Source organism: Dendrobates tinctorius, unplaced genomic scaffold (genome assembly GCF_039654945.1).
Source record: "Dendrobates tinctorius isolate UK_male_01 unplaced genomic scaffold, ASM3965494v1 ptg000144l, whole genome shotgun sequence".
In the NCBI taxonomy this organism is placed as follows: Eukaryota; Metazoa; Chordata; class Amphibia; order Anura; family Dendrobatidae; genus Dendrobates; species Dendrobates tinctorius.
In genome coordinates, this window is record NW_027361811.1 from 12,203,059 (window position 1) to 12,427,500 (window position 224,442).

The 224,442-nt window shown below is 45.4% G+C and overlaps 1 protein-coding gene across 1 annotated transcript; it reads left to right on the top strand.

Annotated features, from left to right (window-relative positions):
• Nucleotides 1–24,483: 24,483 nt before the first annotated feature.
• On the top strand, nucleotides 24,484–132,838 carry RASEF (RAS and EF-hand domain containing). The gene is made up of 17 exons (XM_073546034.1): nucleotides 24,484–25,029; nucleotides 69,369–69,515; nucleotides 75,729–75,819; nucleotides 87,715–87,810; nucleotides 102,332–102,409; nucleotides 102,710–102,825; nucleotides 102,910–102,978; nucleotides 107,118–107,202; nucleotides 109,722–109,801; nucleotides 117,623–117,857; nucleotides 119,634–119,780; nucleotides 120,030–120,180; nucleotides 121,515–121,596; nucleotides 126,894–127,008; nucleotides 129,653–129,772; nucleotides 131,385–131,461; nucleotides 131,721–132,838. The coding sequence occupies exons 1-17, from the start codon at nucleotides 24,665–24,667 to the stop codon at nucleotides 131,827–131,829; spliced, it is 2,163 nt and encodes a 720-aa protein (XP_073402135.1). The 5' UTR covers nucleotides 24,484–24,664; the 3' UTR covers nucleotides 131,830–132,838.
• The last annotated feature ends 91,604 nt before the right edge of the window (nucleotides 132,839–224,442 follow it).

Consider the following 224,442-nt stretch of genomic DNA (forward strand, 5'->3'; position numbering starts at 1 on the left):
GTCCTGTACTCACAACTGGCTCCACACTGTATATGGGGCAGCTCAGGTACTGTAGTCCTGTACTCACAGTTGGCCCCCCACTGTATATGGGGCAGCTCAGGTACTGTAGTCCTGTACTCACAGCTGCCTCCACACTCTATATGGGGCAGCTCAGGTACCGTAGTCCTGTACTCACAGGTGGCTCCACACTGTATATGGAGCAGCTCAGGTACTGTAGTCCTGTACCCACAGCTGCCTCCACACTGTATATGGGGCAGCTCTGGTACTGTAGTCCTGTACTCACAGCTGGCTCCACACTGTATATGGGGCAGCTCAGGTACTGTAGTCCTCTACTCACAGCTGGCTCCACACTGTGTATGGGGCAGCTCAGGTACTGTAGTCCTCTACTCACAGCTGGCTCCAAACTGTATATGGGGCAGCTCAGGTACTGTAGTCCTGTACTCACAGCTTCCTCCACACTGTATATGGGGCAGCTCAGGTACTGTAGTCCTGTACTCACAGATGGCTCCACACTGTATATGGGGCAGCTCAGGTACTGTAGTCCTCTACTCACAGCTGGCTCCACACTGTATATGGGGCAGCTCAGGTAGTGTAGTCCTGTACTCACAGATGGCTCCACACTGTATATGGGGCAGCTCAGGTAGTGTAGTCCTGTACTCACAGCTGGCTCCACACTGTATATGGGGCAGCTCAGGTACTGTAGTCCTGTACTCACTGCTGGCTCCACACTGTATATGGGGCAGCTCAGGCACTGTAGTCCTGTACTCACAGCTGCCTCCACACTGTATATGGGGCAGCTCAGGCAGTGTAGTCCTGTACTCACTGGTGGCTCCACACTGTATATGTGGCAGCTCAGGTAGTGTAGTCCTGTACTCACAGCTGGCTCCACACTGTATATGGGGCAGCTCAGGTACTGTAGTCCTGTACTCACAGCTGGCTACACACTGTACATGGGGCAGCTCAGGTACTGTAGTCCTGTACTCACAGCTGGCTCCCCATTATATAGGGGGCAGCTCAGGTACTGTAGTCCTGTACTCACAGCTGGCTCCACACTGCATATGGGGCAGCTCAGGTACTGTAGTCCTGTACTCACAGCTGGCCCCCTTCTGTATATGGGGCAGCTGAGGTACTGTAGTCCTGTACTCACAGCTGGCTCCACACTGTATATGGGGCAGCTCAGGTACTGTAGTCCTCTACTCACAGCAGGCTCCACACTGTGTATGGGGCAGCTCAGGTACTGTAGTCCTCTACTCACAGCTGGCTCCAAACTGTATATGGGGCAGCTCAGGTACTGTAGTCCTGTACTCACAGCTTCCTCCACACTGTATATGGGGCAGCTCAGGTAGTGTAGTCCTGTACTCACAGATGGCTCCACACTGTATATGGGGCAGCTCAGGTACTGTAGTCCTCTACTCACAGCTGGCTCCACACTGTATATGGGGCAGCTCAGGTAGTGTAGTCCTGTACTCACAGATGGCTCCACACTGTATATGGGGCAGCTCAGGTAGTGTAGTCCTGTACTCACAGCTTCCTCCACACTGTATATGGGGCAGCTCAGGTAGTGTAGTCCTGTACTCACAGATGGCTCCACACTGTATATGGGGCAGCTCAGGTACTGTAGTCCTCTACTCACAGCTGGCTCCACACTGTATATGGGGCAGCTCAGGTAGTGTAGTCCTGTACTCACAGATGGCTCCACACTGTATATGGGGCAGCTCAGGTACTGTAGTCCTGTACTCACAGCTGGCTCCACACTGTATATGGGGCAGCTCAGGTACTGTAGTCCTGTACTCACTGCTGGCTCCACACTGTATATGGGGCAGCTCAGGCACTGTAGTCCTGTACTCACAGCTGCCTCCACACTGTATATGTGGCAGCTCAGGTAGTGTAGTCCTGTACTCACAGCTGGCTCCACACTGTATATGGGGCAGCTCAGGTACTGTAGTCCTGTACTCACAGCTTCCTCCACACTGTATGGGGCAGCTCAGGTACTGTAGTCCTGTACTCACAGCTGGCTCCACACTGTACATGGGGCAGCTCAGGTACTGTAGTCCTGTACTCACAGCTGGCTCCCCATTATATAGGGGGCAGCTCAGGTACTGTAATCCTGTACTCACAGCTGGCTCCACACTGCATATGGGGCAGCTCAGGTACTGTAGTCCTGTACTCACAGCTGGCCCCCTTCTGTATATGGGGCAGCTGAGGTACTGTAGTCCTGTACTCACAGCTGGCTCCACACTGTATATGGGGCAGCTCAGGTACTGTAGTCCTGTACTCACAGCTGGCTCCACACTGCATATGGGGCAGCTGAGGTACTGTAGTCCTGTACTCACAGCTGGCCCCCCTCTGTATATGGGGCAGCTGAGGTACTGCAGTCCTGTACTCACAGCTGGCTCCACACTGTATATGGGGCAGCTCAGGTACTGTAGTCCTGTACTCACAGCTGGCTCCACACTGCATATGGGGCAGCTGAGGTACTGTAGTCCTGTACTCACAGCTGGCCCCCCTCTGTATATGGGGCAGCTGAGGTACTGCAGTCCTGTACTCACAGCTGGCTCCACACTGTATATGGGGCAGCTCAGGTACTGTAGTCCTGTACTCACAGCTGGCTCCACACTGTATATGGGGCAGCTGAGGTACTGTAGTCCTGTACTCACAGCTGGCTCCACACTGTATATGTGGCAGCTCAGGTAGTGTAGTCCTGTACTCACAGCTGGCTCCACACTGTATATGGGGCAGCTCAGGTACTGTAGTCCTGTACTCACAGCTTCCTCCACACTGTATGGGGCAGCTCAGGTACTGTAGTCCTGTACTCACAGCTGGCTCCACACTGTACATGGGGCAGCTCAGGTACTGTAGTCCTGTACTCACAGCTGGCTCCCCATTATATAGGGGGCAGCTCAGGTACTGTAGTCCTGTACTCACAGCTGGCTCCACACTGCATATGGGGCAGCTCAGGTACTGTAGTCCTGTACTCACAGCTGGCCCCCTTCTGTATATGGGGCAGCTGAGGTACTGTAGTCCTGTACTCACAGCTGGCTCCACACTGTATATGGGGCAGCTCAGGTACTGTAGTCCTGTACTCACAGCTGGCTCCACACTGCATATGGGGCAGCTGAGGTACTGTAGTCCTGTACTCACAGCTGGCCCCCCTCTGTATATGGGGCAGCTGAGGTACTGCAGTCCTGTACTCACAGCTGGCTCCACACTGTATATGGGGCAGCTCAGGTACTGTAGTCCTGTACTCACAGCTGGCTCCACACTGTATATGGGGCAGCTGAGGTACTGTAGTCCTGTACTCACAGCTGGCTCCACACTGTATATGGGGCAGCTCAGGTACTGTAGTCCTGTACCCACAGCTGGCTCCCCACTGTATATGGGGCAGATCATGTACTGTAGTCCTGTACTCACAGCTTCCTCCACACTGTATATGGGGCAGCTCAGGTACTGTAGTCCTGTACTCACAGCTGGCTCCACACTGTATATGGGGCAGCTCAGGTACTGCAGTCCTGTACTCACAGCTGGCTCCACACTGTATATGGGGCAGATCAGGTACTGTAGTCCTGTACTCACAGCTGGCTCCCCATTGTATATGGGGCAGCTCAGGTACTAATAATAATCTAATAATCTTTATTTTTATATAGCGCTAACATATTCCGCAGCGCTTTACAGTTTGCACACATTATCATCACTGTCCCTGATGGGGCTCACAATCTAAGTTTCCTATCAGTATATCTTTAGAATGTGGGAGGAAACCGGAGTACCCGGAGGAAACCCACGCAAACACGGGGAGAACATACAAACTCCTTGCAGATGTTGTCCTTGGTGGGATTCGAACCCAGGACCAAGGCTGCAGCGCTAACCACTGAGCCACCGTGCCGCCCCACGGTACAGGTACTGTAGTCCTGTACTCACAGCTGGCTCCACACTGTATATGGGGCAGCTCAGGTACTGTAGTCCTGTACTCACAGCTGGCTACACACTGTATGGGGAAGCTCAGGTACTGTAGTCCTGTACTCACAGCTGGCTCCCCATTGTATATGGGGCAGCTCAGGTACTGTAGTCCTGTACTCACAGCTTCCTCCACACTGTATGGGGCAGCTCAGGTACTGTAGTCCTGTACTCACAGCTGGCTCCACACTGTACATGGGGAAGCTCAGGTACTGTAGTCCTGTACTCACAGCTGGCTCCCCATTATATAGGGGGCAGCACAGGTAATGTAGTCCTGTACTCACAGCTGGCTCCACACTGCATATGGGGCAGCTCAGGTACTGTAGTCCTGTACTCACAGCTGGCCCCCTTCTGTATATGGGGCAGCTGAGGTACTGTAGTCCTGTACTCACAGCTGGCTCCACACTGTATATGGGGCAGCTCAGGTACTGTAGTCCTGTACTCACAGCTGGCTCCACACTGTATATGGGGCAGCTCAGGTATTGTAGTCCTGTACTCACAGCTGGCTCCCCACTGTTATGGGGCAGATCAGGTACTGTAGTCCTGTACTTCCAGCTGGCTCCACACTGTATATGGGGCAGCTCAGGTACTGTAGTCCTGTACTCACAGCTGGCTCCACACTGTATATGGGGCAGCTCAGGTACTGTAGTCCTGTACTCACAGCTGGCTCCACACTGCATATGGGGCAGCTCAGGTACTGTAGTCCTGTACTCACAGCTGGCCCCCCTCTGTATATGGGGCAGCTGAGGTACTGTAGACCTGTACTCACAGCTGGCTCCACACTGTATATGGGGCAGCTCAGGTACTGTAGTCCTGTACTCACAGCTGGCTCCACACTGTATATGGGGCAGCTCAGGTACTGTAGTCCTGTACTCACAGCTGTCTCACCACTGTATATGGGGCAGATCAGGTACTGTAGTCCTGTACTTACAGCTGGCTCCACACTGTATATGGGGCAGCTCAGGTACTGTAGTCCTGTACTCACAGCTGGCTCCACACTGTATATGGGGCAGCTCAGGTACTGTAGTCCTGTACCCACAGCTGGCTACCCACTGTATATGGGGCAGATCATGTACTGTAGTCCGGTACTCACAGCTTCCTCCACACTGTATATGGGGCAGCTCAGGTACTGTAGTCCTGTACTCACAGCTGGCTCCACACTGTATATGGGGCAGCTCAGGTACTGCAGTCCTGTACTCACAGCTGGCTCCACACTGTATATGGGGCAGATCAGGTACTGTAGTCCTGTACTCACAGCTGGCTCCACACTGTATATGGGGTAGCTCAGGTACTGTAGTCCTGTACCCACAGGTGGCTCCACACTGTATATGGGGCAGCTCAGGCACTGTAGTCCTGTACTCACAGCTGGCTCCACACTGTATATGGGGCAGCTCAGGCACTGTAGTCCTGTACTCACAGCTTCCTCCACACTGTATATGGGGCAGCTCAGGTACTGTAGTCCTGTACTCACAGCTGGCTCCACACTGTATATGGGGCAGCTCAGATAATGTAGTCCTGTACTCACAGGTGGCTCCACTCTGTATATGGGGCAGCTCAGGTACTGTAGTCCTGTACTCACAGCTTCCTCCACACTGTATACGGGGCAGCTCAGGTACTGTAGTCCTGTACTCACAGCTGGCTCCACACTGTATATGGGGCAGCTCATGTACTGTAGTCCTGTACTCACAGCTTCCTCCACACTGTATATGGGGCAGCTCAGGTACTGTAGTCCTGTACTCACAGCTGGCTCCACACTGTATATGGGGGGCTCAGGTAGTGTAGTCCTGTACTCACAGCTGCCTCCACACTGTATATGGGGCAGCTCAGGTACTGTAGTCCTGTACTCACAGCTGGCTCCACACTGTATATGAGGCAGCTCAGGTACTGTACTTCTGTACTCACAGCTGGCTCCACACTGTATATGGGGCAGCTCAGGTACTGGAGTCCTGTACTCACAGCTTCATCCACACTGTATATGGGGCAGCTCAGGTACTGTAGTCCTGTACTCACAGCTGGCTCCACACTGTATATGGGGGAGCTCAGGTAGTGTAGTCCTGTACTCACAGCTGGCTCCACACTGTATATGGGGCAGCTCAGGTACTGTAGTCTTGTACTCACAGCTGGCTCCACACTGTATATGGGGCAGATCAGGTACTGTAGTCCTGTACTCACAGCTGGCTCCACACTGTATATGGGGCAGCTCATGTACTGTAGTCCTGTACTCACAGCTTCCTCCACACTGTATATGGGGCAGCTCAGGTACTGTAGTCCTGTACTCACAGCTGGCTCCACACTGTATATGGGGGGGCTCAGGTAGTGTAGTCCTGTACTCACAGCTGCCTCCACACTGTATATGGGGCAGCTCAGGTACTGTAGTCCTGTACTCACAGCTGGCTCCACACTGTATATGAGGCAGCTCAGGTACTGTACTCCTGTACTCACAGCTGGCTCCACACTGTATATGGGGCAGCTCAGGTACTGTAGTCCTGTACTCAGAGCTTCCTCCACACTGTATATGGGGCAGCTCAGGTACTGTAGTCCTGTACTCACAGCAGGCTCCACACTGTATATGGGGGAGCTCAGGTAGTGTAGTCCTGTACTCACAGCTGGCTCCACACTGTATATGGGGCAGCTCAGGTACTGTAGTCCTGTACTCACAGCTGGCTCCACACTGTATATGGGGCAGATCAGGAACTGTAGTCCTGTACTCACAGCTGGCTCCACACTGTATATGGGGCAGCTCAGGTACTGTAGTCCTGTACTCACAGCTGGCTCCACACTGTATATGGGGCAGATCAGGTACTGTAGTCCTGTACTCACAGCTGGCTCCACACTGTATATGGGGGAGCTCAGGTACTGTAGTTCTGTACTCACAGCTGGCTCCACACTGTATATGGGGAAGCTCAGGTACTGTAGTCCTGTACTCACAGCTTCCATCACACTGTATATGGGGCAGCTCAGGTACTGTAGTCCTGTACTCACAGCTGGCTCCACACTGTATATGGGGCAGCTCAGGTACTGTAGTCCTGTACTCACAGCTGGCTCCACACTGTATATGGGGCAGCTCAGGTACTGTAGTCCTGTACTCACAGCTGGCTCCACACTGTATATGGGGGAGCTCAGGTACTGTAGTCCTGTACTCACAGCTGGCTCCACACTGTATATGGGGCAGCTCAGGTACTGTAGTCCTGTACTCACAGCTTCCTCCACACTGTATATGGGGCAGCTCAGGTACTGTAGTCCTGTACTCACAGCTGGCTCCACACTGTATATGGGGCAGCTCAGGTACTGTAGTCCTGTACTCACAGCTGGCTCCACACTGTATATGGGGCAGCTCAGGTACTGTAGTCCTGTACTCACAGCTGGCTCCACACTGTATATGGGGCAGCTCAGGTACTGCAGTCGTGTACTCACAGCTGGCTCCACACTGTATATGGGGCAGATCAGGTACTGTAGTCCTGTACTCACAGCTGCCTCCACACTGTATATGGGGTAGCTCAGGTACTGTAGTCCTGTACCCACAGGTGGCTCCACACTGTATATGGGGCAGCTCAGGCACTGTAGTCCTGTACTCACAGCTGGCTCCACACTGTATATGGGGCAGCTCAGGCACTGTAGTCCTGTACTCACAGCTGGCTTCACACTGTGTATGGGGCAGCTCAGGTAGTGTAGTCCTGTACTCACAGCTGGCTCCACACTGTATATGGGGCAGCTCAGGAACTGTAGTCCTGTACTCACAGCTGGCTCCACACTGTATATGGGCCAGATCAGGTACTGTAGTCCTGTACTCACAGCTGGCTCCACACTGTATATGGAGCAGCTCAGGTACTGTAGTCCTGTACCCACAGCTGCCTCCACACTGTATATGGGGCAGCTCTGGTACTGTAGTCCTGTACTCACAGCTGGCTCCACACTGTATATGGGGCAGCTCAGGTACTGTAGTCCTGTACTCACAGCTGGCTCCACACTGTAAATGGGGCAGCTCAGGAACTGTAGTCCTCTACTCACAGCTGGCTCCACACTGTGTAAGGGGCAGCTCAGGTACTGTAGTCCTCTACTCACAGCTGGCTCCAAACTGTATATGGGGCAGCTCAGGTACTGTAGTCCTGTACTCACAGCTTCCTCCACACTGTATATGGGGCAGCTCAGGTAGTGTAGTCCTGTACTCACAGATGGCTCCACACTGTATATGGGGCAGCTCAGGTACTGTAGTCCTGTACTCACAGCTGCCTCCACACTGTATATGGGGAAGCTCAGGTAGTGTAGTCCTGTACTCACAGCTGGCTACACACTGTATATGGGGCAGCTCAGGCAGTGTAGTCCTGTACTCACTGCTGGCTCCACACTGTATATGGGGCAGCTCAGGTAGTGTAGTCCTGTACTCACAGCTGGCTCCACACTCTATATGGGGCATCTCAGGTACTGTAGTCCTGTACTCACAGCTGGCTACACACTGTATGGGGCAGCTCAGGTACTGTAGTCCTGTACTCACAGCTGGCTCCCCATTGTATATGGGGCAGCTCAGGTACTGTAGTCCTGTACTCACAGCTGGCTCCACACTGTATATGGGGCAGCTCAGGTACTGTAGTCCTGTACTCACAGCTAGCTACACACTGTATGGGGCAGCTCAGGTACTGCAGTCCTGTACTCACAGCTGGCTCCCCATTGTATATGGGGCAGCTCAGGTACTATAGTCCTGTACTCACAGCTTCCTCCACACTGTATGGGGCAGCTCAGGTACTGTAGTCCTGTACTCACAGCTGGCTCCACACTGTATATGGGGCAGCTCAGGTACTGTAGTCCTGTACTCACAGCTGGCTCCACACTGCATATGGGGCAGCTCAGGTACTGTAGTCCTGTACTCACAGCTGGCCCCCCTCTGTATATGGGGCAGCTGAGGTACTGTAGTCCTGTACTCACAGCTGGCTCCACACTGTATATGGTGCAGCTCAGGTACTGTAGTCCTGTTCTCACAGCTGGCTCCACACTGTATATGGGGCAGCTCAGGTACTGTAGTCCTGTACTCACAGCTGGCTCCCCACTGTTATGGGGCAGATCAGGTACTGTAGTCATGTACTTACAGCTGGCTCCACACTGTATATGGGGCAGCTCAGGTACTGTAGTCCTGTACTCACAGCTGGCTCCACACTGTATATGGGGCAGCTCAGGTACTGTAGTCCTGTACCCACAGCTGGCTCCCCACTGTATATGGGGCAGATCAGTTACTGTAGTCCTGTACTCACAGCTGGCTCCACACTGTATATGGGGCAGCTCAGGTACTGCAGTCCTGTACTCACAGCTGGCTCCACACTGCATATGGGGCAGCTCAGGTACTGTAGTCCTGTACTCACAGCTGGCCCCCCTCTGTATATGGGGCAGCTGAGGTACTGTAGTCCTGTACTCACAGCTGGCTCCACACTGTATATGGGGCAGCTCAGGAACTGTAGTCCTGTACTCACAGCTGGCTCCACACTGCATATGGGGCAGCTCAGGTACTGTAGTCCTGTACTCACAGCTGGCCCCCCTCTGTATATGGGGCAGCTGAGGTACTGTAGTCCTGTACTCACAGCTGGCTCCACACTGTATATGGGGCAGCTCAGGTACTGTAGTCCTGTACTCACAGCTGGCTCCACACTGTATATAGGGCAGCTCAGGTACTGTAGTCCTGTACTCACAGCTGGCTCACCACTGTATATGGGGCAGATCAGGTACTGTAGTCCTGTACTTACAGCTGGCTCCACACTGTATATGGGGCAGCTCAGGTACTGTAGTCCTGTACTCACAGCTGGCTCCACACTGTATATGGGGCAGCTCAGGTACTGTAGTCCTGTACCCACAGCTGGCTCCCCACTGTATATGGGGCAGATCAGGTACTGTAGTCCTGTACTCACAGCTTCCTCCACACTGTATATGGGGCAGCTCAGGTACTGTAGTCCTATACTCACAGCTGGCTCCACACTGTATATGGGGCAGCTCAGGTACTGCAGTCCTGTACTCACAGCTGGCTCCACACTGTATATGGGGCAGATCAGGTACTGTAGTCCTGTACTCACAGCTGGCTCCACACTGTATATGGGGTAGCTCAGGTACTGTAGTCCTGTACCCACAGGTGGCTCCACACTGTATATGGGGCAGCTCAGGCACTGTAGTACTGTACTCACAGCTGGCTCCACACTGTATATGGGGCAGCTCAGGCACTGTAGTCCTGTACTCAGAGCTGGCTCCACACTGTATATGGAGCAGCTCAGGTACTGTAGTCCTGTACTCACAGCTGGCTCCACACTGTATATGGGGCAGCTCAGGTACTGTAGTCCGGTACTCACAGCTGGCTCCACACTGTATATGGGGCAGCTCAGGTACTGTAGTCCTGTACTTACAGCTGGCTCCACACTGTATATGAGGCAGCTCAGGTACTGTAGTCCTGTACTCACAGTTGGCCCCCCACTGTATATGGGGCAGCTCAGGTACTGTAGTCCTGTACTTACAGCTGGCTCCACACTGTATAAGGGGCAGCTCAGGTACTGTAGTCCTGTACTCACAGCTGGCTCCACACTGTATATGGGGCAGCTCAGGTACTGTAGTCCTGTACTCACAGCTGGCTCCACACTGTATATGGGGCAGCTCAGGTACTGTAGTCCTGTAATCACAGCTTCCTCCACACTGTATATGGGGCAGCTCAGTTACTGTAGTCCTGTACTCACAGCTGGCTCCACACTGTATATGGGGCAGCTCAGGTACTGTAGTCCTGTACTCACAGCTTCCTCCACACTATATATGGGGAAGCTCAGGTACTGTAGTCCTGTACTCACAGCTGGCTCCACACTGTATATGGGGGAGCTCAGGTAGTGTAGTCCTGTACTCACAGCTGCCTCCACACTGTATATGGGGCAGCTCAGGTACTGTAGTCCTGTACTCACAGCTGGCTCCACACTGTATATGAGGCAGCTCAGGTAATGTAGTCCTGTACTCACAGCTGGCTCCACACTGTATATGGGGCAGCTCAGGTACTGTAGTCCTGTACTCACAGCTGGCTCCACACTGTATATGGGGCAGCTCAGGTACTGTAGTCCTGTACTCACAGCTGGCTCCACACTGTATATGGGGCAGCTCAGGTACTGTAGTCCTGTACTCACAGTTGGCTCCACACTGTATATGGGGCAGCTCAGGTACTGTAGTCCTGTACTCGCAGGTGGCTCCACACTGTATATGGGGCAGCTCAGGTACTGTAGTCCTGTACTCACAGCTGGCTCCACACTGTATATGGGGCAGCTCAGGTACTGTAGTCCTGTACTCACAGCTGGCTCCACACTGTATATGGGGCAGCTCAGGTACTGTAGTCCTGTACTCACAGCTGGCTCCACACTGTATATGGGGCAGATCAGGTACTGTAGTCCTGTACTCACAGCTGGCTCCACACTGTATATGGGGCAGCTCAGGTACTGTAGTCCTGTACTCACAGCTGGCTCCACATTGTATATGGGGCAGCTCAGGTACTGTAGTCCTGTACTCACAGTTGGCTCCACACTGTATATGGGGCAGCTCAGGTACTGTAGTCCTGTACTCACAGCTTCCTCCACACTGTATATGGGACAGCTCAGGTACTGTAGTCCTGTACTCACAGCTTCCTCCACACTGTATATGGGGCAGCTCAGGTACTGTAGTCCTGTACTCACAGCTTCCTCCACACTGTATATGGGGCAGCTCAGGTACTGTAGTCCTGTACTCACAGTTGGCTCCACACTGTATATGGGGCAGCTCAGGTACTGTAGTCCTGTACTCACAGCTGGCTCCACACTGTATATGGGGCAGCTCAGGTACTGTAGTCCTGTACTCACAGCTTCCTCCACACTGTATATGGGGCAGCTCAGGTACTGTAGTCCTGTACTCACAGCTTCCTCCACACTGTATATGGGGCAGCTCAGGTACTGTAGTCCTGTACTCACAGTTGGCTCCACACTGTATATGGGGCAGCTCAGGTACTGTAGTCCTGTACTCACAGCTGGCTCCACACTGTATATGGGGCAGCTCAGGTACTGTAGGTCTGTACTCACAGCTGGCTCCACACTGTATATGGGGCAGCTCAGGTACTGTAGTCCTGTACTCACAGCTGGCTCCACACTGTATATGGGGCAGCTCAGGTACTGTAGTCCTTTACTCACAGCTGGCTCCACACTGTATATGGGGCAGCTCAGGTACTGTAGTCCTGTACTCACAGTTGGCTCCACACTGTATATGGGGCAGCTCAGGTACTGTAGTCCTGTACTCACAGGTGGCTCCACACTGTATATGGGGCAGCTCAGGTACTGTAGTCCTGTACTCACAGCTGGCTCCACACTGTATATGGGGCAGCTCAGGTACTGTAGTCCTGTACTCACAGCTGGCTCCACACTGTATATGGGGCAGCTCAGGTACTGTAGTCCTGTACTCACAGCTGGCTCCACACTGTATATGGGGCAGATCAGGTACTGTAGTCCTGTACTCACAGCTGGCTCCACACTGTATATGGGGCAGCTCAGGTACTGTAGTCCTGTACTCACAGCTGGCTCCACACTGTATATTGGGCAGCTCAGGTACTGTAGTCCTGTACTCACAGTTGGCTCCACACTGTATATGGGGCAGCTCAGGTACTGTAGTCCTGTACTCACAGCTGGCTCCACACTGTTTATGGGACAGCTCAGGTACTGTAGTCCTGTACTCACAGCTGGCTCCACACTGTATATGGGACAGCTCAGGTACTGTAGTCCTGTACTCACAGCTTCCTCCACACTGTATATGGGGCAGCTCAGGTACTGTAGTCCTGTACTCACAGTTGGCTCCACACTGTATATGGGGCAGCTCAGGTACTGTAGTCCTGTACTCACAGCTGGCTCCACACTGTATATGGGGCAGCTCAGGTACTGTAGTCCTGTACTCACAGCTTCCTCCACACTGTATATGGGGCAGCTCAGGTACTGTAGTCCTGTACTCACAGTTGGCTCCACACTGTATATGGGGCAGCTCAGGTACTGTAGTCCTGTACTCACAGCTGGCTCCACACTGTATATGGGGCAGATCAGGTACTGTAGTCCTGTACTCACAGCTGGCTCCACACTGTATATGGGGCAGCTCAGGTACTGTAGTCCTGTACTCACAGCTGGCTCCACACTGTATATGGGGCAGCTCAGGTACTGTAGTCCTGTACTCACAGCTGGCTCCACACTGTATATGGGGCAGCTCAGGTACTGTAGTCATGTACTCACAGCTGGCTCCACACTGTATATGGGGCAGCTCAGGTACTGTAGTCCTGTACTCACAGTTGGCTCCACACTGTATATGGGGCAGCTCAGGTACTGTAGTCCTGTACTCACAGGTGGCTCCACACTGTATATGGGGCAGCTCAGGTACTGTAGTCCTGTACTCACAGCTGGCTCCACACTGTATATGGGGCAGCTCAGGTACTGTAGTCCTGTACTCACAGCTGGCTCCACACTGTATATGGGGCAGCTCAGGTACTGTAGTCCTGTACTCACAGCTGGCGCCACACTGTATATGGGGCAGATCAGGTACTGTAGTCCTGTACTCACAGCTGGCTCCACACTGTATATGGGGCAGCTCAGGTACTGTAGTCCTGTACTCACAGCTGGCTCCACACTGTATATGGGGCAGCTCAGGTACTGTAGTCCTGTACTCACAGCTGGCTCCACACTGTATATGGGGCAGCTCAGGTACTGTAGTCCTGTACTCACAGTTGGCTCCACACTGTATATGGGGCAGGTCAGGTACTGTAGTCCTGTACTCACAGCTTCCTCCACACTGTATATGGGACAGCTCAGGTACTGTAGTCCTGTACTCACAGCTTCCTCCACACTGTATATGGGGCAGCTCAGGTACTGTAGTCCTGTACTCACAGCTTCCTCCACACTGTATATGGGGCAGCTCAGGTACTGTAGTCCTGTACTCACAGTTGGCTCCACACTGTATATGGGGCAGCTCAGGTACTGTAGTCCTGTACTCACAGCTGGCTCCACACTGTATATGGGGCAGCTCAGGTACTGTAGTCCTGTACTCACAGCTTCCTCCACACTGTATATGGGGCAGCTCAGGTACTGTAGTCCTGTACTCACAGCTTCCTCCACACTGTATATGGGGCAGCTCAGGTACTGTAGTCCTGTACTCACAGTTGGCTCCACACTGTATATGGGGCAGCTCAGGTACTGTAGTCCTGTACTCACAGCTGGCTCCACACTGTATATGGGGCAGCTCAGGTACTGTAGTCCTGTACTCACAGCTGGTTCCACACTGTATATGGGGCAGCTCAGGTACTGTAGTCCTGTACTCACAGCTGGCTCCACACTGTATATGGGGCAGCTCAGGTACTGTAGTCCTGTACTCACAGCTGGCTCCACACTGTATATGGGGCAGCTCAGGTACTGTAGTCCTGTACTCACAGCTGGCTCCACACTGTATATGGGGCAGCTCAGGTACTGTAGTCCTGTACTCACAGGTGGCTCCACACTGTATATGGGGCAGATCAGGTACTGTAGTCCTGTACTCACAGCTGGCTCCACACTGTATATGGGGCAGCTCAGGTACTGTAGTCCTGTACTCACAGCTGGCTCCACACTGTATATGGGGCAGCTCAGGTACTGTAGTCCTGTACTCACAGCTGGCTCCACACTGTATATGGGGCAGCTCAGCTACTGTAGTCCTGTACTCACAGCTGGCTCCACACTGTATATGGGGCAGCTCAGGTACTGTAGTCCTGTACTCACAGCTGGCGCCACACTGTATATGGGGCAGATCAGGTACTGTAGTCCTGTACTCACAGCTGGCTCCACACTGTATATGGGGCAGCTCAGGTACTGTAGTCCTGTACTCACAGCTGGCTCCACACTGTATATGGGGCAGCTCAGGTACTGTAGTCCTGTACTCACAGCTGGCTCCACACTGTATATGGGGCAGCTCAGGTACTGTAGTCCTGTACTCACAGTTGGCTCCACACTGTATATGGGGCAGCTCAGGTACTGTAGTCCTGTACTCACAGCTTCCTCCACACTGTATATGGGACAGCTCAGGTACTGTAGTCCTGTACTCACAGCTTCCTCCACACTGTATATGGGGCAGCTCAGGTACTGTAGTCCTGTACTCACAGCTTCCTCCACACTGTATATGGGGCAGCTCAGGTACTGTAGTCCTGTACTCACAGTTGGCTCCACACTGTATATGGGGCAGCTCAGGTACTGTAGTCCTGTACTCACAGCTGGCTCCACACTGTATATGGGGCAGCTCAGGTACTGTAGTCCTGTACTCACAGCTTCCTCCACACTGTATATGGGGCAGCTCAGGTACTGTAGTCCTGTACTCACAGCTTCCTCCACACTGTATATGGGGCAGCTCAGGTACTGTAGTCCTGTACTCACAGTTGGCTCCACACTGTATATGGGGCAGCTCAGGTACTGTAGTCCTGTACTCACAGCTGGCTCCACACTGTATATGGGGCAGCTCAGGTACTGTAGTCCTGTACTCACAGCTGGCTCCACACTGTATATGGGGCAGCTCAGGTACTGTAGTCCTGTACTCACAGCTGGCTCCACACTGTATATGGGGCAGCTCAGGTACTGTAGTCCTGTACTCACAGCTGGCTCCACACTGTATATGGGGCAGCTCAGGTACTGTAGTCCTGTACTCACAGTTGGCTCCACACTGTATATGGGGCAGCTCAGGTACTGTAGTCCTGTACTCACAGGTGGCTCCACACTGTATATGGGGCAGCTCAGGTACTGTAGTCCTGTACTCACAGCTGGCTCCACACTGTATATGGGGCAGCTCAGGTACTGTAGTCCTGTACTCACAGCTGGCTCCACACTGTATATGGGGCAGCTCAGGTACTGTAGTCCTGTACTCACAGCTGGCTCCACACTGTATATGGGGCAGATCAGGTACTGTAGTCCTGTACTCACAGCTGGCTCCACACTGTATATGGGGCAGCTCAGGTACTGTAGTCCTGTACTCACAGCTGGCTCCACACTGTATATGGGGCAGCTCAGGTACTGTAGTCCTGTAGTCACAGTTGGCTCCACACTGTATATGGGGCAGCTCAGGTACTGTAGTCCTGTACTCACAGCTGGCTCCACACTGTATATGGGACAGCTCAGGTACTGTAGTCCTGTACTCACAGCTGGCTCCACACTGTATATGGGGCAGCACAGGTACTGTAGTCCTGTACTCACAGCTTCCTCCACACTGTATATGGGGCAGCTCAGGTACTGTAGTCCTGTACTCACAGTTGGCTCCACACTGTATATGGGGGAGCTCAGGTACTGTAGTCCTGTACTCACAGCTGGCTCCACACTGTATATGGGGCAGCTCAGGTACTGTAGTACTGTACTCACAGCTTCCTCCACACTGTATATGGGGCAGCTCAGGTACTGTAGTCCTGTACTCACAGCTTCCTCCACACTGTATATGGGGCAGCTCAGGTACTGTAGTCCTGTACTCACAGTTGGCTCCACACTGTATATGGGGCAGCTCAGGTACTGTAGTCCTGTACTCACAGTTGGCTCCACACTGTATATGGGGCAGCTCAGGTACTGTAGTCCTGTACTCACAGCTGGCTCCACACTGTATATGGGACAGCTCAGGTACTGTAGTCCTGTACTCACAGCTGGCTCCACACTGTATATGGGGCAGCTCAGGTACTGTAGTCCTGTACTCACAGCTTCCTCCACACTGTATATGGGGCAGCTCAGGTACTGTAGTCCTGTACTCACAGTTGGCTCCACACTGTATATGGGGCAGCTCAGGTACTGTAGTCCTGTACTCACAGCTGGCTCCACACTGTATATGGGGCAGCTCAGGTACTGTAGTACTGTACTCACAGCTTCCTCCACACTGTATATGGGGCAGCTCAGGTACTGTAGTCCTGTACTCACAGCTTCCTCCACACTGTATATGGGGCAGCTCAGGTACTGTAGTCCTGTACTCACAGTTGGCTCCACACTGTATATGGGGCAGCTCAGGTACTGTAGTCCTGTACTCACAGCTGGCTCCACACTGTATATGGGGCAGATCAGGTACTGTAGTCCTGTACTCACAGCTGGCTCCACACTGTATATGGGGCAGCTCAGGTACTGTAGTCCTGTACTCACAGCTGGCTCCACACTGTATATGGGGCAGCTCAGGTACTGTAGTCCTGTACTCACAGTTGGCTCCACACTGTATATGGGGCAGCTCAGGTACTGTAGTCCTGTACTCACAGCTGGCTCCACACTGTATATGGGGCAGATCAGGTACTGTAGTCCTGTACTCACAGCTGGCTCCACACTGTATATGGGGCAGCTCAGGTACTGTAGTCCTGTACTCACAGCTGGCTCCACACTGTATATGGGACAGCTCAGGTACTGTAGTCCTGTACTCACAGCTGGCTCCACACTGTATATGGGGCAGCTCAGGTACTGTAGTCCTGTACTCACAGCTGGCTCCACACTGTATATGGGGCAGCTCAGGTACTGTAGTCCTGTACTCACAGCTGGCTCCACACTGTATATGGGGCAGCTCAGGTACTGTAGTCCTGTACTCACAGCTGGCTCCACACTGTATATGGGACAGCTCAGGTACTGTAGTCCTGTACTCACAGCTGGCTCCACACTGTATATGGGACAGCTCAGGTACTGTAGTCCTGTACTCACAGCTGGCTCCACACTGTATATGGGGCAGCTCAGGTACTGTAGTCCTGTACTCACAGCTGGCTCCACACTGTATATGGGGCAGCTCAGGTACTGTAGTCCTGTACTCACAGCTGGCTCCACACTGTATATGGGGCAGCTCAGGTACTGTAGTCCTGTACTCACAGCTGGCTCCACACTGTATATGGGGCAGCTCAGGTACTGTAGTCCTGTACTCACAGCTGGCTCCACACTGTATATGGGGCAGCTCAGGTACTGTAGTCCTGTACTCACAGTTGGCTCCACACTGTATATGGGGCAGCTCAGGTACTGTAGTCCTGTACTCACAGGTGGCTCCACACTGTATATGGGGCAGCTCAGGTACTGTAGTCCTGTACTCACAGCTGGCTCCACACTGTATATGGGGCAGCTCAGGTACTGTAGTCCTGTACTCACAGCTGGCTCCACACTGTATATGGGGCAGCTCAGGTACTGTAGTCCTGTACTCACAGCTGGCTCCACACTGTATATGGGGCAGATCAGGTACTGTAGTCCTGTACTCACAGCTGGCTCCACACTGTATATGGGGCAGCTCAGGTACTGTAGTCCTGTACTCACAACTGGCTCCACACTGTATATGGGGCAGCTCAGGTACTGTAGTCCTGTACTCACAGTTGGCTCCACACTGTATATGGGGCAGCTCAGGTACTGTAGTCCTGTACTCACAGCTTCCTCCACACTGTATATGGGACAGCTCAGGTACTGTAGTCCTGTACTCACAGCTTCCTCCACACTGTATATGGGGCAGCTCAGGTACTGTAGTCCTGTACTCACAGCTGGCTCCACACTGTATATGGGGCAGCTCAGGTACTGTAGTCCTGTACTCACAGTTGGCTCCACACTGTATATGGGGCAGCTCAGGTACTGTAGTCCTGTACTCACAGTTGGCTCCACACTGTATATGGGGCAGCTCAGGTACTGTAGTCCTGTACTCACAGCTGGCTCCACACTGTATATGGGGCAGCTCAGGTACTGTAGTCCTGTACTCACAGCTGGCTCCACACTGTATATGGGGCAGATCAGGTACTGTAGTCCTGTACTCACAGCTGGCTCCACACTGTATATGGGGCAGCTCAGGTACTGTAGTCCTGTACTCACAGCTGGCTCCACACTGTATATGGGGCAGCTCAGGTACTGTAGTCCTGTACTCACAGTTGGCTCCACACTGTATATGGGGCAGCTCAGGTACTGTAGTCCTGTACTCACAGCTGGCTCCACACTGTATATGGGACAGCTCAGGTACTGTAGTCCTGTACTCACAGCTGGCTCCACACTGTATATGGGGCAGCTCAGGTACTGTAGTCCTGTACTCACAGCTTCCTCCACACTGTATATGGGGCAGCTCAGGTACTGTAGTCCTGTACTCACAGTTGGCTCCACACTGTATATGGGGCAGCTCAGGTACTGTAGTCCTGTACTCACAGCTGGCTCCACACTGTATATGGGGCAGCTCAGGTACTGTAGTCCTGTACTCACAGCTTCCTCCACACTGTATATGGGGCAGCTCAGGTACTGTAGTCCTGTACTCACAGCTTCCTCCACACTGTATATGGGGCAGCTCAGGTACTGTAGTCCTGTACTCACAGTTGGCTCCACACTGTATATGGGGCAGCTCAGGTACTGTAGTCCTGTACTCACAGCTGGCTCCACACTGTATATGGGGCAGATCAGGTACTGTAGTCCTGTACTCACAGCTGGCTCCACACTGTATATGGGGCAGCTCAGGTACTGTAGTCCTGTACTCACAGCTGGCTCCACACTGTATATGGGACAGCTCAGGTACTGTAGTCCTGTACTCACAGCTGGCTCCACACTGTATATGGGGCAGCTCAGGTACTGTAGTCCTGTACTCACAGCTGGCTCCACACTGTATATGGGGCAGCTCAGGTACTGTAGTCCTGTACTCACAGCTGGCTCCACACTGTATATGGGACAGCTCAGGTACTGTAGTCCTGTACTCACAGCTGGCTCCACACTGTATATGGGACAGCTCAGGTACTGTAGTCCTGTACTCACAGCTGGCTCCACACTGTATATGGGACAGCTCAGGTACTGTAGTCCTGTACTCACAGCTGGCTCCACACTGCATATGGGGCAGCTCAGGTACTGTAGTCCTGTACTCATAGCTGGCTCCACACTGTATATGGGGCAGCTCAGGTACTGTAGTCCTGTACTCACAGCTGGCTCCACACTGTATATGGGGCAGCTCAGGTACTGTAGTCCTGTACTCACAGCTGGCTCCACACTGTATATGGGGCAGCTCAGGTACTGTAGTCCTGTACTCACAGTTGGCTCCACACTGTATATGGGGCAGCTCAGGTACTGTAGTCCTGTACTCACAGGTGGCTCCACACTGTATATGGGGCAGCTCAGGTACTGTAGTCCTGTACTCACAGCTGGCTCCACACTGTATATGGGGCAGCTCAGGTACTGTAGTCCTGTACTCACAGCTGGCTCCACACTGTATATGGGGCAGCTCAGGTACTGTAGTCCTGTACTCACAGCTGGCTCCACACTGTATATGGGGCAGATCAGGTACTGTAGTCCTGTACTCACAGCTGGCTCCACACTGTATATGGGGCAGCTCAGGTACTGTAGTCCTGTACTCACAGCTGGCTCCACACTGTATATGGGGCAGCTCAGGTACTGTAGTCCTGTACTCACAGTTGGCTCCACACTGTATATGGGGCAGCTCAGGTACTGTAGTCCTGTACTCACAGCTTCCTCCACACTGTATATGGGACAGCTCAGGTACTGTAGTCCTGTACTCACAGCTTCCTCCACACTGTATATGGGGCAGCTCAGGTACTGTAGTCCTGTACTCACAGTTGGCTCCACACTGTATATGGGGCAGCTCAGGTACTGTAGTCCTGTACTCACAGTTGGCTCCACACTGTATATGGGGCAGCTCAGGTACTGTAGTCCTGTACTCACAGCTGGCTCCACACTGTATATGGGGCAGCTCAGGTACTGTAGTCCTGTACTCACAGTTGGCTCCACACTGTATATGGGGCAGCTCAGGTACTGTAGTCCTGTACTCACAGATGGCTCCACACTGTATATGGGACAGCTCAGGTACTGTAGTCCTGTACTCACAGCTTCCTCCACAATGTATATGGGGCAGCTCAGGTACTGTAGTCCTGTACTCACAGCTTCCTCCCCACTGTATATGGGACAGCTCAGGTACTGTAGTCCTGTACTCACAGATGGCTCCACACTGTATATGGGGCAGCTCAGGTACTGTAGTCCTGTACTCACAGCTTCCTCCACACTGTATATGGGGCAGCTCAGGTACTGTAGTCCTGTACTCACAGCTTCCTCCACACTGTATATGGGGCAGCTCAGGTACTGTAGTCCTGTACTCACAGCTGGCTCCACACTGTATATGGGGCAGCTCAGGTACTGTAGTCCTGTACTCACAGCTTCCTCCACACTGTATATGGGGGAGCTCAGGTACTGTAGTCCTGTACTCACAGCTGGCTCCACACTGTATATGGGGCAGATCAGGTACTGTAGTCCTGTACTCACAGCTGGCTCCACACTGTATATGGGGCAGCTCAGGTACTGTAGTCCTGTACTCACAGCTGGCTCCACACTGTATATGGGGCAGCTCAGGTACTGCAGTCCTGTACTCACAGCTGGCTCCACACTGTATATGGGGCAGCTCAGGTACTGTAGTCCTGTACTCACAGCTGGCTCCACACTGTATATGGGGCAGCTCAGGCACTGTAGTCCTGTACTCACAGCTTCCTCCACACTGTATATGGGGCAGCTCAGGTACTGTAGTCCTGTACTCACAGCTTCCTCCACACTGTATATGGGGCAGCTCAGGTACTGTAGTCCTGTACTCACAGCTGGCTCCACACTGTATATGGGGCAGCTCAGGTACTGTAGTCCTGTACTCACAGCTTCCTCCACACTGTATATGGGGGAGCTCAGGTACTGTAGTCCTGTACTCACAGCTGGCTCCACACTGTATATGGGGCAGCTCAGGTACTGTAGTCCTGTACTCACAGCTTCCTCCACACTGTATATGGGGGAGCTCAGGTACTGTAGTCCTGTACTCACAGCTGGCTCCACACTGTATATGGGGCAGCTCAGGTACTGTAGTCCTGTACTCACAGCTGGCTCCACACTGTATATGGGGCAGCTCAGGTACTGTAGTCCTGTACTCACAGCTTCCTCCACACTGTATATGGGGGAGCTCAGGTACTGTAGTCCTGTACTCACAGCTGGCTCCACACTGTATATGGGGCAGCTCAGGTACTGTAGTCCTGTACTCACAGCTTCCTCCACACTGTATATGGGGGAGCTCAGGTACTGTAGTCCTGTACTCACAGCTGGCTCCACACTGTATATGGGGCAGCTCAGGTACTGTAGTCCTGTACTCACAGCTGGCTCCACACTGTATATGGGGCAGCTCAGGTACTGTAGTCCTGTACTCACAGCTGGCTCCACACTGTATATGGGGCAGCTCACGTACTGTAGTCCTGTACTCACAGCTGGCTCCACACTGTATATGGGGCAGCTCAGGTACTGTAGTCCTGTACTCACAGCTTCCTCCACACTGTATATGGGGCAGCTCAGGTACTGTAGTCCTGTACTCACAGCTGGCTCCACACTGTATATGGGGCAGCTCAGGTACTGTAGTCCTGTACTCACAGCTTCCTCCACACTGTATATGGGGCAGCTCAGGTACTGTAGTCCTGTACTCACAGCTGGCTCCACACTGTATATGGGGCAGCTCAGGTACTGTAGTCCTGTACTCACAGCTGGCTCCACACTGTATATGGGGCAGCTCAGGTACTGTAGTCCTGTACTCACAGCTGGCTCCACACTGTATATGGGGCAGATCAGGTACTGTAGTCCTGTACTCACAGCTGGCTCCACACTGTATATGGGGCAGCTCAGGTACTGTAGTCCTGTACTCACAGCTGGCTCCACACTGTATATGGGGCAGCTCAGGTACTGTAGTCCTGTACTCACAGCTGGCTCCACACTGTATATGGGGCAGCTCAGGTACTGTAGTCCTGTACTCACAGCTGGCTCCACACTGTATATGGGGCAGCTCAGGTACTGTAGTCCTGTACTCACAGCTTTCCCCACACTGTATATGGGGCAGCTCAGGTACTGTAGTCCTGTACTCACAGCTGGCTCCACACTGTATATGGGGCAGCTCAGGTACTGTAGTCCTGTACTCACAGCTGGCTCCACACTGTATATGGGGCAGCTCAGGTACTGTAGTCCTGTACCCACAGCTGCCTCCACACTGTATATGGGACAGCTCAGGTACTGTAGTCCTGTACTCACAGCTGGCTCCACACTGTATATGGGGCAGCTCAGGTACTGTAGTCCTGTACTCACAGCTTTCCCCACACTGTATATGGGGCAGCTCAGGTACTGTAGTCCTTTACTCACAGCTGGCTCCACACTGTATATGGGGCAGCTCAGGTACTGTAGTCTTGTACTCACAGCTGGCTCCACACTGTATATGGGGCAGCTCAGGTACTGTAGTCCTGTACTCACAGCTGGCTCCACACTGTATATGGAGCAGCTCAGGTACTGTAGTCCTGTACTCACAGCTTTCCCCACACTGTATATGGGGCAGCTCAGGTACTGTAGTCCTGTACTCACAGCTGGCTCCACACTGTATATGGAGCAGCTCAGGTACTGTAGTCCTGTACTCACAGCTTTCCCCACACTGTATATGGGGCAGCTCAGGTACTGTAGTCCTTTACTCACAGCTGGCTCCACACTGTATATGGGGCAGCTCAGGTACTGTAGTCCTGTACTCACAGCTGGCTCCACACTGTATATGGGGCAGCTCAGGTACTGTAGTCCTGTACTCACAGCTTTCCACACACTGTATATGGGGCAGCTCAGGTACTGTAGTCCTGTACTCACAGCTGGCTCCACACTGTATATGGGGCAGCTCAGGTACTGTAGTCCTGTACTCACAGCTGGCTCCACACTGTATATGGGGCAGCTCAGGTACTGTAGTCCTGTACCCACAGCTGCCTCCACACTGTATATGGGACAGCTCAGGTACTGTAGTCCTGTACTCACAGCTGGCTCCACACTGTATATGGGGCAGCTCAGGTACTGTAGTCCTGTACTCACAGCTTTCCCCACACTGTATATGGGGCAGCTCAGGTACTGTAGTCCTTTACTCACAGCTGGCTCCACACTGTATATGGGGCAGCTCAGGTACTGTAGTCTTGTACTCACAGCTGGCTCCACACTGTATATGGGGCAGCTCAGGTACTGTAGTCCTGTACTCACAGCTGGCTCCACACTGTATATGGAGCAGCTCAGGTACTGTAGTCCTGTACTCACAGCTTTCCCCACACTGTATATGGGGCAGCTCAGGTACTGTAGTCCTGTACTCACAGCTGGCTCCACACTGTATATGGAGCAGCTCAGGTACTGTAGTCCTGTACTCACAGCTTTCCCCACACTGTATATGGGGCAGCTCAGGTACTGTAGTCCTTTACTCACAGCTGGCTCCACACTGTATATGGGGCAGCTCAGGTACTGTAGTCCTGTACTCACAGTTGGCTCCACACTGTATATGGGGCAGCTCAGGTACTGTAGTCCTGTACTCACAGCTTTCCACACACTGTATATGGGGCAGCTCAGGTACTGTAGTCCTGTACTCACAGCTTTCCCCACACTGTATATGGGGCAGCCTAGGTTGTCAGGTAGGAGTAGTCAGGTTCTCACAGCAGGTTCGGAACTTCGGAGTAGGCTGCCCTGCCGGCATGAGGGCGGTGTCGCCATGTCTGCAGTCCTGCCCTCCCGTCTTGCCATGCACAGGCTGTGAGCGGAGGACTCTGGAGGGGACACAACCCGGAGCTGTGCGCACCAGACCCAGCAGCAGGTGAGGAGGCGGGCTGCCGGGCTGGCACAGGGAGGGGTGCTAGGTGCAGCGCAGTCACCAGCTGCGGACTAGTTCCCGGTATAGTGAGTGCCAGTCCGCGGCTCCTCATTCTCGGTGCCCTGCACTCTGGATGGAGGAGAAGGAAGACTTGTCCCGGCTCCGCGCCCTCTTCCTCTCCTATGACGCCAAGCGCTCCGGGCGCCTGGGCAGGGAGGACTTCTCGTCCTTGTGCGCAGAGCTCCGGGTCACCACATCCGAGGTGGAGAACATCTTCAGGCGCCTGGACCGGGACAGGGACGGCTCCATAACCTTCGAGGATTTTGTCATGGGTTTCCGGGGGTCTCAGGTGCCAGAGGGGACCCAGGATGTATCCACCTTTGTGCCCCAAAGAAGCCACCGGTTATCTGAAGGGGAAGTCCTGGAAGAAGAGAACTTCAGCCCTGCCTGGAAGGACTTCCAACTCCGGCTGGGGGAAGAGTCCAACTACATCCCCAGGTCAGTGCCAGCTGCCGGGCACCAGGCTTGGTGCAGGGAGAGCTGGGTGACACCGACATGCTGCTCCCTCAGGGGCTGTCACCCAGCTTTCCCAGACTCTTCATAGACACATATTACTGTTGTGTGGGCAGGAGAGTCCTGCCCTTATATAGGGTACTGGTGATTTTCTGCCCTCCTGACCATTATGAGCAGTCCATCTGGAGATTGGGCATAAGTACAATTGTTTGGTGTTCATAGGTGCCATCATGGAATCAGACATGTCTGATCGGCAGTGTTTGACTTTGGATCATTACTTATGACCACATCGTAAGGACCTGTTCACACATGGCAGATTTGTTGCAGACTTGTCCGCTCTGTAGTCTTATAGACAATGACTGGAGCAGTGATACGCATCCTAGACCTCCATTCAGATGGGGCTCTTCTGTTTGGCACCCACTGTCCAGCCTTCTCCGTCTTCTTACCATATGAACCAGTCAGTTGGGTTAGTACCAGTAGTAGCCCTAATTCACCTTGTTAGCCAGTACTCTGCACTTTGGGCAGGTGGGCCTTGTGGTGCTCCAGCTCTCCACCTGCACAATATGCTGCAGGCGTCTAATCCAGAAGGAAAAGTTTCTAAGCTGCAGATCCTGTATGTGGACACACATTGTCCCCACGTCACCGGCTCCAGGGTAGTCGCAGAATGGCTGTGTGCAGGGCGTGCGTAACTGAGCACTGATACTACGCACAAGGATCACAGTAGGAATCTACCTGCTAAAGGAAGGCATTCGCTTCCATTGGGGACAGACATGTAACTTTTTTGTAAATCAGATCATTTGTTTACAACCAGGTGCAAACATTCACAAAGATAAACCCAGCAGACCTACGTACATAGAGAATACAGAGAAAATACCGCCACCCCTTATTATAGACAGCAAAACATGGATATTGTCGAGTATGGCGGAATATACTACAGGGTGGGCCATTTATATGGATACACCTAAATTAAATGGGAATGTTGACAGTTTTCTTGTGTAGGGTGTCTTGCTTTGAAATCTGCTGCAATGACCCGGGTACTGCATTCACCAGACATCAACACAATTTCTATCCGCTCCTCATGTGTTAACCTCTGCGTCATGTCAATTGCCGTAAACAAAGAGAAACTTGTAAATAACTAATGAAAGAATAAAGTTACGTTAAAACCAAGCACACCATTGTTTTTCTTGTGAGATTCTCTATAAGTGTGATGTGTCACGTGACCCTCTTCCCATTGGAAAAAAGATGGATCCAAAATGGCCGACTTCAAAATAGCCGCCATGGTCATCACCATCCATCTTGAAAAGTTTTCCCCCTCCCATATACTAATGTGTCACAAACAGGAAGTTGATATCACCAACCATTCCCATTTTATTCAGGTGTATCCATATAAATGGCCCACCCTGTACAATACCTGGAAATTCAGGCATTATATGGATGAAGGTATTAGGACACCCCTCAGTCACTGGTTTCTCATTTGTTCCCATTGTCAGAGATGTATAAAATGCAGCCCCTCGCCATGTAGTTAGCCTCTACAGACATTTGTGAAAGAATGGCTAGAACTAAAAAGACCACCGATACCAGGGTGGTCCTGTAGGGTGTCACCGTTGTCTAGCAAGTCAGTTCATGAAACATCTTCATTTCTAAATATTCGGACGAATCTCAGATTAATGAATGCCGGGGGAACGTTACGTGCCTGAGCGCCTTGTGCCAGCTGCAATCTTTGGTGGGGGTATGATGCCAAGGGGCTGTTTTACAGGGGTTCAAACAACATCATTGGGACGGACTAACAGGGAGATTGTGAACCAGGCCTTCTAGTCCAACATCGGTGTCTGACCTCACAGATGTTCTTCTGGCTGAAAGGGCAAAGATCCCCACAGACACCCTTCAGAATCTTGTAGAAAGCCTTCCAAGAAGAGCTGAAGCTCATATTTCTGCAAAGAGGCGACTACCTTCATATTAATGCCTATAGATTGCCCTGATTCTGAATCCATGCTGTCTTTCCAGTTCCGTTCCAGGAAATAGTCTAGTTAGTTATTGTTGATGAGACATCTGCCTGCCCACGTCCACTTTAGACTTGTAAGAGTAGGCGGAGGGGTCACTCAGTGAATTGAGTTCTTTCACAACCATATTTTTCAGTGACGATTAACTGCGGCATTATGGGAGCAGGACAACCAAATTAACAGAAGTGCAGGATCTGTCACATGGGTTCAGTCACATGATGGAAACCAGCCGTGCCCAATGCACCCTAATGACTATATATCAGGTTTTCAACACGTTATCCATCATTTTACCAGCCAAAATATCACAGTATTGTCCAGTAATTTTGTGTCAGGGGTGTGACAGATGCTACCGACAGTCGCTCTGCATCTGACTGCAGAAGGTCTCTGTGTTTGGCATTGCAGGCGCCTTAGGTCTAAATGACACATGGACCTGGGTGTTTATAGACTCCCAGTCTGCTTCAGGGAGTCGCCGGTGATATTCACATTTTCAGCTCGGGGAGGGGGCGGGGCGAAACATCTGAGTGGGCCCCTAACCAAGTAACCATGATCACAGCTCTGGTGGCGCCCCCTAATTGTGGGTATGGGTGAACCTCAGTAGGTGACCTCGCTGTTACTGAAAATAAACCTATGTACAAAAGCGAGTACCGATATTACCACTATATGGTGGCAATGTAAGATTACAGTACAGTTACAGATAGTGACTTACAGCTGATGTTCTTTCATATGAAATCGTTCATGTTTGCCGTCTTTTCCATCTGTCCCAGACTGACATGACAACTTCTCCAGCCTGGACTCATCTGCAGAGATTACAGCACAGACACATTTGACTTTTCACATTTCCAGCCCAGTCTCCATCTATTCCCAACCTGCACAAACTCCTCATCCTGCTGATACCCCAATACTGAGCTGCTGCTGCCATATGTGTCCCTATTACTGCACCTGCTGTTTAGTACAATAATGGCTCCTCTTACCGCCCCACATAGTAATAATACCACCACTGTACTCCTTACTTAGTAATAATGACTCCGTTGTGCTCTCTAGATAGTAAAATTGGCCCCTAGTGCCCTCCACATTTTGTCCCTAGAAAGTAATAATAAGTATATGCAACTTTGATGGTCACAATACTCTGAGTCCCTATAACAATAATGCATAAGTGCCCACTTAACAATTAATAATGTCTCTAAAGCTCCACCATGTACAGCTCCACTATACACAGTATGGTGGGCCCACAGCTTCTCTATACACAGTATAATGCCCCCACATCTCCCCTATACACAGTATGATGATCCCACAACTTCCCTATACACCATATGATGTCTACACTGCTCCACTATACACAGTATGATGAGAACACAGCTCCACTCCACAACAGTATGATAGGTTCACAGCTCACTCCTTTATATACAGTATGATGGGCCCACAGCTCCCCTATACACAGTATGATGATCCCACAGCTCCCCTATACATTGTATGATGTCCCCATGCTCCCCTATACAGAGTATAATAGGCCCACAGCTTCCCTATACACAGTATGATGGGCCCACAGCTCCCCTCGACACTGTATGATAATCCCACAGCTCACTTCTACACAATGATTATCCCACAGCTCCCCTATACACCATATGATACTCCCTTATACACAGTATGATGTGCTCATATCTCCCCTATACACTATATGATGTTCCCACTGCTCACCTCTACACAGTATGATGACCCAACAGCTCCCCTATACACCATATGATGACCCCACAGCTCACTTCTACACAGAATGATTATCCCACAGCTCCCCTATACACCATATGATGCTCCCTTGTACACAGTATGATGAGCTCATATCTCCCCTATACACTATATGATACTCCCTTGTACACAGTATGATGAGCTCATATCTCCCCTATACACTATATGATGTTCCCACTGCTCACCTCTACACAGTATGATGACCCAACAACTCCCCTATACACCATATGATGTTCCCCTCCTCCCCTATACAGAGTTTGATGAGGTCAGAGCTCCCCTATACACAGTATAATGCTGACAGAGCTTCACTTTAGAAAGTATAATGCCTGGCAGATCTCCTCTACATACAGTATAATGGGACAACAGCTCCGGTATGCACATTATAATGCCTTCACAGTTCTCCTATCCACAGAATGGTGGGCCCACAGCTCCATTATACACAGTATGATTGGCACACAGCTCCTGAACATACCCAATTCCCCTATACATAGAATGATGTCCCCACTGCTCCCTCAAAGCACAGTATAATAGTTAATAGTGTTGTAATACAGTGCACTGAGAGCCCCTCTGACGGGAGGAAATTAGCTTTACTCCTATCGGCAACCTCGCTCTTCCAGTCATAGGGGCGGCACTAGCACGTTTTCAGTCTCTGTTTTTCTCTTGGAAAAACTCCACTTCTCACGAATCACACATTAACTGTTCCCTTCACCAGATCACACATAACCAGCAACTTTTGTTGTGGCGAAAAGATTTTTTAAGCCGCCACCGCGGCAAGGTAGACTCTTTTGGCTGAGCTCTACTCTACTCTAACCTATTAAACATAAAAGGAACAAATACTGCCTCACCATGACCAGACACCATATTACCACCACATAGTGACCTATAAATACCACATACAAGGAACAAATACCACCACACCATGACCAGACTACAAATTACCACCACATAGTGACTGAATACTACGATACTGATCAGTAATAAAAAAACACAAAGCTAATATCACCATAAGTGCCATTATACACAGGAGATCTCTACTTAGTATGCAGTGTCGGTGATCACTGGTGACATTGTACACAGGACCGCTGTATATAGTATACAGTGTATGGTGTCAGTGTATAGGTAACACACCAGTGACGTCTCTAGGTGAAGTCTTTCATCTTCATCTAGCACATACCGCCATCACTTCATCCAGCCTGGGCTCGTCTCTGCAGGAAATAACACAGTTATCTAGAGCACTGCTTGCAGAACACATTACTTATTTTTTCCTAACTTCTACACTACACCACTTGAAGAAAAAAAGGCGACATAGTGTCACTCTGCACAGTAACAGGACCGCCTCCCTATTTAAAACGGTATCCTCAAAAAATAATATAAATACATCACTGCAGTAATAATATCCCTTAATTAGCCCCTATGGTAATAATATCCCCCATCCTGGCCCCCGTGAGTCTCATTCCTGGCTCCTGCCATTTGTTCTCCCATCCTGACCCCAAATGTTCTCTCATCCTGCCCTCATGAGTATCCATTCTGCCCCATATAATCTCCCCATCCTGCCCCATCTGTCTCCATCGTATCCATCCTGCCCCATGATCCTGCACCATCTGTTTCCATCCTGCCCCATGATCCTGCACCATCTGTCTCCATCCTGCCCCATGATCCTGCCCCATCTGTCTCCATCCTGTCCCATGATCCTGCCTTATCTGTCTCCATCCTGCCCCATGATCCTGCCCCATATGTCTCCATCCTGCCCCATCTGTCTCCATCCTGCCCCATATTCCTGCCCAATCTGTCTGCTTCCTGCACCATGTCTCCAATCCTGCCCCCTGTGTCTCCAATCCTGCCTCCTGTGTCTCCAATCCTTCCCTCTGTGTCTCCAATCCTGCCCCCTGTCTGTGTCTCCAATACTGCCCATTGTGTCTCCAATACTGCCCCCTGTGTCTCCAGTCCTGCCCCCCTGTCTCCAATCCTGCCCCTCGTGTCTCCAATCCTGCCCTCATGTCTCCAATCCTGCCCCAGTGTCTTTCATCCTGCCCCCATGTCTTTCATGCTGCCCCCATGTCTCCAATCCTGCCCCCGTGTCTCCAATCCTGCCCCGTGTGTCTCCAATCCTGCCCCCGTGTGTCCAATCCTGCCCCCTTGTCTCCATTCCTGCCCCCTTGTCTCCATTCCTGCCCCCGTATCTGCAATCCTGCCCCCTGTCTCCATTCTGCCCCAGTGTTTCCATCCTGCCCCCGTGTCTCCAATCATACCCCTTGTCTCCTTTTGTCCCCTGTCTCCATTCTGCCCCGGTGTCTCCATCCTGCCGGCTTGCCGCTTTCAATAAAAATAAAACTTTATCCTTAGCTTGCCGTGCTCCTGCGGTGAGCCATCTTCACTCCAGGCTGAAAGCGTTCACTCACCGGCGAATGACAATGACGTCAGATGCCGGCAACGTGCTCGCTGATGTCAGCTGCCAGCCTCCGATTGGCTGGCGGCTTTAACTATTGCCCGGGCCCGCAAGGGACGCAGGTTTAGTTACTTGATTGGCAGAATCCTGCCGCTGGGGCAGTGGGGCTCGATGGGCAAAAATGTCGGGGCCTGATGTGGGCCCCCTCTGCTGATTGGGCCCCATACGCCAGTCAGGGCAGTAATCCCCAGATGGCAGTCCTGCCTCTCTGAGTCTGCTCAAGATAATTTGCTTCCCCCTTGTTTGTTTCCTTTCTTCTCTTTGGTGTACAGTGGGGACTGACCAGTGCTCATCCCCTTTCCCTATTCAGGGCCTAGCTCTAGGGATATACAGGGCTTAGGTTCCTGCTTGGCGATTGTTGTGGAACCAATTTAGGGACGATAGGGGAGGCTGGGTGCTATTAGATCTGCCTAGGGGGTCTCCACTGCCCCTTTCCCTAGCATGTGGGCTTCCTTACCCCCTTTTCCCCTCGTTTTGCACTTAATCTTCCCGGAGAAGGTCCGTGCTGTCCTTGATTGGGACTGTTCTGAGAACCTGAAGCCTCTACAACGTTTTCTGGGCTTTGCTAATTTTTATCAGAAATTCATCCAGATTGTTCTTTAGTTGTGAAACCCCTTACTGACATGACAAGGATGGGGTCTGAGTTTTCCAAATGGTCGGATGCTGCTCTGCAGGCTTTTTCCTCCCTAAAGAGCTGTTTTACCTTGGCCCCTATACTTAGTCAACCCAATGATTCCCAACCCTTTGTTGTGGAGGTTGATGCGTCAGAGGTAGGGGTTGGAGCTGTGTTGTCTCAGGGTCCATGCCCAGGTAAATGGCGTCCATGCAATTTATTTTCTAAGAAATTGTCTTCTCCTGAGAGAAATTATGATGTGGGCTATAGGGAACTTTAAATTGGCATTTGAAGGATGGCGACATTGGTTGGAGGGGGCTGTCCATCCCATTACTGTTATTACTGACCATAAGAACCTCTCATATCTTCAATTGGCTACATTTCTTAACCCTAGGCAAGCTAGATGGTCCCTGTTTTTTACTAGGTTCAATTTTGTTGTCACTTTCTATCCAAGGGTCAAAAATGTAAAGGCTGATGCTTTGTCCCAGAGCTTCCCTGGTGATGGTGACCATGAGGACCCTGTCCTGATTTTGCAGATCGGGGTAGTCATTTCAGCATTGTGCCCTGAGCTGGAGGGTGAGGTTTTGGAGGCCCAGGGGGACGCCCCGACCTCCTGCCCTTCAGGAAGGTTATTTGTACTATCTAATCTGCGCCGCAAAGTAATTAAGGAACATCACAACTCTGTGCTAGCTGGCTATCTAGGTGGTAAGGCAACTGCGGAACTCATTTTTGGTGGCCAGGGTTACATCTGGATGTGGTTGAACACATATCTGCTTGTAGTATCTGCGCGCGTTCTAAGGTATTGCATACCGGTTCGTCTGGTACTCTTCTTCCACTACCTATTCCTAGCAGGCCATGGACGCACTTGTCCATGGATTTTATTGCTGACCTATTGCTATCTGCAGGCACGACTGTGGTTTTGGTGTTTGCAGATAGGTTCAGTAAAGTGGTTCATTTCGTCACTTACCGGCACTTCAATACTGAGGCTCTTGCTCAGGTGTTTATACTATAAATGAGATTATGAAGCTTCACGTGGTTCCCTCCGATGTGGTGTCAAATCGGGGGACCCAATTTGTTTCCAAGTTCTGGAGGGCGTTATGTTCTCGACTGGGGGTGCAGCTGTGCTTTTCCTCTGAATTCCATCCCCCGGTGAATGGACAGACTGAGCTCGTAAATCACATTTTGGAGACTTACCTCAGGTGTTTTGTCTTCGAGAATCAGGAGGATTGGGCATCCTACTTACTGCTGGCAGAATTTGCTATTAATAATCATCCTCAGTAGTCTGCAGGTAGGTCAACGTTCTTTGGTGCATATGGGTATCATCCACAGTTTGGTAATTTTAATTGGGGAGGGGCTTCGGGAGTTCCTGAGGAGGAATGTTTTTCTTTGTTGCTATCTTTGGTGTGACGGGCGGGTGGGGGGTTCTGAGTAATTTGAAGATCATGGGAGATAGGTACAGATGTATTTCTGACAGAAAACGCTTTCCAGGTCCGGACCTGAATGTGAATGACTGTGTGGTTGTCTGCCAGGAATATCATGTTGAGGGTTCCTTCCAAATTTATTGGCCCCTATAAAATAACCGCCCTCATTAACCCAGCAGTGTTTTGTCTTGAGCTACCCCGGGCCCTTAAGAGCCACAATGTCTTTCACAGGTCTCTACTCAAGAAATGTATGGAACGCCTTGAGTCCTCATCCTACCCCACCCCCAATAATGTAGAGTTTCAGATTTCGAGGATTGTAGATTCTCGCCTCCAACGTTGTTCCCTGCAATACTTGGTGTACTGGAAGGGTTATGGCCCAGAGGAAAGGATGTGGGTTTCAGCATCAGAGGTGAACGCGCCCAGGCTGATTCATTCATTCCACACCTCTTATTCTGAGAAACCTATTCCTGAGTGTTCGGTGGCCACTCGTAGTAGGGGGGGATACTGTCACGGGTATGTCAGATTCTACAGACTGTCGCTCTGCATCTGACTGCAGAAGGTCTCTGTGTTTGGCATTGCAGATCCCTTCTTAATCCTTCTGTCTTTTGGACCCAGGGGCAACCTCCCTCTGACTCTAATTGACACACCTGGACCTGGGTGTTTATAGACTCCTAGGCTGCTTCAGGGAGTTGACAATGATATTCACATTTTCCCTTGTGAAGGCTTGGAGTTATAGCAGTCGGCTTACTTTCTCTCTGGTGCTGAGGACGTTTGCTGTTATCTCTATGAGTCTGCTCAAGATAAGTTGCTTCCCCCTTGTTTGGCTCCCTTCTTCTCTTTAATGTACAGTGGGCACTGACCAGTGCTCATCCACCCTTCCCTACTCAGGGACTAGCTCTAGGGATATACAGGGCTTAGGTTCCTGCTTGGCGATTGGTGTGGGATGAATATAGGGACGGTAAGGGAGGCAGGGTGCTATTAAATCTGCCTAGGGGTCTCCACTCCCCCTTTCCCTAGTGTTTGGGCTTCCTTCCCCTCTTCCCCTCGTGTTGCACTTAGTCTTCCAACACTGTGTAACGTTTTGGCTGAATCTGTGACGGAGCCTCCAACACATCCTTTTTGAACTTGATGTTTGCTATGAATGGATATAATTTGTTCCAAGCCAAAATCTTAAATTTAAATCAGGCCTGGTGAGGCTAGTGTACTTACTTTGTAGAGCCAAATCAGATTACCTGTATAAACCTATTTGAAAGTTTTCCTCTGTGATAATAAAATGAGCATTTTTTGTGTCCAGTCTGGACGATAGATGGAGCAAAATAATGTTCAGTCTAACATCAGGATTAGGCAGCCATTCTGACATGAATTTTACATACATCAGTCTCCCCATGTCTAAGAAATCTATGCTTTTCAACATTGAAATTGTAACACCAAGAAGGAAAAGTCTTGGAATAATGGAAAACAAAAAGACATGTTAAAGATATGCAAATGATGAAAAATGGATACAAAATTTTCAAAACATCTTGATTTGTTCAGTATTGTGTATGAGCGTCACATGCAGAAATACATGCACTTACACAGCTTGGTTTCTACCAATGAGATTGTTAGTGATTGTCTGAGGAATGTTCTGCCAAGCTGAATGCACTTGGACACACAGATCATCAAGATCCTCTGCTGGCAACTCCCTTTGCAATTGTTAACAGATAACGTCCTACAGATGCTCGAGGAGTGACAAGTCTGGAGCTGCTGCAGACCATAGTAGCACGTTTTGGCCTTGCAGGTAACTCACAGTAGAACGAGAAACATGCGGCCTGGCAGTGTGAGCTGTGCTGAGCAACCTCCTAAAAGAGTCTGACATATCTCTACTTTTGAGCATTTTGCTGATGCCTTACTAATGCCGAACCAAAGGACACAGTAGATTCATATGCACATCTGCATTGGAGCTTACAGTTTTAATAATTAAGAAGGTATGCAAGTATTATCTAGGAGGCGTAGAAATCCGATTAGTCAATCCTTTAACAAATCCTGCAACGTGACCAATGATATTAGTTCTTTGGTAATGTGAAAGAGCAAATTTGCATACTTTTTCCCCATAGAGCATTGGTCTGTAATAATCAGGCATTTAATCTTTAATGCTACGTTCCTACAATGAGGTGAATTTTTTTATGCTGTTTATTTTCGAAAAAATGCAAGTAACCTATTTTACTTAACCGGTGCAGAAATGGTGCAGAAAATCTGCATCAAAAACTCGCCAAAAGCGCATTGTGGGAACGCAGACTAAGGAGAACCATTACTTCCCCCACAATAAAAAGAGAAGCTAACAGAAACCTATGTGTATTAGATTGCATGTAGAGGACTGTTGTGGACGGATACCACTTATATTTATGGAAGGATTACACTATATGGCCGGAGTCACACTGGCGTATGGCATCCGATGCGAGAGCATCAAATGCAATATTCTAATGACCCTCGGCTCCTGCTCTGCTGCGATCGGGAGCTGAGTATCATTCGACTGTGCTCCGAGCCTCTCACACCGAGCGGATCGGAGCACAGCTGCAGAGAAAGTAATTTCTCCATCTCCTCCATTGCCGGGGTCAGCGTATATCGCAGAGCACTTGGATGATATCCGAGTGATGTGCGCTGTGTCACTCGCACCCATAGACCAGGGCAGTTTCTATGGAATTTTGCCAACAGGGCGAACATCGAAAAAGCGCCCCCCCCCCGAACATTAAGATGCTGAATACTTTAGATAAACTTAGATAAATGTGTCCTCATGTCACTGTTATTAGCGGCAGCAGGTGTAGGTTGATAGGAGTAATAGTCCCAAAAGTCTCCACTTGCTGTCATTGTTCTCACTTTAATATAATGCTCATCATTCTCCCCTGCTCGCGCCGATCGCCGGCAGAGCAGGGGAGAATGATGAGAGCCGTCTTCAGCACCCGCTGCCGGGGAACAGTGCTTACTGTAGCGCTTCTTCCCCGGCGGCCTCCTGTGTTGTACTGATGTGGCACACAGGCGGCACACGGTTGCCACACGTGTGCCGCAAGTATTACACACTCAGTCACGGATATCTCCGGTACCGGTTTTTCCGGTACCAGAAATATCAGGACGTGTGAGACTGGCCTCACACACAGTGACTCACAGACCCTGCGCTATCAATCTGCAAATTGCAAAGATTGCAGTGTGTGAACAATGTATGTAAGACATCCATCTCTATTCTAGGAAACAATGGTTTTCATTTGGGATAATAACGTATGAGAATAACGAGAGTGGCTCCCGTCCTCACCGAACATCTGTGAGCCGGTAATGGTCCATCATCATCTATAGGAGCCGGCGCAGACTTCTGTGTGCAGCCTCCGACCCTCTCCTGTGCCATTACATCACTCACCCCCCCACCAACCAGGACATGACAAGTGACATCAGCGAAGCCTCCCAAAATCACTGGGGCAGACACTGGGATATTTACATTACTGAGGCAGACACTGGGGTATACACACATATCACTGGGGCAGACACTGGGGTATATACACATCACTGGGGCAGACACTGGGGAATATACACATCACTGGGGCAGACACTGGGGTATATACACATCACTGGGGCAGACACTGGGGTATATACACATCACTGGGGCAGACACTGGTGTATATACAGATCACTGGGGCAGACACTGGGGTATATACACATCACTGGGGCAGACACTGGGGTATATACACATCACTGGGGCAGACACTGGTGTATATACAGATCACTGGGGCAGACACTGGGGTATATACACATCACTGGGGCAGACACCAGGGTATATACACATCACTGGGGCAGACACCGGGGTATATACACATCACTGAGGCAGACATTGGGGTGTTTACATCACTGAGGCAGACACTGGGGTATATACAGATCACTGTGGCAGACAGTGGGGTATATACACATCACTGGGGCAGACACCGTGGTATATACACATCACTGAGGCAGACATTGGGGTATTTACATCACTGAGGCAGACACTGGGGTATATACACATCACTGGGGCAGACACTGGGGTATATACAGATCACTGGGGCAGACACTGGGGTATATACACATCACTGGGGCAGACACTGGGGTATATACACATCACTGGGGCAGACACTGGGGTATATACACATCACTGGGGCAGACACTGTGGTATATACACATCACTGGGGCAGACACTGGGATGTACACACATATCACTGGGGCAGACACTGGGGCAGACACTGGGGTATATACAGATCCCTGGGGCAGACACTGAGGTATGTACACATCACTGGGGCAGACACTGGGGTATATACAGACACCGGGGTATATACACATCACTGGGGCAGACACCGAGGTATATACACATCACTGAGGCAGACATTGGGGTGTTTACATCACTGAGGCAGACACTGGGGTATATACAGATCACTGGGGCAGACAGTGGGGTATATACACATCACTGGGGCAGACACCGTGGTATATACACATCACTGAGGCAGACATTGGGGTATTTACATCACTGAGGCAGACACTGGGGTATATACACATCACTGGGGCAGACACTGGGGTATATACAGATCCCTGGGGCAGACACTGGGGTATGTACACATCACTGGGGCAGACACTGGGGTATATACAGACACTGGGGTATATACAGACACTGGGGTATATACAGACACTGGGGTATATACAGACACTGGGGCAGACACTGGGGTATATACAGACACTGGGGCAGACACTGAGGTATATACAGACACTGGGGCAGACACTGAGGTATATACACATCACTGGGGCAGACACTAGGGTATATACAGACACTGGGGTATATACACATCATTGGGGCCGGGACTGTGCATACAGTAACAGATGCTCCATGTCTGGACTCACCCAGATCCTGATGAGGGGAATATGAAAGGGGAACGCAGAGCAGATTCCATAGACATTACAGGCACAGAGCAGACTCCATAGAGACAACGGGACAGAGCACAAACTCCGCCCACAGAAAAACTTCCTTGCCGGAGTCAGACTTGTGACACAGCAGGGGTTACAGGGAGAGTCGGCACCACGTTATCTGACAGGGGGGTCGCTCTGCCGCCCCCTGTCTTCAGGAAGCACTGCCACCTGAGGCAAAGAGCTCAACTTACTTGGCTCATGATAGGTGCAGCCCTGTAGGCGCCCCCTGGCTTGGGTGGCGCCCTGGGCGATCGCACCCCCGTCCCCCCCTAAAAACGGCCCTGCCATAGACTTATGCGGTCAAGAAAAAACCGGTGATGGGAGCTGCCCCATAGAGGAATACTGGTCAGAGTACTATGTGATGATCTCTTGCATAGCACTCATCCGTATTCATCGCTAGTGTGACATCGGCCTATCTGACATACTGGCGCACCCTTCCATTCACACATGGTCACTTTTCCCCTGATTCTGCAGACATTTTCTGTGTCATGGATTTTATAAGCTGCTATTATGGAAATTGGGAACGTTCTGACATCATTTTCGGTGTAGCAGGGGGATATTCATTGTGAATCTCACAGCATCATATGATGCATATTTGGTGCAAATCTTCCAAATAGATTTCCATGCAAAAGAGAAAAAAGAGTGGCACTCACCAGAATTAAAATTTAACCTTTATTGGTCACCTTTAAGACATCTTCAGCGGGGAGTGGAACAGTGGAGTGTGAGGACGACGGGTGACCCGTAGAAGCGCAATTGCGCGAAACGGCCGTTGTCCTCACACTCCACTGTTCCACTCCCTGCTGAAGATGTTTTAAAGGTGACCAATAATGGCTGAATTTTAGTTCTGGTGAGTGCCACCCCTTTTCTCTTTTGCATGGTCGTTTAGTGCTGTTGTGTTCAGGGTGGGCACCCGAAGATCAGGGCATGTTTTACCTGCAGCATTGGTGGATATTATTAATGCATAGTGTCCCGGGAGGCTTAATGGCCGTGCTCATCACTTTGCACTTTGTTGGACTTTCCAAATGGATTTTTCGCTTGTAAATTCAGAAGCATTTTACCTGTAAAGTTGATGAGTTTCCAAATAACCTCTTCCACATGCCGCTTTTTTGTGAATTTGAGCAGAAATTTGTTTTTGTTGCATTTTTTAAATATTTGTCGCATTTCAATTTCTATCACAGAAACGTACCATTTTGTTGCACATTTTACCCTTTTACCCTTTTATGTCACTGGAGACCCTAAAGTCACAGGTTAAATCACTGGCCTGGTATTGTTTGGCTATGATTCCTAGTGCGTATCCGTAGCAAAAAACACCCAAAAATGCATTGGTACTCGGAAAAATATGTGCGGAACAGCTGCAGATTTCAGGTTATTTATTAATTACACTTTGTTTATGTAGCGCCATCATATTCCTCAGCGTTTTACAGACATTATTTTCACTGTCCCCATTGGGGCTCACAATCTACATACCCTATCAGTATGTCTTTGGTGCTTGGGAGGAAAGTGGAGGAAATCCACACAAACACGGGCAGAACATACAAACTCAGAGTCCTTGTGAAGCACCCCACAGGGCCTTAGGGTACTCGGTACCGGGCCCGTTGACTTCAATGGGGGATGTCACGGTGACAGCGACCCGGTCCGTGGCCCTGGGCGTCCAGTAATTAAATAGAAAAAAGTTGTGTGATGTTTAAGTGTGACGCCACCCGTGGTGTTCAGCAAGGAATGGCCGACGCTGCGGTTTTGGTCCTCTGGGGCTGATGGTGATTCAGCAAAGAATGGTTCAGCTCCCACGGGTAGAGCTGGGGCCCCAGGGCAAAGATATTCGATTAATGGCTCAGATGGCGGTGAACGTTGGGGTGCAGAGAAATAAGGAAAGGACACAGAGAGGTGCAGTTTTCTTTACCTTTTACTTGCAAGTTGTTGCAATCCGGGGTACCACATACAGGTGATGGATTGAGTCCAGCTCGCTTGGAGGCATTCAGGGGATCCACACTGCCAGGTGGGGTTTGGGACCTTCCTTCTGCACTTTGTTTTCAGGTCCCTGCTGTTTGTAACTAATTCCTGTTTCACACTTCCGTTTTTTGACGTCAGTCAAAATCCACCAATTTTAGAAAAAAACGGATCCGACAAAAAAGGGGCGGATCCGTTTCCCCCCCCCCATAGACTTACATTAGTGGCGGATCTTGACTGACGGTCATCCGTCCCACCCGTTTTTTGATGGATCCGCCAAGATTTTAGCGTCTCCTGGGTGGATGAGGTGGACCCTGCAACGTTTTTTTTCCTTGACGGTCCGTCAATTTTAAGTGCGCATGCCCGGAAGCTTTACTCCAGAAAGCATTTTAACCCTGAAATGCCGTTCCGGGAGCAGCGAAAAATCTCTCTCTCTCTCTCTCTCTCCTTCCAGACCACGGTCGCTTTAAATTTTTCATCTTCGGCGGATCTGTCCATATTAGCGTCCGCTGACATCCGTATGTCACAACGGAGGCGATCCGTTAATTTTCGTTTTTAGCAGATGTCAACTGTCTGCCATCAACGGAAGTGTGAAACAAGCCTTAGCTGCGACCCTCTCTTGTGTGATGGTTTCTAACCTGTATGGCTGACAGCGTGAGCCTATATCACGGGTACTGTCCTTTTCACTGTCAGCCCCAGGCTCTTGATCTGCTGCCGTGCCATCAGGTGTTCAATGTCGACCAGGGATTTGCAGTCACCTGTACTTCAGATTCAGCTATCAGGCCGTACAGCTCCTGTCAGCCTAGGACTATGGCGTCCTCTTTCTTTATCAGCGCTTCGCTCTAGGGTCAGCTATATGCAATTTTAGCTTCCCCAGAGCCTCTTGTCTGCTCCTGTCCTTTCCCTCTTCACAGATCAGCTCCCCGTCGCCAACTCAGGCTGCTCTCGTTTCCATGACAGCTCCCCTGTTTTCTCTCACAGCTGACTGCTTGCTGACTCACTAACCCCCTCTGCTGGCCAGAATTTATAAGGAAGCTCCCCTTCTGACCTGCAGCTGGAATTGTCATGTAATCTATGTTACCTGGCATTGGGGCCCCCCTCCTGCCTCCAGGCATGACTTTACCCCTTAGAGGGAGGAAATGTCACTGTGACAACCGGACTCTGGGGTGTCACATTCCCCCCCAGTGAAGTTCAGTACTCCCGGACTGAGGAAACATAACAAGAATTGTTAACAAAAACTATTAAAGAAAATCTACAAAGTCTTAAAAATGTAAAAATTACCAAAACCAGAAAAGAAAAAGAAACAGTAGCACAGTTACTGCAGCGACCAGTCCTTACGCTGCCGTCCAGGAATTGTCTTTGTCCTTGTACCTGGAGTTTGGTTGGTGGGAACCGCCTTAGCCCACTTTGTGTGTCGTCCCTGGGCGTGGCTACAGGGCAATCTGTAGATGGGCCTGGTTTTTCGGCCACGCCGGTGGCTTATTTTCAAGGCCAAGCTGGGGTAACTATTTACAAATAAAGTTCTGACCACACATAGTCCTGTGGCCCAATTGTCCTTCAACTGGTTATTACGAATACTTAAAAAGTTCAAACAGTAAGTCTCTGTAGGCTCTCATGCTTAACGGTTACAACTATACATTCGTATTAATTTATTCACATTATGTATTCTCTATAACGGACAGGGATCTGACCTCTAGTACTACGAGTGGATCTACGCAGTATAGGTATCTCCGATGACCTGACCTGTTCTCTAATGTCTACTGCTGGTGCACTAGTCACTACGCTATACGTGGACTTGTGTAATATTGGTATTCTGGACTGCCTTCTCTTGACTCCTAGACTCACCATGAGATTGACAGATTCGCTGCTAGCAGGGGACAGATTTAGGCATTCCACTGCAGATGTGGCATCTGTTACTGGAGCCATTTCATTAAGAGTCTCTGCTTCATCTGGTGCAGTGGGCTGATGAAAGGTTAGGACTGGCACTACGATAGCCTGATTTACTTGTGTCCACGTCCGAGGAAATTCTCCAAGGATAGTTTGGATCTTTTTTTTCACCTCTACTATAGGCCGTGGAGTGTCTTGTACTTCTATCTTGTCCTTCAACTCATCAGGGCACACCTTTAGATGATCTCTTGAGACTGCTTCTAAGGTTTCTCCTCCATCCTTGCTGATGAGGCATACCTTGGTGTTATTAAAGTTTGAAGGTATAACGGTGTATGGCTCTGCCTCCCACTGGTCATCTAGTTTGTGAACACGTCTCTTTCTTTTGAGTACTTGTTCTCCTGGGTCAAGGGAACTGCAGGGGCGTGTTGATTGTAATTTCTTTCCTGCCACTGTCTTGCCTGGGACAAACTTTTCTCCACACATTCTTGCACTTTGCGGTATTGTTGCTGCCGCTCTATATCCCAGTCTGCATCTGGTTATGTCGTCTTAGGTGTTAAGACTCCCATGTCTAAATCAATGGGTAACTTGCCAGTTCTTGCCCTCATCAGGTAGGCCGGAGTGCAATTGGTGGCGTTTACCGGTATATGATTATATAGATCTACCAGATCTGGCAACTTCTCTGGCCATTGGTTTTGTTCCTCCAGAGGTAAGGTCTTTAATAAGTCAATGATCACCTGGCTCATCTTCTCACACATGCCATTTGTTTGTGGATGGTACGGCGTCGTCCTGATTTTCTTGCAACAGTACATGTTACAGAACTCCTGGAACACTTCTGCCTCAAAGGCTGGACCTTGGTCGGTGAGCACTTGTTCAGGGTATCCGTGCGGTCGACAAAAGTGTTGCTGAAATGCCTTGGCTGCTGTCTTCGCTGTTTGGTCTTTCCTGCGCATGTTGCATGGGCCACATTCTCGGCACCACTTCTCAATGACTCTCCTCATGCCAACCCAGTAAAATCTTTCACGAAATAGGACCTCCAACTTCTTCCACCCGAAGTGTCCTGCTCCATTGTGGTATGCCTCCAAGACCATTGGCGCATCCCGTTTCGGGACTACTACCTGCCAGACCAGTTCGTGTGTGCGCGAGTTAATGTTCCTCTGACACAGTTTACCCTCGTAGATGAACAGCTTGCCTCTCTCCTTCCATAACTGCTGTGCTTCCTGTGGGTCATCTGGACCAGGGTGTGATTCAGCTTGTGCCAGCCACTCCTTTACTAGGCGAACAGCTGGGTCACTATCATGTGCCTCTGCCGACTCATGATGAGGTAATGGGTTCAACGTTACCTCTCGTACAATAAAGCGCTTATTCCTCACCCCTTGGGAGCGCTGGGCTGCAACTGGACGGTGGAAGGCTGGTAACTCGATTTCTTCGAGTTTTTCTGGATCTTCTCCCCCGTCTGGTGAATTGGGCATCCTGGACAGTGCATCCGCATTAGCGTTCTTATGTCCTGCTTGGTACTTGATGGTAAACTCGTAGTTGGACAGCCGGGCCATCTATCGCTGCTCAAGTGCCCCTAGCTTTACCGTTTCAAGGTGGGTTAGCGGATTATTGTCCATGTAGATGGTGAACTTTGCTGAAGCCAAGTAGTGCTTGAAGCGCTCTGTTACTGCCCAGACTATGGCGAGGAACTCCAGTTTAAAGGAACTGTAGTTGGCAGGGTTCCTTTCAGTGGGACGAAGCTTCCTGCTGGCGTAGGCAATCACTCTCTCTCTGCCTTTCTGCACTTGTGACAGTACTGTTTCCAATCCCACGTTGCTGGTGTCAGTGTAAAGTGCAAATGGTTGGTCATAGTCAGGGTAGGCCAGGACCTCATCTCCCGTGAGGGCCAATTTCAACCTGATGAAGGACTCTTCTATCCTTTTGTTCCACTCGAACGGAAGACTCTTGTTCTTGGCTTTCTTGGATTGGCCCACTAGAAGATCTTGCAGGGGTGCAGCTATTTTGGTGAAGTCCTTGATAAATCTTCGGTAATAGCCTACTAACTCAAGAAACTGCCTTACTTCATGAATAGTGCTGAGTCTTTGCCAGTCCCGGATAACGGTGACTTTGTCAGGGTCGGGCGCCACACCTTCCGTGCTCACCATATGGCCTAGGTACTGCACCTTGGGTTTCAAAAGGTGACATTTGGACAGCTTTACTTTCAAGCCAAAGTTGGACAGGTGTTGTGAGTTCATTTTCCCCTCCGTCACTGAGGCCTGGTGAACTCCCTATTCTAGTGAAGGAAGGTAGTGAGCCTGATTATCAGGCACCTGGTACTAATGAAGACGATTGGCTGAGTGGAGTCACTGACTGGATTTAAGGCAACCTACGCCCTTTCTGCCCTGCGGGTGATTTCTCTGTGGACTCTTGGACACCAGTCTGATTCCTGCTCTCCTAAAGCTAAGTTTTCTGTTTTGCCTTTTGCATTTAAAATTTGTTTTTGTTTTTCTTGCTTTTTGGATTCTGCCACTCCCTGCTGGAGTGTGCAGTGTTCCGTTAGCTCTGTCTTCAGAAAGTACCTGAGTGCTGATTTAGTTTTTGAAGCTTAGTTGCTTCAGGGCCATTTTTATATCAGCTTGTTGGCTTTTGTCTCTAATAGGGTTTTGGCAGATTGCAGACAGCAGCCTTCCTATCCGTTCCTATCTAGGTAGTTTTTGGGCCCCGTCTTTGCTCAGTCTGTCTTTCTGTCTGTGTAAGTGTTTTCATCTTGCTTCACCGTCATTATATGTGGGGGGCTGCCTATTGCTTTGGGGTCTGCTCTGGGGCAGTTAGATTTCCCCTTTCCTTCTTTAGGCCTATGTATCTCTCCGGCTGTGATCGAGGGGTCTAGGTCATCGTAGGAACCCCCCACGGCTACTGCTAGTTGTGTTGATAGGTTCAGGGGTCTGCAATCTGATAGTTGCCAACTTCTCTGGTTTTCTGGACTTAGCTAGCATTTCTGTTTTTGCCTCCTACGGTGACTCAATCATAACAGAATCACCCGCCAAACCGCAGATCCTTGGGTACTCAATAGCAGGAAAGAATTGTGTTTAAAAAAAAAAAAAAAAAAAAAAGGTGTATATTCTTTCCTCTATATCTCTGAGGCCGTAGGGGGAATTTTTTTTTTCTCTCAATGGAGATAAAGCAAGTGTCTGATCGTGTGGAGCAGCTCGCTGCTGAAGTGCGAGGAATTTCCGCCTATCTTGCTCGTTCACATGCTGTTGAACCAAAGATCCCCACACCTGATGTATTTTTTGGGGATCGATCTAAATTTTTGAGTTTCAAAAATAATTGTATATTATTTTTGCTTTGAAGCCTAACTCGTCAGGGAGCCCCGCGCAGCAGGTTAAAATTGTCATCTCTTTGCTGCGCGGCGATCCCCAGGATTGGGCGTTTTCTTTGAAACCAGATGACCCTATTCTGACTAATGTGAACGCATTTTTTCAAGCCTTGGGGTTGCTGTACGACGAACCTAATGCTATTGATCAGGCTGAAAAGACCCTGTTAGCATTGAACCTGGGTCGAGAATCTGCAGAGTTGTACTGTCAAAAGTTCCGAAAGTGGGCGGTCCTTACTACCTGGAATGATAGTGCCTTGGCTGCTCTCTTTCGGAAGGGTTTGTCAGAAGCCGTAAAAGATACTATGGTGGGATTTCCTGTTCCCTCTGGTCTGGACGATTCTATGTCTTTAGCCATTCAGGTTGATCGGCGTTTACGTGAACGCAGGATTACACGAGAGGTGTTGCCACCGGTTGAACAGACGTCTGAACCTATGCAATGTGATACAGTTTTGTCTAAGGCGCAACGTCAGGAATTCAGAAGGCGTAATAAGCTGTGTTTTTTCTGTGGAGATGCCTCACATATTATTTCTGTTTGTCCTAAACGTGAGAAACGCTTTGCACACACGTTTTCTGTTGGTGGGGTTCAGCCAAAGTTTCTTTTGGCGATTACTCTGATCTGTTCCCTGTCCACATTTTCCGCCAAGGCTTTTGTGGATTCGGGAGCAGCGCTAAACCTAATGGACTTGGATTTTGCTAAACGTTGTGGATTTCCGTTGACTCCTCTGCAGACGCCTATCCCTTTGAGGGGGATTGATGCTACCCCTCTGGCTAAAAATAAACCTCAGTTTTGGACCCAGTTGGTCATGCGGGTCGCCCCAGACCACCAAGAAAATTTCAGATTTTTGGTTTTGCATGGTCTGCATGATGCCGTTGTTCTGGGGTTTCCCTGGTTGCAGATTCATAATCCAGTTTTGGATTGGAAGTCTGTGTCTGTGGTGAGTTGGGGTTGCCGGTGTACCTTTAGTGAGGCTCCGGTTTTTTCCACCTCTCCTCAGTCGCATGAGGTTCCTGACTATTTGGCGGACTTCTATGATGTATTTAGTGAGAATGAGTCTGCGTCCTTGCCTCCTCATAGGAGTTATGACTGTGCAATTGAACTAAGCCCGGGGTGTAAATTTCCTAAGGGTCGGCTCTTCAATTTATCTGTACCCGAGCACGAGGCTATGCGGTCCTATATTAAGGAGGCGTTGGAGAAGGGTCATATTAGACCATCCTCTTCACCCTTAGGTGCCGGTTTTTTTTTCGTGGCCAAGAAGGATGGTTCTTTAAGGCCTTGCATTGATTATCGTGCCCTCAATAAAATTACTATTAAATATCAGTATCCGTTACCCCTGATTTCGGATCTATTCTCTAGAGTCAGAGGTGCTTGCTGGTTTACCAAGCTTGACCTCAGGGGGGCGTATAATCTTATCCGCATTAAGCAGGGGGATGAATGGAAGACGGCGTTTAATACTCCGGAGGGGCATTTTGAGTACCTGGTGATGCCTTTCGGGCTCACTAATGCCCCTTCTGTCTTCCAGTGCTTCATGAACGATATTTTCCGAGACTTTGTCGATAAATTTTTGATTATCTATCTGGACGATATTTTGATCTTCTCCAAGGATTGGGATGCTCATGTGGAACATATTCGGACTGTGTTCCGGATCTTGAGAGAGAATTCTCTGTATGTCAAAGGATCAAAATGCCTTTTTGGAGTACAGAGGATTTCTTTTTTGGGATTTATTTTGTCTCCGTCAACTATTGAAATGGACCCGTCCAAGGTACAGGCCATTTATGATTGGGTTCAGCCCACTTCTTTGAAGGCCCTCCAGAAGTTTTTGGGTTTTGCTAATTTTTATCGGAAATTTATAGCAAAATTTTCTAGTATTGCCAAACCATTGACTGACCTGACCAGGAAGGGTGCGGATGTGTTGAATTGGTCTCCGGAGGCGGTTGCTTCCTTTCAGGAGCTGAAGCGTAGATTTACCTCCGCCCCGGTTCTGCGGCAACCTGATGTCTCACTCCCGTTTCAGGTAGAGGTGGATGCTTCTGAGATTGGTGCAGGAGCGGTGTTGTCCCAAAAGGATCCGGTAACATCTAAAATGAATCCCTGTGCTTTCTTTTCCCGTAAGTTCTCTTCATCTGAACGTAACTATGATGTGGGGAATCGGGAACTGTTGGCCATGAAATGGGCATTTGAGGAGTGGAGACATTGGTTGGAGGAAGCCAAACATCAAGTTGTGGTCCTTACTGACCACAAAAATTTGATTTACCTAGAGTCGGCTTAAAGCTTGAACCCTAGACAGGCTAGGTGGGCCTTGTTTTTTACACGTTTTGATTTTGTGGTCTCTTTCCTTCCTGGAACTAAGAATGTCAAGGCAGACGCCCTCTCTAGGAGTTTCTTTGCTGATTCTCCTGTGGTGACCAAGCCTGCTACCATCTTAGGCGAAGGGGTAGTTCTTTCTGCCATCTTGCCCGATTTGAGACTTGCTCTGCAAGAGTTCCAGGAGGACAAACCTGAGCGTTGCCCCAGTGGAAAGTTGTATGTTCCTGACCAGTGGAAGAAGAGAGTGATGTCTGAAGTTCATTGCTCTGCATTGGCTGGTCATCCAGGTATTTTTGGTACTAGAGATCTGGTGAGTCGCTCTTTTTGGTGGCCCACCTTGTCTCGTGATGTCAGGAGTTTTGTGCAGTCCTGTGGGACTTGCTCCCGGTCTAAATCTTGTTCTCGCTCTACTGGGTTGTTGATGCCTTTGCCGGTCCCCAGGAGGCCATGGACCCATATTTCAATGGATTTCATCTCTGATATGCCGGTCTCTCAAAGAATGACTGTTATTTGGGTGATTTGTGATAGGTTCTCTAAGATGGTTCATCTTGTACCACTCCCTAAGTTGCCATCTTCCTCTGAGTTGGTGCCCCTGTTTTTGCAACAGGTGGTTCGCTTGCACGGGATTCCTGAGAACATTGTATCTGACAGAGGAGTTCAATTTGTGTCTAAATTTTGGAGGACGTTCTGTTCCAAGTTGGGAATTCAGTTGTCCTTCTCCTCTGCTTTTCACCCTCAGACCAATGGGCAGACAGAGAGAACAAACCAGACCTTGGAGTCGTATTTGAGATGTTTTATTTCCGCTGATCAGTATGATTGGGTTTCATTTTTTCCCTTGGCCGAATTTGCTTTAAATAATAGAGCTAGTTCTGCCACTTTGATGTCACCTTTTTTTTGTAACTTTGGGTTTCATCCTCGATTTTCTTCAGGGCAGGTGGAGCCCTCTGCCTGCCCAGGTGTTGACACTGTGGTGGAGAGAATGCACCAGATCTGGGACCAAGTGGTGGATAAGTTATCTCTCTCCCAGGAAAAGGTCCAGCGGTTTTCCAATCGACATAGGACCATTGGTCCCCAGTTTAAGATTGGTGATATGGTGTGGTTATCATCAAAAAATATTGCTATGAAGGTGGCTTCTCCTAAGTTTAAGCCTAGATTTATTGGACCTTACAAGATTTTGGAGATTATTAATCCGGTCTCTTTTCGTTTGGCTCTTCCTGTCACATTTAAGATCCATAATGTGTTCCATAAGTCCTTGTTGAAGAGGTTTGTTGAGCCAGTTGTGCCTGAGGTGGCACCTCCGGACCCTGTATTGGTTGAAGGTAACTTGGAATATGAGGTAGAGAAAATTCTGGATTCCCGTCTGGCTAGATGGAGACTCCAGTATTTGGTTAAGTGGAAGGGTTATGGTCAGGAGGATAATTCCTGGGTCTCTGCCTCTGATATTCATGCCAAAAAATTGGTGCGTGCCTTTCATCGGGCTTACCCTGATCGCCCTGGTAGCGTTGTTGAGGGTTCGGTGACCCCTCCTCAAGGGGGGGGTACTGTTGTGAGTTCATTTTCCCCTCCGTCACTGAGGCCTGGTGAACTCCCTATTCTAGTGAAGGAAGGTAGTGAGCCTGATTATCAGGCACCTGGTACTAATGAAGACGATTGGCTGAGTGGAGTCACTGACTGGATTTAAGGCAGCCTATGCCCTTTCTGCCCTGCGGGTGATTTCTCTGTGGACTCTTGGACACCAGTCTGATTCCTGCTCTCCTAAAGCTAAGTTTTCTGTTTTGCCTTTTGCATTTAAAATTTGTTTTTGTTTTTCTTGCTTTTTGGATTCTGCCACTCCCTGCTGGAGTGTGCAGTGTTCCGTTAGCTCTGTCTTCAGAAAGTACCTGAGTGCTGATTTAGTTTTTGAAGCTTAGTTGCTTCAGGGCCATTTTTATATCAGCTTGTTGGCTTTTGTCTCTGATAGGGTTTTGGCAGATTGCAGACAGCAGCCTTCCTATCCGTTCCTATCTAGGTAGTTTTTGGGCCCCGTCTTTGCTCAGTCTGTCTTTCTGTCTGTGTAAGTGTTTTCATCTTGCTTCACCGTCATTATATGTGGGGGGCTGCCTATTGCTTTGGGGTCTGCTCTGGGGCAGTTAGATTTCCCCTTTCCTTCTTTAGGCCTATGTATCTCTCCGGCTGTGATCGAGGGGTCTAGGTCATCGTAGGAACCCCCCACGGCTACTGCTAGTTGTGTTGATAGGTTCAGGGGTCTGCAATCTGATAGTTGCCAACTTCTCTGGTTTTCTGGACTTAGCTAGCATTTCTGTTTTTGCCTCCTACGGTGACTCAATCATAACAGACAGGGCTCCGAATACCTCGGCTAGGTGCTTCAAATGGTCTTTGTAGGTTTTGGAGAAGACGATGATGTCATCCAGGTACAGCAGAACGGTTTCAAAGTTTTTATGTCCAAGGCAGCATTCCATTAACCGCTGAAATGTCCCTGGCGCATTGCTGAGCCTGAACGGCATGTAGTTAAAATCGCAGAGGCCCATTGGTGTTGTAAACGCTGTCTTCTCTCTGTATGCCTCTGCCACAGGAACCTGCCAATACCCACTGGCGAGATCTAAGGTAGAGAAATAGTTAGCGGTTCTCAGTGCAGCTAGTGATTCCTCAATTCTAGGTAATGGGTTAGCGTCCTTATGTGCAATGCTGTTAATCCGCCTGTAGTCTACACACATTCTCATACTACCATCTTTCTTTTTAACGAGGACTAATAGAGCTGCCCAGGGGCTACAACTATCTCTGATTACCCCAGCCTCCTTCATCTCCCGTAACATACTCTTGGCACATTGATAGTGTGCTGGGGCTACAGGCCGGTACCTCTCTTTAATGGGTGGATGATCTCCGGTGGGGATATGGTGCTGGACCCCTTTTGCCTGTCCAAAGTCTAGAGGATGTTTGCTGAAGAACCGTTCACATTCTCGAGCCACCTGGTAAGCCCCATGTTTTTGGTGCGAAGAGGTGGAGTCAGTGCTTACGTGTAGCTGCTGACACCAATCCTCCTGCTGCCCTTCAGAGCCATTCTCTTCCACCTTGTCAGACGGAAGCAAGGGTTCTAGTACCTCTGTTGCATTGTTACTGACAGTGAACAGCTTAGCAAGGGTGGCATTCTGGGGTAAATGGACCTCTCCCCACAATTTAAGATGCGTATTGGTACTCTCCCCTTGCGGACATCAACTACCCCTCTGGCTGTCAGGATAGTGGGCCTACTATCAGAGTACATGGGTTCTACTAGGGCTTGCTAATCTTGACCCCTGAGGCCTATTGCTGCCCGACACCAAATTAACATTTCACTTCTGGGAGGTACTGCAATGGGGAAAGGATCACTTACTCTGACACTGCCGACTTCTCCACCAGACAGCTTTACCTGTTGTCTCTGCATCAGGGTTCTGATCTCCTTTTGCAGGACCCGCTGCTGACTGGAGCTGGCGGTCTCGGCTACTTCTTGTAACAAAACAATAATGTCAAATAATGTCAAAACAATAATGTCAAACAGACAGCTTCACCAGCGATCAGCACAGTGACGCCAAGCGCGCGGCGTCGTTGTGTACTTTAATTACCAGCGCGCTGATGCAGGGAGCTGGTAACTAAGGTACACATCGGGTTTCTAAGGGGTGTGCGTCACTTAGAAACCCGATGTGTACATTAGTTCCCAGCTCCCTGTGTCAGCTCGCTGGTAACTAAGGTACACATCGGGTTTCTAGACACAGAGCGCCCCCTTAGGCCTGTTTCACACATCCGTTTGTGTCCATCAGTCAAAATCCGCCGTTTTGCAAAAAAAACGGATCCACCATTTTGCGGATCCGCCAAAATTTTGACGTCCGCCGACACGCCCGAACGGACCATGCAACGTTTTTTCAGGTGGCCGGATCCGCATTCTCTCTCTCTCGCAGCGGTTCCTTTAAAATTCTTCCTTTGATGGATCCGTTAAAATAACGTTCCGGTGCCAAACGTTGTGGTCAGTACAGGAACGGATCCGTTATCCGCCATTTTAGCGGATTTTGACTGACCAAAAAAAATGATGTGTGAAACAGGCCTTAGAAACCCGATGTATACTTTAGTTACCAGCTCCTGCTCGCTGGTCGCTGGTCTCCCGCCTGTCACACGCAGCGATGCGTGCTGACCAGTGGGAGACCAGCGACCCCAAAAATGTCCAGGGCTTTCCATCAACGATCAGCGATACCGGCAGGGGGGCCGGTCGCTGATTGCTGTCACACACAGCGATCTCCCTGGTGAGATCGCTGTTGCGTCACAAAACTAGTGACTCAGCAGCGATCTCGCCAGTGATGTCCGTCTTCCGGCTGACATAGTGGCACCGTCATTACAGGTGGCCGCCTCCCATTAGTTCTTTGTCAGGGAGCTTCTGGTTGGTCAGTGCGTGTGCGCATCAGATGGGATGCGGGGCGTTGTCTATATATGCCTGGCATCTGTGCCGCCGCGCGCGGCTCTCATCGTGGCCAGGAGTATGATGCTCCGATGTTAATTCATAAGCACAAAGCTAAATGGATAAGCCTCCTGATGTACCCTAATACCAGAGTGTTGGGCTAAACGCGTTGAGGCGACACTACCGAGGTGTGACAGAACCCATTATAACGGCTTAGCATTTCTGGCAGACTGTGATTACGGTATATTAGTCCCATTATAAACATAGGTACAGTACGTGCCTATGAGGGGTGGCGTCTAGGGACTGAGTGAATGACCATGAGTTGATTCCTTCAGTGACTGGATGTCATTCTCTTGCCTCATCTAGCCAAAGGAGCTTTTAGCTGTAGTCATTTAATATAGTGACATTGTATCAGGAGGACTAGTTATTCCAATGGGGACAGTGTGCAATAATATAAGCACTTTACTGACAGCCTACTTTTGAATGGGCCATCAGTAATTAGGAATAATGCATCGTTATATCCTCAGGATAAGGGCATAGTGAAATAATTATCAAACACTTCCCTTAAGAAAGGATACCTAGTGATACTCTCCCATATCATCAGAAAATTAGTAAGGTGGAGGATGATTATAGGGAGAGGTTCATATTGGAGGGTGTCCATGAATCTGTTAATATAGTGTCGTATATTTTTATTATCTACATTAGTGTCCTCTGTGATCTCCTTGAATCGGGGTCTGTTGGACAGACTGCACACAAGCACGGTGAATGGTTAAATTAATTATTTCTTCACAATATTATTAAAAGTTAAGTTTTATTATTTTTCCACCACAGTCAGTGATTTTTTTTCCCCTCTCCCTCACTGCCAGTGTCAGAGGCAAGGAAAGCACGCGCCTCCCCCACTGAATAGCGTTTTTGGGACGAGCAGGACAACATTTTTTTTTTATGTATGTGGTGTTTGTGTCAATACTTTATTCAGTTGTGTGTGTGAGAGAGTGCTTGGTGTAAACTTTTTTTTTAAGAGAAAGATAAAAGAAAAAAAGCATCATTCGGAGAGAAAAAAAAGTCAGTGAAAAAAAAAGTGTAATCCAGCGAGCATGAGTGCTGATCAGTGAACTGCGTCACTAATCAATGCTCGGTGGCTGCTGGATGTGTGCAGGTAGGTGGTGCAAAGGGGGTGAAAAAATAGTGAAAAAAAGGGTAAAGGTGGAAAGTTGGATTGAGGTGGATGAAGAGAAATCAGGCAGGAATCAAGGATCAAAAAACTTACAGTTGTTTTCCTTTCTTTTTTCCTTCTCTCTTCCTTTGGCCGCCCAGTACAAATCCTTAGCTACTATGAGGAAGTGCAGGGTGGTCAAGGACAGGTCACAGAGCGGTCACACCGTGTCTATGCCCTGTTATTGATGCGATCAATGTCATTGTCGATCGCACCAATCAGAGCTGGCTGAGATGATACTGGCGTTGACAGGCACCAGTCTAGGATCGATCCTGTTACAGCTCCAATCCTAGGTAGGTCACAGTCAGGACATAGCCAGGTCACAGAACGGTCACAGTGTGTCAGTGCCCTGTGATTGGTGTGATCGATGTAATCGTCAATCGCACCAGTCAGAGCGGGTCCAGGCAGTGCATGGCACTGCAAGGCACCAGTCTGTGATTGGTGCTCTTAGAATATGATGACACCATCTACCCTGAGGTAAGATGTTGTCAGAACTTTAATGCAATCACCACGACTTCAGTGTCACATTAAAAATGACATAATAATCCATCCCGTGTCAATAAGGCCCAGGGCGCATGGACGTATTATTGCTGCAAGTGTCAGACAGGGGTTAGTAATGTTCCCTATTCTAGGCCCGTACCTGTAGAAATGTCCCAATCCTTGGCCCCCTTCCTTTAATAATGTTCTCCATCCTAGGCCCTTCCCTGTAACAATGTTCTCCATTTGAAACATTCCTGTAATAATGTCCTCCATCCTGGGCCTCTTCCTATAATAATATCTCCTATCCTGGCCCATTCCTGTAATAATGTCCTACATCCTGGGCCACTTCATGTAATAATGTCCTCCATCCTGGCCCGATCTTGTAATAATGTCCTCCTGGGTCCCTTTATTAGTGTTCCTCATCCTGGGTCCCCAACGATCTCCTCAAACCATGGGACCTTTCCATTCATAATGTCCTCCAACCTGAGCTCCTTCCTTTAATAATGTCTCCAATTTTGGCCCATTTGTTTAAAAATGTATTTCATCCATGCCCTATTGATAATTAATGTCCTCCATATCGGGCCGCTTCCTATAATAACATCCCCCATCCTGGCAACTTTATTTAATAATGTTCCCCATTCTGGCCCCTTTATTGAATAATGTTCCCCATATTGGTTCTCCTCCAACCCAACTTCTTCATATTCCCATGGCAAGCAGCATCCTTTTCCTTCCTCATAACCATTGCACGGCGATGGGGGGGCACATGGTATGCACCATCCATGAAGGGCACATCAACTTCAGCTACAGGTCTGTGGCTGGCGACAAATCTAACTACTGCGATTCACAGAGCCTGTGGCTTTCTACACCACAATACATTTCTGCTGAGTGTTTATCCGTGACTGACAGCTATCTCTGTATGCACACTTTTACAAAGAAAGCTGTCAGTCACTGATGGGACAACCCACTGGACGTAAAATCCCAGAAGGAGCAGAGATTAAAATTATGAAGCCCAGGTTTTCCTGAATCTTTTCTCAAAAAAGTATATACCAGTCTACTCAGCTTCCTCTGCTTTATAACATGGTGCCTTCTGATTGGACTGCATTTTTAGGACGACAGGTTCCCTTTAACTTGCAAAGCCTGCCACCGGTTCTTCCACTGTTCTTCGGATTACACGGCTGCTGGGATAATGTCCTGAACACATCACGTAACCATTGTTGAGTTCAGTCATTGGCTGCAACCATTAGGTGAGATATTTTTTACGTCATCACTGCAGTCAAACAAAAGACTGGCGGAAGGATCGGAGACATGGTGCATATATTATCTGGAATTAAATGGACTTATTTTGATATATTATGACTATTTCTTGTTTTGGTCACATGTTTTTAATAACTAGTGAGACTCCTTTTAGGGGAGCGCTCAGAAAATCTGCACAAGAATAGACTTTTACTTGAGCACGGATTAGTTTTCAATAGGAATCTGTGAGTAGGATCAGCAATACTAAGCCTTCTATATGGGCATTGTAGGTCATAGAAAGCTGAATAAAATAGTACCGTATGTTGATATCTGTGATCCGATGTCTTATCCCAGAGAAATCCACGTTTTTCTTAATAATGAAAGAGGGTATTACCAGTGTGAGACATGTAGAACAGCAGAGCAGACTGTCAGTTATTACATGTCTCACACTAGAAATGGCCTTTCATTTAAAATTTACTCAGATGCAGATACCCAGGGAGATCTGTGTCTGGCTCATAGATCTTAACAGCTCATTTACGTATAGAGAAAATAGATTTCTGTGGAAAAAGACATTGGATCGCAGATGTCAATATATCATTTTATTCAGCTTCTTATGACCTGCATGCCTGTATAGTGGGCTTAGGAGGGTTGATCCTACTGACAGATGCCCTTTAAAGGGAATCTGTCACCCAATTTTTGAGATATGATGTAAAGATATTCAATTTAGTGTCACATAAGCATTATAGCAGTACTTTTAATACGCTCTGACTTCCCACCTTTGATGCATAAATACCGTTTTTAGCTCTCCTGCGGTGTGTGTAAATCTCTGCAGTCCGGTCCGATGGGCGGGGCTTATTCGTCTCTCCCCTCCCTCCTCGGCTTGCTGTACGTATTGTGATCTGTGAATATCACAGATCCTGTAGAGTTGCCGCACGTGCGCATTGAAATGGCCTCTCGCGCGTGCGCAGTATGCTTTGCCCAACGTGGGAAAAACATAAAATCATTATTGCGCATGCACCGGCATATGCAATTATGTTCTATGGCCCAGAAGTATTGCGATACCTCCAGGCCGTAGAACGTAATGGCGTATGATGGTGCATGCGCAATACTGATTTTATGCTTTGCCCACAGTTAGACAACGCATACAGCGCACGTGCGAGAGGCCATTTCAATGAGCACGCGCAGCTACTCTACGTGAATGAGGGAATAACTAGAAAGAAATGCGTAGAGCAAGACGAGAGGGGAGGAGAAGGAGAATAAGCCCCGCACATCGGACCGGACCTCGGAGATTTACATACACCGCAGGAGAGCTAAAAACAGTATTCATGCATCAAAGGTACTGCTATAATGCTTATGTGACACTAAATTGATTGATATCTTTACATCATATCACAAAAAATGGGTGACAGATTCCCTTTAAGCTATAAAATTCATGGTAACATGTCTAGCATTTTTCATCCAGTTCCCTTAGTTTAAACTAAACAAGATACACACTTATTGTATGAAAACCTGGTGAAAACTTATCAGGGGCATTAAAGGTGATCAGCACTTTGGTCTCTTTTTCCTCAGGTTTTAACTCAGGCAAATATAACTTATCTCTGTCTGATAATATTTTCACTCCCAGCAAGTGCTCTGCTGGCTGACACAACCTTCACTAAATAAGGAAGAAGGAATAACTTGCGCTGCATTGTGTTTAAGAGTAGAAACTAATCTCCGAATTTCAAAGACAAAAACTACCACAAAAGTTGCAAATAAATTAGTACAAATTGGTTAATTGTCGATACACTTCTGGTTCTTTCCATCACTCCTTTACCATGTGCCTGAGCATGGTGAGAATACATATAATGCTATATTTCCCTTTGTTATGGCTGCTTCAAGGAAAATGATCTCTCAAAGGTCTTCACATTCTGCCAACAAAAGCTGTAACTGGACCATTGCAAAGAATATTTACAGTGCAAAAGCTTAGTGGGGCTGGGTTCATACTAGTGTTTTACATTCTGCTTCTCTCTTCCATTTCAACTAGGGTTGAGCAGATCTATGGGAGTTTGAGTTCTGCCAAACTTGAGTCTTCAGTTCGGTTCGGGTACCTGAAGTTGACTCCGGACCTGAACCTCATATAAGTCAATGTGGACCCGAACCATGGTGCTGTAAAATGGAAGTAGTAAGGGCTAGGGGGCTGCAAAAGGAAGCAAAAAATAAATCTTGAACCAGGAGACGGAGCTCCAAGAGGAGGAGTGGAGGAATGCCTTGCGTGTGTATTTTACTGTACCTGTTAATAAATAAATGAAAAAAAACAATGTAGGGTCCTCCCTATTTTTAATAACAAGCAAAGGCAAAGCAGACAGCTGCGGGTTGATATTAACAGGCTGGGAAGGTCCCTTGATATTGGCTCATTCCCAGCATAATAAGACCAGCTCACAGCTGTCTGCTTACCCTTATAAAAATAGGGGGAACTGCATGTCAGTTTTTTTTAATTATTTATTTGTTTTAGGCCTGTTTCAAACGTCCGGAAAAAACGGTACCGGAAATGTCAATGTCCGTGTGTGTAATACTTGCGGCACAAGTGTGGCAACCGTGTGTCGCATCAGTACCACACACAAGGGCGCCAGGGAAACAGCGGTACAGTAAGCTCTGATGAAAGTTATATTCAAGTGATGACAATGACAGCAGGTAGCGGCTAATGGGACTATTACTGCCATCAGCCTACACCTGATGCCGCTAATAACAGTAACAGCAGGAGCGGCTGATGGGAGTATTCCTCCTGTGCTTAAATAAATAAATGAAAAAAAAAAACCCTTCGGCTCCTCTGCGTTAGCAAGGCTGGTTGTTAAGAATAGGATGGTCCCCAAGCTAATTAAGAATTTAAAGAAACGGCGTGGGGTCTGGTAAGGGGCCATGGATATCAACCCCTCAGCCTAAAAGTAGCGGGACGGATACATAGAAAGTGCAGAAAAAGAATATATAGGCCCCAACTCATCAAAGATTTTATGCCAGAAAACTGTTGTAAAACAATTTATACAGTTGCTATTTTTTTTGCAACAGGGAGTTGCACAATGTTTTTGAAACTTTTGTCATTTTCACGCCAATTTGAAGCAATATGGGCAGATTTATGGGGGACCAGGGATGGGGCGACACTACGCCGTCTTATCAAATTCAACAATTCAGCATGAAGTGTTTTTTCACGGATAGTACTCATATCAATAATAGAGAATGGGACACTTCAATGTCCATGATTTGTCGTCGACTGTGCAGCAAAATCGCAGAGACAGGCCTCATATTAGATTATGGTGGAAATTGACAAAGTTTGCACTCGGGTGCTATCCGAGGTCTGTCCATTTCTCATAGATTACTAGATAAGAAAAGGTCAACATTTTTTTTTTGTTGGGGGGGGGTTCTCATCCAAAACACGTACCAAACTCTGATGTAAAAAGAGACACTGAACAAACTCTGATAGACAAATACTAATGTAGCTTAGACTGATTTTTTTGAATATGAAAACACCGACTTCTGAATGAGCCGGTTGGGATGTAAGACTTATATTTACATGAATTTTACCTGGAAAATCTTGATTTTGTAAAGATCCATTAAAGATAGTTGCTTGCCTCCAATTGGTAAAGGAAACATCATTTTAATAAGTTAAATTTTTAGTACCTTTGCCTCTCTCTGAGAAATCCAATGCTTCATAGTCCTCCAATTTACTGAAATGCCAGCAAAGGATGTGTACTCTGTGCCATAACACTCCCAGTCCCATTTGGCCCCCTCTTGTAACTACAGTCTTGAAATAAACTATGTTCACCCTCTTTGAAGTCCTTGGAACTTTTTATAATTAGGTAAATGCGACCTCAGATGAAGAACATCATATGGCAAATAACACTGTTATTAATTGTCTTTAACAAAAATTAGGCTGCAATGCAGAAGCAGTGTATGAAAAATTAACCCCACCTGTACTGATTCCATAGGTATTACAAGGATAGGTAGCGGTAAAGTGCTGCTATTTATATCTCCTCGATTAATTGTTCTTTAGCAAATATGACCACCCTTAAAAAGGAAGAAGTTTTGGCAGTTTGTTGGTTTGGAGCATACAGTCAGGTGTCAACATAATGCCAAGGAGGAAATTCGTCAGCAATGATGTAAAGCTGCATTTACACTGCAACATAATTGTGTATGAGCGTTGATACATCATGCTTGTTTCACTCTTATCTTGCCTTGAAAACAGCCTACCATTCACCTGATCAGGTGAAATGATCATTTGTGCTGTGCAAAAAAAAATCATCGTTTACAACCAATTGCTAAAAGTTTACCGATCAGTGGTCGTTTCGTGCCACTGATCCAGCCATGCAAACGGACCTTAAGAGAAGCCGTTGTTGCTGTCCATCAATCTGGGAAGTGTTATAATGCCTTTTCTAAACAATTTGGAGTCCATCATTCTACAGTGAGAAAGATTATTCATAAGTGAAAAACATTCAAGACAGTAGACAATGTTCCCAATCTTCCCAACAGTGTTATTGACAGTCAACTCGGGAAGATCGGGCAACCAGTGCCACAAGTTAGGTTACCTCTTTAACTTCTGCAATACATCCCATACTACTCTCAGCGTTTGTCTATGGAGATTACATGGTTGTGTGCTTGATCTTATGCTCCTATTTGAAGGAAGTGTAGCTGAGACAGATAAACTCAATAACTTTGAGCAAATTGTTACTCATGGCCCTGGTGCACCAACCACATCAGTAGCCTGAGGCCACCGGACTGGAGCACTATGAACTTCCTCATGTACAGACTGGGGCTGAAATTCACCCCTGGCATTTCAAATCACACAGACCCCAGTTGAGATATATTACTAATATTACCTTGGATGGAGGAAAGGAAGATTTACTACAAGACCAATATTTCTAATGATACCTGTGGCCTGCTGGAGTAAGTGACAGAGTCAGCGAATTAGTGATCCATCACAAGTCTTAACAGCATGAGTGTCTTGAGAACACCGATTCTGTTAGCAACATAGCAGACAAGGCAGCCGATGACCAGACAGGGCCTTCTGGCATTTGCCAGAATTGCCGGATGGCCAGTCCGGCCCTGAACTTCCTCCTACTATAACCGGCACCTGACTATAGGCCACCACAACACCGTACATAGACTGTGCCACAATGTAATGATGTCATGAAGGAATGTCAGGGATCTCACAAGTAGAAAATTTTCTTAACTCTGGTCCTGTGGTCATGGATTACCATCATGTCTGGACCAGAGTCCTACAAGCCATTTTGATAAACTAATCCTTACATAACTGTAGTCAGTTGAGGGGCTTTGTTATGTAACGCTGTGGCCTGTAATATTAGATGGGTATGGTTCCTGTTCACAGGCATCTTCACAGATGATTGCAATAAGCACTTTAGCAGCAGCCCTATAGTTGCAGAGCAATTACCGTAACCTGATAACACACAATCATGTTTAGTACTTGATAATGCAATATGACGTAAGTGCCGTGTGATTTTTGTACAGGAGCCAAAGCACATAATGCTAGAATGGTGACATTGCGGTGAGGGTAAATCGGCAATCCTTACTATTTTATGCATTGTTTTGAGTTCAGTTTTGCACATGAGATTATGATTGCTTATTGATTTTAGTGGTAAAATAAAGACAAAAAGAAAATATGTCCCAGGTTCTTGTATTAAAGTAATGGTTGTCCCTAGTACCTAGTAAAAAATAATAAAATAGTAAAAATTAATATCCCCCCCAAAGGGGAGCACACATAAGAGTAAGGCTGTAATACCAAATGATATGATGCATATGCTGTGAGAGGCAGCAGTCTGCGCATCAGTGCCCCCTTTATTTAATAAGTTATATACTGTATATGGTACAAGATAGAAGACAAATAAACCAGTCATGGACTCATCGTTGGATGGATGTGTTCCCCCCGGCATCGCGACACGTTTCCCCACCAGAAGTGAGTTCATCAGGAGATCTATAGTGTGACACTACAAGCCGTCTCTGATCAGGGAATTCTGCTCCTGTTCTGTCTTTCTGAGCACGCCCACCATTAATGATTCGGCAGAGCGTTGCTGCCGAAATGCCCTGTCCAATCGCAAAAAGCACAGAGCAGCTTCGTACTGTATTGTATGGCTTCCATCAGAGGTATGATGTGATTTGGGAATATATCATGGCGTATACCTCTGACAGAAGACTCCGACATATGCCACTGTATAAGCCTCTATATGGAATATCTAGAATGCTACTACACCTCCATAGAGTAATAAAATAGAAGGTATATAGACATATAGCTCCCCAATGCAAGCTTTTAGGATGCTCAATTACTATATGTGGGGTCCCTAATTGCCCCCATAACTGGTTACAAAGGCTCAGAGGTAATATTGATGCTAACTCCTATAGTTCTATTTTTGGGAGGTGGAAGAATATCATGGGGCTTGTGCTTCCTACCATTAAAGTAGCAATACCTATGATGTAAGCACTAAATAAGCACTCCAACAACTTTTTGAAGTCAGTACCAGACCACTAGCCCATGCAGGCAAAGAGAAACCGCCTTTTTATCGCCATTCAGGTAAGAAAGCATCCAGTCCGGTAAATATCCCTGGATATAAGGCATGTAACGTGGAGTCAGAAGTCCTAATTCCATTCTCTGGCTACAAACGAATGGCAATATAGCCAATGTATGCCCTGTATTTTTCTTACACCAGATATAATTCATATATGTTCACATCATCAATCCCTGCTTTTTCTCTTCATTGTTCTATTTAAAACCATGATATAAACAAGTCCCATGTTCACAAACTAAAAAAGGTTTAAGGGATTGTCTAGCTGAATGAAAATGGTCCCAGATGTGTTTAAAAATGACATTTCTATAACTTAGTAATATAGTTTAAAGGAAAGCCGCCAGTTGATTCATGCCACCCGAGGCACAGGCTCCTATAGTCTAAGCATCCATGCCGGTTGGGTCCTCCCTCTTGGATTAGTCATCTTGTCCCCGGCTGCATTTTTAGCTGAGTATTCCTCTGAAATTTTGCCCATGCACCCACTTGTATGGGTACTCGTGATCCGAATTCCAGAGGCCATTGCAGCATGCTGTGATTTTTTTCCTCATGATGAATCAGCATGAGAACATAATCGCAGATCAGCACTGCACCTTAGTAGGACATTGGGACGAGTGCTGTCTGATATAGCACTGGGCCATGATATACACTAAAGTAAACTTGTCATTTCAGGTAACTGTTCACAATAAGCTGCCATATGTGTACTCATGCTGAATAATACTCTCTCTGGCCATTTGTGTGACTTGTACCCTGCATTTGTTTTGGCAGTGTTCTCCCATTTTAATCTCTGTGTCCAGTTTTCAGTTGTTTCTGAGCTAGTAGGGAGAGATTAGCTGTTATGATGTCTCCAGGCACACAGCGGACTAGGTGAAGCCCCTCCTTGGGCCCTTGTGCAGGGGTGGGCCCTCTACTCCACCTGCTACGCGGCTTGTCTGTGAGTAGTTACTAGCGTTACACCTATACAGTGGCCCAGGGACACGCGAAAATGGCCAATTAGTATTACATGTCCACATTCTAGCTTATAAGATAAATAAGATATAAATGATTTGTTACTCGTGATTAATCTCATGGGTGGGTCACTTTACTGTCTATATAGCATCCTATTTTTGATAAATCGCTTTGTTTTATATCAGCAGTAAAATAATATTATCTTTGTCAGGATACAGCTGTGTCCCCTACATGAGGCACTCTGATTTTTATGGGTTGTTTTTGTTTTTATTGTTATCATCAATAAAGAATTGTTTTTAATTTATGATGGATCTTTTCTTTACTTTGATAGCCAAAGTATGGGTATACTAAACAAATAAAGTTCCGTTTATACTCGTGTATAAGCCGACCCGGGTAAAAGCTGATCCCCCTAATTTTGCCACAAAAAACTGGGAAAACTTATTGACTCGCATATAAGCCTAGGGTGGAAAATGCAGCAGCTACTGGTAAATCTCAATCATAAAAATAGATACCCATAAAAATAAAATTAATTGAGACATCAGTATGTTAAATGTTTTTGAATATCCATATCCATAAAGGTTATTGCCGCATAAAATGCTCCATATATTATGCCCCATAAGATGCTCCATAGATTATTCCCCCATAAGATGCTCCTTAGATTATGCCACCATAACATGCTCCATAGATTATGCCCCCATAAGATGCTCCATAGATTATGACCCCATAAGATGTTCCATAAAATGCTCCATAGATTATGCCCCCATAAGCTGCTGCATAGATTATGCCCCCATATGCTGCCCCATAGAATGGGCTCCATAAGATGCTCCATAGATTATGCTCCATAAGATGCTCCATAGATTATGCCCCCATATGCTACCCCACAGATTATGCCTCCATATGCCGCTGCTGCAAAAAAAAATGACATACTCACCTCGTCGCTGGGGGCCAGGTGCCGGTGTCCTGAGCAGCCGGCTCAGGGCCCCAGCACCTGCAATATTCACCTGTCCCATCGTTGCGCCTGCTCTGTCTTCCAGGTTCTGTCAGTGACATTCAGGCAGCAGAGGGCGCGGCGCACGCTAACTATGTCATCGCGCCCTCTGCTGCCTAAACGTCACTGACAGAGGACGTGGAGGACAGAGCGACGCGCAGCAATGGACCGAGGACAGGTGAATATCGCATATACTTACCCCTTCCTGGCACGGTCTCTGCAGCCCCTGCATCTCTGGCAGCTCTTCCTTCAGTGGTCACGTGGTACTGCTCATTAAAGTCATGAATATGTGCACGTGACCGCTGAAGGAAGGCGTGGGAGAAGCAGTTGGGCTGCAGTGCCAAGGGGGTAAGTATGATCTTTGACACCCCCGCTCCCCCTCCCCCGCTGACCCCCATTGTATAACTCGCGTATAAGCCGAGAGAGGGGGGGGGGGGTGGACTTTCAGCCCAAAAAAATGGGCTGAAAATCTCGGCTTATAGGCGAGTATATATGGGTAGGTAACAATCCAGCCAGTATTATTGCATTTAGTAGGGTGACCATAACCAAGCCATCGGGGGGGGGGGATGAGAGAGGGAGCAGTAAGAGGTGTGGTTGGGCAGGTGGGGGGGTAATAATTGCCCCTCACTGGCCCTCAGTAATAATGATCTTGTTTGAGTGTCTATACAATAATTAGGACCCCTTTGTACAACAGCCTGTAAAACTGCGCAACAAATTTCAGGGAAGTTCTTGTCCTGAGAAAATTTTATTGTATCTTATAGATTTTAATATGCTGAACACGAATATGTGCTCCAAAAGTCTGTATCACGTAATTTTTTTAACCTCTTCATGACCGGAGCTTTTTTCGATTTTTCGTTTTCATTTTTTGCTCCCCTTCTTTCCAGAGCCATATCTTTTTTATTTTTCTGGCAATATGGCCGTGTGAGGGCTTACTTTTTGCAGGATGAGTTGTACTTTTGAACGATGTAAATGATTTTACCATGTCGTGTACTCGAAAACGGGAAAAAAATTCCAAGTGCGGTGAAATTGCAAAAAAAAGTGCAATCCCACACTGGTTGCTTGTTGGCTTTTTTGCTAGGTTCACTGAATGCTAAAACTGACCTGCCATTATGATTCTCCAGGTCATTACGAGTTCATAGAAACCAAACATGTCTAGGTTCTCTTTTATCTAAATGGTGAAAAAAAATTCCAAACTTTGCTTAAAAAAAAAAAAATTGTGCCATTTTCCGGGACCCATAGCCTCCCCATTTTTCGTGATCTCGGGTTGGGTGTGGGCTTATTTTTTGCGTGCCGAGCTGACATTTTTAATGATACCACTTTTGTGCAGATTCGTTCCTTTGATTGCCTGTTATTGCATTTTAATGCAATGTCGCGGTGACCAAAAAAACCTAATTCTGGCCTTTTGATTGTTTTTTATCGCTACGCCGTTTAGTGATCAGTTTAATTCTATTTTTATTGATAGATCGGGCGATTCTGAACGAGGTTTGATTTTTTTTATTGTTTTATTTTGATTTGGGCGAAAGGGGGGTGATTTGAACGTTCATGTTTTTTAAATTTTTTTATTTCTTTAAACACTTTTTTTTTTTACTTTTGGCATGCTTCAATAGCCTCCATAGGAGGCTAGAAGCTGCCATAGCGCGATTGCCTCTGCTACATAGAGGTGATGCTCAGATCACCTCTATGCAGCAGAATTACAGGCTTGCTATGAGCGCCGACCACAGGGTGGCGCTCATAGCAATCTGCCATCAACAACCATAGAGGTCTCGCGGAAACCTCTGGTTGTGATGGCAATGCAGCGATGACCCCCGATCACGTGACGGGGGTCGTCGCTGCGTGTATTTCCGGACTGGCTTCCGGAATTGCATTTAAATGCCCGCTGTCAGAGTTTGACAGCGGCATTTAACTACTTAATAGATGCGGGCGGATCGCGATTCTGCTCGCACCTATTGCGGGCACATGTCAGCTGTTAAAAACAGTCTACATTAGACTGTTAAAATATATACTCAGAGAAACACGGAGTAACTGAATCCACAACGAATTTTAATAAAGTATAACAAATTTTATTATGACAAATGTGTACAATAAATATTCATAGCAAAGTTGCACATGACTAGCTGACACCAAGAATCGGGGATGGGGGAAAACACATGACCCACTGCACCAAATAATTAAACCCTGCTCAATGGAAAGCCCAAATGATGTATGTATAAAGCGCTGCTGTCTATAATCATTACAATAAGATCACAACCATAATAGGTCTAAAAGAGGCAGCAGGCTTAAACGGCTGACACAAAATGAGAAGGGGCAGCGGCAAGCACATCCCATATCCTGCATAATAACGCCATAATGGCAAAATATAAAACAAAGGGAGAGCTTACCGAAGATGCCCAGGTACCCCAGAGTGTGGAGAGATCCCCGACGCGTGTTTCGCGCTACCAAGGAGCGCTTTCTCAAGGAGATGTGTTATAAACAGTCTACAGTACATTATGACGTCCGAGACACTACATACATGTGCATCGATGCAAAAGCAATGGTTCAAAAGTGTTTTGCAGACGACTTTTGTTTATAATCCGTGTCAGATGCTTCTCAAATAAGACTCCAGCAATAGTCAGCCAGCATCGATGTACTCCACTTTCTCTGGTACCTTTTCTCCATCAGCACAATGTCTTGGTGAAATCTTTCACCGTGTTCATCTCTAACGGCAACAAGATTGGCTGGAAAAAGTCCAAGTGAGAATGTAGAAAATGCATTTTTAGTGACATATTGCATTTCATCAAATGATATGCTGTGAGCATGTTGTCCACGAGTTGTTCAAAGTTTGGTGCCCTGCTGTTGCCAAGGAAGTTGAAGGTCACATCTTTAAAGACTCTCCATGACACTTGTTCAGCACCTTGCAAAAGACCATCAAAGCTACTGTCATTCACTATATCACTGATCTGTGGGCCAATAAAAATACCTTCTTTAATCTTTGCATCACTTATTCTTGGAAATTTCTCTTGCAAGCAAGAAAAGGCTTTCGATTCTTTGTTCATTGCTTTGACAAAATTCTTCATAGGCCCAAGTTTAATATGCAAAGGAGGGAGAGTTATCTTTGCTGGATCAACGAGAGGATTATGTTTAACATTCTTCTGTCCAGCAACCAGGTTTTCGCGGAGTAGCCAGTCCTTTCTGAAATAGTGCATTTCTTGTGCACAACTGTCCCACTCACAAATAAAACAACAATACTTGGTATATGCAAGCTGCAGTGCAAGAATAAGTGCAACAATTTTTAGATCACCACATATGTTCCACTTATATTTTCTATAATGTGGGTCTACAGTAGCTCCATATTCTCATATGTTTCTTTAATGTGTATGGCATGTCCAATAGGTATAGAAGGATAGATATTTCCGTTGTGTAGTAAAACAGCCTTCAGACTTAAAACTGACTAGTCAATGAACAGTTACCATTCCTTCGGGTCATGTTTGCATCCAAGAGCACCAAACAATCCCAAGACGTCGTTGCAAAAGATTAAACTGTCGACATGGTTGAAAAATTGATTAAAGTCTTCTTGACGACTGCGAAAAACATAAACTATTGTTCCTGGTAATAAGAGATTCCGTTCTTGTAGCCTTGATCCCAATAGTTCTGCCTGCCTCTTTGACAATTTCAAATCTCTGACCAAGTCACTCATATCAGCTTGACTGAACAGATGTGAATTAGATGTAGAAGGCTCAAAGTCTGGGTCTGCAGCAGTTTCATTTTCCACTGACATTGTTAGTTCATCTTCGTCGTCCTCCATTGTCCATACTTTGGGTGGCTTTGGAACACGAAGACTTTCATCGTGTGGCACTGGTCTTATGGCTGAAGGAAGATTAGGATATTCTATTGATTTCTTGTTGTTTGCTGAATATCCTGTTACATTTGTAAGGCAGAAGTAGCAATCTGTTACATGATCTCTCTTCTCTCTCCATATCATTGGGTCAGCGAACGGCATTGAAGGTCGTGATCCATTCAGCCATGCTCTAACTATGTCAGTATTGTCTTTTGATTCCTCCCCTGCCCAGGAGATGTGGTATACTCCGTACACGGTCAGCCGAATAATTCACTGCGCCTGCGCGGAATTCGCATAATAAGTGCTTGCATATGTGTAGATCAGCAATTTATGTTATTTCAGTGGAAAATTCAGAATATACTGTTTCAGAAAAAGTTCATATACGTGCTTTTAGAATTATAACAGAATATTATCATGTTTCGTATCATTTCTCAAAAACCTTATGGGTCACCCTCCCAGGGCTGTGGGAGTACTCGGTACCGGGCCCGATGAGCTTCAATGGGAGATGTCACGGTAGCTGAGACCCGGCCCTTGGCCCTGGGCGACCATTGTAAAAGGGGAAAGTGTATAAATGATTTGTGACGCCACCTGTGGTGTTCGGCAATGAAGATGTTAAGCCGACGCTGCAGACAGATCCTCTGGGACAGATGGTGTGGTGCAGCAATGATGTTATAGCCCTCCACAGGCAGGGCTGTAGTCCCAGGGCAGAGTAGGTGAAGTGACACTTAGATGGTCTAGTGTCGGGCACAAGGGATGTAGCAGTGCTGGGCAGGTTGACGCAGTAATGAGTGGAGGACACCAGGACATGTAGTTCCAAAGCTTTACTCACAGTCTGTTGCAGGTACAGGTGCCCGCATCCGTGCCGTGTCCTCCGGGTCAGGAGCTCAGCCAACTTCCAGACAAGATGAAGTACTCCTTTCCAACACTCCGCCAACATATGTGCCTTTTCTGAACGTCTCCCTCTTAGCGCCTTTGAGTGAAGTACTCACAGTACTGAGTTACATTGGAGTTCCTCCTGTCAGATGTTCCTAAGAATTCTACTTGTACGGCAGACAGCTGTAGCCTGCTTCGGGGACTCCTTACTACTTAGTCCCGGCTCACTATCATTGCTGTTGTGCCCCCAAGTCTTGTGTGGGAATAAAGTGGTCACTACCTCTATTCCTCCGGTGTCTGCTGCAGGACCATTAGTATCCATACAACCTCGGGGACCGGACCCCGGCCTTGCGCTCAGAACTTGAGAAGGGTTCTCCTCTAACCCTGGTCCTTGTTCTCTTATTCTCCTTACGTTCCGTACTAATCCTTCTTTCTTATGGAGAATCAGGCTTTCTTTCTCTGTCTCTTCCCTGTGCCAGCAGACCCTGGTCACTAAGGTCGGCTGCAGCACTTCCTTCATCCGTCCCTCTCTCAGGGATCTCTCAACTCAACTCCCTGTCACTCTCTGACCTTCTGTCAGACTGACTGACTAAATCCTCACTCTTCCCGCTCTTTAGTGTAAACTAAGCTCCACCCGCCTCCCAGCACGTTTCGTGTTCCAAGCAGGGAGCCACAAAGGGGTGCTATGCTACACTACTTTGTGGTGTGGGGTGCAGGTGTTGGAGTGTGGTCAGGTGTCTCCACCTTACCTAGATGGTGGGGTACCATACCTCGGGAGGAGGTGCAGTACCTCTGTGGCGACTGAACCTTCAGGGGCGCCACACTTACGTGATAGGAAAAATCTGAATTCATTTCTGAAATCAGCATGAAAAAATCTATCAGGAACACTCAAAATTGTCCGAGGGACAAAACCTTCGTAACACAGTGTAATCAATCCCCCAACTTGTAGGCTTGTTTTACACTAGGTTGAATGTGGCAGTAGCCCAGTGACCCGGGCACCAAGCATTTATTAGGATTATACAAATAACTTACTGTATGTAATGATCTCTCCAACTTGGCCTCTCTCCAGCATTATTACGCACGAGACCGGATTTTTTCCTTATATTGAGTGAGAGTGGATATGACTGAAGGGTTTCTTTTACTCTGCAGGAAAGAACAAGCCAATGTACTATACCAGAACATCACCATCGTGGAACCTCTCCTAATCCAACAATACGAACATGTCATCAGAAACTTTGTTCGGGAGATCAGACTTCAAAGCTCAGAAATGGAGAATTTGGCTATTGCTGTTAAAAGGTACTTTTTGCTCCTTCAAACTGTGTTTCAAGTGTGTTTTTCTACCACAATAAATAATTGCTATGAAAGGAAACTGATATTGTGGCTGTCGTGACCTTCATGTATATGAACCATATTGATGGTGAACAGAGTTTTCTTTGCTTTTTAGATCTGTGCAGTAGCAGCTAATGATGTGTTTATACAATGTTTCAATGATTAAATTCAATGTATACATGTACAGTATGTATGCTAATTATGCTGCCCTTACTCCAGTGATGCTTCTCTACCGCTGTTCCCAATCTTTGTTGACAGGTTGCAGCAGTGACGTCACACCTACAGTTCACTTAAGTACGGCAGTCAGTCACCGTGGCATAGTGGTGTGTACCATCTGCATTGGCACAGACGTGGCCTCATAGGACATTGTTCTTTTCACTGTATATTACAATGCTAAAGTATTGCAGCATTGTATTTTTCATAATATCACAGTTTTCTCTGCTCCAGATCTAGTAGTTCTCTGAATGCTGAGCTCTGTATAGTCCCACCCACACCACTGATGGGCAGCGTTCTGTGTATGCTGTGCTTAGGCAGAAAACTGCCAATCAGTGGTGAGGGCTGGATTTTACAGAGCTTATTAATATGGATGAATACATGGCAGTAGATAAACTAGTCCTCTAGTGAAAACTCCTTGCTGATAAAATGGATTTTGTCAAAACTACAGCAAGCAACCAAGTAAAGGGACACGTCACTGGAATCAGGGTCTCCATCTCTGAATGATGCTGCTCTCGGTTTACAGACCAGGAGACAGATTTGCTTTAAGGCAGGTATATTATAATGCTTCAAAAACCAATATGCCTTGTAAGAATAACCTGCTATGCAGATGTTTATGGCCACTATTATTAGGCCCCAGAATGCCATAGGAAAGCATCCATAATCACTTTGCAAGGGGGCCAATGGGCTGCCACAGTGAGCCCCCTTCTGTTAAACAACTTAGATACCACCATAGACCATGACTTTTAAAGTTTTTAATGGGGTTATTCACTAATAGATAATCCCTTAATAGTGTGCCTATTGAGGTGAAGAAAAAATTAAAATCATATTTATCTCTCAGACTATTGCTGCTCCTCCATCCTATTTACCCCCATTTATCTATTCCGAGCAACACCTGCTGCAGTGTTCACATTTCATCCAGGCTGAGACAGGGAGAGATCTATCACTCCAGGGCAGCAGGCGGGGAGAAGTTGTGACTAGCTAATTTTACACTGTTTTTCTCTGAAATTCCTCAGTGTTTCAGAGTTATATATGGCTGAAATCATACATTCAGTGTCTAATACTTGCTGCCCATAGATCGGCAGGCAGTTTATCCAGTAGTGGACAACCCCGTTAAATGATCATTATTGAGTTCTGACCAGTGCCTAATGTCCAAGGCTTTTAGAAATAGCCTGGGCATGTGGACTTTGCAGTCTGTGGACTGCAGCATGTGGACTGTGCAGCCTTAGTGGTATGCAGCCTGTGGACTGTGCAGAATGTGGACTGTGCAGAATGTGGACTGTGCAGCCTGTGGACTGTGCAGCCTGTGTGGTACGCAGCCTGTGGACTGTGCAGCCTGTGTGGTATGCAGCCTGTGTGGTATGCAGCCTGTGTGGTATGCAGCCTGTGTGGCTTGCAGCCTGTGGACTGTGCAGAATGTGGATTCTGCAGCCTGTGGACTGTGCAGCCTGTGGACTGTGCAGCCTGTGAGGTATGCAGCCTGTGGACTGTGCAGCCTGTGGACTGTGCAGCCTGTGTGGTATGCAGCCTGTGGACTCTGCAGCCTGTGGACTGTGCAGCCTGTAGACTGTGCAGCCTGTGTGGTATGCAGCTTGTGGACTGTACATCCTGTGGACTGTGCAGCCTTAGTGGTATGCAGTCTGTGGACTGTGCAGAATGTGAACTGTGCAGCCTCTGTGGTATGCAGCCTGTGGACTATGCAGCCTGTGGACTGCAGCATGTGGACTGTGCAGCCTTAGTGGTATGCAGCCTGTGGACTGTGCAGAATGTAGACTGTGCAGAATGTGGACTGTGCAGCCTGTGTGGTATGCAGCCTGTGGACTGCAGCATGTGTGGTATGCAGCCTATGGACTGTGCAGCATGTGGACTGTGCAGCCTTAGTGGTATGCAGCCTGTGGACTGTGCAGCCTGTGAACTGTGCAGCCTTAGTGGTATGCAGCCTGTGGACTGTGCAGAATGTGAACTGTGCAGCCTGTGTGGTATGCAGCCTATGGACTGTGCAGCCTGTGAGGTATGCAGCCTGTGTAGCCTGTGTGGTATGCAGCCTTAGTGGTATGCAGCCTGTGGACTGTGCAGCTTGTGGACTGTGCATCCTGTGGACTGTGCAGCCTTAGTGGTATGCAGCCTGTGGACTGTGCAGAATGTGAACTGTGCAGCCTGTGTGGTATGCAGCCTGTGGACTATGCAGCCTGTGGACTGCAGCATGTGGACTGTGCAGCCTTAGTGGTATGCAGCCTGTGGACTGTGCAGAATGTAGACTGTGCAGAATGTGGACTATGCAGCCTGTGGTATGCAGCCAGTGGACTGCAGCATGTGTGGTATGCAGCCTGTGGACTGTGCAGCATGTGAACTGTGCAGCCTGTGTGGTATGCAGCCTGTGAGGTATGCAGCCTGTGTAGCCTGTGTGGTATGCAGCCTTAGTGGTATGCAGCCTGTGGACTGTGCAGCCTTTGGACTGTGCAGCCTGTGTGGTATGCAGCCTGTGTAGCCTGTGTGGCATGCAGCCTTAGTGGTATGCAGCCTGTGGACTGTGCAGCCTGTGGACTGTGCAGCATGTGGACTGTGCAGCCTGTGTGGTATGCAGTCTGTGGACTCTGTAGCCTGTGTGGTATGCAGCCTTAGTGGTATGCAGCCTGTGGACTGTGCAGCCTTAGTGGTATGCAGCCTGTGGACTGTGCGCAGAATGTGGACTGTGCAGCCTGTGTGGTATGCAGCCTGTGGACTGTGCAGACTGTGAACTGTGCAGCATGTGTACTGTGCAGCCTGTGTGGTATGCAGCCTCTGTAGTATGCAGCCTGTGGACTGCAGCCTCTGGACTGTGCAGAATGTGGACTGTGCAGCATGAGGACTGTGCAGCATGAGGACTGTGCAGCCTGTGGACTGTGCAGCCTGTGGACTGTGAAGCCTGTGGACTGTGCAGCCTGTGTGGTGTGGAGCCTGTGGACTGTGCAGCCTGTGGACTGTGCAGCCTGTGGACTGTGCAGTCTGTGGTCTGAGCAGCCTGTGGACTGTGCAGTCTGTGGACTGTGCAGCCTGTGTGGTGTGCAGCCTGTGGACTGTGCAGCCTGTGTGGTATGCAGCATGTGGACTGAGCAGCCTGTGGACTGAGCAGCCTGTGTAGTATGCAGCCTGTGGACTGTGCAGCCTGTGGACTGTGCAGCCTGTGGACTGAGCAGCCTGTGGACTGTGCAGCATGTGGACTGTGCAGCCTGTGTGGTGTGCAGCCTGTGGACTGTGCAGTCTGTGGACTGAGCAGCCTGTGGACTGTGCAGCTTGTGAACTGTGCAGCCTTTGTGGTATGCAGCATGTGGACTGTGCAGCCTGTGGACTGTGCAGCCTGTGGACTGTGCAGCCTGTGGACTGTGCAGCCTGTGGACTGTGCAGCCTGTGGACTGAGCAGCATGTGGACTGTGCAGCCTGTGTGGTGTGCAGCCTGTGGACTTTGCAGCCTGTGGACTGTGCAGTCTGTGGACTGAGCAGCCTGTGGACTGTGCAGCATGTGAACTGTGCAGCCTTTGTGGTATGCAGCATGTGGACTGTGCAGCATGTGGACTGTGCAGCCTGTGGACTGTGCAGCCTGTGAACTGTGCAGCATGTGTACTGTGCAGCCTGTGTGGTATGCAGCCTCTGTAGTATGCAGCCTGTGGACTGCAGCCTGTGGACTGTGCAGCCTGAGTGGTATGCAGCCTGTGGACTGTGCAGAATGTGGACTGTGCAGCATGAGGACTGTGCAGCATGAGGACTGTGCAGCCTGTGGACTGTGCAGCCTGTGGACTGTGAAGCCTGTGGACTGTGCAGCCTGTGTGGTGTGCAGCCTGTGGACTGTGCAGCCTGTGGACTGTGCAGCCTGTGGACTGTGCAGTCTGTGGTCTGAGCAGCCTGTGGACTGTGCAGTCTGTGGACTGTGCAGCCTGTGTGGTGTTCAGCCTGTGGACTGTGCAGCCTGTGTGGTATGCAGCATGTGGACTGAGCAGCCTGTGTAGTATGCAGCCTGTGGACTGTGCAGCCTGTGGACTGAGCAGCCTGTGGACTGTGCAGCATGTGGACTGTGCAGCCTGTGTGGTGTGCAGCCTGTGGACTGTGCAGCCTGTGGACTGAGCAGCCTGTGGACTGTGCAGCATGTGAACTGTGCAGCCTTTGTGGTATGCAGCCTGTGGACTGTGAAGCATGTGGACTGTGCAGCCTGTGGACTGTGCAGCCTGTGTGGTATGCAGCCTGTGGACTGAGCAGCCTGTGGACTGTGCAGCCTGTGGACTGTGCAGCCTGTGGACTGTGCAGCATGTGGACTGTGCAGCCTGTGGACTGTGCAGCCTGTGGACTGTGCAGCCTGTGGACTGTGCAGTCTGTGGACTGAGCAGCCTGTGGACTGTGCAGCATGTGAACTGTGCAGCCTTTGTGGTATGCAGCCTGTGGACTGTGCAGCATGTGGACTGTGCAGCCTGTGGACTGTGCAGCCTGTGTGGTATGCAGCCTGTGGACTGAGCAGCCTGTGGACTGAGCAGCCTGTGGACTGAGCAGCCTGAGTGGTATGCAGCCTGTGGACTGAGCAGCCTGTGGACTGTGCAGCCTGTGGACTGTGCAGCCTGTGGACTGAGCAGCCTGTGGACTGTGCAGCATGTGGACTGTGCAGCCTGTGTGGTGTGCAGCCTGTGGACTGTGCAGCCTGTGGACTGTGCTGTCTGTGGACTGAGCAGCCTGTGGACTGTGCTGCATGTGAACTGTGCAGCCTTTGTGGTATGCAGCCAGTGGACTGTGCAGCATGTGGACTGTGCAGCCTGTGGACTGTGCAGCCTGTGTGGTATGCAGCCTGTGGACTGAGCAGCCTGTGGACTGAGCAGCCTGTGTGGTATGCAGCCTGTGGACTGAGCAGCCTGTGGACTGAGCAGCTTGTGGACTGTGAAGCCTGTGGACTGTGCAGCCTGTGTGGTATGCAGCCTGTGGACTGAGCAGCCTGTGGACTGTGCAGCCTGAGTGGTATGCAGCCTGTGGACTGAGCAGCCTGTGGACTGAGCAGCCTGTGGACTGAGCAGCTTGTGGACTGTGAAGCCTGTGGACTGTGCAGCCTGTGTGGTATGCAGCCTGTGGACTGAGCAGCCTGTGGACTGTGCAGCCTGAGTGGTATGCAGCCTGTGGACTGAGCAGCCTGTGGACTGAGCAGCCTGTGGACTGAGCAGCTTGTGGACTGTGAAGCCTGTGGACTGTGCAGCCTGTGGACTGTGCAGTCTGTGGACTGAGCAGCCTGTGGACTGTGCAGCATGTGGACTGTGCAGCCTGTGGACTGTGAAGCCTGTGGACTGAGCAGTCTGTGGACTGTGCAGCCTGTGTGGTATCCAGCCAAAAAAACTGCCAGGCAAATCACGGGGTACTGGAGTAGAGTCCTGCCAAATAAAACATCTAGAAGCCTTATTCACGTAAAAAAAAACCCAACTCACTTAACCACAAAGGCCAACTTAAAAAGGCGCAAATCGTTTGATGAATTTGTTGTGAATCCAAAAGTGACTAATCGAGAGGTGTTCACGCCAAAAAAAAAACTGGTGGAAATGCAGTGATGATTTGGGTCCTGTGTGGAAATGGAGGAGTCATGCACACCACTGAAATGTATGGAAGGTGATAGCATGGAGAGCTACTACTAAAAGGTGCCAACATTATTGTTAGGTAAACCTGTGGACCTGTCTAAAATAAGGGTCCTAGTGCCCAAATGTAAGATGCCCATGGAATAACGTAGGCAGGTCTTTGGATTTACACTAAAGGGCTGGTCGTGTTATGGTCTTTATTTTGATTTCTGTCTCTTTGGTGGCATTTGCCCTCTGTAACCTCACAGTGAGCGCTACAGTATTACATTGAGAAAATAATATCCCGTTACATTGCATAAAAAAGCATTTTGTGCCCTTTTTTCTGTCAATAAATGAAAGTAAGGGAAGAGTTGGACAGTTTTTGTTTGCTGATGGTTTTGATTTTCAATTGTAGAGCCCAGGACAAAGCAGCCATGCAGCTGAGCGAGCTAGAAGAAGAGATGGATCATCGGATACAGGCTGCCGAGAGCAGGATAAAGAAAGAGGTTGGCTGGCCATTTCATACTGTAGATATTCATTGTAAAGTAAGACCCTCGGAGACACATATTTCACTGTAAGGGCAGTCTGGGTATGAAAGAACGCTTATGATTTCTTACCGAACATTGTAAGTGTCTTCAACATGGATAAGACTATTTGTCCTTCAGGGTGATAAGTGGCACAGAAGCATGTAGGTTGATGTGCATCTACATCTCCTCTAGTGGAGGAAGTTACCCCTTGAATTTACCCATATTTCATTGCACCTTAGAATTTTTTTACCTCTGGGCGCTAGTATTTCCTTCTCATTTTGTATACCGCTGTCCACCCCAACCAATACACTGGTTTGAAATTGGGTCTACAACAGCGATCTCCAATTTGGATGTTCCTTGAACCAAGATTGTGTCAGCTTCTTTAAAAGCCAACTAGGTCACTGGGTGTAATGGTCAATGTCCAGTTATCTAGGACATCTTTCCCACACCAGGTGAGTCTCCGATTCTACCCTTGTGGGTTATAATTATAATTATTTTGACAACACTGCTTCATTTTTTAATCTTCAATTGTTTATGTTCACAAATACGGTATAATTCTACTACATTTGTCTTTCTTGGCTTTTAGTCAATTTTTTGGGGGTAATTAAACACTTAAAAGTGTATCTCCATATGCTGTTTCTTTATTTGATGCAGAGATTTTGAAAATCACGATATAACAGCAGCCTAAAGAAGAATGTTTATGAAAATCACAGCCAAAAAATTCAACAAAAGCAGCGTAAAAGCTATACCCTAAAGAATGACATCATGATTTTCCCAGACAATTGTGAATTAATTGATTAAAAATATGGTCAGCTTGCTTTATAATATCACATGCAGAATGCTCTGGCTCATTCCACCAAGGCAATGTCTACATGTGTGAATAAATGGGCTTCCTCTGAGTACCTCAGTTGTTAACGGGGCGTCAATGAGGAGTGAAGAGTACTCTGCACAGTGAAAGACAAGAAGTCTCCAGCGAACACAGGCAGATAGAGCTGCAGCTGTGAACAATTGCTTTATCTCACTCCAGTGCTGGATTCACAGCCACACTGCTCTGTAGTACTGAGTATTATCTTCCATGCCAATGCTGCTTCTATCATGTGCTACAGAAATAGAAGAGAAGGAATCTCTCTCTGTACACAGTTTATCAGAGACATCATAACAGCTAGTCTTCACTCATCAGCTAAGAGAGAACAGAAAATTAAAGACTGAGCCTGTCATGGGAAAACTGGTGAAAAATGCAGGATTCACATCATGTACACACATAGTATAGTTTGTTTTGAAAAATATCTGAAATGGCAGATATTATTTATGGAATTCCTATTTCCTGTGGTTATGGCCACATGGAACTTATTTTACTGCTGAATTTCCATTGGAAAAATTCAGATTAAATTTAGTGGATTTTATTTCCGATATTGTTGCAAAAATGCTGCAGGATTGGACGCCTCTGTCACCCTGTCCGTTGCAAAGGGTGAAATCTATGGTGAAAGGCTGCAGGAGAAATTGACATGTTTTGAAAATCCGCAGCACATGTCAATCTGCAGCTCAACCTCAGGGCAGGCAGTGTAATATACGCTGTGGATTTTCTGCCCAGGAAAATCTCAATGGAAAATCCACTGCGTATTTGCTTTGTGTGCACATAAAAATGAACAATATGTTCCAAATTATTTTTACTTAATAGTCTATATGTCTTTTTTGCCATTTAGCACACATAGGATAGACAGTCATTCCATCTCACCCAGATGGGTAACTGCCGGTGCAGCCAAAGACAACAAGCATACACAAATCTGCCTAGAAGGTAAACATCCCTGAGTGTGGAGTTCCTGCTAGACTGCGTTTGCAGAATTGCGAATTTTGTTACCTCTGTGAACACAAACAATTTACTAGTTGCTATGTGCTGAGGGCAGTGTCTTTGGTACTTTACTACATATGCTCCATTTATTTTTGGCTAAAAACCACAGCAAACAAGAAGGCATCTTGGGACAGAAAGGTGAAGGCATGCGTAAGGTAGAAAACTAGTAGTGATGAGCGAGTATACTCGTTGCTCGGGTTTTCCTGAGCACGCTCCGGTGATCTCTGAGTATTTGGATGTGCTCGGAGAGTTAGTGTTTGTCAACGCAGCTGCATGATTTATGGCTGCTAGACAGCCTGAATACGTGAGGGGATTTCCTAACAAACAGGCATTCCTCACATGTATTCAGGCTGTCTAGCAGTCGCAAATCATGCAGCTGCGTCGACAAACACTAAATCTCAGAGCACGCCAAAATACTCGGGGAAAACCCGAGCAACGAGTATACTCGCTCTTCACTAAAAACTGGACCAAATACAGAACAGCAGGCCATAAAATATGCAGTAACAGTGACGTTCACTTACTCATTGACTCCATATCGATAAAGATGCAGTGCAGGTGAACAAAATCATATTAGAGCATTGATGGGAGAAGGTGCCATATTTCTAGAATCTAGCATTATCTTATGGTTGGAGGGTGGGAAATGGGAACCAACCTCTGGGATTGGCACTGATCGTGTGAAGGAAGGGGCTGATTCAGAGCTGTGGCTCCTTCAATGTTCTTCACTCTACAGTGTAGCCTGTTACCCTTCACTATACAAGAGAACAGCAGCACAGCTTAGATGAAACGTGGTGCACCCTTGGTGTGCCCAACAGTTCAGTGCACCATCCCACATATTTGTTTCTCATCTATCTTTGCCCTCTACTGGCTCCTATAAAGCCAGAGCTGTCAGTCAAGGAAGAGGAGGATGGAGATAGATAAAAACAAGTAGGTGGGAAGGTGCACTGACCTACTCGGTCACCCCTAGGGAACACGGGTTTAAACAGTTCAGTACACATCCGACTGGCTGACTATTACAGTTCCCTGGAGAATAAAGTTCATTTTCTCCCTAAGTCCAGGCACCTGCCAGCACTATAATGCTATTAGCCTGCAGATTAGCCCCATATTAGCATTTTTTCTGGTGACAGGTGCCACATAGCAAATTGTCATGCAATGTTTTTTTTTTACAGAACAAATCCATCATGCTCCATGATGACCCCATGCTTGTCAATCTCTACTGAGATGCCACCAATTGTTGAGTCAGGGCTGGAGAGACTTTTGGAGGAAGTGATCATTTTATTTTGACAGGTTTTTTTCATGGTTTCACCAATCTCCGCTATAGCAACAGAAATGACTCCTCGCTTTCTTTTATTAATATAGGAGACAGATAAAGATAAAGTGAGATGATGTGTGAAAATATATTTTCTAGCTGTCTGGAAAAAGTTGAGAAATCTCAACCTAGCAGACCGACTACAGACTCTCCGATGGTGGCAGCTTCCATGCCGTGTCTGTTGGCAATTTAGGTTCCTAGTTGTGGAAAATCTCTTTGAATCATTATGACGTAGGATGAGGGCCTGAACAGCAGTATCAGAGGGTCGGCTTAGAAAAGGTGGTTTTCCTAGATACATTTCTTAGAGTAAACGAATACACCTATAAGGCAAATTCTGCGCGCCTGCTTAGTCTTTACTTTGTGGGCTGATAGTACGCTGCACATCTGTGTGAGCCTAGGAAACGCCTCTCTTGCACAGAAACACAAGAACTGTTGCTAGACTACATAAGATACAGCCTATGTTGGATTTTCAGGATCACCGTATATACCCTTGAACAGTCCATTTTCTTTGTTCTTACTCGCCACAGGTTTATGTGTTATTCTCAGGGAAGAAGAGGCATAGCTGGAACTACAATGAAAGGTTTCTAGATAGCATTATGTGAATTGAAATATGGTATAATTTTATACTAATTATATATTGCTATATTAGGCTTCTTTTACACTTACCGTGTTTTTGCGGGCCTTTTTTATCTTTCTTTTTTCTATGGTGTGCTGTGTGCCATACGGCCGTGAGCCTGCTCGATCTTTTTCACAGCGTATGGACACGGCCCCCGTCGCTTCCGGTTTTGCGGAACGCCGTTTTTTTTTTCCAATGCTATTTCCATAGTATTAGAAAAATGAAAAATGTCAATCTGCGAGTTTTTTGCGGTTTGTTATTGCGGCAGACCGTAAAAATTGCGGCGATACGGCTTGCAAAAACAGGCCGCAAAAAACCCGGTAAGTGTAAAAGTAGCCTTAGCGGTCTAGAAAATACCATTGATGCATGAATGTGTTTGTACCACCAGTTAAGGGTTTTCTTCAGGGCTGTACAGGTTGTACTGCTATTGAGGCCCAATTCCAAAATAGGGCCCAATCTCCACCTGCTGCTGGTGGTCATCCCGCAGGCAAAAACGTGCTGAAGTGTGTCCTATGTATTCCATGCAGGTAGTCTTCTAATTCTTCTTCTAGTAATTCTTTACATTTGTGTTATTAGCCACATTTAAGGCAAGATATGTCCACCACTGTGTATGGGAAGGCGAATAGTCTTTGCTGAAAAAGAATTATGTTATCCACTGTCGGGCACAGACCAGAGAGGGCCCCAGTTCAAGAATATTATATGGGCTGTAGGGATTCACGCTCTCAGGTAGGCAGTAGGTAGCGTTCATACAGGCACTGAATTCTTGTATCAAAACAATCTGACATTTATTTCCAGTGGTTGCACAGTACCAAAATAAAGCCATAAGTCCCTAGCCTTGGCCAGGCGTTAAATAAACAATACAGACCCAGTTCAGTCCACCAAAACAGCTATCATCCATAGCAACCTGTGATACTTACAGTTTGGTGTGCATGGCCTGTGCAGTCACTTCTCAGAGAGAGATTCCAGATTGTCTCTATGTTCAGCTTCAACACAAATCCAGTCTGGTCAGCTTCCCCAGCTCACTGACTATGGTGAACACCATGTCTGGTTATATGCTGCAGAGCCAGCCAGGTACACTAATCAGAGATTCTAGAGCTAGGATTTAACCCTAGCCAACCTGGCTTTGCTACAGGGTGCTTTATAGTCCAATAGCTAATCATAATGCGCAATTCCACATGCTTTTGAAGGTGAAAGTGAACCCCAGTGTGGCTGCACAGGTTGCACCAATGGTATGTCTGCCCCTGATATTATCATCCAATGTTGCATGATTGGCGGCTGCTAGACAGCCTGAATACCTGTGTGGAATGCCTGTTTGTTAGGGAATCCTCACATGTATTCAGCCTGTCAACAAGTTGCAAATCATGCAGCTGAGACGATGAAAACTAAACCTCTGAGCACGCCAAAATACTCGGAGGTCACCCGAGCATGCTACTCGCCTATCACTCATGAAGATCCCATTCAGTTGCACATTACCTGCATGTGGGACAATGTCGCCTGTGTTTGGGTGAACCTTTCATCCAAGAATAATACTTTTCATGCCAAGACACAGGGGTGAAATTACCATATGAGGAATTTTTTAAAGTCAGTTTTGCATCTGGCTGTGTTACCATTATTTTCAGCAAATTAATCAATGTCTCCTAAATTTTGCATATCTTTACGTACAGTTGTGGCCAAAAGTATTGACACCCCTGCAATTCTGTCAGATAATACTCAGTTTCTTCCTGAAAATGATTGCAAACACAAATTCTTTGTTATTATTATCTTCATTTAATTAGTCTTAAATGAAAAAACACAAAAAGAATTGTCCTAAAGCCAAATTGGATATAATTCCACACCAAACATAAAAAAGAGGGTGGACAAAAGTATTGTCACTGTTCGAAAAATCATGTGATGCTTCTCTAATTTGTGTAATTAACAGCACCTGTAACTTACCTGTGGCACCTAACAGGTGTTGGCAATAACTAAATCACACTTGCAGCCAGTTGACATGGATTAAAGTTGACTCAACCTCTGTCCTGTGTCCTTGTGTGTACCACATTGAGCATGGAGAAAAGAAAGAAAACCAAAAAACTCTGAGGACATGAGAAACCAAATTGTGAGGAAGCATGAGCAATCTCAAGGCTACAAGTCCATCTCCAAAGACCTGAATGTTCCTGTGTCTACCGTGCGCAGTGACATCAAGAAGTTTAAAGCCCATGGCACTGAGGCTAACCTCCCTAGATGTGGACAGAAAAGAAAAATTGACAAGAGATTTCAACGCAAGATTGTGCGGATGTTGGAAAAAGAACCTCGACTAACATCCAAACAAGTTCAAGCTGCCCTGTAGTCCGAGGGTACAACAGTGTCCACCCGTGCTATCCGTCGGCGTCTGAATGAAAAGGGACTGTATGGTAGGAGACCCAGGAAGACCCCACTTCTTACCCCAAGACATAAAAAAGGCAGGCTGGAGTTTGCCAAAACTTACCTGAAAAAGCCTAAAACATTTTGGAAGACTGTTCTCTGGTCAGATGAGACAAAAGTAGAGCTTTTTGGGCAAAGGCATCAACATAGAGTTTACAGGAGAAAAAAAAGGCATTCAAAGAAAAGAACACGGTCCCTACAGTCAAACATGGCGGAGGTTCCCTGACGTTTTGGGGTTGCTTTGCTGCCTCTTGCACTGGACAGCTTGACCGTGTGCATGGCATTATGAAGTCAGAAGACTACCAACAAATTTTGCAGCATAATGTAGGGCCCGTGTGAGAAAGCTGGGTCTCCTTCAGAGGTCATGGGTCTTCCAGCAGGACAATGACCCAAAACACACTTCAAAAAGCACTAGAAAATGGTTTGAGAGAAAGCACTGGAGACTTCTAAGGTGGCCAGCAATGAGTCCAGACCTGAATCCCATAGAACACCTGTGGAGAGACCAAAAAATGGCAGTTTGGAGAAGGCACCCTTCAAATATCAGGGACCTGGAGTAGTTTGCCAAAGAAGAATGGTCTAAAATTCCAGCAGAGCATTGTAAGAAACTCGTTGATGGTTACCGGAAGCGGTTGGTCGCAGTTATTTTCTCTTTTGTGTTTTTTCATTTAAGACAAATTAAATGAAACTAATAATACCAAAGAATTTGTGTTTGCAATCGTTTTCAGGAAGAAACTGAGTATTATCTGTCAGAATTGCAGGGGTGTCAATACTTTTGGCCACAACTGTATAACACAGCAGTTTTTCCACTGTTTAGTCCACCCACTACTGGTGTGAGAACTCCATACTTTGATACATTCCCCTGATAATATTACCATCGCACCATAATTCTAGCTATTCTATCACCAAAATATGTACACAGATCATTGGAATAATATTAGACATATTTACTAGCAATGATGAACCTTGCCAGGCACAGTATAAAATTGTCTACAACATAGGACCTGTCTTTGGCTAGGGTCGCATTCGCCTAGTGGTCTCTGCACAGCACTAATTTGGGTTTCTGTCACAATCCTTGATAAATTGTATTCCAACGGGAACCTCTGATGGAACCATTCTATGGAAGGAAGCCAATGGGGTCACGGTGGGCACAGTTTGGCCTTTGTCCTGGTCATATTCATCTTTTTAAGACATGTACAAACAGGTGGTCTGCCAAGTTAATGGCTCTGTCGAATTTCCCGTTGGAATACAGTTTTTTGGGTATTCAGACAGAATCCGTGACATAGTGCTCACCGGAGAGTATTACTAGTGTGCGCCAAGAGGTGATATGAAATGGGAAACAGTCTACGGTCCGACAAATGTGTCTCAGATTAGTAAGTCTAAATGCGGCACTTTCTTTAAATTTAATGAGCGATGTATGAAATTCTTTGAGGATGTGTGCTATACCGTCCATGTGTACTATGTGGGTGGGTAAACCAGCGTTTTGTCACTGATGGGGTGCTGCGGCTTTTTTGCTGATTTGAGGATAGAACTCCTTAGATGAGGTTTTTTTGTCTCATGAGAAATAACTGTATACCACTTTCTGAGCAAGTGTCCTGATCACACAGAAATAGCAGATGTGCTGGGTGTGTAGATATTTCCATGGCCGGCTATGTTCTCAGGTGAATTGGCTTAGTTACGCATGGCTGCCTTTTACTGACCGTGACGTGTCTGTGTGCAAGCTGATTCTAGATGCACGGAGGTTGGTCACTTCAGGAGGTGTTTCCAGCGCGCAGGATCTTTTGTCTCACAGGCTCCCCTGTATTTTGGCTTTTATTTGTCACTATGGTTATGTAAAATGTTAGAGGCGATCATTTATAGAGTAGAAGTAAATGAGTTCTGTCTATGGAAAGTTCTGATGAAATAACCTGCACCCCTGTTCTCAACCTTTACTCGCCATCCAGTGTAATCAGAATTAGTCATGTCACATTCGTTATACCGTGCCGTGTCCTACATAACGAGTGGGGTGTAAGGAAAAAGTGTGACACTTTGTACTTTCATCTTTAGAATCTCCCTAATGTCCCTTTTTAAACATTAAAGGAAATCTGTAAGCAGGTTTTTGCTATCCCATCTGAGAACAGCACAATGTAGGGGCAGAGATCCTGATTTCAGCAATATAACACATACTGGGATGCTTGCTGCAGTTCTAATAAAATCACTGTTTTATCTGCTGAAGAACTAGCAGGTCTCTGAATGCTGAGCTCTGTATAACCCCGCCCACACCACTGATTGGCAGCTTTTGTGTACACTGTGCATAGGTAGAAAGCTGTCAATCAGTGATTGCAACGCGTTTATACAGAGCTCATGAATATGAAGGACTACACGGCAATGATTTTATTAAAACTACAGCAAGCAGCTCAGTAAGGCTGGTTTCACATTTGCGCTTTTGTGCGCTGCGCATCGTGCGCACCCGTGCGCATGCGCACTGCGCACCTATGTTTAACATGACGTGCGCATGGTCTTGCGCACACTTGCGTTTTCGTGCGCATGCGTTTTTTTGTCTTTTGCGCCAGGCGCGCCAGACGCAACATGTTGGATTTTTTGGTGCGCCCTGTCTCGGCAAAAAAACGCATGCGCACGCTTGCGCACGGAATGCGCAAAAACAACACATTGAAGTCTATGGGAACGCATGCGTGCGCATGGTCTTGCGCACGGTTGCGTTTTTTTGCGCATGCGTTATTGAGTGAAACAAGTCTAGAATGTTCTCTAGACAATGGAAAACATGTCACACCTAAAAACGCATGTGCATAAAAAAACGCAAACGCATGCAAAAACGCATGTAAAACGCAAGCAACGCTGCGTTTTTTTGGCGCATCAGCGTGCGCATGATGTTAAAAAAACGCGCGTTTGTTTTGCGTTTTTCTTTGCATTTTTTATGCGCACGATGCGCTGCGCAAAAAAAGGCTAATGTGAAACTAGCCTAAGTGACATATCACTGGAATTAGTGTCTCCTTCTGTACATTATGGTGATCTCAGATCAGATGGCCATAACCTGGCGACAGATTTTCCAAATAATAGTTTAGGAGAAAAACTACTCTCCCTGATCTCACTAATACTTTACACTTGTCAGCATTCATTGTTTTGTATCTAGTGTAGAAAACTCTGGCTCACATGTTCTGTAGGACATTTTGTGTTAATATATAGCTCCCTTGTGCAGGAGCGTCATTTCTTCACCACAATAGAGAGCGACCTACAAGACTCTTTCACGCTGGAGGACCCCTCCTGACCTGCAATACAGAAATAACCCAGTGATTGGAATGGGCCCTGTGTAATGCTTAGTTTGTCCTGTGGGAGTGCTGCAGGGAAAATAAACAGATTACAACTGATTGCTGGAGGAACACATCTAGGTATTGTGAAGGCACCCTTCCAACAAGTCTATATTGCGCGGACAAATAATTAGCGTCGCACATGGAAACTGCTACTTTTTCTGAGAGCTTTCCAGTATACGGTATGATCTGATGTGTCACAAATGTGTATCAAATTGATAAAGCAAATAGTACAAATATTGTCTGCCTGCCTACATCAGATTTCCTCAGGTCATAAAAATTGCAAAAAAGGGAGAAATTCATGTACATGTTCAGGAACGTGGTGCGTGTCACATTAGTGCTGCCATCTTGTTATTTAAACCCCCCCGTCCTGATACTTTTTACAAATGTTTTCTAACCTCATGCCACGTTTCTTTAAGACAATCGCACATACCGTGTTAGTGCGAGTGTTGCTTCTGTAACGAAACAATATATGTAAAGTATGTTTGTTTTTCTCCAGATTTACATAGAAGTGGCTTCCTTTACATGGCGATTAAAAGCAAAATGGGCCTTTGGCGCCCCCTAGGGGAGAATAATATGTGCAGCACAGGCTGAAGGATTTGTGCAGTAACATTACGTTCGGCTCATCCTATCAGACATAAGGGTTCATACACGTCAGTTTATTTAGGAGTCATATCATGTGGGTTCTGAATCTGGGTGTCAAACATGGAGGGTGCACACTGCCATACCAAATGTGTCTTTATGCAGAGTTTGTATTAAAAAAAGCGCTGCTTGCTGCAGTCAATGCTGTTTCGTTTTTGCAGTGTATCCTGACCCAGAGGCTTTAATCCCTTGAGGGAATATTTCCACCCAGCACTGTGACTTGAACCACTCTGGCTTGCAGAATAATGCACACCTCACTGATGTACTGAAGATCTCACTCTGCCCTGAGCTTCCTTTTTCTCAAGAGGTTCTGCAGCATCCAGACTGTTCAGTGTTGGGAATACGGCTTTCTCTACTATTAAGTCATTCAGCCCATAGCCTTGCGTATTAATATTGTAATAATCATCTAACTTGCAGCATGGGTATCGGATATGTCATGAACGTAGAATGCATACAGAATTAATGTGACGCTTTGGGGTTTATTTTTTTAGATGATTTGCTAAGTATACAAACTCCTGGATCAAGCACTTTCTATTCTTGGATCAGTGGTGTAATGTCATAGGGGTGGGTGCCCTGGGTGTCAGTTTAGAGAAACCCACCCCATGGTTCAAGATGAACCAGAATGGTATGACCACCCTCTAAGGAATCTCCACTGAGCCAGCAGCAAGCGCCGATTCTACTAAAAGTACATGGGAGCCGTGAGTGCCCGCCAAGCACTCTTCAGAATATGGCAACCTTCTTGCATGCAGCTACAGTAGCTATGCAGAACCCCAAGAGCACAACAGTAGAGATAATTTTGCCTAAGTCAGTGTAATCGTTATACTGAGCGCTTTGTCACCTCTGTTGCTGCCTATGCAGAGCACAGAACAGCTTGACTGTTGCACTCTGCATAGGCAGCAACAGAGTTACTGTATGACAACCGCCAATGATTTCTGTGCTATACATATCAATCTATACATGGAGACTGCGGGGCAGGAGGGCTGCAATGATTAGAAATGTGGTTAGGTTGGTGCTGGGCTGGAGGAATAGTAATGTTGAGGAACCTCAGGCCCTTGGGCCATTTACGGCCCTCTATGACCTTTTATCCACCCCACTCCGTGGGCACATTCCCAGGGACCACAATGCTTGGGCCTTCAGCTGTATTTTGCCGGCCACCGGCCCATTAATTTGTTCTTGCTCTGTGACCAAAGCAAGCAGTGTTCACCAGTGCCAGCGTCAGGACGTACTTTGTGGGCGGGGTCAGCTTGCACTTAGTATGGCCCCTGAGGAACACACAAAAGGAATTCAGATGAAAAAGGATCTGTAGCATTAATTATAAAAACGTTAGCAGGGGTTTATGGTTATTATGATGTGTGGGTTCTCTTTTGGGTCCATTCTTAAAGCTGGCACAAAATAGAACCCATAATAATCAATGGGGCCACACTGCTTATGGTTGCATAGCTGATACAAAATAACAGACAAGTGTAATGTACGTCAGTGTGAACTGAGCCTTACTTTAAATACATCAATATTTTGGTAAAAATACAATAAATGTACTTGGGGAAATAAGAAGTTGAACATTGAACTGGTGGCATGGACTCAGGGAGTGCTAATAGTTCACTACTTAGAAGACTCGGAATGCTTGCCCTGTCCTGGGCACTGGCCACCAATGCTGTACCATCAATATATCCCGTCTGCAATGGTTTCTCACTTTTCTCATATGTAATGCAGGAAAACCTTAAGAACAAGAATACATTTCATTTTTTTTTTACTATTCTAGGAGAAGAGGAAGGCAGAAGAAGCCCTCAATGACTTGAAGCGCCAACATGAATCTGAAGTAGCTGAACTCCAGGTCGCAATTAAAAAGCTAAAAAAGGTAACTTCAGCACTGCCAGGAGGGCCGGTGTGGATACAGCTGACATGCAGACTTTTTTCTAGCAAGGTAGAAAGTGAACATAACATTTGTGTAGATGATTAATCTTTTCGTAAAGCAGTTGGCTGCCTGATGTTTGGCTAATGGAATCATTATCTCACCATTATTATTGCCGGTATTTATAGAGCTAACTGCTTTCTACTCATGTTCCCTGGACAAGTAATGCTATTGTTAGCTCCATCATAATTGTAGCATTATACAAAAGGTCATCCATAGGTTGACCTTGATGCCAAGTTTGTCTAGAAGAATGAAAAATCCATTTAAGATATCTTTCGATTGTCAAACTAGTCAGCTCCCATCTTGACTAGGTGGAAAATCCATTTGTGTGAAGAGGGGGCTGGAGATAAGGCCCCAAGTAGACATATACCAAAGAAAGACCAGCTCTTCTGGATCTTATCAAGAACAAATTAAAAGCCAGATAATTGCAGATAGTGGGCATCAGCCATTTTAGATAAGGGTCATCAGCCAGGTAATAACTACGGTTCCCTATACAAACGGCGAGCACAAATTGACAAGCTGATGCTGGTGTAAAGGCTCATTCAAATGTGATTTTTTTCTCGTATGCAAAAAAAACTTGTCAACAATCAATTCGGATCACGACAGCCTCCTGCACTCGTATAAAATCAGGGCATGCACGTACCCCAAAAAGCAAGACGACCCCCAGAAAAAAATCAAATCCAAACGACAGAGGAGAATGGCGACAACATCCATGGTGCAAAAAGAATTCCTTCCATCACCAATACAGGGGAGACGAGCAACGCATGGAACTGAGAAAATAAGGCGTGGAAAAGACCTATGTTTTGAGGTTGAAGCGTTGCTTGTCTCCTCTGTGATGGTGATGGAAGGATACAGGAATGGTTTTGTATCTGTCGTTTGTATGCAGAACAAATGACTGATCTGTCAGTGTTTAGGATCAGATTTTTGGCAGTGTTTGGTCAGTGTGTCCGGTTTTACCATCAGAGCTTCTTCAGGTTTTTTTTAAAAGCAAAACGAAAAAAAAGCTGATGGCGGTTTCTTAAGCTTCTATCAAAGAATGAAAAACTGACAGCACACAGATGGGACACAGATGGCATCCAAGTGACTCTGTCTTTTGGTGCGGACCACTCGGCCTGCAAAAATAAACTGATAGAACTTTTATGTGAAAAACTGGTGTCTCTATAAGCCCTAACATGTAGCAGTAGCTGTTCTGTTATGTATTTCCGGTTAAGGATCACACTCCTTGGCTATCTCCAGGCTTGTTTATTACATGAGACTTGTGATACATTCCTCCATTATAAGATGTCTGCTAACAACAACTAACCAACAAGTTCTTACACTCTATATTACACACATCAAAGTAGTGAGACCCCTAGAGGCCACATCAACATATAACATATTGCTACATCCTTTCTCTTTTAACTGAAAGAACAATAAAATGAATAAACAATGTACACCATGACCAAGTTAGAGCTATAACATAATAAGTCCAGTTAGATATAATCCTTGAGGTGCGCCGGCTTTCTGATAATTCTGCCAGCTCTAGTAACATAAGATGTGTCACTGTCTACATCTACATCTTCTGATTCTGGTAATATGCCTTCTGATATTGTCTGTCTCTGGCCAGAATCCTCACCCTGATGGTCAGCTGTCACTGTTGGTACTTGACTTGTACTTGCTGCCTCGTTGTCTTGGGTGTCAGGATACTGCTCAAAAGGCCATGAAAATGAATTATCTCTTTCTTGTGATTTCCTCAGATATCTCCGATTTCTCCTTTGTCTTCTTCTTTCCTCTGTTAGAATTTCATAGGACCGAGGTCCTAGTTTCTGGACAACTTTTGCCTTCTTGCAGTGTTTGTCAAACGTGCTGCTTGGCTGCAGCCGAATGTTGTCATTTCTCTGGAGCTCAGGCAGATCCTTTGCAGATTTATTGTAATAGAAAGCTTGATTCTTCTGTAATTTAGCTTTGATGTTTCCCAGCAACTTTGGCTTTAACAGATGACTAGCAGTTGGTAAGAGTGTCTTTGTACGCCTACTCATGAGCCTCTGTGCCGGACTGCTGTCTAGGCCTTGAGTGGGTGTGTTTCTATGATCCAGTATAGACAGATATACATCAGTACCCACCTGTTTTGCTTTCTGCATGAGTCTTTTGGCTGTTTTTACTGCTGACTCTGCTTTCCCATTACTCTGAGGATATCTGGGAGAAGACGTCTGGTGTTCAAATTCCCATTTCTTGCTGAAGGTTTTGAACTCTTCCGAAATAAACTGCGCCGCATTGTCCGAGAAAACGACATCTGGAATGCCATACCTGGCAAAATGGGCCTTGAGTTTTTTAATCAGTGTTCCCGCCCTTGTGTCCTGCAACAAATCAACCTCCCAGAAGTTAGAGACATAGTCCACTGTAATCAGGTATTCTTTGTCATTCCATGTGAACAAGTCTGTTCCTATTTTTGACCATGGCCTAGGTGGAATTTCATGTGGTTGCAATGTCTCCTTTGGTTGCTTATCACTGCAGGATGCACATATTTCACATTGTGCTATATAATTTTTAATGTGGTCATTCATACCTGGTCAATAAACAGATTCTCGCGCTCGACGTAGACATCCTTCAATGCCTAAGTGGGAAGAGTGCAGTGTTTTCAGTATGTCTCTTCTGAGAACTTCTGGTATAACCGCCCTGTCTCCTTTAACCCCTTCACGACCAATGACGCCACATAGGCGTCATGAAACCTGGTTCAAATCTGACCAGTGATGCCTATGTGGCATCATGACTTCAAAGCCCCCCTGCGGGTCGGGTGACCGGGGTCACTGAAAGGTCACCCGACCCGCAGATACAGGGGGCTTTGTAATTCACCACAGGGGGCGTGGCTTCGCCCCCACATGGCTACGATCGCTCTGATTGGCTGTTAAAAGTGAAACAGCCAGTCAGAGCGATAGTAATATTTCATCAATGAAAATTGATGAAATATTACAATCCAGCCATGTCCGACGCTGCTGTAGCATCGGACATGGCTGGAGACACCGATTCCACCCCCCCCCACCGGCGATCGCCCCCCCCCGCAACTGAATGACAGCGGCGATCTGCCGCCGCTGTCATCATATGCCCCCCTCCCATTCCCTCTGCTCCCCGCCAGCCTCCGATCCCCCCCTCACCCCCCCGGTACCTCCTGAGTCCCCCCGTCCCTCCCGGTGTCCCTCGGGTCCGGATGATGGGCGCCGCCTTCTTTGAAAATGGCGGGCGCATGCGCAGTGCGCCCGCCCGAATCTGCCGGCTGCAGATTCCATTCTTTCATTTTGATCACTCTCACAGTGATCAAAATGAAAGAAAAAGTAAATAAACCCCCCCGATTATCACCCCCATAGGTAGGCAGAACTAATAAAATAAAGAAAATATTTTTATTTTTATTTTTCCATTAGGGTTAGGGTTAGGGTTGAAAAGAGTGTTAGGGTTAGGGTTGAAAAGAGGGTTAGGGTTAAAAAGAGGGTTAGGGTTAAAAAGAGGGTTAGGGTTAAAAAGAGGGTTAGGGTTAGGGTTGGAAAGAGGGTTAGGGTTGGAAAGAGGGTTAGGGTTGGAAAGAGGGTTAGGGTTGGAAAGAGGGTTAGGCTTGTGGTTAGGGTTATGGTTAGGGTTGGGATTAGGGTTCGGGGTCTGTTGGGGTTAGGGTTATGGTTAGGGTTGGAATTAGGGTTAGGGATGTGTTGGGGTTAGGGCTGTGGTTAGGGGTGTGTTGGGGTTAGGGCTGGAGTTAGAATTGAGGGGTTTCCACTGTTTAGGCACATCAGGGGGTCACCAAACGCGACATGGTGCAACCATTGATTCCAGCCAATTTTGCGTTCAAAAAGTTAAACGGTGCTTCCTCCCTTCCAAGCCCCGACGTGTGCCCAAACAGTGGTTTACCCCAACATATGGGGTATCAGCGTACTCAGGAAAAATTGCACAACAACTTTGGGGGTCTAATTTCTTCTGGTACCCTTGGGAAAATAAAAAATTGGGGGCTAAAAAAATATTTTTGTGGAAAATTTTTTTTTTTTTTAATTTTCACGTCTCTGCGTTATAAACTTCTGTGAAGCACTTGGTGGTCCAAAGTGCTCACCAGGCATCTAGATAAGTTACTTGGGAGGTCTAGTTTCCAAAATGGGGTCACTTGTGGGGGGTTTCTATTGTTTAGGCACATCAGGGGCTCTGCAAACGTAATGACGACCGCAGACCATTCCATCAAAGTCTGCATTTCAAAACGTCACTACTTCCATTCCGAGCCCTTACGTGTGCCCAAACAATAGTTCCCCCCCATATATGGGGCACCAGCGTACTCAGGACAAACTGTACAACAACTTTTGGGGTCCAATTTATCCTGCTACCCTTGTGAAAAAAAAAATTGCTGCCTAAAAATCATTTTTTTTAGGAAAAAAAAATATTTTTTATTTTCACGTCTCTGCGTTATAAACTTCTGTGAAGCACTTGGGGGTTCAAGGTGCTCACCACACATCTAGATAAGTTCCTTAGGGGGTCTAGTTTCCAAAATGGCGTCACTTGTGGGGGGGTTCCACAGTTTAGGTACATCAGGGGTTCTGCAAATGTAACATGATGCCCGCAGACCATTCCATCAAAGTCAGCATTTCAGAATGTCACTACTTCCCTTCCGAGCCCCGACGTGTACCCAAACAGTGGTCATCCCCCACATATGAGGTATCAGCGTACTCAGGATAAACTGGACAACAACTTTTGGGGCCAATTTATCCTGCTACCCCTGTGAAAAAAAAATTGCTGGCTAAAAATCATTTTTTTTTTTTGTGGAAAAAAAAATATTTTTTATTTTCACGGCTCTGCGTTATAAACTTCTGTGAAGCGCTTGGGGGTTCAAGGTGCTCACCACACATCTAGATAAGTTCCTTGGGGGGTCTAGTCTCCAAAATGGGGTCACTTGTGGGGGGGTTCCACAGTTTAGGTACATCAGGGGCTCTGCAAATGTAACATGACACCCGCAGACCATTCCATCAAAGTCAGCATTTCAAAATGTCACTACTTCCCTTCCGAGCCCCGACGTGTGCCCAAACAGTGGTTCCCCCCCACATGTGGGGTACCAGCGTACTCAGGACAAACTGGACAACAAATTTTGGGGTCTAATTTATCCTGGTACCCTTGTGAAAATAAAAAATTGCGCACTAAAAAATAATTTTTTGAGGGAAAAATTTTTTTTTTTATTTTCACGGCTCTGCGTCATAAACTTTTGTGAAGCACTTGAGGGTTCAAGGTGCTCACTACACATCTAGATAAAACAAAAAGCAAAAAACAAATATCCTGAACTAAAAAGTAAAAAATATACTGCAAATAATGCATAAAGGTAGTAATAATAATAAGGGTATTTAGTAAACATAATTTTGATCAAAATAATGCACAAGCCATCCTGCCACGTCACGGCAACCCTTGTGGGACAGTCCCTACTCTAGTATTTAAAACCTTTTCACTTGCCAAGTGACGTGAATGTGAATAAGAATCGAGCGGCTGAACCACTAGTAACAGCTTAGGCCAGACTGGATGGCTTTCCCAGCTCAGACAAGGTCATGGTGTCCGCTAACGATTGGAAGTAATTTGCATTTCAAAAAGTCAAATGGCGCTCCTTCCCTTCTGAGCCCTGCCGTGTGCCCAAACAGTGGTTCCCCCCCACATATGGGGTACCAGCGTACTTAGGACAAACTGGACAACAAGATTTGTGGTCCAATTTCTCCTGTTAGCCTTGTGAAAATTAAAAATAGTGTGCTAAAAATCATTTTTGAGGAAAAAAAATTATTTTTTATTTTCACTGCTCTGTGTTATAAACTTTTGTGAAGCACTTGGGGGTTCAAAGTGCTCCCTACACGTCTAGATAAGTTCCTTAGGGGGTCTAGTTTCCAAAATGGGGTCACTTGTGGGGGAGCTCCAATGTTTAGGTGCACAGGGGCTCTCCAAATGCGACATGGTGTCCGATAACGATTGGAGCTAATTTTCCATTCAAAAAGTCAAATGGTGCTCCTTGCCTTCCGGGCCATGCCGTGCACCCAAACAGTGGTTTATGACCACATATGAGGTATCTGTGCACTCATGAGAAATTGCTCAACAAATTTTAGGATCCATTTTATCCTGTTGCCCATGTGAAAATGAAAAAACTGAGGCTAAAAGAACATTTTTGTGAAAAAAAAGTATTTTTTTTTTTTTACAGATCAATTTGTGAAGTACCTGGGGGTTCAAAGTGATCACTATGCATCTAGATAAGTTCCTTGGGGGGTCTAGTTTCCAAAATGGGGTCACTTGTGGAGGAGCTCCAATGTTTATGCACACAGGGGCTCTCCAAACACGACATGGCAACCGCTAAATATTCTAGCATATTTTCCATTCAAAAAGTCAAATGGCGCTCCTTCCCTTCTGAGCCGTGCCGTGCGCCCAAACAGTGGTTTATGACCACATATGAGGTATCGTTGTACTCAGGAGAAATTGCCCAACAAATTTTAGGATCCATTTTATCCTGTTTCCCATGTGAAAATGAAAAAATTGATGCTAAAAGAAAATTTTTGTTGGAAAAATTAAAATATCCATTTTTTCTTTCCACATTGCTTTAGTTCCTGTGAAACACCTGAAGGATTAATAATCTTCTTGAATGTAGTTTTGAGTATCTTGAGGGGTGCAGTTTTTAGAATGGTGTCACTTTTGGGTATTTTCTGCCATATAGACCCCTCAAAGTGACTTCAAATGTGAGGTGGTCCCTAAAAAAAATGGTTTTGTAAATTTTATTGTAAAAATGAGAAGTCGCTGGTCAACTTTTAACCCTCCAAAATTGTGCTGTTGTAAAGTAGACATATGGGAAATGTTATTTATTAACTATTTTGTGTCACATAACTCTCTGGTTTAACAGAATAAAAATTCAAAATTTGAAAATTGCAAAATTGTCTAAATTTTCACCAAATTTCTGATTTTTTGACAAATAAACGCAAAAATTATCTACCTAAATTTACCACTAACATGAAGCCCAATATGTCACGAAAAAACATTCTCAGAATCGCTAGGATCCGTTGAAGCGTTCCTGAGTTATTACCTCATAAAGGGACACTGGTCAGAATTGCAAAAAATGGCCTGGTCATTAAGGTCAAAATAGGCTTGGTCATGAAGGGGTTAAAGATGATTCCTTGCTGCACTGACAATTCATCTCTTATGTGGAAGAATGGTGAAACTTCCCTTGGAGCACGTTGCTTGTATTTTGGCCAGCCCTGCAAGATGACAGTCTTTAAACTCTGGAGACTTTTATCCTTCTCTGTGAAAGTCTGGATTTGCTTCAACTTTTCTTTTGACACTGCAAGATAGTTACACATATTGATGGTTTCAATGTCTTTCTCTTCATCATTTGTGATAGGAAGGTAAGCTCTGCTTAGCGTATCTGCAATCAGTAAGTCTTTTCCTCGACAGTACCCGATGTCAAAATCATATTTCTGAAGTCGTAACAGCATGCGCTGTAGTCTCTTTGGGGCATTCAGTAGTAATGGTTTCTTTGTAATGCTCTCCAAAGGTTTGTGATCCGACTGTTCTCTTACCCGTCAACCATAGGTGTATTGGTGAAACTTCTCCAACCCAAATACCACAGCCAGTAGTTCCTTCTCAATCTGAGCATATCCCTGCTCTGTTGTTGTAAGGGCTCTGCTTGCAAATGTGAGTGGCTGTTTCTTCTGCATTAATGTAGCTCCAAGGCCTTTTTCTGAAGCATCACATTGTACCACTACTTCTTGATCTGGATCCAAATACTTTAGGGTTGCTGCATCTGCAATAGCTTTCTTTACTGATTGGAAAGCAGTCTCCTGGCTTTCCGTCCATTCCCAGAGCTCATCTTTGTGGGTTAGCTGTCTCAGTGGCTCACACATGTCTGACAGATGACTGCCAAATTTGGAGAGATAATTTACCATGCCCAAAAATCGTTGTACTCCACAAACATCAGTAGGGGTAGGCAAATCTTGTATTGCTCTCACCTTTTCAGGATCCACTTTTACACCGTTTGAACTCAGACGATGTCCAATATAGGCCACTTCTGTCATTTTCAGTTTGAATTTGTCCAGGTTCAGCTTTATGTGTTTTGCTCTGCATCTGTCCAAAAATTGTATCATCTTCTGATCGTGATCCTTGATTGCAGATTCCATATCTTCACCTTCTCCCACTATTAGTATATCATCTGCTATTGTCTTCACTCCAGGAAGTCCTTCCAAAGCCTGCATTAACGTCTGCTGGAACACCTCTGGAGCAGGTTTTAGTCCCATGGGCATTCTCAGCCACTTAAAACATCCAAATGGTGAAGAAAATGTTGTCAATAAACTTGATTCTTCAGCCAGTGCCACATACCAAAATCCATTTTTCACATCACCTACAGAAAATATTTTAGCTTTTGATAGATCTGGTAGAACATCATCTAATGTCGGCATGGGGTAATGATTTCTTTTCAGCGCCTTGTTGAGTGGCTTAGGATCAATGCATATTCTTAACTTGCCAGATGGTTTCTGCACTATGACCAAACTGCTGATCCCATCTGTGCTCTTATGGACTGGTGCTATCATGCCTCTTCTCTGTAAATCTTGCAGTTCTACTTTCAGCGGTTGCATTAAAGCTACAGGCACTCTCCTTGTAGGTCATCTGGTAGGCTGCACGGTGTTGTCAATTTCAAGCCTATATTTACCTTCAAAGCACCCATCACCTTCAAATAAATCAGCATACTTCATTTTTATTTTCTGAATATCCAAGTTGTGCTCTGCATTTAGTTTGGGATTTGGTATATCCTGGGAAACTTCAACAGACATAATATTCTGAGACTGTACTTTTATTAAGTCCATTGCCTGAACAGCTTTTACTCCCAATAATGGTACATGGTTACCACCACGCAACATGGTAAATTCAACTCTATAACTCTTTCTGTTACATGGGTTCCGTATTTTGAGCTTACATGTCCCCATCGGTTTCAGAACACTTTTGTTGTAGATCACCAGTACCTTGTCAGTTGGCTCAATAGAAACCTGTTTGTTCAGCAGAGCAGATGGAATTACATTGCAGCTTGCTCCACAATCCAGCTGAAATCTAATGGGCTTCTCATCCAACAAGAATGTTGCATAAAGCTGCTTGGCATCCTTGCCTACCGACTGCCTGACTACATTGACTTTCTCTGCTGCAGGCTGCAGTTGTAGCCATGTAATGTCCTCTGCACTGTCAGTGTCTCGTGTCACAGTGTGGAGCTGTCTGTACTGTTTGCCTGTTCCTTGCCTGCAGACAGCTGAGAAATGATTCTTCTTGCCACATGACCTGCAGGTTTCACCATATGCTGAACACTTGGTTTTGTCTCTCTCATGTCTTTTCCCACAATTCTTGCAGTGGACAGTGCTTATAGGGGAGCTTGGTCTTGTCTTTCCTTTCATAGATACTGCATGTACCTTATCATTATCACTGGTGCCTGCCATCATCTTCAGGCTGTGTTTTGTCAGTTCAGCAGCCCTGCAGATTTGCATGCATTTCTCTAAAGTCATGTCTTCCTCTCTCAGCAATCTTTCTTTGAGATGACTGTCTCTTATGCCACACACCATTCTGTCTTTGATTAGACTGTCCCTGATCTCTCCAAAACCACAAGTTGTTGCCAGCCTCCTCAGCTCTGTCAGATATCTGTCCACATTTTCACCATCCTCCTGATGTCTTGTGAAAAAGTTATATCTTTCCACTGTCTCATTCTTCTTTGGGTCACAGTGTTTATCAAATGCCTGCACAATATCTGCTAGAAGGAGGTTGTCTGTGTGTGGGAGTAAGGTGCGGGCTAATTCTCTGCCATTTTCCCAAATAAGGTAATAAAACAGCTTCACTTTTCGTTTGTCATCAGGGGGGGCCACTGTGAGATCCACATACAGTGTAAACTCTTCCTTCCAATGTCTCCAAGTCTGGGACAAATTACATGAAGTCACATCCAGTCCCTGAGGGGGCTTCAGACCAGTCTCCATTTTGCAGTAATGTCAGGGAGTCTGTACTTACAAGTGCTGTGATTCTCTGTGATCCTCTGTACAGTCCCAGCCTCACACAAGCTCTAAGGATTTGCAGGTTCTGTGCCCAGCTGCCACCATGTTCTGTTATGTATTTCCAGTCAAGGATCACACTCCTTGGATATCTTCAGGCTTGTTTATTACATGAGACTTGTGATACATTCCTCCATTATAAGATGTCTGCTAACAACAACTAACCAACAAGTTCTTACATTCTATATTACACACATCAAAGTAGTGAGACCCCTAGAGGCCACATCAACATATAACATATTGCTACAGTAGCCATGAGGGCTTTCTGTGAGCAATAGTTCATGAGATCATTGCTATGAGCGGTGACTGAACCAGTGAAGGTGCCGCCCTCGTGACTGAAATCAGAAAGCTGTCATGGGGAATAGGTTAATTTCCTCTCAGCAGGGTGGGTCTACGTGCTGGTGCGGGGCAGCTTCACCATTTCTGCAAGTTAACACCTTTTTTTTTTTTCAGGAGACAGGTTCCCTTTAAAGAAGCACTCCTCCTCCTCCTCCTCCCATCAAAGTTTTTATGCTCCAGTACACTGCAGTCATCATATTATATACAGTTGTGGCCAAAAGTATTGACACCCCTGCAATTCTGTCAGATAATACTCAGTTTCTTCCTAAAAATGATTGAAAACACAAATTCTTTGGTATTATTATCTTCATTTAATTTGTCTTAAATGAAAAAACACAAAAAGAATTGTCCTAAAGTCAAATTGGATATAATTCCACACCAAACATAAAAAGAGGGTGGACAAAAGTATTGGCACTGTTCGAAAAATCATGTGATGCTTCTCTAATTTGTGTAATTAACAGCACCTGTAACTTACCTGTGGCACCTAACAGGTGTTGGCAATAACTAAATCACACTTGCAGCCAGTTGACATGGATTAAAGTTGACTCAACCTCTGTCCTGTGTCCTTGTGTGTACCACATTGAGCATGGAGAAAAGAAAGAAGACCAAAGAACTGTCTGAGGACTTGAGAAACCAAATTGTGAGGAAGCATGAGCAATCTCAAGGCTACAAGTCCATCTCCAAAGACCTCAATGTTCCTGTGTCTACCGTGCGCAGTGTCATCAAGAAGTTTAAAGCCCATGGCACTGTGGCTAACCTCCATAGATGTGGACGGAAAAGAAAAATTGACAAGAGATTTCAACGCAAGATTGTGCGGATGTTGGATAAAGAACCTCGACTAACATCCAAACAAGTTCAAGCTGCCCTGCAGTCCGAGGGTACAACAGTGTCAACCCGTACTATCCGTCAGCGTCTGAATGAAAAGGGACTGTATGGTAGGAGACCCAGGAAGACCCCACTTCTTACCCCGAGACATAAAAAAGCCAGGCTGGAGTTTGCCAAAACTTACCTGAAAAAGCCTGAAACGTTTTGGAAGAATGTTCTCTGGTCAGATGAGACAAAAGTAGAGCTTTTTGGGCAAAGGCATCAACATAGAGTTTACAGGAGAAAAAAAGAGGCATTCAAAGAAAAAACACGGTCCCTACAGTCAAACATGGCGGAGGTTCCCTGATGTTTTGGGGTTGCTTTGCTGCCTCTGGCACTGGTCTGCTTGACCGTGTGCATGGCATTATGAAGTCTGAAGACTACCAACAAATTTTGCAGCATAATGTAGGGCCCAGTGTGAGAAAGCTGGGTCTCCCTCAGAGGTCATGGGTCTTCCAGCAGGACAATGACCCAAAACACACTTCAAAAAGCACTAGAAAATGGTTTGAGAGAAAGCACTGGAGACTTCTAAGGTGGCCAGCAATGAGTCCAGACCTGAATCCCATAGAACACCTGTGGAGAGATCTAAAAATGGCAGTTTGGAGAAGGCACCCTTCAAATATCAGGGACCTGGAGCAGTTTGCCAAAGAAGAATGGTCTAAAATTCCAGCAGAGCATTGTAAGAAACTCATTGATGGTTACTGGAAGCGGTTGGTCGCAGTTATTTTGGCTAAAGGTTGTGCAACTAAGTATTAGGCTGAGGGTGCCAATACTTTTGTCTGGCCCATTTTTGGAGTTTTGTGTGAAATGATCAATGTTTTGCTTTTTGCTTCATTCTCTTTTGTGCTTTTTCATTTAAGACAAATTAAATGAAGATAATAATACCAAAGAATTTGTGTTTGCAATCATTTTCAGGAAGAAACTGAGTATTATCTGACAGAATTGCAGGGGTGTCAATACTTTTGGCCACAACTGTAGCACTGTGTACTTACAATTGCCCGTTTTGCCTTTCTACCCAGCTAATTCTTTTCTTTTCTCTGGGCAGAAACAGGAAGTCTCTTGTCCCTGAATTTATAATTCCCCTCTTCACCTCCTGACCCAGCTCCTCCCTTCTCCTCACTGCTAGGGACTTTTGCAGTGTCTCATGACTCATAGAGGGAAATTTTACCTCCTGTTTCTACATAGAACTTAGAAGGATTCAGCTATTCAGTTTTTAATTTTGTGATGGCATAGACCTAATGGAAAAGAGAAGAATTAGCTGGGTAGAAGCACAAAATGAGCAATTGTGAGTACACAGTGCTACATAATATGATGACTGGAATATATTAAGAGGATAAAAGCTTTGATGGGAGGAAGAGGGCTTCTGTAAGGATTTTTGTGCAAAATGCAGACTCCAGATTGGATTCTAAGGTTTAGTCCTAACACACTGGATATTATTAAGGTGGTGGACTTTTCTTACAGTTGGTAAAATCATTTAACTATATATTCATTCCGATTGCACAGTAAGGAAATCTCAAGTGGATGTCCCCTTGCTTCAGTTATTACACGTAACAATATTACTAACATACCTCTGTTTTGACAAAGAACACATATTGGTTAGGTCACCCCCTATCAAAATTTCTCCAGACTAACTTTTCCAAATTCAGCCAACCTTTCTGGGTACTCCAGCTACTTTTCTGTGCTATCTGGTGTATACTGGAAACAATGTCACTTGTGTTTTGACTAGAGAAAACTATAAATCCAAAAAGTTGATAAAAAAAGAATTCCTTTGAGTCATAGTCAAAAAACATATATAGCCATGTCCTGGGGTCATGAGCAGAGCCTGTGCATTTTGGGTGTGTCAATAATCTTTGATTAAGGATGGACACACCAGAAACATGTAGGCTCTGCTCTTGACCGTGGCACATGCCTATATATGTGTTTAAGATTGACTCAATAAAGAAATGACATTTTTACACCATGAGCTGAAACCTTTTGGAGCCATTTCCACTGCTTCATGGCTTCATAACACCTGACATTTGGATCATTACTCAATAACCTCTGGTAAGCTGTATTCTCCCTCATTTTCTTCTTTATTTATCCAAAAGTTTGTTCATGTTATGTCCATCAAGACCTCTTTAATGCATCCCGTGACCCTAATTTCTTGCCAGCAGCTGTCTGCCGCTGGCTGCTTTATCTTAGCTGGTTAGCCATGGATATCCCTAAAATTTGGTTGACATGAGACAAATTAGCTATGAAATTTTGTCAAAGACTTCTTCTCCAGAGTAAAGTACAATGCATGTGACTGGGGTTTGGCAAAAACCCGTAAGCAAGCTGTAGATAAATCTTACACAGATTTGAGGACATTTTTGAATGTGTGAGCATTTGTGTAAAATGTGTTTGCCGCTTTTTAGTCCAATTGATACTGTACGTAATGTAGATATCCGGTAAATGTTTCATGTGGCAAATGCAATCACCTTTACCTATTGACTGCACTTAATTTTCACTGTTTCCTTCTGTGCCTAACACGTCAAACACTTATTATATAATATTTTATGAGCAGAAAAGAATGATGCTGACAATGAATAACAATTTGCATAAATTAATAGACATATTTTAGATATTTGTTTAATGAAATGAGTAAATGCTTGGAACTATCTGAGAAGTGACTGATTGGGTTGGGCAATAACTCCACTTTTTGTGTTAATGCTTAATCAATTTCAGTTTTGTAATATGTACTGCACTACATTGAAATATATAGGAAAGACTGAAATGGAATCTGTCACCTCTTCACCTCTGTGTAATCTGAGAGCAGCGTGATATAGGGGTAGAGACCCTGATTGCAGCAATGTGTCACTTACTGGGCTACGTAATATCGCTAAGATAAAATCACTTTTTTGTCTTCTGCAGGTCTAGCAGTTCTCTAAGTGTTGAGTTCTGTGTATCCCCGATTGACAGCTTTTTGTGTACACTGTGCATAGGATAAAAGTTGCCAATCAGTGGTATGGGCCGGAGTTACACAAAGCAGGACTACATGACATCTAGTTCTCTAGTGTTAATGACTTGCTGATAAAACACTTATTTTATCAAAACTACAGCAAGCAGCCCAGTAAGTGACAGATCACTGGAACCAGGTTCTCTGTCCCTACATCTTGGCGCTCTCAGATTAAATGGTAAAAAACCTGATGACAGATTCCATTTAATGTAAATCTTGATAATCTAAGGTATTAATTTGTGTCATTGCCTAGCTGGAAGAACAGTCAAAGAACATAAGCTTAAAAGAAGATGTGGCTGCCCTGAAGACACGTCTGCATGAGCTGACCATGGTGAGTTATCACTTTTGGAGAAAACAACAATTGGTGCTAATATCCAGGGCTCAATTATCATTTTAATCAAATTAATCCTTGTGTCGTGGCATCTCATTGTCTTTAGTAGCCAACATGATGACTACTGATAAAATGATGTATCATAGCACTTTTTTAAGATTTATATATGCATATATTTACAAATAAATAAAAAAATAAATATCTGTTTACAAATACATTGTATACATTTTTACAAAATAATGTGTGGTATCTCCAGGTTTCTCATTAAGCTTTAAAAATGTAACTCTCAATTTCCACCAGGAAAATCAAAAACTTAAAAAGGATCTCCTAGAGGCTCAAACCAGCATCTCTTTCCTCCAGAGCGAGCTGGATGCTCTGAAAAGTGATTATGCGGATCAAAGCCTGAGTTCTGAAAGGTATATAGCCAGTGCCACTTCTTGAGAAATGTTTTTAATAATGTTTATAGATGGAATGTAATGCTGATTTATTCTCCCTTTCAGAGATATGGAAATTATCAGGGAATATACAGACGAACGGGAGAATTTGGCACGGCAAATAGAAATACTTCAGTATGTATTTATTGCGCAGGTTTTCCCATACATCTTACAATTCCAGAAAATGTTTATGCACTCAGTCAGATAACGCGGACCTCGTGATCTAAGTAGTAAAGTTGCACTTAGCAAAGAGGGGCGCGCTGGTCTAAACAACAATATTATTACTCCTTAACGGGAATTTGTCATAATGGACATTCCTGTTTATTTTCCAGGCACCATGTTATAGAGTAGAGGGAGCTGAGAAGATTGATGTAGTTTTGTAGCAAAAAAAAACAGTATAATCGGTGTTTTCATCATTTAATCTCTGCTCTTTCTGGGATTTTCAGTCCGGTGGGCGGTCCTATCAGTGACTGACAGCTATGTTTGTATAATAGTGCATAGTGAGGAAGCTGTCAGTCACTAATAGGACCGCCCACCGGACCAAAAGTCACCCACTGATAGGACCACCCACTGGACCAAACAATCAGTCACTGATAGGACCGCCCACTGGACCAAAAGTCCCAGAAATAGAAGAGGATTAAATGAATAAAACACAGATTATACTTTTGTAGGTATGGTGAGGGGAGGTGCTGATCCAACAGGAATGGGGGGTGACCCACTTCTTGCCGCCGACAGACACGAGACTGAGACAGGAGTAATATTCAACAGGTCCGTTTTTATTGGCCGCCTCTCTGACGACCGATGCAATTCTTCACAGGAATTTCACAGTCCTATGGCTCACAGACCCGGCTACCTTCACTTCTTAGTTTCACCGCCGTGGTGTCCTCTGTGGCTCTCCTCACTGTGGCTGCCCTAGGCACATCCACCACAGCGCTTTACCAATCAAAGTACACCGTCCACTTGGTACCCCCAGACCGTCTCCATCTGCGGCTACCGTCCTTTGGGTCACCCCCCGTGACCGTTTCAACCGTCAGTTACTCTCTGAAGGTTTTTACCATCTTTCTCTCTACGGCAGATCCTCCTCTCTAGTGAGCTCCCCTGGCTGACTGGACCTTCCAGAACTTTCCCTCAGCCTTTATACTCCCAGTCCTGGTAGCTCCGCCCACTATCACCTGATAGTTACCTTGACCAATGGCATTTACTTTGACCCATGGCAGTTACACAGTCACTCTCTCTTACACTCCACACTGCCCTCTAATGGTCAAACTACCACATGACACCCCTTTCTCTATATCTCAGCCTACACTGCGCTATCCCTCTGCCTCTCTCCACAGGCAGACCTGTCTGTCAGTCCAACCACCCCACACTTTTCTCACAAAACTCTTTATCAATGTACTCAGCTTTCCCTACTTTATAACATGATGACTGCATTTTCATGGTGGCAGGTTCCCTTTTAAGTTCAGAGGGCCCAGAACATGGGGCTCGCTGTCTGCTGTTCAGTGAGTTGTGGGAGGGAGTAGTATCAGGGTTTGTATTTCTGGAGGGTAGAAAGCAGTAGGATTGTGCTAAGGATCTACAGTGCAAAGCGGATATCCAGACAGATCAGGGCAATTTGATAATTGATCTGTAACAATAAATTGTAAAATTTACTATGCTAAGCATGTTTAGGTATGTTTTTGTAATTAGACACCCTCTTTTGGGTTTAAAGTAAGTAATGCAGCCATAATGGGGAATATAGAGGTCTTAGCTTAATTCATCCTTGGTACTACAGTAGGATGACATATTTAATCCATGCCTAACATGTGACGTACATGCATGTTACATGACGTACGTGAGTGTATGGCCACATTCACACTGTCAGTATTTGGTCAGTATTTTACATCAGTATGTGTAAGCCTAAACCAGGAGTGGGTGTTATGATTCCTGGAGTGGACCCACTGGATCGCGGTGACGACCGATCCCAGGCGAGTTGGCCAGGTGGAACCGACCCCTATACAGGGACCGTCAGGGACAGCCCTAGGAGGGAGGTACACCGCAATAGCTAGTGCTAGAGGGTTGGCTCGAGGACAACGAGAAGAATCAGGGTACTCATCGAGAGCCAGACGGAGCAGAGCAACCACGGAGAGACCCGGAACTCAGAACACGGCAGGGTTCACACAGAGGGTACTGGATCCTAGACGGGGCAAAACATGCCCTGGAGGTGTACAGAGACGAAGCAGAGCACACACTGGTAGCATGCAGGGAAGGAGAAGAGCAGGGTTCGCACTGGAAGCGTACAGGGACAGAGCGGAGCACGCACTGCAAGTGTACAGGGACAGAGCAGAGCACGCACTGCAAGTGTACAGGAACAGAGCAGAGCACGCACTGCAAGTGTACAGGGACAGAGCAGAGCACGCACTGCAAGTGTACAGGAACAGAGCAGAGCACGCACTGGAAGTGTACAGGAACAGAGCAGAGCACGCACTGGAAGTGTACAGGGATGGAGCAGAGCAGGCACTGGAAGCGTACAGGAACGGAGCAGAGCACGCACTGGAAGTGTACAGGGACGGAGCAGAGCACGCACTGGAAGTGTACAGGGACAGAGCACAGCACGCACTGGAAGTGTACAGGATCAGAGCAGAGCACGCACTGGAAGCGTACAGGGACGGAGCAGAGCAGGCACTGGAAGCGTACAGGAACGGAGCAGAGCATGCACTGGAAGTGTACAGGGACGGAGCAGAGCAGGCACTGGAAGTGTACAGGAACAGAGCAGAGCATGCACTGGAAGTGTACAGGGACAGAGCAGAGCACGCACTGGAAGTGTACAGGAACAGAGCAGAGCACGCACTGGAAGCGTACAGGGACGCAGCAGAGCAGGCACTGGAAGTGTACAGAAACAGAGCAGAGCACGCACTGGAAGCATACAGGGACGGAGCAGAGCACGCACTGGAAGTGTACAGGAACAGAGCAGAGCATGCACTGGAAGTGTACAGGGACGCAGCAGAGCAGGCACTGGAAGTGTACAGAAACAGCAGAGCACGCACTGGAAGCGTACAGGGAGGGAGCAGAGCACGCACTGGAAGTGTACAGGAACAGAGCAGAGCACGCACTGGAAGCGTACAGGGACAGAGCAGAGCACGCACTGGAAGTGTACAGGAACAGAGCAGAGCACGCACTGGAAGTGTACAGGAACAGAGCAGAGCACGCACTGGAAGCGTACAGGGATGGAGCAGAGCACGCACTGGAAGTGTACAGGAACGGAGCAGAGCACGCACTGGAAGCATACAGGGACGGAGCAGAGCACGCACTGAAGGTGTACAGGGATGGAGCAGAGCAGGGTATGCACTGGAAGCGTACAGGGACAGAACAGAGCACGCAATGGAAGCGTACAGGGACAGAGCAGAGCACGCACTGGAAGTGTACAGGGGCAGAGCAGAGCACGCACTGGAAGCGTACAGGGACACAGCAGAGCATAAGGACAGTATATCGGTGAAGGTACCGGAGGGGTCTGAACCCAAAGAGGTACGGGGACCTGACGTTCAGTAACCTAAGAGAACCTAGAGGAGGTACTGACAGGCACAACAATAATAATCAGGCGCTTCCTCTAGCAGGAAGCGACCTGATATACCCGGAGGCCGCCGCCCAGCAGGCAGGACAGCACTTCCGGGTCAGTACAACCCGGCATCATAAAGAAGCTGGGAGTGCGCGTGACCACGACCAAAGCGGCCTAGTGCGCATGCATGGGGAGCGGGATCCCCAGCACGGCTGAGGACCCGGAAGAGCAGGCGAGACGTGGCGAGGGACCCGGGATGCAAGGTGAGTATCGCCGGCAGTAGTAAGAGTGGGACAGTAAGCAGAAACGTATAATAGAGACACGTCACCACTTCTGGATTTATCACCCACTCCTGGTTTTGGATTACAGATACTGAGGTAAAATACTGACCAAATACTGAACGTGTGAACGTGGCCTGTGAAGCGTTATACACCAGTACCAATCTCTAACAAAAGCTCTGTGAGCGAGCTAGCTGGGATCCATGATAACTGCATCATTAATACAGTGCCTGCAGAACTCTTTACATTAATACTATACCACTGACAGATCATTCTGTGAGGAGAAAATATACAGTTATCTCTAGACAAAGAGAAAAAGATTACCCGAGCAAGTGACACTGCATTCATAGATGTCATTAAAAGATGGAAATGATATTTAGGAATTAGCTTTGAAGCTACCTAAATGGAGCAGAAAAGATCTTGGGGTATTTCTTTAGTTGATGTTTTCTACCTTCTGATTCCAGAAAAGCTAATAGAAAGCTGCATGACAGTAATGATGGACTGCGGAGTGCGCTGGAGAACAGTCTGATAAAGTACAACAGATCTCTGGTACGTCCATGTTCCTGGCACCGGCTCCTGCTACTCGTGTGGGTAATGATGCGCTTCCCGCTAGGATAACAGCGCTGCCCTGAGAACATGAGCATGGCTTAGGGCAGCCACATCTTTATCAAAGTTTCATCTTTTCTCCTGGTTTCTCTCAGCAGTAAGGAAAATATCATTACATGAAGAACAAGTTTATCTTCAGTCTTAAGTCATTTTATACCGCTGCCGCACAGTTCTGCCCCCAGTCTTTACTTGGAGCCTTGTCGTTTCTATTCCTAATTGGAGTATAGAAAAAACTCGCTAAATAGAGAAAAATTGTTTTAATCTAGCATTCATAGAAGGTGCCAAATGATCAAGCTTTCTGGATACAGGGGAACATAAAAAACTAAAAAAACTTAAAAAAACCCCAATACTATACAGTAGAATGAGAAGATAACCTCCATAACGACATGCGAACACTGGACCCGATTCATTATTGCATGTGCGCCTGTTTTTTTTTAGTTTTTAGTGGGTTTTTTGCCACTTTTTGGTTTACCTTTCCATTTGCACTTTTTTTTTAAATCTTTTTTTTTGTGTTTGTCATTTTTTTTTTTTATGTTCAACATTGTGAGCAAAGTTTAGGGTTTGCAGAAGTTTTTGCCACATTCACCATTTGCGGTTATTCCTAAAAGTCGCTGAATTTTTTTGCAAATGCACCCCTGTCCTTCCCAGCTATTTTATGTATGTTTGTTTTTTGACACATTTTTTAAATTCCATTTTTCGAAACGTTCAACTTTTTGCGTCAAAAAGTCGCTGTGAAGGTTAAAGTGTAACCGGCGTTTTAATTTTTATTTCATAAATCAATACATGACACATGAAAATAAGAAACCTTGTAATAATACAGCTTATTAGTGAAATTTGCTTTTATGTTCACTTAGGCCTGAACTTTCATTTTTTAAATTCTGAATGTACAGGTATAATCTGTATTCAGTGAACACTGGCTTTCCCATTACTGAGATTGGAGGAGACAGTTGGTGCTGATAAGATTCTATGTAGAAGAGAGGTGGTGAAGGGGAGGAGCTAGAGACAGAGATCCTCCTCCTCCAGTCTATATAGAATCTTACAAGCACCAACTGTCACCTCCTGTCTCAGTAACATAACAATCTGTCTACACTGAATACAGATATTACCTGGGAATTGAGAATGAATGATCAGTCCTGGCAGAGAATGAAGCTGATTTCTCTGATAAGTTATGTTACATAGTTGCTTTTTTTCCTGTCTATTATTGATTTCTGAAATATAGATTAAAATGATGATTACTTTTTGAAGCCAAAAATGAAAAACATTGTTTACATTGCGCAAAAGTCATGAACTGTGTGCGCCATTTTAAAGAATTTGGTGCAAAAAAGGAACGGCAACAAATATCTCATGACAAAAAAGAAAAGCCTCAAACGAATCGGGGCTGTAATGTTCACAACACACAAAAATGGCACAAGTTTGTTTTCTTGGTTTATTCTTTTCATCGGTGCACTTGTTTGCTTAAATTGGCCTTTGCAATTGTGTAATATCACTTTAAATTTTAAAGCAAGTTCGAGACTATTGAAATTGCAGCAATTTTAGGCCAAGTAAGGCTAGTTTCACACTAGCGTTTTGGAGCGCAGCGACGGCCTGCGCACTGCCGCCGCTAAGCCCCGCCCCCTGCCACGCCTCCGCTGCATGCGTCCTGCGTCCCCTATCTTTATCACTGGGGGCGCAGGCTGTGCGCAGTATGCGTTTGGCGGCGCATGCGCCTTTTTGACGGTGCGCCGACGCAACCAAACTGCAGCAGGTTGCGTTTGGCGCAGGTCGGCGCACCGTCAAAAAGGCGCATGCGCCGCCAAACGCATACTGCGCACGGCCTGCGCCCCCCAGTGATAAAGATAGGGGACGCAGGACGCATGCAGCTTCATGCGCCGGTAGGCGGAGCTACCGGCGGAGGCGTGGCAGGGGGCGGGGCTTAGCGGCAGCAGTGCTCAGGCCGTCGCTGCGCTCCAAAACGCTAGTGTGAAACTAGCCTAAGGCTGTATTTACTGTATATTGGCCGATCGGGAACAAGCATTCTTGGGCCATTCGTTTCCTGATAGGCAGTGTAAACAGGCTTCAAATCGCCTGACGAACGAGACAAATGAGCTTGTTTATTGGTTGAAATATTTAAAATTGCTTAAAAAATCATTGTCCTCGGCATATAGAACCCTGTGCTGCCGATTATAATGACAGGTTATGTGAGCACAACCAATATTCCTGTGAACATGGGAAGCCTATCTGTCAAAACGGGCTATGAATTGACCACCGATTGGCAAACATGTAGCCATCAGCGACTGGTGAAAACCCCCCTTTTTACAGCAGACAATTTTATCAGCTAATGGCCGAATACAATGAATCATGATCTGGACGCTAGAAAAAGGCGTATTGCGATATGTCCAACCACCCACCAGCTTGACATAACCCAGTTTTCAGCTCATTTTTCATGGCAGACTTGTAAAGCAGATTGTACTTTGTCTATTTAGAGCACAAAAAACACTTCACCAGCAAGTACAATTTCCCGCCACAGTCCCAAGATGAACAGATGTAACTCTCCATATGACCGGTCAGTATCACGTTTAAGGATATCTCTTTTTTTATTGCTATTCTATGGTTGGATCAAGGTTGGTTTTGTGGGTTGATAAACTGGGCCATCGTTACCTATGGAGCTTGCAAGAACGGGACTACAAGGGTTAACCGTAGAATAGAATGGGGTCCATTCTGCTTCAGTGTGAGGTTCAGTAGCCAGGAAACTGGGCACCCCACAATAGAGCACTGTGACGCCCTCTCTGTCTTCTTCTTTACACTGATCTATATTGATGGTATTTTGTGAGTATAAGCATTAAAATGCCATATTGGAATATTATCTATTTATGCTATGGTAATACTGTCTGGAGACTGTATGGCAATTATTTGGCCACTGAAGTAATATAGCTTTACAAGACAGTGTTATAGAGACACTATATGTTAGCATTGTTTGGAAAATGCATGGCGGTATTAGTCTTTATTAATAACTTTATAGATTACTATAATAGATAATTTTCTAGAAATACAAGAAATAGATATAGTGTGCAGGAGACCTTTTTATTTATGGCCATATTTTCTCTAAAGTCAACCCTGATGTATTCACAAAAGGTAATTAAGAAATCTCAATGGAAAATAAGTATTCAACGCGTCACCAATTTTTAAAGTAAATATATTTCTAAAGGTGCTATTAACATGAAATTCTTACCACATGTCTGTAACGACCCATCCAATCCACACAGGCAAAGAAATCAAACCATAGCTGTCCATAAATTAAGTCATGTGAAATAATGAGAAATGACACAGGGAAAAAGTATTGAACACATGAAGAAAGAGAGGTGCAAAAAGCCATGGAAAGTCATGACACTAGCTGAAATCTATCAGTAATTAGAAGAAATTCTGCCACTTAGTGAAAAATAATATCAGCTGGTTTAACCAATGACATATAAAAGGTGTCAATACCAAGGTGCCACACAAGAAAGATCTCATGATGGGTAAAACCAGTGAGCTGTCTCAAGACCTTTGTAACCTTATTGTTGCAAAACATACTGATGGCATTGGTTACAGAAGATTTTCTAAACTGCTGAAGGTTTTCGTGAGCACTCTTGGGGCCATAAACCGAAAGAGGAAAGAACATAATTTCACCATAAACCAGACAAAACCAGATACTCCCTGCTGGATTTTGGACAGGGAAGTGAAAGGAATTATGAGTAGAGTTCTCTAAGAGCTAAGGACCACCTGTGGAGAGCTACAGAAAGACCTGGAATTATTTCAAAGAAAACTATAATGTATGCAACGTCCATGGTCTGTATGCATGCTTACCACGCAAGACTCCATTGCTGAACAAAAAGCATATTCAAGCACATTATGATTATTATTATTATTTATTTATATAGCACCATTGATTCCATGGTGCAGTACATGAGAAGGGGTTACATACAAATTACAGATATCACTTACAGTAAACAAACTAACAAGGACAGACTGATACAGAGGGGCGAGGACCCTGCCCTTTCGGGCTTACATGCCACAGGATGGTGGGGAAGGAGACAGTAGATTGGTGGGTTGCAGTAGTTCCGGTGTTGGTTGAGGTGATATCTCTGGTAGTGGTGAGAGAGAAGGAGGTAGTGAGGTCATTGCAGGCTATAGGCTTTTATGAAGAGATGGGTTTTCATGTTCTGTCTGAAGGATCCAAATGTGGTTGATAGTCGGACTTGTTAGGGCAAAGAATTTCAGAGGACCGGGACAATTCGGGAGAAGTCTTAGAGGCAGTTGGATGAGGAGCGAATAAGTGTGGAGGAGAGAACGAGGTCTTGAGAGGACCGGAGATTACGTGAGGGAAGGTATTGGGCAGCAGAGTTAAGGATGGACTGTAGAGGTGCGAGGGTGTTAGCAGGGAGACCACAGAAAAAGATGTTGCAGTAGTCGAGGCGGGAGATGATGAGGGCATGCACAAGCATTTTAGTAGATTGAGGGTTGAGGAAAGTACGGATTCTGGAAATATTTTTGAGCTGGAGGCGACAGGAGGTAGAAAGAGCTTGGATGTGCGGTTTGAAGGACATTGTAGAGTCAAAGGTTACTCCGAGGCAGCGGACTTCCAGTACTGGGGAAAGTGTGATGTCATTAATTGTTATAGCTAGGTCGGGTAAGGAAGATCTGAGAGATGGAGGAAAGATGATGAGTTAAGATTTGTCCACATTGAGCTTGAGGAAGCGAGAGGAGAAGAAGGAGGATATGGCTGATAGACACTCTGGGATTCTGGACAGCAGAGAGGTGACGTCTGGGCCAGAGAGGTAGATCTGAGTGTCATCAGCATAAAGGTGGTACTGGAATCCGTGGGACTTTATGAGTTGCCCCAGACCAAGTGTATAGATTGAGAAGAGTAGGGGTCCTAAAACAGAGCCTTGGGGGACTCCAACAGAGAGAGGGTGGGATGAGGAGGTGGTGTGGGACTGGGAGACGCTGAATGCGCTGTTGGAAAGGTATGAGGAGATTCAGGATAGGGCGAGGTCTTTGATGCCGAAGGAGGAGAGGATCTGTAGTAGGAGGCAGTGGTCAACTGTGTCGAATGCAGAGGACAGGTCTTGAAGCAGGTGTATAGAGTATGGTCCATTTGATTTGGCTGTAAGTAGGTCGTTAGTAATTTTAGTCAGGGCGGTCTCAGTGGAGTGATGGGGGCGGAAACCAGATTTTAGATTGTCAAAGAGCAAGTTAGATGATAGGTGGGAGGTAAGTTCAGCGTGGACGTGCTGCCCCAGGAGTTTGGAAGCGAATGGGAGCAACGATATTGGACGATAGCTGGACATAGCGGTTGGGTCGATGGTTGGCACATTTACAGTTTGCTCAACAACATTTAGACAAGCCTGTGAAATACTGGTAGAATATAGTCTGGTCAGATGAGACCAAAATTGAATTCTTTGAATGTCATAATGCACACTATGTTTGGAGGCCAAAAGACACTACATATCACAACAAAAATGCCATAACAACAGTGAAGTTTAGAGATGGGAACATAATGATATGGGGGTGTTTTTCAGCATAGGGCACTGACAAATTACATATAAATAAAGGAAGAATGAATGGACAGATGTCCTGAGACATTCTTGATAAAAACCTTCTGCCATCTACCAGGATGATGGACATTTCAGCAAGACAATGATCCCAAACATACAGCCAAGGAAACTGTTAAATGGTTTCAGAGAACGAAAATATACAGTCATATGTAAAAGTTTGGGCACCCCTATTAATGTTAACCTTTTTTCTTTATAACAATTTTGGTTTTTGCAACAGCTATTTCAGTTTCATATATCTAATAACTGATGGACTCAGTTATATTTCTGGATTCAAATGAGGTTTATTGTACTAACAGAAAATGTGCAATCTGCATTTAAACAAGATTTGACCGGTGCAAAAGTATGGGCACCCTTATCATTTTCTTGATTTGAACACTCCTAACTACTTTTTACTGACTTCCTGAAGCACTAAATTGGTTTTGTGACCTCATTGAGCTTTGAACTTCATAGCCAGGTGTATCAAATCATGAGAAAAGGTATTTAAGGTGGCCACTTGCAAGTAGTTCTCCTATTTGATTCTCATATGAAGAGTGGCATCATGGGCTCCTCAAAACAACTCTCAAATGATCTGAAAACAAAGATTATTCAACATAGCTTTTCAGGGGAAGGATACAAAAAGTTGTCTCAGAGATTTAACCTGTCAGTTTCCACTGTGAGGAACATAGTAAGGAAATGGAAGAACACAGGTACAGTTCTTGTTAAGCCCAGAAGTGGCAGGCCAAGAAAAATATCAGAAAGGCAGAGAAGAAGAATGGTGAGAACAGTCAACGACAATCCACAGACCACCTCCAAAGACCTGCAGCATCATCTTGCTGCAGATGGTGTCACTGTGCATCGGTCAACAATACAGCGCACTTTGCACAAGGAGAAGCTGTATGGGAGAGTGATGCGAAAGAAGCCGTTTCTGCAAGCACGCCACAAACAGAGTCGCCTGAGGTATGCAAAAGCACATTTGGACAAGCCAGTTACATTTTGGAAGAAGGTCCTGTGGACTGATGAAACAAAGATTGAGTTGTTTGGTCATACAAAAAGGCGTTATGCATGCGCTGTATTGTTGACCGATGCACAGTGACACCATCTGCAGCAAGATGATGCTGCAGGTCTTTGGAGGTGGTCTGTGGATTGTCCTTGACTGTTCTCACCATTCTTCTTCTCTGCCTTTCTGATATTTTTCTTGGCCTGCCACTTCTGGGCTTAACAAGAACTGTACCTGTGTTCTTCCATTTCCTGTACAATAAACCTCATTTGAATCCAGAAATATAACTGAGTCCATCAGTTATTAGATATATGAAACTGAAATAGCTGTTGCAAAAACCAAAATTGTTATAAAGAAAAAAGGTTAACATTAATAGGGGTGCCCAAACTTTTACATATGACTGTATCTCCTAGAATGGCCCAGCCAATCACCTGACTTGAATCCAATAGATAATTTATGCAAGGAAATAAAGCTCAGAATTCATAGAAGGAGTCCGCAGAATCTTCAGGATTTGAAGAATGATTGTGTAGAAGAATGGGCCAAAATCACATATGAGCAATACATGCAACTAGTACATAAGAGGCGTCTTCAAGCTGTCATCAGCATCAAAAGGCTTTTGCACAAAGTATTAATTATATTCCAGGAAACGTGTGCAATACTTTTTCCTGTGTCATTTCTCATTATTATACTGTGCATAACTTAATTTATGGTTTTATTTTCTTTGTCTGTATGGATTAGATGGGTTGTTATCGACATCTGGTGAGATTTTCATGTCAATAGTGCCTATAGAAATATATTACTTAGAAAATTAGTGACATGTTCAATACTTATTTCACCCGCTGTAAATCTTACCATTATTTACTAAGAACCTATTACCATTCCTGATGAGTTTGTTTTTTATTTTAGTGTTTTGTGTTCTTCAAGAAATAACAATTCTGGAGCATCTGTTCCTAGAACTCCAAATTGTGGTGTTCCCCTGTAATTCTGTCTAGAAATCTACGATTTGGTGGGGGGGGGGGGGCCCTACACAATTTGGCAATGTTGTGTTGGGTGTTGTTCAAGATACAGTCACAGATGAGAAAAGAACTATTTTATTTAGAAGCGAAGATATTCTTACTCGGTTTTGATAAATGCACAAAGAAAACACATCAAACAAACATTTTGCCAGAAGGCTATATCCGCTGTGCTGGACAGTTCAGCACCCAAGAGAACTGTTTCTGCTATTTTCTGTATGGGAAATTACCTGTTGGCGTGCCCGTCTGAACCGGCCACCATTACTTTATTACACCCTGAGAGAAACTGGTTAAATTAAGTGTGTCCAAAGCTCAGGATTACCTGCGGTCTAGCCGGTGAGCAATACTGAGGAGGCTTGTGCTATAAGGCTTCCACACCCCCCCCAATCCTGGTATGCATGGCACCCCATTCCTCATCCTGTATTGCATGGTCCCCTCACCTCCCAATCCTGGTATGCATGGTACCCTCTCATCCCTCTCCTGGTGTGCATGGTACCCCCTCATCCCTATCCTGGTATGTATGGTCCCCTCACCCCCCAATCCAGGTATGCATGGTCCTCTCACCCCCCATGCTGGTATGCATGGTCCCCTCACCCCCCTATCCTGGTATGCATGGTACCCTCACCCACCCCAATGCTGGTATGCATGATCCCCTCACCCCCCTATCCTGGTATGCATGGACCCCTCACCCCCCTTATCCTGGTATGCATGGTCCCCTGACCCCCCTTATCCTGGTATGGATGGTCCCCTCACCCCCCTATCCTGGTATGCATGGCCCCCTCACCCCCTATCCTGGTATGCATGGTCCCCTCACCCCCCTATCCTGGCATGCATGGTCCCCTCACCCCCCTATCCTGATATGCATGGTCCCCTCACCCCCCAATCCTGGTACGCATGGTCCCATCACCCCCCCTATCCTGGTATGCATGGTCCCCTTACCCCCCTTATCCTGGTATGCATGGCCCCCTCACCCCCTATCCTGGTATGCATAGCCCCCTCACCCCCTAGCCTGGTATGCATGGTCCTCTCACCCACCTATCTTGGTATGCATGGTCCCCTCACCCCCCTATCCTGGTATGCATGGTCCCCTCACCCCACAATCCTGGTACGCATGGTCCCCTCACCCCTCGTACCCTGGCATGCATGGTCCCCTCACCCCCCTATCGTGGTATGCATGGTCCCCTCACCCCCCTATCCTGATATGCCTGGTCACCTCACCCCCCAATCCTGATATGCATGGTCCCCTCACCCCCCAATCTTGATTTGCATGGTCCCCTCACCCCCTATCCTGATGTGTATGATCCTCCTCACCCCTATTAAACTGCACACATACAAAAAAAAAAAGAATTTATACTCCCCTTTCTTTCCTGTGCTCCAGCGCTGTCCCGTTCTGCCGGAGGCCGAGGGAGGAGTGTGGGGGAGGATTGTGGCGTCGCAGTACGCGGATGCCCATACCGCGCTGTCCGGCGCCATATTGCTGAAGACACACTGTAAATGTGTCTTCAGTAAAATGGCACCGGATAGCACTATGCGCATGCGCGATTCTGAAGCGCACTCCTAACCTGGTCTCCGACGAGAAGAGAAGCACTGCGGCAACGCTCCTCCCGGTCAGGTAAGTATATAAGTATGGCGCCAGAGATCGCGGTATGCATTCAGTGTCTACCGCGATCTCCGGCACCATACACACTCCCTGTACTGTTGGATGCCTTCTTCTGTCTGGAGCCAGACTGTGCAGGTGTGTCGCGCTTGCCCAGTCTATAAAGGCTTCGAACAAAGTGACGCTTCCAGCGTTATATTATAGATGTTTTGTTTGAAACATACATGGCTGTGTGATTATGGTTGGTGTGGACCCACTACGCAACTAGCCGGGCTTGTCTTGGAGGGGCGTGACTATCTTGTTTTCACTTGAGCCTCGGATGTTCAGGATAGGCTTGGGCATTACAGTAGTCACCAAGGTGCCACTTCAGGTCAGTGTCCAGGCCTGCATCAGCTGTCCATCGGGTCAGAGGCACAAAATACAAAGCACAGAGGGTAAAAATAGAGACGTAATCAAACAGTCTGAGGTTGGGGTGGGCAGCACAGGTTCAAAATACAAAGCTGGGGTCAGGTGCAGAGAGATCAGACTAAACGAATAAATGAGTCAGGTTGGTAACAGGAAAGACAAAACAACATGGCACTTAGACAGGTACCTAGAGACTGACTGCAAACTAGAACTTAAGCTCAGGCAAAGTGTGGAGGGTAGAGCTGCCTAATATACCCATTGTTGGCAGGGGATAGGCCAGGGAAAAAAAACTCTGCAGGATGCAGTGGTTTAAAATTCATTCAGAGTCAGGCTGCGCCTCCCTAAACCTGGGTGGAGATTCTCCTGCAAACAGAGGTTGTATCAGTGCTGAAGGAAGCTCAGTGAGATGACCTGACACTAGGATGAGCAGAGCGTAGCACGCAGTGAGTAGGACAGTGTTGCAAGTCATGCTAGTGACCGGGATGACAGGCTGGAATAATGTAGCCATCTCTGACCCTTGTTGCCTCTGGTTCATTCAGCAGAAATCATATAACAGGTTTCCTTTAATAAAACAGGCATGTCAGTAGTTAAGTACAGGACCTTGGGAAGGGAAGTAGGGGATTATAAGATCACTATCACTACAAAAAGAGCTCCAGTCATGAAAAGAAATGCTATTAATTCAGCATAACATTTTGGATCCATTTAGAAAAAATGGTAGTTTTACTTTGCCTCTATAGTACTTTGAAATATGTAACTAATATGTCACTGACTTCCTAATGTTAACTATTTTGTTGGCAAGGTCTCCTAGATCATCGTACTTAGATGAGGACTACGATACTTTGGCAGTGTGTGATCCCATGCAGAGAATCAACTGTGAGGTTGACAGCCTTCCTGAAAGTTGTATAGACAGTGGACTGTCCACTCTGAGAGACTCCAATGAATACGATTCAGAGGTGGAGTACAGGCCTCATAGAAGCTTTCAGCAGTCAAGATTTACTCATGAAGTTTATGGTGGTGATGCTTCAGATACAGATGTGAGTACTTGCAGCAGAACAGACAATTCTTTAAAAGGAGCCTACTAACATTCTCATATAGAGGACATGCTTAGAGAGTTTTTCCAGTAAGCATTTCCACAGGAGTCATATACAGCTCTGGCAAAAATTTAGATACTACTGCAAAATTTTCAGTTTGTATGATTTTTCTCTTTATAGGTATATTTTTGAATAAAATATAAATTGCTTTTTTACTCTATAAACTACTGACAACATGTCTCCGAATTTCCAAGCACTAAATTTTGTATTTATTTTCAGAAAATGAGAAATGGTCAAAATAACAAAAAAATGCAGTGCTTGCAGACTTCAAATAATTCTAAGAAAACAAGTTCATAATCATTTAGAAACAACAATACTAATGTTTTAACTCAGGAAGAGTTCAGAAATCAATATTTTGTGGAATAACCATGATTTTTAATCACAGCTTTCATGCGTCTTGGCATGCTTTCCACCAGTCTTTCACACTGCTTTTGGGTAACCTAATGCCACTCCTGGTACAAATATTTAAGCAGTTCTTCTTTGTTTGATGGCTTGTGACTATCCATCTTCCTCTTGATTACATTCCAGAGGTTTTCAGTGTTGTCCAGGTCTGGAGATTGGGCTGGCCATGACAGGGATTTGATGTGATGGCCCTTCATCCACACATTGATTGACCTAGCTATGTGGCATGGCACATTGTCCTGCTGGAAAACACAGTCCTCAGAGTTGGGGAACATTGCCTGAGCAAAAGGAATCAACTGATTTTCCAGGATAGCCTTGTATGCGGCTTGATTTATACGTCCTTCGCAAAGATTAACCTGCCCAATTCCAGCCTTGCTGAAACTTTCCCAGATCATCACTGATCCTCCACCAAATTTCACAGTGGGTGCAAGACACTGTGGCTTGTACGCCTCCCCAGGTCTCCGTCTAACTATTAGACGACCAGGTGTTGGGCAAAGCTGAAAATTAGACTCATCAGAGAAGATTACCTTACTCCAGTCCTCTATGGCCCAATCCTTATGGTCTTTGGAAAACTTCAGCCTGGCTCTCCTTTGCTTCTCATTGATGAAAGGCTTTTTTCTGCCTTTACATGACTTAACCCCTGTCTCTAGGAGCACGTAAAATATGTGCTCATCTCTCTGATATACATCTTTTGCGGAAGAAAGTGGTCCTTAGCAACTTGTTTTTCATAAGGACATTTTTTCTGGTCATTGATTCCTTCATTGTCTCCTTTGTGATCACCAGAATGGATCTATTCCACACTATCACCTTCTTTCCCCTAAGGAAGTTTGCATCCTTTTCTATAGCATAGACCTTTTTTTTTCCTCTGCCAAGTTTAAACACTTCACATTTGGTCTGTCTTGGACATGACGGAATCATATTTGTAGAGTAGACATCTCTCTTTTGAGTGTCCCATTACTTGTGAACAGACCTTGTTACATAGAGGTCTGAATGGAATTTGGCCAATTTATGAGTCTCATATGATGCATATCTTGCATCTAGCAATGCCATTAGTTGGGGTTCTTTTTCATCCATACAGCATACAGTACCCTTCTAATTTTATTAGAGTGCTTCTACTTCTTTCTACTTTTCAGCAACTTGACTTTTCACATAAAATACATGCGATGTGGGTAGGAGCTCTGCTGGTATTACTCAATCCTGACTAGTACTCGTCAAATACGTATTGGTTCCTCCCAAAAACTGTTGTAAACGTAACTGTGCTATTTTCAACATGAAACTAATGTAGTACAGTATGTATTCTTTGTTAACGCTCTACAGGTTCCTGAAATTCGCGATGAAGAATCCTATGCTCCTGAATCTGGAGGCTCATTTCTCGATTGGAAACCATCGCGTCCAGTCAGCAGGAGCAGCTCAGGTGCATCATCGAGAAAGTGTATCTCAGCGTTGCCGGCACACATTACAAATGTAGGTTTCTGTGACTGTATTTCGCAGTTCCCATTCAAGTCAGTGTGTTGTCTGTGTAATGTCAAGCCAAGTCATGAGGATCCTAAAAAATGTGAACTCCCATCCCAACTCTATTTACTCAGATTTCCCCAAGTGAAAAAGAATACAGTATATAGTTCCCAGGACTTATTTTAATGTAGAAATAAAACAATAGGCATAAGTGTCTCCTCTATCTTTTTATTGAAAATAAAATGTCCTTTCTCCTTCCAGACAGATACTACTGAAGATAATGTAAGCAAATTTTCGAACACAGAGAAAGCGTACAAAATAGTCCTCGCTGGCGATGCCGCTGTCGGGAAGTCTAGTTTTCTCATGAGACTTTGTAAAAATGAGTTTCGAGGCAACACAAGTGCAACACTAGGTATGTTACTACACCCAGACGAGGTATTGTAACAGTAGCGGAAGTCAGGTAGGTTAGACTGCATTGAGTGCATGAATGTAGTGCAGAGACATAGAAAATGAAGCCCAGGACAACAAGCAAACTTTTCCCACTCTCTCATCATTTCTTAACAGTTTTTCTGTAACTCATTAATACCCTTTAACGAGTCTTGTAATATGACTTAGGATAAAAGCCAAATCTGAATCTCAATTTGCAGACACGACACCTTACCCATTAGACCTTAGTCCAGAGCCTCTCACCTAGCCAGTCAGTTCTCATACTTTGCACTGACGAGGGTCAGTAGCCCGAAACACCGTGTCTGCAAATTGAGATTCTGATTTGGCTTTTATCCTAAGTCATAATGCAAGACTCGTTAAAGGGTTGATTGTGACGTGTAAGATCGCTACTACCAACAGGTGGCGCTATAGAGTTCAAGTCCTCTTTCTCTCTGAAGAGGCAATTTGCATATTATTTTCCCAGAGGAGCACTGCACGGCGAATAAGCCTCCTTACCTTGACAAGCCAGAGCTGGTATGTCACTCTCCACAAGGAGAAATTTTACCCCTTAGACCTCATTACAGATCCTCTCACCTAACCAAGTCAGTTCTCATACTTTGCACTGACGAGGGCCAATAGCTCGAAACACCATGTCTGCATATTGAGATTCTGATTTGGCTTTTATCCTAAGTCATATTACAAGACTCATTAAAGGGTTGATTGTGACTTGTAGGATCGCTGCTACCAACAGGTGGCGCTATAGAGTTCAAATCCTCTTTCTCTCTGAAGAGGCAAGTCAAAGGTAAAATTTATTTTCAGTGAATAAAGATTTTCCCATTACTGAGATAGGAGAAGAGAGTTGGTGCTCATAAAGTTCTATGAAAAACTGTCACTTTAGTTTTATGAGAACTTGCAGCAGAATGTCAGTTTTCTCTAACTACTTTCTACTAGTGATCTGTGAACATGCTCAGATAAGGTGTTATCCAAGATTGCTCGTGTGCTTCAGCGTGCTCTAAAAATATGTTCCCATGGCTGCACGTTTATTGGCTGCAACACACGTGGAGATTGCCTGTTTGTTAGAAAAACCCTGCATGAGTTACAGTTGTCCATCAGCCATGAGACATACAGGCGTGGGGGCTCAAACATATTAATCGAGCACGCTGAAGTCACTCAGAACCAGAGTATGCTCGGATAACACCTTATCTGAGCACGTCTCTTATTTTCATGTGTAATATTGATTCATAAAAATTAAAAGGACACCTTTTTTTCTGTTTTTCAAGAAATAACTTCAATTTTTTTCAATTTCTTTCCTAAAATTAGGCGTTGATTTTCAAATGAAGACCTTGGTGGTGGATGGGGAACCTGCGATACTACAATTGTGGGATACAGCAGGTCAAGAAAGGTGAAGCGTCCAAAGTTTTATGGTTATAGCTCATTAGAATCATAGAATCATAGAATCATAGAATCGTAGAGTTGGAAGGGACCTCCTGGGCCATCTGGTCCAACCCCCTGCTCAAAGCAGGATTCGCTAAATCATCCCAGTCAGATGTCTGTCCAGCCTCTGTTTGAAGACTTCCACTTAAGGAGAACTCACAACTTCTCGTGGCAGCCTGTTCCACTCATTGATCACTCTGTCAAAAAGTTTTTTCTAATATCTAATCTGTGTCTTCTCCCATTCAGTTTCATCCCATTGCTTCTAGTCTTTCCTTGTGCAAATGAGAATAAAGTTGATCCTTCTACAATGTGACAGCCCTTTAGATATTTGTAGACAGCTATTAAGTCTCCTCTCAGTCTTCTCTTTTGCAAACTAAACATTCCCAAATCCTGCAACCTTTCCTCATAAGACAGGGTTTGCAGACCGGTCACCATTCTGGTCGCTCTTTTCTGAACTTGCTCCAGTTTGTTGATGTCTTTTTTAAAATGTGGTGCCCAAAACTGGACACAATATTCCAGATGAGGTCTGACCAAAGAGGAGTAGAGGGAAATAATGACTTCACGTGATCTAGACTGTATGCTTCTGTTAATACATCCTAGAATTGCATTTGCCTTTTTTGCTGCTGCATCACACTGTTGACTCATATTCAGTCTGTGATCTATTAGTATACCCAAGTCTTTTTCGCATGTGCTGTCACTTAGCCCTATTCCTCCCATTCTATATATGCTTTTTTCATTTTTATTGCCCAGATGTAGTACTTTGCATTTCTCCCTGTTAAAAACCATTCTGTTAGTTGCTGCCCACTTCTCCAGTTTATTTAAATCTTTTTGAATCCTCTCTCTCTCTTCTCTAGTATTAGCTATCCCTCCTAGCTTTGTGTCATCAGCAAATTTAATCAGTTTACCCTCAATTCCTTCATCTAAATCGTTGATAAAGATGTTGAACAATACAGGGCCCAGGACAGAGCCCTGTGGTACCCCACTTGAGACATTCTTCCAACTGGATGTGCAGCCATTTACGACCACTCTTTGGGTCCGATCACTAAGCCAGTTATGAATCCACCTAACAGTTGCCTTGTCCATTCCATACTTAGTCATTTTTTCAATAAGGATTGTATGAGAGACTTTGTCAAATGCTTTGCTGAAGTCAAGATATAATATATCTACAGCATTTCCTTGATCCACCCAATCAGTGATACCGTCATAGAAGGAAATTAAGTTAGTCTGACATGACTTATTAGTTACAAACCCATGCTGACTCTGTTTGATCACTTCATTCTTATCCAGGTATTGACATACATGTTGTTTAATAATTTGTTCAAAGATCTTTCCTGGTATAGAAGTCAGACTCACCGGCCTATAGTTGCCTGGGTCCACCTTCTTCCCCTTTTTGAAGATAGGAACAACATTTGCTCTTCTCCAGTCTTCTGGCACTTCTCCTGTTCTCCAAGAATTTTCAAAGATTATGGAGAGGGGTTCAAAAATTTCTTCTGCTATCTCCTTCAGTACTCTGGGGTGTAATTCATCTGGACCTGGAGACTTGAATTCATTTAGGTTAGCTAAGTGTTTCCTCACTATCTTTCTGTTTATAGATATCCTGGATTCTTCTATTCCCTTAATAGGACAGTGAATAACAGTTGGTGTTACATTTCCTTTCTGAGAGAAAACAGATGCAAAATAGGAATTTAAAAGTTCAGCCTTCTCAACATCCTGTCTTACCATTTCATCATTTTCATCCTGTAAAAATCCTATAGCATCTTTGACTTTTCTTTTACTTTTGACATATCCCCAAAATCCTTTATTAATGCTTTTGACATCTCTTGCAAGCCTCAATTCATTTTCAGCTTTAGATAATCTGATTTGTGCCCTGCAGGTTCTGCAGACAGCATTATATTCTTCTTTAGATATGCCTCCCTCTTTCCATTTTATAAGCATTTTTTTCTTCCTTTTTAGCATGTGCTTAAGTTCTGTGTTCACCCATCCTGGTTTCCTTAAATGCTTCCTATTCTTCCCTCTTTTCGGAATTGTTAACAACTGTGCTTTGAGAATTTCATTTTTCAAGATTTCCCATCCTTCCTGGACATTTTTGTCTTTAAGGATATCCAGCCATTGGATCCCTCCAATTATCTTTCTGAATCCCTTAAAATCTGCCTTTCTGAAATCTAACCTTGACGTCTGAGTCTTCACAGGTCTTCCGCCTCTAGTTATCCAAAATTCTAAAATAGCATGGTCGCTGCCTCCTAGGGTCCCAGCCACTTTTACCTCCTCAACCATTTCCTCCCTGTTTATAAGGATTAGATCCAAGGTAGCAGTTCCCTTTGTTTTCTCCCCTACCTTTTGGAAGATAAAGTTGTCAGCAAGAGAGGATAAGAATTTCCTTGACCTGTTAGTTTTGCCTGAGAGAGATTCCCAACAAATGTCTGGATAGTTGAAATCTCCCATGACAACTATGTCATATTTTTTGGAGAACTTGGCCATTTGATGCATAAAGAGTTCATCCATATCTTCAGCTTGCACAGGCGGCCTGTAGTAAATGCCTACAATGGTGTCCTTTCCATTGTTCTGTCCTTGTATTCTTACCCAAACAGTTTCCACAGAACTCCCAGTCTCTGAAGCTTCAATCTCTGTGCAGATATACGCGTTTCTAACATACAATGCAACACCCCCTCCTCGTTTATCAAGTCTGTTTCTTGCAAATAAGTTGTATCCTTCTAGTCTTGTATTCCAATCATGTGTATTGTCCCACCAAGTTTCAGTGATTCCAATGACATCATATTTCTTTTCCTGTGTTAGTAGTTCCAATTCTCCTTGTTTGTTGCCCATGCTTTGTGCATTAGTATAGAAACATTTTAGTTTGTGATTGGTTTCTCTTTCTCCAATATTTTTATTAATTAGATTCTTTCGTCTTTGTTCTTCCTTTCCACTTCTAATAGCAGAGTTCTCAATATATTCATTATATTCATGTCAAAGATCCTGTCCCCAGCGTCCACTTTATTGTTTTGTTGTCATTAATTCATGAATTACCGTATTCTTAGAACTCTAAGACACAGTTTTTCACAAGAATAAATCTTGATAAGAACCGTGGTTCTTACAGTTCGTTTATAGTCCACTCAGACACATGGTTTGCCAGTCGTACATGTGTCCCTCTAGATGGCCAGTAGTGCTAGTGATTAAGCTGTCAGTACCAAGAGAAGAAGCACTGGGTTTCCAGAAAACAGAACTCGTCACAAGTCGGTCCCAGTGATGTCAGCTTTATCTACAACTGCCACTACCTGGAGATCACTGCTGAAGATTAGTATGAACTTTGAAGACTAGGAGAGGTTCTATCGTCATTACTTGGAGGGGTGTTTTGGGATGGCGCATTTTAGAGGAGGGAAGTCCTGCCACAGCTGCTGACGAAGGGACCAGTGACAGTAGAATTAACAGGGGTATGGGAACACATTGATATTGTCACAGCGAGGGTAATGGATGTCAGCTGGAGGAAGAAATGGGTTTACGAGACTAAGATATGTGATCCAAACAAAGCTTTTACTGGAAAACAGTGCATGCAAAAGAGGGGTGCTTCTAATGGGAGATCCAAGAGATACAGTTCCTAGAAAAAGTATTCAAACACTGAACTTTTATATTTTTTGTCATAAATGTATTTATTGGGTGCGAATTTATGTGATATACAAACACTAAGTAGCAAGTATTTGTGAAGTTTCAATGAATTGATACATGGTGTTCTTAATATTTTATAAATATCAATCTGAAAATTGTGACGTGCATTTGTATTCAGCCCCTCTGAGTCAATGCTTTGTAGGACCATCTTTCAATGCAATTACTGCTGTAAGTCTTTTGAGGTATGTCTATGGCAGCTTTGCAGATCTAGATGCTGAAATTTTTACTCCACTAGCTTAGTGAGATTGGATAGAGACATCTGTGAACAGCAATTTACAAGTCTTGTCAGATTCTCAATAGGATTTAGGTCCAGACTATGATTGGGCCACTCACATACATGAAAAAGCTTTGACCTAACCATACATTGTAGATCTGCCAGTATGTTTAGGGTTGTTGTCTTGCTAGAAGATGAACCTATGCCTCAATCTCGTCTTTTGCAGCCTCGAACAGGTTGTCCTCCAGGATTGCCCTAAATTTAACTTGATCTATCTTCCCATCAACTATGACCATCTTCTGTGTCCCTTCTAAAGAAAAGCATCCCCACACCATGTTGCTGCCACCACCATGTGTGACGGTGGGGATTGTGTTTTCAGGGTGATGTGCAGTGTTAGTTTTCCACAACACATAGCCTTTTGCATTTATCCCAAAGAGTTCTATTTTGGTCTCATCTGACCAGAGCACGTTCTTCCACATGCCATCTAGGGGACACAGCTGGCATGTGGAAGAAGGTGCTCTGGTCACATGAAACAAAAGTACAACCTTCAAATTGCCTACAAAGGATTTTCTACAAAGAATTAAAAATTAACATTTTATTTATGGTAAAGTTAGTTTGTCCATTGACTTTTGAGGTCCTAAAATGAGGAGCCTTTGTAGAAAAATTATTGTAATTTCTAAACCTTTCACAGGATATTTTTGTTCTTTCCCTTTAATTAAACCTGAAAATCTACAATTTAATTGCATCTCAGTTGTTTTATTTTAGATAAAAAATATTGACATGCAGAGCCCAAATTTCGACGATTCAGTCCCTGTCCAAACATTTCTGGACCTGTATTTGGAAATCTATCTATCATTTCCTTAATACTTCCAATACTTGTTACTTTATGTTGGTGTATCACATAAATTCCCTATAAAATACATTTATGTTTGTGGGTGTAACGTGAAAAAATGTGGAAAAGTTCACGAGGTATGAATACTTTTTGAAGCATTTTCTGGGAGGGGTACATCATTGGATAGGGCTATGTTCATATGTACAGGAGTGCAGAATGTGTGCTCCAGATCTGGGTGTGTATGTAATGTACTTGCTTCAGAGAAACACTATCTGACTATTAGCTTTTATCTGTCACAAAAACTCACAAAAATGAGTTCTATTGACCCCCTGCAACTCATTACAGAACCAGACAACTTTTAATTAGTAAGAGATATGTTTATTCTATTTTTGGTGTAAGTCAATAGGTGCATATTATAGTAAAGGCAATATTATAGTCCAAAAAATACAGTAATCCTGAGTGATTGAGAGGTTTTATTTTATTACAGAACTTTGGAAAAAATGTAGATTTCCAACTATTAGTATTAACAATAACAAAATCACTAACTTTGTTGTTTCAGGTTTAGGAGCATTGCAAAGTCTTACTTTAGAAGAGCCGATGGAGTTTTGCTTCTCTATGACGTGACTTGTGAGAAGAGCTTCTTGAATGTGAGGGAATGGATAGATATGATTGAGGTAATATCTTAGCGGACAATATATATAGGCATATACACCCTTATGTATAGGTGTATAATTGAACCTCAAATTAAATGTATCCTGTCATCTGATTCTTACTGCATAAACCACACAATTGCAGCCAGGCACAGTAGATATAAAAAGTCTACTTACCCCTGTTAAAATACCAGGTTTTGTCATGTAAAAAAATCATACTAAGAAGAATAATTTCATATGCTTTTCCACCTTTATTGTCAATCATAAACTGTACAATTCAATTGAAAAGATTTCAGTATTTTTCGGTAGAAGTCTATCAGCATGGCACATCTAGAATTGGCAATCTTTGCCCATTCTTCTTTGCAGTAGCACCCCAAATCTGTCAGAATGCATGGTCATCTCCTATGTTCAGCCCTCTTCAAACCAACCCATAAATTTTCAATTGGAGTCACATCTTGACTCTGGCTGGACCGTTCCAAAATGTTGATCTTTTTCTGGCAAAGCCATTCTTTTGTTACTTTGGAGGTATGTTTACTGTCATTGTCATATTGTCATGGTGAAAGGTGAAATTCCTCTTCATCTTCAGCTTTTTAGAAGTGGACTGAAGGTTGTTTGCAAAACGGACTGATATTTGGAACTGTTCCTGATTCCCTCCTCCTCAACTAAAGCCCCAATTCCAGCTACCAAAAAACAGCTTCCACCATGCTTCACTTTGGGTATGGTGTTTTTTTAAAAAAAATAGATGTACATTGTTGGCTTTGCGCCAAACATATCTTTTGGAATTATGGCCAAAAAGTTCAAACTTGGTGTCATCAGCCCATAGCACTTTTTCCCACATGCCTTTGGCAGACTTGTAGATTTTGCCAAAATATAGCTGGACTTAGATTTTTTTTTTGTAACCCTACCCCATAGACATATTGAGAATACGGAGATTGTTGCCATATGCAGTACACCATTCATACTTGCCAAAAATTAATGCAGCTTATTTAATATTGCTGTAGGCCTCTTGGTAACTTCATGAACCAATTTTCTTATTGTCTTTTTATCAATTTTTGAGGTATATACAGGTCTAGGTAATGTCACTCTTGTGCAAATTTAAGCCATTGGTGATGACTGTCTTCACAGTGTTCCATGGTATATTTATTGCCTTGGAAATGTTTTTATATAATTCTCTTGACTGATAACTTTCAACAATGAGATCCTTTTGTTGTGTTGTAAGCTGTTTACGGATGATTGATTTTGCAGTAAAATGCAGCTAAGAAAATGTGAGGAAAATCCTAGAGAACGGCTAAATTTTATAAGGTGTTAATCAGCATCACTGTAAATGATGGCAGCTGTGTACTGACTGCTATTTAACATGAGTTTAAAAGTGATTGGCTATTTCTGAATATAATCATATCCCCAATTATACTAGGGTGTTAACATTCACACTTATGCAATCACATTATTTTAGTTTTGATATTTTTATTTTTCCCCTCAAAATAATTTCCCTTTGTTTCCCAATGGATTTGTACAGATTATTGGTAACTTTAAAGATGAAAAAAATTCTGAAATCATACTTAATGGTATGACATTTTTTACATGATAAAAACCATGCCTGGGTATGTAGAATTTATATGCTCTAGCATTTCAGAGAATGTATACTTTAAAGATCTGGCCAAAGACCATAGCCGGAGATGAGACTAGTCCGGCGCAACCCCCAACGGACTCTGTCAGCACTGCTGCAGGTGATCAACAGGTCTCTTCCTCACATGTACATAGGTAGAAACCTGTCAATCACACATATCAGCCCTGGGAAGATCCCGGATAGGGATAATAATATAACTGGCTGCAATTGTGCAACCGGTCAGCATTAATCAGGTTCCCTTTATATTAAAGGTTGTTCAGACTCAGTAAAAATAGACATTCATTATTCAACTAAATTATGGCATTGACTGTTACACTACAGTAATTCTGAAAAATTGACAAATATGTATTTTATAAAAGTTATCAAAGGCATTTACATTTTTTTGGCAAATTAAGTGAAAAACAGAAAAAGTAATGCACCAAGACTTGCAACATAGGGCCTGAATCATTATTGCATTTGTGCCTTTTTTGTCTAATTTTTGGTGTATTTCAACTGTTTTTCATTTGCACTTTATTGCTTTTTCCAATTGGCACCAGTTTTTTTTTCCATATTTTGCACAACTGCAATCCATTCCCCCAGAGTGGTTTTATGTTCACCTGACATTTTTGCTCAACTTTTGTGACCTTTTATCTGAACATCCAACTTTTTGTGCTAAAAAATGTTCAGAGTTTAGGAATCACGCCTGCTAGTTTGAATAATTTGGTCGTCAACGAATATGAAAACCAAATGACTTAAAAAAAATGCAAATGATGAATAGGGCCCCAAATGTTCAACAGGTTTATTCACGCCACATGTATGAATTTTCTGCTGAAATATTTTGCACGTGTGGTGTTGAAACCTGAAATCTGAGATTTTTTCTCAAATCCTGATTGTGTTACTTTTACCATATCTTTTGGATGTCTGAAAGGATAGTTCCAACCTTATGGTAATGTGCACCTAACCTATTTATGCTGCATGATTGGAGTGTGTGGCGTCAAATGTATTTTTTTTAATTATCACTATTGGTGTTTATATAATTTAAGTTGTCATGTTGCTTTGCAGGATTCAACAAATGACAGTATACCTATCATGATGGTTGGAAATAAAGCTGATCTCCGACAAACACTCTCAGAACAAGGTCATAAATGTGTACCAACCAGTTATGGAGAGAAGCTATCCATGGTAAGTGTCAAAAGCGAAACAAGAAAAAAACTAAGAAAAACTGAAATAAGCAGTTTAAAGCACCACTCCAGTGTTTTTCTTTATTTCAGTGCTGGAGTGGTGCAACAAAATCTAAGTTCCTTGACCCTAGTCTTATACTTACCAGCCACCGTCTTCAGCTTTTCCTGGCGCCGCTCCAGTCTCATTATATTTCTCTGAAAAAGGCTCCATGAGAGTTGTAACAATGGCCTGGAAATTGATTTGTTTCAATCTAGGCAGTGTGTCCATTTCAATATCCCCTAAAACTCCCCTATGGCTTAATCGAAACTTTCCACAGTTATAACTTTGATGGTATTTCTTTTTGGACCTCTTATGGAATCAGATATCTTGGTCAAATATTTCCTAATCAATCTAGATTCACCTCTTTCCAGGGAATGCAGGAGTTACTGTATACCATATAGTGTACCTAGAGAGGCCTGGATGTCTTCCTGGAGCATAACAATAATGTATCTTACAGTTATTAGGTTCTTTAGAAGGACGTAGATCTGGGGATTTATACTGATGGAATATATGCTGAACTGGATGGACAAATGTCTTTTTTCGGCCTTGCTAACTATGTTACTATGTTACCTAAATCCAGGTTTTTCCATCATTTACAACTTCGGCATGTTACCCAGTCAGAATTTGGTTCTTTGGAGATCCAGGTAGAATTGTCATCTCTTGAATTCCTGCTTTGTACATCAGATTTTTCTAAACCCCTCTCCAATATATAGTCTGTTGGCTTGCTCTGGTTATAAAGGCACATCAGAGGTGGCAGGATACCATGCTGAATCTTTGCAATGATGACTGGGAGGATTTTACTGATTTCTTTTTAAATTTAGTGGTCTGGTACCATGATCATGCCGTTTTGCTCCTCTGCTCTTAAGTTCTTGAATACCCATTTTGATTTCCCAAGTGGTTTCCCCACAAAACCTTTTTGCTAGGTGTTGGAGACCTCATTGTTTCAAGCACATAAGAGGATTTTTGTTTCTAGATTTCTACTCTTTTGTGCTCAGGAAATTGTGATTGTGGCTTGGACATAACCTAACACCCCTACCCTGTCCTAGTGGCTTATCTGATTACTGATATGTACCCCACTATGAGATATTTTACATGATTCCTAAGTGACCCCAGCAATTTGACAAAACCTGGGCAGAGTGGATATGCAACAATGCCACGGATTCCCATTAATCTGCTTACGGAAGCCTTGGGCGGCTGGTGAATAGTCTCAAGTTGCCTATTCTATTGTGTTTGTGGGTGGGAGTGTGTGAGAACATACATGTGTGTAATTGTATGAACGGATTATCAGTCATATGGAATAGTTTACATTTTTATTGTATTACAAATACACAAGCTTCATGTATCGTTGTCAATTCTTCTTTTACTGATTTCATATCAGGTCATAATATAGTATACTTGTACTCTTGTGCAACCCCTGCGAAGTTGTTTACTGGGGTACACAGTGGTGTATTATTATTCTTTATATCGCTGTTGTTAAAAACGTTAAAAAAAATTAAAAAAGAAAAAAAGAGATCATAACATTGTAATCTAATTAGGGATTGATGCAGCAATTTTTATTCTATTTCCCGTATAGACGTATGGGGCTTTATTCTGTGAAACTAGTGCCAAAGAGGGATCAAATATTGTGGAGGCCGTCCTTCATCTTGCACGGTATGTATATTGCTTACAACAAGGTGAAGATTACAGCAGGAGGTAAAATAAACCGTTCACGGTAAACTGGGTCATTGCGTGACAATAAAGCAATACAATTTATTATTAGCCATAGGTATTTCCTATGATGTAACCCTCCATATTGTTTTGAAATACTGCGCGCACTCTTGAGTGGGCCGCTGCTGGGATCTAACCATTGGGGACTGTCTGCAGCCGTGTGTGCTGGAAGATTTACTCTCTATTTTCTTTGTTTGTTTAGGGAAGTAAGAAAGCGCAGCGATAATGAAGATGACAGAGGATCTGTAACCAACCTTTCGGGAGCCATTACCAAAAAGCCGACACAAATGAAAAACTGTTGTAACGTCTAACCTATTCTAACAAGCCCCCTTACAATCATACAATGCTACTTTTTCTAAGTTATTTTGGACATTGGATTGTACATAAGCGATACTGTGTTCCCCCATTGCTTGCTCCTCTAATGCACATTGCACCTGGCAACTGATATGGTATTTATGTATCAGTACATGTATAGATTACAATAAGTATATGAGATAAAGGATTATTGGAAGGGATCAGTCCTCTTACTAAAACACGTGTTCTTCTGTCTATGTATGGGAGATGTTTATCGGCCTGTTTTTGTACATTTATTTATATATGTCACTTTTTATGCTTTTATTGTGGGGGTTTCTGAAAACCACTTTTTAAAGTGAGTGTGTCAGCGCAAACTGACAGTGTAAACTATGTACACAGCCATGTAGGGGATATGGTCTCTACAAAAAAAATCTCACTTTTAGGGTGCATAACACGGGCGAGGATCGCATCACAGTGCACGGACTGGCTGGCGGCTCTCCTGACCAGAGCGTGCCAGCTGCCTAGAAATACGTGCTGTCACGCTCGGGTAAGGAGAGATGCTAGCCAGTCAGAGCATTGCGATGCGATCGTCGTTCGGCCATCTGACTGCACACATAGGGTATTAATCGCTTGGTACTAATATGCTAATTAAGGTGCTCAGTGCACCCGGTGTGGCCAAGAGGCTCAGTGCAACATTCAGACCACTGGTTTGTGGAAGGGGAATTCATACAAAGCTAGTGGGCGGATCAGGGCACTGAACCCTGTGTTTATGCCAAGGGTGCATTGATCAGCCTAATTAGGATATTTAATTGCCTCAGTTTCTACAGAACCAAGGCACCGATTAGAACACCAAATATGAGATTCTTAGAGGTGCTATATCTACTATAAGGCTATGTTTATACGTTTATAGTCAGTTTTGGCAGATATACTTCCTTTAAGCACTATGTCAACGTCCTTGTATTTGTCCTAAATTTGATTATTACTCTTATACTGTACATAATTTATTAAAAAAAATCAATGCCAAAATTGTGGTTGTGTTTTCTTTTTAATATTTCATTGTAAGCAGGTGTGTATGGTTAAGTTCCTACAATGAGTTTTTGATGCTGAATATTTTCATTGCGCAGGAAACGCTTCGTCTTACACTTCCAGCAAAGAGGATGGGATTTATAGAAATCTTCTGCCCACTGTGCTTTTATTTACGTTGCTTAACCTGACCTGTGGGGCGTTTTTTAAATTTACAATATGTAAACTTCTCTTGCGGGTTCTGCAATTAAAAAATTGATATGAGACTTTAGTGCATTTCCACTGTGTAGACACACTAAAATGCAAGTAATCCTCATATGAGTATATCTCTAAAATCTGTCAAAGCAAAATACCAGGAAGTGTCAAAACCAATAGAAAAATATTAAAAAGATGTCATTATAAGCTGAAGTTGAGCAAAAAGATTTGTCCTTGACCATCATCCAGTCTGGTCTTCCATAACAGCAGGACCAGGGCAGTCTTCACTTCTACCATCAGCATTAGCATCATGGGAACCTAACGCACTTACTAATGCTGGCCCAAGAATGCTGGCTGCAAAAGTACAGATTGCCTTGGTTCAGCTGCTTATGAAGACAGAACTCAAGGCTGAACCATGGCAGCGATAATTTTTTTGCTCAACTTTTTTGCATATTAGCTCCTAAATACCTTTAATCCTTTAATTAGCAATTGTTTTTAATGCAAAGTTAATCAGTATATTCATTCTTATCCTGTTTGTATCCAGTCTGTATTTTTCCCTATATGTGCTGTGTCAGTATCTGAACCTGTCTCTGTATCCTTCTGTGTCTGAATCAGCACCTGTTTCCACTCCAGCTTTGTCTGATTCAGTTCCTTCCTCCAAAACTGTTGTCTGAATTAGTCCCTACCCGAAACCTGCTGTAGCAGCTTACTTTCCTAATCTGTTGTGTCTGACTCTGTAACTTTCCTTAAACCTTCTGTGTCCGAACCAGTACCTATCGCTAATCTAATCTGCAGTGCCTGAATCAATGCCGATCACTAAACCTGCAGTGTCTGAACCAATACCTACAGCTCTGGCAAAAATTAAGACACCACTTTCAAATGTTCAGTTTGTCTGATTTTTCTCTTTATAGGTATATTTTTGAGTAAAATGAAAATTGTTCTTTTAGTCTACACACTTCTGACAACATGTCTCCGAATTTCCAAGCGATAATTTTTTTTTTTTTTTTCTGAAAAGGAGAAATGGTCAAAATTAAAAAAAACTCAGTGCTTTCAGACCTCAAATAATGCTAAGAAAACAAGTTCATAATCATTTAGGAACAACAATACTAATGTTTTAACTTAGGAAGAGTTCAGAAATAAATATTTTGTGGAATAACCATGATTTTTAATCACAGCTTGCATGCGTCTTGGCATGCTTGCCTCCAGTCTTTCACACTGCTTCTAGTGCAAAAATTTAAGCAGTTCTTCTTTGTTTGATGGCTTGTGACTATGTATCATCCTCTTGATTACAGTCCATAGGTTTTCAATGGGGTTCAGGTCTGGAAAATGGGCTGCCCATGAAAGAGTTTTGATATGGTGGTCTCTTAATTTTTGCCAGAGCTGTATCTCCAAACCTGCCGAGTCTGAACCAGTACCGATGTCTACTCACTGTGCAACATTAGGGATCTTTGTGTACAGGGTGGTCCATTTATATGGATACACCTGGGTGGGCCATTTATAAAGTTGGATCCAAAATGGTCAACTTCAAAATGGCCACCATGGTCACCACCCATCTTGAAAAGTTTTCCCCCTTCCATATACTAATGTGCCACAAACAGGAAGTTGATATCACCAACCATTCCCATTTTATTCAGGTGTATCCATATGAATGGCCCACCCAGGTGTATCCATATAAATGGCCCACCCTGTACACTTGCTACTTCATAGTAAGTACCCTGTGTGAATCTGGCTCTGTATGACCGGTATGTACTTATCCTTATGTTCATCCTGTGTGAACTTGGTCCAGTCTGTACTGTTTGTACCTATCCTATCATGTGAACATGCTCCTATCCGGTGGGATTGTCAGGTTCCATGCTTGACCGCATCTGCTGCTTCCATGCTTGACCACATCTGCCGCTTCTGGTACTTCTGCCACTTCTGGTGCTTGACCTCATCTGTGGTTTCCTCCTTGACCACATCTGCAATTTCCTGCTTGACCACATCTGCAGTTTTCTGATTGAGAGCATCTGCGATTTCCTGCTTGACCTCATCTGTGATTTCCTGCTTGATCACATCTGCAGTTTCCTGATTGACCGCATCTGCGGTTTCTTGCTTGACCGCATATGCGATTTCCTGCTAGTCCACGTCTGCGATTCCCTGCTTGTTCGCATCTGTGGTTCCCTGCTTGTCTGCATCTGCGGTTCCTTGTCTGTCCAGTCTGAACTGAGTCCTACCCGTTCCTGTATTTAAGTCATACCTGCCGGAGACCCAGTACTTCCTGAAGCTGTTCCTGTCTGTCCAGTCTGAACTGGCTCCTATATTCCAGTCGTACCTGTCAATGACCCAGTTCTTTCTGAAGTTGTTCCTGTTCATCCAGTCTGAACTGTGTCCTGCGTGTGCCTGCCGACACCTGTCTGCCAGTGTGTCAGCCGTGCCCACCTACCTGCCAGTATGTCAGCCATGCCCGCCTACATGCCAGTATATCAGTTGTACCCCCCTGCATCGACCTGTCTGTATAACAGTTGTGGCAACCAGTACCTGCCTATGAATCAGCTGTGCCAGACAGTATACCTGTTGTTACAGTGTCCTATCTCTTTGGGGATCACCTGCTACTGCTGGACACCACCATGGAGTGGTACGTGGCAGCTACCTTCCGCACAAACTTGACCTCACCACTAAAGGCTCCAGTGAAGACTAAGATAGCTGCTTAGTTATGCCCCTCTGGGGTAAGTCTGGTTCGTGGCACCATGGGTCCACAATCCCCAATCACGCGGAAGCGTAAAACACTCCTGTTATGTCTGAAACCCTAGTATGCCCAATATTAAATCAGAAAAACATGGTGAACAACAGTGTTAGTAGACTTTTCTTACCTTAAGAGCCCCAAAATCTCCAGTATTAAATCAGAGAGACAGTGTGGACAGCAGTGGGACCAGCATCTTCTTAGCTTAGCACCACTGGTATCTTCAGTGTTGGATCAGAATATCAGGAAGGACAGCAGAATGAGCAAGATTCTTACCTCAGGGCAGTATATTCATTATTGATGAGCGACCACTAAAATGCTCGAGTGTCAACAAATGTAATGTGGAGTTCTAAAGCGCGGTCGAGTCACATACCTGTTGGTGAACTGTTACTTGCAAACTCTGCTGCAGCACTGCCAGACCTGCGGCAGCTGTTGCTGACTTGCAGAAATGGGCGCACATGCTTCATACATTCACAAGCAGCTCAGGCAAATCTGGGTAGTTTTTCAGAAACCACTGAACCACTTTGCCTGATTATGACCACTATCACACATGACCATGCCTGGTTGTAGGTTCAGCGGCAAGAGCCACAGTTCTGAATGGTTTGTTATAACTTTCAAGAATGCTACAGCAGTGTGCTGTCTGTCACCTAAACAAATTAATTTCAGCAGAGCCTGTTGCTGCTTCACCAAAGTAGTGCTGTAGTGCTTTCAGCTTGCGACAGATATGGACAATGTGCTCCGAGATGACTATTTATTTGTTGATGGAGGATGAAGAGGGAGTGTATTAGGTGAAAGAAACCCTAATGGAACTAGGGCCCGTAATCCTCAACGTCAGTAGCATGTGTGCCACCCCTGGGTAAGCCTCAGTCCCAGGCCCCACAAGGTTCACCCAGTGTGCCATCAGGGAAATGTAGCATCCCTGGCCACAAGCACTTGTCCACGTGTCGGTCATTAAGTGGACCTTCCCAGTAACTTCTTTAGTAAGGGCTCGGGTGATGTTTTGGGACACATGCTGGTGTAAGGTGTTGACACGACAATGGGAAAAATAGTAGCTGCTGGGGAGCGAGTACATGGCAACATTTCAAGGGCAAGCAGTCTGGAAATTTTTAGTGTTTGGGCCTGTGGGTTGGTGGCTGGGTATTTTCATTTGCATTCCAAGGCCTGGGGTAGGGACAGCTAAATGCTGCAATGGGACAAAGAATTGGACATGGTTGCTGATGGTGTTTAAAAACGTGCAATAACAGTTTCAGGGCTGGAGGCATCCGTGTCTGCGTCATGGACAGGATTGGCAAGCATATAGCACAGGGGAAGAGGCAGGGTGATACAGGCAGATGCTGATTGTGGATCCAGGTGTTTGGACCACCTAATTGGGTGCTTTGATGACATGTGCCTGTGCATGCTGGTTGTGGTCTGGCTGGTAGTGGTCAGTCCCCTGCCAATTTTGGTATAGCTCAGGTTACAAATGACCATTCTTTTATCGTTAAAACCATTTTCTATTTAATATGTAAGTTGCCTTTTGGTATGCACCTATTCAGACTAGTTCTAGATGTGCCGTCAGTTTTTCTATTACTTGTATACTGGTTTTCTGACTGAGCACTCCGCCCTTCATCAAGTGGTGATTTTAATCGCATTCAATCACATGTTTGGTTCCTATCGTCCTATATATATACAGGCTTTATCATGTTACTAGCCAGAGGTCAGTTCACACCAGGCAGTCAGTATAGGGACCCATTCAATCTGAGATCACCTTGTCGTTGGTGAATGGGCTCACATCTTTTGGCCAAATTTTGTGCTAAGTATCTCATATGTTTTTCTAGATTACAAAAGCCATTATGTTATTCATATTTCACTTATTTCATATTTGATATGCCTTACAAAAGCCATTATGAAATGTATTACTAAAGCCATTTTGCTATTCATATTTCACATATTTCATATTTGGTGTGCTACCATTTTCTATTTAACATTCTTTTATCGTTAACACTTTCTTTAAAAAAATGCCAGACTGGGAAACATCTAACCCTTGGCCCAGGAAATTGCCGCATGTGCATTGTCTGGGGAACAGTTGCTCACCTTCTCCCTCTGGCCTCAACTCCCCCTCTGCGCTGCTGTCCTCGCTCTGCATGGCACATTCCCAGGTTGGGTCAGTAACTTCATCATCCACCACATTCTCTTCCACTTCCGCACCCTGGTCCCCCTTACTTGTTCACTTAACATCACTTGTTCGCAACTGTGCTTCATCATCTACCTCTTGAGGCACTAATTGCTGTTCCCTACTGTCTTCTGACCGTGGCTTTCAAATATTTGGGCATCACTACACACAATCTCCCCATGTCCCTCTTGAAACATGCTGGAAATATGCTGGAAGCATTATCTGCTATCCAACCAACCACCTATTTCCGATGTACTGGCTTCAAGAGTAGTGTTCTGCTCCCCCCCTGCAAAGTGGAAGAATCGCCATACTTCCACCCGTCATGCGTGCCCCCTCATCCTTAGGATGGTCCTTGGAAAGAATAAGTCATGCTCCAGTCCTTTGTACTGACCACACATATACATATAAATGTGATCCCCTCTGAGGCATCTTTTTTTCTAAGCTAAACAAGCCCAACTTTATTAATCTCTCATCATATGAGAGGTCTTCCTACCATAGCAATAATCTAGTTGCCCACTTTTGAACTGACTCTAATTTCTCAATGTCCTTTTTTAAATATGGGTCCAAAAACTGGATTCCATATTCTAGATGGGTCCTTAGGCTAATTTCACACTTGCTTTTTTTTACAGCGCGTTTTTCCCGCAAAAAAACGCATTGAAAAAACGCATACAAACGCATACAAATGCTGCGTTTTTTTCAAGCATTTTTATGAGCATGCATGAAAAAAACGCAGCGTTTTTATGCGTTTGTATGCGTTTTTAGTGCGTTTTTACCGCGTTTGCGTTTTTTTCCAACATTAGGTGGCCCCTCACACTAACCCAAACCATGACTTTACTAACCCTAACCCTGACCCTAACCCTGACCCTAACCCTGACCCTAACCCTGACCCTAACCCTAAACCCTAGCTAACCCTAGCCCTAAACCCCCTTAACTAACCATAACTCTAACCCAAACCCCTAAATTCCATTGTCCAACTAATGGTAAAAAAAAACCGCATACATAAGCATGCCAATGCGCACATATGCGCACCCATAGACTTATAATGGGTGTCTTGCTGTAAAAAAACGCATTGCGTGCGCATGCGTTTTTTTGAGGCAAGTCGGACGCTCAAAAAATGCAACAGGATGCATTTTGTGCGCCCGAGCGCATACCGCAAAAAAACGCATGCGCGGAAAAACGCATACAAACGCATGTGTATGCGCACATAAGCGCATCCCATGCAAAGTATAGGAAAAAAAATCGCATGCGTTTTTTAGCGCTAAAATCCCGCAAAAAAAAACGCAAGTGTGAAACCAGCCTTACAAATGATTTATAAAGGGGTAACAATACGTTTGGATTGCAGGATGCTATCTCTCTTTTTATACACCCTAAAATCCTATTTGCTTTTGTGGCTGCTGCTTGTCATTGAATACTACTGATCAGCTTACTTGTAACCAGAATACCCAAGTCCTTCTCCTGTTCTGTAGACCCAAGTATGGTGAAATTTCATGTATATGCAGCAATAGGATTATGACCCAGGTGCATTACTCTACTTTTATCTATATTAAATCTCATTTGCCAAGTGTTTGCCCAATCAGACATTTTATCCAGATCGTTTTGCAATATTGTAATGTCAAGGTTAGATTTTGGTATCCTACTTAGTTTGGTGTCATCAGCAAATACTGACACTTTACTCTCAATCCCATCCATTAGGCCATTAATAAAGGCATTACAAGAATTGGTGCTAGCACAGATCCCTGCGGTGCCCCACTGTTGATTATATCACATTTAGAGAACGTACCATTTATGACAACATTTCCTGTCATTTAGCCAATTCCTTACCCCTCTGCATATAGTTTCCTTAGTCCTTGCCTCTGTAGCGTCAGTATAAAGCTATGTGCACACAGTGCGTTTTTGATGTGTTTTTATGTCGTTTTTTCCTTGCGGAAATGGGCCAAAAACGCTATGGAAACCTTATGCAAGCTAATTCAATGTCAATTCTGAAGTGTTGTGCACATGATCAGTACATTTCCTAAGAGTATTTCCAGTGCGTTTTTTTTCTGCAGCATAACAATTTGTGCGTTTCTGCAGCATTTTCCACACATTAACTTCAATTGAATCAGTCAAATCAGCAGCTAAAACGCAGGTATAAAAATGTTTTCTGATTTGTTGAGTTTTTGTTCGCCTTTTTACTGGCTTCCTATGGTGTTTGCCATGCTGTCATCTGTGTGACAGAGTGGGAAACACTGGCGCAGTGGTTCTGATCAGCATGAATGCTACCGCCAGTAAAACCATCAGTCAGAGCGCTGTGACCCGCAGTGTAACGCTTGCCACAGGTCATTAGGTGTGGGCTGATGAGACTATTCCTCCCATCAGGCTATGTCTGCTGTCACTGATAACAGTGAGAGCATGAGCCGCTGATAGGAGAAGTAGTCTCTCGTCAGCCGGCACCTGTGCTCACACTTAAAAAAACAATAAAAAAAAGTACAAGATGTAAAATAACTACATAGATATTCAAATAAAAATAAAAAACCCATTATACAGACCTAACACCAAATTCCTATTTTGCATCTGTTTTCTCTCAGAAAGGAAATGTAACATCAACTGATCTTCACTGTCCTATTAAAGGAATAGACAAATCCAGGCTCTCTGTAAACCGAAAGATAGTAAGGGAATACTTAGCTAACATAAATAAATTCAAGTCTCCAGGTCCAGATGAATTACACCACAGAAAACTGAAGGAGATAGCAGAATACATTTTTGAACCACTCCCAATAATATTTGAAAATGAGAGCAAATGTTGTTCCTATCTTTAAAAAGAGGAAGAAGGTGGACCCAGGGAACTATAGGCCCTGATTTTGACTTCTATACCAGGAAAGATCTTTGAACAAATTATTAAACAATATGTACCTGGATAAGAATGAAATGATTAACCAGAGTTAGCATGGATTTGTAACTAATAAGTCATATCAGACTAACTTAATTTCCGACTATGACAGAATCACTGACTGGGTGGATCAGGGAAATGCTGTAGATAGAGTATATCTTGACTTCAGCAAAGCATTTGACAAAGCATCGTTATTGAAAAAATGGCTAAGTAAGGAATGGACAAGGCAACTGTTAGGTGGATTCATAATTGGCTTAGTGATCAGACCCAAAGAGTGGTCGTAAATGGCTGCACATCCAGTTGGAAGAATGTCACAAGTGGGGTACCACAGGGCTCTGTCTTGGGCCCTGTATTGTTCAATATCTTTATAAATTATTTAGATGAAGGAATTGAGGGTACACTGATTAAATTTGCTGATGACACAAAGTTAGGAGGGATAGCTAATACCAGAGACGATAGAGGATTCAAAAAGATATAAATAAACTGGAGCATTGGGCAGCAACTAGCAGATTGGTTTTTAACAGGGAAAATCCAAAGTACTACATCTGGGCAATAAAAGTGAAAAAAGTATATACAGAATGGGAGGAATAGGGCTAAGCAACAGCACATGTGAAAAAGACTTGGGTATACTAATATATTAAACTAAACATGAGTCAATAGTGTGATGCAGCAGCAAAAAAGGCAAATGCAATTCTGGAATGTATTAACAGAAGCATACAGTCTAGATCACGTGAAGTCATTATCCCCCTCTACTCCTCTTTGTTCAGACCTCATCTGGAATACTGTGTCCTGTTTTTGGCACCACATTTTAAAAAAGACATCAACAAACTGGAGCAAGTTCAGAGAAAAGCGACCAGAATGGGGACCAGTCTGCAAACCATGTCCTATGAGGAGCGGTTACAGGATTTGGGAAAGTTTAGCTTGCAAAAAAGAAGATTGAGAGGAGACTTAATAGCTGTCTACAAATATCTCAAGGGCTTACACATTGTAGAAGGATCATCTTTATTCTCATTTGCACAAGGAAAGACTAGAAGCAATGGGATGAAACTGAATGAGAGGAGACACAGATTAGATATTAGAAAAAACTTTTTTATAGTGAGGGTGATCAATGAGTGGAACAGGCTGCCACGAGAGGTGGTGATTTCCGCTTCAATGGAAGTCATTAAACAGAGGCTGGACAGACATCGGTCTGGGATGATTTAGTGAATCCTGCTTTGAGCAGGGAGTTGGATCAGATGACTCAGGAGGTCCCTTCCAACTCTACCATTCTATGATTCTATGAGATCCCTGATGCCCTCATCTCCTAGAAAAAGTGTAAAATAAAAAATATACTCACCTTAAGGCTATGTGCCCACGTAGCGATTCTGAAGCAGAATAAACCTGAGCAGAATCGCACACCCTGCTCCCGGGAAAACACATGCGTTTTTTGACACGCTTTTGTAAGCGTTTGTCAAGTGTTTTTGCATGTGTTTTCCTAAGCGTTTTTGCCCATGTAATTGATGGTATGTGGAATCGCGTGCGATTCCTCAAAATTAATGAACATGCTGTGTTTTTAATCGCTAAGCGATTCCGCAGCGGTTAAATGCGCACCATTGGAACAACATGTGCGTTTCTCATTAAAAATCAATTGGATGCTTTTCTTAAGCGTTTGCAGCAGAATCGCTTGTCTAAAAGCGCTGCAGAAACGCTTAAAAAGTGCTACGTGGGCACACAGCCTAACACCCAATCCCCGATGCCCATGTCTACTAGAAATAATCAAAAATAATAAACCACCATATACTCACCTGTCCGCCGCATTCCATGTAATCCCGAATGTTCCACAGCGATTTCACATGTAGAACAGTCACATCAGGAGATACACTGAGGGTGCAATTTCCTCCTCTCAGTGTATCACTGAGCTGCCGTGAAAGTGGTCACCAGAGTTAATCAGCTTATCAACTCCGGTGCTTTCACGGCATCACTGGAGCTGATCACCTGTTGAACGCCAGTGAACTCTCACTTAGATGAGCTCTCTATCAAGTCATCAGGATTGTCATGGAACATTATGGATTACTATCTTCTCTGCAGACAGTTGAGGAATATTGTGGATTATTATTTTATCTTTGCTGCAGGAGATGTTGGCATCAGTGGATTAGATGTTTGGTGCGTGTTAGGCATTGAGTTTCTCCCACTGCACAGGGGGAGTCTCGAGTCATGTCCTCAGCGGTCTCCCATTCTTCTGCAGCTGCAGAGGTTCCTGCTCCGTAGAGATGTTGGTCCCAGCGTCTTGCCCAGACTAATGTTAGTCTGGTTGCTCCTCCAGGCTCAGCTATTCTACCATGCATGAGTCAGCGGAAAGCAGACGCTCCTGGGACTAAGTCCTGCTTTTGTCCTACTGAGCATGCTTGTGGGATGACCTCTCATTGAAGGTCGGAGGTCACATACTCAGGTCCTGTTGCTGCTCCGATTGGACCACCATGAAGGTCCCGGAAGGCTGCAACTATAAAAGGTTTGGATGGCCACCCGGCTATGCGCTAATATAAAAAAAGATTGGACCATGTGGAGTGAGTGTTGTATGCATGTATGAATGTCTCTGGTGAATGACTCATTATGAAAACCCTACTCTTGGCACGCATGTGTTGTGCAACCTAGCCTGTTAAGCAGCCAGGCTTAGGTGTAGGCAGAGGCAGAGTCAGAGGCTGGCATCAGTGTCCACCGGTGGCTCTACACGCCACGATGCACTAGCTCGACACTCCACCATAGTCAGAGTCTATAGTGGCATCCGCAGGTGTGACACTGCACGCTCAGAAGGTCTAGAGGGACTCTGACCCCGTGTCCTTGGGGCAGGGTTCTGTGACCGCATTCTGTGTGCTCCCTTGCTGAGCTCTGTGAGTTCTAACAGACTCTGGCATTTATGTTCCGTGGTAGTGCAGCTCTGTGACGTAACAGAGTCTGATCTTGTACACATCGGGTGTCTATTAACCTGCGTGTGGTCTTGTATACCGCCATATTGCATCCGCCATTACTAAGCAGCAGTTTACCACCTCTGCACGGTGGACCCCAGGCTGCGAACATACCTTACTATCATTTTTATTATTTGGTGCATTCCACTAGCCCTAACAGTGAGTATGGTTTAATTTAGATTTGTTAAGGGAGCCTGTGTCATAATTTCAAATAAAGGACTTTATTCTGGGTCTTTGTGTTTTTATAATATTACTATGGTGCATCTTATAGACACCTCTCCATTACTAACCTGTGAGCTTGAAGTCATCTGACAATACAAAGGTAACATCAACCCCCCCAACCATCACCCCATTTACCACCGCTACAGTGCAAGTGGGAAGAGCAAGGCTAAGTGCCAGATTTGGTGCATCTTATAGATGTGACTTTTCTGGGGCAGCTGAGAGCTGATGATTTTAGTCTGGGAGCGGGCCAATATCCCAATATCCATGGCCCATTCCTTGACTATTAATATCAGCCCACAGCTGTCTGCCTAGCCTTTGCTGGTTAGCTTTTTTAGGGGGACCCTATGTCAATTTTTTTCTGGGGTCCCACCTGTAAACTAGCAAGTAAAAGCTAAGCAAACAGCTGTGAGCTGATATTAATAGCCTGGGATTGGCTGTTGGCTCCATCCCAGAATATTAACATCAGCCACCAGCCATTGGCTTTCCCTTTGCTTCTTATGAAAATTACGCGTAAGCCCACACAATTTTTTTTTAAATTTTTTTTTCTTTAAATTTAGAGTTACTGTTTGGTTACAGTCTATGTAGGTTCATTCTGTTAACGTTCCTACATAGGCTGGTGACATCATGTTTGTTTTTTTGTGTGTGTTTGTGTTTACTTATCGGCTTAGTAATGAAGGTGTTGGGATGACACCTTTTCATTACTAAGCCTAGGGCTTGATGTCAATGACAGCTGCTGACACCAAGCGCTAATTCCATTACTCTGATGCTACTGCATCAGCATGAAAAAGGTCATGTTGAATCAAGATAATACATCACAAAACTTTTTATAAAATATCTTTATTTAGCTAAAAAAAAAGCCTTCATTGCTGCACAAAAATGCACGCCAAAAATGCATGCAAAACTGCGGCAAAAACGCACCAAAAATCGTGGCAAAACACGCGTTTTTGCTGCAGCATGTTTTATGCCAAAATATGCAAAAACCTTGCAGAAATTTCTTCAAGCAAATACTCAACGTGTGCACATAGCCTAAGGCTGTTATGTGGTACAGTATCAAAAGTCCAGATTAGTCACATCAGCTGCATTACCATCATCCAGACTTGCATTTACCTCCTCATAGAAACCCAACATGTTAGTTAGACACAAACTATCTTTCATGAATCCATGCTGGTTGCTAGTTATTATATTATTATCTACAATATATTTCTGCAGGTCTTCTTTTATAATGCCCTCAAAAACTTTGCACACTACTGATGTCAGACTTACCGAACGGTAGTTGCTTTGCTTTACACTCTTACCTTTCTTAAATATCTGTATCACATCAGCCATCCTCCAATTCTGTTGCACCACCCATTTTACAAGAGAGTCTAAGAATATAAGATACAGTGGTCTGTCAATTATTGAGCTCAATTCCCTCAGTATCTGTGGATGAATGAGATCTGGGCCGGGGGATTTGTCAATTTTTAATTTGCTGAGGCGTACTTCTTTTTATGTTAGACTAAATATATCAGGTGGTGAACTTTGATTTTTGCGTTGTTGAATGATCCCTGGAACAGTTAGTTCATTGGTGAACACGGATAAAAATTGCCTGTTTAATATCTCAGTCTTTTTTTTGTCCTCTATTATTATCTTGTTATCATAGTCTTTTAAGGGTATGTGCACACGTTGCAGATTTGCCTGCAGAATTTTCTGCACAGAATCTGCACCTCTTGGCACAAAACGCAGGTAAAAATACACTCGTTTTTTATGTGTTTTTCATGTATTTGTGATGCGGATTTTCCTGCATTTTTTCATGTGGATTGTAAGCTAAATAAAGATATGTTATTTCAAAAAAACAAAAAACAGATTTGTGATGTCATTTCTGGTCCAACCTACTCTTTAACATTTATTTGTCCAACGCAAACTCCATTACGCACATATAGATAGATAGATAATACATAGATAGATAGATAGATAGATATGGGATAGATGGATAGATAGATATGGGATAGATGGATAGATAGATAATAGATAGATAGATAGGTACTGTATAGATGAGATAGATTGATAGATATGGGATAGATGGATAGATAGATATGGGAGAGATACTGTAGATATATAGATGGATAGATAGATAGATCCATAGATAATATCTATCTATAGATCTGTCTATCTCATTCCATCTATCTATCTCATTCCATCTATCTATCTATCTATCTCATTCCTTCTATCTATCTGTCTATCTATAGATCTATCTATCTATAGATATATCTACCTATCTATTGATAAATATATATAGAAAAAAATCTGTGTTTGGCCGGGGTCACACTTTACGAGAAACTCGCACGATCTATCTATAGATCTGTCTATCTCATTCCATCTATCTATCTATCTATCTATCTATCTATCTATCTATCTATCTATCTATCTATCTATCTATCTATCTATCTATCTATCTCATTCCTTCTATCTATCTGTCTATCTATCTATAGATCTATCTAGCTATCTATAGATATATCTACCTATCTATTGATAAATATATATGTCTATCAATAGATAGATCTATCAATAGATAGATCTATCTATGGATAGAAAAAATATGTGTTTGGCCGGGGTCACACTTTACGAGAAACTTGCTCGAGTCTCGCACCTCAATACCTGGCACTGCCGCCAGCACTCGGACTGGAGCGTTCAGCTGCATAGAAATACATGCATTCGCACATTCCGTCCCGAGTGCTGGCGGCAGTCCTGGGTATTGAGGTGCAAGACTCATGCGAGTTTCTCGCAACTGTGACCCCGGCCTTATACGCAATATCTGTTTAATTTTTAAAAAGAAGGAAGAAAAAATTGCGTAGGTTTCCGCACAATTTTCAAGTCCAGAGTGGGAAAGCCAGAGTTTATAGCCTGGTAAGTGGAAAATACCCATGGATCTTGCCAGGCTATGAATATCAGCCTGCAGCTGTCTGCATAGCCTTGGCTATTAAAATAGGGGTGTTAGGCATCGAGTTCCTGCCGCTGCACAGGGGGAATATCAAGCCATGTCCTCTGTGGTCTCCCATTCTTCTGCAGTGGTTCCTGCTCAGCAAAGATGTTGGTCCCAGCATCTTGCCCAGGCTAATGCTAGGCATCTGGGTGCTCTTCATGGATCAGCTATTATACCAAGCATGAATCAGCTTCGAGCAGATGCTCCTGGGAATAAGTCCTGCTTTTCTCCTACTGAGCATGCCGGTGGGACGACCTCTCATTGGAGGGCGGAGGTCACATGCTCAGGTGCTGTTGCTCCAATTGGACCACCAGGAAGGTCCCGGGAAGGCTGCAACTGTCAAACATTTGCATGGCCGCCCGGCCATGCGCTAATATAGAAAAAGATTAGACGATGTGGAGTGAGTGTTGTATGCATGTATGAATGTCTCTGGTGAATGACTCATTATGAAAACCCTACCCTTGTTACGCATGTGTTGTGCAGCCTAGCCTGTTAAGCACCCAAGCTTAGGAGTAGGTAGAGGTAGAGTCAGAGACTGGCATCAGTGTCCACCGGTGGCTCTACACGCCACGGTGCACTTGCTCGACACTCCACCATAGTCAGCGTCTATAGTGGCATCCGCAGGTGCGACGTTGCGCGCTTAGAAAGTCTAGAGGAATTCTGACCCTTGAGTTTGGTGACCGCATTCTGTGCGCCCCCTTGCCAAGCTCTGTGAGTTTAAACAGACTCCGGCATTTATGTTCCGTGGTAGGGCAGCTCTGTGACGTAACAGGGTCCACTCCTGTACACACCGGGTGACGATTAACCTGTGTGGTCTTTTATACCGCCATATAGAATCTGCCATTACCAAGCAGCAGTTTACCACCTCTGCACGGTGGACCCCGGGCTGCGAACGCACCCTATTATCATCTTTATTATTTGGTGCGTTCCGCCAGCCCTAACATGGGGTCCCCCCCAAAAAATGCCGTGGGGGTCCCCCTATAATTAGTAGCCAGAAAGGCTATACAGACAGCTGCGGGCTGATATTCATAGCTTAGGAAGGGGCCATGGATATTGGCTCCCCCGGCTACAAACACCAGCCCACCGCCGCCCCAGAAATGGTGCATCTGTAAGATGCGCCAATTCTGGCACTTAGCCTCTCTCTTCACACTGCCATGAAGAGGTGGCATATGGGGTAATAAGGGGCTAATGTCACCTTTGTATTGTAAGATGACATTAAGCCTGGTTAGTAATGGAGAGGTGTCAATAAGACACCTCTCCATTACTAATCCTACAGTTGTTAAGGGTTAAATAAACACACACTGTCAGAAAAACACTACAGTTTTCCCATTTTATTGTATGCCTAATCCATGCGACGCCCTCGATCTCCTGAAAAAAAAAAGAAAAATAATAAACAAATACTCCCTGTTCGAATGAAATCGATTTAATAACCAGTGTCCCTTGACGTTCTTCCCTATAGAGAAGTCACATCAGGAGGTGTGACCACTCTACAGGGCCTCCAGTGACACACTGACAGGAGACAATGGCTCCTGCAGTGCATCCCTGAGGTTACCTGAGTTCAGGCTCTCACTTTACAGCAATGCTGCTTGAGAATTAGGGTTAGGGTTACGGGACCTCTCTCCAAGAGGCAGAGGGATACACAGCGGAGGATTACCTCCGCCTGTCATTTCATCATGAGAGCCCCTGTAGAGCATTGACATCACCCGATGTCAGTGTTCAACATGTGAGATCATCATGGGACACTCGTTATTATCTGGAGGTTGGTTTATTATTTTTATTACAGGAGATCGAGGGCTTTGGGGAATTATGTCTATATGGTGAGTATGTACTCTATGTGTTCTGTATGTTTTTTTTGTTTTTTTTTGTTACATTCAACACTTTAGCCGGATGATGGGACTACTACTGTCCCAACATTGGCTAATGTGTCACTCACTGTCACTGTAGCAGGCATAGCCGGTTAGGACTTGCAGTCCCATCAGACGATGCCTGCATACACACACACAGCCCTGGCAACCTCCGGACAGCCCCGCAGACCACCCGCACAGCCCCGTGTAGTGTGAATTATATAAAAAATGCCTATTTTGAGTCCATATTGAAATTACTGTATATTGAAATATAGGAAGCTGAAATGTCAGCATTTGAAGGCCTCATGTCCAGTTCTTGAAAACCAGGGTTCATGAGGTCAGACCCACAATGGCTGTTGAGATGCAGCCTTAGTGTTGAGTATACTAAAAGACAATGCTTGTTGAAACAGTATGTTTAATCTTGATTACTGGAAAGAATTAACCTTTCTGTACGCTGTTGACTTACTTGAATTTTAAGACAACTAACTTGTGTATTTTCATGTTTACACAATATTATATCGTGTAAACCTTTGTTTAAAGCATATAAAAGCTGGTGAAGCAGTCACTGAAAACAGAAGCTTTTGTGGATCTTCCCAGTGTAGATCCTAGGACGCATTCTCTGTCTTCGCTGACTGCTTCTCCAGCTGAACTATTTCCGGACAGATGATGTAAATGCCCCTAGTGAAGACTCTTTCTCTTCTTCTTTCTGATGTGAGTATATGTACCAAAACCTTTGTAGTTTGAATATATAAGTATACGCAATATCATAGTATTTTCTATTTCCCGTAATTGCTATATCATTATCATATATTCCATTAATTTGGTGTTTTATCATTTAAATTAATCATTGTATAATAAAATTGTGTCATATCCAAGTGGTGCCTTCTTTAAAGCCGTATCCGAAACTTATTGCTAAACAGTTGGCAATACATAAAGTGGGGTAGTCGGCAGGTTACGCAGAAGGCTTAGAATTGAATTTTTTGTTAAACTTCCGATAATCCGGAATTTAAACTACAAATTCCTATAGTCCAGAAAAATTGTGTGATATTGCGTACAAAATGTCTCTCTTTAAGAAAAAAGAGGTTGTAAATGTTTCTGTTGAAATTCCAGGGTGGGAGTAGGCTCCTTACCATATTTTGGCCATTGAATGGTCGCAATGTGTAGGATTAAGTGAATCATTGGATAAATGTTTAAAAGAGGCTGAACCTGCTGATGTGGTGACATGTCTGCAGAGAGTGAGAGTGGAAAAAAACAAAGAGCTGGGTGCTGTGAGCAGGAGAGGATGGATCTTGTTACATGCTTATAGGAGGCAGCATGAGGAATGGCTTAAATTGCTGCAAAAAATGCAAGCATTAGAACAGCAAGTGTGTGAGATGCAGAGTGCTGTGACAATGGTGCACTGTCAGAATAAGCTGCTAATGGATAAATATGATGGGTACCAGAATGTTGCGGAAAGGGCAGCTTTACGTGTAGCCCAGTACAAATATAAAAGGAGACGTGGTAAAGTGAATAAGAAAAAGGTGGATTTGGCCATAGCGAAGGCTGGGGTTCAGTGGGATCCCAACCAATGGGATGGTGATGTGTGGGATTCCACTGACTCTGACTCTGATCAGGATGGGTACTTCAATGAGCAGAGGGAGACTGATCCTCCTGCTGACTCAGTGAAGGCACATCCTATACATTGCAGGCGGGTTGTAGGGACCCCTGCAGGTAGACAGCAGAGAGATGTGATGGAGGATTTTAGTCAACAAGAACTCAATGATCTTCATGATCGTTTTTCCCAAAAATCTAATGAATCCTTGATTACCTGGGCAGTTAGGTTATGGGAGACAGGAGCCCATGGGGTGCGACTGGACATGGTAGATGGTCCAAAGTTTGTGCAGCTGAGTCATGAACCTGTAGTGAAGGAAGCGTTCCGCACACTGCAGATTCTGAGGCCACATGTAGTCTGCAGTATGCTGGATGTAGTGGCCATGGCATTGCGGCATAAATATCAATCTGAAGCAGATTGGCCCCCTAATGAGAAGCCATGGTTTACTTTAAAAGATTGTTGTCAGATGTTAAAGGAAGAGGTTATGAAAGATGCCATTTCTGCAGATACATATGACACTTACATGGATGTCCTTGTCAGTGCGTCCATCAGGAATCGCATAATCAGAGCTGCTCCCCCAGCTTATAAACATGTAATGATGACCCTGATGGTGAATCAGACTGGGAAAACTATCTCTAAGGGTACCATTACACCTAGCGATGCACCAGCGATCCCGACTAGCGATATGACGCGGTCAGGATCGCTGGTGCATCGCTAGGTGGTCACTAGTGAGCTGCCACACAGGCAGATCTCACCAGCGACATAGCGGTGGTCGGGGATCGCTACTTACCTGTCAGATGCGGCGATCCTGCGTCCTCCTGCCCGGCTCCACGCGTCGCTCGTCGGCGCCACAGGAAGCCCAGCAGGAAGTGGCCGACGAGAAATGTTCCTGGAGCTTCTCGCGCGATCAGCGATAACCAGCGGGGGAGCCGGTCGGAGGTAAGTATCACATGCAGCGACATCGCTAGCAATATCGCTGCAACGTCACAAAATCGGTGACTTTACAGTGATATTGCTAGCGATATCGCAGTGTGTAACGGGGGCTTAACACCTTAGAGGCAATCTGACAGGAGATTTGGGTCCCAAGCACAGTGGTAACTATACATCTGGGAAGCAGCACAGAGAGTCCAGAGGCGATAGTAATGGCCACCGCACCTCACGCAAGGATATGTTTATTGCCTTGCTGAAAGATGGGGTTCCTAGAGAGAAAATTGATGGCATTGGTACAGATGAAATGTGGAAATTACACCAAAAGCAAGGGCTTCATAAGAAATCAGGAAGTTCCCAAAATAAAAAGGTGACAGTGAAAGATTCTGAATCTCCACAATGTGGGCGTAGTTGGACACGAAGGGGGAAAGGGCCCTCTCCCTCCAGTGAAACCCACAGCGCCGTGGTTTGAGGATCTTTGCGATATTTTTCCTGAGGTAAAGGCAGCATTACTGCAGACACTTAAAACACGGCGAAGGAAGTTAACTTCTCCTTCCCCAGTGGTTTCTCAGTCAAAGGGAGATAAGAGTGATTGACTCTCTGGCCGAGCCCTCCATCTGGATAAGCGCCCTCATGTAAATTTGACCATTAATTGGAAAAATAAAAATAGGAATGTGTGTAAAAGCCTTAGTGGATACGGGGGCGGAGGCCAGTTTAATTTATGGTAAACCAAAACAATTCAAAGGAAGAAAGGTGATAATCACAGAATTAGGGGGCAAACAAATGGAAGCAGTACAGACTAAAGTGTCATTGAAAATAGGGAATCTGCCTACAACCATGTACAATGTAATGATTGTCCCTATACCTGAGTATATAATTGGCATTGACATACTGAAAGGGATGACATTGCAATTACCGGATGGTAAGTATCAATTTTGGGTGCCCCCCTCAGTGACAGCCAGACCTTCTCAGCTATCAGTGAGGCCTTTCATTCAAACAGCCCCAGTGATGGTTGGGAAATTTAAAATGCCTCCAGTAGAAATCCCTCCCAGCTCAAAGGTGATTAGTATGAAACAGTACAGAATCCCAGGGGGGGAACAAAAGATCAGGGAGACAGTTCAGGATTTGTTGAATGCTGGCGTGCTTTTACCCGTAACTACTGAATGGAACAATCCTGTTTGGCCAGTGAAAAAAAGCGATGGTTCATGGAGAATGACTGTGGATTATAGGGAACTGAACAAACAAACCCCTCCCCTCACAGCCTCAGTACCTGACACTGTCACTTTGATTGAACAAATACAGAAACACAAAGGGACTTGGTATGGAGTGATGGATTTGGCTAATGCTTTCTTCTCCATACCAATTGATAAAAAATACTGGAATCAGTTTGCTTTCACATGTGTAACACCCCTTTAGGGCTACCACTGTACCCTGGGTGTTATGGGGGGTCTCACCTCTTTCATACGTAGTGCCTCCACCCGAATCTTGAATGGAGCTCTGTCTCTGGGCTGCAGAAGAACAGTTATCTTCTGCCAGCGGCTGATTCGGGAAACCCCTGCCACAGCTCAGTACACACTCAGGAAGCAGGAGTAAAACAGTTTAACAGATGTATTGCTATAAAGCAGAATTGAGGTGGGTTTAAAGGAATAAACATACAATGCAATTAACTGTGCTTTATAAAAGTCATATACACATCACCGTCTAATTAAACTACAACCCTGGAAATATAACGTAGCAAAGCCCCCCTCATCTGTATTTACTCAGTGCAAATGTTGGGGCCCAGTTGCCACGGATGTTGGCTCGCAAAGTAACAATCATGGGTGCACTTAAATGAACATTGATGTCAATAGTTTATGTTGCCTTGTACTCACTGTAAATAGCGCTTATAGAACCACAAGTCTCATAAGGGCACTCACTGTGTCCCTTATGACCGGAGGATTCTTTGGACTCCAGCTGGGGGCTGCAGGATTTAGACTTTAATCCGATGGGAGTGCCGGTCGGACTCTCTGGATCTTTGCTCTCTCCAGCAACACAGGTATCTCTGTGGGGTCCCCCACACTCTGCAACTTAGGGGAATCAAGATCCACACCACTCTGTCTCATAGCCAGCAGTAGCCACGTTCTCTCTCCTCTGCACATTTCCTTTCACTTTCTCCACAGCGTCCTCCCCCAAGTCCCTCCTCCTCCCTTTTTCTATCATCTCATTGGAACAAGGATTCCTGGGAGTTGTAGTCTTCTGCCACTCAGGAGAAAAACGATTAGTGTCTGTAGGTCCCTGTTTATCCGCCACTGCAAAACTCTTCTTAGAGTGTGTAAGCTCCAGAATGCCGGTAGGTGCTCTGACAGTTCTCTGTGCAGGTGTTACATTCTCCCCCTGGTGAGTCATTGAAAGTGTCCCATCACGATATGAGTACTCACCACCTGAAACATGAAGGGGGTTAGAGCATCCTGACTAACATCAAATTTACATGCACACAAACCCCCACCTGGACACATGGGAGATACCAAAAAATAGGGCCAAACAGAATTGGAATTAGAGGGTATCAGTCTAGGGACCTCAGTGATATGACCCATTCTATCATAGGTCAACATCATGGGGGGCCTAATGTCCCATTTGGGGCGAGTGTGTACCAAGGGGGCCCCCTCCTCAACCCCCGATTCTTGTCTCTCCAAAACGGGCTCCTCCAGATGGACCTCTTCATTCAACAAATGTCCTTCTTCTGGACTCTCCCCCAATTGTGGCCAGAGCGCATTAGCCTCCTGACAAATGTCCTTTGTTCGTGTTTCCACTTCAGGAGTCTGATTTTCAAGGCCCGAGCCTGTGGGGCATGGGTCCTCGGTCCATTTGTGGCTCCATTGACCGTCGGTTTCCCATTCATCCCCAGACTCGCTGTCACTTCCTCCTGAGGCAACCCCAAGCTGGGGTGGTGGTTCACCCCTATGACTTTTCCTATTGCACAAAGGGGTGGTACGACCGCCTTGAATTGGCAATGGTGGTAAAGGAATGTTCTTTCCCACAGGCAACAGATGGTGTCGATGATAGTTTTTGACAGCTCCGCCCCCTTTCTAAGGCTTCACTCTGTAGGCTGGGACACCAGGCAGCTTCTCCATCACCACATAAGGGTCAGGACACCACCGATCAGCAAGCTTGTGCTTCCCAGGAAGGCCCAAAAGTTGGATAAGGACTCTATCTCCAGGCAGTAAAGCTTGTTCTCGAACTCTACAGTCATAGCGAGTCTTATTGCGCCTCCCTGACGACCCAGAGGCCTGTTCTGCCAATCTGTAAGCTTTTTTCAAATCTTCTTGTAGCTGGGACACATATTTTAAGTAGGTAGTCCCACTGAAGTTGTCAAAGGATGTCCCAAAACTGATATCCACTGGTAGCCGAGCTTGTCTTCCAAACATGAGGAAATAAGGCGAGTATCCTGTTGACTCATTTGTGGTGCAATTGTAGGCATGAACCAACTGACTCACATGCCTGCTACAGTGTCCTTTCTTCCTGTGATCTAATGTGCCCAACATGTTCAAAAGGGTACGATTGAACTTCTCAGGTTGAGGGTCCCCTTGGGGGTGATAGGGGGTGGTTCTGGATTTCTTGATCCCACAGATGGCGCATAGCTCCTTGATTAATCTACTTTCAAAATCTCTTCCTTGATCGGTATGGATGCGGGCTGGCAGCCCATATTGCACAAAGAACTTCTCCAATAGAGTTTTTGCCACAGTAATTGCCCTTTGATTTTTAGTGGGGTAAGCTTGGGCATATCGGGTGAAATGATCAGTGACCACTAACAGATTACTGACATTACTTTCATCAGGCTCGATGGAGAGGAAATCAATGCACACTAGCTCAAGTGGGCCATCACTGGTAATGTTCACAAGGGGGGCGGTTCTCAAAGGCAAAGTTTTTCTCAACACACACCTGGAGCATGATTTGCAGTATTCTTCTATATTCGCTTCCATCTGAGGCCAATGAAATCGGTCAGCCACAAGACCCGTGGTCTTCTCGATGCCAAGATGTCCATGATCATCATGCAGAGACTTCATACCCATCCTCTGAAATCGGGTGGGTAACACCAGCTGTCTACGAACTCCTCCCTTCTGGCGCTTTGCCTCCCGGTATAGTAGTCCATTTCTTACTACTAGCGACTGTAGCTGCCGAGTCAGCAGGACAGACTCCTCTGTTCTCAATGCATTCTTCTCGGGCCTCAAGCCCCTCTTAACCCACCATCGGACTACCCCCACCGACTGATCCTCCTGCTGCGCCGTTCTAACTTGATTACGAGTCAGTTGAGGAAGAGAATCTGGGGTCACATTTGTCACTTTGCAGTACAACAACGGGAGCGCTTCACTGGATGCTCCCAAGAATTCAGCACAGCACTGCATATGGACGGCATTAGTTTGATGTCTATGGCACAGAGTCTTCACCTCCGAGGCAGGGACCTCTATCCATCCTCCCTCTTCTTCCTCAATTAAGGGTTCCCTAGGCAGGCGAGAAAGGGTGTCTGCATCAATGTTACTGATCCCTGGTCGATATTTTAAGCTGGAATCGCACAAAGAGAGTACGGCAAGCCTTCGGTGCCCCGTGGCATCCAATTTTGCTGTGGTTCTCACATAGGTTAATGGATTGTTGTCAGTATGAACCACGAAATGTACCCCATAGAGGTAGTCATGCAGCGTGTCCACTACAGCCCATTTCAGAGCCAGAAACTCCAGTTTGTGAGCTGGGTAGTTGCGTTCACTAGGAGTCAATCCTCGACTAATGTAGTAAACGGGACGCAGATAGCCATCATGGTCCTGGTAGAGTACCCCTCCTAGTCCATCAAGAGAAGCATCCACATGTAACACATATGGTTTACTGGGGTCTGCATAGGCCAACACTGGAGTTTGGGTCAAACATGACTTCAGTTTCTCAAATGCCTCATCGCATACAGGTGTCCATCTTTCCCCCAAAGAGTTCATTAACTCGGAAGTAGACCCTTTTTCTCAACTTTGAGGAGTGGGCTGTCCTCCCGGAAGGGGGATACCCTTTGGTAAGGGCAGTTAATGGCTTCGCAATCCGAGAGTACTAGGGTACAAATCTTTGGTAATAGCCACAAAATCATAAAAAGGACCTAAGCTCCTTCAGTTTGGTGGGCTTAGGCCAGTTTACAACAGCCTCCACTTTGGTGGGATCGGTGGAAATTCCTTCTCGGCTGACTATGTGCCCCACATACTTCACAGTCGTCTGGGAAATTCAGCACTTGTCAAGGGACAACTTCAACCCAGCCTCTTTCAACCGATCCAGCACCTTGAACAACCGCTGGTTGTGTTCTTCCAGAGTCTTCCCAAAAACGATAAGATCATCCAGATAAACCAGGACCTCACGTAAGTGCATGTCCCCCACCACTTTGTCCATACATCTCTGAAAAGTGGCCGGAGCACCTGTCAGTCCTTGAAGCAGTCTCTTGAACTCGAAGAGCCCAATAGGGCAGATAAAAGCGGTCTTCTCTTGATCTTTTGAAATGGGTATCTGATAGTAACCACTCCGAAGATCTAACACAGAAAACCATTGGCTCCCTTGAAGACAATCCAAAGCTTCATCGATTCAGGGCACAGTGTACTGGTCAGGGACCGTACGTTTATTCAAGGTGCGATAATCCACACACATCTGAATATCTCCATTTTTTTTTCAGCGCTATCACGATAGGGGAAGCATAGGGGCTACTACACTCTATGATGACTCCTGTGTCCAGCATACCACGTAAAAGCCACCTGACTTCTTCGATATCCGCTGGAGCCAATCTTCGGGATCTCTCTCGGAAAGGCTTTTGATCCTTCAACCGAATGCGATGCTCTACTCCTTGAACAAGGCCCATGTCCCATTCGTCCAGAGAGAACACTGCCCCCCCGCATCATCATGCCATCGATAACCAGCCTTCTGTCTTCTCCTTCCAGCTCACTTCCTTCAAAACAGGGGTCAAAGCTTTCAGGCTGTAGTTCCCTCTTCTCTTCCTCCTTTTTCACATAGGCTTCCAAACAGACTGGGTGGATGGCTAGGGTCTGCGAGTAATTTTCTCCCCCAACTTCCCGACACCACTGAGCTAATGTACGGAAGATGTTAGCATTTGTTCCCACTATGACGGGTGTTGGTCTCTCATCTGCCTCTCCCTCCGGGCAGATTAACGCTATGATGGGTATCTCTTTATTCACTCCATCAACTGTCTTTGGGAATCGTAGTGTCACGGACACGTACCCTCTGTAGGGATAGCTGTGCTCACTCAGTCCCCACACCACGAGTCCAGACAACGGTTTCAGAGGTACGTTGGACAAATATCTCTTATACCATCCTTCAAAGCTGATGGACACTTGAGATCCGCTATCCAGCAATATTGTACAGGGTTGACCATTGATATATCCGGAGACATGTGGGGCTGGTCCCACTAAACCTTCAGGCAGTGTGTTGGATGGGGTGGTAGAGTAGGACTTACAGTCGCTGCTGATGGGGGCACCGTATGGGGTTCTACTGGCCCCCCTTTCCCGTTTCCCGACTGCCCCTGAGTGTGATGGGGAAGATGTGAAGAGTTCTTTGAGCTCCACTTCTTCAGACACTGACAAGCCATATAGTCTGGACTCCCACAAACAAAGCACCCTTCTGGTTTCCTACTCTTTACTCTACAGAGGTCATCATTCTCGCTTCCTGAAACCAGGGTTTTCTTCTCAGCTACCTCCGCAGCATTTTGTAGCTGCTGTATTGTCTTGGCCTGGGCACTTAACAATTGTGTAATCTGCTCCCCCTGTTTCTCGATGACTGTCAGCAGTTCCATCTCTCAGCAGTCGGCTGCTGGCTTCAGGACAACAGTAGTCACCCGAGGGGATGTCTTCTCTCTTTCTGCCAAAATAGCCTCCTCCTTGCGAACTTCCTTAAGCAGCTCATGAAAAGAACCAGGAATCTTCTCTCTATCACAAGACCTCATCCGCTGGGCAATTGGATCATGCGTGAGAGCTCCTCTGAGTACTTGTTCCAGACGACACTGATCAACTTCTTTAGGGCTGACTCCACCTTTAGATACAGTCATATGTAAAAGTTTGGGCACCCCTATTAATGTTAACCTTTTTTCTTTATAACAATTTTGGTTTTTGCAACAGCTATTTCAGTTTCATATATCTAATAACTGATGGACTCAGTTATATTTCTGGATTCAAATGAGGTTTATTGTACTAACAGAAAATGTGCAATCTGCATTTAAACAAGATTTGACCGGTGCAAAAGTATGGGCACCCTTATCATTTTCTTGATTTGAACACTCCTAACTACTTTTTACTGACTTCCTGAAGCACTAAATTGGTTTTGTGACCTCATTGAGCTTTGAACTTCATAGCCAGGTGTATCAAATCATGAGAAAAGGTATTTAAGGTGGCCACTTGCAAGTAGTTCTCCTATTTGATTCTCATATGAAGAGTGGCATCATGGGCTCCTCAAAACAACTCTCAAATGATCTGAAAACAAAGATTATTCAACATAGCTTTTCAGGGGAAGGATACAAAAAGTTGTCTCAGAGATTTAACCAGTCAGTTTCCACTGTGAAGAACATAGTAAGGAAATGGAAGAACACAGGTACAGTTCTTGTTAAGCCCAGAAGTGGCAGGCCAAGAAAAATATCAGAAAGGCAGAGAAGAAGAATGGTGAGAACAGTCAAGTACAATCCACAGACCACCTCCAAAGACCTGCAGCATCATCTTGCTGCAGATGGTGTCACTGTGCATCGGTCAACAATACAGCGCACTTTGCACAAGGAGAAGCTGTATGGGAGAGTGATGCGAAAGAAGCCGTTTCTGCAAGCACGCCACAAACAGAGTCGCCTGAGGTATGCAAAAGCACATTTGGACAAGCCAGTTACATTTTGGAAGAAGGTCCTGTGGACTGATGAAACAAAGATTGAGTTGTTTGGTCATACAAAAAGGCGTTATGCATGCGCTGTATTGTTGACCGATGCACAGTGACACCATCTGCAGCAAGATGATGCTGCTGGTCTTTGGAGGTGGTCTGTGGATTGTCCTTGACTGTTCTCACCATTCTTCTTCTCTGCCTTTCTGATATTTTTCTTGGCCTGCCACTTCTGGGCTTAACAAGAACTGTACCTGTGTTCTTCCATTTCCTTACTATGTTCCTCACAGTGGAAACTGACTGGTTAAATCTCTGAGACAACTTTTTGTATCCTTCCCCTGAAAAGCTATGTTGAATAATCTTTGTTTTCAGATCACTTGAGAGTTGTTTTGAGGAGCCCATGATGCCACTCTTCATAGGAGAATCAAATAGGAGAACTACTTGCAAGTGGCCACTTTAAATACCTTTTCTCATGATTTGATACACCTGGCTATGAAGTTCAAAGCTCAATGAGGTTACAAAACCAATTTAGTGCTTCAGGAAGTCAGTAAAAAGTAGTTAGGAGTGTTCAAATCAAGAAAATGATAAGGGTGCCCATACTTTTGCACCGGTCAAATTTTGTTTAAATGCAGATTGCACATTTTCTGTTAGTACAATAAACCCCATTTGAATCCAGAAATATAACTGAGTCCATCAGTTATTAGATATATGAAACTGAAATAGCTGTTGCAAAAACCAAAATTGTTATAAAGAAAAAAGGTTAACATTAATAGGGGGTGCCCAAACTTTTACATATGACTGTACTATTCTATGAACCAGCTTGTCTAGTCGGTAGAGATAGTCGGACATCTCATCTGGTGGTTGGTAGGTGGTACGGAGTTTATAGAGAAAATCAGTAGCATCTTCAGGGGATCCAAAAGCATCTTCTAAAGCACTCATATAATCTTGATAAGTTGCTTGTGGCCTGTTCCGCCAAGCAGCCTGCACGACTTCCATAGCAGTACCCCTCAAACTTTCTACTATTCTCTGCTTCTTCACAGCATCGGTGCACTGCCACTCTTCTAAGCACAGCAAAGTGACATCCCTCCAAGTATCATAGCCTTCTTCTCCAGCAGGAGTGGGGATTGCAGCCGAAAAAGTTCTTAGGCGACGGTAGTTCCCCTCTGGCTGCATCTTTGCGAACTGACTGACTAACTTTTCCATCGCTGTCATAAGCACATCAGCAGGGGCAGCTGTCTCTTCCTGACTGGCCCTAAATGGAGTAGAGGGCGGACTTACACTAGTCTTTCTAGACTGAGTGGTTGATCCCTGTTGCCGTGTCTCCACTTCGGGCTCAGTAGGCCAAGTGATCTTCCATTGTGTACCATGCTCTGGGGACATGGTTATCATGGATGGGAAATATTTTTTCCTTAAAATCTGCCCTGTTGAGATCAGGGCTGTGGGTAATTGTCCCCCTTTTTCCTTCCTGCGGTCGACCACTTTAGGGTGGGCAAGTTCAGTGAGACGGTTAACTATTTTCAGTATCTCCTCATCAGATGCATCACAGAGCTCACCACTCACTGCAAAGCTTTGTTCAGCTGCAACCTCCATCTCTTCGCACCACAAATACGCTTCTTGCTCTGTTAAAGTCTCGATAGTAAATGCTCCTGTGTTAGTTCTGAAATCTCAGCAGTGCCTCCACTGTAACACCCCTTTAGGGCTACCACTGTACCCTGGGTGTTATGGAGGGTCTCACCTCTTTCATACGCAGTGCCTCCACACGAATCTTGATTGGAGCTCTGTCTCTGGGCTGCAGAAGGACAGTTATCTTCTGCCAGGGGCTGATTCGGGAAACCCCTGCCACAGCTCGGTACACACTCAGGAAGCAGGAGTAAAACAGTTTAACAGATTTATTGCTATAAAGCAGAATTGAGGTGGGTTTAAAGGAATAAACATACAATGCAATTAACTGTGCTCTATAAAAGTCATATACACATCACCGTCTAATTAAATTACAACCCTGGAAATATAATGTGGCAAAGTCCCCCTCTTCTGTATTTACTCAGTCCAAACGTTGGGGCCCAGTTGCCACGGATTTTGTCGCGCAAAGTAACAATCATGGGTGCACTTAAATGACCATTGATGTCAATAGTTTATGTTGCCTTGTACTCACTGTAAATAGCGCTGATAGAACCACAAGTCTCATAAGGGCACTCACTGTGTCTCTTATGACCGGAGGATTCTTTGGACTCCAGCTAGGGGCTTCAGGATTTAGACCTTTATCCAATGGGAGTGCCGGCCGGACTCTCTGGATCTTTGCTCTCTCCAGCAACACAGGTATCTCCGCGGGGTCCCCCACACTCTGCAACTTAGGGGAAACAAGATCCACACCGCTCTGTCTCTCATAACCAGCAGCAGCCACGTTCTCTCTCTGCACATTTCCTTTCACTTTCTCCACAGCATCCTCCCCCAAGTCCCTCCTCCTCCCTTCTTCTGTCATCTCACTGGCACAAGGATTCCTGGGAGTTGTAGTCTTCTGCCACTCAGGAGAAAAACGATTAGTGTCTGTAGGTCCCTGTTTAACCGCCACTGCAAACCTCTTCTTAGAGGGAAGACAATATACATTTACACGTCTTCCCCAAGGGTGGCTACACAGTCCAACCATTTGTCACAGGGTAGTGGGAGAACACTTGGATGAGTTTGTCCTTCCATCACACATGCAGATATCTCATTACATTGATGACATTATGGTGCAGGGAGACACAGAAGAGGAAGTAGCCCAGCAGTTACACGCACTGATGGAACACATGAGGAGTAAGGGATGGAAGATTAATCCTAAAAAGGTGCAGGGACCTGCACAAACAGTGACGTTCCTTGGAATCCAATGGAACAAGGGACACAGGGAAATGACACCACAGGCTAGGCAAAAGATTCTTGATTTTGCCATACCCAGAGACAAAACACAGACACAACAGTTAATAGGACTTTTTGGGTTTTGGAGACAGCACATTCCACACCTTGGCCAAATACTCACCCCCCTCTACAAGGTAACAAGGAAACAAATATCAGTTTGAATGGGGTGAGGAGCAACAGACAGCATTTGAATGAGCCAAGGAAGCAGTGCAAAAGGCATTGGATCTGTGGCCATTGTTGGATGATGAGCCTGTGGAATTGAATGTGTCAGTACAGGAAAGGTATGCTAATTGGAGTCTGTGGCAAAAGCAGGGGAGAAGCAAAGTACCCTTGGGGTTTTGGAATAAAAAATTACCTGAAGCTGCCCAGCGCTATACTCCTTTTGAATGTCAGTTATTGGCATGTTATTGGGCATTGATTGACACAGAACAGTTGACAATAGGACATGAGGTAACAATTAGACCAGAAATTCCAATCATGCAGTGGATACGTAGTGCCCCAAAAACCCACCGCTTAGGCCATGCCCAGGAATCATCGGTAATTAAATGGAAATGGTATATTCAGGACCGGGCGAAACCAGGAGTAAGTGGGATTACAACATTGCATGAGAAAATAGCTAAAGTCCCAGTAGAACTTCAGCCACAGGAGTTAGAGAGGTCAATTCAGGAATCACCTGTGGTATGGGGGGTTCCTTTTGAACAATTGAGTCCTGAACAGCGGAAACATGCTTGGTTCACTGATGGGTCAGCCAGGTATCAAGGTAACCATCGGGTGTGGAAGGTGGTGGGGTATCAGCCAGCAAGCAACATGATGTTAATCACCACTGGTGAGGGGAAGAGCAGCCAATATGCAGAACTTTATGACATTTACAGTGTTCTGAGACAGGAGTCACTGAGTGAATGTTATTTGTATACAGACTCGTGGTCTGTGGCAAATGGATTGACTACATGGTTACCAACTTGGGCTCAGAATGATTGGAAGATATACAGCAAAGAAGTGTGGGGGAAAGAATTGTAGCAAGACATCTGGGCAATTGTGCAAAGAATTAAAGTGACTGTATTTCATGTTGATGCTCATTGTGCTTCAGATACCCTGGAAAGACTCTTCAATACAATAGCAGATGAACACTCCAAGAATCTAATTAAGAATCTAATTAATCTAAGAATCTAATTAATCTAAGAATCTAATTAATAAAAATATTGGAGAAAGAGAATCCAATCACAAACTAAAATGTTTCTATACTAATGCACAAAGCATGGGCAACAAACAAGGAGAATTGGAACTATTAACGCAGGAAAAGAAATATGATGTCATTGGAATCACTGAAACTTGGTGGGACGATACACATGATTGAAATACAAGACTAGAAGGCTACAACTTATTTGCAAGAAACAGACTTGATAAACGAGGAGGAGGTGTCGCATTGTATGTTAGAAATGCGTATATCTGCACATAGATTGAAGCTTCAGAGACTGGGAGTTCTGTGGAAACTGTTTGGGTAAGAATACAAGGACAGAACAATGGAAAGGACACCATTGTAGGCATTTACTACAGGCCGCCTGTGCAAGCTGAAGATATGGATGAACTCTTTATGCATCAAATGGCCAAGTTCTCCAAAAAATATGACATAGTTGTCATGGGAGATTTCAACTATCCAGACATTTGTTGGGAATCTCTCTCAGGCAAAACTAACAGGTCAAGGAAATTCTTATCCTCTCTTGCTGACAACTTTATCTTCCAAAAGGTAGGGGAGAAAACAAGGGGATCTGCTACCTTGGATCTAATGCTTATAAACAGGGAGGAAATGGCTGAGGGGGTAAAAGTGGCTGGGACCCTAGGAGGTAGCGACCATGCTATTTTAGAATTTTGGATAACTAGAGGAGGAAGACCTGTGAAGAATCAGACGTCAAGGTTAGATTTCAGAAAGGCAGATTTTAAGGGATTCAGAAAGAGAATTGGAGGGATCCAATGGCTGGATATCCTTAAAGACAAAAATGTCCAGGAAGGATGGGATATCTTGAAAAATGAAATTCTCAAAGCACAATTATTAACAATTCCGAAAAGAGCGAAGAATAGGAAGCATTTAAGGAAGCCAGGATGGATGAACACAGAACTTAAGCACATGCTAAAAAGGGAGAAAAAAATGTTTATAAAATGGAAAGAGGGAGATATATCTAAAGAAGAATATAATGCTGTCTGCAGAACCTGCAGGGCACAAATCAGATTACTAAAGCTGACAATGAATTGAGGCTTGCAAGAGATGTCAAAAACAATAATAAAGGATTTTGGGGATATGTCAAAAGTAAAGGATAAGTCAAAGATGCTATAGGATTTTTACAGGATGAAAATGCTGAAATGGTAAGACAGGATGTTAAGAAGGCCGAACTTTTAAATTCCTATTTTGCATCTGTTTTCTCTCAGAAAGGAAATGTTACATCAACTGTTCTTCACTGTCCTATTAAGGGAATAGAAGAATCCAGGATATCTATAAACAGAAAGATAGTGAGGAAACATTTAACTAACCTAAATGAATTCAAGTCTCCAGGTCCAGATGAATTACACCCCAGAGTACTGAAGGAGATAGCAGAAGAAATTTTTGAACCCCTCTCCATAATCTTTGAAAATTCTTGGAGAACAGGAGAAGTCCCAGAAGACTGGAGAAGAGCAAATGTTGTTCCTATCTTCAAAAAGGGGAAGAAGGTGGACCTAGGCAACTATAGGCCGGTGAGTCTGACTTCTATACCAGTGAAGATCTTTGAACAAATTATTAAACAACATGTATGTCAGTACCTGGATAAGAATGAAGTGATTAAACAGAGTCAGCATGGGTTTGTAACTAATAAGTCATGTCAGACTAACCTAATTTTCTTTCTATGATGGAATCACTGATTGGGTGGATCAAGGAAATGCTGTAGATATAGTATATCTTGACTTCAGCAAAGCATTTGACAAAGTATCTCATACAATCTTAATTGAAAAAATGACTAAGAATGGAATGGACAAGGCAACTGTTAGGTGGATTCATAACTGGCTTAGTGATCGGACCCAAAGAGTGGTCGTAAATGGCTGCACATCCAGTTGGAAGAATGTCTCAAGTGGGGTACCACAGGGCTCTGTCCTGGGCCCTGTATTGTTCAACATCTTTATCAACGATTTAGATGAAGGAATTGAGGGTAAACTGATTAAATTTGCTGATGACACAAAGCTAGGAGGGATAACTAATTCTAGAGAAGAGAGAGAGAGGATTCAAAAAGATATAAATAAACTGGAGAAGTGGGCAGCAACTAACAGAATGGTTTTTAACAGGGAAAAATGCAAAGTACTACATCTGGGCAATAAAAATGAAAAAAGTATATACAGAATGGGAGGAATAGGGCTAAGCAACAGCACATGTGAAAAAGACTTGGGTATACTAATAGATCACAGACTGAATATGAGTCAACAGTGTGATGCAGCAGCAAAAAAGGCAAATGCAATTCTAGGATGTATTAGCAGAAGCATACAGTCTAGATCACGTGAAGTCATTATTTCCCTCTACTCCTCTTTGGTCAGACCTTATCTGGAATATTGTGTCCAGTTTTGGGCACCACATTTTAAAAAAGACATCAACAAACTGGAGCAAGTTCAGAAAAGAGCAACCAGAATGGTGACCGGTCTGCAAACCCTGTCTTATGAGGAATGGTTGCAGGATTTGGGATTGTTTAGTTTGCAAAAGAGAAGACTGAGAGGAGACTTAATAGCTGTCTACAAATATCTAAAGGGCTGTCACATTGTAGAAGGATCAACTTTATTCTCATTTGCACAAGGAAAGTCTAGAAGCAATGGGATGAAACTGAATGGGAGGAGAAACAGATTAGATATTAGAAAAAACTTTTTGACAGTTAGAGAGATCAATGAGTGGAACAAGCTGCCACGAGAAGTGGTGAGTTCTCCTTCAATAGAAGTCTTCAAGCAGAGGCTGGACAGACATCTGACTGGGATGATTTAGCGAATCCTGCTTTGAGCAGGGGGTTGGACCAGATGGCCCAGGAGGTCCCTTCCAACTCTACGATTCTATGATTCTATGATTCTATGATCAGCTGCTGATGCCAGTGAGTAGCCTGACCCAGCTGAGAAATTACTTGGATTGGCTCAGTGGGCACACCAGAAATGCAGACATCTTGGAGAGAAAGCCACTTCTCAGTGGGCACAAACCAGAGGGGTGCCCATCAGGTTAGATGTAATCAAGGAAACAATTATGAAATGTCCAGTATGCCAACATTCACAACAAAGAACATGTTCCCCATGTCGTTAGGGGTCAAATAGTCCGAGGTAAACTGCCTGGACAAATTTGGCAGGTAGATTACATTGGCCCCTTCCACAAGATGGAGGATGTGTGTATGTATGCACGGCTGTGGATACGTACTCAGGGTACATGATGGCTTGTCCGTGTAAAACGGCCAATGCTAACAGTACCATCAAAACCATGGAAACCATAATATTATATTACAGTATTCCATTGCAAATTCTGAGTGACAATGGTAGTCATTTCAAAAATAGAAAGGAGGCAGAGTTCTGCTCAGAACATAACATTGAGTGGATCTTTCATATCCCATATTATCCTCAAGCCGCAGGACTTGTAGAGTGGATGAATGGGTTATTGAAAGAACAATTGAAGAAATTGGGAAATGGAACCTACAAAGGGTGGAGAAAACATTTAAATGAAGCCCTTAATATTCTTAATAACAGACCAATTGGAGAACAGGAAACACCATTAATGAGGATGATTACCCCCAATTTACAGATCATGCCTCTGAAAGCTACTACCACAGGACAGACAGTTCTCTATTGGGAACTAGAGCCGGGAGTTCTGGGACCTTATAGAGCCACCCCACAGGCAGCAGGACTAGATTTACACTCTCATGAGGAAATCAGACTAGAGATAGGGATTGTAAAGGTAACCAGAACTGCTATAGGATTGCAAATGCCTCCTGAGCATTTTGGTTTTATAGCTCCAAGATCAGGTTTGGCCCTAAGGGGAATTCAAGTGATTGGAGGTGTGATAGATCAGGACTATCAAGGTGAAATCAAGGTGCTCCTGTTGAATAGTGGGAAAAATGACTTGTTGATCCAAAAAGGAGACAGGAATCGGATAGCTCAATTATTAATTTTGTCTATCCAGAAAATGAAAGTAATCAAGGGAACAGCTCCTACAATAATAACAGTCGGAGGAGACCAAGGTTTTGGCTCCACTCATTCTCTGAATGATTGTGCAAAGATTTGGGTGAAGCAGCCTGGAGATGAAGGTCCTCCAGAACCTGCAGATGTGATTGCCCAAGGGGCAAACAATATGCTAATCGTGATGAAGCCAGGACAAGAGAAGTGGGAACATGTCCCAACAGACAGGTGTTATCTCAGAGAATAATGTATATATATCTTCTTTTTAGATTAAAAATTGGAGATGGTGGATGACCGGTGTTACAGGCATGGTCCTTTTGGATTCTGTTACTACCCAACCATTATACAGAGGGGAAAGAGAAACTCTGGTCAAGGAAAATGAGGCTTTATGGAAAGCCAAGCAGAATTTATGGAGCTATTTGGCACAACTGACAAACATGAGCCATTTTTGAATGGCAAAGACTGCTACAAATGTGTTGGAAACTTGTATGGTAGCCATACCAACCCCCTTACGACTGTGGACCAAATTGATAGGGGGTTTTATCCAAGATGAGGAGATTGAAGAAGGAGATGTGCTCCAGAATTTTATGTACAACCCGTATTATGCTTGCATAAACTATACTGGATATGATCACTATAAAGACTCAAAACATTGCATCTGCTGAGTTATGCTATCAAATGACTTGTGACCAGAATAACATAGGTAAATGTCAGCAAATGAAAATAGAAAGAAAAACAGGGCATAATGAGATTAATATTATTTGTAGTTCTCGCTCAGATAAAGAGTGTAAGAAAATAAGATCGGGAAAAAATATGAGGTGTAACAATACAGTAATTTCCCCCTCATACACACAACATGTAAAATTGCCCAAGGGGTGGATGTTTTCTTGTGGGAATTGTGAGAATCATGTGGGAATAGTGGATGAGGGCAGGTATATCTCACCCAGATTCCTTTCCTATGTGGCCTAGTCTGGTCAGTATCGCACCTGCTTACTAATGGATAATGGGAGGTGGATATAAAAGGTTGCAAGGTGGTTGTGTGAGTGTCTCAGCCTGGGAACACAGAGAGCCTGTCTGTGTGAGAGACACACGTGAGTGGAAGCAGTGCCCACTGCAACTGTGGTTTGGCTGGACGGGAGAAGCCCGCCAGTTGGTAGTTAGGTTGTCCATTGTTTAGTTAGTGCCGGACAGGCAAGGATTTGTTTTATGTTTTATTTCCTTTTGCATTGCTTTCACCGTTAATAAACCTGACCCAGGGTCAGTTATACACGAATCCCAGCTCTGCGCCTGAGTTTCATGCTGAATGCACGTGACCTTTGACCCAGCAAAGGCGATCCCGGAGTGTTTTATCACATTGTGGTGGAGAATGCAGGCATCACATTGCAAGCATGAGCATGGAGGACGTGATGAAAGCGCTGGTACAGTCCACCGCCGTCCAGCAAGAAGCTAATCGGGTGATGATGGCCCAGCTGAAGGAGTTGGTGGACATGACAGCTACCGATCGTTCGCTTCTCCAGCAGGTGGCGCAGCGCCTGGCAAGCCTACAGGAGGTTAACCTGGAAGCCGAGTCGAGAGTGATTCACGTGAGTCGGTACTGGTAGAAGATGACGACCGAAGATGACGTCGAGGCATACCTGACCACGTCTGAACGGACGGCGGTGCGAGAAAAATGGCCGAAGGCACGATGGGCCGGCCTGATTGCCCCGTTTCCTTCTGGTGAGGCCCAAAAGGCGTATTATGATTTGGAACCTGAAGCTGCGCAGGACTTTGACAAATTGAAATCCGAGATCTTGGCCCAGCTGGGAGTGACGACCGCTGTCCGTGCACAGAGAGTGCATCAATGGACTTATCAGCCGGATAAACCGCCGCGGTCACAGATGTTCGACCTGATCCACGTGACGAAGAAGTGGCTACAACCCGAAGTGTTGACAGCGCCAGAGATAATTCAGAGAGTCGTCATGGACAAGTACCTGAGAGCTCTACCGCCAGCCCTGAGGAAGTGGGTAAGCCATGGAAATCCTACGACGGCAGATCAACTGGTGGATCTGGTTGAACGTTACTCCGTGGCGGAAGGACTCCGAGACGACGCTACCCCACCTCGTTCTTCATCATCTCCACGGGGAACCGGTAAGACTGTTCCAGGGAGTAGGGGAGATGGAAAAATCCCTAAGACAGTGGGGGAGGAAAACGGGACTGCCCGCACTGCGAGGCCTAGAGTAACGAACTATGGTCTAAGCAAGGGGCCGTTAGGTGTTTCCGCTGCCAAGAGATGGGACATATTGCTGCGAACTGTCCGGTCACTACTGAACCCATGCAGTGCGACGTCACAGACTCTAAAAACCGCATGTCTATGATTGCACGGGTAGTGAGTGTGAATGCCGGTCAAAAGGATGTGGAAAAACACTTGTGTGATTTAACTGTTGATGGCAAAAATGTGGTGGCATTGTTAGACTCGGGAAGTGTGGTGACTCTGGTGAAGGCCAGTCTGGTGTCAGCCCCGACTGGACCATCAGACAAATTTTCTGTAACGTGTGTGCATGGAGACACCTGTTCGTACCTCACCACGGTCATATGCATTACTACTTCCTATGGGTCTGTGCAACATAAAGTGGGACTCGTCCCGGCATTATTGCATGATGTTATCCTGGGCCGGGATTTTCCCCACTTCTGGCAATTGTGGGAGAATCAGTTGATGCCCTCGGGTAATAGTGTACACGATTCTTCTCCCAGGGCACGTGTGGGTCCCGAACCCCTGGAAGAGGTCTCCCCGGAAGACTCTGGGGAAGAGTCTGCGGGAAATGACCTGCAGTTCCCGTTTTCAGTCATGGCGGGTGATACGGAGGAGACCGGGGAAGAGGAGGAGGCCGACAGCCGTCCACCTCCCCGTTTGCCGGATTTAGAAGTTCAGAAAGATGACTTCCAAAGCGAGCAAATAAAGGATCCTACCCTTTCTCAGGCTAGGACAAATGTAAATGTGATAAATGGGGTACCCGTAGAACCTGGCTCTAGGCTGGCATATCCTTACATGGTTCTGGAGAATGATTTACTCTATCAGATAGAGAAAAAGGGGGAAGATACGGTGCAACGATTAGTCGTGCCAAAACCCTACCGGCGGCAGGTGCTGGACCTGGCCCACGGACATGTGATGGGAGGTCACCTGGGAGTCCAGAAAACCACCGAAAGGATATTACACTGTTTTGTTTGGCCAGGCATGCATCATGATATTCGTGTATATTGCGAGTCTTGTCCTGACTGCCAAGCCTCTGCACCTAAGCCCCGGTTCTGTAGCCCTTTGGTACCCCTACCTATTATTGAAGTCCCGTTTGAGAGGATTGGGATGGATTTAGTTGGGCCCCTTCCACGGTCTGCACGTGGACACCAACATATCCTGGTCATCTTGGATTTTGCCACTCGTTACCCGGAGGCCATCCCTTTGCGTAACACGGCCACCAAGACGATTGCCAAGGAGCTAGTGCATGTGTTTAGTCGGGTCGGTATACCAAAACAGATACTCACCGACCAGGGGACCCCCTTTATGTCCAGGATAATGAAGGAGCTCTGCCGATTGTTACAAATCGAACCGTTACGCACATCCGTGTATCACCCTCAAACAGACGGGTTGGTCGAACGGTTCAATAAAACTCTGAAGCAGATGCTGAGAAAGGTGATAGACAAGGATGGGAAGAACTGGGACTATTTACTTCCGTATTTGCTTTTTGCCATCAGGGAAGTACCCCAGTCTTCCACGGGATTCTTGCCTTTCGAGTTATTGTACGCCCGACGTCCTCGCGGACTGTTAGACGTTGCAAAAGAAACCTGGGAGGGTCAGGTCACTCCATTTAAAACAGTGATAGATCACATCACACAAATGCAGGACCGTATTGCGGCTGTTATGCCTATCGTCAAAGAACACATGATACAGGCTCAAGGAGCCCAAAAAAGAATCTATGATAGGGGCGCCAAGATCCGTACGTTTGCACCCGGAGATAGGGTGTTGATCCTGGTCCCCACGGTGGACAGTAAGTTCCTGGCAAAGTGGCAGGGCCCCTTTGAGATCAAGGAAAGAGTTGGTGAAGTAAACTACAAAGTATACCAGGCAGGTAAATGGAAACCTGAACAGATTTATCATGTAAATCTGATAAAGCCCTGGAAGGATCGGTCTGCCTTGTCAGCGGAGCTGGCCCGTCCTGTCTGCTCGCATACCGTACCGGAGGTACGGGTTGCAGAGACTCTCTCGGAGCGGCAAAAGACTGAGGTCAGGCAGTTTCTACTTCACAACCAAGAGTTTTTCTCAGAAAAACCCGGGCAGACTACGCTAATAAAACATGACATCGTAACGGAACCTGGTGTCACAGTTCACGTAAAGCCCTACCGAATCCCGGAAGCGCGCCGTGAAGCCGTTTCCCGAGAAGTGAAGGCAATGTTAGAGTTAGGTGTCATTGAGGAATCGCACAGTGCTTGGTCCAGCCCGATTGTGCTAATTCCTAAACCGGACGGCACCATCCGGTTCTGCAATGACTTCAGGAAACTGAATGCGGTCTCAAAATTTGATGCCTACCCCATGCCCCGGGTCGACGAGTTAATAGATCGGTTAGGAAAAGCCCGGTATATTACGACCCTAGACCTAACAAAGGGGTATTGGCAGATCCCTCTGGTGGAGGCTGCCAGAGAAAAGACGGCATTTGCTACGCCGGAAGGTTTATTTCAGTATGTGTATATGCCGTTTGGACTGCACGGGGCACCGGCGACCTTCCAGAGACTGATGGATCGAGTCTTGAGGCCACATAGGCGGTATGCTTCGGCCTATTTGGATGACATTGTCATTTACAGCTTGGACTGGGAGACTCATCTCCAGAAAGTACAAGCTGTTATTGACGACCTGTGGGAGGCAGGTCTAACCGCGAACCCCAAGAAATGTCACATCGGGCTAGAAGAAGCCCGGTATTTGGGGTATGTAATTGGGAGGGGTGTTGTTAAACCCCAGGTTGATAAGATTCAGGCGGTTCAGGACTGGCCACAACCTGTCAACAAGAAGCAGGTGCAAGCCTTCCTGGGGATCGCCGGTTATTATCGCCGGTTCATACCCAATTTTGCAGCCATCGCTACCCCCCTGATGGATCTTACAAAAGGGAAAGACTCCGTCATGATTAAATGGAGCTTAGCGGCTGAAGAAGCCTTCCATAGCCTAAAACGGGCACTTTGCTCTCAGCCCGTACTGGTGACTCCGGACTTCCGCAGTGAGTTTGTGGTACAAACGGATGCCTCTGATACCGGTATCGGGGCTGTACTCTCACAAGTGAGGGACGGAGTGGAACACCCAGTCCTCTATCTCAGCAGGAAGCTGAATAAACACGAGCAAAGGTATGCAGTCGTAGAAAAAGAGTGCCTCGCCATTAAGTGGGCTCTAGAGGCCCTCAAATATTACCTCGTGGGCCGAAAGTTCAGGCTGATCACTGACCATGCCCCTCTCAAGTGGATGCACTTGAACAAGGAACGGAATACCCGGGTGACCCGGTGGTTCCTTGCCCTGCAGGCCTACCCTTTTACGGTGGAGCACCGCCCAGGGGTACAGATGGGAAATGCAGATGCCCTGTCCCGAGTGCACTGTTTGGCGGGTGTCATTGCTCGACCGGAGTGGTCTGAGCAGAAGGGGGGATATGTGAGAATCATGTGGGAATAGTGGATGAGGGCAGGTATATCTCACCCAGATTCCTTTCCTATGTGGCCTAGTCTGGTCAGTATCGCACCTGCTTACTAATGGATAATGGGAGGTGGATATAAAAGGTTGCAAGGTGGTTGTGTGAGTGTCTCAGCCTGGGAACACAGAGAGCCTGTCTGTGTGAGAGACACACGTGAGTGGAAGCAGTGCCCACTGCAACTGTGGTTTGGCTGGACGGAAGAAGCCCGCCAGTTGGTAGTTAGGTTGTCCATTGTTTAGTTAGTGATGGACAGGCAAGGATTTGTTTTATGTTTTATTTCCTTTTGCATTGCTTTCACCGTTAATAAACCTGACCCAGGGTCAGTTATACCCAAATCCCAGCTCTGCGCCTGAGTTTCATGCTGAATGCACGTGACCTTTGACCCCAGCAAAGGCGATCCCAGAGTGTTTTATCACAGAATATAACTTTTAACTATATTCCGGCTAATATAACAGGTGGGCCATGTGTTATTTCTAGATTAGGGTTACTGATGTATCCTTTATTCCAATCTCATAAAATTAAGCGTTCAAAAAGAGGATTTTCTCACTTACCAGAAGATTGTAATTATAACGTAAATTTATTAACTGAATCAGAACTTCTAGGAATGTATCTAACGATTGTAGGATCCCCTGCTATAATGGCATATGCTGCCAATACTGTAGGTATATTATCTTGTCTTATAGCTAGATCAATAAATACTACTAGTAGAGCTTTAGAGAATATATTACTGGATATACAAAGTTACCAGAAAGCAATTTTACAAAATAGGGCAACTATAGATTATTTGTTGTTAATTCATAATCATGGATGTCAAGATGTGTTGTTTTAATTTGTCTGATCACAGCCAGGATTTGCAGTCTCAGATAGATCAGTTACAGGAATATGTTAATCACATCGCACGAAGTGACAGTAGATGGTGGGATTGGTTATTTTCCTGGCTGCCTCTTTTTGGGTATTTACGCTATATTTTAGGATTAATTTTTGGAATAATCTGTGCATGTATTGCTTTATGTTGCTGAATACAATGTATTCCTTCTTTGTTTTCTCTATGTCGCTCATCTGTTGATGTTATTCCTTTAGGATATGGTACTGGATATAAATAATATATGGTTTCAGATAGCCAAGGGTGGATTGTAGTGTGAATTATATAAAAAATGCCTGTTTTGAGTCCATATTGAAATTACTGTATATTGAAATATAGGAACCTGAAATGTCAGCATTTGAAGGCCTCATGTCCAGTTCTTGAAAACCAGGGTTCATGAGGTCAGACCCACAATGGCTATTGAGATGCAGCCTTAAGGTACCGTTACACTTAGCGATGCACCAGCGATCCCGACAATGATATGGATCGCTGGTGCATCGCTAAGTGGTCGCTAGTGAGCTGCCACACAGACAGATCTCACCAGCGACATAGCAGCGGTCGGGGGTCGCTACTTACCTGTCAGACGCGGCGATCCTGACGTCCTCCCGCCCGCGTCCACGCGTCGCTCGTCGGCGCCACAGGAAGCCCAGCAGGAAGCGCCCAATGAGAAATGGTCCAGGACGTTCTCGCGCGATCAGCGATAATCAGCGGGGGAGTCGGTCGGAGGTAAGTATCACATGTAGCGATATCGCTAGCAATATCGCGGCTACGTCACAAAATCGGTGACGTTACAGCGATATTGCTAGCGATATCGCTATGTGTAACGGGCCCTTTAGTGTTGAGTATACTAAAAGACAAGGATTGTTGAAACAGTATGTTTAATCTTGATTACTGGAAAGAATTAACCTTTGTGTACGCTGTTGACTTACTTGAATTTTAAGAGCAGTGAATGGTGTGAGTATATTGACAAGGCATCACCTGATATTTGTGTCTTAAAGCATATGGGGGTTAAAAGTGGACCGGGCATATAGACAATTGCACATTATTGTACATAAGGCCATAGAAATATGGCTGGGGAAGCCTAATGTAGAACCAGGAATATAGTTGGCGATCTGAAGTGTATCCAATCTTAAAGATCTCTTTAACTGTAGTCTGAAATATATATATTTTGTGCTAGGGTTCTGATCATTGTATATTGTTGGAAAGAAACTTTGTTCTGGTTTATACCCCGGTGTATGATTTACTCTTATCATATGTAAATATTATGACAGGAATAAATAGTCTGAAGAGGCAAGTTTTGTTTGATGTTATTTATTCATGATACCTGGTCACTGTCATGTGATTGGAACATCAGACAACTAACTTGTGTATTTTCATGTTTACACAATATTATATCGTGTAATCCTTTGTTTAAAGCATATAAAAGCTGGTGAAGCAGTCACTGAAAACAGAAGCTTTTGTGGACCTGTGTAAGGGGACGCTCTTCGCAGTGTAGATCCTAGGAAGCATTCTCTGTCTTCGCTGACTGCTTCTCCAGCTGAAGTATTTCCGGACAGATGATGTAAATGCCCCTAGTGAAGACTCTTTCTCTTCTTCTTTCTGATGTGAGTATATGTACCAAAACCTTTGTAGTTTGAATATATAAGTATATGCAATATCATACTATTTTCTATTTCCCGTAATTGCTATATCATTATCATATATTCTATTAATTTGGTGTTTTATCATTTAAATTAATCATTGTATAATAAAATTATGTCATATCCAAGTGGTGCCTTCTTTAAAGCCGTATCCGAACCTTATTGCTAAACAGTTGGCAATATACCCCGGCAGACCTCTGGACAGCCCGCAGACCCACTGACAGCCCTGCAGACCCCCGGCAACCCCCGCACAGCTCTGGCAACCCCTGCAGACCCCCCGGACAGCCCCACAGACCCCTCCGCACAGCCCCGGCAGAAGTCAGCAGACCCCCAGACAGCCCCGCAGACCCCCAGCAACCCCCGCACATCCCCGGCAACCTCCGCAGACCCCCCGGACAGCCCCACAGACCCCCCCGCACAGCCCCAGCAGATACCTGCAGACCCCTGGACAGCCCCGCAGACCCTCGGCTACCCCCACACAGTCCTGGACAGCCCCCGCAGACCCCCCAGACAGCCCCACATACCCCTGGATAGCCCCGGCAACCCCCGCAGACCCCGGCACACACTATACACGCACACACACAGTCCGACACTCATTGTACAAGCACACAGTCACCCCCCACTCACCGCCCACACACTTCCCTCCTCCCGATCTGCAGCGTTTCATCCGCAGCAAAACCGCAGCTCTTTTTTACATCTGCGGTTTTGCTGCGGATGTGCCTGACTCAATGCAACTCAATGGGTGCAGAAACGCTGCAGATCTGCACAAAGAATTGACATGCTGCGGAAAATAAAACACTGCAAATCCGTGCATTTTTTTCCGTAAGGTACACAGCAATTTTTTTTTTTTACATAGGTTAACATTGTTTAGATACCCACTTGTGGATTAATTGCTGATCCGTAGCGGAAAAAACGCTGCAGATCTACAATAAATCTGCAATGTGTGCACATACCCATGGTCTATACCATCTTTTTGTTCTTTTTGGCATTGATGTATTTATAAAATTTGGGGGGAATTATTTTAATGTCACTGGCACTTTGTTTCAATTTGGATAACTTTGCTTGATTTCTTTTTTGCATTTCTTACTTAGTGTCCTATTTATCCAGTTTATTTTTATTCCTGGACATTTTATTACCAGAGGGTGTAAGTTTTCTGCATTATTCTAGTTTTCATCAGCCAACTTTCTGAACAGGTAAACAACCGGGTAAGGCTTATTTGAGAGGTCTATAATCAATAGCTGTTATTTTCATAGGAAACAGATTTAGCAAGAGTAAGACAAGATAATTTGCCACTTCAGCATCCACAATATTGCCGCTAAATCAAAATAAAAAAAAACATTACAAGCAGGAGGTAATAATTTTGCAGAATCATAGAGCGCCTGTGCACTTAGGTGGAGATCCCGCGACTCACCGAGGCACTGGCAAATTTTTTGTGATGGTTTTCTTAGGCAGGAATGTATAGGACATCCAAACTCTTCACATTTTTCACCAGTTTGTGTTGCTTGTTCCCTTATTGTTATTGGGAGAGAGACACTCCAATCTGCTTTGGTTCCTCAGAAAATGTAATAGATAAGGCAATAGCGATCATAGTCGCATAGTGTGCATAGTTACTTGGCCCTTGAGTGAGGTGGGCCCAGCGCTATCTTCAACTGGAGGTGCATCTGAGAATTCACCTTTAACTGAGAACTACTGTGGAGCAGGAGCCACTAGCTCCCTGCCCTGCACTTACTTTACAGCCATGGGCCTATCAAAGCTGCAGAACATTCCAGCACAATGACATCAGATGGGCCTATCACCAGCATGATGTCATTATGCCTCCAACTATGTGACATCAGTATGCTTTGTAGTTGTGAGACACTCATACTCCCATGGCTGTAGAGTAAGTGCAGGGCCATAAGCCCGCTGTGAAACAAAGGAATAAAGACAGAGTTGCCCAGCATAGAAGCGAGGACAGGTAATAAATTGGGTTGTACTATTTTTCTTTTTTAAATTAGTACAGCACTGTGGGGGCAGACCGGAGGGGCACCATTGGGGCCAATATTAATGTATTAGCGCCACTATTGGTGGACATTATAATAATATGGGGGTCAGATGAGGAGAATAACGTATGAGGCCTCAATTGGGAGACATTACAATATGGGGGCCAGAATTGGGGGACCTAGTTTATAGGGTCAGAATTGGGGGACATTGTTACAATGTGGGAGGCTGAATTGAGGGACATAATGTATGGGGGCCAAAATTGGAGGAAATTATTACTATATGGGGCCACATGAGTGATATTGTTTATGTATGGATCCACATAGGGTAATATTACTACTATATTGGGGCCACATAAAAGGTTGTTACCGTTACACCTTCATGATGGTAAAACGGGTGCTACTATATGGGTGTAACGGTGGGGGCAGTTTTACTCTATTTGGGCATAATGGGAACATAGATATTAATACTGTATGTGGGATACATAGGGAAAAGCACTAATGCATTGGTCATAGAAGCAGACATTGCAAGAGCAGCTTCTGGAGAAGATGTAACAGAGGACAGCTTACTTCAGCACCCCTGATATCTCCATTAATAGATCAGAAAGAAAAGGTGGACCGCAGTGTGAGCAGCATCTTCTTACCTCAGCACTCCTGGTATCTTTAATATTAGATTAAAAAACAGGGAGGACAGCAGTGTGCGCAGCCTCTTCTTACCGCAGCACTACTGATACTGTATCTCTATATTTAGATCAGGAAGACAGTGTGGACAGTGGTGTGAGCAGCTTGTTTTCAACTTATTACCTCTAGTATCTCCACTATTAGATCAAAATATCCATTGAGGGTAGCTCTTCCTACACATGAAGGGAGGGTGACAGAGGTTCCTACTGCACAAGCTTTTATGCCTAAATTACAAAAGAAATGTGTCTTCTTTAACTTTAGCCCTTAATAGAGATCATTTCATCTTCAGCTTGCTCAATTGTTCACAATTACAATGATTTTGACCAGGGGTGCCCAACCATTTACATACCACTTTATGGTGCTTATCTCTCTGGACAAAACTGATGTGGTTTAAATTTTAATGATTCCTTCCTTTCTCCCTCCCTTCCTCCCTCCCTTCCTTTCTCCCTTCCTCCCTCCCCATTTCTCCCTCCCTTCCTTTCTTCCTCCCTCCCTCCCTTCCTTCCTCCCCATCTCTCCCTTCCTTCCTTCCCATCTCTCCCTTCCTTGCTTCCTTCCTCCCTCCCTCACTCCATTCCTTCCTTCCTCCCTTCCTTCCTTCCTTCCTCCCTTCCTTCCTTCCTTCCTTCCTTCCTCCCTTCCTTCCTTCCTTCCTCCCTTCCTTCTTTCCTCCCTCCCTTCCTTCCTTCCTCCCTCCCCATCTCTCCCTTCCTTCCTCCCCATCTTTCCCTTCCTTCCTTCCTTCCTTCCTTCCTTCCTCCCTTCCTTCCTTCCTTCCTTCCTCCCCCCCTCCCTCCCTCCCTCCCTTCCTTCCTCCCCATCTCTCCCTTCCTTCCTCCCCATCTTTCCCTTCCTTCCTTCCTTCCCATCTCTCCCTCCCTTCCTCCCTTGCTTCATTCCTCCCTCCCTCGCTCCATTCCTTCCTTCCTTCCTCCCTCCCTCCCTTCCTTCCTTCCTTCCTTCCTTCCTTCCTTCCTTCCTTCCTCCCTCCCTTTCTTCCTTCCTTCCTTCCTTCCTTCCTTCCTTCCTCCCTTCCTTCCTTCCTTCCTTCCTTCCTCCCTACCTTCCTTCCTTCCCCCCCATCTCTCCCTTCCTTCATTCCTCTTTTTCTCTTTCTTTCCCCCTTTAATTTAATAGATTTCAAAATAATATGCAAAACATATCAAACCACACCCCTAGACAAAAACGCCCAAAATCTCTAACAAGCTGCTATGCTCTTCGCTATGAGAAGTTTCCAAGCTTCCAACCCTTCAGCCTGGTGACTGAGTCCAGTCACGCAGATCTTTTCCAGAATGGAACCAGAAATCACAGCAGACATCATTTATTTCTTTGTTAGATGGAAGGCCTATGCAGCAGCTGCATAAAAAATGGAGAGCACAGGATCAACTTTATCACCGAGGACATTCTATAGCTCATCCCTCAGAAAAAAGTGATCGGTAGGTCGCATTGCGCTGTATGTCCGTCAAATCAAATAATGACCGATATGATCGATTGTCCCAATATCTGTGCAATATTAGCAAGCGGTATGCTCATTGAGTGAACCTGTCCGGCATACATGATACTTTTGTATTTGCCTTTTTTTTCATATCTGCTCAAACATTACTGTTACAATTCTTAATTGGAAAACAAGGGGCAAGAAATTTGGAAATGTACAGTCTGTAAAAAAAATAACATAGAGTTCAGCAAAAATAAGATAAGTAAGTAAATTCACTCCATAAATTGCATTGCTAGTTTTTTTTTCCTTCTACAAGAGTAAATAGTTTATTCAGGCTGCCTGCAGAATAAGGAGTCCTTAACAAGCAAGTTCGGATCGGCCCTCATTTTTCATGTTATTTTTCAAATTGCATAGTCTGATCACATCACTTTATCATGGTCGGTTAAGGGCTATTTGCTTGCAATCCTGTGCCTCACTTTCCCATCTGAGCTTTAACAAGGTTGTGTTTGCACATTTACTGCGGCTGATGAGCGCTGCGCAGCACAGGTGGCTTCAGATTGTTATTTATGAGTGTTCTCCTGGCCATTAATAACACAATGGAGGCAGAAATAATCAAACACCCAGTGTGACAGTGTGGCAGCTAAGGACACTAGGCGGCGAGGGTAATGCATTTTAAATGGTAACTCTATTAAATCTGTCTTTCTTTTTTTTTAACCTTTCAGTCTCCTTGCTGTATAATTATTTTCTTTTTTTTCTTGCATTTCTCATCATTAGTTTTCCCAGATGTGTTATTGTTTTTTTTAACATTTTTACATCTATCAGGTTACCAGGATTTTTTTTTTCATTCCCTAAGTATAGGTCACATCCTGTGCAAAGTTCGCCTTGTGTACCAATCAATTGGAAATGATTTTCTGTCATTGTCATTCAAGCTGCAAATCAAATTTGACCTTGAGCCCTTAATGAAAAGAGGCACAGAAGCATGATGTGGCACAGAATTTATTAATCTTTCAAGGGAATGAAAAATACTTTGCCTAATTACATGAACAGCTCTTTGTTCAGCTCTTAAGTACCTGACATGACAACAACAGCAACTTTGTAATATATATATATATTTCTTTTTTTTTAATTGGTCAGTGTGAACTTCTTGATGCTATTTAGGATTGTCAATATGCTGTGAGGTCACTTACTACCACCAGAGGGCAGCAATGTCTAAATAAAGTGATTTTTTGCTATTTTATTCTTCCAGCTATAGTCTCCTATGGCATAATATGACTGTCTGACAGTACATAAAGTGTAGGATGCATTGTCAAATCAGGAAAAATACGCTGATTAAATATACTTTGGATAAAATGTGAAAGACAGCATAGGCAGTAATTGAAACCCCAACATTAAAATGTATTAGAAATGTTACAAAGCTATGAAGTAGCATAAACTATTTGTTAACATGGGCATTAAATTTCTCGAACCGGTCATGTTTGTGAATTATGGATATGACTGGCTCTGTGTGCGGCAACGTGTGCTTGTCCGCACAGCGGATGCGTGCAGGATCTGTCTGCTTGCTGAAAATTTTTTTTTACGTGAACCTAATGTTCACTGGGGCATTGATCACATGAAGACAGCACACGGAATGAAAAATATGCTCATGTGAACTTAGCCTTTGAAGCATGGTCGCTGGGGGGGAAACATCAAGGCGCCAATTCGTAAAGACCGAAGCTTTTCTCACTTCTTAATGAACCAGGAGCATCTGATAAATGGCATTCGCCTGAGTGTGCCACTACAGGAATCTTATTCCAGTCTCTGAGTGGAGTAAGATCTCTGGCTTAAGAAACACCACAGCTTATAAGCAATGGTGTCATGTCTCTGCCGCTTGCTAACTCCGACCATTTTGGTGGAGTTGGGAGAAACTAGTGTGAAAGTGGCAAATGTCGTAATATTTTTTCACAATTCTGATTTGCGCACAAACTTTGCAACTTTTCAAAGCAATTTACGATAGAATTCTGGCAAAAGTGATGAACAGAAGGAAGCAACTTTAGTAGTGGCTCCAAACCTTATAAAACAACCTAACCTATATTGTTAGTTTATACATATACTATGCATCTGCACACTGCGATAGAATGAGTAAATGAGCTACAATATTGCTGTAAATGTTAAAAACTTAAAGATTTTGTTGATCAAAGAAATGATGAAGGCAGACGCTGAAACGTGCGTCGGGGTCGGGCGTTTACTGGGAACCTGGCACTAACAGATATTAGGTATTTATTGTCACTTTTTCTTTTGTAAACATGCGTCTTTGATAATTGTATATAGTATGGCATGACCATTTAGTCTGCAGCACATAGGTGCATATAGAGGTGGAGTTTATTAACCCCAACTATATTGGCACTAGTTTACAGCACATAAATGTATATTGTGGAATTGTATACTTACTCCTTTTATATTGGCACCGGTCTGCAGTGAAATATGAATGCCTATACCATTTAGTATTTGTATTTATTTTTCAGTATTTGCTATTATACCTTAATCTTTATTATAATCACTTATACTATAGGTGTGTTGATATTTTTTCATATTGATTCACTTAGATCTGGATCGCATGTCTCGTTTATGCCAATTATGTTATTTTGTATATATTTTTTGGTAAAACTTTTGTATACATTTTGGTAAAAACTCTATTATGACATATGTTATTTAAATTTTACATTTTTTTGCACTTGCACTTTATTATGGATATTTATTTATAATTATACATATTTTCATGTGCAAATTTATTGGTGCCTCATTGGTTTCCAGTATTTCCCTTTATTGGTATTGTGATCTCACCCCTTTTTTGCATATATGTATTTTTTGTACATGTTTTAATCATCAAAATAAAAATTCTTTTAATTGGATATTTGTTCGGTTTTTCGTAGTCTGATTTGATATTGTACGGATCCGCCAAGATTTTGCCGTCCGCTAAGCGGATGGGACGGAGCATGTAACGTTTTTTTCATGCGCGAATCCGCATTTTGCACTTGTCTGGGTGATTTAACCCTATATCCCGGCTGCGAATCTCTCTCTCTCCTCACCCGACTTCCTTGATCTTCTTCGCCTCCTCCATTCCGCTCCCATCTCGGGCCATCGCGCGATCTCGGCCCCCATCTCGGGCCATCGCGCGATCTCTGCCCCCATCTCGGGCCATCGCGCGATCTCGGCCCCCATCTCGGGCCATCGCGCGATCTTCGCCCCATATCGCGATAATTCCATTTACTACCGGATCATCTCCACATCTCGCGCTCATATCTTCTCCCGGAATTTACCACCTCACGGCTTCCATCCTGCGGTTCCTTTAAGAATCCTACATCGGCGGATCCCATCGGTCTGCCCGTCCGCTGCCTCACGTTCCTGGATCGGCGTTCACGGATCCGTAATCTGCCTTTTTGGCGGGTGCCGACTGACAGAACAAACGTATGTGTGAAACAGGCCTAACAAACACAGTTGCTGCAGCTCTCACAGCTCTGCTGTATTGCAGCAATATAACAGCTGTCTGCCTGTGAGAAGCTGAGAGGAATCTATGGATGTGTCAGTTATAGTCACACACAGCTCTGCAGTGACATCAGTGAGCAGAGAGCTGCCAATACATATCACACTGGTAACTACTCTCCTTCATGTAAAATAATCCCTGGAGGCAGATTCTCTGGGAGATCTGTGTCCCATCCATAGATCTAAACAGATCATTTACATATAAGAAAAGCATGAATTTCTCTGGAATAAGACATCGGATCGCAGATATTATGGTGTCGTGCTATTCAGCTTCCTATGACCTACATGACCATATAGACAGCTCAGGAGGGCTGATCCTACTGACAGATTCCCTTTAACTTGTTACAATCTTTTCCATGTCCTGGGTGCTTGGTTTAGTTCTATTATTTTAATATTCGTACAGACCAAATATCTACTGATGGTAAACCAATGACAGATCTGTGGTCATTATTTTTTCCCCTGAATTTGCTGATGCGGGGGATTCCTGTTTACCACTGACAGGAGATTGTGAGCTATGATCCTAATTGTCAATAAATGATTACACAGCGGATGGTAATTATATGCATCTTCCTCCGTAACTGACACTTTCCTTTGGGAATGATTTACTTATGCGCTCTTCTAAATGGAGCTCCTTGTTAATGACAGGACTTTACTCTCCTCCACTACATGTCTGTGTGTATAACGCTCCTGTATTACATCACCATAGTGCATCTTTAGCTTATAATGGTCCCATTCTAACTGTATGTAATGAGATGCACGCCGACGCCTGACAGCCAATTGGATATTTCCGTACCTTTGCATAATCTGCCTATATTGGCGACCTCGTTGGTTGCCTGGAGACAGCACATTTATGTTCTTCATATGCGCGATATATATGCAGCATGTATGTTAGGATCCGATAAGGGAAGCACTGCGTCCTTAATGTCTGTGCCCGCTTTATGGGCCTTCCGAAAGAATTCGTCTGCTTTAGAAAGTCATGTTCATATGATTGTTTTGTGTTGCTTCAGTAACTCCAGCGCATTTATCCATGTAATAGCATGGCCTTCTGCTTCACTGATTACACAGCCCTCGCGCTTCACTGACTCCCTGATACCATACAGTCACAATATTACAGTCTATGAAAAGCATGAAATATTCAGAAACTAAGAAGTCAATAAACGTCCTTATTTTTTTACATATAAAGCGTTTAATTAAAGTTTATCGTGTAAAATGCAGATTTTTTATTCCACTGATATTGTATATTTGTGACGTATACTGTGATAATAGGGGTAGATTTACACTCCTGTATCATGGAGTCTATGGCATCCAATCATTTATGCTTGAAGAACAATATTATTAAGCTGTGACCATCATCAGTGATCTTTACCATTACACATCCGACACCCATGGACATCATGGGTCATTAGCCATTCATCTATGCCAATGGATGGAAGAAGGGTGTTGTTACAAATGTTGCTGTAGAAGAAGCGTAAATCAGGCAGTGATTGAGTCATGGATAAGATTGGCTTCTCACAGCCTCCCAGGCGTGTGTTATTGAGGGGGCTTAGGACATAACTAGCAGGGTTATAGGTATAGAGCTGATAAGAGGGCCTACTGGCTTTATTTAGCAGCAGTTTTTTGCAATGTAACCTGACAGCAGCATGATGTAGGGACTGAGACCCTGATTCCAGCAATGTATCATTTACTGGGTGCAGCAGTTATGATAGAATTTTCTGAGCTAGCAGATCTGTGTATAATCCCACCATCCCTATAGTTTTCTGTGTGCACTGTATACACAGTGACACAGCTGCTAATCGGTGCTGTAGGTGGGGTTGGACTAGTCTGCACGAGGCCAGTTGTCATCTGTTGATAAAAAACCTGTTTTTATTGAAACTGCAAAACACAGCCCAGTAAGTGGCACATCCCTGGAATCAGGGCCTCTACTCCTACATTATGGAACTCTCAGATTACATAGCAAAAACCTATTTTCAGATTCTCTTTAAAAGGGTTGTTCATTTTTTTTACTTAAATACATATAGTTTCCAGAAGTTTGAAACTGAGTTTCATGATCAAGTTTGCACTATTTAGCTTTTTTTTTCCAGGCTCTTTCTTGTTTTTTGAACTACTTGGATGTGGCCTGTGGTCATAAAGCCTCTAAGAGCAGTTCAGAAGAGTTAGCAACTTTCCCTTCGGACTGTCAAAACAAGTTCACTGATAGATTTTCAGTTAACTCATTCTGCAGCCAGCAGTAGTCAGTGCAACCCAGAGGTTGCAAAAGATAAACAGTTAAATGTTTTAATAAAGCCCAATTGGAAAGTTACTTTTCTTGAGTAAAAGTGCTGCCCACTACAGTCATGTACAAGTTAAGAACATTTTTCATCATTTCTTTATTTTTTGAGGAAAGAATGTATAATTTCCAGGGGAATAGACTTTATAGATGAGACGCAGCTAACTTAAAGGAAACCTGTCATGGTATCTGATCTGCAGGCAGGATGATATAGAGCAGGAGAAGCTGATAACACTAACGTTTATTTATTTTTTTTAAAGTTTCAATAAAACTTCCATTTTTTTAATTGAAACTCTTGGTGTTCGTATACATATGAGTCCAGTGGGCGGTCCTACTCGGTGATTGACAGCCTTCCCTGTATGACGGTACATGCAGAGCTAGCTGTCAATCACAGAGTAGGACCATCCACTGGACTCATATACATATAAACACCAGGGATTTCAATGAATAAAGGACAAATTATAGTCATAAGTTTTCCCACAAACCTATATATCATTCTGCTCAACTTTTCCTTCTCTTTACCATGCTGTCCACAGATCAGACTGCAGGTTCCCTTTAAGGCCAGATATATACCATACGTCTCAAATACTGTGGAGTAGGACTAAGGAAATAAAAAAAAATGTAATCAGATGCACTATAGCAAATATTCATTTATGCCTGTACATTGTGGCTGGTTTATCTACAGTAAAGTTATTAAATCACTAGGTAAATGAATTTGCATTAAATCAAAGTCTTCACCAAAAACTAACATTTGTAGGCCACACGCTATTCCCTACTATTTGGGTAAAAAAACAATTTACAAAATCCGCTGAGACTTATTTACCTTTGATTTCACAGAACTGATATAATCATAGACCCTGCGGCAAAATGTAAGCCCCATTTAACCTATGAGTCCGCCGTCAGGAAATTAGGCCACCCATGCTGGCGAACTGCGGGCAAAAACCGATAGAGACTTCAGAATTCAAGCTGTAAGTCAGTAGGCAACAAGGAAAAAAGCGAAAAACAAATCATTCCAATGACGCCGAGACCTCTCTTATTTTATCTTGACAGGAATTCGTTTATAGCATGGTATTTTTTTCCCCTGCAGCGATTGCCTCTCGTTACTCTTTATGGTAATTGAAGCTGGGCCCAAAAGGCCTCTGAGGCTTGTAGCTTCTCCTCACATGAATGACAATTCAGTGATAAACTTGAACTTAAATTTACTGAGGCGGAACTGAGGGTTCATTTGATAGCTAGCGGTTTTCGAGCTGCACTGCAGGGTTTCAGGGGCTCAGCGTGAGGGAGATTGTTAATGTCCTGGGAAGGGAAACAATAACACATTTCATTAATGCATTCATGTGTGAAGCATCCATTAGAGGACTGGAGGTATTAATGACGTTAGGCCTTAAACTGACGTGTGGGCCATGACAGGAATTGCAAGGTCTGATGAGAACAGATGACAAGATAAGCAAATATTTGGATGGCTTAATTTGCCTGCAGGTCAGGAGATGAGTGTATGGTTCTGAAACAGCGTAATCCTGGGAGAAATCCATTCTGGTTCAGGTTGGATTGAAGTACACAAAGCAGAAAGAAAATAATCCAGAAGAAACAATTTTGAAGGCCAAAGCCAGTCTCACATGTGCCGTCCTAATGGTTGGTGCTATTACTTACAGACATTTCGGCCATCATACCGGCCTCGTATCACCTCTTATTTATAGGGCTGCAGTCATCTAAGTGATGGATGCTCTTTGTGTCTTTTACAGAGTTTTTCGCAGCAAACTGCAGGTGTAAAGCTGCCATTATGCGGCCATGATGACTTGCGCGTGGTTTTTTTTCTGGAAAGTAATAAATTAATCTTGATTCCGTAAGCTATTGACCGAACCTAGTAACAAGGAACTTTTCTCGGCATCTAGCCTGGTTCTGCCAAGTGATCTGCTTTATTGCTGAATGTAGTCAGTAAGAAAGGAAAGAGGCTGATAAAACTTAACAGCGGATGTCCAAATTGTGCCAGGTACGGCATCTTTGGGAGCAGTAGACCTCATGCAGACAGGGTAATTGACTTACACATAGCTGAATTTTGGCTGAAAAGAGGCCAAGTTTCAAGAGGTTAAGAACGGAAAGTATTACGAGGTGACAGTACTTGCTGAAAGTGTCTAATGAGATAAGAAGAGTAAACTTCTTAAAGTAGGTGTCCACAGTTTTATCAAGAATCTTAGCCCCCCCACCCAAATCTTTGATACTGGTATTTTATATGTCAGGCTTAAGGTCCTGTCACACTAAGCGATATCGCTAGCAATATCGCTATAACGTCACTGGTTTTGTGACGTAGCAGCAATATTGCTAGCGATATCGCTATGTCTGATACTTACCTCCGACCGGCTCCCCCGCTGATTATCGCTAATCACACGAGAACGCCCTGGACCGTTTCTCGTCGTCAGCTTCCTGCTGGGCTTCCTGTGGCGCCGACAAGCGATGTGTGGACGCGGGCGGGAGGTAACGACCGCCAACCGCTGCTCTGTCGCTGGTGAGATCTGCCTGTGTTGCAGCTCACTAGCGACCACTTAGTGATGCACCAGCGATCCTGACCACGTCATATCGCTGGTCGGGATCGCTGGTGCATCACTAAGTGTGACAGTACCTTTAATGATGGGTGTCCAGGGATAAGACGTCCCTAATTCATTAAGAAGCTCATGTCATTTAATGAATTAGGCACGTCTTATCAATGGTGTGTGCCTCCCTAGAAATATTACTCCAGTCAGGGAATGCTGCCATGTTTAAAGAATTTGTCGGGTATGTGTTGCCGTACGTCCTCCGCCAGCTCCGCAAAAGTCACATTTGAAGGTGTTTTACATCAGAATTCCAGTGTAAACATCATGATGAATTGGGAGCATGGAGTTTTCCCCAAAATGTAGACCATCAAGGAGTGAGATGCATAGCAGAATAGTTAATACTATACTGCACACACTATTGCGTTATTGACGGCATAAACACAGTGTCGGACTGGGGTGCCAAGGGTCCACCAGTAGCCAACTCCAGGGCCCCACTTTACAGCTACATGCAAATGTGACATTATCCTCAATCACAAATTTTAAATAACATTGAACTGGGTAGATTGATAAATGAATAAGATGTTGCCTATGTCTGTACATAGTGATTCAAGTATATTGTGTCAAGTACAGCTCATATAAGAGGATGCTTGCTGACTCTTGTGCAGGGGCCCACCAGAGGATTCTCCTGTTCTCTTGTGGGCCAGCTCAAGCCTGAACATATATGTAAAGGTGGAGAAGATGTCAGAACAACCTCTCTGAAGACTCCTGACTAGAGTTGAGCGACTTTGGTTGGATCGGGTTTCATGAAACAAAATTTGAGTCGGATGAAACTGGTCCAACTAGGGTAAAAAAAAGTCGGAGTTTCGTCCGAAACCCGTCCCCAATGCAAGTCAATGGGAAATAAAAGTCGGCATTGAGCGGATGACATTCATCCGCTCAATGCTGACTTTTATTCCCCATTGACTTGCACTGGGGTCGGGTTTCGGACGAAAGTCCGACTTTTTTTGCCCTAGTCGGACCAGTTTCATCCAACTCAAATTTTGTTTCATGAAACCCGATCGGACCAAAGTCGCTCAACTCTACTCCTGACTGTATAGTTAATGTGATCTGTGTTTTTATGTGTTTAATACTTAGGCTATGTGCGCACGATGCGTATTTGCTTGCAGAAATTTCTGCAAGGTTTCTGCATCTCTTGGCAGAAAAACACAATGGAAAATACGTGCATTTTTTATGCATTTTTGCATGCGTTTTTGTAAATCCATAGAGCTAAAGATTTATTATAAAAATAGAATTGTGATGTAATTTCCTTGTTCAACCTGTTCCTTTTCATTCTCCATTGAAGACCATATCATTACATACCATGTTCAAATTTATAATGTTTACACACACAAAACAAATATAAGTGAATATATATATATATATATATATATATATATATTATTTATATAGCCCTATTAATTCCATGGTGCTGTACATGAGAAGGGGGTTTACATACAAAGTTATAGACATCGTTAAAATTAAACAAATTTACAATGACAGACTGGTACAGAGGGGAGGGGACCCTGTCCTTGCGGATTTACATTCTATGGGATAGTGGGGAAGAGCCAGAAGGTCGGGGGTTCAGCAGCTCTGGTGGTGATGAGGCGGCAGCTCAGGTGGTGGTGAGGCAACAGAATGGTCATTGCAGGCTGTAAGCTTTCCTAAAAAGATGGGTTTTCAGGTTCCATTTCAAGGATCTGAGGGTGGTGGATAATCGGACGTGTTGAGGCATGGCATTCCAGAGGATAGGGGATATTCGGGAGAAATCTTGGAGGCGGTTGTGTGAGGAATGAATAAGTGTGGAGGAGAGTAGGAGGTCTTGGGAGGATTGAAGATAATGTGAGGGAAGATATTGCGAGATTAGTTCAGAGATATAGGGAGGGGAAAGGTTGTGGATGGCTTTATAGGTCAGTGTTAGTAGTTTGAACTGGATTCGTTGGGGAATTGGGAGCCAATGGAGGGATTTGCAGAGGGGGGAGACAGGGGAGTAGCGTGGAGAGAGGTGGATTAGTTGGGCAGCAGAGTTGAGGACTGACTGGAGTGGTGCAAGAGCGCTAGCCACAGAGGCCACAGAGGAGAGTGTTGCAGTAGTCAAGGCGGGAGATATGAGGGCATGTACAAGAGTTTTAGTAGATTGAGGGCTGAGGAAGAGACGGATTCTGGAAATATTTTTGAGTTGGAGGCGACAGGAGGTGGCAAGAGTTTGGATGTGCAGTTTGAAGGACAGGGCAGAGTCAAGAGTTACTCCGAGGCAGTGGCTTTCAGGTGTGGGAGAGAGCGTGATGCCGGTTATCATAATAGATAGATTGGGTAGGGAAGATACGTGAGATGGAGGAAAGATAATGAGTTCAGTTTTGTCTACATTGAATTTTAGGAAGCGAGAGGTGAAAAAGAAGGATAGGGCTGATAGACACGCCGGGATTCTGGACAGCAGAGAGGTGACATCTGAGCCAGAGAGGTAGATTTGAGTGTCATCCGCATACAGGTGGTACTGGAAGCCATGGGACTTTATGAGTTGTCCTAGATCAAGACTATAGATGGAAAAAAGTAGGGGCCCCAGCACAGAGCCTTGGGGGACTCCAACAGAGAGAGGGCGGGATGAGGAGGTAGTGTGGGAGTGGGAAACGCTGAATGTGCGGTCAGAAAGGTATGAGGCAATCCAGGACAGGGCAATGTCTTTGATGCCAAGGGAAGAAAGAATCTGTAGCAGTAGACAATGGTCGACTGTGTCGAAGGCAGAGGACAGGTCGAGAAGGAGGAGGTTTGTTAGCTTTGGCTGTGAGTAAGTCATTAGTAATTTTGGTCAGGGCAGTTTCAGTGGAGTGGTGGGGGTGGAAGCCAGTTTGGAGGATGTCAAGGAGGGAGTTAGATGAGAGGTGGGAGGAAAGTTGAGCATGGACATGCTGTTCATGGAGTTTGGAAGCAAACGGGAACAGTGATATGGGGTGATAGCTGGGCATAGCAGTTGGGTCAAGGTTTGATTTTTTGGAGATGGGTGTTATGGTGGCATGTTTGAAGGCAGTTGGGAAGGTACCAGAAGATAGGGATAGGTTGAAGAGATGGGTTAGGGCTGGAATGATCATGTTAGTGAGGTTGGGGAGCAGGTGGGAAGGGATTGGGTCAAGTGCACAGGTGGTGAGGTGTGATTTGGAAAGGAGATGAGTTAGCGCTCCTTCAGTGATGTTGGAGAGGGAGGTTATTAGGGAAGGGCAGAGGTCTGGTATGTGGAGTGGTTGGGGTGGAGGAACAGTAAATGTTTGCCTTGTTTGGTCGATCTTGTTTTTGAAGTAGGTGGCAAAGTCCTCAGCAGAGATGAGGGGAGTTGAAGGTGGCAGTGGTGGGCAGAGGAGAGAGTTAAATGTGCTGAACAGTTGTTTTGGGTAGGTATATATATATATATATATATATACACACTACCGTTCAAAAGTTTAGTGTCACTTAGAAATTTCCTTATTTTTGAAAGAAAAGCACAGTTTTTAAAAATGAAGCTAACATTAAATGATTCAGAAATACACTCTATAAATTGTTAATGTGGTAAATGACTATTCTAGCTGCAAACATCTGGTTTGAAATGCAATATCTTCATACAGTAGGTGTATAGAGGCCCATTTCCAACTATCATCACTCCAGTGTTCTTATGGTACTTTGTGTTTGCTAACTGTGTAAGAAGGCTAATGGATGGTAAGACGGTAAGAATACCCTTGATAACCCTTGTACAAGTATGTTAGCACAGCTGAAAACAGTTTGGCTGATTAGAGAAGCTATAAATCTGACCTTCCATTGAGCTGTTTGAGAATGGAGCATTACATTTGTTGGTTCCGTTAAACTCTCAAAATGGCCAGAAAAACAGAACTTTCATGTGAAACTCGACAGTCAATTCTTGTTCTTAGAAATGAAGGCTATTCCATGTGAGAAATTGCCAAGAAACTAAAGATTTCCTACAATGGTGTGTACTACTCCCTTCAGAGGAGAGCACAAACAGGCTCTAACCAGAGTAGAAAGAGAAGTGGGAGGCCCCGCTGCACAACTGAACAACAAGACAAGTACATTAGCGTCTGTAGTTTGAGAAATCGACGCCTCACATGTCCTCAACTGGCAGCTTCAGGAAATAGTACATGCATAACTCCAGTGTCAACATCTACAATGAAGAGGCGACTCCGGGATGCTGGCCTTCAGGGCAGAGTGGCAAAGAAAAAGCCATATCTGAGACTGGCTAATAAAAGGGAAAGATTAATATGGGCAAAATAACACAGACATTGGACAGAGGAAGATTGGAAAAAAGTGTTTTGACAGAATCCAAGTTTGAGGTGTTTGGATCACACAGAAGAACATTTTTGAGACACAGAACAACTGAAAAGATGCTGGAAGAGTGCCTGATGCCATCTGTCAAACATAGTAGAGGTAATGTGATGCTCTGGGGTTGCTTTGGTGCTGGTAAAGTGGCAGATTTGTACAAGGTAAAAGGGGTTTTGAATAAGAAAGGCTATCACTCCATTTTGCAGCGCCATGCCATACCCTGTGGACAGTGCTTGATTGGAGCCAATTTCATCCTACAACAGGACAATGACCCAAATCACACCTTCAAATTATGCAAGAACTATTTAGGGAAGAAGCAGGCAGCTGGTATTCTATCTGTAATGGAGTGGCCAGCGCAGTCACCAGATCTCAACCCCATTGAGCTATTGTGGGAGCAGCTTGACCGTATGGTACACAAAAGGTGCCCATCAAGCCAAACCAACTTGTGGGAGGGGCTTCTGGAAGCATGGGGTGAAATTTCTGCAGATTACCTCAGCAAATTAACTGCTAGAATGTCAAAGGTCTGCAATGCTGTAATTGCTGCAAAAGGAGCATTCTTTGAAGAAAGCAAGGTTTGAAGGAGAAAATTATTATTTCAAATAAAAATCTTTTTTTCGAACCTTGTCAATGTCTGGACTAGATTTTAAATTCATTTGGCAACTCATTTGATTAATAAAAGTATGAGTTTTCATGGAAAAAACAAAATTGTCTGAGTGACCCCAAACTTTTGAACGGTAGTGTGTGTATATATATATATATATATATATATATATATATATATACATATATATATATGTAATACCAAGCCCAAGGTTTAGTAATGAACAGGTGTCAGCCAGATACCCTCATCATATTTCTTTTTCTACTGTAGAATTTTTGGATCTCAGGCTATCTCTTCGGGACAACCAATTGTGCAAGGATCTTTTTTGGAAGAAGACAACAACCAATGGATTATTGGATTATCGGAGATTTCACCCGGAACATCTGAAAAGGGGCATACCCTATGGACAATTCACGAGACTTCGTCGGAATTGTTCGGATATACATGACTTTAAGATTCATTCTAGAGACCTCTCTGTGCGTTTGCGCAGAAGAGGGTACCCTAGTTCAGTTATTATGCAGGCATACCGCAGGACAATATCTACGACTCGTGACGACTTGTTGACTCCGAGTCCACGGACTATGGACAACGAAATTAAATTAGATTCATAAGCACATTCCATAATCAGTGGGAGAGGGTTATTGGACTTTTTCAAACACATTGGCAAATACTTAAGACCAATACACGCATTGCCGAACTCCTGCCGGAGCATCCGCTACTTACCGCCAAAAGGGCTCCAAACACGTGACTCTCTTATGAGAAGCCATTTTGTTTCGATCCACACTCAGGACTGGCACTGGTTGTGGCTACGGGGGTCTTAACCTTGTGGTGAGTGTAGAATTTGTGGTTCATGGAGCGCACAAACTCCTTTGTTAATCCTGCTGATTCTCATGTATTTACATTGAAGGACTATATAATTTGCAAAACACACAATGTTGTTTATGCACTTGTCTGCCTGTGCTCTAGAGTATATGTTGATCAAACATCAAAGGAGATGCGGAAACGCATACAACATATATCTAATATTCCGCTAGATCTGATTTAGCTAAGGGTAAGACAGTAACCACCGTGGCTTCCCATTCCACGCTGGACTAACTCGTGGGCTTAGGGTGGAAGGTCTTCAGAGAATTTAGCCTAATATTTGCAAAATGGATCGGCAGGGGGAGCTGCTTAGATTGGAATCCAGAAGGATTTCCGAATTAAATTCTGCTAGGCCGGTTGGTATCAATGAGAATTTAAATTTTACAGGTTTTCTCATGCCTTAGCATCGCTTTAGGTTAGAGGAGATGTGCATTTTTTGTTGTGTGTGTTTATCATCCAGAAATTTAATGCAAATAGTGAGTTCATGTCAGGATTAGGCCTGGAATTTAGCTCATCTTTCTTAGATACTGATTTACGTTATCATTGTCTTTCATGAATGGGCTTTGTTTCTGGTGTCAAAGTGCTTGTTTTACACTTTGATGACATCTTCGGGTGTGGAGTTTGATATGCCATTTTTGGTGTTCAGGTGTATCTTCCACTTGCTTTGTATGTAGATAAGTCATTTCCCCCTCTTTGGAGTGGATAGGATGTATTTGTGCAGGCGTAAGTTCTGTCAGATGCATCATTTCTGCTATTTGATATGCAGGTACATCATTTTCTCTTGTCCGTAATGCATTGGTGTTATCTGCGCATGCGCGACTTTTGTCAGCCGCATTACCTGCGCTATGCGATATACAGACACATCATTTCCTTCTGTCTGGAATGCATTGCTGTTATCTGCGCATGCGCCGGCTCTGCTAGACACATAATTTCCATCTTCTGACACGCAGGCACGTGGTGTCTGGAACGCATAGGATTTATTTGCGCATGCGCAAGTGTATTCAGACATGTCTCTGCCTAATTTGACAGGTGTCGGCGCTTGTTGGGTGATTAGCAAGTGCACAAGCTTCTATATATAGGGACCTGACTGAGACCATGATGACTTCCCTTGACGAAGCTGCTTGTAGGCAGCGACATACGTTGGATAGCGCGGGTTTGTGAAATTGCCATTAAGGTAACTATGACCATATATTTGATCTATTTGTGATGGGACTTTCACATTCTGTGTGATGGGACTTTTATGAGAGGGGGCACATTCTCAGGAGTTTGCATTTAGCTGTTATCATCTTATGTGTATGTGCCTGTCTTTTCCACAAGCTCATATTTGTGTCATCATCCATTGGAATTTTATATTATGGTTTCTTATCATTGATTTGTGACATGCTTCTGGGGTGGGTATGGGTGTCTTTTTTTAACGGCATATATCACTTGATTATTTAAACTATATTCCATATTATGGTGCTATTTAATGGCCATATTTACTTGTGCAATCCATTGCCATTTGACATTGTTCCCCATAACCCCTCCTTGTAAGTCACTCAGTATCACCATCAATGTTATCATTCTTATTGGAGTTCTATATATTTTTTAATTAAACCCTTGTATTATTTTCCAATGGTATTACTTGTCCTTCACATTTTGCTTACCCATTGTGTTTCACTCACGTGCTCTTTCATCATTTTGCATGTCGCTCCACACATGGTTTTAATTGTATTTAATGGTGATTTTTGTCTGTCTAGCATTGTTGTTCTAATAAAGCATTTGTATTGTTCATCTGCTGTGTGTGCACTAGTCTTTTGCGCTTCTTTTCTTTGGTTCCAATTACAATTTTTCTAGTGCATTTAGTAGCACCCGGCTATATACATCATCTATTCTACAACATCAGGTGGTGCCCACTGTTTTTCTATTTCATTAATAAAACGGTACATAAAGAGTTAAATACAGACACACACACACACTCACTAGCCTATGTAGGAGCATTAACATAATTAGTAGGAAATAAATTGTCCCTGAAGGTGTCCATATCCCTTAACTCTGTATTCTAATTATTTTAGAACAATTTTTGCATTAAGAAGATACATATTAACTAAAAATAAAGAAAAGGGCATTCCACGTCTTTAGTTCTGTGAGTTTGCTGATTTAGCCTTTTTCTTTTTTTGCTGGATTGTCTTTGCCAGTTTTATTCCTGTTGCCCCTAGAATAAATATTACTTAAAAATTCAGTTTGACACTTTCAACCTCCGGTTCTCTCTCAGCTGCTAATACTTCATAAGTATTCAAAACCATGCATAGATGCTATGAACTGGTGCAGGCATAAGGATGTCTGAATTTACCCTTTGTAAGTCATTTATCACTCTTCTTTAAGCCCTTCCTTATCTCTGTGAAAAACACTGCTTTAGGAACTTAAAATAAGATGGACTGCTGGGTTTTGTATTGTGTAAATGAAGTCTACCACACGGGTGAAGTTAACATTTCACCATTACTATTTTTCCCAGTATTTCTAAACCGAAAAAAAAAGTAGTTTCATATGTACATCCCTCTAAACAGTAGAACAAGGTGTTCAGACAATAATAGGAACCATAAAATAGAATCTTATTATGTCTGGGTAAATGTAATTTTTTTTCGTTAATATATTCCTGTGTTCGTATTCAGCAATGTACATAATTTATATTCTCTAGACTTGAAAATGTCGTCATTGCTTAACATACATTTTATATCCATTAAACAAGTTGTCCACTACTATAGCATTTATGACCTACCCTTAGGATAGGTCATCAATGTCTGATTGGTGAGGGTCTGACACCCGATCAACTGTTATTATTGTCGACGGCGGTGGCCGCCGGCTTGGAGTGCTTACCTTACGGAGATGCTCCGTCTTCTTGTAATGGCCATAGTATTGTGCTACATATCCGCCTGCTATTGAACCAAGCCTCTGTCACTACCATAAGACGGAGCAGCCCCATAAGTGAGCATTTCCAGCTGGTGACCACCACCGATAACAAGTGATTGGTGGGGGTTCTGGGTGTTTGACCCTGACCCATCAGACATTGATGACCTATCCTAAAGATATTTCATCAATGCTAAAGTAGTGGGCACAGTTTAGAAAAAACAATATCAGTTCACAAAGCACAGGATCACGTCTCTGCCAGACATCAATTATACTTGCAAGAAAGGTAAGGATCCAGCTTCAGTCTCCACAAAATCCATAAAGTTTTATTGTTTCTTTTAATATTAATGTTTACTTGTTGCCCCTGTCTCAACCCCATTTGTAGTGACCGAGTCCAGAGTGTGTCTGTCCCTTTAAGTAATACTGAATTGTGAGTAGCTTCTGTACACTACTGCTCATTCTCTAACTGGCTCTCTACATTATTTGTGAGCTGTAATTCTCCATTTTTAGTCACCTTCGTTTTAGATGCAATGCATTTCTCGTTTGCTGTGTTCTGTTGCCTTCTAATGGTGAAAGTGCACAATGACTGAATTATTGTTTTGTAAGAATCTGAGATGTGAATTCGGGTCAGGAGCTTTAAGAGCACTGGACAGAAATGAAGGTGACTAGAAATGGAGAATTACAGCTCACATCAGAAAACAGCAATGCACAAACAATATTTTTTTCTAGAAAACTCTATAAATGTGGTATTGTTGTAACTGTACTGACCTGAAGAATAAAGCTGTCTTATCACTTTTATGAGCAAAAAAGAATGAAAAACTAAATAAGGCTACTTTCACATTTGCGTTTTTTTTTGCGCTGCGTGCGCAGTGCAAACGCGCATAAAAAACGCATCATGCGTTTTTAATGCGTTTTCTTGTTTTTTTGCGTGTGGTTTCTACAAAAACGCTTTTAAACACTGACGTGCCCACGTCAGCGCTCCCATAGACTTTAATGTGTTTTTGGGTGAATTCCGTGTGCATTGCGTACGCATGCGTTTTTTTGAGACAGGTCGGACGCACCAAAAATGCAACAGGTTGCATTTTGTGCGCCTGGGCGCACACTACAAAAAACCGCATGCGCATACAAACGCGCACAAACGCATGACAATGCGCACCCATGTTAAAACGCAGCACAAAAAAACGCAAGTGTGAAACCAGCCTTCGACCTGCATTCACCACTGGTATTGTTTGTGTGGTTGTCACGAGCAGAGATGAGCGAATTTGTTCGGATTTTGTCCGCGAATCTGAATTTGACATATTCGAGCCATATTCGAACAATATTTGTGCCGAATGTATGTCTTATGATCGGTTCCGAACATATTCGGTAATGTCTACTCCCATTCACTCTAATGATGTTCAGCTGTGTTTGACGAATATTGCAAAAGCAATATTCGATGCCGATCGTATTCGGAATGGAATCAGAACAAATTCGCTCATCTCTAGTCACGAGGAGAAAATATTCATGATGGCCAAAATAAAGTGTAGCTTCTTTCTCATACCAGTGGTATGTGCCGCTCTCATTTAGCTTTTCATGTTAACTTGCTCACAATTTTGTACTGCGCTATCTCAAGGTGAGTTCCCCTATATCTGGCAATCTGCAATGCCTGAATGCATTCCTGGAGGTTGTGTTAACAGTGCCAGTATTTCTGCCTTTTATTTTTTATGTGCTGCATTTATCCCTTTTACCAGAAGGTCAACGGCATGAAAAAAACTATTTCTTGAATTGCTAGTTTTTGTTCATTTTGCCTACCAAAAATCAAAATAGAAAGCGATCAAAAAATATTATGAGCCCAAAAATGGTATTAATAAAAACTCTGACGAAGGACGCTGGTTCCGAAACGCGCGTCGGGGAGTGCCGGGCAATACCTTGAGGCTGTCTCCACACTACGGGTATGTTATATTCACATTGGCTCACATAGTTTGGGTATCATTATATGGTCACACACTGTGTTACAGGTCTATTCACTACTATGGCATATTATTAATATGTATTTATATACTAGTTTATAACCCAATTGTGGATAGAATTATTCTGCTGTGGTATGTGGTAATTTGATATATTTTCTAGCTTATATATTGTTTATATTTTATACACTTAATCCTTTATTGATATCTGTGTGTGATATGGAGATATATTATATTATATTGCGATACATTTTATTAGACAGTCCGTATGAATGATCATATATATGTATATTGTGATTGTATAATTTTTTTGGTTTGCCATTGGCACTTGCTTTTACACTATTTTTATGATTGCCTGAATTGAACTCATTAAAGAATAAAAAATTTTTTTTTAAATATATATTCCAGTCCCATTGTCTTTATATTTTTGATTGTCCATACATAGTGGTTCGTTTCTATAAAAATTACACAGTGAAAAGATAACAGCAGAAGAAAAAAAATCCCCTTAAAAAACCCTTAAAACCAGCATTTTTCATACATGAACTATCAGGCATGTATAAATATGTTACATATTATTACATCAAACATGGAAGAGGAAAAAAATCTCCAGTGTGTAATCCAATAAAATCAATTCTTGCATTCAAGACATATTAAAATGTGTGTATCAAAAATACAAATGAACAAAGGAAAGGAAGGATGGGGTCCCCATAACAACCAACGCGTTTCAACCTCTTGTGGTCTTAGCCATGGTATGAAATGAGATCCCTTGTCCAAACCTTAAATCAGTACTTATGCTATTGATATTATTACATCATTTGTATATCACAACAAATAGAGTTGTGCTCAAAAGTTTACATACGCCAGCAGAATTTTTACTTTATTGGCCTATTTTCAGAGAATATGAATGATAACACCAACAATTTTTCTCCACTCATGGTTAGTGGTTGGGTGAAGCCATTTATTGTCAAACTACTGTGTTTTCTCTTTTTAAATCATAATGACAACCCAAAACATCCAAATGACCCTGATCAAAAGTTCACATACCCCATTTCTTAATACCGTGTATTGCCCTCTCTAACATCAATGACAGCTTGAAGTCATTTGTGGTAGTTGTGGATGAGGTTCTTTATTTTCTCAGATGGCAAATCTGCTCACTTTTCTTCGTAAAAAGCCTCCAGTTCCTGTAAATCCCTGGGCTGTCTAGAATGAACTGCATGCTTGAGATCTTCCCAGAGTGGCTTAATAATATTGAGGTCAGGAGACTGAGATGGCCACTCCAGAACCTTCACTTTGTTCTGCTGTAGCCAATGACATGTTGACCTGACCTTGTGTTTTGAATCGTTGTCATGTTGGAATGTCCAAGTATGTCCCATGCGCAGCTTCCTGTCTGATTGCAAATTTGCCTCCAGTATCTGCTGATAATGTGCTGCATTCATCTTTCCTTCAACTTTGGCCAAGTTTCCTGTGCCTTTGTAGCTCACACATCTCCAAAACATCAGCGATCCACCTCTGTGCTTTACAGTAGGAATGGTGTTCCTTTCATTTTAGGCCTTTTTGACCTCTTTCCAAATGTATCGTTTATGGTTATGGCCAAAAATTTCAACTTTGGTCTCATCACTCCAAATTACCTTGTTCCAGAAGTTTTGAGGCATGTCTGTGCTGTTTTGCATATTGTAGGCAAGATACTTTGTGGCATTTGCACAGTAATGGCTTTGTCCTGGCGACTCGACCATGCAGCCCATTTTTCTTCAAGTGCCTCTTTATTGTGCAACTTGAAACAGCCACACAGCTAGTTTTCAGAGAGTCCAGTATTTCAGCTGATGTTATTTGTGGGCTTTTCTTTGCATTCCGAACAATTTTCCTGCTAGTTGTGGATAAAATTTTCGTTAGTCTACCTGACCTTGGTTTTGTTTTTACAGAGCCCCTGATTTTCCATTTGTTAATCACAGTTTGAATGCAACTGACTGGCATTAATTATTAATTCCTTGGATATCTTTTTGTGTTCCTTTCCTGTTTTATACAGTTCAACTACCTTTTCCTGTAGATCCTTTGACAATTCTTTTGCTTTCCCCTTGACTCACAATCCAGAAACATCAGTGGCTGGATGAAAGATGCAAGAGTCTGCCTGGATCCCAGAAACTTACTCAACTTTTATGCACATGCACTGATTACAAGCAAGCAGGTCACAGGTGAGGATGTTACCTTTAGTATCCATTCAAACCCATTTGTGTCAACTTCTGTGCATGTTATCAGGCAAAAATCACTAGAGTATGTGAACTTATGATCAGGGCCATTTGGATGTTTTGGGTTGTCATTATGATTTAAATAGAGAAAACACAGTAGCTTGACAATAAATAGCTTCACCCAACCACTAACCATGAGTGGCGAAAAAGTTTTGGTGTTATCATTCATATTCTCTGAAAAAAGGCCAAGAAAGCAAAAATTCTGTAAACTTTTGAGCACAACTGTACAAGTCCATATTTAAATTATTACAAGGCAGTGAAGTTGGTAAAAGGAGCTTTAAGGTAATACTGCTAGATATCAATTGCCTGCAGCAGGACAGTGAGCACCTTACACTATATTGCAGCAAAAATATACCAGATAGATGTAGCTCAAAGATACAGACCATGTGCCATGATAGTAAGTAGAACCAAACTACCCAGCACCCCAACCTACATTTTGCATGTAGCTTTGTCAGGAGGATGCAGTGTAGCTGGCATCTGGTGACGTGGATAATGTTAGAGTCAGGATACCAGAGTAAATCCTAAGCTAGCAGCATTAAACCAAAAGGGAACCCAAAGACAATAGCTAAGGAAGAAGAACTGGAAAAGACCATATGCCACTTCTGAGAAGCAACCTGAACTTTCACCGGAAAGCACTCACCCCACCGTTACACAAGGGACCTAAATAAACAGCACTGGCCTGGATTGGAGCAGATTAAAATAGCCAGCCCAATGCTAAAGATAAAAATTAGGTGATGCATTCCTCCCAGTCATGTCCAAGGAGCCACTCCCTGCTCACCTGAATAGCAGGGTGCACATATTCCCCCCAGTGACTTACATAAGACAAGGCAGCATCCTGCACTGCCTGGCATGGGTGACACAGTGTCCCAGGTCTCAAGCGGGAAGCGCAGGGTCTCACGTTCCCACATAACTTACCACTTCCACACACTAGAAACTATCATGCGTAGTTGCACCATCCAAGTGCGAGAGAGATCTGCCCCCAGCACGGACAGACCTTCAGAGAATTATGGATACTGAAGGAGGATGATTGCGTCCACAGAAGGTATTCTTAACACTAATCACTTATTCCACACAAGGCATGGTGTAAAATATAAATAAAATAAATTATTGACTTGCTGTTGATTAGTTCATTCTCCATCTCAAATATCGCAGTAATGCTTGGCTCACATTTATCCTGCGCTCTGCACTGAGCGCTTACACTGGGGTTTCTGTGTAAATCTCTGAAACTCAGATGGAAACTCCAATGGCAGATTTCCTATAATGAGATACAAGGGGACACTTTGGACTCTGTCTGGCCTATGATCTGACCATAAATGTCTGTTTAGGCGTGTAAAAGCAAGGTCAACCACAGTTTTGTGCAATTCTTAAAAGCCAGATACTGCAGAACAGAAGTCACTAAAAGTCCAGAGTATTTCTTCTGCCTCATTTGTGTATGTATTCCTCTTAGGTTTCATCTGAATCACATATTTTGTAGATTTAGATTGAAACCCTGATGTAAGCACTCAGCATAGAGCACAGGATAAATGTGAACTGATCGAAAAAGTTCTGTACCTCAAATGCCACCAATAAAAGCTTCTACTCAATCCACAAAAAACAAGTCCCCACTCAGGTCCGTCATCTCTTAACAGAAATATAGGGGTGTTCGTGTTTTGGCTCCCACCAAAAGAAATCCAATGAAATCTATGCCCCAAAATCCAAATGACTCTGTTAATGTCCACATATTTAGCATTACTGTAGCGAAGAGAGCCTACTTAATTTATGGGGTGCTTGTCTCCAGAAGCACGAGCTGGGCACAATGTACGGGCATTACAATGTACGGGTGCTACAATGGCATATTTCCACTTTCACTCTGCAATATTCATTGCTGCTTATGTGTGTAACATACCCATGGAGTCAAAATAATCACTACACCCGTAAATGAATTCTCAAACCGGTGTAATTTCCAAAAGGGGGGAAAATTGAGGGAGGTTCCTGCTCTTCTGGCAATTAGGGGCTCTGCAAATGGAGTCTGCAAATTATTCTAAGAAAATGTGTGCTACAAAAGTCAAATAGCACTCCTTCCCTCCCAAGTCTCACATTGTGGCCAAACAGTACTGTACAGTCATATATGGGGTATTTCCATGTTCACGAGAAATTGTGCAACAAATTAGGAGGTCATTGTTACCTATTTCCCTTTTGTGAAAATGTAAAATCATGCTATAGAAGCAAATCAGCCTGCACAGAATGAGTGTCCCATAGTGGGACACAGTGTAAAAGTAAGAATTAAATAAAAAAAATTTTTTTTAAATAATTGTAAAAATATTTTAAAAAATAATAATAAAATCAATATTTATTCCAGCAATAAATAAATATTTGAATAAAAAAATCTAAACAATAAAAGTACACATATTTAGTATCGCCGCATCCGTAACAACCCAACCTATAAAACTGTCCCACTAGTTAACCCCTTTAGTGAAAACCATTAAAGGAAAAAAAAGCCAAAAAACAATGCTTTATCATCATATTGTACCTCTGAACAAAAAGTGGAACCCTCCTCCGATCAAAATAACAGATATAAATAAACGTGGTAGTGCTGGAGACGTCATCTTGTCCCGCAAGAAACAAGCCCACATAGAGCTCCATCACTGGAAAAATAAAAAAGTTATAGCTCTCAGAATAAAGCGATGCAAAAATAATTATTTTTTATATAAAATAGTTTTTATGGTATAAAAGCGCCAAAACATAAAAAAACGATATAAATGAGGTATCGCTGTAATCGTACTGACCCGAATAATAAAACTGCTTTATCAGTTTTACCACATGCGGAACGGTGTAAACACTCCCCCCCCAAAAGAAATTCATGAATTGCTGGTTTTTGTTCATTCTGTCTCCAAAAAATCAGAATAAAAAGCGATCAAAAAATGTCATGTGCCCGAAAATGGTACAAATAAAAAAGTCAACTCATCCCTCAAAAATCAAGACCTCACATGACTGTGGGCCAAAATATGGTAAAATTATAGGTCTCAAAATGTGGTGACTAGAGATAAGTGACTTTGCCTTTTTTCGGGTCGAGTCAAGTTTCATGAAACCCGACTTTCGCAAAAGTCGGGTGGAACGAAATCGGCCGATTATTGTGAAAAGTCGAAGGCCAACTGAAACATGAAACCCAATGCAAGTCAATGGGGAAGAAAAGTCGTCAGTGAGTGGAGGACAGGAAACACACCTACAGTGCCCATTTTAATGCCAAAACATCAATTCTTATTACTTAAGCTTGTCAACCTTAATTTACTTTATAATAATAGTTAGGCATTGAAAACTGGGGGTTATTTGGCTAAAGTTGTGGGGGGGGTAGGGCTGGCTCCAGATTTTCATGGGCCCAGGGCCGAAGAGTGTCAATGGGCTCCTTTAACACATGCCACAATTCATGATCCTCTGATACGGCAGAGAAATAGTGGTATAGTACAATGAAAAATGCTTCACTTCTTACATCACATGACTGATATCCATTTTAAATTCTCCAATAGCTCCAAAAACGGACAGTATATTACTCCATACAGTATTATGGCCACAGCATAGTGCGCTATACAGAGTAATGAGGCCCATATATTTCTCCATACAGAATCATTGGTCCCATATAATGTTCCATACAGTATATGATGAGCTCCACATAATGCTACAGTATATGTTGGTCCCCATGGATGAAGCTCCACTGTCGTATGAGCCCAACTAATGCTCCATATATAATGGGCCCCATTTCTAATGCTCCAGTGTATAATGGGCCCTGTAAATGCTGCTCCAGTGTCTGATGTCCACCTTTGGAATGCTCCAGTGTATGGTGGGTCCCATATATCATTCTCTACAGTATAGTGCTCCCCAAAAATTGCTCCTAATCTTTAAAACAATTAAATAAGTCTCCTCGCTAGGGAATCCCTGTACTAGTCTGGACTCCTCATTGTCCCCATCTTCCATCTCTCTGCACTTGCACTGTTTAGACAGAGGGCGTACAGATGTGATGTCATTGCGCTCTCTGACCAGAAAGTCACTCTCAGAAAATGTGGAAGACGTCACGGCGGTGGAGCAGGGAGAGGCAAGTATTTCAACTTTGCAAGTGCTGTGATCCTGAGCAAGCAGGGGGGCCCACTCGTTGGCGATGGCACTGGCACAGGGCCCCTCATAGTACGGCGGTGTGTCTGACGGCGGGTGGGCCCTGCCCCCTGCATTCCCACCGGCAGAGACACATTTGCGTACTATGAGGGGCCCTGTGCCAGTGCCGTCGCCCATGAGTATGCCCCCCCACCTGCTCAAGGAACCTGCACTTTCATCTGCACCTTCCTCTTTGTCACCGTGTAAGGTCGTATAGTATGCAGGAAGAGGAACCTGAGTTTCATCAGGGTCAGATTCTGGCTGTGTAGAGTGCGAGGGGAATGTAGTGGTCTGGGTCAATGTACCAGCAGAATCATCTAGCAGTGGCTGGACCTCAGTGCACTTGTGGCGCCCCCTGGAGTACGGTCGCCACAGTGGCACTACCTTCCTCCTAGGGAGTGTGATGTCATGCTTGGGAGCAACAAAGGATTTCTCTAGCAGTTAAACCAACACACAACACAGTTCCCACTCCAGGCCAGCAGGGAGACCTCTGAACCTGACTGCTGAGGAGCTGCTCTCTGTGGTCGGGTGGAGGGAAATTAGAGCAGTCTGTGAAGGGAAGGGGAAGTGTGTGGACGTGAGAAGGGGAGCTGGAGGATGAGCAGAGTTAAGGCTCACTCCTAGCTGGAGCGCATGGTCCGGATTCCGGTCTCCGAGTTTGTAGGGACACTGACGGTCCTGCAGCAGAAACTGGAGGAAGTAGCAGCTGTAAATGCTCTGTTCCCAACTAAGGCTCGGAGGCCCCAGCAGCGACTTGTGTGAGCCAGAAGGAAAAGGCTACGGCTGCCTGCCATACGAGAAAGTTTCAAAAGAGAGTCAACAGGGGGAACTTCAGTGAACTCAGTACTGCGAGTACCTCAGATAAGCGCTAGAACGGAGGCCACACTACCTATCTGCAGAGAGAATTCCTAATTCGCTTCCAGGCTGACCAACTCCTTCTCCATCTGTACTCTGGGTCCTGGACGGCACTTACCAAGTACAGGTAAAGGAACTGCACAACTGTGTCTGTCATCTTTCTCCTGCACCTGGCGCATGGCTCTGCTACATCCTGCACTGCACACCATCCACCAACTCTTTCATCTGCCCTGCGACTATGGCCCTACCTGTGCAGGGCTTCTACATCTTAGCTGCACCACAACATCTGTCCCAGAGAAGCAGCACTGCAGCGCTGGTCAATCTGATCAGAAACCACAGGTGGCATCACGTATCATTCACCTATAAACGTTATTCACCCCTTTGCATGGACGCCCAGGCCCACGGACCGGGTCACCACCACCGTGACGCATCCCTCTGAGACACCGGCCCGGTACCGATTAACCCCACTGCCCTGGTTGGCCACCCACACTCCATGTGAGATTCATCTTGGACTGGGGAATTCACGATTTGACTTGATAACCCAGGCATGGTATGTGAGAAAGAGCTACATGGACTAATGTGAAGTGTGGCCTGCTGCATCGCTCACTTTTGGTGGCGGTGAAGGACACAAGGAAAGGGGTTCTTCCTGACCAGGAGTCAGCACTTGACGACTCAGTGCTTGCATTTTTGGAAACTTCAGAAGAGGAGGGTATATTTGCTGGAGTCTGTTTCAGCAATGTAAGCCAAAACCAGTTCCTGATGCTCCGGCTTTAAAAGTGGTTAACCTACTCCCAGAAAATGTAGCCCTCCAGGCGTTCCGGAGCCAGACCATGACGCAGGCTCAACACCTCCTGCCTTAGGTGCTATTGTACTTTTGCCACTACCAGCAGATGCACCACCACCATCAGTACCAGCTGGCCCCCCCACGCCCACATGTGATGGTGTCTCCGCAGTGTTGGATGTTGATCTCCATGAGTTCATTCATCCTCATTTTTCACAGTCTTCCACTAGGCATTGCTCCTACTGGCCAGTTTCCTACTCCACACTGATAAGGGGCAATACCTCGAAACAGCTGTCTGTGGATGGATACCATGTTTTGGCATAGGTGGTTTCCTTCATTGGAGACTGCCCATCCCGTGGTTGTTCCTTTCCGGGGAAAGACCTGGCTAGTCATTGCTTGCGTTGAGAAACATGTAATGGTGTCTCCGCGGCTTGTGTTTTGCATATTTTACATATTTCCCATAAGGGATGGGGGCATTGCTCTAGAATCACTGCGTTGAGAAACATGTGAGGGTGTCTCCGCAGTGTTGGATGTTGATCTCCATGAGTTCATTCATCCTCATTTTTCACATGAAACTGTCTATTAACATTGAAAACCATTATTAATGTGAAAATAAAGTTACGCTTTTGGTGAACGAACCGTTCTCGAACGGAACCTCGAACAGCCGAATTTTAAGCAAAGTGTTCGAGTTCGACGAACGGCTCGAACACCGCCCAAAACAGCTAGAATTTGAACTTGGCGAACAGGTTGACTCGAACACTGCACATCTCTAATCAGGAGGCAGACTCAGACGGTCTCATGCCCAGTATGGATTCGACAAGATTGTAGAAAATTGAGAAAGGGTACAGTATTACCGGATAACAGGTATATATGTAGCATAGTTTACACATTAAAAATCTATGTCTATATATCAGGAGGCAGACTCAGACAGTCTCAGGCCCAGTATGGATTCGACAAGATTGTAGAAAGCTGAGAAAGGGTACAGTATCACTGGATAACAGGTATATATGTACGCCCCCTGAGGAACGAGCTGTATGCTCTGAAACGCGCGCCGGGGTTCAGGCCGATACTACTGTTTTCACTGCTCCCAGGTAATTACACCGCAATTATAATGATCTATTTGTTATTGAATCTATTGTGAGCATTTGCTCTGAAATGCCTTCTTATGTATTATGTCGGGGAGTCCTTGTCAGTTCAATAATGGGTATTAGCACTTGCTGTGTGTTGTTTTCTTTAGTATATTCATTAATTAATGTATCCATATTGACGTCTCTCTGACTCCCTATGAAGGGTATTCATTTGTTACTCTGCATATTGGGTTAATCTTCCTGGTGTTGTGTTTACAGTGTATCTGGCCTTTATTGCCACTGTGCACGTTCATTTTTGTACTCCCCCCATTCCATGTACTGTAGTGGCCTTTTTTTATATGTACTATTAATAAAATATTATTTTTTATGGATTTCTTGACTGCTTGTCCTTTTGGTTGTTTTCTATTTATCAGGAGGCAGACTCAGACGGTCTCAGGCCCAGTATGGATTCGACAAGATTGTAGAAAGTTTAAAAAGGGTACAGTATCACCGGATAACAGGTATATATGTAGCATAGTTTACACATTAAAAATCTATGTCTATATATCAGGAGGCAGACTCAGACGGTCTCAGGCCCAGTATGGATTCGACAAGATTGTAGAAAGTTAAGAAAGGGCACAGTATCACCGGATAACAGGTATATATGTAGCATAGTTTACACATTAAAAATCTATGTCTATATATCAGGAGGCAGGCTCAGACGGTCTCAGGCCCAGTATGGATTCGACAAGATTGTAGAAAGTTGAGAAAGGGTACAGTATCACTGGATACCAGGTATATATAGCATAGTTTAAACATTAAAAATCTCTGTGTATATTTCCGGAGTCCGACAAAGACACTCACAGCCTCAGTATGGATTAGACAAGAATCTAAAAAGTAGAAAAAGGGTAATGTATTCGAAGCGTACACCGGTATACACTGTTGGGGTATTTTTCAATCTTCATATATATTTCAGTCTCAGTAAGACAGTCCAGACTCTCCGCAAGAGGAAACGAGATGGATACAAGTACAGACGGAAAGTTGAGTGATAGCAGAAATTTTGGAATTACTAATCACGGGAAAAACTCCTGGGATAATTCTCAGAGGCGATGCTGAGCCTCAATTACTTTGTCTGTGGAGACAGCGAAAACAGTTCTTGTGAAGAAAGGTTTGCTGTATCGCAGTACCGTGGATCCCATCACCGTTACTCATCTCCATCAAATTGTGATCACAGGGAGAGATGTAGACATTGTCCTCACTGCCTATCATGATCTGTCAGGTAACTTTGGAGTGCAAAAGACAGAAGCCACAGGCCGTAGGCGATTCTATTGGATTGGCATGAGAGGGACACATTTAAAAATGTGGGCAGGAATGTCACACGTCTGTGAGTAGGAAAACCTTGAAAGCTGATGATAAACCACCACTGCATCTCATTGTGAGTCGACGTCCATAACAAATGGAAGCCATTGATCATCTGAAGATAGAGCCCAGCATGACAGGGCATAGCTACGTCTTAACCATCATCTAGCAGTTCACCAAATTTGTATTGGCAGTCCCAATGAAGGATTTAACAGCCCAGACTTCACAGCGGTGGAGCAGGGAGAGGTAAGTATTGCAAGTGCTGGGGCCCTGAGCAAGCAGGGGGGCCCCACTCGTGGGTGGCAGTACTGCACAGGGCCCCTCATAGTACGCCGGTGTGTCTGACAGCTGGTGTGCATGCCCACCGTCAGAGACACTTGAGTTGTGAGTTCATTTTCTGGTCTACCAGTTGTGAGTTCTCCTTCCAGGCTCCCTCTGGTGGTAACAGGAGGTAGTGAGGCTGATTTAATCAGTAGAGATCTGCCACCTGATAATGAGGATGATGATTGGACCTTAGGAATCTCAGATTGGATTTAAGACAGCCGACGCCTGACTCTGGTGCTGGTGATTCCTTCTGCTTGTCACGTCTTGGTTCTCAGCTCTGTTCCAGTCAGCTCAAGCTAAGTTTTTCTGCTAATGTTCACACTTGGTTTTGTTATTCTATTCAGTTTTTTGTGTGGTCAGCCAGCCTCGGCTGGGGCTGTGCTGAATTTCCACTCTTATTTATCTGTATTTGTCAATTTGCTTTTTGTCCCTTATTAGATTGGCCTCTTTTTGCTCTTTGCTGATATAGTGGGAGAAGTCTAGTGACTTCAGGGTTAATTTTGTTATCAGAAGTGTTGGACATTATTTTGTAGGGTTTTGGGCAGATTGCAGACAGTGTCTTTCCTTTCCTCTCCTTTCTAGTTAGTTTGGGCCCCATCATTTGCTCAGCCTATTTTCCTGCCTGTGCTTGTGTTTTCATCTTGTTTCACCATCAATAAATGTGTGGGGGCTGTCTATTCCTTTGGGGTCTGCTCTGGGGCAGATAGTTTTCCCCTTTTCTTGCTTTAGGCTTATTTAGTCGTCCGGCCGTGACGAGGCATCTAGGTTCATCGTAGGTACGCTCCACGGCTGCTGCTAGTTGTGTGGTTAGGATCAGGGATCTGCAATCTGCATAGTTACCAACCTCTCTGGTTTTTCTGGGCTCAGCTTGTTTAGGTTTTTTCCTCCTCGGTGACCCATTCATAACACACTTGATTGTACTATGAGGGACCCTGTGCCAGTGCTCTCGCCCAAGAGTGGGCCCACCCACCTGTCCAGGGCAACGGCACTCCCACGGGTGCATGCGCCAGGTGGTGACCCCGGCCCTGGAGGGGAGGCAGCCAAGTTAGGGAGGTTGAAAAAATGGCATATGTTGATGTGGACATTCAGCAGCTCCAAATGGAGGAACTGGAGAAGTCCGAGGAAGAGGAGGACAAAAGCGAGCCATTTTTCTGGCAACCTACGTGTCAGCAGGGGAAGGTGGCACAAAATCCTTTGAAACCCATGCATGGTTCATTTTAATGAAGGTTAGATCATCAACATTTTGGGTCAACAGATGGGTCCTTTTTTCTGTCAGGATTGATCCAGCAGCACTGAAGACTTTCGGATAGCACACTAGGAGGAGGGCAAGCAAGCTCCTGTAAGGCATATTGTGCCAATTCAGGCCAGGTGTCCAGGTTACAGGCCCAATAGTCAAAGGGGAATGACCTGTGAGGGAGAACATCGATATGGGAGGAGAAGTAGTTTGTAACCATCATTGACAACTGCTGTCTCCTGTCACTTTCAATCGATGCAGTATTACCAGTCTTGTGAGCGGTACTGGAAAAATCAGTCCACAACATGGTCATGAAACCGCTGTGTCCAACGCCACTTCGGCTGTGTGCACCACGAACACCTTTTCCATGTTGCCCCCTACGGCTCGTGGGAGAACCATCACCACCGCTGTGTGCTGGGAATGCCTTAAACAAACGGTTTACCAGAGTTGCTTGTTTATTAGCCAATATTAGCTCTAGGTTCTCCTGTGGCATGATGTTTTGGAATTTGCCTTTATAGCATGGATCCAGGATGCTGGCCATCCAGTAGTAGCCTTTTCTGGGCAGCTGCGGGCTGCTATTTTAAATAAGAGGGACCCCACGTTGTTTTTTTAAAAGAATTTTTATTTAAATAATTAAAAAAACAGCGTGGAGACCCCTCTATGCTTTATAACCAGCCTTGCAGAAGCTGACAGCTGAGGGTTGCAGCCCTCAGCTGTGAGTTTTGCCTGTCTGGTTATAGAAAATAGAGGGTAACCCATGCTGTTTTTTTAAAATTATTTATTTACAGCACAAGAGCCAGGTGAAGAAAACTCACGTTAGCCGCTCCTGCTCTCACTGTTATTAGCGACAGCAGGTGTCTGCTGATGTCAGTAATAGTCCCATCAGCCGCAGCCTTGTGTCATTGTTCTCCCTTGACATCCCATTGTGTCATCCGTGTGCACGTGTGATGGACGTTTTGTGGCCCGTGCTGCCGGTAAAAAACAGACATGTCTACGTGTGGGTCACACAGACACATGGTCTGTGGAAACACATGGACATGTGCACAGCAACTTAGATTTCAATGTGTTTATGTGTGTCAGTGTCTCCGGTACATGTGAAAACTGTCAGACGTGTGAAAGAGCCCTAATATGAAGAACCATGTGTCATAAAAAAAACAGTCTCAGAATCACTGGGATATATACAATTACCACATAAAGTGACACATTTCAGATTTTAAGGCCTCGAGCACACCATCACTATTTGGTCAGTATTTTGCCTCCGTATTTGTAAGCCAAAATCAGGAGTGCATCAATCTGAGGAAAAGTATAATAGAACTACGTCACCACTTCTGAATTTTTCACCCACTCCTGGTTTTGGCTTACAAATACTGATGTGAAATACTGACCAAATACTCAATGTGTAAACGTGACCTACTAATGAGGCTTGGTCATTAACGTACAAAGTGTCTCAGTCCTTATGGGGTTAATGCAGTGATATCAGGCCAATTCATGTGTGCCCATCTACCCAGTGGCGGATTATAATGAGGTCAATTTGGGCAGTTGCCCCGGGCCCAGTGGGGTTAAGGAGCCCACAGCCCAGGCCAGTAAATTGCCCCATTATAATCCGCCACCGCGCAGGGCCGGATTATAGGCAGGGCAGGCGGGGCTTCAGCCCCGGGGCCCCCACCACAAGAGCTTCTAAGGGGGCCCCCACCACATTCCTGCTGGCTGCTGCAATGGCACTCCATCTTCTCCCCGCCTAAAAGTGAGTGACCGTGGGGGCGGCATTATGTGCTCTGCTACCAGCAGCATCTACAAGTAGCGTGAACGCTGATGCTGCTGGTAGCGTGCAAAGGCTTGTGATGAGATCACAGGAGGTAAGGTGTCAGGGCCTGCGATCATGTGACCCCTGTCTCCTCCCCTCCTGTGACCTCATCACAGGTCCTGTGCACACAGCACTGAGCACTGAGAGCAGCCATGTATGTGGAGTGCGGCTCTGCGGGTGGAGGTCGGTGCTGGAGGCTCCATTATTCTCTATGTGGAGTGTGGCTCTGCGGGTGGAGGTCGGTGCTGGAGGCTCCATTATTCTCTATGTGGAGTGTGGCTCTGCGGGTGGTGGTAGGTGCTGGAGGCCCCATTATTCTCTATGTGGAGTGCGGCTCTGCGGGTGGAGGTCGGTGCTGGAGGCTCCATTATTCTCTATGTGGAGTGCGGCTCTGCGGGTGGAGGTCGGTGCTGGAGGCTCCATTATTCTCTATGTGGAGTGCGGCTCTGCGGGTGGAGGTAGGTGCTGGAGGCTCCATTATTCTCTATGTGGAGTGGGGCTCTGCGGGTGGAGGTCGGATCTGGAGGCTACATTATTCTCTATGTGGAGTGCTGCTCTGCGGGTGGAGGTCGGTGCTGGAGGCTCCATTATTCTCTATGTGGAGTGGGGCTCTGCGGGTGGAGGTCGGATCTGGAGGCTCCATTATTCTCTATGTGGAGGTCGGTGCTGGAGGCCCCATTATTCTCTATGTGGAGTGTGGCTCTGCGGGTGGAGGTCGGTGCTGGAGGCCGGCTCTGCGGGTGGAGGTCGGTGCTGGAGGCTCCATTATTCTCTATGTGGAGTGTGGCTCTGCGGGTGGAGGTAGGTGCTGGAGGCTCCATTATTCTCTATGTGGAGTGGGGCTCTGCGGGTGGAGGTCGGATCTGGAGGCTACATTATTCTCTATGTGGAGTGCTGCTCTGCGGGTGGAGGTCGGTGCTGGAGGCTCCATTATTCTCTATGTGGAGTGGGGCTCTGCGGGTGGAGGTCGGATCTGGAGGCTCCATTATTCTCTATGTGGAGGTCGGTGCTGGAGGCCCCATTATTCTCTATGTGGAGTGTGGCTCTGCGGGTGGAGGTCGGTGCTGGAGGCCGGCTCTGCGGGTGGAGGTCGGTGCTGGAGGCTCCATTATTCTCTATGTGGAGTGTGGCTCTGCGGGTGGAGGTAGGTGCTGGAGGCTCCATTATTCTCTATGTGGAGTGTGGCTCTGCGGGTGGAGGTAGGTGCTGGAGGCTCCATTATTCTCTATGTGGAGTGCGGCTCTGCGGGTGGAGGTCGGTGCTGGAGGCTCCATTATTCTCTATGTGGAGTGCGGGTGGAGGTCGGTGCTGGAGGCCCCATTATTCTCTATGTGGAGTGTGGCTCTGTGGGTGGAGGTCGGTGCTGGAGGCTCCATTATTCTTTATGTGGAGTGGGGCTCTGCGGGTGGAGGTCGGTGCTGGAGGCTCCATTATTCTCTATGTGGAGTGCGGCTCTGCGGGTGGAGGTCGGTGCTGGAGGCTCCATTATTCTCTATGTGGAGTGTGGCTCTGCGGGTGGTGGTAGGTGCTGGAGGCCCCATTATTCTCTATGTGGAGTGCGGCTCTGCGGGTGGAGGTCGGTGCTGGAGGCTCCATTATTCTCTGTGTGGAGTGGGGCTCTGCGGGTGGAGGTCGGATCTGGAGGCTCCATTATTCTCTATGTGGAGTGCGGCTCTGCGGGTGGAGGTCGGTGCTGGAGGCTCCATTATTCTCTATGTGGAGTGCGGCTCTGCGGGTGGAGGTCGGTGCTGGAGGCTCCATTATTCTCTATGTGGAGTGCGGCTCTGCGGGTGGAGGTAGGCACTGGAGGCTCCATTATTCTCTATGTGGAGTGGTGCTCTGCGGGTGGAGGTCGGATCTGGAGGCTACATTATTCTCTATGTGGAGTGGGGCTCTGCGGGTGGAGGTCGGATCTGGAGGCTCCATTATTCTCTATGTGGAGTGCGGCTCTGCGGGTGGAGGTCAGTGCTGGAGGCTCCATTATTCTCTATGTGGAGTGGGGCTCTGCGGGTGGAGGTCGGTGCTGGAGGCTCCATTATTCTCTATGTGGAGTGCGGCTCTGCGGGTGGAGGTCGGTGCTGGAGGCTCCATTATTCTCTGTGTGGAGTGGGGCTCTGCGGGTGGAGGTCGGATCTGGAGGCTCCATTATTCTCTATGTGGAGTGGTGCTCTGCGGGTGGAGGTCGGTGCTGGAGGCTCCATTATTCTCTATGTGGAGTGGGGCTCTGCAGGTGGAGGTCGGTGCTGGAGGCTCCATTATTCTCTATGTGGAGTGCGGCTCTGCGGGTGGAGGTCGGTGCTGGAGGCCCCATTATTCTCTATGTAGAGTGTGGCTCTACGATTCGTGACCCCCGTCACGTGACGAGGGGGGCCCACAGAGTCTGAACTGCCCCGGGCCCTGGCTACCCTTAATCCACCCCTGCATCTACCACATTTCTTTGATGGGACCCTAAACCTAATATTTTCTAAACATACTGTATTTTTCGGACTGTAAGACGCACCAGACCATAAGAAGCACCCCAATTTTCAGTAGGAAAATAGGGGAAAAAAAAATAATGTGTCAAATGGGGGTCCGTCTTACAGCCCGAATTCAGCTTACCTGGGAAGGGATCTGGCACAGGTGGAGAAGTAGTCACAGGGGTCATTCAGTGGTCCAGGCTTGTGCGGTGGCGACTCTGTGCTGGGGCAGGTTGGCTGTCCTGGGGCAGCAGTGCTGGGGCAGGGGCAGCAGTGCTGGGGCAGGGGCAGCAGTGCTGGGGCAGGGGCAGCTATGCTGAGGCAGGGGCAGCTGTGCTGGGGCAGGGGCAGCTGTGCTGGGGCAGGGGCAGCTGTGCTGGGGCAGGGGCAGCAGTGCTGGGGCAGGGGCAGCTGTGCTGGGGCAGGGGCAGCAGTGCTGGGGCAGGGGCAGCTGTGCTGAGGCAGGGGCAGCAGTGCTGGGGCTGGGGCAGGTGGGCTCTGAGGTGGTGGCAGCGGGCGGCGCTCTGCGGTGCGGTGGTGGCAGCGGACCGTGATCCGGTGCAGGGGCGGCTGCTCCGCCGGCATTTCTTCGCAGCCCGGAGGCCTCCGCACTTCCCTTGCTGGCTGCCGCCATGTTGCGGTGGCCCCTGCACCGGAGCACAGCCCACTGCCACCACCGCACCGCAGAGCGCCACCCGCTGCCACCAGCCACCAGGTTAGTACCGTGTATTGCGACCATAAGACGCACCCCCCACTTTCCCCCAAAATTTTTTGGGAAAAAAGTGCGTCTTATGGTCGGAAAAATACGGTACTTCTCCTGGGCTATAAGCCTACAAATGTAATGGGCAGGTAGGATCCAGCATTAATTAAAAACAGCCTTAGACCCCTTCACATGTCAGTGTTTCTGGTATGTGTGGTGTTATTTTTCACATGTGCCAGAAACACTTATGGGTCGCCAGGGGTGTAACTAGAACTGATTGGCCTCGTAGCAAACTTTTAAACGGGGCCCCCTCAAAGATGCACCCCCTCAAAGACACACCCCCTTCAAGACATTCCCAGAGGTCCATGCGGCATGCAGCTCTGCAGAGAGCTAATAGACAGCGAGGGCTCAGGGAAGGGGCGGGACTGAACTAGTCTGAAGCAATACACTCTGTGACTAGCTGCAGGCAGGAAGGCGGGCCCAATATGTGCTTCGCTCTGCACAGCAGGCACAGAAATGCAGCGTAGGCTGCGAAATCATAGTGTACATTTTTTTCCTCCGGGGCCCCGGATCCCCTACACTACACGCACCGGGCAGGCGGGCCCCCAAGACAGCGTTGGCCACCCACAGCACCCGCTGCAGCGCCGCAATAATGTACTTAATTAAATTGCACTACCGGGTAGCGCAGGGGCAGACACTGACAGCTTTGGGCCCCTGTGCAAGAAATGTGTCTGGGCCCCCCTCCTTTTAAGGCGTCAAAGCTATATATATATATATATATATTGATATTATATAGCCACACACACATACATGTATATATATTACATAGTCTCCTTTATTATGTATATTGCTGTCCCTTACACAGTGCCCTCTCTTATGTACAGTACCGTCCCTTACATATTGAATTATATAGAGCCCTGTTTTTTATTACATACCGTCCTATCTTGTTAGCTGTATAATGCAATGATGGCTGATGGAGCATGGGAAAGCTTCCTTTCTAATGGAGGAGCTGATGGACTGGTAGTTTGGTCACCAGCTGCTCCATCAGCAGTCATTTTATATCTAACAAGAGAGGGGACTATGTAATAAAGGAGGGCACTGTAAATAACAAAATTAGCAAGAATACACTATGTAAGAGACAGCACTATACATAACAGCAGAGGAAGCTATATAATAAGGGACGGCACCATATATAACTAGAGAAGATGGTACGTAATAAGGGACGTGTTATACATAATAAAAGAGGAAACTATGTAACTAAGGGTGGTGTTATACAGAATTAGTGAGTCCACTATATACTAAGGGACTGTGTTAGACATAGTGAGTACACTATATACTAAGGGACTGTGTTAGACATAATAAGCAATAATGTCTTCCTCCACCTCCCCCTTTTCCTAAGGCCATTATAAGTCCCCCTTCCTAACATCCCAATCCCCCACACCCCTCATTGTCCTCCTCCCCTAGCATCCCATTATTGTCATCTCCTCCACCCCATCATTGCCCTCTTCACCACCTCCATCATTTTCTTCTCCCCCACCACTATCTTTGCTTTCTCCCCCACCGCTCCCATCATTGCTCATTCACCACCTCCATCATTTCCTCCTCCTCCACCACCCCCATTATTGCCCTTTCCACCACCACCAGTGCATTCTCCCCCACCACCCCACCATCATTTCTTTTTCCCCCACCACCCCATCATTGCCTTCTCTCCATCACCCCCATCATTGCCTTCTCTCCATCACCCCCATCATTGCCTTCTCTCCATCACCCCCATCATTGCCTTCTCCCCATCACTCCCATCATTGCCTTCTCCATCATCCCATCACTGCCTTCTCCCCATCACTCCCATCATTGCCTTCTCCCCATCACTCCCATCATTGCCTGCTCCATCACCCCATCACTCCCATCATTACCTTCCCCCATCACTCCCATCATTGCCTTCTCCATCACGCCATCACTGCCTTCTCCCCATCGCTCAATTCATTGCCTACTCCCATCATTGCCTGCTCCATCACCCCATCACTCCTATCATTGCCTTCTCCCCATCACCCCCATCATTGCCTGCTCCATCACCCCATCACTCCCATCATTGCCTTCTCCCCATCATTGCCTGCTCCATCACCCCTATCATTGCCTTCTTCCCATCACTCCCTTCTCTCCATCACTCCCTTCTCTCCATCACTCCCATCATTGCCTTCTCCCCATCAATGCCTTCTTTCCATCACCCTCCATGGCCTTCTCCCATTACCCCTCATGGCCTTCTCCCATCACCCCGGGCATCATGGCCTTCCCTCCTCATCACAGTCTTCTCATGTCCGCATCTCCTCCAGGGCCAGGCTAACCTACACACACAGACACACACACACACACACACAGACATACAGACATACACACAGACATACACACACACAGACAGACAGACATACACATATGCATACAAAGACATACATACACGCACATACACACAGACACACACACATACATGCACACACACGTACACACATACATACACACAGACATACATACACACATACATACACACAGACACACACATATATACACACACATACATACACACATACATACACACACAGACATTCACACATACATACAGACACACATACATATAGACACACACACATACATACACACATACACACACAGACATACACACACATATACATACATACACACATACATACACACACAGACATACACACATACATACACACACAGACATACACACATACATACACACACAGACATACACATACAGACATACACACAGACATACACACACACACAGACACACACACATACATACACACATACACACAAACACAGACATACACACAGACATACACACATACACACACAGACATACACTCATACATACATACACACAGACACAGACATACACGCATACATACACATACAGACATACACATACAGATACATACACACAGACATACACACATACACACATACACACAGACACATACATACATACATACAGACACACATACATACATACACACACAGACATACACACACATACAAACACACAGACATACACACAGACATACACACATACACACAGACATGCACACAGACATACACACATACATACACACATACACACAGACATACGCACAGACACACACATACATCATACACACATACATACACACATACACACACACAAGTGACTGACTGACCTGCGGCTGCAGCCACCGGCCGGCCGGCGCCACAGGCACAGTGAGTGAGACAGTCTGTCTCCTCCTCTCCTCCCCCACAGCAGCAGCGCAGCACAGCGTGACTGATGCTGATATCATCTCACCTCAGGGCTGGCTCCTCTCCTCCTTGCGCCTGGCGCTTCACATGGCTAATTTGAATAGCTAATTTGCACCCATGTAACAGGGATTAAGTGATGGAATTTAGTTTGAGTGATTGATTCGTGACGCCACCTGTGGTGTTCGGCAATGTAGATGTTAAGCTGACACTGCGGACAGATCCCCTGGGACAGATGGTGTGGTGCAGCTATGATGTTGTGGCCCTCCACAGGTAGGGCAGTAATCCCAGGGCAGGGAGGATAGGTGTTGAGGAAGAGGGTGCAGTGCCTGGCACAGGAATGAAGCAGAACTGACGGGGTTGCAGGAAGAAGGCAAGGACACAACAGGGTGCAGTTTCTTTACCTTTACTTTGCTTGGCAAATGCAGTCCATGGCCCAGATTACAGATGGCACAGGAGCTGGCTAGCCTGGAAGCAACTTAGGAATCTCTCTATGCAGATGGGTTGTGTAGTCTCCTTCCTAGCGCTTATTTTTAGGTACTTGCAGTACTGTGTTACACTGAAGTTCCACTTGCTTATTCTCTTTAGAACTCCCTCGTATGGCAGACAGCTGTAGCCTTCCTCTTCTGGCTCACACGTCGCTGTTGTGCCTCCGAGTCTTATGTGGGAATAGAGCATTTACAGCTTCCTATTCCTCCGGTTTCTGATGCAGGACCATCAGTGCCCGTACAGCCTTGGAGACCGGGCTCCAGATCATGCGCTATAGCTGGGAAAGAGCCTGAACTCTCTGCTCAATCTCCCAACTCTTCTCCTCCACGTCCACACACGTTGCCCTCCTCACACAAACTCCTCTCTCTTCCTCCAGGCCCCCAGAGAGTAGCTCCTCCCCCAGGTTTTGGTTCAGAGCTCCCTCTGCTGACCTGGAATGGAAAACTGTGTTGTGTGTTGTATTTAGCTGCCAGATAGATCCTTTATTGCTTCCAAGCATGACATCACACTCCCTAGGAGGAAGGCAATGCCATTGTGGCGACCATACTCCTTGGGGCACCACACTTACACATGCACACCCATTATAATCTACTAGCTGCTGGCCCGATTCTAAAGCATTGGGTACTCTAGAATATGGCCAGCGGCAGATTAAAATAAAAAATGATATTCTTACCATCCGACGGCCCCCGGAATCTGTCCCTCCTCTCCACGCTGCCGGCATCTTCCGTTCCTAGTACTGCTTTACTCCAAAGACCGCTGCTGATGCCCTCTCACGAGAGCGTGACGTCATCAGCGGTATTTCGCGAAAAGCAGTACTGGGAACGGAAAATCCTGGCAGCGTGGAGAGGAGGGACAGATTCCGAGGGCCGTTGGAAGGTGAGTAGATCACTATTTTTTATCTTAATTATATTTTTTACACGTTTATGGTACCGAGGGTCCAAAGGAGTCTCTTCTCCTCCGGACCCTGGGTACTGGCTAGCGCCGGGCATCTCCGGCTGTGTAGCCGCTGATGCCCATGCGCCCAGAGATGACCCGTGGCAACCGTCGGGAGATCAGCGGCTAGCGCCGCTGATCTCCCAATGGCACGGTACCGGTGGCGTGCATCCTGCTAATTGCGGACTGCGCCTGTTGCTGATTGGTCGCGGCTGCCAGGCCGCAACCAATCAGCGCAGCGGGATTTCGGTTAGGCCTCTTTCACACTTCAGTTTTTTACAATCAGTCACAATCCGCCAGGTTTTGAAAAAAACGGATCCTCAATTTTCTTTCAAAACGGAGCTTGCAACGTCTTTTTCTCTGGCGGATCCTCCAGACACTCATTTAACCCGAAATTCTTTCTGGGTGCCGGACAAAAAAAAAAAACTCTCTCTCTCTCTCTCTCTCTCTCTCTCTCTCTCTCTCCCAGCGATTCCTTTAAATTTCCTCTTTTTCAGGATCCGTCTGAAAACGGATCCTGTGGCATCCGTTCACATCAGTTGAGATGTCTGACTTTTTGGCGGATTTGAACTGATGCAAAAAACTGAAGTGTGAAAGAGGCCGACAGACATGATAAGGCTTTTATATATATAGATAAGGCTACACACATGTCCACGTGTGCACAAGGACCATGTGTCTGTGTGAATCTACACATAGACATGTCCGTTTTTTTCCCCTGGCAGCATGGATGTCAATATGTCCAGCACACATGCACATGGATGACATAGAGATAGATAGATTGATATGGGGTAGATAGATTGCTAGATAGTTATCCGTGAAAAATATAATTAATGCCTTGTATGTGTAGCTTACAGTACATGTACAGTGGGTACGTAAAGTATTCAGACCCCTTTAAATGTTTCACTCTTTGTATCATTGCAGCCATTTGGTAAATTCATTTTTTTCTCATTAATGTACACTCTGCACCTCATCTTGACGGATAAAAACAGAAATGTAGAAATGTTTGCAAATTTATTAAAAAAGAAAAACTGAAATATCACATGGTCATAAGTGTTCAGAACCTTTGCTCAAACACTCATATTTAAGTCACATGCTGCCCATTTCCCTGTGATCCTCCTTGAGATGTTTCTACTCCTTCATTGGAGTCCAGCTGTGTTTAATTAAACTGAAACTACTTGATTTGTACAGGGACACACCTGTCTATATTGGACCTCACAGCTCACAGTGCATGTCAGACCAAATGAGAATCATGAAGTCAAAGGAACTGGTCAAGGAGCTCAGAGACAGAATTGTGGCAAGGCACAGATCTGGCAAAGGTTACAAAACAATTTTTGCAGTAGTCAAGGTTCCTAAGAGTTGGACCTCACAGCTCACAGTGCATGTCAGACAAATGAGAATCATGAGGTCAAAGAAACTGGCCAAGCAGGGCCGGACTGGGACTAAAATTCAGCCCTGGCATTTGAAGTTACACAGGCCCACTAGTCACATGGTGACTATATAATATCTTTGTACAGTTGTAGTTTACAAGAAGTGAGAGGAGATTAACACGACTATATAACATGTAGTCACAGCTGTGCCCAGTATTTCAGCTCAGTCCTATTTATTGCTTTTAGGTACAGTACTCCTCCCAAATCTCTGTCCCCTTTTGTATGCATGATTACAGAATTCCTGGCAGAACTGCTCTCTATTGGGCAACCAGACCCCCTGGTCATAGCCGCCCCTATCATATCTCCCAACTTTTGAAGAAGGGAAAGATGGACAAAGACTGCGGCGCGCGCAGCGCGGCGCTGCAAATTTTGGCCACGCCCAACCACACCCATTTCACAACTAGTCACACCCATGTCCACACCTAATGGCACCCATTTAGCACTGCTGATCACACTGACTGGTACTGAGGGCACAGTGGCTGGCATTATGGGCACACTGACTGGCACTAAGGAAGAGAGAAAACAGAGAGAGAGAGAAAAAAGAAAACAGAGAGAGCGTGAAAGAAAGGGGAAAGAAAGAAAGAACAGTGAGAGACAAAGAAAGAACAGTGAGAGACAGAGAAAGAACAGAGAGAAAGAAAGAGGGGAAAGAAAGAAAGAACAGAGAGAGACAGAGAAAGAACAGAGAGAGACAGAGAAAGAACAGAGAGAGAAAGAAAGAAGAAAAGAAAGAACAGAGAGAAAGAGAGGAAAGAAAAAGAAAGAAAGAGGGGAAGAAAGAACAGAGAGAGAAAAAAGAAAGATTAGAGAGAGAAAGAAAGAACAGAGAGAGAATGAAAGAACAGAGAAAGAAAAAGAGAGAAAGAAATAAAGAAAGATTCTACAAAGATACTATAGCAGCCCGGCTCCCATTGTAGTGCCCACCTGAGCCTCCCGATGCAGGACCTATCATGATCCGCTCACATGGCCGGCATCCCCGATTCCAAGGCGATCCTGCTGTCTGCGCTGTCGGAGGAGGACATGGTGATGGATCTGAAGCATTCCTGGTTCCGTCACAATCTCCTCAAGAAATTATCTCATTTCCGGTCAGCTTCCAGCACATCACTTCAGGTGGAACGTCATGTGTGTGTTTTAAAATGCTCCTCGGGGCTCCGCCGTGTACTCCTGTGTCCGTGGGAAAAGCCCGCTTTGTATGCTTTGTACACACTTGGCTTCGCTCCGTACATCCCGTACACATATGGCTCCATTCCATACACACACGGTTCCACTCCGTCCACCTTGTACACGCGTGGCTCCTCTCCGTACACCTCGTACACGCGCGGCTCCGCTCTGTCCACCTCGTACACACGGCTCCTCTCCGTACACCTCGTACACACGCGGCTCCTCTCCGTACACCTCGTACACACGCGGCTCCTCTCCGTACACCTCGTACACACACGGCTCCGCTCCGTACACCTCGTACACACGGCTCCGCTCCGTACACCTCGTACACACGGCTCTGCTCCGTGCACCTCGTACACACACGGCTCCGCTCCGTACACCTCGTACACACAGCTCCGCTCCGTACACCTCGTACACACGGCTCCGCTCCGTACACCTCGTACACACGGCTCCGCTCCGTACACCTCGTACACACGGCTCCGCTCCGTACACCTCGTACACACGGCTCCGCTCCGTACACCTCGTACACACGGCTCCGCTCCGTACACCTCGTACACACGGCTCCGCTCCGTACACCTCGTACACACGGCTCCGCTCCGTACACCTCGTACACGCGCGGCTCCGCTCCGTACACCTCGTACACGCACGGCTCCGCTCAGTACACCTCGTACACGCGCGGCTCCGCTCCGTACACCTCGTACACGCGCGGCTCCTCTCCGTACACCTCGTACACGCGCGGCTCCTCTCCGTACACCTCGTACACGCGCGGCTCCTCTCCGTACACCTCGTACACGCGCGGCTCCTCTCCGTACACCTCGTACACGCGCGGCTCCTCTCCGTACACCTCGTACACGCGCGGCTCCTCTCCGTACACCTCGTACACGCGCGGCTCCTCTCCGTACACCTCGTACACACGGCTCCGCTCCGTACACCTCATACACACATGGCTCCTCTCCGTACACCTCGTACACACGGCTCCGCTCCGTACACCTCGTACATGCGCGGCTCCGCTCCGTACACCTCATACACGCGCGGCTCCTCTCCGTACACCTCGTACACGCGCGGCTCCTCTCCATACACCTCGTACACGCGCGGCTCCTCTCCGTACACCTCGTACACACTGCTCCGCTCCGTACACGCGTGGCTCTGCTCCGTACACCTCATACACACGGCTCCGCTCCGTACACCTCGTACACACACGGCTCCTCTCCGTACACCTCGTACACGCGCGGCTCCTCTCCGTACACCTCGTACACGCGCGGCTCCTCTCCGTACACCTCGTACACGCGCGGCTCCTCTCCGTACACCTCGTACACACGGCTCCGCTCCGTACACCTCATACACACATGGCTCCTCTCCGTACACCTCGTACACACGGCTCCGCTCCGTACACCTCGTACATGCGCGGCTCCGCTCCGTACACCTCATACACGCGCGGCTCCTCTCCGTACACCTCGTACACGCGCGGCTCCTCTCCATACACCTCGTACACGCGCGGCTCCTCTCCGTACACCTCGTACACACTGCTCCGCTCCGTACACGCGTGGCTCTGCTCCGTACACCTCATACACACGGCTCCGCTCCGTACACCTCGTACACACACGGCTCCTCTCCGTACACCTCGTACACACGGCTCCGCTCCGTACACCTCTTACACACGGCTCTGCTCCGTACATCTCATACACACACAGCTCTGCTACATCCACACTGTAAATCCTGACCCCACACATACTTACCTCAACCAGCACCATGACAACAGCAAAGCAGAGTCTTGCAGACGGTAGAGGCAAGGCTGAG

Excerpts from the sequence above, each read along its gene's own strand:
- RASEF (XM_073546034.1), top strand. The coding sequence starts at position 24,665 with ATGGAGGAGAAGGAAGACTTGTCCCGGCTCCGCGCCCTCTTCCTCTCC. Across the intron at positions 121,597-126,893 it reads GATACAGCAGGTCAAGAAAG|GTTTAGGAGCATTGCAAAGT; the intron begins GTGAAGCGTCCA and ends TTGTTGTTTCAG. Across the intron at positions 131,462-131,720 it reads GCCGTCCTTCATCTTGCACG|GGAAGTAAGAAAGCGCAGCG; the intron begins GTATGTATATTG and ends TTGTTTGTTTAG.